The sequence below is a fragment of the Choloepus didactylus genome, chromosome 2 (assembly GCF_015220235.1).
Source record: "Choloepus didactylus isolate mChoDid1 chromosome 2, mChoDid1.pri, whole genome shotgun sequence".
NCBI lineage: Eukaryota > Metazoa > Chordata > Mammalia > Pilosa > Megalonychidae > Choloepus > Choloepus didactylus.
The window spans coordinates 99071081-99334665 of record NC_051308.1 but is presented as its reverse complement, the minus strand read 5'-3'; the positions used below and the strand labels follow the sequence as shown (position 1 = coordinate 99334665).

Genomic DNA, 263585 nt, shown 5'->3' with positions numbered 1-263585 from the left:
AAAGAGCCTGTGGAGTCTTTCACAGTGGAGTCTTCTGCAAATCCTGAGACAAATCTCCCATACCCACAGGCTCACCTTCTTCAGGCCCTCTTGTCTCCTTCTATCATTCCATGTATCACAGCACATTCAAGTCTATCCACAACCAATCTTTTACCTATGAAGGTATTTCAATTTACCTAACCACCCTCATGGTAAGGGGACATAGTGGCCAGAACTGAAGGTGATCCTCTGGCTATGGTCTGCATCTCCTCGTGGTGTAAGTGTTGGCAGGGTGACGGGGTCAGTGTCCTGTGAGGTCTTCTCCTGATGCAGCATAGGACAAGGAGAGCCAGAGAGGCAGGTCATATCAGGGCCCCCGAGGAAAAATCAAGATTCAGATACCAGGAGAACCCAGAATAAAAACTAAGAATAAAGTTACAGAAGCAGGAACAAAGTCAGGATGAAAAGGAAGAGGGGACCAAGAGGAGAGTCAGAGCAAGAGCAGGTCAGGAAAGATCCAGAGCATCTCTGAAGAGCCTAGGGGCACCCAGGGCATCCTTCATCCGTTGCTGGGCTCTCAGAGCACAGGTCAAGAGCCAGGATGGAAATGACCAGTGCAGGACACAAGTGTTCACTTGCTTTAGCTTTTGGGCAGCCTCACATGTTAATTCATGTGGAACTAACTTGACAACACCCCCCCAAGTTGTGTTCTTTTTTTAATACATGTTCCTCATTCCATTTTGGGGCAATTGGTTTGGGGACCTGCATGCAAAATCTTCTTACATTCCCCTAAAATGAAAACTTTTTGGATTTTAGATTCTTTCATCTTTTGGGATCCTGCTCTGTCATCCAGTGTATTTCTTACTTGTCCCCCCCCCCCCCATTTCATGACTTCTGAAAATCTGTTGAACTGCTTTCCATATTTTATCCATCATTGATAAAATATTGAAAAGGGTGTAGCAAGGATGACTTCTTATAGCAAACCACTAAAAAGTCCATTCATTAGTGCCTTTAACACTTACTAGATATATGGCCTAGAGAGGCCATACCTATAAACAAAACACCAGCTCAGGAGCCAACCTTGCTAGGTACAAATCCCAGTTCCATTGCTTACAGCCTTGTGATATTGACAAGTTACTGAATCTCTCTGAGCCTCAGTTACCTCATAGGTATGTTGTGAGGATTAAATGAGTCAACATATGTTAATTACTTAGACTATGGCAGAGACTTAATAAATATTCAATATGTAGGCTATAATTTATGATGATGATGATGGTGATGATGCAACCTTAAGCAAGTCATGTTGCCTTCTATTACCGTTTTCTCATTGCTAAAATGATACAGCAGGGCCAGATGAGTTCGAATAACCCCTTCAACTTTAAAATACAATGTAAAAATAAAAAATAAAAATAAAAAGAATGAAAAATAAAAAAAATTAAAAATACACTGTGAACTAATTCATCATTCATTCCATAATGGTCAACTTTCTGCACAGAGGTATGTGAAGCAAGTGCCTTACTGAAGTACAAACTACATTTTTTCTCTCAGTCAGGTACACCTGTCAGAGAAGGAAGGGAGTTATTCCAACACAACTAGCATTTTGGTGAACTCTTGCTGGCAAGGGTTCTTGCAAGTACTCAAAAGCCATCCTTTAAAAAACCCATTCTAGAACCTTGTCCAAGGTCAATGCACAGGTGATCTGTAAGTTTGTGATAGACTCTATCTTCTTCTCCTTTTGCTAAGTTAGGCACATTGTCTACTTTTCCTCACAGAATAAAGTACAAATTCCTTAACCTGGCATGGAAAGGTCATCATCCCCATCATGTCTCAACCCACTTTCTAAGTTCTGTGTAGAGGAAAGTGCTCTGGGAGGGTCATCGCCAGGGCTGGGTTATGGATAGCTCTGCCACTCTCCGGTCGTGTGACCTTGGGCAAGCTTCTTTAACTTTGGGGGAAGATGCCCATGCTGCCTCCCTCACTAAGGTTTCCTTTTTGTTTGTTTGTGTTTTGTGGATCATTTGTGATGAGAGTTGGCACTCTAAAGCTCTATACAAATACAAGGAATTAATATTTTCTTGTTTTTCTTTCCTCCCTTTCTCTGAATATCTGCTCTGGTCTGGCTATTTTAGTCACCGTGAGAGCATGGTGTGTTCTTTCCAACTCCTGGTTCATCATTCATGCCCGTTTACCTTCTCCCACCTGTCAAAGTTTTACCTTGCATTCAAGTTCGGGCTCATGTCTCACCATGACCACATTTATCCACAGAGTGCTCCTCTAGCATAAGTCTGACAAAACTTATTGCCCAGTGCATTCAGTTGACACTCACCTATGTGGCCTCGTGGCAGAACTATTATTTACCTTTCCTCTTCATAACATGATTGTTAACTTTTCAAAGACAGTGGTCATGTATTACATGTCTTTGTTTTTCCACATAAATGCTAGAACACATAGTAGATGCTCAATAAATTTTTTTGGCATTAAAAAGTATTGATATGCTTATAATACACCAAAAACACCCCAGCCTGCTTTCATTGGGATACCTTCCATATGGTTTAACACCCCATAAGAAACTACAAACTTTACCTAAAGTTCAAGAAAAATGAATATGGTTTTTTTTTTTGTTTTTTTTTTTATCCACATTTTGTCCTTGGCACCACTGTGTCTTCTCTAAGAGCCCTACTGATATAAGTACTTTATTGAAACTGTCTGGTATTTCTAACTAAGCCCTTTTCAGACAATGCCACTGACTTCAGTCATTCCAGTGTCTCCAGCTGTTAATGAATTCCCATTAGGATGTCAAGTGAAAGACCAAATGCTCATTGTCTACAGTGGGAATCAGCTAATTCATTCATAAAATCTGGGCTTACTTCTTGTTAATGCTAATTATCTATTCCTCTTAAAAATGTTCTGCTTTTATTAAAGTCATTAGTGACTTTGAGTAAACGAAAAGGGCATGAGGTTTCACTAGTGTTTTTGACATAGACTCTGCAAATAATATCCCATATTCATGCTGGGAATCAAAGGATATGGCTTTTTTTTTTTTTTTGCTTTTGACCAATAACCTTAGCAAGTAACTATTTTTGCAACAGATACAGAATGTAAAACCAAATTCATTTATTTCCCAATTGCCAATAGAATTTAGATGCAAATGTCCCCCAAACTGCTGCTATGGATTAATATTTTTATATTTTTGTAGGTGCTTTCCCTACATAACAGTATACTAAGTTACAATGTGCTGTCCAAATATTAGAGTTGGGTAGGGCAAGTTTTATTATCTCAGTTTTATTAAGGAGGAATTTGAGACCAAGGCTGTGAAGTCAGAGGAAGAAAGACAGTTACTCCAACAAACTGGGTTTTGGATGTGGTCTCACAACTAGGTAGTGGTAGAAATGGGGATAAAACCCAAGACCCTGACTCTGATTCCCAGCCAATGCGTGTTTCACCAGATCATGATTCTTGTCTCACTAATGATATGTTTATATTATATGTGTGTGTGTATTCCTATATGTTTTCTTCCTCTTTGCTGTCCCTCCTTCATTCATTTATCTATTGAGAGCTTATTATCTGCCAGTTGCTGGAGCTACATTAAGGAACGAGACAGGGTCCCTGACCTCATGGAGCTTGTACAGTCTGATGGAAGAGAGACATTCAACAGAGTCACAGACATAAATATGTCATCATAAACTGTGATAAGTGGTGTGAAGGAAAATAATTGGATCTATGAAAGACTATAGCAGGAGAATCTAATTTACATTGAAAGGTCAGGACAGACCTCTTTGGAGGAAATGACAGTTACACTCAAATCTAAAGGATGAGCAGCTTTAGCCTGGAGAAGAAAGGAGGAGGTGGGGGAGGGTGGACCCAGCAGAGGGGCAGTAGGTCTAATGGTGCCGAGGCAGGAACATGCCCGGTGCATTCAGCAGGCTGGGAGTAGAAATGCCCAGGCCTCCCAGGTTACACGGTATGGCTCTCAAGAATTCTATTGTTCCATTGTGTGCCAATTTGGATACATTATGTCCCCCCAAAAGTCATATTCTTTAATGCAATCTTGTGAGGGCAGACATTAATCTTTGATTGAGTGTTTCCAGGGAGATGTGACTCAATCAACTGTCGGCTAGGTCTTTGATTAAATTATCTCCATGGAGATATGGACCCCACCCATTCAGGGTGGGTCTTAATTAAATCACTGGAGTCCTACAAGAGAGACATTTTGGAGAGCAGCTGAGAGAGACATTTTGGAGAAGACCATTGAAAGCTGGTGCTTGGAGATGCAGACATTTGGAGAAGGACATTTGGAGATGCTAAGCTAAGAGATGCTAGCCCAGAGTTTGCTCCGGAGAAACTAAGGGAGGACCCTCAGATGGTTAGATGCACAGGAGCTGAAGAGGCTAAGAGAGACAAGCCCAGAGACATTTTGGAGAAAGCCATTTTGAAATGCAACCCGGGAACAGCAGACGCCAGCCACATGCCTTTCCAGCTGACAGAGGGGTTCTGACGCCATTGGCTATTCTTCACTGAAGGTATCTTCTTGTTGATGCCTTAACCTTGACACTTTCATGGCTTTAGGACTGTAAATTTGTAACCAAATAAACCCCCTTTATAAAAGCCAATCCATTTCTGGTATTTTGCATAATGGCAGCATTAGCAAACCGGAACACATTGTCTCACCCAGCATTCTGTGTTTGACCTATCATCTCACCTGTGGACTCTGCACTACTGGAAAACCTTTGTTCCTGGTTTGGTCTCCCCTTCACAAGCTGGTCACTCAGATGACTCACCATTTTCCAATGGCGCCCTCCAGTAATCTACCTCCATGCATGTGTTCACTCTGCTCCTCTGCTCACAACAGCCTCCTCTCCTTCTTCTCTCAGTCCAAATACTACCAGTTCCTCAAAGTAATTCTCATGGGGCCTTCTAGGTGGCCTGTGGCTGGACTATTCTCTTCCTCCTCTAGACTCCCATAGTCTGTGGTTGGCACCTCTCTTATGTCATGAAACATGTTCCTCCTGGTATTATTATCATGAATGCATCTGAAAAAAATCTCTTCCTAGACAGCAAACCTTAAATTTCCGGCAACTGAGTCTGATTCATTGTTGTAGCCCCTACAGCCTTTAAAACAGAATCTAGCACATGGTAGGAACCCAGTAAATATGTGCTAAATGAATGGGTAAAAGTTTGTTGATTATGCTGAGAGCTCCTAATGTCAACTATAGGACACTGGGCATGAGAAGGAGAGTGTAACCATTCCTGGGTTCCAATAGTTTTTAACAGCTCAACATTCATTTTCAATAGCTCCTTTTCCTGGAATCATAGGCTCATGTATGGACAATCTTGATTCTGGCTTTGGTACATTGAATCACGCCTCCCACAAGGACATGCTCAAATCCTAACCCCCAGTCCTATATGTATGGACTTATCTGTGAATAGGATCTTCAAAGATCCTATTTAGGAGAGGCCAAATTGAATCAGGGTGGGACTTAACCTGTATGACTGGAGTCCTTATAAGCAGAGGGAAGTCAGACACAGAGATCAGTAAAAGCTAGAGGAGATAGATGTTGCCATGTAATGGAGGCAGATGACTCTACAAGCTAAGGAATGCAGAGGATTGCTAGCAAGCTACCACTAAAATGCTACAGACTCGGGGAGAAAGTATGGCCTGCTGATACCTTGATTTTGGACTTCTAGCCTCTAAAACTGTGAGACAATAAATTCCTGTTGTTTAAGCTAATCAGTGTGCACTATTTGTTAAAGCAGCCCTGGCAAACTAAGACACTGGCATCAGTACATCTGTTTTGGTGACTGAGATCCCCTGAGAACAGAAATGAGGTGCCTAAACAGAAAAAGCACTAATTAGCCTTAAATTAGAATTGTCTCAGCTATCGTTAAAAGCTGATACATTTCCAAAAGGCCTGGTCCAAAGGCACAACTTATATCTACAAGGTGTCATTCGTGACTTAAAAACCAACCATATGTTTGTATCGTAGCTAACTGCTCTGGTCATTGGTTAAATCATCTGAATGACTTAAGTTTGGTTTAAGGCAAGTGGTTCCCAAACTAGTCTGCATATTAGAATCACCCTCTAGGAAGCTTAAAAAATTACTGATGCCTGTATCTACCCCCAGAGATTATTTAATAGGTCTAGGGTTGTGGACTGTGTTTTTGGAAGTGTTAAAGGAACCCCAGGTGATTCTAATGTGCAGACAGGCTTGGGAACCACTGGCTTAAGGGAAGAGAACCTTCTTCCTATAACAAGATGCTAAGAAAGGCCCATCAGCAGAAAATGAGAAGCAGCTTCCCAGGATAATTCCAAGAAACCACTAAAATCCACTTTGCCCACTTGCTAGTACACACAATTGGGGCTTGTACACCCAAGAAGCTCTTGCTTAGCAGGATGTGGTGGCATTTTTCTGTGTAGATTTAGGATATACTGGCTTGAGGTTTGCTCACTCCGTGCCCCCAGTGTGGCCTACTCAACCCTTGCCTCACTCCACTGTCAAAATCTTACTTAGTAAAGACCCCTAGTTAAAGGTTGTTTCCTCTGTCAAGTCTTCCCTTATAAATAGTTAATACTTCCACTGCTCTCTCCAGAACTTCCTTAAATCTCTATTACAGCAATTGTTTAATTTCTCCTTGTATCAATTAGTTGAATTGTAATCTTCTTGAGCACAAGGACAATCGCTTATTAATCTTTGTATTATCAAAGCACCTAAGCATTGATAATGTATCAAAGCATTTTGCTTTGTACACTGTAAGTGCCCGATAACTGCTTGGTGAATAGATGAATCTGTCCTTCACCCATATATTCATCCTAAGCTGGTTACTGAGATTACGACAACAAACAGAGCAAACGTTATTTCTGCCCTCATAGAACTATAAATCATGAGTTTAAGGGTAACTTAGAAATACCCTTCACTCCAAATTAAATAATATTGTCATAAAATTTTCAAGGCGGAAGAAGGAACAGCTCCATTTCTTGGCTCCCAACCAAATGTGTTTTTCACAACATTGAGATGATGATCATAAAAGTCTCCCTGTCATAAGCAATTCCACCACAGCTGCAAAGCACATGGGTACTCTTAGGATACAGAAGCACTGTGATCACATTGAGAGAAGAATGGGGCCAAGACCAGGGGAAAACATCTGGTTCCCTTTAGGGAGGGGACAGAAGTGCAAACATGGGACACTGATCCAGACTGAGTCCAGATCCAAGGAGTCCCATCCAAAGAGATGGGTGTCAGCATTAGAGCTCTTTTGCCCTGAGAGGGAAAAAGAAATGCTGGAGTAGAATCCAGTTCCTAAGACCAAGCCACTGCCACTTGGATTCTATTGAACAGACATTTACTGAGAACCATTATAAGCTGACTACTGGCTACATGCGTACATGTGTAGCTTTGGAGGCTGTGACCCATTTGCACACCAGCAAAGCAGTGTATTTGCAGATCCTGTTCACTCAAGAGGCTCTAATTATACCATCCAGTGACCATAGGAGGCAGATTAGCATTGCTGGCAGCTGAGCAGGGTTGGGCAGAGAGAGACGTCACAGACCTCACCATTAACTCAGCACAACCCAAAGTTCCCCACCACTTGTAGAACTATATTTACATCAAGGCAAGTGTATGTTATATTTGACTTGCTTTCCATTTGTGAGTTCCTGAGGATGAGTTTTGTATGGCAAGTGAAAGCTGCTATATTGTCCCTTCTGAAGATCCACTGAGCAAAGCACGTAGATGTCACAAAGGAGGACTTAGGCAAAACTGACCTTTGTCTGTTGGGCATTTACATCATAAGAAGGTCTTGCAATGACATGAAATGATAGTAATGAAATTTTCCATGTATATAGTACCTGAAAGTCTACAGCATGATTTTGTATCCCAATCCTAAATGGGTATGAAATACTGTTGAAAGCTGTCAATATTAGATAATAGGACAAGAAGGTTTATCTTGCCATAATGTTTTCTTCTGTAACAGGAAAGGCCTTTTGCATTAGCATTCAGCTGAGGCATAGTTCTCCTACTGCTGAATGCCAAACACAAAAGCCAAAGACAAGGAGGTAAAGTTGCAGAAGTAACTGAAGGAGAGTGACATCTGGATAATTGTCCAGTAGCAAAAACAAACAGAAATAGCTATAGATAGAGAAAAGTCTGATTTGGAAGAGGGGGACAGTGCTTAAAGTCAGAATGTTAAGTAATATCAGACAGCATTTGAGAAATCTCTGTATTTAGTGCCTTGTCATAAGCAATTAGCCTTAAAGGAAGGAGTACACCCACTTTGGCCAGTATTGACCATGGGACACTGAAGAGAATTAGCAGCATCCACAGGAGACAGAAGATGACAGGATCTGAGGCATTTCCCCCCTGCAGCAGGTTTCTCAAAGGCTCCAGGTACCATGTCCATCAGGCTCACATGAGAGGCTTGTTAAACATTCATGTTAAACATGAATCAGAATATTTGGGGCTTGGGGTGCCTGAACGTGTGCACCTTTAACAAACTCCAGAGGTGATTCTTATGAGCAGTGAACTTTGAGAATCACAGCCTTAGAGAATGGTATCTGAACAAGGGCAGCCCCTAACAGGCCTAACAGGATTGGAGGCATTACTCTATCAGAGATTATTGGATCTGTAAGGTCGGCATCTGTGCTGTGTCCAGCCTGATTTCCTAAAGTCACAGTTACTAAGTTGTGGAGTCAAGGCCAGGAACCAATTCCTTCAACTCCAAGTTCTGTGCTCTTTACACTCCATTTCACCCTGGAGATGCAATCCTTGAGCTGTCCAAATCCCCCTTCCTTGCAAGCAGGAGGTCCAGGCTCTGGTCAGATGAGGATTCTGGGAAATGGGTTGGGTGTGGGGGTGAGGAGGGAGTAAGGTGGTGCTCTCTAGCAGCTACAGGTCTTGAAAAAATGTGGTGGGGAGAAAGTGGGCCCAAAAGACAAGAAATAGTTTAAGGTGTTTAGTATACAGAGGGCCAGGCAAAGATGCCCAGCTCACAGAAACCAGTCCCAGAGGGCATGCATTTCCAGTTAGAGAGATGGAGCTAGAGGATTTGAGGGGTTGGCAGGGCAGATCTAGAAGCAGTTTCCTAATGCAATGGCATGCAGAGGGAGGCTTTTCTGGCTGCCTGTGACTTCAACCATGGGCAGCTGTTAAGGATGCTTCGCTATTTCTGAAATTACCCAAACATCAGTGGCTCCCATGGTGCAAATTAGACACATCAGCAGGCTTGGGTACAGATATTTAGGGACTGGAGCCTTTTTGACGCCAAATCAAAGCCTATGTGTGAGGCTCATGCTACCCCCTCCCCCTTCTAAGAGGCTGCTTTGTCTGACACGGATGTTTTTGGTCTAGATCCTTTCCAGGCCTCACCCAACCAAGACTGGAAAGGGCTGTGAAATCAAAGAGGGAGACAGCAGAGGTGACAGAAAAGACTTCCCTTTGACACCCTGGCAGATGAAAATAGCTTCCAAGGACTTCAGGTCACCAAAAGCAAATGCAAAAAGGGAGAAAATTCAGTTAGTCCAACAAGTAGTTCTTGCACATCCACTCTTTCCTCAATTATTTGAAGGATATAGATATACCCTCTCCATACTTCGGTGAGGGATCAATCATGCCTGGTAATTAAGAAAAGCAATAGAATGATCAGTGCTAAAAATTAATCACCCTTTTCCGTTGGTGGGTGGATGGAGGGTGCTGTTTAAAAACTACCCTTTATTGGTCAGGTTACCAATTGTGGAAGCCAGACCAGGAAGGTACTGGGAGTTGGGAATAGGGGTGGGGGCAGCAATGGAAGGGGGGAACTACTGCCCCTCCTCCCTCCCTCCAGCCCTCCCTCTCCCATTCATCCAAACACTCCTGACAGATTAATCTTCCTAATGCACAGGTCCCATGTGACTCCTCAGACCCAACACTTTAAGTGGTTCCCCCTTTGCCCAGAGGCATCTACACTGGGTCCCCGCCCACCTCTCTAAGCACTATAGCCCTCTATTTGACTGTGTCCATTCCAGTCTCCAGAAAAGTGCACAGTGTATTCACTCCCCAAATACACCTTGCATGCTGCCTGCTCCCTGCTTCTGCTCAAACTGTTCCCCTGTTCTGGAACATATCGTCCTCACTACCCATCCCCATTATCTGAACCCCAGTGCAACCTTCTCTGGGCATCCTAAACACCACCTCTTCCTGATGCCACATCGAGGAAGACTCTGTGGTTCTCTGTCTCACTCCCCTGCCCCTCTCTCTTTCATTTGTATCTCTCTGCATCTCCTCTCTTTCTCTATCTCTCTGAGTCTCTCTGTTAGTCTCTCCCTGAAACATCCCTGTCCCCAGCATTGTGCACCTCTCTGTTTCTGATCTGCAACTAGCTTAGCTGTATGATCTTTGGGTTTTCTTAATGTGAGGCAAACCCAGAAACTGATATCATTTAACCTGCTGTTACCTCATGCCCTTTGCTCTCACCTTTTTAATTCTTTCTTTCAGCCTCCACCAAGGGCAGGGAGTTTACTTTCCTTTTTCAGGGGATAGGGGGTGAGAGGGGCTCATTATGCTAACTCTTTGAATCAAATTCTTCTCCTTAGGAAGCTTTCCCTGCCCTGTCCCTAATCTTTCCATCCCAATCAATGTCGGAACCTCAGCTTCTACACTCTTATTGTACATCTGTTCTTCCTTTCCAGGATGGATCACTATTACAATTAAATAATTGCTTATATAACTTTAGTTTAATGCCTGCCTGTCTCTACAGATAGAGGGCACCATGAAGGCAAGGTCCATATCTCTTTTATTCATCACTGAATTCCCAGAACCAGGTACATAGCTGGTGTGCAATAAATAGTTGGTAAGTGCAGAATGGCGTTTATTGCACTCTTTGTTGGATTCCAGCTGTAAGAGCACAGTATGTATCTCATCCATTCTTCCCTTCTTGAAGAATGCTGGTGGTTTAGAACTCTGTTTCCCCAAACACTTCCAACAGTGCCTTGTTCATAGTATGCATTCAAAAAAAAAAGTTATTGAATTGAATCTATTCTTCTACTGGGAAAGTAACTCAAAACTCTCTGATCATGGGTCAGTGGCATTACATTTGATTCAAAAGCAGGCACTTTATTCCAATAAATCAAATAATTATTGAGCACCCACTCTGCAAAATTATCTATCTGTCTGTCTGTCTGTCTGCCTGCCTGTCTGTCTGGCTATCTCTCGTATTTGTCCATGATAAGAGATGCGGTTGTAGAGTGTGTGCAGGGTCTGCTTTTGAGCCCTAGCTTTGCCTCGAGTGTCTGTGTGACCTTGAGGAAGTCACAGCCCTCTGAATGTCAATTTCTACAGTTTCCTCAGCACAAAATTCTTAGTTCACAGATATACTGTAAGAATGTAAAGAGGGGATGTATTTGAAAGCCTTTTTTTATGATGGGCTGTGAGTTACACTCATCGTGAGTGCATGATGAAAAGCGAAAGGCAACGAAAGGAAATATGGATGTGGGAGGCTCAGGCACCAAGCGGTGAGGTACAGCCCAGGGGTAGGGCCTGAGGTCCCAGCTCTGGGCCTCGTCTACCCTGAGCCCCTGACAAATTGCTAAGCCTCCCGAAACAGGTTCATCATCTTGTCAAACAGGCTCTGAGAAGCCTGGCTTCCTGGGAGGAGCGGGCTTACTAATAAAGAGATTGACTTAATAATGCAAAGTGCCTGGGTGCTATGGTAACGGGCATTACATGATCTGGAGAAGTGGAGCAGCTTTTGATAAGAATAGGAAGCCCGCAGATGGGAGAAAGGAAGGGAGATGCACGCAGAAGTGGGGGAGGGAAGGGGGAGGAAAATGTAAACGCGGATAGACACGGAGTAAGCTCCAGGGGGGAGGAGAAAACAGTAATGCCGGTTTCTGCCTCTCAGGGGGGCCTTTCCTGGCTGGGCCCGACTAGCTGGAATGTACCTTGAACATCTGTAGATTTCCAGTTGCTACTGCAATTAAGGATCCAGAGTGTGCTAAAGCTGGTGGTCCCAATAGCTTTTTAAAGGCATAAGCAGATGCACAAATCTGGATAAAACCAGGTTGTGGTTTTACAAAAAAATCAGAAGTACAGCTTTTCTTGTATTCACTAACAGGTGAGTGTAGCAATTTCTCTTGTAACTCTATCTGGCACAGCCTCTTGATCAGGGATGGTCTTCACGATTCCCACCAACATGGAGAACCAGAAAGCTTTTATCTTGAAGGTCAGTGCTATTGCTGATTTCCATACCAGCAAACTTCATTACCCTATCAAATGCTACTCATCTGTTTGAGGATGTGCTGCACAGCATAGAAGGCTGCTGATGCGACAGAAAGCACATTAGATGGGGCAATTCATGGACTTCATGAATTGAATTCATGATTCATAAGGGAATTCATGCTTTGTGTGTCCCTCTATGTGCCAGACACTCACAGGCTTCTTTATCCACATTAGTTTCTGTCAAGTCTGTAATACCTTGGGTTCTAAACCAAGCTCTGCCACTAGCTGTGAGACATTTGGATTTTCTTAAAGAGAAGCGTATCTATAGACAGATTTTTTTTTAATGATTCTATTATTAAAAGAGTATCCTCTTCTAAATGTCTCCTATTTGACCTCTGTGTTTTTTGTTGTTGTTGTTGTTTTTGTATTTTTTTTTTTTTTAACCTCCTACTATTTCTTTAGTTACAGTCAAGGCACATCATCCTATCATCATTATGATGAAGAAAGTGTGTTTTCTTCTTGGTTTTGTCTATATATATCTTATATCTTTTGGTTTGGGCTTCTTTGGTAAAACATTAGTTGCCTCAAAGGCAAGTTGAGTGTGCCTATTTTTATGTTTATTAAAAATACGGATGTTTCTACTTTGATCAAGACAAGAGGAGAGGAGTATAAAAAGAAGAGGGCTTAGATTAGGAAACTGAAAGAACCTCCTGGCTCCCAAGCCTTGGAGGCCTCTGGAATGTGGTAGCATGGGTAGCTACAAATATTCTTTTTCCATGGCTTTTTAAGAAAAGACTAGACTCCTCCCTTCCTCCATTAGTTAAGATCAAACATGCCTGCAGGGAAAAGAAAGAACTGCCACTGACTCCTTTAAATATTTTATGTGAATTTAAAGTAGCTTTGGATTTTTTCAAAAAATATTCTTTAGACTGGAAAGAAATACATCAGAATTCTAATGATTAACTCTGGGCAAAGGAATTTTTAGTTGATTTCTATTTTCTTCTGCAAACCTCTTGATATTTTACAAATATTTTTAAAATCTTAAAAAAAATTCTTTAGTCTTCTGAATTGTTTGTTTCTGCCATTGGTTTATCACAAATTACAACCCTTTCCTCCATACATTTTATTTCATAAGGCAAGTAGCTGAGAAACAACAGAAGCAAACAAAAAAATGTGTGATTCTCACTTCCTAGAAAAAAAGCCATAAGGCTGGAAGCAAAAACCAAAGTTTTATGAGCAGCTCTTGGACTCAGCCCTTCTGGGGTCCATTCACCTGAATTACATTAGACTATGTCATCCCATTAAACAATCAATCTTGTCAGCTGCCTGCTCCCATGCTCCCCCCACCACTCTATCCCACCCATGATAATTTAATTACCGTCTGCTTTTCAGGTCCTTTGAAAGTCACTGAAAAGACACACTATCAAGATTCCTCTTCTTCCTCTTCTACCCCGCTGATTCTCCATATGATTTTCTAAAGTACATGTCCTACGGAATCAGACCTGGGTTCAAATCCTGACTCTGCTATTTACAACACATGTGACCTTGGGAAATATACTTACTCTATCTGAGTTTTCGTGCACTCATCTACGAAATGTGGGTGGATAGTGGTGAAAATGAAATGAGAAAACATGTAAAAACACGTAGCATGGAGTTCTACATAGTACCAGCAGATTCACTGGATCCTTTTAATCTTCCCCAAGCAGAACCTTCAGCCGCTTAACCCACAGCCCAAGCTGACAATGACTACTTACACTTACAGCTTGTCAACTGCTACGAATAGTCCTTGGGGATCAATCTCAGCAGCAGCACTGGAGACTAAGCCCTGAGTCAGCTCTACCTGTCCTGGAGCCTTTCTGCTAAGGCTTGTATAACCCAAGAGTCAATAAACATTTATCGATCAACTATTATACGCCAAGACCTGTGCTCTGCCCAGATGTCAGAAAGAGGTATAAGAAATGGTTCCTACCCTTCAGGAGCTCCCAGTCAAATGAGTAATTTCAATATGGGAATCCAGATGAGACTACACCTCCCTTGAGCTGCTGCCTTCTCTTCCCCTTCATAGTCATACTTCTTGAAGGGGTTGTCTTAGCCTCTGTCTGTTTGCTTCCCTTTCACTTGCTACTCAACCCACATAATCTGGCCTCCACATCCACCACTCTAATAGGATCACTCTTTCCAAGGTCATCAAAAATCTCTTTGCTTCACATGTGCAGAATATGCCTTGGTTATTGTTTCACTTGATAGTATGACAGTATTAACACTGCTGAGGGCTCCCTTTCTTCCTTGAATCATGGTCCCTTGGCTTCCCTGGCATAATTCTCTCCAGAGCCACTGTATCCAGTGGCCTACTGAGCATCTACACTTGGATGTCTCACAAAGATCTCACACCTAATATGTCAGAACTAAATTAATGATCTTCCTTCCAAATCTGCTTCTCTTCCAGGCTCCTCAATCCCCCAAACAGTATCTTTATCCACCAAGTGGCTCATGCCAGAAAGCTAAGAGTCATCCATGAAACTTCTTTCTGCCTTGCTCCTGATACCTTATCCATCAACAAATCCTGTTACTTCTTCTCTCCATCTCTAATCTATCCACCTTGGTCCACCATCTTCATTTGCCTGGACTACTGCAAAAGAATCCTAACATCTTTACCTGCTTCCACTCTTATCCTCATCAGTCCACTAGCTACACAATACCAGGAATGATGTTTTAGAACATAAATCCTTTATTGATTTATCATTGCACTGAGAATAAACTCTCTATCAGTAACTTGATCTTTGAGGTACCCATGACCTGGCCCCTCGATACCTCCTTATCTCAACTCATGTACTCCTGCCCTTGATTACTGTGTCACAGTTACACAGGTCTCCTTTCAGTGCCATGTCCTTTCCTTTCAACATGCTGTTCCCTCTATGTGGAAGGCTCCTACACCTACTCTGCCAAGTAACTCTAACCCACATTTCAGGACCAAGCAGAGATGTCACTTCCTCAGAGAAGTTATCCCTGAAATTCCAGTCTACATTAGATCTTCCAGCTATATTCCCTCATAAAGCTACATTATTTTTGCTGATAATTCTATCATAACTTTATATTTATTTTACTTTAAGCTTACATTTATTTATATCATTATACATATGCTATTTGCATCCCTAAGGCCATAAGCAACATGAGGGCAGGGACTGTATCTGTGATCTTAGTTGTCTTCCAGTTAGGAAAACAGGATTATACATCCACAAAGGAAATATGTGCTGGCTTCTGGAATTAATTTATTACTTCATTTGAACAATTCAAGTTCATTGTATGTGAACTTGCAAGGATCACTAGATATTTGAGAAAAATCAGGACCACAAAAAAGAAGAATAAATAAAACATGGACTCCAAAGGAAACAAAAGAGAAGAAAACTTTTTAATAATTCTAATTAGTATGCTCAGAGAGCTTCGAGGTGATATTACATTCATAAAACAAAAACAGTTGCTATAAAAATAGAACATTCAGAGATCAGGAAAGTGTCATTGGAATTTGATGATACAATTGCCAAATAGAAAAGGTCAACAAAGCAATAGGAAGAAAAATTCAAGGAAATTCTCTAGGTCATAGATCAAAAAGACAAAAAGAAAAAATCAGAGAAAAGTTAAGAGACATAGCAAATGAATCTAGGAAGTTGACCATTCATTTAATGAGAACTCCAGAAAATGAGAACTACAGAGAAAATGGGAAAGGTCAAAATTGTAGAATAAAGGAATTCCTAGAGCTTATGAAATAAAATAAATTGTGTCCACACTCAAATACAGCTCAGTTAAAATTTAGAAACACTATGGATAAGAAAAGATCTTTCAAGCTTCCAAGAGAGGAAAAAATAAATTACCTACTGTGGTGGTTTGGAGCTGTATGTATCCCAGAAAATCATATTCTTAAACTTAATCCATTCCTGTGGGTGTGAACCCATTATAAGGAAGACTTTTTGATGAGGTTACCTGAGTTAAGGTATGGCCTACCTCAATCAGGATGGGTCTTAATTCTATTACTAGAGTCCTTTATAAGTGAAATGAAAGTCAGACAGAGAGAAAGAGAGAAAGCCACAGAGGGAGAAGTCAGAAGTTGAACATCAACGGAACCCAGAAGAGAAGGGGAGAGAATGGGAGATGCTGCCATGTGCCTTACCATGTGATAAACTAAGGACCAAAGATCACCAGCAGCCAACCCCAGGACACCATAGTCTTTGGGGAGAAATCATTGCCTCAAGGATGCCTTGATTGGACTTCTGCCTAACCTCAAAACTGTGAGCCATCAAATTCCCATTGTTTAAGCCAGCCCATTGCATGATATTTACCTGGGCAGCCAAGGAAACTAAAACACCTACAAAGCAAAAGGGATCAGATTGGCATAACTAAACCTGTATGCTAGAAGACAAAGCAAAGAGGAAAAGAGGAAAAAATAATCTTAAACCTAGACTTCTAGCCAAACCTGTCAACTGGGGCAGGGTGGGGAGGAAGATTTCAGACATGCAAACACCCAGAAATAAAATTTCTTTTAAATGCACCCTTTCTATAAAGTTCACTTGAAAGTCAAACAAAACATAAATCTGGATTGAGAGGAACATAGCATCTAAGAATGAGCAGAATTAACCACAAGTGAAATGCAATGAAATCTACAGTGACAGCTCTGCAGAGGGCCTAGGAAGTAACCAGCCAAACCAAAAAGGATAGAGCTCATTTAGTAAAACATCTTCAAGAGCAAGTAAATTTCCTTCAACAAGTAAAGCAAAGAAGGGAGCTGGATTATCATATTTATAAGGTGAAAAGATAACAGTGCTGTGAACAAGAAGAAAGAAAGACAGTCAGGAACACCAGGAAAAATAAAATTAATAAAGAGCCATATAAAGGAGTCATGGTCCAAATATACAAAAAATGAAAATACATCATGATTCTGAGCATGGATAGATGGTATGAAAGTAGAATCCACCTGACATCGATCCCTGGAACATTCTCGTTTGAACGGAGGGGTTTTAGCAACATGAAGTGAGTCTTTTCTATGGGTGTGAACACTCTACTTAGTTCTGAAGAGAATAATAATTACATAATAATAATGTAAATGCTCATTGCTTTTAATATTTAAAATAAGCATACAGATAAAAAAAAGAGGACTTAATGGTAGTTACAGAACAGAATATAAATGTTATAAACCAAAGCAATGTAAAAGTAATGGAACAGCTCACAGAAGTTAGAATGGGAAGGGGGATAAATCTTATTTTATAGTGTGGAATCAGGAGACACTGTCGGAAGTTGAGAGATCAAGAAATATTTTCATCATAAATTGAAATATGCTATTTAAAATTACATAGGTAAACGGCACAAAAAAGAAAGCAAAATTAGGGGGAAGGATATAATAAACACTCTCACGTCTTCCTCTTTTATTATGAGAAGCCAAACAACACTGCTTAAAGTGGAAAAACAAAGAAAAAGGCACATAAGCATTTAGGTAGTTCAGGTTTAGAAATAATCACCAGAAGATCTAGAAACAGAAATGTTTGAATGTAGGGACAGGTGAGGGAAGGGGAAGGCACATTTTTACTTTTCATTTCATATTGTTCTATATTGCTTGAATATTTATTACTCTGTGCATCCATTACTTTAATTAAATAGTGAGTGGAGAACACGCAAAACTAAACAAACAGAACTTCTGAGCTAAGAGGGTCAACCACAGAGCTCTCTAGTGGAGGCACATTTGACCAACCTATTAGAGCTCCTCCAGAGTTCTCCCAAAGTGAGACAAAAGAAAAACATTCTGCAAAGCTAAGATCAGTGGCTGGCATTGTAGGAAAATAAGACCTAAGGGTTTTAGTTGGCCATAAGCTCAAGAAGAGCAATCATTTAAAATGGCTCTAAGTTAGAGAGTCTAAATTAATGGTGGACTGGGGGAAGGTCACATGACCTTCAAAATCGTAGACTCCAGAACAAACGGCCTCATCTGATCTAGACTGTCACGACTAGCCGTGTGAAATTAGGCTAGTAAGGAAACATAATTATACCCATTTCACAGGGTTGTTGTGTGTTAAGTTCATTTGTGTTAAGCACTTAGAAGAATGCACAAGCTGGGTGTTAGCTATTATTATTACATAGAGATACAGATCTCAGCTTAAGTGGGAGCCTAATGACAATAATGAATGTTCTTCAGATTCTGTTAAGTGATAAGTCCATACAGCTGTTTCCCTCCCTAACTACTAGGGGATAGCTTGATTTTAGCCTGGGGCAAGAGAATGTCAATTGGGGGAACAACAAACTAGTAATACTAATAATACTAATAAAGGCTAACATTTATTGAGTGTTTACTGTGAGCCAGAACAGTGCAAGGCACTTCATATATACAGCAGCTCATTCAACGTTCACCACCAGCAGATGAAGCAGACTTTGTTAACCCCATTTTTCAGAAGAGGAAACCCAGAGGAAGTATTATGTTGAAACTTGTGAAAAAGCCATTATTCAATCATTTTTTTTTACCTACAAACAACTGGCAATTTGGAATGATTCAACATAAGACGTAAGTAACTCAAGCCAGTTAGTAGCAGAGTCAGGTTTCAAATCTAAGTCTGTCTTGCTGCAAAGCCTGAGTCCCTGATGTTTTTCATATGATGAAAACATTCCCGCAGTGATGACCAAGGAGGGCACCCAAATGATGAACCCAGTCATGCAAGGAAGAGAGATGTTGGAAATACACAGAAAGTGACTTGGACTTTTCCATGTTATATGAAAGAGGTATCGAAATCATTCTAAATTATTCTAAGGTAGAGCTACAGGGGCAAATCCAGGCTTATAGGACCTGGCCACTATCCAATTTGGGGGGCCCTCTAAAAAAGAAGAAAAAGATTTACAAATACAAAATTGAATATTTTCAATGTCTTTTCTTATTCCAACTCATCTCTTCTTATGACTATAGATCCTTAGTCATTCTTATAGGGTGGATTGTGTCCCCTGAATAGGTATGTTGAAGTCCTAATCCCCAGTACCTCAGAATATGACCTTAGTTGGAAACGGGATCATTAAGATGGGATCAGGCAAGTTAAAATGAAGCCATACTGGAGTAGGGTGGGCCCTTAGTCCAATATGACTGGTGTCATGGAAGCACAAAGAGAAAAGATGGCCATCTAACAAGCAAGGCAGATCTTGGGCTATGCCACAAGCCAAAGAATACCAACAGCTGCCAGCCACCACCAGAAGCCACCAGAAAGCCATGGAACAGATCTTCCCTACAGACTTCAGAAGGAAACACGGCCTTTCTGACACCTTGAGTTTCGACTCCGAGCTCCTACAATGATGACACAATAAATTGCTGTTGTTTCAAGCCATCCAGTTTGTGGTGCTTTGTTACAGCAGCACCACACGAAGACAGTCACCACTGGTGCTCTCCTCAGAACCTGTGTTTTTGTAGAAGTCAAGTGGGTGAACAAGGCTGTAGTCAGCATTGCACATGAGTTCTCATCAGCCTGAAATACATGGGAAGGCAGAAGAGTGAAGGGATTTGACCTTCCAGAGACACTCAAGTTATGTGCTGTTTTCATGCATTGCCCTGATGTAGAAACAGGTGCAAAGCCACTGTGCTGGTTTGAAACTGTTATGTAACCCACAAAAGGCCATGTTCTCTTAATCCATTCTTGTGGGTGCAGACCTGTTGGGGTTGGGACCTTCTGATTAGGCTGTTTCCATGGAGATGTGACCCACCCAGTTCAAGGTGGGTCTTGATCCTTTCCTGGAGTCCTTGAAGAGAGCTCACCAAGACAGAGTGAGCTGAGAAAGAAAACACCCCAGGAGAAGCAAGAAGGACCCACAGAAACTGAGAAAGCCAGTTTGAAACTAGGGCCCAGGAGAGAAGGGCCAGCAGACATCGCCATGTGCCCTCCCATGTGACAGAGGAGCCCCAGATGCCAGCAGCCTTTCCTCACAGAAGGTATCTTCCTCTCGATGCCTGAATTTGGACATTTTCATGGCCTTAGAACTGTAAATTTGTAACCTAATAAATCCCCATTGAAAAAGCCAAACCATTTCTGGTATATTGCATTCTGGCAGCTTTAGCAAACCGAAACAGCCACTCCATCCCACTGTCCCTATGCTGCTATAGCCAAGGCAGCTGGCCTCTGTAGAAACTATTGTTTTAATATTCTTTGTGCATCTCCCTTGGAAAGTCAGTGCATACTGCAAGGTCTCTTCATACATCAGTGTGTTCAATCAGTGTTTTTTACTCAAAGCCCCACATTACCTGCCTGGCCTCACACTCCTGACACCCTCCCTCTTTCTTCATCACCACTCAATACATCTCTGCTCCCTGAACACTTCAGCACAGACTCAGCCTTCCTCTTTTTACTTTCAGAAGATTCTGTAGGTGGAAAGAGATTTAATAGGTAATAATAATGCTTTCTATTTTTAGAGCTTCTGCCTTCTGAGAAACCTGAAGAAAACCACAGCTATAACAGAATCAGTTAAAAGGTTGAAAGGGTCTTCCAAAGGTCTTCTAGGAAAGTGCCTACAGTGAGGCAAAATTTCCCTGAAACCTGCCTTGGGCAGGTGGTGACCCCTCCCAATCTGACTCTGGAGTGAAATTCAGCTCCATGCCTGGAATCTCAACCTCCAGAACCTCTCTCCACTCCTAGCCAGGCTCCTTCTTTCCATTCCTCTCTCCCTGGAATGATTGCAACAGACTCCTAAGGTTCTTCTAACCTTTAGCCTCTTGTCCAACCAACCTCTACATCATGAGTACAGTGGTCTTTCTAAAATGCAGCTCTGTTCTTACTTGAGATGCAAGGATAGATGTGCAAAGTGTTAGGGGAACACAAGTCAGGATGGCAGTAAAGGGAAAGTGTCACAAATTGGGACTCTTGGAAGTCACCAAAAAGAGTGGAGAAAAGAGATATATCAGGCAAAAGGTATAGCAGGTGCAAAAGTTTGGAGGTTTAAAAGCACATGAATATTTGAGGAACAGTGAGTAATGCAGAGTGGCACAAGTAGGGAGAGAAGAGAAGCATTACCCAAGGAGAGGAGGGAAAGGTAGATGGGGGCCAAATTGAGAGCCAGTACTTTTTCCTTATGGCAGTGGGGTGGTTGAGTGTGGGAGCCAGAGTTGAGTTGAAAGGCCCTGATTCTGAGTAGGAGAGGAGACATGTATCAAAGAGGAGTGTGCTAAAGGCAAATGCAACTGATGTGGCCATCTCACCGATCACTGGGGCTCCATAATCCTTAAAATGCTCACATATGCACAGGTACATATGCATGGCCACACATACCTCCCCTTCTTTAATATAAGCAAACCTCAATACCAATTTAGCTTCCTTTTCTTAACCATGGGTTAGTGAAGCGGGTCCTCGATTTAGAATCAAAAGGCCTGGTTACGATCTACAACTTAAGTGTTTTGACCTACTTCTGTGCCTCAGCTTTTTTAGTTCTAAAATGCAATCCCAATACCTCCTTCCTGCAGGGGTTGAGTATTTCATAGGAGATAACGTATGCGAACCACCTAGGGCAGTTCCTGGCAGAGGCCATGCTCAATATATATAATTCTAACATGAAGTTTGTTGTTTTCTTTGGGAACTTGCCTATCTTCCTCAGGGCATCCATGAGTTCCACATCCCCAAACTTTTAGGGAGAAGATGTCTTTGATAAGCAAAGATGTTTGTAGACTCTAGCTAACGGTCACTTTTGGTACTATTCTAGTAGGGCTTTCCTTGGATTTTCTAGCCTGGTGTTGGGATGGACTGACACAGAGGGTCAGGCCAATGGGGTCGGGACGGCAGGTATCCAGGTGGGTGTGTCTGTGTGTGTATGTACTGCTGACAATGAAGGAGTGAAAAGGCAAATGAATACACAATCCAGCTGTGAAAGGAGAGGGTTAAAGTAGATGAGAGAGTGGGGGACTGAGGGGAGGGGACAGGGTCCAGCTTGCTCAGCCCTCCACAGACTGCCTGGGTGGGCACAAAGGGAGAGCACAGGTGACGGAATGTCCACTCCCCTCTCTGAGGACCCTCCCACCCAGGCTGCTCAGGCTGGCACCCCAGTGCAGTACCTCCAAGCTAGAGAAAATCCTCCAGGCTAGGGGCTGGGATGAGGGTGGAGAGCAGGCAGGGGGATGGGCAATGCCACCAGATTTCACGGACCCACCAACAGTTTCCAGTGCTCCTTCCAAGGACAGGCTCTCTGACCACATGCTTTTCCGTGACATCACTGTTGGTGACCTTTGGGGGCCAGAAGGGTGGAGTCTGAAGGGAAGGGTACAGGCCACGATTCTTTGGTCATCACAAAGGTTGGGATTGTGAGCTGCGGAGAGCTGGTGAGAGGGCTCAATGCACACAATGTCTCTTGCTGGACTGGGAACAGCTTCCCTGTCCTAGGATATCGCAGGACTATAGTGGACTGTTGTTTTTGCCCCTTTGCTACATTAAAAAGCACATTGTTGAGCACAGAGGCTGTATGTGTGTGTATGTGTGTGTGTATACAGAAGTGTAAAGAGTCTCGGAAAATTGCATTTTGCTTTCAGAACAAGTGATGATGTGGAGCGGAAACTTCACAACCCAAACAGTGGAGAGAAGAGCATTTTTGATTTCCAGAAGCCCCAGAATGAAGGAGAGGAGGAGGGAAGCGCGAGGGACAGGAGGAGGGGAAGACTTCTGTGATGTTTCAAGGAGAACACCAAATAGCGCTGGAAGAGATCAATATGCCCAATGACTCCAAAGCTGATTACAGCTGAGCAAATGCAACCAACTGCCCTGAGTTTACTTGAAGTAATAGCCTTGAACACTTGAAGGAAATAACTCAATTACCTTATTGATTCAGGATTTCTGCCACCTCTCCCCAACACATACACACCACCACAGGCCCATATATATTATCTGTTTTTTTGCTTTGTTTCTCTAAAGAGAAAAACAAATGTAACTGGCATGACTTGCTCCAACAGCTTGAAAAATAACATTATATCTGGTTTTTATATGCACATTACTCACTGAAGCCCCCAACTGCCCAAATTGAAGGGTGGCCAATATCATCTGTCTTGGGACCCCTCCCCAAAACTAAAGAACCCCAGGTGCTTGCACAGCCCAAATTGGTGAGGGTAGGAAATAATTGAGAAATTGGATCAGCTCACCAGCACCTCCCCTCTTCCCCCCTATTTCCTGCTGTTGTCACTTCTACTGTTTGCCACTTCTAGTGGTCTCACTCAGCTTGATGTCTTGCCATTGCTGTAGGGGTACTTGGATGGTTCACCCTTACTTCAGGCAGCAGGGTTTCTCGAGGGAGGACAATTACGCAGCTTAAATATTTGCCCTCTGGCCATCCCATTTACATTTGCATGCTTACCCAATGTCCCCAAGCCATGTCCTCCAAAACCAGGAGGGACTTCCAGTGATGGCCAGAACAGCTCTTCCCAAAGATTTCCCTCTTGGAGGCCCCTGCTGCTTTCTCCTGCTAACAGACTTCAAGGCCATCAAAAAACCATCATAAGCAACTTACACCATTGATTGTCTAAAATTCAACAGGGGCCAGAAAATACCTCAGAGATCATCCAGTCCAATGCCTTTGTTTTACCGATGAGGAAATGAGACCTAGCAAAATTAACTGATTCATCCAGGGTCACGCTGCTAGCCTGGCGAATTCTACTTTTGTGGGGGTGGAGATGAGGTGGGGTGTGGAGGCTGCTTAATGCCCAGGCCCCATGTGCCCCAACAGAAAGAACTGCCCCCATTCCACCTCCTGCCATCAGGTTCCAGTTCCCGGCACTCTCCTCATTCACAGGCAACTTGGCATGTGGCTCACTGCCTCATTCCCCTCCCTAAAAGAGAGCATCATCTTAGATGATTTCAACCTCCACTGGCCCACCTTCTTAGTTCCTAGACCTCCTCATCTCCACTCCTCCTCAGTCTCTCTTCCTAGACCACACTCTGGCCTTTTTGATCACCCAGAACTGTCACCTTGGAAACCTCTCTAATGACAATCTCCTCTCCTCCGAGCTCTCTCAGTTGGCTGCTCCCACCACACTTGTCCCTTGACTACAGAGGAGACTCCTGGTCCCTGGGTCCTCTGTATTTTCTCTCTGTAACAGTCCCGTCCTGTCTCCACCTCCCTCCCATTCAGCTTAGGCTTCAAGGTCACTCAACTTCCAACCTCCATTATACTTCCATTGCATCTGCTAGTCAAACCCCAAGCATGGATGCACCCAAACTTCACCCCTACATCCAGGTGGCTGAGTGCTGCTGGAGGAAAATCATATACCCTTCAGCCCTGTGCTCCCTAGATGGTCTCCATCCTCAGTGCACCCTTGGAGCAGGCCTCCGTCCTGGGGAGCCTGCTCTCCTATTCATCACGGCTATCATTTCTAACACTCCCCAGACCACTGACCACACCACCTCCTCCCTCATTCTCAGCAAATGAACTCAACTCCTATCTTACAAAGAAAACAGAAGTTATCTGACAGGAACTCCTTGAGTTTCACACTGCCAAAAGAACAAGCTTACCTTCATCTGTACCCAGGCTATCCTCCTTTCCTTTGGTTACAACTTAAGGTAGGAAGTTGATTCCCTAAGTGATGGAGATGCTGAGAAGTCAACTGGGAAAGATGAAGCCTCTCAGAGACTAACATCAGCAGGAAGCAACTGTCAACACTAGGCTGGAGACACAAAGGGAAGAAGTGTCATTATCAGAGCCCAGGGGCAGGGGTCTCCCAGCAGAAGGCAGAACAAGGGGCCCATCTAATGGGAACTGGAGCCACAGAGAAGCTGTGGCTGCTGGGGAGACACATCCTTGGGCAGAGCAGGAGGGAGGGAATACCCCCACTTCTCCCTTCCCCCTCCAACAGCTCCAATTTCCCAAGAATATTTCCCATCAGCTGAACCCAGCAGAACACTGGCTGACACGGGAGATAGGGACATGTAGCCTTCAGGAGACTCAGTCCTCCTGTGACACGGAGCAGAGCAGGGACAGAGTGAGGGACAGATCAGAGGGAAAACAGGCCCAGGACCCCATAAATGGAAGATGTTTCCACTCGCCTTAGGTTTCACCTTCTACTCATTTTCTGGATCCCATACACCTCCCTTTACAGAGACTATGCAAGAGTAACCCACTTGGCCCACTGGAAGTCCCACATCAAGAGAAACCTCTCAGCCACAAGCAAACCAGGCAAATTAGACTCTAATCATTCTCCTTTTTTGATCCTGTATTTTCAAACTCTTCCTCTCAACTGGCTCCTTCTCACCAACATGGAAATATGTGCAATCCTTTCCCAGATTAAAAAAATTTTAATACCTTGACCCAGTATCTCTCTCCACCTCCTCTACTTCCTCTTTTCCCTTTCCCTCTACCTTTCCTTTTCCCTCTGTTCCCTCCCATTTCTCCTCCTAAAAAAAATGGACACTCCTCCCACCCCCAACACATACATGCATGTTCACCTTCTTTGTGCAATGCACTGGGTGAGAAAGGTCAACAGCTTTAATAGCTTCCTCAGTAGCCATGAGGCAGGTACTGGACCGTGACCAAGTCGGGCTCCAGGTGTGGAAAAGCCGGCACTAACTAAGCCCTGGGAAGGCAAGGGATGGACAGCAAGAAGGAGAGCAAGGCCAGCCTGTCGTTGCAAAGTATGCCCATGGCTGTCAGGTGGGAGGAGCCCAGACTCGTGCCCATGGCCTGGGGGATTCCAGGTGCCCAGCTGTGGAGGCAGAGGCCACCCTAAAACCAAGTTCTTCAGGTATGAAGGGGCATTTGTTCTACTGCCTCAGATTAAAAACTCACTAGGACCTGCCTCTCTCTCTCCATCCTGCTGCCGCTGATCTTCCTCTTTCCGTATTTTGTAAGGGCCCCTTCTTGACACAGGTACAGGCATACCTTGGAGATATTGCGGGTTTGGTTCCAGACCACTGCATTAAAACAAAAGTTCCAATAAAGCAAGTCACAAGAACTTTTTGGTTTCCCAGTGCATATAAAAGTTATGTTTACACTATAGTGTAGTCCATTAAGTGTGCAATAGCATTATGTCTGAAAAACAATGTAAATACCTTAATACCTTAATTAAAATGTGACACAGAGACACAAAGCAAGCACATGTTGTTGGGGAAATGGCACCAGTAGACTTGCTCGACGCCAGGTTGCCACAAACCTTCAATTCATAAAAAGCACAGTATCTGCGGAGCGTGACAAAGCGATATTTGTATGCTCCAACTTTCACAGCATCTCAGGAGCTTTCTTATTGGTTTTACAAGAAACTTTGTCTTCCTAAGACTGAGATTCAGTCTATTTACTGAGGAAAGGGGAGGAAAGGGAATTAAAATTTATGAAACATGGACTATGTGCCTAGCCTTGTTCTAGGAGTGAGGTCTCCCAAATGACATATTCCTTGCCCTCACGGAGCTTACATTCCAGGAGGGAAACAGACAAAACATGCACACAAATAAAATAATTACAGATCATAAGAAGTACTAGGAAGCAAATTAACAGAGTGTTATGGAATGTGACAACAGAGCACTTCTTTGGGAAGGCCTCTCTGAGAAGGGGGCCTCTAAGCTGAGATCTGAGCAGTGGGGGTTGAGGACACATCAGGATGGAATTTAAAGCCATAATCAACCCTATAATACCTTGTTAACATCATCCACAATTTACATGTGAAGAAACTGAGGCTCGGGCCAATGAGTTAACTTGCCCCAGTTGCAGAGCAGTGGTTCAAACAGATGTGACTGAGACAAAAGTCATGATTTCCTCATTATCTTCCTGAGCTGGAGATACTTGTATCTTCATTCTGAATAATAAAAGTGCCTGGGAGTCACTTAACAAATAAATATTGAGCTCCCTTAGAGGAGAAAAAGACTTTAATTCTCCATGCTTCACAGTTTGGGGGCAGAAACAGGTTTTTTAAAAATATAATATGACAAGAGTTGCATTAGAATAAATGCAAATCCTTTGTAGCTAAGGTCAGTTTGAGAGTTGGACTGCCCATTCCATCTAAACCCACCACTTTTAGTAAGTTGCATGCCCTTGGCCAAGTTATTTAATCCTTCTGGGCCTCAGTTTCTTCATCTATAAAACAAGATTGATATTAATGTTCTTTACCTTATAGGCTTGCGGGGAATAATAAGTTATTTAAAACATGTTAAAAAAAATCTGGAGGCTTTAGAATCTGAGTACTATATGAAGATTTGAGCTGACTCTTCTTGGAAATTGTGCCATGTTTTAATCCAATCTTGTGGAATACTTGAATAGGTTGTTTCCATGGAGATGTGACTCACCCAAGTGTAGGTGATACTTTTGATTAGATTATTTCCATGGAAGTGTGGCCCCACTGATTCAGGGTGGGTCTTGATTAGTTTACTGGAGTCCTTTAAATAAAAACAGCCAACAAAAGGCCCAGATGCTTGCTGATGCTTAGAGGTGGTTGGAGACGTTTGGAGAGGCTAGCCCAGAGACATTTTAAAGAAAGCCATTTTGAACCCAGAACCCCAGACAGACGGATCAGCAGGCGCCAGCCACGTCCTTCCCAGCTAAAAGAGATGTTCCAAATGCCATCGGCCTTTCTTCAGTGAAGGTGTCCTCTTATTGATGCCTTTGTCTTGATACTTTTATGGCCTTCAAACAGTAACTTTGTAATCAAATAAACCCCTTTATAAAAGCTAATCTGTTCCTGGTATTTTGCATAATGGTAGCACTAGCAAACCAGGACAGAAATCAAGATCTAGTTCCATCCTGATAAAGTATAAGTATAGAGCACCTACCATGCTCTCTTTTCTCATGGTGTTTGGAAGACAAGCCAGGGCAAAATGAAGTGCCCCAAGATGGTGCATGAAAGGGGTGCTGAAAGGAAAGATCACTGAGGTCAGAGACTTTGGACAAGCAGCTCTCCTCTGAGCTGGCCCTGCAAGGACAGAGAGGTTTGGCCAGGAAGAGAGGAGGGGGAAGGAGATTTAAGCTAGGGCACCATGTGGGTTCAGACAGGAAGCTGCCTCTTCCAGAAGAGAGCTGGGAGCTGCAATGGACTGACTGGAAAAGCTGCCAGACCTTTCCATAACCTGCCACAACCATGAGAAAGTGGAGGAATGCGTCCAATTCCTCACATAAGTTCATCGGTCTACATGTTCTCAGTGTTTTGCTTATGGATAGCAAGTACTACATGAGGTATTCTAATGAAATCCAAAGAGCAGAGAATGAAGATCTTAACCCTCCAGGATCTGAAAACCTTGACGTGTCTGGGCTCATGAGACAACTGAAGAGCACTTGTAAGAATAGCGGGGCAGCACGTGGAAACCACAGGGCAAGGCCAGCTGAGGCTGTGAGTGCAGAGAAAGCAAAGTGCAGCTATGAAGACTGGAGGGAGCTTGATGGGGGTGGGGGCTTCTCGGAGGAGGTGGGCTGCGTGTGCATCAGGGTTTGAAGAGGGGAGATCCAGATTGGCAGGGAGATGGTGGAGAGCTCATTTCAAGTAAAGGAAGTACTGTTTACAGGAGCACAGAGAAAGGCCTGGATGGAGCCAAGACAGCAAGAGCATAATGTGCAGGGAGGACCCAGAAGATGCTGGGAAGGGGAGGCCAGAATCTCCACTGGGTCAAGGGAGAGTGAATCACAGAAGGTTCCTAAGCAAGGGCTGGCAGGATGAAAGCAACACTTTGGAAATGATAATTGTAATTCTCTGCTTGCCTTAATAGTCTGCAATTTTCAGATAACTCCACATATATTATCTCAGTGGATTCTCCCAAACACCCAGTGAGAAAAAAAATTATCATTCTCTTTTGTAGCTCAGGAAACAGATGGGAGAAGTTAAATGACTCACCTAAGATCATTGTGGAAGAGGGAGCAAGCTCAAGATCATGGAGAGGGCACGGGTACAGGAACCAGACAGATCTGAGTTCCAATGCCAATTCTGCCAGTTACTAGTAAGCTGTGTGGCCTTGGACAGATTACTTAACCTCTCTGAGCCTCAGTTTTCTCATTTTTAAAATAGAAATAATAATACCTCAGAGAGATGCAGGTTTGTTGTGAGGCTTAGAGTAATGATAGCTCTTGGCACAGCAAAGATGTCCTACAAATATTCGTTTCCTTCCCCTTTTCCTACTGCTTACCATCCAGGTCCTGAGCAAACCACGTTATTGACCCAATGTTCACCAAACCCCCATTGGGCCAATGAAGCTATGGAGGCAAATGACGTCACCCCCATGATCAAAAAGCACTCACCGAGCTATCAGCAAGACTGTGGCCCTATCCAGGCCTTGCGAGGGGTGGTGCCAGCTGGAGGGCACTTAGTCAATTAGTGCATGCCTGCCTGAGAACAAGCTGCTGTGGGAGAGAAAGGCTGGGCTACAGTGAGATGGGTTATTTGCAAAGCTGCACAGTACACTTCCACTTGACAGAGCAGGCCCAGATTTTTTTTTTTTTTCCTGACAAACAAAACAGGATTTAAAACAACAGCCCACACAAATGACTTCTAAGAAATCTCACCCTCGTCTCATCATTGGAATAAAAGCATTATCTTACCCTGGCAAAGCTCTTTATTTTTTTCAGAACATTTTCATATACATTATTTCACTTGATCCTCAGAGTGCTGAAAGTGAGACAGGGCAGGCTTTACTGTTCCCTTCAAACAGATGAAAAATCCATGGCTTAGAGTATGTGTGGGGAGAGGAGACCCAGAGCTCCCAACTCCCTGCCCATGGCGCTTTCCCTCTCCCTTCAGAGTCCAGAATCAATTGGCAATCTTGGCTCTAACACTTGAAATCCTGCCCCATGCGACTCAGCTACTGAATCATCAGGGTTGTCTACCTAAGGCAAGGGCAACTGGGAGGGCTGGGCAGGGGGCGGGGTGGGGACAGAGGTTTTGAAAACAGACAAGGACTGTCCTGGGCGCATCCTGTAGGTGTGCTGAGCGCCTCACTCAGTACCAACAGGGTCTGTAAGCCACCATCCTTCCTAGGAGCCCTTCCCTGCTGTTTAAACAGCTACCTCCAACCCTTTCCCAAATCAGTAAAGTGAAAGACTCATTTGCGGTTAGCTCACCTGAGTCTGGTGCTGAGCAGAGGCCCTAACTTCAGCTGGAGAAGTGAGGTACGTCATTTCACTCCTAGAACCTGACTTTGCTATCCCATAGGAATCTGGCGCTGCTAACCCAGGCCACTGGTTAACTCCTACGTACACACAGTAGACCTGGTCCATCCACCAGCATAGGTGGGCTAAGGACAAAAGAGCCAACAAGTATCTACCAGCAACCACTAAGTGTTCTAGGCACTTAGGATACATAGGTGGGCAAAACAAAGCCCCCTGCCTTCACACGGCTTATATTCTAGTAAGGGGAGACAAAACAAAACAAAACAAAACAAAACAAATGAACGTAATAAGTAAATTAAGAGGCATGTTAGGCGATAAGTGCTACATGAGGAAAAAAAAAACGTGTTACTGGGTAATGGGGATGGACTGTGTTGGGGGGTTGGCAGGTTACTATTTTAAATAGGATTGCTGCAAGCTTTGTTAAGAAGTTGACATTTGAACAAAGATTTGAAGTAATGAGGGCATTAGCGTACAGATATCTGAAGGAAAGGCTTTCCAGGCAGAGGGTACACCCAGAGCAAGGGCCCTAAGGAACAGCAAGAAGGCCAGTGTGGCTGGAGCAGAGGGCACAAGGGGGGAGTGACAGGAGATAAGGGAGGGTCGTCGGAGAGGGAAAAGGAGCCAGCCAGGGCCTGAGGTCTTGAAGGTCATCATAAGGACCTTAACTTTTACTCTGAGTAAAATCAGGACCATTGCAGGATTTTAAGCAGAGGAGTGAAATGATTGAACTTCGTTTTAGCAGGATTTTGATTTGAGCAACTGGAAAAGTAGAGTTCAGTGTTGGACATGTTAAGTTTAAGATGTCCATCAGATGACCAAGTGGAGAGGAAAGGTAGGAAGCTGGCTCCCTGAAAACAGGCCACAGAGGCAACACTCATTTCCATTTCCCTGTCCCCAGAGTGCATGGCCCATGCGGGAGGCTTACCAACCAGCCTCGTTGTAACCACTGGGCACCCGGCTGTCCAGGCCTTGCCAGTCTGTGAGTCCCCAGGGACCCTTTTGCCATCTCTAAGGTGGCTCTGAAGGCTCCCAGGCTCATGGCACAAAAAGCAGCCTCAGGGAAGCATGTTCAGACCCAAGGCTAATAGTATCTTGGGAGTCTCCAGGGGGGATCAAGTTCCTATCTACTCCTGGTCTCCACTCCCCTGCCAAAGGAAACCCGGTCCAGGCCTTATGGCAATAAATACTTCAGACTCAGCACCTTGTGTGTCAGGCATGCTGAGGAGCACTGTCACTTACATTTTCATTTGATTCTCATCACAACTACAGAGACTATTATCCCCTCTTTGAAGATGAGGCAATTGTGTTTCAGTCAGAAAGGTTAAAACTTACCCAAGGTCACAGAACCAGTAGTGAACCAGTCTTTTGACTCCAAATCTACTTCATCAGCCCTGCAATATTTTGTCATTACTAATGCTTCAAGGCCCAGTTCAAATCATACCTCTTCTGTGGAATCTCTGTCAATCCCCTAGGTCACGTCTTCCAGGTCATGGCATTTTGGTTACCCTTCTCCCATATAACCTGGGACTACACTGAAATTGTTGTAATCTGTGTGTTTGTTGGTCCTTCCCACTGGATGACAACTTTCTTGAAACAGAAGCTATAACTTTTCATTCTCATTCCAATATCCTCTAATAATCCCTCTGCCCCATAAAGAAATGAGCTCCATATGTTTATAAAATGTATAAAACTTTACACTTTTTACGCTTACATAGAACATTGCATTTGTGTGTCACCCAGCTTGGTATGTATACGCCACTCACTTTCCAGTTCACCTCATCTTTTTGGTTGAGAATAAAATGGAGACAGTGGAGGACTTGTCCAGAGCCAACTGGACCCCAAGATCATGACACCCAATTCAGTGTCCATTGCAGGATCAGAGTGGTTAGGACTAGCCTAGAGCTCCCTAAAGCCTCTTGGGCATATCCTGAATTTAGGGCAGGGCCCTAGAAGTGTGCCATCTCCTCCTTTTCCTCTTTCTCTGACTTCTCTTCCTTTATCTCCTCATCACTACGTTCCTCCTCATTATCTCTGGCTTTCACCAGGTTGCCCTTTCCACCACCCAGAGCTTCTAGCCTGGAGCAAGAGCAGGGAAGGTCGGACCCAGAGAGCAGCTCTGGGGAGACAGACGTCTGTAACACGCCTGGGATGCAGGGTTAGAGACGTGAGGCATCTTCACCAAGTTATCTTTATTTTCTTACATTTTTATTTTTAAGAATAATTTTAGATTTACAGATACATTGCAAAGATAGAACAGAGAGTTCTTGTTTACCCTTCATTCAGCTTTCCCTAATATTAACATCGTACACAACCATGGCACATTTATCAAAACTAAGAAATTAACATTGGCTAAATATGTTACCTAACTACTGATGTGATTTAGATTTCATGTTTTCCCACTAATGTCCTTTTTCTATTCCAGGATCCAATCCAGGGCATACATGCCATTTAGCTATCGTGTCTCCTTAGTCTTCTCTGGTCTCTCACAGTTTTTTAGTTTTCCCCTGTCTCTCATGACATTGACAATTCTGAGGAGCCCTAGTCAGATATTTTGTAGAATGTCTCCCAGTGTGGGTCTGAATGATGGTTTTTCATGCTTAGACAGGAGTTATGGTTTTTTGGAAAGAATACCACAGGGTGTGGTGCCTTTCTTACTATATTGGGGGTGGGGAATAGATGATATCCACATGACATCACTGGTGACGTCAACCTCCATCACTTGGTTAAGGTAGTGTCTGCCAGATTTCTCTACCCAGTTATTATTTGTCACTTTCCATACTCTAGAATCACTAAGTCCAGCCTGCAAACTCAGGGGGAGGGAAATTAAGCTTCACATCCTGAAAGAGAGAGATTTTACTTACACTATTTGGAATTACTTGGTAAGGAATACTTGTCCCTTCTCCCCCATTTATTTATTTATTCCATCATTTATTTAGATCAGAATGGAGTAACGGATATTTATGTTATCCTTCGGGTTATAATCCAGTATAATCATTATTCATTTTGTTGCTTAAATTGTTTCAGCTTGGCCATAGAGAGCTCTTTCAGGTTGTCTCTTCTGTCTTTTGACATACTCCCACTATTTTCTTCTTAGCACTTTGCTTTCTAGAACTATAAGATATTCCTGGATTATCTTGTATTTTCCATGCTCACCCTAGAATCTGCCATTTCTCCAAAAAGTCTTAGTTCCTTTTATTGGATAATGGTAATTAGAAACCAAAATCTCACTGCTGGGAGTGCTTGTTGCTTTTGGGGTGTCACTGCATCTAGGCCCTCTCAACAGGCAGTTAGGAAATATATTTATGTATACTAACCCATGTATACATACATATCAATAATAAATTCTGTGCCTGTCTGTCTATATATACATAAACATATATATATATATACACAAGATCACACTGATCTCTCTGACTCTAGTCCAACACTACAGAGTTCATTCTAGCTTCCCCCCTTGTTTATTTGTGACTTCTTACAGACTGCCATTCTTTGTCTTCTTTTTCTGATTAATCTTCCACTAGTGTTCACTTAAACCTGATTTCAACTGTAACAATACTTTGGGGTAAAGCAGTGGTTCTCAAACTTAAGTATGCATCAGAATCACCCAGAGGGACCGTTAAAACACAGATTGCTGGATCTACCCCCAGAATTTTTGATTCTGTAGGTCTGGGCTAGGGCCCAGTAATTTGTATTTCTAACAAGTTCCCAGGTGATGCTACAAGTCTGGGGACCACACATTGAGAACTCCTGGTCTACAGAGGCTCTAGACTCGCTAATGAACGGGCCTTTACTTTTGGAAGCAAAGTAGCTTGAATCTTCACAGGGATTACTGGGAAAAGGAGATCTACTTTGTGTTGATGCATCAACCTGGGGACAGATGAATTGTGGTTTACCCTCTGGAGCCATAGACATGGCCTTCCTATTGCCCTGAAATTATTTGGGGGAAACGGCACAAGTTCTGCAGCAGGAAGACCCAGCATCCAGTCCTCACTGTACTATTTACAAGCTATGGCTTTGGCAAGTCACTTAATATCTCTGAGCCTGCATTTTCTCATCTGTTAAATGGGAAAAATAATAATACCTACCTCATAGGTTTTTCTTTGAGAGTTAAAGAAATGCATACATTTTAAGACCCTTAAAAGGAAGGTCTCTCTTCCCCTTAAAAATATGACTCCAAAAAGTTATTCTAAGGATTTAAAATAGAGAGTGATGAGGATTGTACAACTAAGTGATTGATAGTGTGAGATACAGATGGATTCTCATGGACGTAAGATATGCTATATGAATTTAGGAACCCCCTACTTTATGTCAAGTCCTCAATCTTGAGGCTTGCCCAGGTGAAACTTATGGTTGTAAAGGGGAGGCTAAACCCACCTATAATTATGCCTAGGAGTCACCTCCAGAGAACCTCTTTTGTTACTCAAATGTGGACTTTCTCTCTCTAAGCCCAACTCTGCAAACAAATTCACCACCCTCCCCAAAACGTGGGACAGGACCCTCCAAGTGAGTGAGTCTCCTGGTGATGTGGGACACAAATTCGGGAAATGAGAATTCAAATAGAGTCAAGAAACTGTCCTGGAGGTTACTCCTATGCAAGCTTCAGCTGGATATGCCAAATGGCCACAGTATGAGAAGCGCCAGTCAACAGAAGTCCCCAAAACCCTAAAGAATACCCGGGTCCCTATCTGAGACTCTATAAAAGTTTCACTCACTAAGTTTATTCTTCAGAAACTTAAATCCTCCAGAGAGCTCCTACGTCAGCTAAGTCCCAAAACCCAGAGGCAAGAGCCTCTTCAAGAACATCAACCAGATATGTCCCCTTTTCCCATAATGTTGACACCATTTTTCAACATGAACAAATTAGGGTGTCATTGCCTAGACATCCCTGAATATCAGGAACGTTATTAAACTAGAGGAAGGGGTAGCAATAGACAAGATAGAATTTAACAAAGGATTATGAATACTGAATCTTTATATAATTTTCTTTTTCTTAGTTGCTAGGGTATTAGAATAGCTAAAAGGAAAGAAATGAAATGGTGGAACTGTAATCCATAACATTTTTTGAAATGTGCTCTATAGCTACTTGTTAAATTGTAATTTGAAAGTTACCTAATTTGGTATACATGTTATATTTCCCAATTAGGAAATAACTGAAACTATGGTACTGTAACCCATAACATTCTTTGAAATTTGCTCTCTAACTACTCATTGAATTGCACTTGGAAAGTTATGACTTCTATGTATATATGTTATATCCCACAATAAAAAAAAGATAAAAAAAGTTATTCTAAGGAAAAACAAACTATCCTTTAATTTGGGCAGCCTATTCAGCTGCAGATTTTTGAAAGGTCATCTTTAGCTACTAAGAAAAGCACTATTGTTAGGCCACTGTGTAGAAATTTTCCAGAATATCCAACAAATTCACTAGCACATATTACACTTGTGGGGAGGAAAAATAATTTTCTATTTTTTTAAGTAAAGTTCAACATTAATTTCTCTACTAGATTGTCACTGTTCCCCAAAGATGACATGGATTTTCATTGCCTAGAGATTTTGATCTTCTTATTCCTTTTCTCTAGAAAAGTTCTGTCCTATAGCACATTCTGCAACGATGGAAATGTTCTATACCTGTGCTGCCCATTGTGATAACCACTAGTCACATGTGGCTGCTGAGTGCTTGAAATGTGGCTGGAGCAACTGAGAAGCTAAATATTTTATTTTATTTTAATTAATTTAAATATAAATAGTTACCTGTGGCTAGTGGCTCCTATATTAGATAACATAACTCTAGACTATCATTGCCACCCTCCCCTTCTAGAAAAACTCTACTCATCCTTCAAGCCCTAGTTCCAATGTCTCTAACCCCCTGTCTCCATATTAAGATACATATCCCTCCTCAGTACTCAGTCAAGGATTGTGAGTTGCTTATCTCTGTACTGCTTGTACATGGCACAATGTCTGGCACATAGTAGGTGCTTAACCAATACTTGTTGAATGAATAGACAAATGAATGAGAACAAGTTTCACACTTGTACCGTTCTTTACTTCCCTTTTCTACTGAGTAGAGAGGAGAGTAGGAAAGGTCAAGGATGGGAAACGGAGACCTGTTCTGTCTTCTCCTTCCCCTCTTCTACCTCTGCTGAAGGGACAGAGACACAGAGAGAGGGGTCCTAGTCTATTGCCCCATCTGTTTAAGGAAGCTGGAAGACTTTAACATCAATGAAAATTCCGGGCTTTCAGTACCAGGGCAGGTACCTAAGAGGGTATTTCTAACTTCAAAACCACAAAGGGAAATTTTTTTAAAAACCATATTTAGTTAATAAGGTACTACATTTTACCTAGGCATTTGTCTGTAAAAACTACTTGATACGATCATCTGCTTTACATCTTTGTGTTAAAAGAAGTCATATTTGTGGGTTAAAAAAAAAAAAAAACTACACCTATGGCTAAGTTTGATGGTGCAAATTCCATCATCAAAGAAAGTAACTAACAGCATCTACATTGATAGCACATGACTCCAGGTTCAGGTTACTGGGGGACTTATCAAGTTTCTTTAAAGCTAGCTGCAGTCCTAATCCTCTCAGAAAGAGTCATATTATTTTTAAAGTTTGGCTATTTCCTTCAAAAAGTTTTTGAGGATCCCTGTGTGTAAGGCATTGCACTGAGGGCTGTGGAAGATACAATATGGTCCTGTTCACTAGAAGCTAATACTCTAGACAAAAATTAAAAGGAAAGCAATCGTGCCCTAAGAAAGAAAAGCAGGACTCAGAGAATATAAAAGAGGGCTTTAAAATAACTGTTTGGTAAATACCAATTTTACAATAGGTCAGACATTGCCTGAGAAAGACCTGACGTTGCAGGATACCCACATAAAGTCCTGGGAGTGATGGAAATGGTAAGGAAAAAGAAGAAGAAAAAGAAAAAGAAAGAGAAAAAAGAAAAAGAGATGACTGGGAAGTGAGCAATAAAATCGAGAGAAAAAGAGGAGGGTTTGGAGCCAAGAGCCTCTGGCTATGGTTGTTTCTTGTGTTCCAAACAGCTAACTGGGTGTGTGGAGTTTTGGATGACTCACCCCGTAGGAGGGGTGTTGAGGGAAGAAAGGAGAAAACCGCAGAGGAAAGGAACCCCTCTAATTCCTTTTGGGGTGTGACCCTGGCATTTCGCCTCATGGCCTCACACAGGCTGGCTAACAGCATGGCCTTTGTTGCTCAGAAGCCATTTTACAGTATGGCTGGGAGAGCTCCCAAAATGCCCAGGGGCTCACTCAGGAACCCAGGGACTTCAGCTTCCTTGTTTATAAACCGGAGCAACTGCAGGTGAAGAATCTTTGTAAAGAAAAGAGGTATTCATTTGTCAAAATGGAGGTGTTATGACTCCCAGGGCTGAGCCTGGACCAGCATCGTGGAATTGATGAAATCTTCTTGACCAAAAGGAGGAAGAGAAATTAAACAAAATAAAGTTTCAGTGGCTGAAAGGTTTCAAATAGAGTCAAGAGGTCATTCTGTAAGTTATTCTTATGCGCTATATAGATATTCCTTTTTAGTTTTTAGTGTATTGGAATAGCTAGAAGGAAATACCTGAAATTGTCAAACTGCAACCCAGTGTAACTATATGATTTATGTGGTGTGACTGTGTGATTGTGAAAACCTTGTGGCTCACCCTCCCTTTATCCAGTGTACGGACAGATAAGCAGAAAAATGGGGACAAAAATTAAATGAAAAAATACAGTGGGATGGAATGCTTTTGGGTGTTCTTTCTTACTTTCATTTTTATTCTTATTTTTATTTATTTATTTATTTTGGAGTAAGGAAAATATTCAAAAATTGATTGTGGTGATGAATGCACAACTATATGATGGTACTGTGAGCAGCTGATTGTACACTGTGGATATATCTCAATAAAACTGAAGTTTTAAAAAATGCAGGTGTTAGCTTGAGCCTTCCTCCCAGGACAGGACAAGAGAGGGGAGGAGGGAGCATGTCTAAAGCATGTCTAAAGCATAGAATGTCATATGTTATCAACACAGGCCCAGTGAGTTCCTGGGGAAAGAGCTCTTCTCGTGGTCTGAATGAGGAGTCCTAAGCAGGTTCTCGGCTGCGACACAACCCCTTTATGTCACTGTCTGTTTGGTTCTGAGATCAGTTCCCACCCCAGACTATCACTACAAGCAATTAACATTTATTGATGTTTTTCTCACGTGCTAGGCTTCTTTTCCATATAGTCTCTCATTAAATCCTTAATGCAACTGCAAGTTTCAAAGGAAGCTAATTGGTTTCCCCAAGGCTACCCAGTGAGGACATTCTGCATTCAGGGCAGAAGCCTAGGTCCTCTGATTGCAGGTCCATGGTTCCCTCAGCCACACCCCTGTGGGCCCCATGGGAGCTTTCAAAGGTCAGAGGTGTTAGAGACGCCACGCCACTTTCAAAAGTCAGCTCCATCCTCCCAGAAACAGTCTCCCCTAACCCGGTAACTGGTGCTTCTGTGTAAGTCCTGTGATTTAGAGAGGAAAAATATTTATTGTCATAATTCCACATTTCCTGAACTTTCCAATCCAGAATCCTTCTCTGGCCACCTATACTGGTTAGTAACTAGTTAAGGGGCACATACAACCCTAAAGATATTATTGAGGAATGATTTAAGAAAGTTATTTTTGTCCTCTCAAAAATAGGCTACTTTATTCTCCTCAGAAGCTCAGTTTGCTGAGCACAACTCTGTCTGGAGCTCCTTGTCAATATCTATTTTTATTGGGATATATTTATATTTATAATTAGATGTATTTATAACCTCCTCCTCATGGGCACTTGTTTTCTTTCTGGGATCACAGAGGCATTTTAATAGACTGATTAGGGCAGCAGAGAAGTGACTAGAAACAGGTTGAGCCTTGTTGTCTGTGGAGGCTGAGAATCCTGACTATTCATACTCTGAGTTTCTGCTTCACTTTATGAAGAAAGTCTCTTGGCTACTGTGCTCTGGTTTCAATTCCTACAAAAGATATATATATATATATATACACATATATATGTATATATATATATATATACATATATATGTATATATATTTCACTCTGGGGAGGGACAGGGGTGTCAGGTGATTAAAAGCTTTCATGAATGCCGAGAGAAAACTTCAATGGCAATCCCCATGAGTTTAATTCAGTTTGACAAGTATTTATTGTGTATCTATTATGTGCTAAGCAAAGATTCATTGTTTGAAATATGGTGTCATTAGCAAGATTATTGAACACAATTGTCAGAGCTGGAAAAAATCCTGGTGATCACATCATCTGATTCCCTCACTTTATAGATGTCAGAGCATGAGGCCCAGGCAGGGGAAGTGACTAGTCCACAATCAAAGAATTTGTTCCGGGCAGATCTTCATCTTCCCAGCTCCTAGTTCAGTGGCTCCAATATACCCTACAGCACTCAGATCCTTATTAGAGGATCGTGGTTGGTTCACCACATTGTACAAACCACATGCACATCTGTAGAGAATCCAGAAAAAATAACCAAAATTGACAAAGCAGGGAAAATAGATTTTTTAATTAAGTAGCAAAGATTCCCAGCTGGACCGGAGGAAACACTTTCTGGCTGCCAGGGTAACAAAATATCAAAATGAGCAAACCAAAGTAAAGCACCCCCAGAGGTTCTCAAGAAGACAAGAGATAAGCACCTGTCTTGGATCCTTGGTGGATCACTTGCCCCAAAACGGGGAGCTGGAGCAAGTAATTTCATTCCGCTCCATCAGAATTCAGTTCTGATTCCAAAATCCTTCTATGAGGCTCCAGCCAGATGAACTGTTGTTACCAAGTCCTTCCGCTTTCTTGCTCCTATAACTTGTTTGAAATTTGTGCTTAAAAACACCTTTTTGACCGCTTTTTTTTTTTTCAATTATATAGGCCTTCTTATTAAAAAAAAAAAAGGGGGGGGGCAGAGCAGAATCTGATATATTTGAATCTTGGTTTGTTTTTTGTTTGTTTGTTTGTTTGTTGCCAGAGGTGACACGCAGAGATATTAGAGTCCTGGCAGTAACCGCAGGACCAGGTGAGCAAAAGGTCAAGTGCAGAAGAGGAGCCAGTGACAGACACCATAGTTCTAGACAGGCAAGGTCCTGGAGATCAAAGTGGCATAATCAAACACAGCTGAACTCTGACCTGAGGGCAAAATTTGCTTCCTATTCTTTTTACATAGTCTCCTAAATACAGGTAATCTGAAGTTTAAGATATGAATCAGAGGCAGAATGAGGTCAGGGGCTTGACAACAGTAGGGACAGGTAGCATTATCCTGCAAGCAGCTGCCACCAGGCATCTCTCCTTGCCTGTGACACCACGTTAACACCCCGAAGTCACCCCAGTACATTCAGCAGGAAAGTCTGCAGCACTTAAGAGGCATCCAACCACAGTAACTTGGTGCCCTTGTGTATACAGGAAATGAGATAACAACATAAACCCCAGATACATAAATGTATCTGTCCCTACTCCTTTCCAACATCTTTAAAAATATTTCTTTAGAAGGCAACTCTGCAAAATCCCTAAACAAATGTCAACAAATGCCTCTGGCCCTCACTTAGGCCATCCTCAGTCCCTCTCTTCTGCTCCTTCTGGAGCCCAACTTTGGTCTCCGATCACCCTGAAGATGAGCATGGACAAAATATTACTGAAGCAGCTGCCTCCCATGGTTTTGTTTCCCCTTTGTAAAAACTAGAATTAGACAATTAACCTGCCCCTTGAACCAGTAACCATTACTCTATTCAGAATGAATCTCCATGGTTGTCATATGTAAAAGTGACAGGCCCTCACATTTCAGCTAAAGGTCACTTGCTGAAAGTCAAGACCAAAAGGATGTACATTATTGACAGAGTCAAAGAGGAGAATTCTAACCTTTTAGGCTTCCATATGTTCTTGGACACTTGCCTCCTCCTTGGACAAGTTTAACTTTCTGTGTTCAAAGAGTCTAGAAAAAGTACCGGATGTTTGCAAAGCAAGACCAACCTAACAAGAAAGCCCAGATGCTAAACTCATTTGTTTCAAGCCTTCCCCCAAAGCTGTTGGGGAACTCATGCAAAAACAGGTCCCCTCTGTTCCCAGGAGTCATGAGGTTTAATTCATCTCGCTGGATTCTGCGACTTGTCCTGAAGCCCCTCAGCCTGTTTATGCCCATTAGTTTTGAGCCAGAAGAGAGTAGCTAGTTTAAATTTGATGAATGTGTTGGGTTTCTGTTTATACCTGCACCAGAAAAAGTTAAGAAAAAAGCTGTTGGTTCTCCTCCCTCCCTTCCCATCCCATCCCAGTAGAGAATTCTTTCTATATGAGGAAGGCGAACACAGGCATGCCCATGTGTGTGTATATACAGACACACACACAAGCACACAAACTCCTAAGTCACAGATATTCAGGCTAGAATCTGGCAAGTGGTCAGGTCCTTCTCTGTAAAACAACCGAGGTAGTTTCAAGAGATTCCAAAAGAATCATTCCACAACCTTCCAGGTAAACAATGCCACCATTTAAAAAGCAACATGTGCTCACTTCAATCTCCATGAAACCAAGGCCTCCTTGAGGACAGGAATTCCGTCCTTATTTGGGGATTCCCGGCACCTAGCCCTGGTGATGGTCACCTGATAAATGTATTTTTAAATGAATGAAAATTTCTCCCCTTATAAGGAGTTCAGCCCCAGCTGTAAGAAAGTCCTCTTTCCTCTCCTAAACGTCTTCAGTAGCATCTTTGCCACACGGTGCCCAAGTCACATCCTACATCTAGGAAAATGAAAACAGAAATTTCTAGATACCCTTAGAAAGCTATATGGCTAGTTAGCATCAAAGCCAGGCAATCACTGGTGCTGTTACAGCACACTAAGTTTCTTCTCTTTACCATGGTTTTATAAAAAATCAGAAACATACTTCAAAATGTAAGCTTACAAAGTACCTTTAAGAAGTAGATTTCATTTTAAGACAGACAGTGATCTCATGACCAGCTCACTATTGGTTTTGGTGGCAACCGAGGCACAGTCTCCTTTGCAGCTTCTGCACTGCTGATCTAATCCCTACTGAAATGAAAAAACAATTTCTAACATCCTAGAACTGTGCCTGGCACTTGTAGCCACTCATTAGAGATTTCTTGGTTTAATCGAATGTTTAAAGGAATGAGTAAATAAGTGAGGTTTATTTATGGAATAAATAAATGACATTTTCTATGCTGCTGTGAAGTGTTTCACGTCTGGTCACCCGGCAGGCTGAATCCTAGAAACTGAGACAACGGTTAAGCCACATACTTCACCGGACTGGTTAAACTATTGGATTGCCAGCTTTCCAAGCCAGGATTGGTGCCACCCCATGGCTTCCCACCCCCATTTATCCAGTCCTAAAATGCAGGCTCTGTCACTTGTATCACTCTACCCAGTAACAGTTTCTGTATTACCTAGGACTCCTGGTTACACATGACAGGGACTAAACTAGAATTATCTCATACTCAAAAGGGGAGGGTTAGTATAAGGATCCTGGGGACAATCAAAATATCAAATAATAACAATGCAAGTGGGCTTCAGGAACAATTGGTACCAAAGATGCTAATGCTTTTAGGATTTCTCTCCATCTCTCACCTCAAATCCTCTCTTTGGGTCTGTTTTGTTCTCTCTCTGAATGACATTTCTCCTTCTCTGGTCCACTTAGGAAACATGACTGCTAAATGCTCATGAGCTTTTGGTACAAAAAAGAGAGTACCCTGATTGAATTCTAAGTCTCCCACATCCAAGGAAGGGGCCCATTGGCCACTGTGTACTTTCTGAACCAATCAACTGGGATAAAGGAAGAGAATCACTTTATAAAATGGGCATTGTGGATGGAGAAGAGCAAGGTTGAGACAAATTTTAGGGAAAAGGTAACTGGTTAGATAATCTCATATGGATCCACTATGTTGGGGTCATTTGTGTGTGGCCCACTGTATGAATTCATTTATGCTGAGCAGTGGCATAGGACCACATGTATGTGAGAATTGTACACTATCAGCTGATGCAAATTAAATCTTAGTAACCATTGTTTCATCCTCTGTCAAAACCTGAATTCCTCAGAGTCTTCTCTGGACAGAGGCAGGTACTCCCTCCAGAACTTTGTTTGAGCAGTTCCCCTAGCTGGTTATTTGTCTGCTGCTTCTCCTTTCCATGAGACCAGGATCTCCTTAAGGGTTAGGACAAGGCCTTCTTCACCTGTCATCTCCAAGTGGCTCTCTGCCCAGCACAAAACAGGGTCTCAATAAATGTGGAATGAGGATATGAATAAATTAACCAATGGGCAATCTGGAGATGAGGCAGTCAGTGTGGGTCCAATGGGCCCAGGACCAAGTTTCATGTTCCATCACACCCCAGGATAGGGAGGAAGCATCATTAACTTTCAAAAACACTATATGCTTGTCTAGCATCGTAGACATTTTATTGATCCACTTTCCCAAGATTTTCCTTCTGAACTGGTTATTCTCCTTATGCCCTCCAGACCCACCCTGCACGCTGCTCTGTGCTGAGAGGCTGTCCTCTGTGAGCTGCCTCAGAAGGATCTTTGCCACTGGCTTCTACTCAGGCTGAGACACAGAAGATGCTGTCAGGAGATAGCCAGGTCCACAAGCGATAACAGGGAATACCTCCCCTGACTTCTTTCTTGTGGGCTCCCTGTGGGGCTGACTGAGACTTTCTGAAGTTCACTGCTTCTGTTGGGCAGCCCTCTCAATACAGCTACCCTGTTCCTGTTCCACTACTGCCCCTTAGGCCTGGGAATGCTAATGTTGCCCACTGTTCTTAACCAGCCCCAACATACCACACCATCCCTTGTCAGTTTTCCTAGTTCCTGCCCTCATTGTTATAAATAGTCCCTTTATTAAATCCTACTACGTTATCCAGTTTGAATGTGCCATTTCTTTCCTGTGAGGACCCAGACTGATGTGTCTATCCTGGACTCCTTCTTTCTGACCCAAAGTCAACCCAAAACACCATAATTTCCTTGCATGTAGTAGGTGCTCAATAAATGTTTATTAGATTAAATCATAAAACCATATTGTCAATAATAAAATTAGCCTCCATCTCCTTCAATTACAAGTAAATAGCTAATTTCGCCTGAAGCTAGATTAGAATATGCAAGATTTTAAGAAATAAGAATCTCATTTTAAATTGACAAGTCATCCCTTTCTCACCAGATGCATGGTTCTCAACCTTGGCTGCATAATAAAAAAGCATTATGCCTGGACTTCTTTTATAGTGATCCCTGGGACCATCCCCAAAGATTCAGTTTAATTAGTCTGGAGTTGATCCTCAGCACCAGCAATTTTTTAAAGCACTCCAGGAGATTCTAAAGGGCATCTGGGGTTACAAATCACTTTTCTTGGCAGTACCCACCATCTCTTTCCCGGGAGTGATAAATCTCTGGCTTAGCCATAATGAGGTTGCAAAGGTAAAAAAAAAAAATGCACAGATTCTTGGGAGAAAAGATACTTAGGGAAGTATCTCAAAAATATTTTCCCTCTTAAATATAAATTTGTTGAATAAATAAAATGAAATGAAATAGCTATAGCACTAAGGTCACAGTGAAAAGTTCAGAGCTCAGAGTCCTGTTTTATAGTCAGGTCTGGTGGTTCTCAACCCAGGCTGCACAGGAGACTCAGCTGAGGAGCTTTTGAAAATGTTAATGTGCTGGCCCCACCCCAGATCAATTAAATCAGAATCTCTGGGGTGGAGCCCAGGCATCAGTATTTTTTAAATTCCCCAGGTGTCTAGTGTGCCTAGAGTTGAGGGCCATTAGTCTACATGCAATGAAATCTAGATCATAGATTGTTACATTTTTTAACGCAAGAGGAAATTCAAATTTTTCATGCATAGACCTGAACACCTTGAAATCTTGTCTGTGAAATGTAGTTAAATGGGATTGTTGGTAAGCCCAGCTGTGAAGCCTATTTGCAATGTGGCAAATATGGCAGGTTGGACAAAAAAAAATAAGTTTCCATGGCAGGTTGCTGATGTACAAGGCAGTCATTTAGTTGGTAACCAATGTCTTGTAGGGATAATGCTAGCACATGTATCTAGATGTGCTCTTTGCCCCAAATGACAGCTCTCCTGGACACACAGTCCCCAGATAAAATGAGTTCTGTGAAAAATGTTTCTCTGCTAGAAATGTATCTCCAGCTAGATATTCATGGAGCATGTTTTCCATTAACAAAGCGAATAAAAGAAGTGTGCAAGGTTTCCGGAGGAGAAACAGAATGCTAGGAAGCTAGGCCAGCAATAAGAAGCAGCAAAAGAGCCATGTTTGGCTCAGCTGGTCCCCAAAACAACACACGTTCACACCCACCAGAAGATCACATGCAAAAGCAGGGACTAAATCACGGTTCGCCTGAAAACGAAATCCATTTCTTAAAGGTACTTTGTAAACTTACCCTTCAGAATATGCTTTTTACTTATGGTAAAACTACACTAAAGAGAAGTAACTTAATGTGACATAATAGCACTAAATAAGAATCTGGTTTTGACACTAGCTAGAACATAACTTGGGCACGATAGTTCATCTCTCTGGGCCTCAATTTCTTCATATGTAAAATCAGTCTAGTTTGATTTCATTAGTGCATCTCAATCTTGGCTACATGGCAGAATGCCTAGGGAGGTGATAAAAAATACCAATTTCCAAGCATCTCATCTCCCCCAGATATTCTGATTTAATTGGTCTGGATGGCACCCAGGCATTGGTATTTTCTAAAATATCCCCAAGTGATTCCAATGTGAGGCCAAGGTTGAGAACCACTGGGCTGGATGGTTTCAGGGCTCCCTTTCAGCTGTAGCCTTCTCCCGTGCTTCGCAGGCTGCCTTTGGGGAGCTGTCTGAGATCTGAGAGGAGGTAAGTAACCAATGATTGATACATCCCAGAAGTACACTCGAAACTAGTTACTTTGCCTCATTAAAAGGTCACCATTTCTTTAAAGTAAATTAAAAAACAAACAAACAATATATCTATCAGTCAAGCAAAAAATCTAAAACAGCTTTGACAACAAATTTCCAAACATGCTGTGCTTCTGACTTTTTTTTTACTGCTGTGAGATGTTAAATAGCCCTTCCCCCTTCCCATAGTCTACCCTCAGTGCACCTAAAGAATTACCAGGTTGGATAAATGATGTTTCCAATATGTGGCCACAAGTTTTCTTGATTCCACTTCAACCTTTCCTAATGTCTTTTAGGCATTTGGGCTGTGGGCCCATGTACATTTTCAGAGTTGGCCTTAAAAGACTGATTTCTATTTCAGTTTGGACTTGTTGCCAGGTCATCCAGCTCAATTTCCCATGTGGTGGCTAAATCACCAGTGTAAAACAGCAAAATACAACTCCAAAGCTGGCACTTCTCCAGCCATGTTGTGTCAGGAGAACTGAGTCCATTTGGCATCACTAGGTCACTATGTTCTCACAGCCACAGAGCCAGCCTGGAAGCACACGGATGGATGGCTCCAACGTTTCATTTCAACACTAACCAGTCCCTTGTTCCAGCTGTGGACAGCAAACCAAGAGCTGGGGAAAAAAAAGTCAAAGAAGCACTAATTCAAGGCAAGTTCCAAAAAGCAAGTAGTTAAATAAAAGTTCTGAACCAAACCAAACTTCTGGACACACTGAAAAATTGAAAAACTAAAATCAGGGAAAAGGTAGTTAGGTTGAGGAAATGCTCTGAGTCAGGAAAGCTCTGGGTTTGATCTTGAATTATCCATTTAATTGCTTAAATCTGCACTTCCTTTTGGCTACTGACACACAGCTTCTCTATATTAAAATTTATAAACAGTTGCTTTCCCACTCAAATGTTGAAATTATAATGTAAAACCACATCTGGAAAAAAGTTTGAACTTTGGGTCAAGGGATTAGATTGGTTTTAATGGAGTAAATTTTATAGCCTGGAGAATGATTTTCAAGTTGTTCCAGCTTTGTAAAACTGTCATCTCCAACAAGATTTTTTGTGTGGGAAAGAGTTAAGAGGGCCACACAGGTCTTTATATGGGATTCACTAGGAGCTTCTGATTGTCCACATACTCCACATTTTCAAGATAAAAATCATATTTAATAAGAACATTTTTGGATTTTGTCATTATTCATCATTAACTTGGTCTCGATCCTGTATACCAGAAATATATATAAGATAAGATGGAAGCAGAGTGACTGAGGAAAGGTCAGGGACAGATTTAAACATGTCCCACTAAGTGAGTGAGCCAGTGTCTGCACTGCCCAGCTACTATGCCAGCTGTCACCCACTACATACTTACCCTGGTCTCACCCCACCCCATGCCCGGGGAAAATATCCAAAGGAATCCTACTCTATGAAGTAGAGAGCAAGAACCTAGTTACCTCCAGGACAGGCTCACCTGGTAATACAGGATATGGAACACCACAGAAATACTGAGGTGAGAAATGGGTAGTAGATCACATTTGGGATCCACAATCTGTTGACTTTACAAATGGATTAGAATGTTGGATGCCTACAGACACTGTACTATTGGTGCCATAAGGTCATGTAGCCTATGGGTGAAGAACATGGTATTTGATGTGAAACTAACCTTGGTCCAGCTCCCCAAGTCCTTTGCTTACTCACAGGGAGACCTTGGACAAGTTACATAACTTTCTGAGTCTCAGTTTCTACCTCTGTAAATTGGGAAAAATCTACCTACTTCATAGAACTATTGTAGAGATCAAGGCAATGTGAACACAGAAACACAGGGGTTTCTCAAGAAATTATAGTTATTTTTATTATCTTATACAGTCACCTAAAATGCTGTAGAAGCCTGAGTTAGTGAAAAGGCATGGTGGTCTGAGAGGCAGGGTGGTGACCTGGGGTTCCTGGAGCAAAGGTCACCCCAGGGAGTGTCAGAGAAGGGCCTAGAAAGATAGCTGGGGCTGGGTTGTGAAAGACCTTGAAGAGTGAGCCAAGGAGTTTGGAACTGATCCCATGTCCTCAGGAATCAATAGCTTTAAGTGGGAAAATGATGTGAACTAATTTCTTTTTAATAAATATAAGTCTGTGCCAATGGGGGAGGAGAGGCCTCAGGAGTGGAGAAAGGAAAAGCCATTCACTACTTGGTGGGGAGTAACGGCCTCATTTACGTCACTGTGAACTGAGCCTTTCACTTTTCTCTTTGCAATGGCCATGCTCAGAGCAGGCCAGCTGCCACCAGGGTCTGCTCGTGGCCCTCTGCAGTTCCATCTGAAGACGAGAAGGCTTGGGGGTGGGGGTGGGGGGTAAGAAACAGGCCTTCACTTTGCACCTCAGCACAGAGCCCAAGCTGAAGAGAGCTGTGGTGGTTAAGGATAATGCCAGCAATCAGAAGCAGTTCTTTTCACTGGTAGGAAAGAGACTTGACCTGTCCAAGAAATACCCAGAAGGTGGACATTTTGATGGATAAGAACAGAATGTCCCACTCTTACATTCAAGTCTGTCACCTTAGTCCATGCATTTTGTTTTTCACCCCTGAAATGTGCCAGAGTAATTCTGTTTGGAAGATGAGCTTCAAAGATGAGTTCTATTCACAATAAAGAACAGTATGATTAGCTGTCTCACTTTGCCCAAGACTATCCTAGCTTTAGCACTAAGAGCCCCCATGCTGAAAAATCCCCTAGACCTGGACAAACCAGGACAGTTGGTGACCCTGATGAGCTACTACAAAATACTGCAAAAAGTATGTGATCCAGCATTTTATGAAATTTCATAGCAGAAAGATATGATTTTTACTTGGTGAAAATGAGGTGATGTTTTTTTTTCTATGTAATTTTAGGGTACCATGTACAAGAACAGAAATAATGTGCATTTCCTCTAATAAGGTTCAGCATATTGAAATATGAAAGATAGGACACCAGAAACTAACAACAATAATAATAGTAACTATTTTATTGAGTACTTTCTATATGCTAGGCACTGTTCTAAGTGCTTTATAAGAACTAAGTCATTTAATCCTCACAACAGCCCTATTAAAATTATCCTCATTTTGCATATGAAAAAATAGAGGCACAGAAGTCATATACATAGTAAATGGTGGAACTGGGATTTGGACCCAGGCCCTCTGGATCCAAAGTCTATGCATGCAAATACTTCCAATACATAATATATAATAACTCATATTTATGGAGCTCTTATTTTGTGCCAGTTATTGTACTAACTTTGCTTTCCATATACTATCTCATTTAATCTTCACAATAGTTCTGTCTGGAACTAGATAAATCATTCATTCATTCCCTCAACAAATATTTGTTGAACTTACACTTGAGCAAGAATTATAGTATTGAATTTTTACAGGTGAAGGAAAATGAGACCTTGAGCCAAAGTAGTAGCACTGAAAATTGAAATGAGAGGCAGGATTCAAGAAAAACTTCTAAAGTAAAAACACTAGAACATGATGACTGATAGAACATGGGTAATGAGGAAAAAGAAATCAAGGATAACTCTGAGAATTTTTACCTGAGGAACAGAATGCAATGATGATTTCATCAATCAAAATCAAGACTTCAGGAATTTCCAGTGGACAAAAATAGTGGCAAAAAACACTCCAGGCTGCTGTTCCCCCACAGAATCTTTAAACAACCAGCAGGAACTGGAAGAATCATCTTCCTCAAAATTCTGGAAAAAAGTTAAAGGATTGCAGTAATTAGGCCAGTGCTGAATTAAGAAAGTACAGCTTTAAAAACAGTAGATGCCCACGGCGCCTTTTTTGGCCCCTCACCCAACAGCTCCTCAGGGCTGCACGGAGCCAATTTGCACTCCCATTGTGGGTCATTGGCCTTGTTCTAGAGGAAGCAGAGTAACCCATTTGTGCATACTGGGGTGGCTATATGTCTGTCCGATTTATCGGGTGGCAGCAAGAAAGACTGAACCAGGATACTCAACTCAGGCTCGCCCTTCCAGAACTTGCCCTGCAGGCAAATGCCGCTCAACTAAGTCAGTGAAAGAAACAAGTAAAATCACCTGGGCAAAGGATAACCTGCTTTAAGATAGACAGCAGAGCACCCTGGATGGGAAGGGGAGTCTATATCATAGGTAGTAAAGGGACCATTCAAATTGCTGTAAGTGGGGGAATTCCTAAGACCACAGCAAGCAAAAAAAGCCCAGGACAAGAATAAGTGCACCCTGCACTTCACTTTCATCTCAGGCTGATATTCTTGATAAAGAGGGCTAAACTCTGAAGGAGAGCACCAGCAAATGTAGAGTCACTTGCTAAGATTGTGAAAGGTGTTTTTGCATTGGCTTGTCTGTTTAAACTGACTGCTGGCACTCAATGACATCTCTCTCATATCACTACTTAGATATACATTTAAGGAATAGACAGCTCAGAGACTAAATTCCAGAGATGACACATTAAAATATTAAAATGTACAGGTTACAACAAAAGAATACAAGACAAACAAGGAAATAGGAAACGATGGAACATCCAAAGGAACAAGATAAAATTCAGACCATCGAAAAAGAAGACCAGACTTTAGACATACTGAACAAAGAATTTAAAAGATGGTCTCAAGGAGATAAAGGAAGTCACAGAGAAAGTACTGAAGAATATCAGGAAAACAGTGGATGAGCAATATGAGAATCTCAATAAAGAGAATGAAATTTTAAAAAAGAAAACAAACAAAAAATACTGGAGTTGAAAGCCTCAGTGACTGAAGTGAAACAAACATTCCCTAGAGGGAAAGAATCAGTAAACTCAAAGATAAGACAATTGAAATGATTCAGGCTGAGGAGCAGAAAGAAAAAAGAATGGAAAAACATTGAACACAACTTAAGAGACTTCTGAGACACCATCAAGTGCAATATATGCATTATGGAAGTCCCAGAAGAAAAAGAAAGAAAGGAGCAGAAGGAATATTCAAAGAAATAAAAGCAGAAAACATCCCAAATTTAATGAAAGACACGAACATACACATTTAAGAAGTACAACAAACCCCAAACATGACAATCATGAAGAGAACCATGCCAAGACACATAGTAGTCAAACTACTGAATTCCAAGGACAAGAAGAGTGTTCTGAAAGCTGCAAGAGAAAAGTAACATATGTACATGGGAGCCCCAATTAGATTAAGTGCTGATTTCTCATCAGAAACAAGGAGGCAAGAAGCAGTATGACATATATTCAAAGTGCTGAAAGAAAACAATTGTCAGAATTTTATCTCCAGTGAGGCTATCTTTCAAAAGTGAAGGACAGTCAGTCAGACGGGGGACGGAGACGCTTCTGGAAGAACCATCGCGATGGCCGCCCAAGGAGAACCCCAAGTTCAGTTTAAACTTGTATTGGTTGGCGATGGGGGTACTGGAAAAACTACATTTGTGAAACGTCATTTGACTGGTGAATTTGAGAAGAAGTATGTAGCCACCTTGGGCGTGGAGGTCCATCCCCTTGTGTTCCATACCAATAGAGGGCCTATTAAATTCAACGTGTGGGACACGGCTGGTCAGGAGAAATTCGGTGGCCTGAGAGATGGCTATTACATCCAAGCCCAGTGTGCCATTATAATGTTTGATGTAACATCAAGAGTTACTTACAAGAATGTGCCTAACTGGCATAGAGATCTGGTACGAGTGTGTGAAAACATCCCCATCGTGTTGTGTGGCAACAAAGTGGATATTAAGGACAGGAAAGTTAAGGCAAAATCCATCGTCTTCCACCGAAAGAAGAATCTTCAGTACTATGACATTTCTGCCAAAAGTAACTACAACTTTGAAAAGCCCTTCCTCTGGCTCGCTAGAAAACTGATTGGAGACCCTAACCTGGAGTTCGTGGCCATGCCTGCTCTCGCCCCCCCAGAGGTTGTCATGGACCCGGCTTTGGCGGCACAGTATGAACACGACTTAGAGGTTGCTCAGACGACCGCTTTGCCGGATGAGGATGACGACCTGTGAGAACGTGAAGCTGGAGCCCAGCGTCAGAAGTCGAGTTTTATAGGCAACTGTCCTGTGATGTCAGTGGTGCAGCGTGTTTGCCACTTTATTATATAGCTAAGCAGAACATGTGCTTAATCTTTGGGATGCTGAAGGAGATGAATGGGCTTCGGAGTGAATGTGGCAGTTAAAAAAAAAAAAAACCTTCATTTTTTGGACCTGCATATTAGCTGTTTTGGAACACCGTTGTTTCCTTTTTGAGTTTCAAATATAAGACTGCTACAGTCACATCACAATATTCAGTGGTGAAGTCTTGTTTGTTACTGTCATACCCATTCCTTTTCGTTTAGAATCAGAATAAAGCTGTATTTCAAATATCTAAAAAAAAAAAAAAAAAAAAAAAAAAAAAGTGAAGGACAGAGAAATTATTTCCCAATAAACAAAAGCTGAGGCAGTTTGTCACCACTAGACCTGACCTAAAGGCAATGCTAAGGGACGTTCTTCAGACTGAAAGGAAAGGACATTAGAAAGTGGATTAAAGGGTAAATGTAACCTAAGGGTAATTATAAATGTCAGTATATTGTATTGTATTTTTTTGGTATGTAACTCCACTTTTTACTTCTTACAGACTCTAAAATGCAAGTGCATAGAAAGTAATTTTTAAAAATATCGTTTTGGATGTACAATGCATAAAGATATAATACGTAATAAGTACAACAAAAAGGTGAAGAGACAGATGGGTATAGGAATAGTGTTTGTGTATGCTATTGAAGTTAAGTTGGTATCAAGTCAAATATTAGTGTCACAGATTTAGGATGTTAAATTTAAGCCCCATGGTAACCACAAAGAAAATATCCAAAAAAAAAAAAAAAAAGCCAGAGAAGGAATGGAGAAGGAATACAAAATGGTACATTGCAAACATCAAATATATATGAACACAGGCATTAACAGAAGAATCAAGAGACAAAAAGGGTATAAGATATACAAAGGGCAAGCAGCAAATTGGCAGAATAAAGTCCTGCATTATCAGTAGTTACTTTCAATGTAAATGGTTAAACTTTCCAGTCAAAGGCAGAGATTGTCAGAAAGGATTAAAAAAAAAAAAAGCATGACCCACTATATGCCATTTACAAGAGACTCATCTTACATTCAAACACACAAGTAGGTTAAAAGTGAAAGGATGGGAAAAAATATACTGTGCAAATAGTAACCAAAAGAGAGCTGGGGTAGCTACACTAAAATCAGATAAAATAGACTTTAAGTCAAAAACTGTTTCAAGGGACAAAGAAGGTCACTATATACTGATAAAGGGTTCAATTCAATAAAAAGACATAACAATTATAAATATATATGTATCTAACAGCAGAGCCCCAAAATACATGAAACAATATTGACAGATTTGAAGGGAGAAATTGACTGTTCTACATTAAATACTAGGAGACTTTAATACACCTCTTTCAATAATGGATAGAACATCTAGACAGAAGATCAATAAGAAATGGAAGATTTGAATGATACTGTAAACCAACTAGACCTAAGAGACATCTATAGAACACTTCATTCAACAGCAACAGAATACACATTCTTCTCTAGTACACACAGGTCATTAGCCAGGACAGGCCATATTTTAGTAGCAAAAAAAGCCTCAATAAATTTAAAAAGATTTAAATTATACAAAGCATCTTCTCTGACCAAAACGGAATGAACCTAGAAACCAATAACAATGGGAGAAGTGGAAAACTCACATATGTGTGGAAATCAACACACTCTTAAACAACCAATGGGTCAAAGAAGAAACCGTAAGGAAAATTAGGAAGTATCTTGAGGTGTATGAAAATGAAAACACAATATAACAAAACCTGTGGTGTACAGCAAAGACAGTACTGAGAGGGAAATTTATAACTCTAAATGCTTACATTCCAAAAGAAGAAACTTCTCAAATTAGAGACCTAACCTCACAACTGGAGGGTCTAGAAAAAAGAAGAACAAACTAAATCAAAGCAAGCAGAAGGAAGGAAATAACAAAGATTAGAGTGAAGATAAATGAAAGAGAATAAAAATAAAATAAACAAAACTAAAAGTTGGCTATTTGAAAAGATCAATAAGATCAACAAACTTTTAGATGACTAATAAAGAATAAAAGAGAGGATATAAATAACCAAAATCAGAAATGAAAGGGAGACATCACTACTGATCCCACAGAAATAAAAAGGATTATAAAAGGATATTATCAACAACTGTATGCCAACAAATTGGATAACATAGATGAAATGGGCAAATTCCTAGAAATACAAAACTACTTACACTGATTCAAGAAGAGAGAAAAAATCTCAACAGACCAATAACACGTAAGGAGATTGAATCAGTAATCAAAATCTTCCCATAAAAGAAAAGCCCAGGATTAGATGGCTTCACTGGTCAATTTTACCCAACATACCAGAAAAATCCTACTGAAACTCTTCCAAAAAAATTGAAGAGGAGAGAACACTTCCCAAATTTGTTGGTCTCATAGAATGAGACAAAATCACCCTAATACAAAATCCAAACAAGGATACCACAAGAAAAGAAAGTTACAGACCAATGCCCCTATAAATACAGATGCAAAAATCCTCAACGAAAAGCTAGCAAACAATACAACAGCACATTAAAAGAATTATACACTATGATCAAATAAAATTTATCCAGGTATACAAAGGTGGTTCAAATAAGAAAACCAATTAATGTAATACACCACATTAACAAAGCAAAAGGGAAAACCACATGATCATCTCGTTTGACACAGAAAAGGCAGTTGACCTAATCCAGCACCACTTCTTGATAAAAACACTTAGAAAACTCAGAATAGAAGGAAATGTCCTCAAAATGATGAAGGGCATATTTGAAAAACTCACAGCTAAGAATATACACAATGGTGAAAGACTGACAGCTTTCCTTCTAAGATCAGAATAAGATGATGCCCACTATCACCACTGTTATTCAAATTGTACCAGAAATTCTAACTGGAGAAATTAGGCAAAAAAATGAGATAGAAGGCATCCAAACTGGAATGAAAGAAGTAAAAATTTTCCTGTTTGCAGATGTTATGATCCTATATAGAGAAAATTCTTAAAAACTCCACAAAAAATCTAGAGTTAATAAACAAATTTATCAAAGTGGTAGGGTACAAGATCAACAAACAAAAATCAGCACTGTTTCCATACACTAGCAATGAACAATCTGAAGAGGAAATTTTTTTAAATCCCATTTACCATAGCAACCAAAAGGATAAAATATCTAGGAATAAATTTAACCATGGATGTAAAGGACTTATACATGAAAAACTAACAAAGATTACTGAAAGTAATTAGAGGATCTAAGTAAATTGAAGGAAATTCTGTGTTCATAGATTGGAAGACCAAATATTGTTAAGATGTCGGTTCTATCCAAAGCACTTTCAAGATTAAACACAATCCCAATCAACATTCCTACACCTTCTTTGCAGACATGGATAAGCCAATCATCAAACTTATATGGAAAGGTAAGGGGCCCCTAATTAGCCAAATCCATCTGAAGAAGAACAAAGTTGGAGGACATATACTTTGGTGATTTTAAAACTTATTGCAAAGTTATTGTAATCAAAACAGCATGGTACTGGCACAAGGACAAACATATATACCAATGGAATCAAATTCAGAGTTCAGAAATAAACCCTTGCATCTATGGCCAATTGATTTTTGATAGGATACCAACTCCAGTCAATGGGGAAAGAACAGTCTCTTCAACAAATGGTGCTGGGAAAACTGGATATCCACAAACAAAAAAAATGAAGGTGGACCCTACCCATACCATATACAAAAATTAACTCAAATTGGCTCAAAGACCTAAATATAAGAACAAAAATTATAAAACTCTTAGAAGCAAACATAGGGAAGCATCTTCAGGACCTTATGCTATGCAATGGTTTCTTCGAGTTTAAACCAAAAGCATGTGAAACAATTGAAAAAATATTTAAATGGGGTTTCATCAAAGTTAAAAATGTTTGTGCATCAAAGGACTTTATCATGAAAGTAATAAGACAACCTAGATAAAATATTTGGAAACCATATATCCAATAGATGTTTAATATCCAGAATATATAAAGAAATCCTACAACTCAACAACAAAGAGACAAACAACCCAATTGAAAAATGAACAAAAGAGGATGCGGGGTAAGATGGCAACATAGTGAGGTGTGGAATTTAGTTAGTCCTCTGGAACAACCAGCATACAGCCAGGAACAACTAGTTTGGAACAACTGTTGGGAGATATTTGTGACTGGACAAACATCATACTCCAGTCTGGAATGGGTGGAACAGCTGAGATCATAGCATAAGAACTGTAAGTAAAGCTCCCCAGACTGTGGAGCTGGCCCCCTCTCCCACACTGGCACAGCAGGCTGAGTTGGAACACTTCCCTGTGGGAAAAAGAAGCAGTCTCCTAGGAGGAAGGGAAGGTAGCTCAACCAAGCTCCAACTGCAATTTTAATTAACGAATTTGGACTACTGAATATGAGCCATGAGCACAGGTGAATGCGGAGCAAACAGGAAAGGAACCCAGAGGTTCCTCCCGGCAGATCAGAGGTGGGGCTGATGAAAAAAAAATACGTAAATAAAAACAGAGGCTTCTGGAATCAATTGAGCCCAGAATACAGGAAAAGGGTTGTGTCCCAAGAAAAGGGGCACATAGAACTGAGCACCAACTCTGTGTTCATGTTGATTAGGTTGAAGTCTTCTGAATGAGTGTTTCCATGGAGATGTGACTCAATCAATTGTGGGTGAAATGTTTGATTAAATTATTCCCATGGAGATATGGACCCCACCCATTCAGGGTGGGTCTCAATTTAATCACTGGAGTCCTACAAAAGAGCTTACAAACAGAAGGTGCTCAGAAGAGCTGAGAGGGACATTTTGGAGAGAAGCTAAGAGCTGGCACTGACACTGACACTTGGAGATGCTTGAAGATGTTTGGAGATGCTAGCCCAGAGTTTGCTCCGGAGAAGCTAAGAGAGGACCCTGATGCTTAGATGCACAGGAGGTGAAGAAGCTAAGAGAGACCCAGAGACATTTTGGAGAAAGCCATTTTGAAATGCAACCTGGGAGCAAAAGAACAGCAGATGCCAGCCACATGCCTTTCCAACTTACAGAGGTGTTCCGGATGTCATCAGCCATTCTGCAGTGAAGGTATATCTGTTGATGCCTTAGTTTTGACACCTAGAACTGTAAACTTGTAACTTAATAAACCCCTTTATAAAAGCCAATCTATTTTCTGGTATTTTGCATAATGGTAGCATTAGCAAACCGGAACAACTGTGTTTAAAATTTCGACTTCTGTGTGAGACCAAAGGAAGAGATGTTTATTTGGTGGAAAATCCATATTTTCTGTAGCATGCTACATAATATAACTTGTATGGTCAGTTTACCCAAACACAATAATTATATGGAACCTTGAATAGGGGGTGAGATCTGGTTGGTTTGTACAGGTTAGCATGAAACCCAGATACATCCCAGAGTAATTTGGGTAGAAAATAACATTTATTTGCAAAACCCCCTTGAGGGACTGGGGAAAAATTGGAAATCTTAAACTTCCCCCCTGGGGAATTCCTGATATTCTCACAAGCATTGGGGATTATCATTGCAGTAGGCCAGTCGTTTGATCTTGGGGCTTGCCCTTATGAAGCTTGTTACTGCAAAGGAGAGGCCAAGCCTAGTTATAATTGTGCGTAAGAGTCACCCCCAGAGATCCTCTTATATTGTTCAGATGTGGCCTCTCTAAGCCCACTCAGCAGGTAAACTCACTGCCCTCCCCCCTACGTGGGACATGACTCTCAGGGGTATAAATCTCCCTGGCAAAGTGGAACATGACTCCCAAGGATGAACCTGGACCCAGCATGGTAGGATTGAGAAAGCCTTCTTGACCAAAAAGGGGAAGAGAAATGAAACAAAATAAAGTGTCAATGGCTAAGAGATTTCAAATGGTGTCAGGAGGTCATTCTAGAGGTTATTCTTATGTACTATATAGATCTCACTTTTTAGTTTTTAGTATACTAGTATAGCTAAAAGGAAATACCTGAAATTGTTGAACTGCAATCCAATAGCCTTCGTTCTTGAAGATGATCATGTAACTATATAGCTTATATGGGATGACTGTGTGATTGTGAAAACCTTGTGGCCCACACTCCCTTTATCCAGCATTATGGACAGATGAGAAGAAAAAAGGAGAGACAAAAGGTAATTGAATAATGGGGGTAGGGGGAGTATGAGATGTTTGGGGTGTTCTTTTTTTTATTTTTATTTCTTAGAGTAATGAAAATCTTCAAAAAATTATGGTGATGAATGCACAACTATATGATGATACTGTAAACAACTGACTGTACACTTTGGATGATTTTATGGTATGTTAATATATCTCAATAAAATTGCATTAAAAATGGACAAAAGATTTGAATAGACATTTCTCCAAAAAAGATAAACAAATGGTCAAAAAGCACATGAAAAGATGATCAACATCATTGCCATTAGAGAAATGCAAATCAAAACTGTTCAAAAATCTATAACTAGGCACACCTGCTAGAATGGCTACTATTTAAAAAATGGAAAATTACCAGTGTAAGAGAGGATGTCAAGAAATAGAACACCCATTATTTGCTTGGGGAAAGTAAAATGGTGTAGCCCCTGTGGAAAACAGTTTGGCAGTTCCTCAGAAAGTTTAGTATAAAATTATCACATGATCTGGCAATCCCACTTTCAGGTATATACCCAAAAGAATTGAAAGCAGGGACTCTAACAGATATTTGCACACCAATGTTATTCACAATTGCCAAAAAGAAAAAAAAATGGAAGCAATCCAAGTGTCCATCTTCAGATGAATGGATAGACAAAATATAGTATATACATGCAATGGAATATATTCAGCTATAAAAAGGAACAAAGTTCTGATAACATGTGTCAGCATGGATGAACCTTAAAGACATCATATTGAATGAAATAATCCAGACACCAAAGGATAAATATTGTATGATCTCACTAGTATGAAATAATTAGAATAAGCAAATTCATAGAGTCAGAATTACATATTTGAATGTGGTTTAAAGGGGATATTTTAGGTTGTATATATGTTACTGGAATAAAAATTTTTAAAGCCATAGTGTTATACAACACAATCAGTGGACCCAAATGTGAACTATGGACTACAATTAGTAGTACAGTTGTAATAATTATATATTTTATCAATTGTAACAAAAGTACCACACTAATGCAATGTGTTAATGATAGGGAAAATTATGTGTGTGAGGGAGGATACCTGGGAACTCTGTTTTTCTGCATGATTTTTCTGTTAGCCTACAACTTTGCTAATAAAAAAAAAATCAAGACTACAAGTAGATCATCTTTGAGAGGGAAATGAGTTCATATTGGAATGTGTTAAGTTTGAGTTACTAAGAAACATGATTATATAGGGCATATGGCCAGAAAAATCTGGCAACTTATGTCTGGATCTTGGTAGTGATGGTTAGCAGCCATTAGCCTAGATATGATGATTAAGGTCACAGGCTAAGGTTACCCAGAGAAGAGACTATGAAAAATGATAGAGCCCTGGGGAATGTCAACATTTCAGGGTTGCAGAGAGAGGGAGAGCCTGCACAGAGGCTGTGAAGACTTGAGGGGAGGTGGGAAGAGAACCAGCAAACAAGAGGTTGCCTGGAGACCCAGGGAAAAGCAGGTGATAGTCAACAGGGCCAGAGCTGCAGAGAGGACAAACAGGAAGAGGACTAAAAACACATCATTAGGACCAGGGACCAGTTTGGAACTAAGGACCCAGGTCAGAACATGACCAGAAAGCAGCAAGGGTAACTCGATTCCAGGTCACCTTATTCCTGACCTTGACCCCTTTTAGGTTTCCCTGGCCAGGAATAAAATCAACTCCAAAGCCCAGGGCAAAACTAGGTCTGCCCCTGGGGAGTGAGGGCTCCAACCGCTGAGTTTGAAAATTAAGGGAGCAGGGTGGAGGCCCACACAGACAACCCCTGCTGTTTACATGTTCATTTCTAAGCACTCCTTCAGGCCTTAAGACTAGCTCTAAAGAGCCCCAGAAACAAAACAGAAGCAAAAGCAGATGATTAAAAAACAACAACAACAAAACCCTTTCCTTGTGTAGCAAGAGAGAAAGAAAAAATAATTCTGCCCTAATGAAATTCCCTGTGCAGGTTTATGGAGGCCTGACCTCTGACCCCAAGCTGGAGAATGACGGAGCCTTATTAAACATCAGCAAATATGAGCGAAGAGAGGGACAACCTTTCCAACCGTCTCATTTCATTTCCAAACCCAAATAGCTCACGATTGACCTTGAAACTATGGAAGATATTTTTTCCCTTCAAGATGATAGAGAAAAGACAAAGTTGTGACAAGGTTCTGAGGGGGAACCATCACATTCATGTGAAGCAGCTCTGTTTTTAATACACCCTCAGGAGAAAGCACGGAAAGTTATGAGCTGAGCTAAGGGAAGATATGTGAATGCAAATCTGACCCTCTTTCAATTCTCAGCAATTCAGCTCAGGAAGAAAACATGTTCTTTAAAGTCAGATGTTCGACCTTTTTATGTGAGTTGCCCATTATTTATCTCCACACCCTTAAAGCGATACTGCCTAGTTATTTCTTGTGTTCTGAAACCAGGCTCCGTCTCCAAGGCTGTGTGATCATCCAAGCATTACAAGGACTCCTCATAGTCCACACACACTTCATTTTTCACGCAGCAAAAGGATCAAGCAGAGCATTCCAGCGAGGGGAGACCCTGCCCAGGCCTCTCCCACCCCCTCCACCCCAGTCTGCTCTTTCAATCTGATAAGCCCCCATCATATATTAAGCCAGGACTGCAGGCTTCAACCTGTTGTCATCAGTGTGGTTTTCTCTTGGTGAGACACCAGCTCTGTGTCTTGAGATAAATCCGTTATATTCAGAGTCCTGGAGGATTCCAAGGGTGACGGAGTAAGAGAAGCCCCTCCATCCCACGGCAAATCTTCCCGCATTGCTGTTTCCCAGCCTCAAGCTAACATCTCATTCTGGCTGTGCTCATTTCTGGATCTCATCAGCAATTCTACCACAGAGTGATGTGGTATTTTCCAGTCCTCCTTTTCACCATCTCCCACAACCTCTTCACAAGTGTTGTCAAAGCAACAGGCTAATTCACTTGGAAGTTCAACGAGGAGAAATGGTGCGGTGGGAGGGATAGGATAGGAGAAAAATGTACCGAGATAAGAAAAGCAATTGGTTCTCATAGAGCAAATTACTAGAATGTTGGGCTGCATCTCCCTGCCATGTGCTTTCACACTGGGCCTAGGACTGAGCTTTAGAATTCATTCACCTCAGCCTAAAAAGATTCTCAGGCCTGGAACATGAGAAGGAAAGAGATGCGGAAGGATTTGGGGAGGTCTCCTGTTTGCACCTTGTAGCCTGTATCTCCACATTCAGTCCAAAAACTGACTCCAAAGACCCTGACTCGGGCTGGTCTGCTGTGTTCTCTTCTTCCATTTAGTGACCCCACTAAGATTAGGAAAAGAGGCTGCCCTAGATGCTCAGACTGCTAAGGTACAGCTTGGAATCTCTGAGGTCCTGAGCTTAATCCAAGCTCTTTCCAAGGCCAACCATTTTCCTAAGAAATCATTTTTTCTGATCATGTCAGCAACTACTTTTGTGTGATTGAGTGGGCCAGGAGTCCACATAAGCCAGCTTGGCTGTTGGGGCTGCCAAGAGAAAAGCCCCAAATGATCTGGTGTTTTTCATCTTATTGACAAAAGTTTAATTCAGTTAAGTTGCATTTCATCTTGGGAAGGTTTCAAGCATCAGAAGAAGGGGAATCATGGTATGGCCTGTTTCAACTGGAAACCGGGTCCTGCGGCTTTGCTAATCAGTGTGGCTGTAGCAACTTTGGGGGAAATAATCCATTTAAATGTTGCCACAGCGATGTCCAGACTTTGGGGGGGGGGGGAGGGTGGTTATAACATCAGTAGCCATTTGGTTCTGTCCCTAGCCCCAAGTATGACATTTTAGAAAGCCCAATGAAACTAGGATATCTTTTAAAATACTTGATGTTAACATTAAATAATTTTATTTTTAGTTTTTGTGTGAATTTCACAATACCCTTGAGTTCCCTTAGACACATAGGATTTCTCCCAAAAACCCAAGCAAGGAATCAACTCTCTGCCCCATAAGTCAGCTTCTGGACTTGCAGATGCCAAGAAGGAGAACTAAATATCTTTTCTAATTCAGGGCTACTGCTAGGCCAATATATGTGATGTACAGATAGGGCTTCTGAATATATCCTCTGTTGTGACACTATTCCAGCAACTCCAGGAGCACAGAAGCTGCTCCTCAGAGAAGGAACATTAGAGAGGTTCGTGGGGTTCTCATGGCAAGAGGAGGGTTAGAGAGAGAAATCCCTCAATTCTTCCAAGACATCAAGTCTTTCAGTAATAATGGCTAACATACTGAGTCTTTACTATGCACCAGGTACTGTTTTAAGTATATTCATTAATTTAATCCTTTATGAAGAAGCTACTATAATTATCCCCATTTAATAGATAGGGAAACTAAAGCACAGAGAGATTAAGCAACTTGTCAAGAATCACACAGCTAATAAGTGGTAGAGCCAGGATTCTAGCAAAGAAAGTGTGGCTCCAGGGTCCACGCTCTTCACCTCTATCCAGCAGCTTTCAGACTTGAGCGAGCAGAATCATCTGAATAGCTTATTAAATAGATTGCTGGGGGTAAACTCACTGCCCTCCCCCCTACATGGGACATGACTCCCAGGGCTGTGGAACTCTCTGGCAACATGGGACACTGAGGGATTGAGAAAAGCTTCTTGGACCAAAAGGGGGAAGAGAAATGAAACAAAATAAAGTTTTAATGACTAAGATCTCAAATAGAGTCAAGAGGTCATTCTGGAGGTTATTCTTATGCATTGTGTAGATATCCCTTTTTAGTTTTTAGTGTATTAGAATAGCTAGAAGGAAATACCAGAAACTGTTAAACTGCAACCCAGTAGCCTTCATTCTTGAAGATGATTGTATAAGTATATAGCTTACACTGTGTGACTGTGTGATTATGAAAACTTTGTGGCTCCCACTCCCTTTATATATTGTATGGATTGATGAATAAAAAAATGAGGACAAAAAGTAAATGAATTCTAGGGCAGGGGGAGAGGGGTGGGATGTTTTGGGTGTTCTTTCCACTTTAACTTTTATTCTTATTCTTTTTTGTGTATGGTAATGAAAATATTCAAAAATTGGACGTGGTGATGAATACATAACTATATAATGGTATTGTGAACAACTGATTGTACACTGGGGATGACTGTATGGTACGTGAATATATCTCAATAAAACTGAATAAAAAAAAAAAAAAGATTGCTGGAGCCCACCCCCAAAGTTTCTGATTCAGTAGGTCTGGGTGGGGTCTAAAATTTTGCATTTCTAACCCATTCCCAGGTGCTGCTGATGCTGCTGGGCCACGTTCTGAGAACCTTTGCTCTATGCTCTTCTGCCGCTAAAAAAATTCTTGATAGAGCTTTGTCTTCTTCCCACAAACTCCTCAATCCAAAAACAAAGCTCAATAAAAGCTTTAATTATAGTGAGCAATCTGAACAACAAATTACAGCAGCATGAGATCAATCAACCACCAGTCTTCAGGACACCTCAACAATTTCTCAGCCAGCACTGTGCTAAACATGCCGGGCTCCCCGGGTACACAACCACAGCCTCCTCAGTGGGCCACTGATTGGAAATGCAGTTTGTGGGAAATTGTAGGCCAGACCTGTATCCTCTTCTGTTTTCTGTCTATACCCACTCCTTTGTTAACACATTGTCTCCAAGCAAACGAGTGTTACACAAAAGTGAATTGTATATATATGCACACTTCCTTCAAAGATGTTTATAAATATCTTCCCAAGTTAATTTATAAGCTCATTCATACATACATTCATCTTGCAATCTTTTATGTAGAAACATTTTTGCTGAGTCATTTTCCCATAAACAAGACACAGACATTAAGTACTAAGCAGGATTCATTCATTCATTCATTCATTTTCTATCCCATTCCATTAAAGCGTTTAGTCCAATGCAGAAATACGTATGACACAACAGAATACACATATGTAGGTGAGGAAAATCAGAGCAAAGATAAAATAAAAAACAATAAACTCTACAAGATAAAGCTGGGGTAAAGTTAGTACAGAAAAATGCAAACCGAAAGACAAGCTCAGAGAAAGAAACAAAACAAGCTATGAGACTTACAGGTTTTTAGAAGCTCTTCCACATACTGAGACCTAAAAGATACTTCTATGATTAAAAGAAGACACTGCCATGATGTGGTCAACAACGTCTCCACATTAAATGCAAATGTGTTCTATAGAGCACTTATTAGAGCAGCCCTCACCTCAAGCACATTTCAGGCTATAATATACTATGAAATATGGACTCCATGGGAACCCAGAGTAAGTCTGCAACAAATAATTGAAGAATAAAATAACTCTTAGCAGTTCAGCACTTCATTACCTACACTTAAGAATACTACAACTGCACTTCTTTCCAAATAAGATATAATTCTGTTACTTTTGCAACTCTGCCCTTCTTCCCAACTTAAGTTGAATTAAATTTTCTAATGCTTGAAGACTATTATTAGAACATTATGGTGAAAGTCACAGCTCATTTTCTTTTATTAAAAAAAAAGTCTAGGCCTTGCCCTGATCAAGGTGGAGAATGAGAGGCTTCAGGTCTCCATTCCCCCCCAATACCCCACACCCCACACACAGAAGCTTTAAACAACCAGCAAGAACTGGCAGAAACGTCTTTTTCAAAGCTTCAGAAAAAAGTTAAAGGACCACAGTAACAGTATGAGCACCCAATCAAGAAAAGGCTACTTAAAAGCAGTAGGATTTCATGGCACACTGACTGGCCCACCCTCTCCCCACCCCCAACCCTTCACCAGCTCAGTGCAGAGCCAGCCCATGCTCCCAGTGTGGATCCCTGGCCAAGGTACTGGAGGAAACAGAGTAACCCACTGTGCCAGTTTGAATGTATTATGTCCACCAAAATGCCATTATCGTTGATGCAATCTTGTGTGGGCAGACATATTAGTGTTGATTAGATTGTAATTCTTGGATTGAGTGTTTCCATGGAGGTGTGACCCACCCAACTCTAGGTGATAACTCTGATTAGATCATTTCCATGGAGGCGTGGCCCCACCCATTCAGCGTGGGCCTTGATTAGTTCACTGAAGCCCTATAAAAGCTCAGACAGAAGGAGTGAGGGACACTTTGAAGAACACACAGGAGCTGAGAGAGGAGCTGCAGCTTGCAGAGACATTTTGGAGACGGCCTTTGAAAGCAGATTTTTGCTCTGGAGAAGCTAAGAGAGAACAAATGCCCCAAGAGCAACTAAGAGTGACATTTTTGAGGAGCTGCAGCCTAGTGAGGAACATCCTGGGAGAATGCCATTTTGAAACCAGAACTCTGCAGCAGACGCTAGCCACATGTCTTCACAGCTAATAGAGGTTTTCTGGACGCCACTGGCCATCCTTCAGTGAAGGTACCCTCTTACCTTGGACACTTTATGGCCTTAAGACTATAACTTTGTAACCAAATAAACCCCCCTTTATAAAAGCCAATCCATTTCTGGTATTTTGCTTAGCAGCAGTATTAGCAAACCGGAACACCCACGTTCACATACAGGTAGCTTGTATGTCTGGGCCCATCTATCTGGTGGCGGCCTGAGGGACTTATCATCCTACAACTTGCCCTGCATGTAGAAGGCAGTTTACAGAGCTCTCCTTCAGAATACTGTAGGAGAGTCAAGTTGTGCTACCTGGGTCAAGGGATTGCTGGCTATAGGACATGTGCAGTGTCTGGGTGCTGGGGAAGTCACAGAGTCACACTAAGCAGCCATCTCCAAGTCATTGGCTACCAACCCCACCCCTGCCACTTCTTTTTCTATTGTGCACAGATGTTTCAGTCTGTTTCCATTCCACAGCCAGGGGGAGATGTTAGGTCTAAAGAAAAGGCCCAACCATACCTTAAACCCAGAAACCGGGAACAAATAGCCCCGGATACTTATCTGGGCAGGGGATCTCAGTGGCAGGACCCCCTGAGTCATAGAAATACTTCACCCTTGGCAGCACAGACTGGTCTCTCCTCTCCAACACTAAGTAGGGTATGCAGAGCTGCCATCCACTGACCCTGACACAAGTTGTTGGCCTTTCCAGAAGACCAGCCATGATGAGATCTCTTCCGCTGTTCTTTTAGACCCTTTGTGCTATGTAAGTAATAAAGCAGTCATTTGCTGAAAGTTTCTGTTGTGCCTGAGCCTATGATCCCACAACACATAGGCTAGCAACTAGCTCCACATGGGGATCATGGTGAAACTGTTTCATAGGGAAGAAGGGACATTTATATCCACGTAAAAGGGGGAATTCCTAGGCCATATGCACATACCCAAGACAAGATAGAAAGGATCAACTCATTGCATGGGTAAGCCCTGATGGAGTCACTCTGCAAAGACTGGGAAGGTCTTTCCTTCCCTCCTTCCCTCCCTCCCTCCCTTCCTTCCTTCCTTCCCTCTGTCCCTCTGTGTGTCTCTCTCTTTCTTTCTTTTTTTTTTTTTGGTTAATTATGGCATATAAGGAAAGCTCTATCATACTACTAGCTGTATATAAACATAAGGAACAGATGCCTCAGAGTCTAAATTTCAGCAATAACACATTACAATATCAAAATGTCCAGCAAAAGATAACAATTAAAAGATTAATCAACAAAAGATTTAAAAACATACAAAAAACAAACAAACAAACAGGAGGAAATTGCCCAAGCAAGGAAGATTAAAGCATTAGAAACCATTAACAAGGAGGACCAGACCTGGGACTTACCAGAAAAAGACTTTAAAAGGTCCTAAGTGTACTCAAAGAGCTAAAGGAAAGCATGGACAAAGACCTAAAGAAATCAGGAAAATGAAAGATGGAATGAAGAGGATATCAATAGAGAGACGGAAATTCTGAAAAGAAACCAAAGAGTGCTGAGGAACATAGTATCAGAAATTTAAAATTCCCTAGAGGGATTCAACAGCAGATTGGAGCTGGCAGAAGAAAGAACATGAGAACTTGAAGATTAGACTATTGAAATCACTCAGTCTGAGGTACAGAGAAAAGAAAGAATGAAGAAACCTGAACGGAGCCTGAGTTAAACGTATGGGACACCATCAAGCTACCAATGTATGTATTGTGGGGGTCCCAGAAGAAGAATAAAGAGAGAAAGGGGCAGAGGGAGTATTCAAAGAAATAGTGGATGAAAACTTCCTAAATTTAACAAAAGACATAAATATACACATCCCAAGATGCTCAATGAACATCAAAGGGGATAAACCCAAATACACCCACACAGCAGCATACTATAATCAAATCATCAAATGCCAAAGATAAAGAAAGAATTCTGAAAGCCACAAGAGAGAAGCAATGTGACATGCACAAAGGATCCTTAATAAGGCTGATTTCTCATTGGAAACCATGGAGGCAAGAAGGCAGTGGGGTGACACATTAGAGGGCTAAAAGCAAAAAACTGCCAAGGAAGAATTCTGTATCTAGCAAAACTGTCTTTCAAAAATGAGGGAGAGAGAAAGTAAGAAGGACCCACAGAATATGACTCCCGGGGAGGAATGTAGACCCGGCATCGTGGGACGGAGAACATCTTCTTGACCAAAAGGGGGATGTGAAAGGAAATGAAATAAGCTTCAGTGGCAGAGAGATTCCAAAAGGAGCCGAGAGGTCACTCTGGTGGGCACTCTTACGCACACTTTAGACAACCCTTTTTAGGTTCTAAAGAATTGGGGTAGCTGGTGGTGGATACCTGAAACTATCAAACTACAACCCAGAACCCATGAATCTCGAAGACAGTTATATAAAAATGTAGCTTATGAGGGGTGACAATGGGATTGGGAAAGCCATAAGGACCACACTCTACTTTGTCTAGTTTATGGATGGATGAGTAGAAAGATAGGGGAAGGAAACAAACAGACAAAGGTACCCAGTGTTCTTTTTTACTTCAATTGCTCTTTTTCACTCTAATTATTATTCTTGTTATTTTTGTGTGTGTGCTAATGAAGGTGTCAGGGATTGATTTAGGTGATGAATGTACAACTATGTAATGGTACTGTAAACAATCGAAAGTATGATTTGTTTTGTATGACTGCGTGGTATGTGAATATATCTCAATAAAATGAAGATAAAAAAAAAAAAAAAAGAAGGACCCACAGGAGCTGAGAAAGAAAGCCATGGAAACTAGAACTTAGGAGAAGAGGACCAGCAGATATCCTCATGTGCTTTCCCATGTGTCAGAGGGAACCTGGATGCCAGTAGCCTTTCTTCAGAGAGTTCAACAAATATTTATGAGAGTTCTTTCATGCAAATCTTTGATGTGCTACATTTCCCTCTAAGGCAAGTCTGGAAGCATTTTAGCAATATTTTCTGCACGTATTTTTGCGGAGATCCTGAAGAGAGAATCACTTCAGTGATTTCATCCCACTGCATTCTTGCCATAATGGTTTCTGATGATAAATTAAGACTTATTCTTACTTGGATCCATATTTAAAAAACACATTGCTGAGGAGAGAACCTAAGATGCCGGCTAGGTGAGACAGGGCAAAAAAACATCTACGTGAAAAATACTAGATAAAAACCAGAAAGTGACACAGAACACCAGTTTCAGCAATGCACCAGCTGGACAAGGTCTGCTAAAACCACAGGGACCATGCACTTGGTGGAACCGGGAGTCTGCATTCTGAAACAAATGAGCAAGCCAGTTGAAATTCCAGCGGCCACGCTGTGGTGTGGGGAAACCGGAGGTTGGTGTTTGGAGACAGACTAGTTCTTTAAAAAAAACAAAAAAAACCAGGAGCACCTGCAGTTACAATGGTGAGAACTGCACAGTGAAGCACGGCAGGAGCGGGCTGTGCCATTCTCTCTGTGTCTGGCGTGGAGGATAGACTGCTGCTAATTTCCTCAGGGCCAGGGGGCCAGAGGGGAGAGCCAAAAGGAGAAAGAAACCATGCTGCTTGCAGCCAGCTCCCTGGCGGGCTGGAGATACTCCTGCCCGGGGCTGTACTCACAGTCCAGAGCTGCACCAGGAAACCCAGTGTGACGGGGAGCGTATCCCACGGCACCACACACACGCCACAATATCGGCCATGGGCAGTGGCCTTGGGTGCATACACAGCTAGTTGTCTCGGAGCTGGGAAGGCAGATCTGTGCAAAAGGGGGGGGGGTGAGACGCCCCATTCAGCCATCTTTGCATCAGGCTGGGAGCACCCCTGCACGGCCCGGTGGCCCGGGGCTTCCCTTGAGGGACAGTGCACACTTGTGATGTAGCACAGCCTTCCCTCAGCAGAGGTCCTGGAAGATCACAGCTGAGAAAAGGGCCCACTCGGAAAACCCAGGGACGCTACATCAATGCTGGCGACTTGTGGGTCAGTGGCAGAGAAAATCTGGGGCAAAACTGAAATGAAGGCTTAGACAGGCTTAGACTCTTGCAACAGCCTTGAATCTCCAGGAACACCTGGGAGGTTTGAATATTAAAGTGGCCCTGCCTCCCTAACCACCCAGACACACGCCCCACATTCAGGGTGGACAGCACCAACAACACACCCAAACTGAATTCACCAATTGAACCCCACAAGAATCATTTCCCCACACACCACAAAGACAAAGTTGAGGAGAACTGACTCAAAGGGACTAGGTGACTCGCAGACGCCATCTGCTGGTTAGTTAGAGAAAGTGTACACCACCAAGTTGTAGTTCTGAAAAATTAGACTGGTATTTTTTACAACCTGAAAGAACCCTATCAAGCAAAGCAAATGCCAAGAGGCCAAAAACAACAGAAAATCTTAAAGCATATCATAAAACCAGACCATATGGAGTACCCAATCCTAAACACCCAAATCAAAACATCAGAAGACACACAATATTTGGCGCAATTAATCAAAGGACTACAATCAAAGAATGAGAGCATGGCACAGGATATAAAGGACATGAAGAAGAACATGGCACAGGATATAAAGGACATAAAGAAGACGCTAGAATAGCATAAAGAAGAAATTGCAGGAGTAAATAAAAAAATAGAAGATTTTATGGAAATAAAAGAAACTGTTGGCCAAATTAAAAAGACTCTGGATACTCATAATACAAGATTAGAGGAAGTTCAACAATGACTCAGTGTCTTAGAGGACCACAGAACAGAAAATGAAAGAACAAAAGAAAGAATGGGGAAAAAAATCAAAAAATTGAAATGGATCTCAGGGATACGATAGATAAAACAAAACGTCCAAATTTAAGACTCATTGGTGTCCCAGAAGGGGAAGAGAAGAGTAAAGGTCTAGAAAGAGTATTCAAAGAAATTGTTGGGGAAAACTTCCCAAACCTTCTACACAATATAAATACACAAAGCATAAATGCCCAGCGAACTCCAAATAGAATAAATCCAAATAAACCCACTCCAAGACATACTCTGATCAGACTCTCAAATACTGAAGAGAAGGAGCAAGTTCTGAAAGCAGCAAGAGAAAAGCAATTCACCACATACAAAGGAAACAACATACGACTAAGTAGTGACTACTCAGTGGCCACCATGGAGGCGAGAAGGCAGTGGCATGACATATTTAAAATTCTGAGAGAGAAAAATTTTCAACCAAAAATACTTCATCCAGCAAAACTTGCCTTCAAATTTGAGGGAGACCTTAAATTTTTCACAGACAAACAAATGCTGAGAGATTTTGCCAATAAAAGACCTGCCCTACTTCAGATACCAAAGGGAGCCCTACTGACAGAGAAACAAAGAAAGGAGAGAGAGATATAGAGAATTTTAACAGACATATATAGAACCTTACATCCCAAATCACCAGGACACACATTTTTCTCTAGTGATCATGGATCTTTCTCCAGAATTGACCATATGCTGGAACATAAAACAAGCCTCAATAAATTAAAAAAAAAAAAAAAAAAAAACAATTGAATATATTCAAAGCATATTCTCTGACCACAATGGAATACAAATAGAAGTCAATAATTTTTTATTTCTAACTCCACTATTTACTTCCTACATGATGTAAAATACACAAACTCTAATGACAAATCAGTGGTTTTGGACTCAATGTAAAATATGTAATTTTTGACAAGAACTATATAAAGGTGTGGGAATGGAGGAGTATAGTAACATAGTTTATGTGTCCTATTGAAGTTAAGTTGGTATCAAAGAAAAACAAGATTGTTATGGATTTAAGAGGTTAATTTTAAGCCCCACAGTAAACACAAAGAAATTCTCAGAGAATATGATGATAGAGATGAAAAGTAGAGTATGGGTTACGAGAAGTGGGGGAAGGGGCAATGGGGAGTTAAGAAATGAGGGTAGGGTTGCTGTTTGAAGTGAAGGGAAATTTGTAGTAATGGATGCTGGGAATGTGATAGCATTACAACATTCTAAATGTGATTAATCCCACTAATGGAATGCTAGGGAAGGGGTGGAATGGGAAGATTTAGGCTGTGTATATGTTCCCACAATTGGAAAAAAAAAAAAAAAAAAGACAGTCTAAATAGACGACAATTGAATGCCAAGGATGATCCTGGATGGAATCTGAGGATGGAGGAGAGGAGGCTCAAAGGGACACAGTTGAGACATAAGAAAAAAAAAAAAAGGCAATATAGAATGTAAGCTTTGTATCAATGTTGAATTTCTTGAACTTCTTAGCTGCACTTAATGGGATTGCATAAAAGAATGTTCTTGTTCATGGGAATTGTATATGTGAATTATAGTGTTTGTTCAAGGATGTGTGCAGCTTGCTCTCATATATTCAGAACACAGAGCAATAGATGATGGATGATAGACAGGGAGGGAGGGAAGGAAAGAAATAGCGATGTGATAGCATGTTAAAGTTGGTGGATTGGGGTATCAGGAGAGGGAGGTCAGGGTATGCTGGAGTTCTGTGTATGGGGTTTGTATTGTTTTTGCAACTGTTTTTGAATTTATTTCAAAATAAAATTTAAAAAAAATTAGTGTACAAATTGACAGGAAAGACAAATACATAATATACATCAAATTTCATACTTAGTGTGACAAAAAGGTGGTAAAATATTTCATGAATAACTTTCTATTGATCACATGGGGAAATCATACTCTTTTGTATATTATGTTAAATAAAATATATGATTAAAATTCAAAAAAAAAAAAATGAGGGAGAGATTAAGACATTCCCAGGTACACAAAAGTTGATGGAGTTTGTCACCACTAGACCAGCCCTACAGGAGATGCTAAAGAGAGTTCTGCAGGTTGAAAGGAAAGGACAATAGACAATAGATCAAAGCCAAATGAAGAAATAAAGATCTCTGGTGAGGGTAATGACATTGGTAAATATAAATGTCAGAACTATTGTATTTTTTAGTTTGTAACTCCAGCTTTTACTTCCTACAGGATCTAAAAGGCAAATGTGAAAAAAATTTTAATGATAAATCAATGGTTTTGGACTCAAAATTTGTAAACATATAATTTGTGACAAGAACTACATAAAGGTGGAGGGATGGAGGGGCATAGGAAAATAGTTTGTATATACTATTGAAGTTAGGTTGTTAGCAAAGCAAATGGGATTTCGGAGGTTAAATTTAGGAGGAACTTAAATTTAAGTCCCATGGTAATTACAGAGAAAATATCAGAGAATACGCAAGTTCATAGAGACAGAAATTAGAATAATGGTTACCAAAGGTGCAGGGGGTTAGGGGAATGGGGAGTTCATGCATATTGGGTGTAGGGTTTCTGTCTGGAGAGATGGGAATGTTTTGGTAGTGGAAAGTGGTAAAGGTTCCACAATACTGTGAATGTGATTAATTCCACTGAACAGTATGCTTGGAAGTGGCTGAGATGAGAAAGTTTATGTTGTACATATGTTCCCACAATTAAAAAAAAAAAGAAATAAAGAGCAATTGAAGAGACAATGACAATTAAATGCAATACATAATCTTGGATGAGATTTAACAAGTGAGGAGTGAAGGCTCAAAGAAACATTGTGACATATAAAAATATTGGAATATAGACTGTAAAGCTTTATATCAATGTTAAATTTCTTGAACTTGATAACTGCATTCAAGTTGGTTAAATAAGTGAATATCCTTGTTCTTAGGAGGTGTACATGGCAGTAATAAGTGTTCAAGGAGCATTATGTTCAAGGAGCATAATGTATACAATCCATACCCAAGCATTCAAAAAATGGATTGATTAATAGGTGACAGATGGTAAACAGATGGAAGACAGGAAGGAAGGAAGGAAGGAAGGAAGGAGTACAAATGTTCAAATTGGTGGATCTGAGTATCTATTTTAGGGGTGTGAGTAGGAATATGTTGACACTTTCTGTGTGGGGTTTGTATTTATTTGTGTAACTACCCTGGACATTTGAAAGTATTTCAAATTTAAAAGTTAAAAAAATAATAATTTGAAAGGAAAAAAATTTAAGTCTAATTTTTACTGAATCATTCTTAAAAGATTTTTCATTAAGCACTCTCATCAAATAATCCACTAAATAACCTTGGTCTGTGATGTCCTCTAGTCTGATATATTTCAGTGCCATTTATAGCATAATGAAAACCATTAGACTAAGTGTCAGAAGACTGAAATTGTAATTCTGTCACCATAACTTAGTGCCTGTGTGACTTAACTTCTCTCAGCCTCAGTTTTCTTATTTGTTAAATGGAGAAGAAAACTTGCCATATATATCCTCTCATTTATTAAGAAAGGAATAAAAACCTTGAGGAACAAATGCTAACTCTCAGAATTATGAATTAAAATCATAGCAATGATCCTAATTAATGGCTTTTGAATTGTTTTCCCCCAAAGTAGTGATGTTTTGTGTGGAATAATCAGTGTGTGGTCTGCTACCCAGCTCTGACCACTAGGGCTAAAGGAAAGTACAGGGATAGACTCACACAGTGAGGGGAATGGGAGGGTAGTAATGAATAATCAGAGCCCAGGCAAGGTGGTTCAGATCCAGATGGTGAATTAAATGACCACGTCTACACCCATCATTGGAGCATGGTACCTTGTGGATATAAGGAGCCAAGGTACAAAGAAAACAGGGTTGGAGAACAAGGGAGAAGAGAATAAAAGCAGTGAGTTAAAGTGGGGGAAAAGGAGACAATCTGAAAAAAATTCTGGAGTCAGCAAACAAATATCCACAGAATTTAAATACTTCTCATGGTCCATTTGCTAGATGCAGCCAGGTCTGTTTAAACAGACAGGAGCAAACCACACAGATATTCTCACCCAGGTTAACTTATGACTAGTTAACCTACGGCCATGGAATAGGGAAGAACTGATAGGTCTGCCTGGGTTTCAAAATTGAACTTATCAAATCAGTGTCCCTCACTGAGGCCCTCAACTTCAGGGTTTAAACACAAGTGCCTTACAAGGGATTTGTTACTGGTAATGGTTAATACACTAAGATTTGCAAATGCTTTACTTATTTATAGAAATTAGAATTGAATTGATTTTATTTCTCTCTCACTCACTGGTATTACAATGTGTTTCTTGAATTAAAAAGAAAGGAGTGGAGTAACAGCCACCGGGCTTTGCAAATAATCCTAGAAGTGCCCATGGACACTGGGAAACGTTATCAGTCATCTAGCGAAATGGTTGGAAACCACTGCTTGAGCCAAGTGAGCTGAATAGCCTCGTGAAATAATGTAAGAGATTATATGAAATAGCAACTTAAATCAAAATGAAGGCCTTTTATGTATTTCAGATAATCTGAGGAGGATACCAAGACCTCAAGGTTCTGTGTTTATTAAGGCAAAGGGTAGAACCAAGCTAATTATAGATGACCCTCCATCTATATGATCCATCTTGATACTTATCATAAATCTTTCTTCGTAATGGAGCCCAAGTTCAAAATTTGGACTTTACTCATTTGGAATTTTTTTAAAAATAAAAGTAGCTATTCACACATTGATTGTCAGAACAGAGGGTATTTAAGCTAATTCTCTTTTTTTTAAATATGACTCATTTGCAATTTTTCTACTAATGACTTGCAGTAGGCAGCCTCCAAGACGGCTTCCTTTAACACCACCTCCTATTATTCACACCTTTGTATAGTCCTTTCCTATGTTATATCAGGGTTGATCTGTGTGACCAATAAGATATGTCATAAGTGATGATGTGTGACTTCCAATGCTAGGTCATAAAAGACATTGTTATGTCTGCTTTGCTCTCTTGGATCACTTGCTCTGGGAGAAGCCAGCTGCCATGTTGTGAGGACATTCCAGCAGCCCGACAGAGAGCTCCTCTTGGAAAGGAACTGAGACAACACCTTCCAGCTATATGAGTGAGCCATCTTGGAAGCAGATCACACAGCCCCATTCAAGCCTTTAAATGACTGCAGCCTCAGCCAACCTGATTGCAGTCTCATGAGAGTCCCTGAGCCAGAACCACTCACTAATCCATTTCCAGAAACTATGTAAGATAATAAATGTTTATTGTTGTTTTAAACCATTAAGTTGTGGGGCAATTTGTTACATAGCCATAGATAACAAATACATAACCGATGGCTAATTACAAATTAGTTTGATCATTTATTCAACCCGGATATGAAGTGATCATTATTTTCCAAAACCTTTGAAATACTTATTGAATACTTGTGGCTAATTCCCCCACAAGTAGACCAAATGACTTTCAGGTATTACTGTACCTTTATGAGTCTGTTCCTTACTTTGACCAATTGGTAATATTGTTTTTTGGGATTAATGTTTCTTCTCCATTGGTGGCCCACAAGAAACAAGTTATCTACTTATCTATTGTAAGTTTATGTATATTTTATGCTAATATCCAGGCTGTTGTATGGGGCAGGAAATAATTACTTAGTGTCACTGTTTGATTTAAATAGCTATAGACTTGAAGAAAATATTTGCAAAACACATATCTGATTTAAAAAAAAAAAAAAAAAACTTGTTTCCAAAAATATACAAAGAACTCTTAAGAACTCAACAATAAGAAAACAAAAAACCCAATCACAAAATGGGCAAAAGATCTTTACAGACACCTCACCAAAGGAGATCTAGAAAGGCAAGTAAACAAATGAAAAGATGCTCAAAATCATATGGCATTAGGGGATTGCAAATTTAAACAATGAGATAACACTGCACACCTATTAGAATGGCTCAAATCCAAAATGCTTACAATACCAAATGCTGGAAAGAAAGCAAAGCAACAGGAACTCTCATACATTGCTGGTGGGAATACATAATAGTACAGTCACTTTGAAATACAGTTTGGCAGTTTCTTATAAAATTTAACATAGGCTCACCATATGATCCAGCAATCATGCTCCTAGGTGTTTACCCTAACAAGTTGAAATCTGATGTCCACACAAAAGCCTGTACATGAATGCTTAGAGTAGCTTTATTCATAATTGCCAAAATTAGAAGCAACCAAGATGTCCCTCAGTAGATGAATGGATAAACCCTGGTACATCCATACAATGGAATATTATTCAGTGATAAAAATAAATGAGCTTAAATGAAATAGAGAATAGAAAAAAATAGAATAATCAAAACCAAAAGTTGGTTCTTCGAAAAGATCAACGAAATTGACAAACCTAAAGCAGACTGACAAAAAAGAGGAGGACACCAATAACTAACATCAGAAATGAAAGGGGAGACATTACTATTGACAGAATAGAAATAAAATGGATTCTAAGATGATGGTGTGAACAATCGTATGCCAACAAATTAGACAACCTAGATAAACAGACAAATTCCTAAAAGCATACAAATTACCTAAAGTGACTCAAGAAGACACAGAAGATCTCAACAGACCAAAAACAAGAAAAGAGATTGAATCAGTAATCAAAAACCTCCCAAAAAAGAAAAGTCCAGGACCAGGTGGCTTCACTGGTGAATTCTACCAAATATTCAAAGCAGAATGAACACCAATGCTTCTTAAACTCTTCCAAAAAATTGAAGAGGAGAGAATACTTCCTGACTCATTCAATGAGGCCAGCATCACTCTAATACCAAAGACAGATAAATTTATCACAAGAAAAGAAAATTGCAGATCAGGTACAAGACAGGGATGCCCACTTTCACCACTGCTATTCATCATTGTACTGGAAGTTCTAGCCAGAGAAATTAGACAAGAAAAAGAAATAAAACATATCCAAATTGGAAAGGAAGAAGTAAAACTATGTTTGTAGATGACACGATCCTTTACATAGACAATCCCAAAGAATCTACAAGAAAGTTACCAGGGCTAATAAGTGAATTCAGCAAAGTGGCAAGGTACAAGCTCAACACCCAAATATCAGTTGTGTTTCTATATACCAGCAATAAATGACCTGAAAAGCAAATCAAGAAAACAATTCCATTCATTATAGCAACTAAAGAATAAAATATCTGGGAATAAACTTAATCAAGGATATAAAAGACTAACACATGGAAAACTACAGAACTTTGCTAAGGAAAGTTAAAGAAGAACTAAGTAAATGGAAAGATATCCTGTGTTCAGGGATTAGAAGATGTAATATGGTTAAGGTGTCAGTACTACCTAAAGTCATCTACAGATTCAATGCAATCCTGATCAAAATAATCATGGCTTCTTTGCAGAAATGGAAAAGCCAATCATCAAATTAATATGGAAGGGCAAGGGACTCCAAACAGCCAAATCCATCTTGAAAAACAACGATGTTGGAGGACTTACACTTCTCAATTTCAAAATTCATCACAAAGCTATAGTAATCAAAGCAGTATGGTGTCCATATAGACCATGGAATAGAATTGAGAGTTCAGAAATAAACCCACACATCTATGGCCAACTGATTTTTTATAATGGTGTCAAGTCTACTCAATAGGGAAAAAAATAGTCTCATCAACAAGCAGCGCTGGGAAAACTGGATGTCTACATGCAAAAGAATAAAATTAGACCCCTACCTCAAATCATATTCAAAAATTAACTCAAAATGGATCAACAACCTAAATATGAGAATCCAAACTATAAAACTCCTAGAAGAAAACATAGGCCAGTATCTTCAGGATACTTGTATTCTTAGATTTTACAACAAAAGCATGAGCAACAAATGAAAAAAATGGGTGTACTGAACTTAATCAAAATTTAAAACTTTGTACATCAAAGGACACTTTATGCAGCAAGAAAGTGAAAAGACAACTTATGAATGGGAAAAAATATTTGGAAACCATATTTCTGATAAGGCTTTAATATCCAGAATATATAATGAACTCCTATAAGTTTACCACAAAAATACAAACAACCCAATTAAAAAGTGGTTAAGGAACTTGAATAGACATTTCTCCAAAGAAGATAAACAAATGACCAATAAGGCCATGAAAGGATTCTCAACATCACAAGCCATTAGGGAAATGCAAATCAAAACCACAATGAGATACTACTTCACACCAACTAGGATGGCTATTATTTTTTTAAAAAAGGAAAATGACAAGTGTTGGTTTGAAACTGTTATATACCCCAGGAAAGACTATATTCTTTAATGCAATCTTGTGGGGGCAGACTTATTGTGGGTGGGATCTTTTGATTAGGTTGTTTCCATGGAGATGTGACCCACCCAACTGTGGATGAGACCTTTTGATCAGATTATTTCCATGGAGATGTGGCCCCTGCCCATTCAAGGTGGGTCTTGACTAGTTTACTGGAGTCCTTAGGAGAGCTCAGGGGCCAACACAGGCCCAGATACTTGGAGATGCAGAAGAAACATGTTTGGAGATGCTAAGCTGAGACAAAGCCGAGAATTTGCCCCAGAGAAGCTAAGAGAGGACCCCCAGTTTGCCCTGGGAGAATAAGCAAGAATGCACAGGAGCTAAGAGAAAGAGGCTAAGAGAGACAGTAGCCCAGACACATTTTGGAAAAAGCCATTTGAAACCAGAACCAGGGAGCAAAGGACCAGTAGATGCCAGCCCCGTGCCTTTCCAACTTACAGAGGTATTCTGGACGTCATTGGCCTTTCTTCAGTGAAGGTACCCTCTTGTTGGTGCCTTAGTTTGGAAATTGTTATGGCCTTAGAACTGTAAATTTGTAACCTAATAAATCCCCTTTAAAAAAGCCAATCCATTTCTGGTATTTTGCATAATAGCAGATTTAGCAAACTGGAACCATAAGGATGCTGAGAAATGGAACCCTTGTGCATTGCTGGTGGAAAAGAGTTTGGTAGCTCCTCAGAAAGTTAAGTATAGAAGTATGATATGACCCAGCAATTCCATTTCTAGCTATACACTCAAAAGAATTGAAAGAGCTTCAAAAGACATTTGTTTACCAATGTTCATAGCAGCATTATCACAGTAGCCAAAAGGTAGAAGCACTTCAGCCTTTAAAAGGAATGAGGTTCTGATACATGCCCCTACATGGGTGAACCTTGAAAACACCATTACGGGAAATAAGCTAGACACAAAAGGATAAATAATATATAATTATACTTATAAGAAATACCTAGAAGATGCAAATTCATAGAGACAGAAAGTATATTACAGTTTACCTGGGGCCTGGGGCTACAGGGTGTGGAATGGGGGAGTTATTGCTAAATAGCTACAGAGTTTCTATTTGGGGCATTAAAAAAGTTTGGTAACCGATGGTGGTGTTGGTAACACATCATTGCGAATGTAATTAATACCATTGAAATGTATTCTTGAAAGTGGTTAAAACGGGAAATTTTATGTTACGTATATGTTACACAATATTTTGTTTAATGAAATGAAGTATCACATCATGAAGACATGGAAGGGCCTTAAATGCATATTGCTAATTGAAAGAAGCCAGCCTGAAAAGGCTGCATTTTGTATGATTCCAACTAAATGACAATTTCTAAAAGGCAAAACTATAGAGATAGTATAAAGATCAGTGGTTGCCAGGGGTTCAGAGGGAGAGAAGAGATGAAAAGTGGAGCACAGGGAATTTTTAGGTCAGAGAAACTATTCTATGTGATACTGTAATGGTGGATACATGACATTACACATTTGTCAAGATCCATAGAACTGTGCAACACAAAGAGTGAACCCTAATGTAAACTATGGGCTTCAGTTAGTAACAGTATATCCATATTGGTTCATCAATTGTAACGAATGTACCACACTAATGCAAGATGTTAACAACAGGGAGAACTGTGACGGGGAAGGTATGGGGAGGGGGTGTGGAGAGGGTCTATACGGGAACTCTCTGTACTTCCTGCACCACTGTTCTACAAACCTGAAACTGCTCTAAAAAATAGTCTATTTTTTTAAAAGCCACAGAATCTCATCAAAAGAATTTATGTTCCTCCCATGAATTGGTAAAATAAATAATGTATAGTACCAAGAAAGAATGGGCAGCATAGGTGATCTATGAAGAATTTTGCCACCTCTAAAATAGATTTCAGAATTATTCTTGCAGTCTAGCAGAAGTTAGGAGACAGAAAACCTAAAACCCAAACAATTATCTCTCACCACAGGCAAGGTGTGAACCAGAAGCACTGTCAAAAGAACACTGTTCATCTTAGGCCCGTGCCTCATCCTGAGAGACCGCAGGCTCCGTTCCCAGGGCTTCCTGACTTAATTGAAGCTGTGACCTCTGAGAACAACCTCTGTGAGTCAATAGAAAGAAAAAACCATATTCCAAAGACAAATACAAACTCTGTAGAGATTGTTGCCATCCTGAATTATACATTCCCTTTTATTAAGTGCAAATAATTAAGAAATTGCAATATTTGCCAAGTCCTTATCTATGATTTATTTTCCTCAAGAAAGAATTATACCCACCAGTTCCAGATGGGGAAATGAAAGAGCAAACTTTAATGAAGATTGTTGTCTACAGGTGTTTTTTTTTTTTTTTTTTTTTTTTTTTTCCAAGCCATCCAGAGAATATTTCCCAAATATTCCTGAATGGTTATTTCCTAAATATTTCTAGAGTCCCTTATTATCTGATGAGAACTTCTTTATTTTTCATCCTCCACCTCCGGGAAGCTTTCCTGATCCCTAGTCTGTGTTCACCCTCCATTCAATAAAATTTTGGAGGCTTCATTCCTGTTTAACTAGTTTTGAGCCCCCAGTGCCTAGCACAGAGCCTGAAACATAGTAGGAATTCAATAGTTTGTTGACCCAAGTTGTAAATTGGACTTATTTTCATCTCACATTTTGCTTTCTCATAGTGTGTTTAGCTGACAATTCCTATTGACTTATTTCTCCATGCACCGCTGCTCCCTTTATAGCTTTCATTCTGAAGGCCTATATTTGCCTTTGGATCAGCAGCAGGCAGGCAAAACAATAGGGCAAAAATATCCATATTCTTATCCAGCCTGTGAGGATATTACAACCCCCAAAATTACCATGTAACTTTACACCCACTAAGACGGCTTTAACAACAACAAGAACAACAAAATAGAAAATAACAAGTGTTAGCAAGGATGTGGAGGAACTGAAACTCTTGTACATTGCTGGTAGGAAAGTAAAATGGTGAGGTACTGTAGAAAATATTTTGACAGCTCCTCAAAAAGTTAAACATAGAATTAAATGTGACCCAGCAATCCCACACATAGGTATATACCCAAACAAATTGAAAACAGGTATTCAATCAAAAACTTGTACATGAATGTTCATACCAGCATTATAATCAAAAGGTAGAAACCACCCAAATATCCATCAACCAATCAATGGATAAATAAACTGTGGTATAGCCAGATAATAGAGTATTATTTGGTCATAAAAAGGAACGAAGTATTGATACATGCTACAACACTGATGAAGCCTGAAAATGTTCTGCTAAGTGAAAGAAGCCAGCCACAAAAAAATATCTATGATTCCATTTATATGAAATTTCCAGAATAGGCAAATCTATAGATAAAGAAAGTAGATTAATGGTTGCTTAGGGCTAGGGGAATAAGGAGATTGGGGGGTGATAGCTAAAGAGTAGGGGTTTCTCTTTGTGGTGATGAAATGTCCTAAAATTGACTTTGACGTTGGCTACTATGTCGGTTTGGATATATTGTGTCCCCAAGAATAAGTTATGTTCTTTAATGCAATCTTGTGGGGGCAGACTTATTAGTCTTGATTAGGTGGAAATGCTTGATTAAATTATTTCCATGAGATGTGGATCCCACTCTTTCAGGGTGGATCTTAATTAAATCACTGGAGCTAGAGAGCTCACAGACAGAAGGAGCTGAGAGAAGCTGAGAGAGACTTTTGGAGAGATGTTTGCTGATGCTTTGAGATGCTTGGAGACATCTGAAGATGCTAGCCCAGAGTTTGCTCCAGAGAAGCTAAGAGAGGACCCCAAATCTTAGATGCACAGGAGCTGAAGAAGCTAAGAGAGACAAGCTCAGAGACATTTTGGAGAAAGCCATTTTGAAACTCAACCCAGGAGCAAAGGACCAGTGTACACCAGCCACATGCCTTCCCAGCTGACAGAGGCATTCCAGATAGTATCGGCCGCTCTTCAGTGACGGTATCCTCTTGATGATGCCTTAGTTTGGGCACTTTCATGGCCTCAGAACTGTAAATTTGTGACAGTTTTATAAATCCCATTTATAAAAGCCAATCCGTTTCTGGTATTTTGTGTAACAGCAGCATTAGCAAACTGGAACACCTATACATAACTTTAAATAAACTAAAAAACACTGAATTGTATACTTTAAAGGGGTATGGTATGTGAATTACATCTCAATAAAGTTGTTGAAAAAGCAGCTACCACATTGCATGAGGGAATTCACTGAGTGGCTGGAATTGTTCTGTGTCGTGTTTGTGGTGGTGGTTACAAGAATCCATGCATGTGTTAAAATCCATAGAACTTTATACTCCAAAAAAGTGAATTTTACTGTATTCAAATAAAAAAATGACCATGTGTTCAACTGGAATTATAAGCTGGGATCCCTGGTCAACTTCATAGAGACTGATGCAGTTGATTAAAAATGTATGTGCAAAGAGAACACTCAGACCCAAAGAGCCAAGCCTAAAACTAGTTCCTTGGGCTGCCTTCTACAACCAAAATCCAAATAGATACAAAATCACTTCATAGAAATTATCACCCATACAAATCTGTCTCCACTTTGCATTTAAAGCCAAGTTGTTGATTCAGCGGTACAAGGTTTATTCCAGGTCCCAGTAACCTATTTCTCATGAATCAGATATTGAACTGCCTCTGCAGGAGAAATCAGAGGCTATGCTCCTGTCCTCTACTAATGGAAGGTGACTATAGTTCCTCCTCAGGTATCTCACATAATTCTCACGTAACTTACTGGATGATCTTGGATAGTTCACTGTGCATCTCAGAGCCTCAATTTCCTCATCTCTAAAATGGGGATGAAGGAGTGGGAGGAACTAAACCAGATCATGATTAAAATCCCTTCCAGTGATAACCTATCCTGGGTGCTAGGGAAGCTTCAAGTCCTATTAATAAAAATATCTACTGAGTCCTTTCATCCCAGGCTCTAGTTCCATTTTCCGTGGCTCCAAGCAAAACGTGACAAACTCTGTGGTAGAGACCACAGGCATGTATGTACCTGGAACACACAAAGCTAGCCAGCATGTAGAGACATAAAGCTCCCTGAGGGCAGAAACCACCTGTATCAGTTGGGATCAGGTACAGCAACACCTGATAAGTAAGGCTTAAACACACAAAAAAAGTTATTCTACCACAAAAGAGGTCTGTGTAGAGAGAGTCCATTATTGATACAAAGCCAGCAGGGACTAAGTTTCCTTCTAATTTTCTGCCACAGCATCCTCAAGGTATGGCTTCCACACTTAATATCACCGAGTGGTCCAAGATGACTGACAAAGTTCCAGATAGCACATTCAAATTCCAGACAGCAAAAGAGAAATTGGGAAGAAGAGCAAAACGGGCATACTTCCCTGTTGAATCAGCTTTCTTTCAAGAGCTTTTCTGAAGATCCACACAATGATTACATTTGCATCTCAATAACCAGAATATAGTCATGAGGCTACATATAGGAGCAATGGAAACTAGGATATGTAGTTTCTAACTGGGCACATTGCTGCCCTCGATGATATAGGTGTTCTGTTGGCAGAGAAGAAGAGAATGAAGACTGGGTAATCAATCTGCAGTCTCAGCCACAGCACACTTTCTATTTTCTGGAGTACCTTGCACTGTCCCTGGTAGGAGCTCATTAAATGTTGCTGATTTCATCTGATTGTCAACAGGCAGGTGGTCTGATCTAGAATTGGCTTTACTTTCTGCTTGCATAAACAGGCATCCTGTAGTCTAGTCCACAATACAGGGGCTAGGCAAATAGGAAGGGTTTTTCCAGTCCTTGCGAATTATGAACTGGTCAAAGGTATTGATATTTTCTAACAGAAACTGGAGGTATATGTGAAAATGAAAAGAAGTTATTTCAATTTTCGAAACCACCAAGACTTCCTAGTTACATCAGAGATGAAAACCCCATAATTCTCCTACCCACAGATTCACATAAACCAATGGAGAGTAATTTCATCTGAAGACAGCTGGGGTCAAGAGCAGGTACCTGGTGTGCACAAAGTATGCCATGGGCCCATTCTCTCCTTAGGGCAAGTTCTCAAACATTTTCCCTCTCAAATTCATGGACTAGCTCTTCTTGCCCAATCTCTGTTTTTTTACAAGGAAGGAGAAAGAGATGTAAAGTGGGTTGACTTGCCTAATTCTAGAGGCAGAGCTAGGACTAAAATTTGGGTCTCAGCTCCCAAGCCAGGCCACCGCTCTAATCAATAAAATGCAAACCATTATTGAAGAAAAATCTACCACTAAGAACCAAATGTTTGAAATCCTGAAACATTTTGAGTTGTATCTACACTGATTTAGCTATCCAGATACGAGCTTGATTCTTTTGTTTTGTTTTGTTTTTGTTTTTTTGTTTTATAAAATGTTTTTCATTGGAGAAGTTGTAGGTTTACAGAAAAATCATGTAAAAAATACAGCGTTCCCATATATCCCCCTCTAGATTGTTTTTTTTAACTAAATTCAGTTTTATTAATATATGTTCACATGCCATACAATCCTCTATGGTGTACAATCAACTGTTCACAGTACCATCATATAGTTATGCATTTACCACCCCAATCTATTTTTGAACATTTTCCTTACACCAGAAGGAATCAGAATAAGAATAAAAAATAAAAGTAAAAAAGAACACCCAAATCATTCCCCCCTCCGTTTGTCATTTAGTTTTTGTCCCCATTTTTCTACTCATCCACCCATACACTGGATAAAGGGAGTGCAATCCACAAGGTTTCCACAATCACACTGTCACCGCTTGTAATCTACATTGTTATACAATTGTTTTCAAGAGTCAAGGCTACTGGGTTGGAGTTTGATAGTTTCAGGTATTTCCTTCTAGCTATTCCAATACATTAAAACCTGAAAAGCATTATCTATATAGTGCATAAGAATGTCCACCAGAGTGACCTCTCAACTCTACTTGAAATCTCTCAGCCACTGAATGTTTATTTCATTTCATTTCACATCCCCCTTTTGGTCAAGAAGATGTTCTCAAATCCATGACGTTGGGTCCAGATTCATCCCTGGGAGTCATATCCTGTGTTGTCATGGAGATTTACACCCCCGGGAGTCGGGTCCCACGTAGTGGGGAGGGCAGTGAGTTCACCTGCCAAAGTGGCTTAAGAGTTTGATTCTTTATGTCATCTTACACAGGCTATGCCTTGTCTAAATCTCTATGAAGTTACTATAATTCAATTATTATTTATTGAACATTTACTCAGTGATTAGTAATGTGGTATGAGGGCTAGAAAAGGACCATAAGATATGGCCTTATAATGTTGTTGTACTGTTAAGACATATAACCATGAATTTATGAGGCTAATTTTTAAACAGACACTTCAAAGACATCTATATGAGTGTTGCCTCACCTTTAGCCAAACAATGATGTCATGGCTCAAAATATTTTTAGAATTCATATTTGGGAATTACTTTTGATAGATGAAATCCTATTATATTAAATGGACTCAATGGCTATTGGGTCTTTCTGTTTTGTGAGTGGAATTTATTTTGGAAGGAAAGCCAAAGTCATTTAGAGCCAAGTCTGGTTAAGTGAGTGGGTAATTGGTTTGGGTCCCTGGTGACATTCTGCCTTCCTCCAGATCTCTTTTGTCCTGATAGAATAATCTTTATGTGTTTAGGCCTGTGGCTCTCCAATCTTAGCATGTATCAGAGTCACCTGGACAGCTTGTTAAAACACAAATTACTGGGCCCTAGTTTCTGATTCATCAGGTCTGGGGAGGGAATTTGCATTTCTAACAAGCTCCCAGGTGATGCTGATGCTGCTGGTATGGGAACCAAACTATGAGAACCACTTCCTTAAGATAAACTTATTTTTGGTTTTCCATTATATACAGCTGCACTTAATCTTATCTGATACAGATGATTCCTGCCCACAGAGAACTTCCTTTCTGCCTCTCATGCTGGGTCCTGCATGCTTTGTGACCTTGAACAGTCCAGGTATATAACTGGTTCCCACCATAGAGTTTATCACTTTTTATCTAGATCCAAAGAGGAGGGGGCTAAAGTCTGTGACTGAAAGGGCTCACTGGCATTTCGATGATTAGAACTTGAGCCTTGCCCAGCACCCAGGAGAGTCACAGAAATGTTAGAACTGGAGAGAGGTTAACTGTGACCTGTTCTAAATCCCTTCACTACTAAACCCCATCATTTTAGAGATGAGGAAACCAAAGCCTAAAGATGCTGTGCTGGTTTGAATACATTATGTCTCCCAAAAGAGCCATGATCATTTAACCCAAACTTGTTGGGTGGGAACTTTTGATTGAGTGTTTCCATGACAATATGACTCAACCAACTGTGAATGAGAACTTTGATTAGATTATTTCCATGGGTGTGTTGCCCCGCCCATTCAGGGTGGGTCTAAATTAGATCTCTGGAGTCCTATAAGAGAGCTCACAGACAGAAGAAGCTCAGAGCAACTGAGAGGGACATTTTGGAGAGAAGCTAAGAGCTGACATTGACACTTGATGATGCTTGGAAATGTTTGGAGATGCTAGCCCAGAGTTTGCTCTGGAGAAGCTAAGACAGACAAGTCCAGAGACATTTTGGAGAAAGCCATTTTAAAACCAAAACCCAGGAGTAAAGGATCACTAGATGCCAGCTACATACCTCCCCAGCTAACAGAGGTTTTCCAGATGCCATTGGCCATTATTCAGTGAAGGTATCCTCTTGTTGATGCCTTAGTTTGGACACTTTTATGGCATTAGAACTGTAAATTTGTAACTTAATAAATCCCCTTTATAAAAGCCAATCCATTTCTGGTATTTTGCATGATGGCAGCATTAGCAAACCGGGACAGATGCTAAGTGGAATGTCCAAATTATAGGAAAGTTATGTAGGGACCATGAGAAGATATTACAGTCACCTTTCATTAGTCAAGGACAGCAGCATGGCCTCACCTAATCAGGACCAAATCCTAACATGACGTAGGTCTAATATGAAGTATGGATCTCCCAAAGGACAAATAGTGCATATCAGACAGCCTGTTTTAACCCTTCCCATCCTATAGTAACTGGAAGGGAAAATTCTAAAAAAGTCAGTCAGTTTGGGGTCTGTTCTAGTTTGCTAATGCTGCCAGAATGCAAAACACCAGAGACGGATTGGCTTTTATAAAACGGGGTTTATTTGGTTACACAGTTACAGTCTTAAGGCCATAAAGTGTCCAAGGTAACACATCAGCAATCGGGTACCTTCACTGGAGGATGGCCAATGGTGTCTGGAAAACCTCTGTTAGCTGGGAAGGCACGCGGCTGGCGTCTGTTCCAAAGTTCTGGTTTCAAAATGGCTTTCTCCCAGGATGTTCCTCTCTAGGCTTCAGTTCCTCAAAAATGTCACTCTTAGTTGCAGTTGGGATATTTGTCCTCTCTCAGCTTCTCCGGAGCAAGAGTCTGCTTTCAACAGCTGTCTTCAGACTGTCTCTCATCTGCAGCTCCTGTGCTTTCTTCAAAGTGTCCCTCTTGGCTGTAGCTCCTCTTCAAAATGTCACTCACAGCTGCAGCTGCACTGAGCTCCTTCTGTTTGTCAGCCCATTTACATGGCTCCACTGATCAAGGCCCACCCTGAATGGGTGGGGCCACGCCTCCATGGAAATTGTCTCATCAGAGTTATCACCTACAGATGGGTGGGGCACATCTCCATGGAAACACTCAAAGAATTCCAATCTAATCAGCCCTAAAATGTCTGCCCCACAAGATTGCATCAAAGAATATGGCTTTTTCTGGGGGACATAATACATTCAAATCAGCACAGGGTCCATAGAAAAACAAACTCAAAGTGTTTTACCAATGGGCCATTAAGATGGACAGAACCAGAATATTCGTTCATCCATTCAATAGGGTATGCCAGGCTCCGAGTCCTACATCCAGGTCACCCTTATTGCATGGCTATGATCAAAGCTGGCTTCTCCTAAAGGCAAAATACAGCTACAGTGATTCTGAAGAAAAGGGTGTGAGGTTGCATGGGGTGCTCAGAACCATATGACTTTGCCACAGAAATGAACCACCACAGCTAGTCAATCTACCTCAAGGTCACAGCCTGGGTCTGATTTACCTGAGGATGACAGATGCAGCCAGGCTCATTTGAACTGCCCTTTGAGAGAAACTAGAGTAAGAAAAAGTTAAAACCAATGACAGAATTGGTTGATAATCCCTCAGAATGGCAGGTTACCAGCAATCATCAATTGTTAAAACCTGTCTGCAGAACACTATGAAATATGGTAGATAGGGGAGGGAAGTATAAGAACATTGTGGGGAAAAAAAGGGAAAAGGGAAAATAGCTAGCTTTAAAATGCTATAAAAAAAATTAGAAGAAAACAAACGTTACAGGAGCATGAACCATTATTTCTTAATCTTTTTAGACACTAGAGAAGGCCTAATTCTTAACCTGAGCCTATTCAAAGATAGGTTTTGAGAAATACAGAGCAATGTGTTGGAAGCCTCTACATGCGCTGAAGTAGAATATTTTTATTTTTTTAGTATAAAATAAACAACCACCACCACCATCACCCCCAGTTGCAAAGCAAAGGGAGATACACCACTGTTCACCTTCTCTGTGATTAAATATTCTTTATATTTAAGACCTAACAGTCTGCTCCATCCCCCCCCCCATGCTACCCTTGTTTTGGGCAGAAGACAGGGGGACGTTAAGTGAAGGTCAACTAGAATGCACATCCTCCTACACTCTTTCGTGTAAACATTCACTGTGTTTACATGTTATCAGAGAAATATTCAAAGAAACTACAAATAGCTGACTTGGCCAACCCCCAGTATGGTCTAGAGAATCCACGCAATATCAACATTTGGTTTCAAACTCTTTTCAACTAGGTATCAATTGATAGATTGACACTGATATTTTACAAGCTACATGCAAGGAAGGGGCTGTTGTGGAGGGTGAGTCAGAGGGACGACAGGCAGAAAGGCTAGAAAGTTCAGGGAGGACAGAACCTAGGAAAGCCTGTTTTATTGTCTGCACACTCTGGAATTAGCTGGGTTTCTGATGCTGGATTAGGGCTGCAAACCTCACCCATATGGTCGCCAACACCATATCCCATTTGTTCTTCCTCACAGCACTCTTCTGCCACCCATGCCACTAGATCAGGACACCAGCCCCTCCTGAAGGAACTACAAATATCCCCTTTCTTGCCTCCCTCAAGTTTTGACCCCAGAATCCTGCTGGAAACTCACCCTCTGTAGGAAAACACCTCAGACTAATCCTACCTATCTGCTGTCCCTCAGCAAACTTTGATGCAGAATTCCTTACAGCGGATTGAGTTCATTATTGAATGTGAGCATTTTACCTTCATTGGTTTTGAAAAGTTGATTTCTTGGTGGACTTTTGGTCACATTGTCCTCATCACCTTCTCAGTTCTTCCAACTCCTCCGCTTACTCCTTGAGGTGCCAGATGTTTAGGTACCAAGAGAAGGCAGCCCAGCCAGCACGAGTTAACTGCCCCTGAATGTGAGGCTGAGCCCATCTCAGAATGTGCTTTTTCACAGGCTGGGAGAATTTGCAAAGATAGGTCTGAGAAAATTCTGGAGGGGAGCCCCACATGAGCAAATGTGCATGGTTGCGATGGTTACCAGGAGCTTGGTGGTCTAGTCACTTCCTCCCAACAAGGCAACCCTTCTCTCCAAAGCACAAAGACAAAAACACTCAGGTGCACAAACCCAATTCACCCTAAGAGCAGGGAGAGTAGTGATTTAGTCACATCAGCCCACTTATCTCACCAACAGCAAAGTTAGGGGTCACCAGGGCTATAAGGGGAGCACACAAGGAAAGCCACTTTATGAATATTTGTTAAGATTAGAAAGAGATTGAACAGTGAGGTCAGAGACAATGTTCCCTAAGATCTCTGAGTTGTTCTGTTTTGCTTTGTTTCTTTTTTCTCTTGCAGCAGAACTGACATCACATCTGTCCACGTGGTTATGTTCCTGGCAGTCAAGCACTCGAATGCACGCAGTGCTGGGGCAGTGGGAAAAGAACTGGGCGGGGACCCAAGCAGTGAAGTCTTCTCTTTCTACCTGAGCCTCAAACCGTGGTTTTCCAGCCGCCAGATGGTGATCATGAATGTTAAAAAGCAGCCATTATCCCTGTTAATGAGGATAATAAAACTGCACAATTCATGAGCACTGACAACATATGGAGCACCGCACAAAACACAGATTTACTCAGCATTATCAGGAAATGAGGTTTTCCACATCAGGGAATGTTCTGGAAAAGTAGGGCTTACCTCTTTAGCTTCTATATTTTTTCAGAAGATATTAACCACATGGGTGGAAATAGGTGTCAAATATATAATACAGTTTCATACCTGGCTAAACATTCTACCAAATACTGCATCCACCGTTTTTTCTGGATGTCTCATTACAAGCCGTAGCTAATATACATCATACAGTGAAACACTGGGGGCAGAGGGAGTGTGGGAGGACCAGAGGCTAAGCAGGGCTATTTCATATCTATGATCCCTGGATCCTTGGCCCCAGACTTTGTTTATCTTTTATCTTAGTCTAGAAGTTTCTTTTCCTTCTTCTTGGCTTGTTGAAATCCTTTCCAAGCCATAGCTTAAATGTTTACTATGCCAGTAAGCCCCAATCTAAATTCCTCTCTCTGTCTTCTGTGCTCCCATAACATATCTGGATCCTTTTTGGGACAGGTCACCCATTTTGCTTTGATTTAGAGTCAGCTGTTTCCAGGTCTTTCAGCACTCGACGGTAAGCTTCTTACGCTGGAATTGGGGCTTTTTATCCTTGACTTATATCCCCTATAGACTTGCCACTCAAAGGGTGGTCCCCAGAACAGCACATCAGAACTAACAGGTGGCTTATTAGAAATGAACAATTTCTGCTCCCATTCCTGATCTCCTGAATGAATCAGAGTCTACATTTTAACCAGATCCTCCATATGCATGGCAACTCATATGCACATTAAAAGTGGATCATGTTAGAAACACAAGATATATGGGGTCCTTTTCAAACCCCCAGATTCAGAATCTCCAAGGATTGAATCCTGGAAATCTATTTCTATCTCACTCTATAGGTAATTCTTATGTGCACCAAAACTAGTAAAACATGCAGCCCTGTTGTTGCTCAAAGTAGGTGCTCAATAAGTCTTTATTAAATCAAATGGTATTCTTACATTTGCTTTTTATTTCTCCGCTGTCACAACAAACTCACCAGTGTTAGTTCTTTTTTCTAAGCAGATACAATCCCCATTTCTAATTTTCTAGCATAGTGGCTATAGGTCTCTGGCTTTACTAATAAAAAGAAATCAGACACAAAAGGCAAAATGGTGTATGATTCCATTTATGTGAAATGTCCAGAATAGGCAAATCCATAGAGACAGAAAGCAGATTAGTGGCTGCCAGGGGTTGGGGGAAGGAGGTTGAGTAGTGATTGCTAGTGAGTATGGAGTTTCTTTTGGGAGTGATAAAAATGTTCTGGAATTAGATAGTGGTGATGGTTACACAATCTTGTAAATATTCTAAAAACCACTGAATTGTACACTTTGTTAAGGTGGATTTGATGGTATGTGAATTATATCTAAAAGAAAAAAGATCTCTAGCTTTAGAATCAGACCACTTGAGTTCAAATCCTGGCCCTTCCACATCCTGGTTTTGTCACCTTGGACAACTTAACTAACCTTCTAAGACTCAGCTGCAGTAAAGAGGAAGATAATCGTTCCCATGTCATAGATTTGTTGTGAGATTAAAATAAGATAACGTTTGTAAAAGTGCACCAAAAAAAATGTTGGACAATCTGTACATTCACAACTTTTCTTCAACCCACCAGAGAGGTGAGGCTGCGTCTAAGGAGACATGGGCACCTCCAAAGAGAGAACATCATGAGCACTTGATTACCTGGGGCAGAGGCCACTGGACCCAGATAATAATAATTCAGCTAAAAATTTTTTAACCAATTGTTAAAGGCTGAATGTAGACTATCACCTCTTCCATCACTATGAAAACATGCCTGGACTAGCTTAATGGCAGGTGAGAGACCCATGGAGTAGAGCTGAGTAACTCCCACCATGCCAGCCCAGGCCATCCCAGATCGGCTGACAAGCCTAACCACAATCAGTAGAGCCACCTAAATAACCTCCAGACATGTGAACGAGTAATTATTATTGTATGAACTGAGATTCATAGTTGTTTTGTTATGCAGCATTATTGTGGCAACCCATAACTGATAAGAGTCTGTAAGAGTAGGCTCCCACAAACTGTAAAGTACTATACAAAGGTAAGCTATTAAAGCCCAGGAACATGAACAATGTATATATATCTCCAAGGACTCCCTAGTCTGAGACATTAGAGCCTGTGAAAAAATCTCATTAAGTCCTGGCTCAGAGAATCATGGGATCAACGAAAGCTGGAGTTGCGCAGGACCTTGGAGATGGTTTGGCCTATCCTTCTAATTGTGTATGAAACCTCTCCTTTTCTCAGACACATTGATTCCCTTTTGTCTGTACCAACAGACTTATTTCCCTCTGGCACCTCTCTGCTCTAACAGTTATAAAACACTTCCTCCTTAAATCTTGCCCTCTCTCCAACAAATCCCTGCGTAGACATCCCCAGGAGGTTGGGGTGCAGTTCCTTCCTTCTCAATTGGACACTTCTCTGCTTTGGCAACTGTTGTTTGTTCTCTGACCGTGCCATGATTTACAATTTTTCCAGATGTCTGCAACACACAGCCACTTTGACAAGTTAAAAGCTGCTAATACTGTATCATTTATCATATTTTCCTGCATATTACATTAATCTTAAAGACCTAGCTTAATGCACACAAGGACTCTGAATGTAAAAGGGCTAGTCTCACAAAAGCTCATAAAACAAGCATCCTCCTGGGTTTCCAAAGGAATGCAAAGCCACAAGAATAAATTGGAAGAAAAACAAGGCAAGCTGTTTTTTATTTTTCAAAAGAAGGAATTATTTAACCAGATTCAGGGCTCTTTCAGGCATCTCACACATTGTTATCACTTAAGAAATGCTTATTCTTTTGAAAAATGAGACTAAGCCAAGATGTACTTTTTCTTCCCTAAAAGGAATAAGATATATTTCCAGGCCTCATTTCTGGGTCCTGAATGGTGTCTTCACCTTAGAAGCTTAAGGATCTTTTTTTTCCTCTAACCTAGAAGAAGGCAGGAGGCAGAGTACCTGTCTAGAAAAGTGACAAATCAGACATGACATACATACAGGCCCATTACTTCTGTCATATTTCTCCTCTTAACTTTTCTTAGCAATTAAGGTTTCCATGAGCCTCCCACTCCTTTTCAAATCCTGCTCGTGAGGCAGTTGTAATTAAATCCCCTTGATTTCCCAATGCTGCTTCTTTGTAAAATAACTTTATCCCAGAAAAGTTGCCTTTCTAAATTTTCCCAAACACCCTTTCCTGGCTCAAGCTGTGATAGTCGATGAAACCCTTCGTTCCCTCTCTTCTAGGTCTAAATTCAGTTCAAGCACAGCCTCCTCCAGGAAGTCTTCCCGGACTACCCAACCCAACCTTGGTGCCCTTTCACTGGGCTCCCCTCTCCCCCATACATGCCTCTACCTTAGTATTTATTACACTGTTGTGTAGTCATCTGTGTCCTTATTGTCTCCCACCCTAGCCTGTGTGAAGAGGGCAGGGCCATGTCTCAGTTGACTTTGCATCCATGGACCCAGTTTTGCCAGTGGAATACTAGAGGAGGGATGCTGGTCAGTTGATTATTCACCCTCCCAGAAACTGTTTTCTTCCCCCTGGAGAGTTCCCCAAGAAAGTACCAAGCCTAAATAGAGCATTGCTTTTGTTCTTGCCTTGTTAGCATCACAAATAGAATAGATGCCATAATTTACCTGGAGATGGGCTTCCTGGGATCTTCTGAAATCGTCCTATCATCCTCTGATATCTCTGGGTACCTGGTATGTGGCCAGACTTGTACTAAGTGCTATGGTGTGGGTGGGTAATGAGGAAACGTAAAACTAGGTCTTGGACCATAAGGAATCTACGATCAGTTGAGATTTAATAGATGAATAAAACACTAGTTAACTTTACATCACAATGTACTGAGTGCCAAATAAGTCAAACAGACATGAATAGCCAGACAAGGAATTCAGATTGGAGAGAGGAATGTAAAGAGGGGAAAGTTGGAAAGGGGGGTCAAGGCAGTTTACAAAAGAAGCTAGAAAAGGATCTCAGCAGAGGGGAAGGAGAGCTGTCGGCCACTGAGGGAACTGCATAAACAAAGGCACAGAGGCAGGAACTGCACAGCCTATTTAGATTTAGAAAACAATGCGTAACATGCCCGGCTGGATGGAGGCCCTGGGATTAAGAACCAATGCAAACCTAGATTCCAAAGCCAGGCCAAATTATCTTAATTTTCTCCCCCCTTGCCCCCTCAATAAAAAGGACTGTACTAGTACCCACCTACTACTTAAGACTGACCCATCAATCTAGGGTCCTGAGCAGGAAATGTGCATATTAGCAGGGAATGTGTATTTACTGAACTCAGCCACCACCAATACTCTTCAGAAAACCTCATTAATCTCAGTTAACCAAAGCCTGCTTCTATGATCTGGTTTTATCCCTGTCAAACCAAATCTATATAACTTGAGCACCCACAATGTGCTAATCTCTGTGCCCAAACTCGCCTAAAACTATTCAAAAATAGAGGATATAGAAATTCCTAACTTCAAGAAATGTTTTTTCCCTCTTATTTTTCTCCTTCCAGACATCTCTGCTCTTCTACCATTTCTTAAGGGCAGTACTCTTTTAGGAGTTCATCAAACTCTAGACCTTTTACAGCCCTTCCCCTGCTAAACACATTTCAATCACACTAATAGCTGTAAGAAGTGAGGAAAGAAGAAAAGTTGGTAAATAATTTAGCTTTGTGGGTGAAATGGTTAAATTTAGAGAGCCTTCCTTAAAATGTCAGATCTTCAACTATTCCGTTCTCAGTGGTTAAGAGTTGGCTCTCTCTACCAGGAAACTTCTTTTGCCTCTCCCTCTGATGAGAAACAAGACATCTCTCTTCTTGTCTTCAATGAAGAGCTGAAATTGTGGCCACACCAAGATAGCATAGTCCAAATCACCCTTCTGGGCTTGTCCAGCCTCTGAGCAGTCTCCCAAACAACACAGAATGCCTGGAAAATCCTCCCTCTCGCCGTGCCAAGCCACGTGTCTCCTATCATTTAAACAATTCCTGAAATCCCACCCTCTCTGTGAGTATTTTATGACTTCAGAGAATAATAATTAAATGCTTCCCCTCCTCAGATACTGTCTCCTCAGGAAAGGTTTTTGGCTACTTTCCCCAATCACCAATCCCCAACCCCAGCACAAGCTCTGCAGTCTGCTTTACCCCTCAGCTCTAAACTATACATGCCCTTGAACTGCACTTACTATAAATATCTTACATTTTACTCATCTGTGTTGTTGCAAAGTCTTTCTGTCAGTCTAAGCCAGCCTTGGGTTTGTGAGAATCTGGGGAGTAAGCGCTGTTCAGGGTTGCTTTTTTCAGTGGAATTGGACAAAACTGTGTCAAACAAGCATTCATTCACAGAATATTTTCTCACTTAGGCCACTGATGGTAATAACTGTAAGAACCAGCATTTCTATAGCATTGTATAAAGTGCTTTCATACCCATGACCTTATTTTTTCTTCAGCATAACCTGTGAGGTAGGATTTACATTATCCTCTCTTGATAAGGAAATGGAAGTTAAAAGAGTTTAAGTAATTTGCCTTTGGTCAAGGAATAAATGGTACTTGGAAAACAATTTTGGGAATAATTTCATTTAGATCTTTCACCTGACACCACAGAGCAAAATAAATCTCAGATGGATGAAAGAGTTAAACATAAAAGATAAAACTATTGACAAAGGGTAAAATGTCTTTGAATATTTGCCTGATTTCTGCATGGAGATACTCTAAGCTTAAAAGCACCAGAAGAAATCCCAAGAGAAAAAATTTAAAGATCAGTCTACATAAAAATGTAAACTTCTACATGTCACAAACATTTTACAGGCCAAATGAAAAGCAAACAAAAATCTGAGGAAAAATTGCCTCAGAAATAACTGCATTCTCTGTTATAATCTATATATTTCACACAAATATATATTTTAAATGTCCCTAAAAGAAATGAACAAACAACTTATAGAAAAGTAAATACAAGTAGACAATAAAAATATTTCTAAGGTTCAACTTTAGTAGTAGTCAAGATGTGCAAAATAAAACAAGGACACTGTTTTTACCCATCAATTAATTATAGTAGTAATACACAGTGCAAGTGATGCCTTGGCAAAATAAGCACTATCACTACACTGATGAAAGTGAAAACCCATGTAACTTTTCTAGAGCAATTGAGAACCACCTCCCAAGAACCTTAAAAATATCCAGATGCTAATCCAGTAATTCCATTCTGGAAATCATCCCATGGAGATAATCAGAGATGTGTTCTCAAAGATTTATAGACATTAATGTTTAGCAGTATTATTTAAACAGTAAAAATTCATACAATTCAACATATATTCAAATAATGAAATATTAAACATTTTTAAAAATAAAGTATATAAAGAATTTTAGTGAAATAGCAAATGCCATACAGATATATGCACACATATGTATGACACACATTGTACTTATTGTATGATTTCCATTATCTAACTATATGTGTGTCACAGGTTGAATTTTCCAAAAAGCAGACTGAAAAGGTAGTTAGTAGTACAAAAGATTTTTTGGGTAGTGATATCTGTGAAAGGATTATGTGGAAAGCCATCAAGCCACAAGGCAGACCTGAAAAAGTCTCTGCCAGCCCAGCAGGGAGCAGTGAAGCAAAGACTGCCCTTGGAGGAGTCCACAGTGGGGGGAAACAGGCAGGTTCCTGTGCCACCACCTTGCTCAGTCACTGGTAGAAGCTACCATGAGAATGGGGGGGGGGGGCTTGGCTCAAGTGCTAAGGCCAGTCCCAAAGGAGCTAAGGCTGGGGGCTGTCAACCGACCACATTCCTTGAAGCTGGGCAGCAAGTCTTTCTGGAAGGGGGATCTGAGTAGCTCATATCTGTGTCTACATAGAAATAAGACTGGAAATGCACCAAAATGTTAATAGTTATGAAATTATGTATTATTTTTATTTGCTTTATTATACATTTCCATATTTCCCATATTTTTTTTGCAAAAGGAATAATAATCAAAAAGTGTTATACTAAAAAAATATTGGGTTTTTTTTTTAAATGAAGACTATCCAGGAATTTGTTTTACTCAATCTTTCTTACTCTCTTTTGTGAGTGATAGTTCTAACATACAGTTTGCTTAGAGACATTTGTGTTTCAAGAACAAGACAAAGCTTTAAGTTACAGACACACAAACACAGAGTACTGTCTTTGAGGTTTTTTGCTGCCTTTGAGATTTATGAGGACATTTCCCATTTCTCTCTCACTGTTGGACGACATGCAAAGGAAGAGAAAGGGCTGGGAGGGGAGCAGCGAGAAGAGAGGGTTTGCATGCAGGGCTGAGTAAGAGTTTTACAGCAACACATCTACAAGGGTGGTATTACCACCACTCTATAAAAACAAGGCTGAGAAATCAAATACATTGCCTGACATCTTATAAGGACTGGAGACAGGATTCACGCCAGGTCTTTTTGGCCCCGGATCTTTGCTCATTCAACTATGCCTCACTGCCTTCAATCAAGATACATCCATAACCTGCAGCTCAGCAAATCTGGGGGATCATTGGAAATGACTTTTATCATGTGGAGTTCTGCCAAGACTGGGCTGAGAATCAAGAGACTTGTGTTCTAATACTGGCTGAATCCAATGCCAGATGACTTTGGAAAAGTTCATCTACTTGTCCCTAGAAGCAGTGATTGGGAGTCCATTGTTTCAAAAGAACTTTCCCATTATTAACACCCGAGTCCCTCAATATTCATAAATAGTGCTCTCAGCAAGCCAGTTCTGTTAGCTAGGTAGCATCTAAAAAACAGCAGTGACTTCATCAACTCTTCTACTTTGAGAGAAAATAGAGCTCTTTAAACGGTTCCCTAGGATTGCCTCTCACCCAAACCTACTTGACAACCATATTCTCCACTGCACTTTTTGTAATAACACCAATGGATAGAGCACTGGTTAAATAAGTTATGGCATGTCCATACAATGGAATACCATAGAGACATGAAAAGAAACCAGGGAACTTACTCCAGCACATTCTACGCTGGGCTTCCAGGATACCACATTCTTACGTTTGCTTCTCCCTTAGTGGCCATCCTTTCTCAGTGTCCTTTGCTGACCCTTCCTCCTCTTCCCAAACTCTGAATGTTGGAATGATGCAGGAATCAGCCGCTGGCCTCCTTCTCCATCTGCACTTCATTCCTGGTGATCATTCAGACCCAGGGTTTAGAATATCTGGCAACACCCAAATTTATAACTCCAGACATAACCTAAACCATGAACTCCAGACTCTGATATCCCATTGCCTTTTGAATATTGGCACTAGGATGTGTAATAGGCATCCTGAATCTAACACCCCAAACCAGAAAATGTGAATTGCCAACACACTAGACCCTCCTTCCCCTACTGCTCCCCATTTTATTAATTGCAAAACATTTATCCAGTTGCTCAGGCCAAAAACCTTGGAATCATTTTGGTTCCTTTCTCTCACAATCCACATTCCATAGGCTATCCTCCCAAAATATAAATCTACCATTCCTCCCTCAACCAAGCCACTATCACCTGCTTCCTAATTCCAGTAACAGTGACCTGGTCTCCCTCGATTCTACTCTTCATTCTTTTCTCCATCTGCTCCTTTGCGTGTAGGCTTTCAGGTGTTTTGTTCTCCAGTTCCTGAGTGTTTTCTTCTGCCTCTTGAGATCTGCTGTTTCCATTGTGTCTTTCATCTCTTGTGTTGTGCCTTTCATTTCCATAGATTCTACTAGTAGGTTTTTTGAACTTTTGATTTCTGCCATATACATGCCCAGTGTTTCCTTTATAGCCTCTATCTCTTTTGCAATATCTTCTCTAAACTTTTTGAATTGATTTAGCATTACTTGTTTAAATTCCTGTATCTCAGTTGAAGTGTACGTTTGTTCCTTTGACTGGGCCAAAACTTTGTTTTTCTTAGTGTAGGTTGTAATTTTCTGTTGTCTAGGCATGGTTTCCTTGGTTATCCAAATCAGGTTTTCCCAGACCAGAACAGGCTCAGGTCCCAGAGGGAAGAAATATTCAGTATCTGGTTTCCCTGTGGGTGTGTCTTAGAAAATTGCTCCACCCTTTGATGCCTCGGGTCACTGTGCTTTTCTGCCCAGCAGGTGACGCCTGTTAGCCTATAATTCTTGACTGGTGTGAGGAGGTGTGGCTGTGTTCCCCCAGGCTCTGGGGTCTGGTTCGGAGTGGAAAGGGCCCCACCCCTTTCCTCCTGGAGAAGACACCCCCCAGGTGGAGGTCATTAGCATTTCAATGGTCTCACTCTCTGCTTGTGCTATCTCCACCCTTCCCGGAGTCACAGCCCTGGACACTGAAAATGACTGGGGCTTTCTCCACTGAGCCGAAAAAGAAACAGATAGTCCCCTTCAGACCCAGTCCAAGGCAATCCTCCAGCTCTCCTAGGTCAGTTTGTAAGAAAGGAATAAGTTTCGTTTTCACATAGAGACAGCATGGAATAAGGGAAATGGAGGCAAAACCAGTTTAAACAAGCCCCAGACAAAGAGAAGAGAGAATCTGCCTGATGTAAAGAGACATGAGGTAGTATCAGAGGCGGGAACTCACAGCAAAAAAATAAAAATTTGGGGGGGGGCATTGGCTAATCAGTTCAAAATCTCAATAATGAGCTAGTTGGCTCTCTGGGATTGGCTGTACAAATTAAAATCTCAAAAGATGAATTAGTTAGTGTTCTCGGATAGGCTGTAACCTCTGTAGTACCCAGTCAATGGGGAAACAGGGGAGGGACTTGCGAATTAGGAGTAGGAGATTTAAACATCGCCATTCTCTTCCTCTGGCGCGCCAGCCTTCCGCGTGTTTGGCTGGACGCCCCATCTTGCAAGATCGTAAATAAATTCTTTTCTCCTCCAGAACCGAGAGAGCGTTTATTCCCTTACAGGTACCACTTTATTTCCGACAAGTTGTCACCCAAAGCCTCTGTCTGTTTTTTGGGGCTGCGTACCTGTAGTGAGCAGTTCACACTCGCTACTTAAAACCCCAGTTGGAGCTCAGCTGAGCTGTATTCGCTTGCTGGGAGAGAGCTTCTCTCTGGCACCATGTGGCTCTGCAGCTCAGGCTATGGGGGAGGGGGTCTCCCAACCTGGTTCCGCAGGTTTTACTTACAGATTTTATGCTGTGTTCTCTGGCATTCCTCCCAATTCAGGTTGGTGTATGATGAATGGATGGTCTTGTTTGTCCCCCCGCAGTTATTCTGGATTATTTACTAGTTGTTTCTGGTTTTTTGTAGTTGTTCCAGGGGGACTACTTAGCTTCCACTCCTCTCTATGCCGCCATCTTGCCCGAGTCTCTCGATTCTACTCTTGTCCCTTGACACACCAGGCAGCAGCCAGAGGGATCTTTTTAAAACATGTATCAGATATCGTCTCCTTGCCCCAAACCATCCAATCTCTCATACATCACTTGGAATAAAAGCCAAACTCCTCACCACTGCTTTAAGACCTCATGAGATCTGTCCCTCGACTGTCCTACTCTCATCTCCCACCACACCCCTGCTCATTCTGTTCCTCTAGCGTGCCAAGCACATCCCCACCCTGGGGCCTCTGTGCATGCTGTCCCCTCCTCCTGGAAAGCGAGTCCCCCTGCCCTTGGCATGGGCCATTCTCTTTTATGTCATCTCCTCAGGCTGGCTTTCCCTGGCCATCTTATCTAAAAGAGCCCCCATCACTTCCATCCCATACTGTTGTTTTTTGTTTTCACAATACTTATCACTACCTGGCAGTGTATTACATAATTACTGTTTACTTGTTTATTTTCTGGTCTCTACACTAGAATGTTAAAGACAGTCAAGATCTTGTCTTCCTTTTCCACTGCTTTGTGTTCTCAGTGCCTGGAAGAGTCGGGGCCTAGCTTGTAGCAGACACTCAAGTGTTCATCAAAATGATTAATGAATAAACGTATGTTATAGAACAATCTCCAAATATATTGTTACATAAAAAAGCAAAGCACAGATGATGCCTAGGATACTTCTGAAAGGATATACAAGAAATAGTAAAAATTGTTGCCTTCAGAAATAGAGGCCAAGGGGCTAGAAAACAAATGTATTTTTCTGTGATAATTTTTTTTTTATTGTTTCAATAATTTACAATGGGCATCGTTTCAGTTTCCTAGGCTGCTTAAGCAAATACTGTGCAATGGGTTGGCTTAAACAATGGGAATTTATTCACTGTCATGTACCCCAGAAAATCATGTTCTTAAAGCTAATCCATTCCCGTGGGTGTGAACCCGCTGTAAGTAGGATCTTTTGATGAGTAGGACCTTAAGATGTGACCCACCTCTTTCAGGGTGGGTCTTAATCCTCCTACTAGAGTCCTTTATAAACAGGATGAACACAAAGAGAAAGACACAGAAGCTGAGAAAGCCACAGAAACAGAAAGGAAGCCACTGAAGTCAGAAGCTGGAAGCAACAAAACCTGGAAGAGAATGGAGAGAGCAACATATACTGCCATGTGCCTCACCATCTGACAGAGGAGTCCAGGATCACCAGCAGCCTGTCTTCAGGAAAAAGCGTTGCCTGATGATGCCTTGATTTGGTCATTTTTCTCAGCTTTGAAACTGTAAGCTTGTAAACTAATAGATTCCCATTGTCAAGAGCTGGCCCCAGCCGCCTAGCAGACTAAAACACGTGGTTTCTCCCTGAAGACTGTGGCAATCTGGGACTGGCTGCTGGTGATCCTGGGTCCTCTGTCACATGGCAAGGCACAGGGCAGCATCTGCTGGTCTCTCCCTTCTCTTTTGGGTTTTGTTGATTTCAGCTTTTTGCTTCTGTACTTTCTCTCTGTGTGTTTAAATTTCATTTCACTTATAAAGGACTTCAGTAATAGCATTAAGACCCATCCTGATTGATGTGGGCCATACCTTAACTGAAGAAACGTCATCAAAAGATCCTACTTACAATGAGTTCACACCCATAGGAATAGATTAGATTTAAAAACATGTTTTTCTGGGGTACATACAGCTTCAAATCACCATAAGCATGAAATATTCCCCTTCTGTCTGGTCACTTGTGATGTTCCAATTGATGAGCCATATTTTGCCTTACTATTGCCCTACCAGAGTCCTCAAACTTTTCCAGTTCACCTTGATTTCTCCAAATGGAGATCATCACATTCTCCAAATTTTGTTTTCTGTTTTGTTTTGGGGCAGCGGAAGTTCCTCACCACCAAGATCAGAGACCAGAATTTGATTTCTTCGGTTTCCCTCCCAAGGTCATACACTATTCTAAAGGGCTCCAGGGACTGTGGCCTCTCTGTGGAAGGACACTTCTCAAATCCCCTCCCAAGGAAGCTGAGAGCTTTGCCATCCCCAGCTGACAATCTTCCTTGCTCTCCCAGGGACTCCTGGCTGTTCCAGACCTCCAGGCAACCAAATCCTGGGCGCTCCAGTCTCATAATTGCGGGTCATTAGCTTGGATAATGACTTTGTAAAGGACAGCTGGAATGTGCCTTTTGGCAAGAGGTGAAGGGACTGTTACCTGCTTCATTGCTTGTCCCTGGCCTGGCTCCACAGAACCTGAGACCCAAAGACATAACTCTCCTCTTTCACAGATGAGAAAACAGAAGCCTACAGAGAAAGGTGCTTATCCAAGGTTGCACAGTGAGCTTATGAAAGTGCTAGAACTAAAATTCCCAGTTCCCAAATTTGGGAATTCCCAAATCCCCAGTTCCAAGCTCTTTCCAACTAGATCACCATCTAAGTCCATCCCAGTTAGATTCCCCTCAGCTCCCAAGCTTGGTTTTCAAGGGAGTTTAAGTAAAAGGAGGGAGGGGGGAGGAGAATGGGTTCACAGCCAGAGCAGCTTCTGGTGCCTCTGAAGGAGCAATGGCCTCTCATGGATTTTACAAGTGCTTGGGGCCAGCTCATGAGCACACTTAGGACTTTTAGGGACACCCTAGTAACTTCCTCAGACCTCAGGCCTCCTTCACAGACCTCAACACACACATAATTTCCCTCTCCCCCTCCAGAATAATGTGAACTTTAAATTGACTATAGAGACCTCTTACCTTAAAAAAAAAAAAAAAAGATATTATAAAACAGAGTACATCAACTAAAACAACTCTTATCTTTGATAATGCATGATCATATAGATGAACATTTAAGAAAATACCAAGGACAGGGAATTCAAATTTTAGTAGATTTATTCACCAAAGATTTCATACACACCCTCTGCTTTCATAGTTAAAATGGGTGAAAAGCTTTTGCAGTAAAGGGTCTGATCAGGAGAGAATCAAGAGGCAGCTTCAGGTATAGCCTTTGTGAAATGCTCCCAAGGAAGTTCATTGTCAGGACTTTTATATCCAGTGCCACAGTCTCATAGAATCCCGTGCTGTGTGCACAGAGATCTCCTGCCTCGTGTGCTTTGTGTGGTGGTGCTGGAGGTCAGTGTCCATGCAGGTACATCCCAGCCTCATCAGTGTCACACTCAGAATGTTTGGTCCAGGAATGGCATCTGTTGGTCTTGCTATGCTCAGGACTAAAGACACCAGAACAGCTTCTCTCTGAAGGCTGGCCTTTGCTAAGTAGTTCTTTTGGCATTTGTCTTGGACTGGCCCTAAGCTCTGACAGTACTCAAACAGAGGTTAATAGCAAACCATATTCTAACTCACCAGCAAATTAGTAATTATTACTGCGATGACTATTTTGGGGGAGAACATACATTATTGTGTTATTTTAGATTGCTACTATATATTTTATTAATAATTCATAACCATTACAAAATCAAACAAAAATAATAGCTGCTACCTTTGATTGGACATTTACTACATGCAAGGTGCCACATTCATTATGTTGCCTGAATATCTCACTTACTCTTCAAAGCAACCTTAAACATAAAGTATAATTATCTCCATTTTACAGATAATAAGTTTCTGGGAATCCAGCTAAGTCAGGTCCATCTGACTCCAAAGTCCATGTTTTAAGCACCAAGTTACATGATCTCCCATCACTGATGATTTAGAGCATTATAGGATGTCATAGGTACAGTGAAAGAAGTGATTCTTTTGTAGACTCTAACTTTGAGCTTTCTACCAGTTAACCAAAGAGGCAGCAATAAATTCTAAACTGCACTTCATGTTACAGATGTGAGGTATGTGAAAAAATCCTCCTAGAACAGGAAATTGTGAAAGATTTAGCTGCATGACCACAGAAGAGGTCTGGATCAGATAATCTGTTTCTGTTAAAAATCTTTATAACATCTTAAGGCACACTATTAACTGGCAATATAATGCCATTAACTTAATTTCCTGCAACAACAGTTATTCAGGACCTAATATGAGCTAGGCATTAGAAGAATATACATATACATAGGACAAGGCCCCTGGCCCCTCAAGGAGTTCATAGTCTAGTGGGAGAAATTTACAATTATAGTACATTGTGACGAGAATTATCATAAAAGAATGAAGCCCCAAACAGCCTAAGCTGTCTGTCTAGACAGTCTAGGCTGTCTGGAGGATTCCAGGGAGGCTTAGCATTTGAACTGGATGTGAAATTTGAACTGGGGGTTGAAGGATGAGCAGAAACTTGCAAAGCCAATGGAGTGAGAGAAAGAGACTTGCAAAGGAAAAATAATATAGAGAGGCTTGGAGCAGTCTGAGAGTGCCAGCAGGTGCTGACAGCACCCATGTGGCTAGGTGATAAAAAATGAGCTTGTGAAGGAAGGCTGGGTCCAGATCCAAAAGGGCCTAGAATATCACATGTTAAAAAGACGGAATGTCATCTGAGGACAGGACAATAGAGAGCCATTGACAGTTTCTGAGAAGAGGGGTAACACAATCGGAGAGCTTTCCCGATGAAGAAAGATCCACTCTGGAGACTGTGTGGCCAACAGATGAATAGCTATCTGGGTCTAGGTAGATTTGATGGCCCTGAATATTTAATTAAATGAATTTTCTAAATGTAAAAAAGTATGATACATTTTAATGCATCTCTCTCTCTTGCTCTCTCTCTATGGCAACCAATCTTAATTATCTCATAACTCTGAGCTCAAGAAGATATCTCACCTGTTTATCTTCAGAAGGAACAAGTCAAGGGTTTACTCTGAGTATTAAATGTGCATTTTTATGGGTTTGGAGCTTAATTAAATAGCTCTGAAATCCATATCCAGGGTATTGAAGTATTTGTACCTGAAATGAGGGGGGAAAATGTTTAGAAATCCACCATGTTGAAGCATTATTTTTTAAATTCCTGTTAGAAACCAAGTCACTGTACACCCCGGGTTCCATTAAACAAAGGTAAATTCATGTCCCTTGGGTTTGTAGAGCATCTTTCCCCATCTTAAAGAACACTGTGGAGGAAATGTGGTCAGGCCTACCCCCTTTTCCCTTCCCACCAACCTTGCTACCTCCAACCATCTCCTCATTCCCCCACCACATACACACACATGCATCTACCATGCAACACCAGTGTTATAACCCAGTTCTACCATCATGGTTCAGACAATTCCAAAGGTTTAAAGAAAATCATCCCCAAAATACAATAAATTGGGGTAATCACTCAGGACAGCAGGGCAACTGGAAAAGTAAACAGTCAATAGAATCAAACAAAGGAGCAAACCCTGCATAACATACATCAGCATATTCATTCCATTGGTCACTGATTAATTCAATAATTAGAGAACACCTGGCATTTGCCAAGCCCTGACCCAGGCACTGGGAATGCTGAGAGGAATCAGAAATGGTCCCTCTCCTCCATGAGCATCTCCATCTCATCTGACACTTACTGCAATTCTGTAACTGCATAAATTGTTCAGAGGAGGAAACTGAGGCTTAGAGATGCTAATTCACTTCTAAAGCAAGGATTCCATTGAGGGGGGATTTGGAGTGAGGAGACAGGCCAATGTGAAAGGTGAGAACTGAGTCACTGACTCTGAGCATATCTGGGCATGTCTCATAAAAAAACAAAAATGTCCCTGAGTCTAAGGGCCAAATTTACATGTTGGGCCTAAGGTGTGGGGGCAGAAAGCCAAGCAGACTATTATGATCCCCCAAAGACCACCTTAGCACTGGAAACATAAGAAAGGATTGACTCAACAACTATAAATAAAGTTGACTCAACAACTATAAATAAAGATATTTAGGAGGCTGTGTGTTTGGTGGTAAAGTGCACGGCTTCAGGAGACACAAAGCCCTGGGTTCAAATCCCAGTTCTGCCTCTTAACAACTGTGAGTTACTTACTTAACCTTGCCATAAGTTAATAATCCTTGCCTCAGAGGGTTGTTGTAAGAATTAAATAAGGGATAACATGTAAAGTGCTTAACGTGGTAACTGGCACTCAGTGAGAATCAGTAAAAATGAGCAACGACATGTCAAACTCAACAAGACCCCAAATGAAAACATTTTCTGTTCTCTCAAACCTGTTCCTTCTGTGCCTGTATTCTCTATCTGCATAGTTTCCACCCATTGCCCCAAATCAGGAGCCATTCTCAGTTTCATTCCTTGAACCACCACCCTTCTTTTCCCTTCCTCTGCTATCATCATCATCACCACAGCTAAAATTTTTGATGCATTTCTATGTTCCATATGCTAAGCCAAGTACTTTCGTGGATGATCTTTAATTGGGCAGAAAAACTTTATAAGGAAGATACTATCATCACCTCCACTTTGCATTTGAGGAAATCAAGACTTAGGTTAAGAAACTTGCCCAGGGTCATACAGCTATTTAGTAACAGAGTTGAAATGTATTAAAGACTGTGGTTCTAAAGCCCATGTATTTAAATATTACACTATTCTGCATTCCAAATAGTTACTAACTAAACCCCCTGGAGCCTACCTTCATATTTCTCTTGAATCTATCCCGTTGTTACCCTGCAGCCTTGGCCTGTTCTGCTAAAGCCCTGGGAGCGTGGTGGGTTGTAGAAACAGTGGTTTGGGGCAGTCACAGAGAGTTTCAAATGCCAGGTTGATGGGGAATTTGGCCAAGGAGGAATCTGGGAATCTGGGAAGGGGTGTTGCCAAGCTCAGAACAGCCCTGTGGGGAAGCGTAGGCAGGAGGCACTGAGGCCAGGAGAGGCGAGTACCGCAGTCTAGGTGCAAGGCACAGAGGGCATGAAAGGGAGGGGGGTAAGGTGGGAATAAAAAGAAAGGCTGGATGCGACAGACATTACCTCACCAGGAGCAAATACTCCCGAGGCTGGAACTCAGTTTAATAATTCTGTTACCAGGGCAACGGCAAAAGAACCCATCTCAGAGAGAACCCATCGTGGCCTGTCAGCACAAAAGCATGGTGGCTCTAAGCTGGGAAAGCAGGAGCAAAGGCTAGTGGCCAAGCGACACAGCAGGATGTGGGGGCCAGGATTTCACAGTGGCATTTTTCTGACCTTTCTCCCTCTATGGTTCTGGGAATAGAGACATTAAAAGCAGGCTTTCTGGGAAGGAAAATGGTAAAATCCAGGGAGCAGAGGTGATTTAACCCCCCATGAGAGATTAGCGATCCTGTCTGAGATATTTAGACTAAGGACACCCAGAAGGGAGGGGGTGACCTCCCCACACCTGCTCTCAAGAGGACTCCCATGACTGAGAGCAAGCCGGGCAACTGAAGCCAAAGGCATTTATCAGAAAGTGAGCCAGTGGCTCAGCTACCTGCTGTCCTCCAACTTGGTATCACTTAATGGTAACTCTCTGGGCCCTGCTAGGAAGAGTCGGCCCATGGGGTTGGAATTGTGAGCTCTCAATGGGGTGTAATTGGTGCCCCTTGCGAGGGCCCCCAGTAGACTAAGACTTTTTCCTATGAACCCCTCAGTCTCTCCATTTGTCCTTTCAGGAATATCATGATGAGATAGCTGTGTCATTCCATTAATCTCTCTGAAAACCAGACCTTCCAGAAAAGGAACAGCCTTTCAAAGACATTAGGAAAACATTGTGACTTAGAGACCTTCTCTCCAGCCTCACTCAGGATTAATGCTATCCTTTCCAATTTCCAAGTCAAATGCCAAACTGACCCCTCCAACTAGCATCAAGTAGAGAAACCCCTATCATTTATCTGCAGTGCTTGTATTAAAAGCTTTCAACTACTTTCTTCAAAATCAGTCCCCAAGGAATGCCAAAGGAGACAGGACTCATTTCCTTCAGCACTTCTCCTGACCTCCCAAAAACCAAAGTGAGGCCTAGATTCGCCCCAGGGATCATCCAAAGGCTTTCACTACATTAGTGTTTTAGCATCAGCTATTGCTTTGAAGAGTAGACCAGGAGATGGGATAGCCACCCCTGGTTGTGGAATGACTTCACCAGAGTGTTTATACATGCCAGGGGCTTTGATATGTGTCCGGTGGAAACAGCATGTTCCAGATTACTTGGAAGGTATCCCTCCCGATGGGGGTGGCGGAACAGGGAACTGGAGTCACCCCTGGCATTGATGGTCAATTCTCCTTTGCTGACTCTTTTTCTGAGCAAGTTTAGGCAAGTTGCTTATCACTTTAGCTTCCTCACCTGCAAAAGGAAGAAACGTATACTGAAAAATCTCAAAGGCTAATTAAGAATTTAAAACCTGAAAAGTGTCACAAACCTTTTTAAAGACAAGGAGCCCCCAAACAAACAGATCATATAAAAACAGTCGTTTGATCTTGCCTGAAGTCAAGGTACCATTCAGTGCTAGGAGGGGGCAATTTATTCCATGGAGCCTATAAAAATAATAATGAGCATTTGAAGCACTGGCACATGCTTTAGTGGTTTGGCTCAGGAGTTAAGGGCTTGCACTCAGGAGTACAACTTCCTAGACTAAATCCTGCCTCCATCACTCACCAGTTCTGTGACCTTGGGCAAATGGTACCTCTTAGAGCTTCTGGTTCTTTGTTCATAAGATGGGGGTCATGATATCTGATTCACTAGGTTGCTGGGAGAATTACATAGTTGACACAGGGTAAAGAGCAAACAGTGGTTATTTGTGTTAAATTAAATCACACAAGATCTTTATAACAATCCTAGAAAAGCAGTATTTATCATCCCTATTTTACCAAAGAGGAAACAAATGTCCATAGAAGCTAAGGTGTTCACCCAAAGTCACTCAGTGAGGAGTCTCTCATTTCAAAGCTCATACTACACTCCAGTTGTCTCTCTCACACTGAAATGTACAAGGCACCCATAAAAGAGGGTCCATGTCCTCCCAAGTCAGTGGGCTCAGGTGGCTGCCATGATTGGCAAAGTCAGAATTCATGTTTCAGGCATTACTGTACATAAGGCTAGTCATGGGCAATAGTATGTAGATTTGTTATAAGTTGAAAATTTGATCCAATTCCTTTCCCCCGAAATGGTATGCAATTTCAAGGCTTCACCTCAGATTCTCCAGAAAATGAATGCTGCAGAGATGGATAATGTGGATGATGCCTGAAAGCAAAGACATCCCTGGGGAACACAACCAATAGGAGTGATTTCCTCTGGCCTGTACTTTGAAAGGGTCCAATCTCCTGAGCGGGGACTCAGGCAGCCTGAAGGGAAAAGACAAAAATAGTTCACACCAGCTGAACTAAAAAAAGACCTCTGTGTGTGTGTGTGTGTGTGTGTGTGTGTGTGTGTGTGTGTGTGTTCAAGCCCTAGGTCTCTGCCTTCCTGGCATGTTTTTGAATTTTTTTCCTCTTCAAGGCTGACCTTCTTATTCATTTTAACCTGCTTTCCATGAGATTTGCCCCAAACCCCACACCTCTGAGAGATGACTTGGCTGCAGAGGGCCCAGGCAGAGTCAAAAGACAAGTGAATTGGATCCCACAAGCAGCTCCTACAACAAAATCCTTGAAATTTTGAGACTCTTTATATCTACAGTGCACTCCTGGCCTGGGAAGCAGAACAAATACTGACTTGTGTGCCCCTAGGATGCTAACCCCTTGTAAGTCCTGAGTTGATGAGCACATTAACAATTTTAAATAAAAAAAAAAAAGAACATGCACATCTTTCTGCTATTTTTCTCCCAAACAAATAAAAGTACATTGAAATTAAATTTCTCTTAGCACTTGTATCTGTGCATCTGAGTAGAATATTGAATAGCTAACATTTATGGACTGCTTACACAGTGCCAAGTCCTGTGTTAATTGCTTCAATCCCTGTCCCCACTGCTTGGGCCTTAAAGCTTCAAGTATCTCTCCTCACCCTCACAGACTGAGCCTTGATGGAATTTTAAAACTAGGAGGTTCCATAACATCCTGTCTAGTTTTACAGAAAGGAAATCAAGGCCCTGGGAGGTCACAAAGTCACACTGCCTTACAGTGAGTGCTCGAATGTCTCAGTGTCCACTTTGCACCGTGTCACCTGCCCTTTCCTTTTATAATGGCAGGGGCTGTGCCCACCTCTTTTGGATCTGGGAGAGCTGTTTGGAGACATGCTGGCAACTGAGAGAGATCATTAAGCTGGGAAGACAGTACCTCTACCAGACACAGTTACAAATATGACCCTGCTCAACTGAGACTGTACTGATATGAGAGGCTTCTCAGTGTGCTCACTTGATATCCCACCTGTCTTCCTGGAAGTACAGCCACACTGGCCACCGGAGGGTCAGAAGTGGGCTAAAAAAAATTGCTGTGCACAATAAGAGCCACCCAGCTGAAGAGTAAGCAGCTCGAGCAGCTTGCTGAGGAGAGCAATGTCCTTTTTTATGGCTGCCTGAAAGTGGGCCCATATGGGGTGATTAGGAGAGTGGGCAGGCTCTCCTCTTGACCCAAAGTACCTCCCCTACTGGCCAGCTGGATGGTGCCTGAAATCCTATTATGAAGGAATTTGGAAATCCTGAGGAAACTTAGAAATTATCTAGACCACTTCCCTCAATATATAGACAAGAAAAATAAAGCCCAGAGAAGTTAAGCAACTTGACCAAGGGCAAACAGCCTAGTCTAGAACTTCCCAAAGCAGGATCTGTGAAATATTATCTCACAAGGTATTACTTGGGGTGGGGGTGGGGGGTAGCTTCTGAGATCAGGTAATTTGAGAAATGCTGCATTTTCTATTCTCCTTTGTCTAGTTCATTCATTCTCTATTTAACAAATACTTCTGAGTCCTGAAATGAGGGACACAGTTTAGGGATATGATCTAGCCTAGCAAAGCTGAAACCAGTTGGTAGGTATTCAAACTTGAGGACCAAAAAAAAAAAAAAAAAAAAAAAAATAGCTGGCTATTTCAAGCTGATCAAAATCTTCTTTGAGATTAGCCATTCGTGATGCTTTGTTAATATGACACTATTCCAGAGAGGGAGATATAGCAGACTGATGTCAGTAAGTAACCTTTGGTGTGATTTCTTTATCTAAGGCTTTTCTAAGTGAGAACACTTGTGAAATCATATGATCAAAGGGGTAAGCTCCAGGCTGGGCCAACTGTCTTGAGAAAGTTATCTAGATAAGGAGACTGGAAATTAAATTAAATCTGGAGAAGCTGGCTCCTTGAGGAAAGGAAGAGTCAGAAAGAAGAAATAGAGTAAAACAAAAGGTGGGAAGTCAGCAAAATCACTCCAGGAGTCTTGGCAGGTTAGTCAATGATCATCTCTGATCAAAGGAAACAGAAACAAAGCATCCCTACAACGCCTTGCCAACAAATCACACCCTCACCAAAGCTCCCAAAGGAAACGGTCACTTTTGAAATTAATTCTTTTCTATAGACTTTATGTACCAAATTCCTCCCCTGAGTAATCATGTATGAACTAGCAAGGTACTTATTATTTTAATAGGATTTTTTTTTTCATCAGGAAAGGGTGGTTTCCCCATCAATAAAAGTGTGCTTCAATTAGCACAACTATCGTTTCATTTGGAGCATTTCGTTAAGTGTATGAAATTTCTACTTAAATAAGGTCACTTTCAATTTCATAAACACTCCTAAGTCATCATATTAATTCACAGCCAGTCACCCTAGAAGTGCTGAGTAAGTAAACATAATCAAATGTTAGCTAACTAACCACAAATCCACTTGAGTTTATTAATTTCTCTCTTGGAAGAGAAGCAAGAAAAGGGAGAAAACCATCAGAGACATTCACACATCATTTATTCCATAGTATTTATTACATACCAGGTGCCAGGCACTGTGCTAAGATAAATATAAGTTTCATTATTTTATAAATATTCACAGCTAAGTTATATATAAATGAATGAAATTTTTAAAGAATGAAAACCTATTTTCCCAAAAACATAAATTTTAATTCCCGAGATGCTTTATCTTCATTTCTGCCTTAATGTGCCTTCCTCCATTGAGTGGATGATATATCCTAACTCTTTAGCTTCCAAAATCTCCACCCCTCCCCCAAAAGTCTTGCCCCATCATCTGTCAAATAGTTGATGAATATAAACTCACAGTAGAAGCACTAGAGAGTCTTGCTCACTGTTTTAAATACAAGTGGTAAGAAAATTTTTATATTATTGCACTCTGTTTTTTTTATACATTTGGATTTTCATGGGGTTTTGGGGGGAGGTAGCTTATAATTATTTAAAAGGTTTTTAAAAATATAATGCACATGTAGATTTCAGATGTAGAAAAGGGTGTGTATGACCTAGTAATACGATTTTAAGGGAGTACCACCTTATCAGTGGAATTCCCCTTGCCTCATTTCAAAGGAGGCATCCTTTCCCATCTTCTCCAGACAACATCAAACAATGGCACCTGTCCAAATTCAAAATCCAAGGAAAAGATGCACTCGGGGACCTGATCTTCAGCAAGTCACTTTCCTCAACAGTAAAGAAGGGAGTTGTACTGGAGCCTCCCCATGTTCCCTCCATGCCCTGAGAATGGGGGCTCCTATCTAATCTAATCCTCTGCTGTACCACCATGAGGAGCTGGTACAGATAGACCCAGGCACACTCTGGCCATATACACACACAGTGAACCCATACAATCCCCCATCCACATGCTGCAGGCCCAGACTCAAGAAGCCCCAATTCCCCCTCAGGGACAGCCAGCTTACCAAGAAACACAAAACACTCCCACACCACCCAGAAGGAGAGGCGAGGACCCTCTTTCCCTCGCCAGGCAGTCTCCGGAGGCTGCTGACATCACAAAGGTGTCAACTGGCAACCTCATTGTCATGTGGCTCTCCCCTGGCTCCCCTTCACTCACAACGCAGGGAAAGGGTGAGTCCTTTCAAAGCTGCCAAGTGGGCAAGCTTCCAGCAGCAGTCTGGGAGTGAGCAAGCGGCAGAGCCACCAAGCCCGGTGGCGGGGCACTGGGCCTCGCGTTTCAACTTCTGTTCGGTTCTCCTGTAATGGAAAATTGCTTTGCACAAAGCTAGAGTGTTACCGTTCTTTCCAGCTCCCCTCCCCCGCCCTGCCCCTCGCCAGCCTTCTGACCAGAGGGAGAGCGCCCGCAGGAAGGTGGAAGGAGGGGAATCGCGGCGTCTTACTATGTCCCTTGCTTCAGGCCCTGGGCCTGGGTGGTTACTCTTTTCCTTTGGAATGGGGCTGGTATCAGGGTCAAAGTGTCCAAATAACTGTCAGTGTCAAGATGAAGAAGTGATCTGCACAGGCATGCAGTTAACTGCATATCCCTCTGACATACCCCTGAGCACTCGGAGGCTGTACCTCAACAATAACAGAATAACTTACTTGCCAGCCATGAATCTAGGTCTCCTCAGTGACCTTGTTTACTTGGACTGTCAGAACAACCTGATTCGCGAGGTGATGGATTATACCTTCATCGGGGTCTTCAAGCTCATCTACCTTGATCTCAGCTTCAACAACCTAACCTTGATCTCCCCATACAGTTTCTCCGTGCTCAGCAACCTGGTGCAGCTGAACATCTCCAACAATCCTCAGCTGTCGTCTCTTAACAAGTTTACCTTTGCCAACACCAGCTCTCTGAGGTATTTGGACCTCAGAAATACCGGCTTACAGATCTTGGACGATGGTGCCTTCCATCACCTAGTGACACTAAGGACCCTGTATCTGAGTGGAAATCCCTGGAAGTGCAACTGCTCTCTCCTGGACTTCGCCATTTACTTAATAGTGTCCCATCTGGACCACCCAGGTGAGGTCTTGATTGGGTGTGGGGAAGAAGAGGTGATGGAGTAGGAGGAATTAGTTCCAGAAAGGTGAACTCAAAGGATGGCTGGGATGGGAGAAAAAGCTGGGTTAAGTTGATTGAAGGCATTCTTACTTCTATGCAGGGTCCAACCTAAGGTTGGCTGGGGAGGCAATAAGGCTTAGTAGATAGGGTGCTGGTATAGGGGTCCAAAGAGCTGAGTCCTGGTTCCAAATTCACCATTTACTAGTTGGCTACCCTTCTCTGAGCCTCAGTTTCCTGATCTATATAGTGGGGACAATAATATTACCTAACAAAGAATTGCTGTGTATAAATGATAAAGCATTATAACTGCAATGTTACAAAGTAATACAGGTACACTGTATTCCACTGGTAAACTATCTTAATCTGCTTAATGCAGTGACTGAATTTTTCAGGGGTCTAAAAATAACTTTAGTCATTCATGGGCAGTAGAGAATCCAACAGAAATATTGTGTATGGAAGGGAATGTTCAATAGGGATGGAAGGAGTATATGGTTTCCTGCACAATGAAAGGGAAAGGAAATGAGAAGGGAGAAGAAAAGTCTTTTGATGGCTGCTGTGTTTTCAAGATGCTAACCTTATAAGGAAGGAGAGAATGGCATGAGTCAGTGGAGAATGGGTAACATGTCCACTGTGTAGACCAACTAGATGCCAAACTTACAGGCAGATTCTCAAGTCTTACCTGGTACATTTCCAAGCTAGCTGCTGTCACTCTATCCACTGTCCCCACCTCATCTCTACCCTGCCCGATTCCCTCTTTATCCCATCCTCATCCTCCAATTTTCCCACTCCATCAACAGCACCTTCTACCCAGTGAAGTCACAGCTTTAGAGAAATAAGAAATAGCTCCTTACAGAAGTGCTAGGCCACTGATGTAATTCAGCAAAACTGGACTTTGGATAGAAAATCAAACCCTTTCAAAATCCATGCCCTCCCTCCCTTCCCTGGGCATTTGCCTTTGAAAATGTTTTCAAGGACCCAGCTTCACAAATGTCCAACTGAAGCTTCCACCATGAAGTCCTGCCCATGTAGAATATCCTAGAAAGGTATCTGGCCAAAATGACAGACTTTAAGGGGAACAAGGGGGAGAGAGAGTGAAATGGTGACAGCAAACTAAAATGTACCCTCCTGGCCTCCCATGGGTCATGTCTCCTAATATGTCTACTGTTTCACTGCATGTTGTCAAAGGCAAAGAGGAGGAGTCTATCTTGTCAAGCTCATAAGCTCCTCATGAATGCAGAGTCTGTCTTTTGGGGTAGACCAAGCTTTCATCAGTGAGACCCACACACCCATGACTGCTAAACTGCTAATCTCCCTCTGCTGTGAGGTAGCACAGAGGAATCCCCTTCCCCAGGTTACTACATACAGAAACACAATCTCATTGCTCCAGTTCATTATTATTATCTCTTAAAAATGGGAGTGAGCTCAAGACCAGACACAAGAATAATTTGTATTTATAAAGAGTTTTGCAACTAGTTAAGTGTTTTCACACAGAGTATCTCATTTTGTTTGCTTTGAGCATCACACCAACCATTAAATTTTTTGCCCTAGACCTTGGAAAAGGCTAGGATTGGTAATTTTAATCCTATCCTATGGATGGGAAAATATGCTAAGACTTGTCCATAACTACATATCTAGTTATGGCAAGAAAATGATTTGAACCTCCTTATTCCAAATTCAGTTCTTTTTCTATGAGACTATACCATCTCTTAAATCCTCAAATCACATGATAACTATCATCCTATAAGTCAGTTTAGTTACAAATGTAAGTCATGTTACAAGCACAGCATCAAAACTTCAACTTTATTTCCTACCTGGCTACCACTTGGAGCCCACCCAAGATCATTCTCATTGGATAATAAGCCCTAACCAGCATAAATTCATTGTGATATGTCTGCACTTCCCTTGCAAACCCGGGTTTCACACCAGTCTGTCCAAACTCCAAAAAGATTAATCTAACTTCAGTGTTTGCTCTCATTTGGGCCTTATTCAGTTCAGTTATCTCTTCCCATATAAACACACATTCACAAACACACATAAACATAGATGGAAACACACACACGCACACTGAATACATACATTTACAAAGATATACCCATGCCTATAAAGCACATATACATGTACACATACTCACAAACATATTTACGTACACATGTAAATGCACACGAAGACACACACATACACATAAAGTTGAACGCACACAAATACAGTAAAATTCATTAGATGTTTATCTTTCCCTTTAGCCAGACCTCAACATACGAGTAGATATTTATTCCATGTGAGTTTCCTATTGTAATTCATGGTCTCTGTTGTGTGGGAATATCTTGGCTATTGACACATGGTGAATTCTTCAGCTTTACCACATTTGCAATCCAAATGGTGGTCTTTGGCATGCTCTAGAATGGAGTCTACAGATCTCTCCCCATCTGCTCCCACTGCAGGATATAGGAAGAATTTCTATGAAATAGGCCAAGTAACCTAGTTGTTTATAAAGGGGAGTTCAACTGGAAGATAGGTTCATTGCAGACCCAGGGAAACACTGGATCTTAGTATCGGAAAATTTTACCTGTGGTGTGGTATTAAGTTAAGGATTACAGTGGGGTACCAATATATATCTCTTTAAAAGCAAGGCAGTGAAGTAAGGAACTTCCATGCTACCACTCAGCCCATGCATTCATCCATTTAAATATTTATTGAGTGCCTACTATGTGTCAGACAATTGTTCATGGAGGTAACTAACCAAGAAGCCTGGAGCTATGTATGGAAACTCGGGTAACTCTGGGTGGTCTGCACCGTACGTGTCCATTGATCCAGCCAGGCACAGCAGAACTAACCCCACAGGGTGGGGCAGGACAAAAGATGACAGAAGGTGCCTACTGGAGTAGAGCAGATGCTTGGGACAGCCTCAGCTAGAGGTGATGAAGGACAGCCTAGTACCACACAGGCAGTAGCACAGTGTAGAGCTTTGAGATCTGATAAAAGGTACTTGTATTATTCTTCCCAGACTTCTTGTATTTCTGTAGGGTCCTATTCAAGGTTGTGACACTTTTTGAACCAAAAGGGTGAATCTCTAATGGTTAATTTCAGCCCGATGGTAAGCATTGGGTGGGGAAGGTAGTAGATAGAGCTCAGGTTCTGGAGTGAAGTAGACCTGGATAATAATCCTAGCCCTGCCACTTACTATCTGGAGGACACCAGACATGTTACTTAACCTCTCTGAACTTCAATCTCCTCATCTTCAAAACAGGGGTGATAATAGAACCCACCTATCTATGGCTGTTGTAACGATAAAATGAGAAAATGTCTGAACTGCTATTAGCATTTAGCATTAAACGAATGGTAGTTTGGTTGGTAGATGTAAGAAAGATACTACGTATTAAGAGAGGAGAATAGAGACATCATCAGGTGACCTCCCAGACAAGCAGTAGACTTCAGGAAGTCTCAGCATGTGTGGAATTAGAGGACAGTATACCCAGTTTGGAGGCATGACTGAGGAGTAAAGTCAGGGATCTAGAGAGATGTGAGAAGATGGTAACAGGGCCTAGGACTCTGATTCTGGAGAAAATGGGGCAAGAGAAATCCTAGAAGATGTTGGGTATTGAACAAGTTATGTACAAAGGATTTCAAATCCTGAAGAGAATAAAGCCAGAAGCCAAAATCAAAGCTTGATCTCAACCTGGGCCAAGAGACACAGGGCTGGAAGGGCTGGACCAGCAGCCACGAGCTGGTTGTTCTTGAGTCACTTAAATCCAGAACACAAGACTCTAAGGACAAGATAAGCCCCCCTTCCAGAGATAGGTGTGGATGTGGAGACAGCTTTCTAGAGGCCCAGGGAATGGGGGTAAAAAGGTCAGTCCAATCTGGGGGCAGACAGGACCTTGGGAGAAAGTAGTTGCCTATAATGGATGATTTTGTCATTTCTTGAAGAGCACTGTGACCTAACATCTCCCTCATCCACTGCCTACCACAGTGGTAGCCATTAGAGATTCACTCTTTTGGGTCTCAAAAGGTGTTACAATCTTGAATAGGACTCGATAAAAATACTTAAAGTCCTGGGAAGAAAAATACAGGTACCCCTAAGCTTTTATCAGCTCTCACAGCAGAGGAAGGATTGGATTTGTGGTAACCAATTTGCTAAGATTAATTCTGCAACAGTGAGGAACCTTGAAAGAACCGGAGGTCCAGGAAGGAAACAGAGACATCTTAAAAGAGGAGACATGAGGACAATAATATGCCTTCCCCTGTGTCACATTTTAGCTAAGACCCAAAGAGGCTCTGTAGAGGATGCAGAGAGCATCATTCACCTTACTTCATCATAAATCTAAACTGCACAGGGATACCAAAACTTCACAAATTTATAAGCAATTCAGTGCTGTTATCAAAGGTCTTCAAAGAAACCCTTCAATGGTGTACTCACCAGAGGTAATGAAAATTTATCCAGTCCTCAAGGAGTTTACATATTCACTTTGCAAACACAAAAATTACTGCAGCAACAGAGGTGTGCTGTAATGTGCCAGTTGCCAGGGTGCTCTAGTGAGCCCTGATCAACACAAAGTTAAAACAGACTCACAGATTCCATTTCCTTTTTGGCCCAGGCCAGCAAGTAGGAGGACTAACTCCTGGCCAGAATGATAATTTTCCAGTCATTAATGCTATTTGAAGGAGACAGCGGCAATTGAGCCCTTCCCAGGATATTTGTTACTCCCCTAGCAGGACAAGGTTGGATGCCTCTAAAATGTTTTCAAAAACTGACTGACCTCTAAGCTCCTGGACATGAAGAACCTGTTCTCCTATATCCCCTTCCCTTTTACCCTCCCAGCCCCCAAATCTAGCTCAGCACTGTAAAAAAGAACTTTCTACAATAATGTAAATAGTCTATACCTGTGCTGCCCAATACGGTAGCCACTAGCCACATGTGTATACTAAGCATTTGAAATCTGGCTTACTGCCATTGAGGAACTGAATTTTTAATTTTATTTTATTCCAATTAATTTAAGTTTAAATAGCCTCCCAAGGCTGGTGGCTACCATATTGGGCAGTGCAGCCTTTTAACATAGGATGCTTTAGCTGGAACTTTTTTTTAACTTTATCAAAAAATTTAAAAACAAACAATAAAAAACATTTCAAACAAAACCAAAACAAAGGAATAAGAAAAACAAATAACCTAAAATAACTACATTGCTTCCAACATGTTCCTCCCATACCCCAAGAAAATTAACAAACCATAACCAAACAAAGCAGTAAGAAAAACAAATAACCTAAAATAACTACATTGTTTAAGCTGGACTTAAGAATCCAGCCCCTTCAGCCCTCCAAGCCCAGCACAGAGGTCTCCTGACATCCAAATTCATTGTTTTTTTCCCAATCATATTTCCTTACTATTGGGCACATCACAATCCACTCAAATCAGAAACAATTATTGTATGCTCATTATGTACCCAACATTGTATTATAATTCTGGGGTCATTTCATCACAGAAAAAGAAGTTATAATTCCAGTCTATGGACAAGAGAAAAAAAAAAAAAAAAAACAGTTGAAAGCCAGGGAACCCTGTTCTGGTCACAATAATGCTACTTTGTTAGGTTGGGCCAGTCTCTTCCGCTCTCTGGGTCTCTCTCTTCTTATCTACAAAATAAGGGAGCTGGAGTAGATACTCTCTGAGGCCCTTTCTGGCTTGCAGTCTATGAGTCTAAACAGAATCATAGAAGATACACTTACATGATGTAAGAGGAGACAGTGGTCAGTGGACAGGATTCCAGATAAACAAGTACATGAAGGATAAGTGCTGAGGTAGAGACGTTCCTAGTGACGAGGGGTAGGGTCAAATAATTAGGAAGTATAATTAAGAAGCAGGCAGCCTCTAACTCCTGCACTCCCCCACCTCCTGTCTTAAGCATCTGCTATGTGACACTCCCAGACTCTCCACCCAAGCCTGGATTCAGGGGCTTCCGTTGTAGGTGATCCTTAGACCACATTTTGAGGAAACCCTATTGACAATGGTTTGTCTTCTGGACCTTCAGTGGCTGATCTCATTGGTAAAGATATCAGTGGCCAATAATGGTTTGATATCTCTCCCTCAAGAGGAATTTGCAATTTGACAGGGACCACCCCAGGAATCATAAAAAAGGGAACAGAGAGTGACAGACTAATAGCAGTAAGAGTGGAAACAGTTTGAGGACAGAGAGTCCTTCTGTTTCAGCTTGTAAGTTACAGTTCTTAGGCAGTTCTGATGGAGCCCAATGGTGGGGCTCACAAACTAGAAAGGGGTCTCAGCAAGGGTGCAGGGAGGCAGGTGGATAAAGCCACTGAGGGGCACCTGCAGGGAGCAGATGGGTTGGGTCATGTGCCGCTTCAGTTCCAAGTCATTTTGAAGGCATTTCAAGCACAGAACATCTTAGTTTCATTCCAAGGCTATTTCATCCTGTATTCAAAGCTGATATCAGAGGATAATGGCCCCATTTAAACCCACCAAGTACACAGCCATCCACAACTGTGCCAAAACTTAGATTTCTAGAATGAATTCAGGTCCTCACTCTATTCCACTATAAATGCTAACCCATCACCTTCATCAGGAAAATTGCAATAGAGACCAGAGGCCAGGAAAGAGAAATGGCTGGGCAACAGATGGTGCCAAGGCTGTCGAGATGGTGCCATATGGCTCTCCTACTGTGTAACTCACAAACACCCAAGCTTTGCAGCTCCTTCCAGCAGAGAGCTGGAGGGGCAGCCTCGTGAGGGCAGTGACAGAGCTGGTAGGTAATAGTGGGTTAGTGAACCCTAAATCATACAGGAAAATTCAAGAAGGGATGGGGTGGCAAGTATATGCAGTTTAGAAAGGATTCCTGGGTGATTCTGACACACTCCCCAACTCAACCCAGTTGGGATCCCTGGGACCAGCTAACCTAATGTTCCTTGGATCTCAGAAATGCCGGACCTCTATGCATGGCCACTCAAGTCAGCTGACATCACTCAAACTTCTGGCGAAGTAGCCAACCTTGGTTTCCTCATTTGTAGAGGTGAAGAGCTCCCCAAGCTGGAGGTAATCCAGCAGAGAGTGGCTGCAGCTAGAAAGAGAAAATGGGCCCAGCCATGAAGGGACTTCAGTGTTTTTCTGGAAACAGGCAGTGTCTCCTGAGTGCAATGATAAGCCACTGGAGGATTTTAGGGCAGAACATTTTAGAAAGATTACACAGCTGCATATTGGAGAAGGTTCGGGGGCAGGAAAGCCTGGAGGTAGTGCTGAAAGGCTCCTGTAGATACCCAGGTGAGAGAGGATGGCAGCCTACACCAGCAGTGAGGATAAAGAGGTGTGGGAAGGTCAGAAGAAACCATTTAAAGGTAGAATCAACGGAAACTGGAACTGGACTAGGCACTCTCATTGTTCTCTGTACTTGCCTTCATACTTTGGCACAATTCTAAGTAATTAATAAATTTGTACTAATTTAATGTTTGTCTCCCCTAATATGCTGGAAGCTCTATTAGGAGCAAAGAGCCTGTCTGAATCTTGAGACTCACAGAAGTTCTGCTAGAAAATGCTCAATAAATATACATTGAATGAATGAATGCATGCATGAATGAATGAGTGAGATGTAGAAAATAAAGGAAAGGGAAAAATCAAGGATAACTCCAATGGCTTTGGCTTGGACAACTGTGGGACTATCACTGAGATAGATACTCTTGGGGGAATGGCAGTAAGGGAGTTAGAGAAGACGCTAAGTCCCTTTTTGAGTGGAGGTTTCTGTGAGCCCGTAAGCATTAGGATGTTCCTTTTTTCTCCCCCAAACATTCCTTCTTCCCCCACCCCTGGTAACCTCTAATTTGCTTTCTGTATCTGTGAATACAATGTTTTCCCTAGTCATCTTTTATAAGTGATATCATACAATATTTGTCTTTATGTGCCTTGTTTATTTCACTGAACATGTTTTCAAGGTTCTACCATGATGCAGCATGTCTCATAACTTCATTCTTTCTTATGGTAGAATAATATTCCACTATGTGTATGTACCACATTTTGTTTCTCCATTCATTTGTTGATGGACACTTGGATTGTTTCCACCTTTCAGCCATGCAGCTATAAACATTGGTGTACTAGTATCTGAGAACCTGTTTTTACTTTCTTTGGGATAATCTAGAAGTGGAATTGCCAGGTCATATGGTAATTCCATATTTAACTTTCTGAGGAACCATCATATCACTTTCTACAGTGGTTGCACCATTTTACATTCCCAACAACAATGCACTAGAATTCCAATTTTTCTGCATCCTCTCCAATAATTTTTTTTTTAATAATAGCCATCCTCATTGGTGTGAAGTGGTATCTTATTGTGATTTTTACTTGTATTTCCCTAATAATTAATAGTGTTGAACATCCTTTCATATGCTTGTTATTCATTTGCATATCTTTGGGAAAACATTGCCAAACTTTGGAAGTCCTTTGCCCATTTTTTAATTAGGCTGTTTGTCTTTTTGTTGTTGGATTATAAAAGTTCTTTATATAATCTGAATATTAAGCCCTTATTCAATGTATGATTTACAACTATTTTCTCTTATTCTGTAGGTTGTCTTTTCACATTTTGACAGTGTCCTTTTATGCATAAAAGTTTTTAATTTTATGAAATCAAATTTACCTATTATTTCTTTCATTGCTTGTACTTTTGGTGTCATATCATTTGGATGTTTTGACTTGAAATTCAGAGCAAGGACAGGGCATAAAATATATATTTGGGAATCATTGGTTCACTGGTGATCACTGAAACCAAACAAAGCCATTTGGATGTTCTGACTTCAAATTCAGAGTAGAGGACAGGGCATAAAATATATATTTGGGAATCATCAGCTCACTGGTGATCACTGAAACCAAACAAAAGATGAGATCAGCCAGAGAAAGAGTTTAGAAATAAAGAATAATAGGGCCAAGGACTGAAGTTTGGGAGAATGCCAGCATATTGAAGGGTCAAGTAAGGAAGAACAGCTCATGATGTGCACTGGGCAAGAGCAGCCAGAGAGGAGAAAGAAAATTAGAAAAGGTAGATTCATGGAAGCCAAGAGAGGAAAGAGTTCCAAAAAAGTGGGAGCAGGTCAGATAAGGATTGAAAAGTGTCCATGAGATTTCGCTACAAAAAGGGCTCTGATGACATGGGTGATGGCAGTTCTGGTAACATGGTGGGAGTGGATGTCACACAGCAGTGGGTTATGGACTGAAGAGCAACAAAGGGAAAGAGTACAGAAAACAACATACACTACTTTTCAGGACTCTTGGCTGTGGACTGAAGGAGACAGGGTGATAGAGTGTAAAGAGGGAATGTTTATTTAGGAGAAAAGAGACCCAAGCATTGTTTATCTGCTGATGGTAAGGAGTCAAAGCAGAGAGCAAGGGCAAAGATACAGGAGAGAGGGTGAATAAATGATGGGGTGGAGTCCCCATGGAGGCAGGAGCAGATGGTGTCCAGGACGAAATGGACTTGACCTGGGAAGGGCACCTCCTCAGAAGGAAAGGAGGGTAAGCACAGACAGGGATGAGTGTGAGAATGGGGAGACAGGTGGAAACAAGGGGCCCACCCTGAGAGGCTCTGTTTTTCTTTCAGTGAGATAAAAAACAAAGAATGACTTTGTATCTATAAAAGTACATGGTTTCACGTGGTATTTCCTATGTGCTTCCTTAACACCAATCCAGCTGGGCAACTATAAAATATCCCTTTTATTATGAGACACCCATATCCTAGTTGAGCAGGCAAAACTAAGATGAGCTCTGCCTGGGTTTTTCTTATTTTTTTTTAAATAATGAGATACATTCACATACCATACAATCAATTGATTGTACAATCCACAGTGTACAATCAACTGTTCACAGTACCATCGAATGGTTATACATTCTTCACCCCAATTTTTGACCATTTTCCATAGTCCAAAAAGAATAAAAAAATAAATAAAAATAAAACTAAAAAAGAACACTCAAAGCATTCCACCCCACCCCACCCCCATCTCACCCTATTTTTCATTTAGTTTTTGTCCCCATTTTTCTACTCATCTGTCCATATACTGGACAAAGAAAGTGTGAGCCACAAGGTTTTCACAATCACACGGTCACACCATGTAAGCTACATAGTATGCAGTCGTCTTCAAGAATCAAACTGGGTTGCATTTCCACAGTTTCAGGTATTCCCTTCTAGCTATTCCAATTCACTAAAAAGTAAAAAGGGATATCTATAATAGCACATAAGAACGCACTCCAGAGTGACCTCTATACTCCATTTGAAATCTCTCAGCCACTGAAACATTTTGTTTCATTTTGCATCCCCCTTTCGGTCAAGAAGATTTTCTCAATCCCACGATGCCGGGACCAGGCTTTATCCCCGGGAGTCATGACCTGCATCCTACATAGAGGTGAATCTGCCTGGTTTTCAATCCAGCCTCTATCATTATCATCAACTGTAGGACTTCGGGCAAGAGAATCCCCATGGGACTCAGGCTCTTTATCTGTAAAAGGAAGTTAAAATAGTACCTACTTCACTGGGTTGTTGTGAAAAATAAGTGAAACAACTCACATAAAGATTTTAGAACTGGTAAGAGTAAGCACTCAGCTAAAGTTAGCTGTCGCTGCTGCTGCTATTGTTGGAATTCTTAAAGTGAAGAGCCCAGCTGCCTGGTGGTGATTCTGAGTACTGCATGGGGTGCAAAGAATGGGAGGAGCACTGTGGGTTTATAGAAGCAAACAGGTGTTAAGACGTGCTGGGATGCTGTCCTTTGGGGTTCATCATCCAAAGAGAACCCAACTCAGGACCCCCCAGCACTGCTGGGGGAGTGATATTTAAGCTCTAACAATGATAACATTATGTAAAAAGCACCTAGAATGATGTTTGGGGCTTATCAGAAACTCAGTGATTTTTTTTTTAATCAGAACAGTGGTAGATCTGGCTTTCCCCTCAACCCAAATAAAAAGGTAACCAATACATCTGAAACATTCGATCAGTTTAGACTGAATTAGTCATATTAGACAAATCTTTGTAGTCTTCAATATATTTTCTTCTAACTGCCAAGATGCTTTGACCACAACATTTGGCTGAGGGGTGGTATAGGCACTGTTATCCTTGCTAGTGTAAATCTGACATTCCCAGAGGGAAAAGCGGCTCATCCTGGCTCCCAATGCATTTGTTCCACTGATAGTTATTGAGCACCTACCAGGGTCCAGGGCATGTGGGTAGAAATGGACATGCTCCCATGGAGCTTCTAGAGGGGGAGGAAGACACCAAGCAAACACATAACGTAATTTCAAGGAACAATAAGTGCTATAGAGGAAAATAAGGCAGGGGGAGGGAAGAGTGTGCCTGGGATTGAGAGCAGAGGCAGGCACCTCATGTAGGGTGACCCTGGGGAGGGAACTGAATAAAGTGAGGGGGAAAGCCATGGAAATATGAAGATGGAAGGAGGGGGTGGCTTTTCCAGACAAAGGGAAAAGCAAATGTAAAGGCCCTGAGGTACGATGAGTTTGATGTATTAGAAGGTGAGTGTGGCTGAAGAAGAGCAAGGGGAAGAAAGATAACAAATGAGACAGAAAATTAGCCAGAAGTCAGATCACACAGGACCCTATAAGCCATGGAGAAGCTTTTTGATTCTAGGTGTCATGGGAAGTCATGAGAGAGCTTTGAGCAGGCAAGGGGCATGATCTACGATTTACCGGTCTTTCCAGATGCCACATAGAGAAGAGAGTGTGGGACAAAGCAAGGACACAAGTTAGGAGGCTAACACAGTTCAGGAGAGGGGGAGTTATGGCTTGGACCAGTGTAATGGTTCAAGGGATGAGAAGAGGTAAGAAGTGGGATATGTTTTGAAGGTAGAACTAACAGGATGTGCTCATCATTTAAATACGAGACATGAGAGAAGCAAGGAGGACACCCAAGTTTCTGTCAGGGCGACTTGGTGAACAGTGGTGCCCTTTTGCTCTTGAGCATCTCTAAATTGCTTGTTATCCATGAGGACAACTGTCTACTACTTGGATTTTCCTGAGCAGATGGGTCGTTATTAAGCAAGTTCAAACCAAGGCTAAACTGAGAAGCAAGCAGTTTGCCTTCAGTTTTCAAGAACAACTTGGTACCATCCCCATCCCCTTTGTGCAGCTCCCCTCACCCCATCAAAACAAGAAAGGTAGTAGGAGTTTAGCAGAAGTTTACCTGATAAAATGGTTTAACTCATTTTCTTCTTTTTCAGAAGTCCTTACACATTATATCTTATTCTATTGTTGAAATGAAAGGTTTTATCTCCTGCTGACAGAATTCTGGGTATCAAAGAGCACATGAGGAAAAGACACATCTAAATGCCTCTAAATCACAGCCATATACAACCACTCATACAAAAAAGAAATAAACAGTACAATAACCTAAACACCTTTAAAGCACAGGCATAATCAGGTTGAACTTGCTGAACTTCAAGATCTCTTTTATAATGTTCCATGAGTTCTATGAACCACATTTAACCCTTAGAAAAATACAGACTCTTGATCCAAGGGAAAAAATTGTACCAGATAAGAACTGTACTGCCCAAGCCCCAATCATCCAAATCCTTAAAGTTTGAAGAAGCCTAAAATGGTTTACTCCAGGGGTCAGCACACTTGTTTTGGTAAAAGGCCAGATGATCACTATTCTAAGCTGTGCAGCCACATGGTCTTTGTCACAACCACTGAACTCTGCTGTTTGAAGCATGAAAGCAGCCATAGAAAATACAGAAACGAATGGGCATGACTGTGTTCCAATAAAACTTTATTTACAAAAACAGGCAGCAGGCTGGTTTTATTCTGCAGGTTGCAGAACCCTGGCTTATGGCATCATAGGAAGGTATCTAGGTTATGAGGCAAAGCAGCTCTACATGGGCAAAGGTTGAAGCCAGTGCCAAGACGAGAAATGCTCATTGGACTATGCGTGAGGATCTGAGAATGGGCCTTGCTGGCCATTTGGCTTTGGTGTTGTTGGGCTGCTACACTGCCCATTCTAGGTTCTCTTCTAGAGAGTTGTCTCATCTGTACCACCCATAGAACAGGCAAGTGTAACTGTGATCCCTTCAGATTCCAACGAGGAAACCTGTCCTAAATGACAAGGCCAAAGACACCAGAGTTGAAGAAGTGCTGTATGAGATCAGACCAATAATCCACACATTCTCTCATGAATGCACTGACAGAAATTTATTGAGCATTTATTGTGTGCCAGGCACAAGAGATATGAAGATGAACATAAAGGGTCTCTGCTCTGAAACAGTCTTCAAAGAGCAATTGGGTTAAAAAAAAAACACTAATTTTTGATGACACACCTAGTAGAATTTTCTTGCCTCTCATTCATCCCTGTCTGTGCTTACCCTCATTTCTTTTTTACAGTCTCAGAGGGGGTGCCATTCCTGGTTTAAGGCTTGCCCCTCCATTTGGTCCTAGAAACTATCTGCTCCTACCTCCTCAGCAACACCATACCCCTAAGCTCAGAGAATCCTCCCCAAACTCTTAGAACTAGGCAGGGATGGTATTTGCCTTGTATAGAGTAATCCAAGGAGGCAAGAGGTTGGCTGACCCACCTATCATCTTCTACCTTCCCAGGCTCCCTTTCCTCTAGACAAGAATTATGTCAATGAGAGTGACTACAAAGGGTTTTGATAATAAATAACATTTAATTCATTCAACAAATACACACTGAGCTCTAATACATGTTAGGCAACATTCTAGGTGTTGGGGATACTACAGGGAACAAAACACAAAAATCCATGTCCTTGCAGAGTTTACAATCTAGCAAGCAGAGGCAGACAAATGAATAGGTGGTAAATTCATTTCCTTGACAAACACATAATTTAGCTGGAGAAAATAAGAAAGAAGACAAAGCACTGCACATCTAATGATATTTAGGCAAGCTAGGCAAGACTAAGGGGAAATGGGATAATGGGACTTCCACTGGGATGGAAATGGAGGTTTTATGACAAAGTGATTAAGCCAGTAGAAACCAGGAAGTGGTGGGGGGTGAGTTGCTCACTCTCAGAGGTGTAGTTGCATTTTAATAGGAAGGGAGTCTTCTGATTCCACCCTCTGACTTTACATCTCCCACCACCTGAAGGCTCACCCCCTCCATTTGGCCAAGACAGTTTATGAGCAAGTTCTGCCTCAGGGGACTCAGAGCAGCCTACACAAGGTTTGGCTGCTCCGGGGCACCATCCTCTAGGAACCTGCAATAGACCCCTGAGAAGAACTGTGGTCCATTCTGCAGGCCAAAAAAGAAACAGTTCCTCTTATAACTGTTGGATTCAAGCCTGTTTTCTAAATGGGAGGCTTCCTGAGCTCCTGCACTAATGGATGTGGGTCTGAGCCACAGATTCTCTTGCTCCTTCATGCATCTGGTTCAGGCAGACAGGTTTTCTGCCTGTGAGCAACGTACTGTGTAGGAAATAAACAAGAAGGTGGTTATGTTTCTATAGAACTATTTGTAGGAAGAAGTTAAACATTAATGACACTTGTAATTGTATCTAAGTGCTTTAACTAAGGTAAATGCCCTGGGCCCACTGGAGTGAGGCTGGGGGAAGGGACAACATGGGGCCTAGTCTCCTATATATAACATGAATGGAGCCCCCTGGAATTATGCAGTGCACAGCATGGAAAACAGTACCTGGAAGCCCTGTATGAGAGGCAGTAAGATGAAGAAAGCCAGAGAAGAAAGAATATATAAACAGGGCTGGGTCCTGGAGGTCTGTAGGATGGATAATCATCATGTCATCACCATGATCAAGAGTGGCACCAGCACTTACTATATACCAGCATGTATACTCTGCACCTGGCACTGTGCTGAGAGTCTTCTCCCCATTTAATTCAAACCCCCATCCACCCCCAAAAAACATAAGATTACATTTTACAGATGTCAAAACAGATTTAGAGAAGTTATTAAGTTTGCACCAGAGCACGTAATAAATAATGGAGGCAGGTTTTTTTAAATTAAATTCAGTTTTATTGAGATATATTCACATACCATACAATCATTCATGGTGTATAATCAACTGTTCACAGTATCATCACATAGTTATGCATTCATCACCCCAATCTATTTTTGAATATTTTCCTTATACCAGAAAGACTCAGAATAAGAATAAAAAATAAAAGTAAAAAAGAACAACCAAATCACCTCCCCCCCATCCCACCCTATTTTTTAGTTTTGTCCCCATTTTTCTACTCCTCCATCCATACACTGGATAAAGGGAGTGTGATCCATAAGGCTTTCACAATCACACTGTCACCCCTTGTAAGCTACATTGTTATACAATTGTCTTCAAGAGTCAAGGCTACTGGGTTGGAGTTTGATTATCTCAGGTATTTACTTCTAGCTATTCCAATACATTAAAACCTAAAAAGGGTTATCTATATAGTGCATAAGAATGTCCACCAGAGTGACCTCTCAACTCCATTTGAAATCTCTCAGCCACTGAAACTTTATTTTGTTTCATTTCACATCCCCCTTTTGGTCAAAAAGATGTTCTCAATCCCACAATGCCCGGTCCAGATTCATCCCCGGGAGTCATATCCTGCACTGCCAGGGAGATTTACACCCCTGGGAGTCAGGTCCCACATAGCGGGGAAGGCAGTGAGTTCACCTGCCGAGTTGGCTTAGCAAGAGACAGAGGGCCACATCTGAGCAACAAAGAGGTACTCAGGGGAGACTCTTAGCACCATTATAAGCAGGCTTAACCTCTCCTTTGCAGTAACGAACTTTATAAGGGCAAGCCCCAAGATAGAGGGCTTGGCATACCACGCTGTCAGTCCTCAATGTTTGTGAGAACATCAGCAACAATCCAGATGATGAAGTCCAAGACTTTCACATTTTCCCCCAGCTCCTCAGGGGAGCCCTGCATATATATTTTTATTCTCTGCCCAAATTACTTTGGGATGTGTCGCTATTTCATTCTGATCTATACAAAACTACTATATCTCACTTCCTATTCAAAGTTCCATGTAATTGTGGTGTTTGAACAAACTGTAGAAGTTATACTGTTCAGAAAATATAGATCCTACACCAAATAAACATCTCTTCCCTTGGTCTCACATGGAAGTTGAAGTTTTAAAACAGTCAGTTTCAACCTTTACCGTTTGGCCCGAATAGCCCTAGTCTTAACTAGATCTGTTTCATTCATATCTCTAATTGAAGTCTGGGCTCTTTTTCAGCTTTTTTTTTTTTTTTTTTTAACAGTTGCTCTATGTGCTAATACTGACATTCATATCTGCTGAGCTCTAGCTCTGAGTTTCAGGTGTCACACAGATATCCGATGTTCCAGAGACCAATCAGGTTAAACACAAAGGGATCAGCATCTCAGAGTTTGGAGACAGCCATTACAATTCAGGAATAGATGTGACTGCTGTAAGAGCTTACAATCTAGGGACCATTACAATAATCGTTTCCCTGTTAGGCTGTGTTCTAAGATTCAATTCTGAGTTTACACATTGTAGTTAGTCCATATTGGTGAGGCATTATAGTGTTTGCCTTTGTTTCTGGGGTACTTCACTCAAAATCCTGTCTACAGGATCCATTCACCTCGTGGTGTGTCTCACATCTTCACTCCTCGAAGTTACTCAATATTCCATTGTATGCATACACCACAGTTTACCATTCTGTTCCTCAGTCAGTGTACCCTTAGGCCACCTCCACCCATTGCAAATCATGAATACTGCCTCTACAAACACCACTGTGCAAATGTCCATTCATGTCTCTTCTCTCAGATCTTCCAAGTACATACCCCATAATGAGGCTGCAGGACCTTATGGCCCCTACATACTTAAGGGAACCACCACACTGATGGAGGCAGGTTTTGAACATAGCAGTCCAACCACAAAGCCCACAGAAAAGAGTTGTTCAAAACTATTACTTCCATAGAAAAGAAGAAAAGGACGAATAGCCTTTCCAACAATTTTCACCCAGTTCACAGACCAAGTCTAGTTTCTTGGCTTAAAATAATTGCAGTAGCCCCATTTTGATTTAGTTCACTCTTCTCCCTTGCTTTTTTTTTTTTTTTTCCACTCATGACCACCCTTCCTCTTTAAAGAAAGTGCAAAGCAACTATGTGGTGGTACTGTGAATGGCTGAATGTGCACTTTGTATGACAGCACGGTATGTGAATATATCTCAATAAAATTGAATTAAAAAAATAAATTAAAAAAAAAAAAAAAAAGAACGTGCCAGGCTTGTTACTTTAGGAAAACAATGAAAACAAAAAACTGAATTCTCTGAAATTTCTCTGAGAAGCTTCAAGTTTTAATTAAGAAAGTACCCCTGCCTTTAGCGCTTTTCTTCCCCGCGTTCACTGATTCACGAAATAGTCACAGAGCACTGAAGGAGGGCAAGGCCCTGGGCATGGCTCTTTTGGAGAAACACGTGTGTGAATAGACTCTGGAGCCAGAGAAACTTGCTGAGGTCCTGTCCCAGCTCTGCCTCTAATCAGCTAGTTCGACTTATTTAGCCTTACTAATACATCTGTTTATTTCTTCTGTTGCCTGGCCATAATTAAAACTACCTTGTTGGGTGGTCAAGAGTAGAGGTTAATTTAGGCACTCCATGATCAGTAGATGTGTATGTAATCTCTAAAGTCATCATAATTGAACAGGAAAAGAATGTATTACTAACAAGCTAAAGAAGAACAAATGAAATAATTTAAAAGAAGGCAAGAAAGGAGAGGAAGAGAGGCATAAAACAAGTGGGTCAAGGGACAAATAGAAAAAATAAAACACTAGATAAAAATCCAAATATACCAGTAATTACATTAAATGTTAATGGAGTAATTAAAATACAAAGTTTGTTGGTTTGAATGAAAAACAAAATCTACATGCTGCTTATAAAATATAACTTAAATATAGGACCACAGAAATGTTGAAACTAAAAGGATGAGAAAAGACACACCATGCAAACACTAATTAAAGGATATTTGACATTGCCATATTAATGTCAAATAAGCAGACTTGAAGGCTAGAAGCATTACTAGAGATAATGAGAGATATTGCTCATTATTAAAAGGGTAAATCTACCAGGAAGATGTAACAGTTATAACTTTGTATACTTCTAATAATATAACTTCAAAATATGTAAAGCAAAATTTGACAGAATTCTATGGAGAAGTAGACAAATACACAATCATAACTGGTTACTTTAACATACTTCTCCTAGTAACTAAAGAACACTAAGAGACTAATAGTAACTAATAGACAATAGGTTTTTATAGATAAAAAATTAGTAAGGACACAGAAGATCTCTACAACACAACAACCTAACTGACTTACGTAGAACTCTACTCAAAAAAGGTAGAATATGTTTTCTTTTAATGCACATGGAAAATTTACTAAAATTGAACATATGCTCAGCCATAAGGAAAATTCTCAATAAATTTCAAATGATTGCTATCATAGAGTATGTCTGAACACACTAGAGTTAAACTCAAATTCAAAAAAAAATATTACTAGAAAACACCCACATATTTAAAAATTAAGCAATTCATTTGATAAATAGTAGCTCTGATTAACAACAAGAACAGTAACGATCAGACATGGATTATGCTTTCAAGAGTTAAAAGTCTGTCCAGTAGGGGAGAAAAGGTACATATGCAAACAACCACCATGCAAGGCAGAATGTGATAGTTGCATTAAGAATGATACAAGGAAATGTTATACAGGAGTTCAGAAGTGGGAACAATCACATGTCCTCTGACCTATGAGAACAGGATGGTTGGAGAAGGTCTCCTGGGAGGAGATGCATCTAGGCTAGACCTTGAAGGATGGAAAGGATTTAATCATGCAAAAATTGGGAGAAGATGCATTCGATGCAGAAAGAACAGTGAAACAAAGCTACATGTGAGGGCAAGGGCAAGGTGTAATCAAGGACTAATACACCATTCAATTTCACTGGAGTGAAGGGTGGGTTACCGGGAGCACTGAGAAGTAAGGTGGAAAAGGTAGAAGGCAGCAGATGGTAAGGGGTTCTGAATGCCAGGCCAGATGGTCTGGATTTTATTCTGAGGACAATGGGGTGTCGGAGAGGGTTTTGAGTCAGAGAGTGCCTGGCAAAAGCTGAGCTTGGGGAAAAGAAATCTGGCAGGAGTGTGTGGAATGGACCAGAGCTGGGAAATGGTGGAGATGAGGACCAGCTAGGAAGCCTTGAGAGCCAGCACCATGACAGTGACAGGGAATGGTGAAGGGAGAGAAAGCAGCAGTAGAAAACCCCAGGCCTCCCTCCCAACAGAGCCACCCACTTCCCTCACTTAACAGTAGCCTAACAGTGTATTAAAACCACTGCCTAACTGCCCCTTTCAAGGCTAATGCTCCAAAATGGGAAAATGTGTGTTTAATGTTTAGTCTCACCTCTACCATCCAAGCCCTAATTGGAAAGTAAAAAACTATTTTCAAACAGAATAAGAGCACATACCCACACACATGCGCGCACACACACACACACACACACACACGCACACACACCAAACCCTCAGGAATCCAGGTTTTTCCTCTCAAATATATCCATCTTTGTACATTCCTGTGTCTCTGGCATTTTGGGCAGGTGACCCCAGCCCTCTCTTGACAGAATTACTTTAGAGCTCCCAGAAGCTGTTTCCTCCACCCCTCTCCAACCTCCCGCCCCACCCTCACCAGCCCTACTCTTGGGCCTCCTGAGCAAAGCCCCAGAGCTCCTTGACCAGGTGGGCTGGAAAGAAGTCCAGAGGCATAATTGTATTCTTGCTCCTTCACAGCATCTGAAATGAAGGTCATGGGTCCCAACCCCTTTCCCTCTACTCAAGACCTCTTGGGCAGGACAGGGCAACCCTGAGAGCCACTGTCACATGTTCAGTTTAGAACAGGGTTTCTTCCTCTGCCTTCCTCTGTAATCACTGCAAACAGTGGATGTGACACAATCCCTGTGGGGGCTTTCCCTCCTGTGTCTACACCCTCCTCCAGGCGCATGTTCTCAACAGCATCACATGCATTAGGCCATTTCTCAAAAGTAACAAAATGACTGCACTTTAGGTGCACTGATGCAGAAGCAAACTGCAGGTAATAGCACCCAGCTTGGAAATGACTTAGAGATCACTCAGGTCTGGACAACTCTTTCTAGCCACTCAAACTCAACTGCCTCCTTCCCAGAGAACTCACTTCTGTACTCCCTTATCTAAATCTCTTGCCTCTAGCTCTAGTCCAAACCTGATTTCCCTAACTTCCTTGATCCCCAAGGATACTGCCAGCGTCACATAATCTGGCAATTCCTGCCGTAAAGTTTAGGGGAAGTTTCTCTCCACACTGGTTTCTGTTTGTGTCTCCCACTTCTACAAAGCAAGCTCAGACAGCTCAGTCCTAGTTTCCTCTGTGCTCTGTCTCCTGCCTAGATATTGCAGGTTATCTAAAACCTTCTAGTTACGAAACTTCTCTGAGTTTCAGTTTCCTTATCTGTAAAAGAAAGCTAATAATATGTGCATCAAGGTAGTCATGAAAATTAAGGAGATAACATTTGTAAATAACCATGAAGTAAGAGTTCAGTAAATTCTAGCTGCTCTTACAATTTTGATCATGATTATCACAAGCCCTGATCTCAACCTTAAGTTTAAGGTCATTTACCTGCTGCCTGCTGGATATATTCACTTGGACACCCCACACTGGTACATTAGCATCAGCATGGTGTACGAATATATAGAACTAGAAAAATGCAGGGCTGAGGATAAAGCTCTGAGCATTTTGTGCTACCACTGTGCATTAGTCATCATAACCTGCTTCCTGCCTGTGGCAATTAATCCTCTGGACTACCCTGAGAAGAGGTATCATTATTTGTACTTGTAAGATGACAAAATGGAAGTCAGAGGGAGGTATCTGTAGGTATCCTACAGAAGTTTACAAAATTAGTAAGTGACAAGAGTTCACATTTGAACCCGTCTGTCTGGCTCCAGAGAATACTTTTCTTTCTGTTGCATCCCAAAGTCCGTGGTACTAGGTGTAGGGAGGTGCACAGAGAAGTAGCCAGGGTCCTGAGTTAGCTGCTAAAAAAGGACTGAAGACCACGTGATTAGTGAGTGACTACCAACATAACCACTGAGAAGCGGAACAGCTTCCCCTACTGGTTGTCTCTTTCTCTTGAACTCCCCCAATGATTTCCCCTATATGGAGTAGTGGGGAAGAGGGGGAGGAGAGAACATAAATCGGCATTTCCAGGGAATTCTGCCCCTCCCAAGAGTTAAGCCAAGTGAGTTGTGATGCTCTTGGGTGCACTAGTGGTCCCTGGGTGGGCTCAGGCACAGAGGAAGGGAAAGAGATAAAGGGGAGGGGAAAGGTGAGGGTGAAGAAATGGGAGGGGAGAGACGGACGATGAACATAGGTGGAGGACTGTGGAGTGTCAACACTTCATGGCAATCTTGCTCACGTTTCCAACCTCCCAGCCCCTACTGTGGTTTCTCCCTCCTTGAGGATCTTAAGAAGGAAAGCCCACTTTCATGAGATGACTTGAATGCAGGTAAGCCTCTGGGCAAGAAGCGGTCTAGACACAGTACTTCTCAAATTTTAATGTGCCAACAAATCACCTGGGGATCTTGTTGAGAAACAGTTTCTGATACAGGAGGTCTGGAGTGATGTCTGATATTCTGCATTTCTAGCAAAGTCTTGGTGAGGCCAATGCTGCTGGCCCACAGACCACACTCCGAGTAGTGAGGGTCTAGACAGCCTCTTTAGGACCCCTTTGTCCTTAGGAACCTGGGAGTTCCATTGCAGCAACAGCTGTTTCAGCACTATGCCTGCTGTGTTTTTCCTCATAGATGATCAAAATGCCACGTGCACCGAGCCCACAGAGCTGGCGGGGTGGCCCATCTCACGGGTGGGGAATCCACTCCGGTACATGTGCATTACACACCTGGACCGCCAAGACTACATCTTCTTGCTGCTCATCGGCTTCTGCATCTTCGCTGCAGGCACCGTGGCTGCCTGGCTCACGGGTGTGTGTGCCGTGCTCTACCAGAACACTCGCCGCAAGACAGCTGAAGATGAGGCCGAGGAGGAGGCTGAGAAAAGTCTGGATGTCAGCAGGCGGATTTTTCATGGCCAGAGTGAATCAGTGCAGGACGGTTTCCCTCAGCTGATTTAGTTGCTACAGACCACTATCTGACATGCCTTCCTCCCATCTCTGCTTTTTCTCTTGCCCTCCCCTTCCCATTCCCACAGTGCTGTCTTAGAGATTGAAGCCTATTAGTAAAATAAATAAAACTCCATGGTGGCCATTTTACAGGCTGGTCCCTTCTCTCTTCAACAGCCCAAGGAGGTTTCCTTGAGCTGAGCAGGATGGGGTAGAAACTCTGGTGGATGCAGCTATATGTCGAGGATATCCACCCCAACAGCAGGCTAACTCATGTTTAGCAAACACCTACTATGCCCCTAAACTAAGTGCTAGAGACAGGGATACAGGAAATAAAAGATTAAAGATCTTTTCTCAAAGATTTTGGGGGGAAGTCAAGATTAATGTGAATCAAATATGAATCATACAGAAAATTACAAGACACAATGACAAGCACTGACATCAGTCGAATGGATCCATGGGCTATCTTCACATACCATCTTGTAGTTATTACCACATTCCTGTAAAATTGACATTATTTTACAGTGAAGAATTGCATGCCAGATGCTTACATAACTGGCCAAGGTCACTCAACTGGTAAGTAGCACAGCCTCCCAAAGTCCACATTCTTTCATTTATATGAAGCTCCCTTCCTAGGAAATATTTAGCAACATAACCAACGTTCATTACGTAAGTTTTGGACAAAACAAAGGAACACAGAGGTACACAGAGGCTGGACACGACTTACTGAGTTCTCACAAGTAGCCAGCATTGCACCCAGTTCTTACACATTTCTCACTGGGGTAACCCTCACAACAACCAGGTCAGGTGGTCATTATTACCCTCATTTTCCTGAAATTCGGAGAGGCTAAGTTGCAAGTTCAAGATCACATAACTGATAAGAAGCAGAGCATTGCTGAACCGGGTTGCCTGGTCCCAAAACCTATGCTCTGTACACTGTGAACTGCTGTCTTTCATGAAGTGCTCAACAGAATAGCCAAGTTCACCCAGTACATTCTAGCTCTCAGGGCTGGTCACAGATAGGGAAAGAGAGCAAAAGAGAGACTCAAAGACCCATTCCACATTTTCCCTTTCTCTCTCTCCAGAACAATTTTTGTCCATCATTGAAGACTCAGGTCAAAGCCCCCACCCATGAAGGTAGCTGTCCCTAAACCCTGAAGCAGACCAATTTTACCTCTGCACTTGCACTATGGATTGCACATACCTCTAATCAGCACTCCCCACCCCTATACACACACACTTTTTTTGGTGCAATGGTTAAGAGCTAGGCTACTAAGTCAGGGACTGGGTTCCAAAAATCCCTGATCCTGCCCTTACCACTGTGTGAATTTGGGCTTCCTACCTGTACTCACCTTGAGGGCAGAGAGAGCCTCTTTTCTCTATTGACACAGCACTTAGGGTTAGGCCTGCCACAAAGTAGGGGCTCAGCAGATGTTAATTATTGCATTCTATTTAAATCCCAACCCACCAATCAGGCCTATTCTGTCACCCTGAATGTGACCGGTAACCATGAGCAAGTTATTTACTTCTCTGTGCCTCACTTTCTTCATCTGTAAATGGCAATAATTACAGTGCTTACTTATAAGGATATTGTGAGAGTAAAATGAGTATCAATTACAGCATATTTTGTAATATATTTTGATACACTTTTTAATTTTGGAATAATTGTAGATTTATGGAAAACTTGCAAAGATAGCACAGAGGGTTCCTGTATACCCCTCACCCAGCTCCCCCCTAATATTATCTCACATTACTGTGGTACATTTGTTTAAACTAAGAAACTGACATTAGAATACCATATTAATTGAATTCCAGGTTTTATTTGGCTTTCATTAGTTTTTCCCTTATGTCCTGGATCTAATCTAGGATACTACATTGCATTTGTTATATTTTTAAAAACAATAATATCGCAGTATTGTGAACATAATTAACAGCACTGAATTATATATTTGAATGTAGTTAAAAGGAGGACATTTTAAGTTGTATACATGTTGCTAGAATAAAAAAATTATTTAAAGTCCATGTAACTGCACAATACAAAAATTAACCCTAAGTTAAATCATGGACTATAGTTAATAGTACAGTTACAAAGATGTGCTGTCATTAATAGTAACAAATTTACCATACCAAGGCAAGATGTCAATAACAGGGTGGTATAGGGGAACCCTGTATTTGATGCATGCTAAAAACAAAAAAAAAATCATTAACATTTACATTGGGCATTTATATACATCAACTAATTTAATCATCACAATAACCCTATGAGATGGGCATTATTATTATTCCCATTAGATAATTAAATTGAGACTTAGAGAGTTTGAGTAACTTGCTCAACATTACACAGCTAATTAAGGCCAGAAGTCAAACTAGCTCTGTCTGACTACAGACTGTTTCCTCCAAACCATTATCTATAACACCTCCCAGGAATTAAAACTACCAAGAAAGTCCTGGCAAAAGAAACACAAATTTGCAGCTTTTCAAAACAGCTTCTGCCCTAAGATTGTGCCTGGATCTTCCCACAGTAATTCACTCATTCCACAAAAACTTACTGAGCACATACTTAATTGGCCCTGAGAAGACTACAGCGAATGAGGCACTGACCCCATGATCAGTGAACTCACAATCTAGTTTGGTGGAAACACAAGTAAGCAGGCGATTTCAGAACAGGGTGGTACGTAAAAGGTAGGCACAGGGTACTCAGGTAATACAAGGAAGGGGCACCTCACCCAGTGGGAAGGAGGGAGTCTTAAAAGGCTTTCCAGAGAAAGAGACATGTAAGCTGAGGTGTGAAGGGTGAGTTGAGATTAGCCAGGCCAAGCGGCAAAGCGGGGATGGTGACAAGAAGACAGTCTAAACAACAAGAACTGCATGTACAAAGGCCTGGGGTGGGAAAGAGCCGGGCATGTTCAGGGAACGAAAGCATTTCAACCAAGCTAGAATACAGAGTCTAATGGAAGGAAAGGAAGAGATAAGGAAGACCACACCCTGAAGAGTCTTACATATACCATGCTAGTCAGGGTAATGGTAAGCTATGCTGCAGTAAGAGATAAACTCCAAGATTCATTGGCTAAGCGCAACAAAGACTTATTTCTCATGTAAAATCCAATGTGGGGGAGGGCGGGGCAAGATGGCGGCATAGAGAGGAGTGGAAGCTAAGTAGTCCCCCTGGAACAACTACAAAAAACCAGAAACAACTAGTAAATAATCCGGAATAACTGCAGGGGGACAAACAAGACCATCCACTCATCATACACCAACCTGAATTGGGAGGAATGCCCGAGAACACAGCATAAAATCTGTAAGTAAAACCTGCGGATCCAAGTCGTGAGACCCCCTCCCCCATAGCCCGAGCTGCGGAGCCTCGTGGTGCCAGAGAGAAGCTCTCGCCCAGCAAGCGAATATAGCTCAGCTGAGCTCCAACTGGGGTTTTAAGTAGTGAGTGTGAACTGCTCACTACAGGTACGCAGCCCCAAAAAACAGACAGAGGCTTTGGGTGACGACTGACCTGGGAGAGCCGGAGGGTCGCCTTGGACTGGGTCTGAAGGGGACTATCTGTTTCTTTTTCGGCTCAGTGGAGAAAGCCCCAGTCATTTTCAGTTTCCAGGGCTGTGACTTGGGGAAGGGTGGAGACAGCACAAGCAGAGAGCGAGACCATTGAAATGCTAATGACCTCCACCTGGGGGGTCTGTCTTCTCTAGGAGGAAAGGGGTGGGGCCCTTTCCATTCAGAACCAGACCCCAGAGCCTGGGGGAACAGGGCCATACCTCCTCACACCAGTCAAGAATTATAGGCTAACAGGCATCACCTGCTGGGCAGAAACGCACAGTGACCCGAGGCATCAAAGGGTGGAGCAATTTTCTAAGACACACCCACAAGGAAACCAGATACTGAATATTTCTTCCCTCTGGGACCTGAGCCTGTTCTGGTCTGGGAAAACCTGATTTGGATAACCAAGGAAACCATGCCTAGACAACAGAAAATTACAACCTACACTAAGAAAAACAAAGTTTTGGCCCAGTCAAAGGAACAAACGTACACTTCAACTGAGATACAGGAATTTAAACTAATGCTAAATCAAATAAAAAAGTTTAGAGAAGGTATTGCAAAAGAGATAGAGGCTGTAAAGGAAACACTGGGCATGTATACGGCAGAAATCAAAAGTTCAAAAAACCTACTAGTAGAATCTATGGAAATGAAGGGCACAACACAGGAGATGAAAGACACAATGGAAACATACAACAGCAGATCTCAAGAGGCAGAAGAAAACACTCAGGAACCGGAGAACAAAACACCTGAAAGCCTACACGCAAAGGAGCAGATGGAGAAAAGAATGAAAAAATATGAGCAACGTCTCCGGGAACTCAAGGATGAAACAAAGTACAATAATGTACATATCATTGGTGTCCCAGAAGGAGAAGAGAAGGGAAAGGGGGCAGAAGCAATAATAGAGGAAATAATTAATGAAAATTTCCCATCTCTTATGAAAGACATAAAATTACAGATCCAAGAAGCGCAGCGTACTCCAAACAGAAGAGGTATGAATAGGCCTACGCCAAGTCACTTGATAATCAGATTATCAAATGTCAAAGACAAACAGAGAATCCTGAAAGCAGCAAGAGAAAAGCAATCCATTACATACAAAGGAAGCTTAATAAGACTATGTGCAGATCTCTCAGCAGAAACCATGGAGGCAAGGAAGTGGTGTGATATATTTAAGATACTGAAAGAGAAAAACCGCCAACCAAGAATCCTATATCCAGCAAAGCTGTCCTTCAAATATGAGGGAGAGCTCAAAATATTTTCTGACAAACAGACAATGAGAGATTTTGTGAACAAGACACCTGCCCTACAGGAAATACTAAAGGGAGCACTACAGGGTGATAGAAGACAGGAGTGTGTGGTTTGGAACACAATTTTGGGAGATGGTAGCACAACAATGTAAGTACACTGAACAAAGATAACTATGAATATGGATGAGAGAGGAAGGTGGGGAGCATGTGAGACACCAGAAGAAAGGAGGAAAGATAAAGACTGGGACTGTGTAACTTGGTGAAATCTAGAGTTTTCAACAATTGTGATAAAATGTACAAATATGTTGTTTTACGAGGGAGAACAAGCAAATGTCAACCTTGCAAGGTGTTAAAAATGGGGAGGCATTGGGGGAGGGATGCAATCAGCATAAACTAGAGACTGTAACTAATAGAATCATTGTATCATGCTTCCTTTAATGTAACAAAGGTGATATACCAAGGTGAATGCAGATAAGAGGGGGGGATAGGGGAGGCATGTTAGACACTTGACATTGGTGGTATTGTCTGATTCTTTATTCTACTTTGATTTAAGGTTATTTTTCCTTTTGCTGCTTCCTAGCTGTCATTTTTTTTCCTCTTTCTTTTGCCTCTCTACCTTTCTTTGACTCTCCCTCCTGCCTTGTGGAAGAAATGTAGATGCCCCTTATATAGATAGTGGTGAAGGTGGTGAACACATAAATGTATGACCATGCAGAGAACCATCGATTATTTACTTGGGATGGAATGTATGGTGAGTGAACAAAACCATATTAAAAAAAAAAAAAAATGGGTTGATTACAAAACCTCGAGGGCAATATACTGAGTGAAATAAGCCAGACACATAAGGACAATTAAGGCAGGGGCTCACTGATAGGAATTAATTATAATACGTAAACTCATAGACATGAAATATAAGGTACCAAGATACAGGACGAGGTTTAAGGATGGGGAGTGGTTGCTTAGTATGAGCAGAATGTTCAATTAGGATGAACTTAAATGTTTGGAAATGAACAGGGGTGTTGGTAGCAAGATGTGAGAATAACTAACAGTGACAAATGGTGTGTGAATGAGGTGGAAAGGGGAAGCTCAGAGTCATATATGTTACCAGAAGGAAAGTTGGAGGTCAAAAGATGGGAATGCATAAAACTGAATCCTATGGTGGGCAATGTCCATGATCAACTGTACAAATACTAGAAATCGCTTCCATGAACCAGAACAAATGTATGACAATACAATTAGAAGTTAATAATAGAGGGGCATATAGGGAAGAACTATATACCTACTACAAACTATATACTACAGTTAGTAGTATTTCAACATTTTTTCATAAACAGTAACAAATGTACTATATCAATACTAGGAGTCAACAATTGAGGGGGGTTGGTTAGGAATAGGGGAGGATTAGAGTTTCCTTTTCTATTTTTCTTTTTTCATCTTTCACTTTATTTCTTGTCTGGAGTAATGAAAAGTTTCTAAAAATTGAACAAAAATTAAGTGTGATGGATGCACAGCTGTATGAGGGTACCCAGGGGCAAGTGATTGTACACTTTGGATCTTTGGATAATTGTATGGTATCTGAACAATCTCAATAAAAATGAAAAAAAAAAAAAATCCAATGTGGGCAGGGCAGCCCTGCTATCCTATAACTACAGTATCTAGAACATGGGCCTCAGAGGTCACTGCAAGAAAAGAGAGGAAGAGAAAAGAGAGATATAATAGGCACACAGCTCTTATCTATCCAGGACTGGAAATGACATATGTCACTTCCACTCACATTTCACACGGCCCCAAGTTTTACTGCAAGAAAATGGAGCCTGTGGGCCCAGGAAAAGAAAATGCCAAACAAAGCATTGTCTCTACCCCACTGTGGTAAGGAATTGGAACTTTATCCTTTAAGCCCCAAGGAATACTCAAGAGTTTTAAGCCTGATGATTTCATGGTCTAATGTGTGTTTTAGAAAGCTCACTCCAGCTGCAAGGTGAAGCAGAGACCAGAGGGAGGCATGAGAGAAAAGAAGGAAACTAATGTTATTGCAGTATTCTGCAATGAGGGTGGCAAAGAAAGGGCAGTGGCAGTGCAAACAGAGAGAAGGGGGATGAATTTAGGAGTTAGGTCAGAAGAAGAGTTGCCATAATTCCATTTAGTGACTAGATATAGAGGGTGAGGGAAGAATGAGGAGAGGGAAGATTAGGAGAAAGATAAAGAATTAATAAGGGTACCCAAATTTCTGACTTGGGCAGTTAGATGAATGGTGGCATCAGTCACTGAGGCAGGGAGAATCACCATGGCATTCTGCATGCCAAACCCAGCTGAGCAATATAAACATGGGGTTGGGAAGGAACATGTGTGAAAGGCACAGGGTTAAATCTTTTCCCCTGCAGAGGAAAGTCAATAGATAGTATCTAAAACTAATAAATAAAAAAGGAGAAATAAAAGCATGTTTTTAAGAGAATTGGCTATAAGAGTCTCAAGCGTTTGCCTCTGGAGAGGTAAAAAAAGCCACTGGGGAAAAGAATGGAGGACTGCTTTTTTAATAACAAATTTTGTAGACCTACAAAGTTTTAAATTGTTTGCATGTATATTTGATAAAAACAAAAGCTTTAAAAAATGAAAAGTCTGGTCTAGGATATGCTACCTTCCTCCAAGAAGTATCTTTGACCACCTTATCCAGAAGGGTGTCCATCGTGTTTTTAAAGGGCAACTTGCTAATGAGCAGGATATTCATACTAACTGCCATATTTCTTCATTTGCATTATTCTCCTAAGCTTGATTCCCAGAAAAATCAGAAAAGGTTTTACCAGGGAGATTATGTTTGGCTAGATCTTGAAGCATAGAATTTCACATGAAGAGGAACTTTTCAGAGGGATGTTAAGGGTGAAAGTGCAGAGGTATGAGAAGAGAGATGCATTTAGGGAATAGTCGAACTTTTGTTTGGCAACTTGAAAGACAAATGGAAATGACTAAAGGATGGAGACCAAACTCCTAGGGATCTCCTATTCCTTCTTAATCAAAAGCACAGGAGTTGGAGAGCAAGGCAGGATGGGAGGCAGTAATCTGCATTTTAATAAGTTCTCTATATGAAACTTATGCACACTACAATTTGAGAATCACTGGTCAAGTAAGATGAGATAAAATCCTGTAAGGTAGTGATGGTGCAGAAGGGGACAAAGAAGTGGTTATTAAACCCAGAACCTAACAGACTGCAAGAGCTTCTTGGTCCAGGGCTGGCCTAGGTCAACAGGTCAGATCAAGCAACCCTGCTCCCTGCAAAAAAATACAGATGGTGGGGGCCAGCAATGCCCAATAGTTCCTGCCCACCACAATTTACTGTCATTCCTGTTTCAGTTAAAAGGACTTCCATCTTCTTACCAGCTCAATCTAGAACAGACCCATCCTCCCAGTGTGGGTCTCTGACCCTGGTTCCAGAGAGAGCAGAGTAACCTTCATGCACATACTGGGAGCATTATATGTCTGTGCCAGTCTTTCTGGTGGCAGCCTGAAAGACTGAACCAGGACACTCGTCATAAGCTCGCCACCCCAGAACAAACAACACAATTTAAAAATAGGCAAAAGATGTAGAAAGCAGCCCACAGAGCTCTCCTACAGAATGCTGTAGGAGAATAGTCAAATCACACTTGCTTGAAGCAAAGTTTTGCTGGCTGGATGCAAAGGCAGTCACGGAGCTCTCCTACAGAGTGCTCCTACAAGGCAACCCACAGAGATCATGAGAAAGCTGTTGGAATGTTGATTGGGATTGCGTTAAATCTGTAAATCACTTTGGGTAGAATTTACATCTTAACAATCTTTAGTCTTCCAATCCATGAAAAAAGAATGTCCTCCCATTTATTTCGGGTTTCTTTGATTTCTTTCAGCAAAGTTTTGTAGTTTTCCATAAGTCCTTTATATCTTTGGTTAAATTTACTTTTTTTTTTTTTTTAATCTTCATTTTATTGAGATATATTCACATACAACGCAGTCATACAAAACAAATCGTACATTTGATTGTTCACAGTACCATTACATAGTTGTACATTCATCACCTAAATCAATCCCTGACACCTTCATTAGCACACACACAAAAATAACAAGAATAATAATTAAAGTGAAAAAGAGCAATTGAAGTAAAAAAGAACACTGGGTACCTTTGTCTTTTGTTTGTTTGTTTCCTTCCCCTATTTTTCTACTCATCCATCCATAAACTAGACAAAGTGGAGTGTGGTCCTTATGGCTTTCCCAATCCCATTGTCACCCCTCATGAGCTACATTTTTATACAATTGTCTTCGAGATTCATGGGTTCTGGATTGTAGTTTGATAGTTTCAGGTATCCACCACCAGCTACTCCAATTCTTTAGAACCTAAAAAGGGTTGTCTAAAGTGTGCGTAAGAGTGCCCACCCGAGTGACCTCTCGGCTCCTTTTGGAATCTTTCTGCTACTGAAGCTTATTTCATTTCCTTTCACATCCCCCTTTTGGTCAAGAAGATGTTCTCCATCCCACGATGCCAGGTCTACATTCCTCCCCGGGAGTCATATTCCACGTTGCCAGGGAGATTCACTCCCCTGGGTGTCTGATCCCAGGTAGGGGGGAGGGCAGTGATTTCACCTTTCAACTTGGCTTAGCTAGAGAGAGAGGGCCACATCTGAGCAACAAAGAGGCATTCAGGAGGAGGCTCTTAGGCACAATTATAGGGAGGCCTAGCCTCTTCTTTGCAGCAACCGTCTTCCCAAGGGTAAAACCTACGGTAGAGGGCTCAACCCATCAAACCACCAGTTCCCTATGTCTGCGGTCATGTTAGCAACCATCGAGGTAGGGTAGGCCAACACCCCTGCACTCTCCACAGGCTCCTCAAGGGGGCACTACATATTTTTTTCCTTGTTTTTTTTTTTTTTTTTTCTATTTTTTAAACCTTTTTTCCTTTTTAAATCATCTGTATGGAAAAAAAAATTAAAAAAAAAAAAAAACAAAAAAGAAAAACATACAATAAAAGAACATTTCAAAGAGACCATAACAAGGGAGTAAGAAAAAGACAACTAACCTAAGATAACTGCTTTACTTCCAACCTGTTCCTACTCTACCCCAAGAAAGTTACATAATACAGCAACATTTCTGTGAACTTGCTCCTACTATATCCATCAGAAATTAACAGACCATAGTCATTCCTGGGCATCCCCAGAATGTTAAATAGCATATCTGTTCTTCTTGGATTACTGTTCCCCCTTCCTTAATTGCTCTCTATTGCTAGTTCCCCTACATTTTACATTATAAACCATTCGTTTTACATTTTTCAAAGTTCACATTAGTGGTAGCATATAATATTTCTCTTTCTGTGCCTGGCTTATTTCGCTCAGCATTATGTCTTCAAGGTTCATCCATGTTGTCATATGTTTCACGAGATCATTCCTTCTTACTGCCGTGTAGTATTCCATCGTGTGTATATACCACATGTTATTTATCCACTCATCTGTTCAAGGACATTTGGGTTGTTTCCATCTCTTGGCAATTGTGAATAATGCTGCTATGAACATTGGCGTGCAGATATCTGTTCGTGTCACTGCTTTCCGATCTTCCGGGTATATACCGAGAAGTGCAATCGCTGGATCGAATGGTAACTCTATTTCTAGTTTTCTAAAGAACTGCCAGACTGACTTCCAGAGTGGCTGAACCATTATACAGTCCCACCAACAATGAATAAGAGTTCCAATTTCTCCACATCCTCTCCAGCATTTGTAGTTTCCTGTTTGTTTAATGGCAGCCACTCTAATAGGTGTTAGATGGTATCTCGTTGTGGTCTTAATTTGCATCTCTCTAATAGCTAGTGAAGCTGAACATTTTTTCATGTGTTTCTTGGCCATTTGTATTTCCTCTTCAGAGAACTGTCTTTTCATATCTTTTGCCCATTTTATAATTGGGCTGTCTGTACTATTGTCATTGAGTTGTAGGATTTCTTTATATATGCAAGATATCAGTCTTTTGTCAGATACATGGTTTCCAAAAATTTTTTCCCATTGAGTTGGTTGCCTCTTTACCTTTTTGAGAAATTCCTTTGAGGTGCAGAAACTTCTAAGCTTGAGGAGTTCCCATTTATCTATTTTTTTTTGTTGTTGCTTGTGCTTTGGGTGTAAAGTTTAGGAAGTGGCCGCCTAATACAAGGTCTTGAAGATGTTTTCCTACATTATCTTCTAGGAGTTTTATGGTACTTTCTTTTATATTGAGATCTTTCGTCCATTTTGAGTTAATTTTTGTGTAGGGGGTGAGGTAGGGGTCCTCTTTCATTCTTTTGGATATGGATATCCAACTCTCCCAGCCCCATTTGTTGAATAGACCATTATGGCTCAGTTCAGTGACTTTGGGGGCCTTATCAAAGATCAGTTGGCCATAGATCTGAGGGTCTATCTCTGAATTCTCAATTCGATTCCATTGATCTATATGTCTATCTTTGTGCCAGTACCATGCTGTTTTGACAACTGTCGCTTTATAATAAGCTTCAAAGTCAGGGAGTGTAAGTCCTCCCACTTCGTTTTTCTTTTTTAGAGTGTCTTTAGCAATTCGAGGCATCTTCCCTTTCCAAATAAATATGATAACTAGCTTTTCCAAGTCTGCAAAGTAGGATGTTGGAATTTTGATTGGGATTGCATTGAATCTGTAGATGAGTTTGGGTAGAATTGACATCTTAATGACATTTAGTCTTCCTATCCATGAACATGGAATATTTTTCCATCTTTTAAGGTCCCCTTCTATTTCTTTTAGTAGAGTTATGTAGTTTTCTTTGTATAGGTCTTTTACATCTTTGGTTAAGTTTATTCCTAGGTACTTGATTTTTTTGGTTGCTATTGAAAATGGTATCTTTTTCTTGAGTGTCTCTTCAGTTTGTTCATTTCTAGCATATAGAAACATTACTGACTTATGTGCATTACTCTTGTATCCCGCTACTTCGCTAAATTTATTAGCTCTAGTAGCTGTATCGTCGATTTGTCAGGGTTTTCCAGATATAAGATCATATCATCTGCAAACAATGACAGTTTTACTTCTTCTTTTCCAATTTGTATGCCTTTTATTTCTTTGTCTTGACAGATTGCCCTGGCTAGCACTTCCAGCACGATGTTGAATAACAGTGGTGACAGCGGGCATCCTTGTCTTGTTCCTGATCTTAGAAGGAAGGCTTTCAGTCTCTCACCATTGAGTACTATGCTCTTCATCATATTGAGGAAGTTTCCTTCAATTCCTACCTTTTGAACTGTTTTAATCAAAAACGGATGTTGGATTTTGTCAAATGCTTTTTCAGCATCTATTGAGATGATCATTTGATTTTTCCCTTTTGAGTTTTTAATGTGTTGTAATACATTGATTGATTTTCTTATGTTGAACCATCCTTGCATGCCTGGAATGAACCCCACTTAGTCATGGTGTATGATTTTTTTAATGTGTCTTTGGATTCGATTTGCAAGTATTTTGTTGAGGATTTTTGCATCTATATTCATTAGGGAGATTGGCCGGTAGTTTTACTTTTTCGTAGCATCTTTGCCTGGTTTTGGTATTAGATTGATGTTAGCTTCATAAAATGAGTTAGGTAGTGTTCCATTTTCTTCAATGTTTTCAAAGAGTTTGAGTAAGATTGGTGTCAGTTCTTTCTGGAAAGTTTGGTAGATTTCCCCTGTGAAGCCATCTGGCCCTGGGCATTTATTTGTGGGAAGATTTTTGATGACTGACTGGATCTCTTTGCTTGTGATGGGTTGGTTGAGGTCTTCTATTTCTTCTCCAGTCAGTCTAGGTTGTTCATATGTTTCCAGGAAATTGTCCATTTCTTCTACATTGTCCAGTTTGTTGCCATACAGTTGTTCATAATATCCTCTTATAATTTTTTTAATTTCTTCAGGATCTGCAGTTATGTCACCTTTTTCATTCATTATTTTTTTTATATGGGTCTTCTCTCTTTTTGATTTTGTCAGTCTAGCTAGGGGCTTGTCAATCTTGTTGATCTTCTCAAAGAACCAACTTTTGGTGATATTTATCCTCTCTATTGTTTTTTTGTTCTCTGTGTCATTTATTTCTGCTTTAATCCTTGTTATTTCTTTTCTTCTACTTGGTTTAGGATTGGTTTGCTGTTCATTTTCTAGCTTCTTCAGTTGATCCATTAGTTCTTTGATTTTGGCTCTTTCTTCCTTTTTAATATATGCGTTTAGTGCTATAAATTTCCCCCTCAGCACTGCTTTTGCTGCATCCCATAGGTTTTGGTATGTTGTGTTCTCATTTTCATTCATTTCTATATATTTAGCAATTTCTCTTGTTATTCCTTCTTTAACCCACTGATTGTTTAGGAGTGTGTTGTTTAACCTCCAGGTATTTGTGAATTTTCTAAGTCTCTGATGGTTATTGACTTCTAATTGTATTCCATTGTGGTCAGAGAATGTGCTTTGAATAATTTCAATCTTTTTAAATTTACTGAGGCTTGTTTTATGTCCCAGCATATGATCTATTCTGGAGAAAGTTCCGTGGGCACTAGAAAAGTATGTGTATCCTGGTGATTTGGGATGTAATGTTCTGTATATGTCTGTTAAATCTAATTCATTTATCAGATTGTTTAGGTTTTCAATTTCCTTATTGGTCCTCTGTCTGGTTGATCTATCTATAGGAGAGTGATGTGTTGAAGTCTCCCACAATTATTGTGGAAACATCAATTGCTTCCTTTAGTTTTGCCAGTGTTTCTCTCATGTATTTTGTGGCACCTTGATTGGGTGCATAGACATTTATGATTGTTATTTCTTCTTGTTGAATTGCCCCTTTTATTAGTATGTACTGGCCTTCTTTGTCTCTCAAAACATCCCTGCATTTAAAGTCTATTTTATCTGAGATTAATATTGCTACACCTGCTTTCTTTTGGCTGTAGCTTGCATGAAATATTTTTTTCCATCCTTTCACTTTCAGTTTCTTTGTGTCCGTGTGTCTAAGATGAGTCTCTTGTATGCAACATATTGATGGTTCATTTTTTTTGATCCAGTCTGTGAATCTATATGTTTTAATTGGGGAGTTTAATCCATTTACATTCAATGTTATAACCGTGAAGGCATTTCTTGAATCAGCCATCTTATCCTTTGGTTTATGTTTGTCATATATATTTTTCCCCTCTATTAATATCCTTTATTGTACCCATACCAAATCTCTTTAGTACTGAACCTTTCTCCAAGTCTCTCTGTCCTTTCTTTGTTTCTCTGTCTGTAGGGCTCCCTTTAGTATCTCCAGTAGGGCAGGTCTCTTGTTAGCAAATTCTCTCAGCATTTGTTTGTCTGTGAAAAATTTAAGCTCTCCCTCAAATTTGAAGAAGAGCTTTGCTGGATAAAGTATTCTTGGTTGGAAATTTTTCTCACTCAGAATTTTAAATATATCGTGCCACTGCCTTCTTGCCTCCATGGTGGCTGCTGAGTAGTCACTACTGTCTTATGCTATTTCCTTTGTATGTGGTGAATTGCTTTTCTCTTGCTGCTTTCAGAAGTTGCTCCTTCTCTTCCGTGTTTGACAGTGTGATCAGAATATGTCTCGGAGTGGGTTTATTTGGATTTATTCTATTTGGAGTTCGCTGAGCATTTATGATTTGTGTATTTATGTTGTTTAGAAGATCTTGGAAGTTTTCCCCAACAATTTCTTTGAATACTCTTCCTAGACCTTTACCCTTTTCTTCCCCTCTGGAACACCAATGAGTCTTATATTAGGACGTTTTATATTATCTATAATATCCCTGAGGTCCATTTCAATTTTTTCAATTTTTTTCCCCATTCTTTCTTTTATGCTTTCATTTTCCATTCTGTCATCTTCCAGGTCACTGATTCGTTGTTCAACTTCCTCTAGTCTTGTACTATGAGTGTCCAGAATCTTTTTAATTTGGTCAACAGTTTCTTTAATTTCCATAAGATCATCTATTTTTTTATTTAGTCTTGCAATGTCTTCTTTATGCTCTTCTAGGGTCTTCTTGATCTCCTTTGTATTCCGTACTATGGTCTCATTGTTCATCTTTAGTTCTTTGAGTAGCTGCTCTAGGTGCTGTGTTTCTTCTGATCTTTGGATTTGGGTGCTTGGGCTTGGGTTATCCATATCGTCTGGTTTTTTCATATGCTTTATAATTTTCTGTTGTTTTTGGCGTCTTGGCATTTGCTGAACTTGATAGGGTTCTTTTAGGATTTGTAGACCAATTGAAGTCCTTATCTCTAATTTATCAGATCTACAGCTTCGTGGAGTACACTTTCTCTAACTAACCAGCAGGTGGCATCCACGAGCCACCTGTTCTCCACAAGCCAGTTCTCCCCTGCTTTGCCTTTGTGGTGAGTGGAGAAGTGAGTCTAGTGGGGTCCAATTGGTGTACCAAGCTTGCGTGTGTAGTTGGTGTTGCCCGCCCTGTATATGGGGCGTGTTTCTGGGCATTCAGGGAGGGGGGGGTGGCTCTAACAATCAAATCTCCCTGGTGATCCTGGAGTTTTAAAGCTGCTGCAATAGTCTAATCCTTCAGTTCAGTCCTGCGTCAGCTTGTCTCTGCCACTGACCCACAAGTCCTTGGTATTGGCATATGGCTCCTGAGACTTGCAAGTGGGTCCCTCTTCCAGGCCGTGCACCCCCTGGTCCTCTGTTGAGGGATGACTGTTGCTATGTCACAGGTGAGTGCCGTCCCCCCAGGGCGGTTCTGGGCTGCTGGGCTGTGTAGGGAGGCTCCCAGTCTGCTGAAATGATGGCTGAATGGGGCTTTGTTAACTCACACTGCTCCACCTTCCCAACTCTGGGACAATCAGCTGAGGTTGCAGGGAGGCTAATGTCCACGCCCAGTTTTGTGGAGTGTGCCTGTTATTTGAAGCACTTCCATCACACTGGGTTGCCTGGGGCAGCTCTGGGCTATGGGGCTGGTGATGGGCGGTAGTGTTTCCTGTCCACCAGGATGATGGCTGTGAGCGGACACCCCCCTTTTCTTGGGAAGTTGTGGTGTTTAGTGAATTTTCTCAGCCACTGGATTATTGCCTTTTGTCTCAGAACTCTCTTAGTTCTGCTCTGGTCTTGACCTGCCCAAATTGCAAGTCTTTGAAGCTTTCTGTATTGGGCTTCTTAGAGTAATTGTTTTAGAAAAAGAAAAAAGGATTAAAAAAAAAAAAAAAAAGGGCCCTCCTCACAGACCTAATGGGTTATTGAAATGCTAAGACACAAAGCAATTAGGGCCATTAAGGTAAGTTCCACAAGGCAGAGAGATCAGCTTTTCTTCGGGATTTGCATATGAGCCTGAGGGCCTGAGCTCTGCCCTTCCCCTTTCTATGTTCACCAGAACTCCAAAAATCCTCCGCTTTTATTTTGGCGTTTTTCGTGCTGTTTTTTTCTATGTCTGTCTCCTCTCTGCTGGGCTGGCTGCTCTCAGATTCTCTGGTGTCTGGTCTCAGTCTATCTATGGTTGGAGTCTGGATCAGTAGAATGAGTTTCCGATAAGGGCTGCCACTGCAGTTCTCCCTTCTCCTTCCCGGAGCTGACAGCCCCTCCTCCCACGGGACTGAGCCTGGCAGGGAGGGGCGCGGGTCCCCTGGCCGCAAAAACTTACAGATTTCGCTGATCTCAGCAGTTCGACGTTTTCATGAGTGTTGTATGAAGTATGCCCAAAGTCAGATTGCTCTGTGGTGTCCAGTCCACACAGTTCCTGGCTTTCTACCTACTTTCCTGGAGGATTAACTAAAACATACAGCTCACTAGTCAGCCATCTTGCCCCGCCTCTCAAATTTACTCTTAAATATTTGATTCTTGTAGCTGCTATTGTAAATGGAATTTTTTTCTTGATTCCCACTTCCGATCGTTCATTATTAACTTATAGAAATATGAATGGTTTTTGCATATTGAGCTTGTACCTTGCCATTTTCCTGAATTCATTTCTTAGCTCTAGTAGATTCCTTGTGGATTTTTTAATATTTTTCTTTATACATAATCATGCCATCTGCAAATGGGGAAAGTTTTACTTCTTTCTTTCCAATAGGGATGTGTTTTACTTCTTTTTCTTGCCTAATTTCTGTCTAGGAATTCCAGTACTATGTTGAATAACAGTGGTGGTGGCAGTGGCATCTTTGTCTTGCTCCTAATCTTAAAGGGAAAGCTTTCAGTCTTTCACTATTGAGTATGATGATAGCTGTGGGTTTTTAATATATCCCTTTTTTCAAATTTAGGAAGTTTCCTCCAATCCTAGTTTTCTAAATGTTTTTATCAAGAAGGGGTACTAGATTTTGTCAAATGCCTTTTCTGCATCAATTGAGTTAATCTTGTAATTTTTTCCCTTTTTCCATTTATGTTGTATATCATATCAATTGATTTTCTATGTTGAACAATCCTTGCATATCTGGGATAAATCCCACTCGATTATGGTGCATAATTCTTTTAGTGTGCTGTTGTATTCAGTGTGCTAGCATTTTGTTGAAGATTTTTGCATCTATTTTCATAAGAGAAATTGGTCTGCAATTTTCTTTTCTTGTAGTATCTTTATCTGGCTTTGGTATTAGGTGAAGTTTGTCTCATAGAATGAGATGTGAAGTATTCTCTCCTCTTCAATTTTCTGGAAGCATTTGAGCAGTACTGGTGTAATTTCTTTGTGATACATTTGATAAAATCTACCAGTGAAGCCATGTGGTCCAGGGTTTTTCTTTCACTGGAGGATGTTGGTTATTAATTCAATCTCTGTACTTGTTATTGGTCTGTTGAGATCTTCTGTTTCTTCTTGAGTCAGTGTAGGTAGCTTGCTGTCTTCCTGAATCAGTGTATATAGTTTTACATTTCTAGGAATTTGTCCATCTCATCTAGGTTATCTAATTTATTGGTGTATGGTTGGTAATAGTATCCTCTTATAATCCTTTTTATTTCTGTGGGGTCAGTAGTAATATCTCCTCTCTCTTCCTGATTTTAGTTATTTGCGTCCTCTCTCTTTTTTTTCTTTGTCAGTCTAGCTTACATTTTGTTGATTTTCTTGATCCTCTCAAAGAACCAACTTTTGGTTTCATTGATTCTCTCTGGTGTTTTTTAATCTCTATTTTATTTATCTCTGACCTTACCTTTGTTATTTCCTTCCTTCTGCTTGCTTTGGGTTTAGTTTGCTCTTTTTTGTTCTAGATCCTCCAGTTAGGTCTCTGATTTGAGATCTTTTTTGTTTTTTTAGTGTAAGCATTAGAGCTATAAATTTATCTCTTAGCACTGCCTTTGCTGTATCCCATGTGTTTCGGTATACTGTGTTTTCATTTCATTTACCTCAAGATATATCCTAATTTTGCTTGTGATTTCTTCTTTGACCCACAGGTTGTTTAAGAGTGTGTTGTTTAATTTCCACATATTTGTGGATTTTCCAGTTCTCTCTCAGTTATTGATATCTAGTTTGTTCCATTTTGGTCAGAAAAGATACAGTTTATGATTTCAATATTTTTTAATTAATTGAGTCCTGTTTTGTAGCATAACATATGGTCTATCCTGGAGAATGACCCATGTGCGCAAAATAAAAATGTGTCTTCTGCTGCTGTTGGGTGATGTATTCTACATATATCTCTCAGATCCAGTTGGCTTATAGTATTATTCTTCTATTCCTTACTAATCTTCTCTCTAGATGTCCTATCCATTATTGAAAGTACTATATTGAAGTCGCCGCCTATTAATGTAGAACCATCTTTTTCTCTCTTCAAATCTGTCAATATTTGCTTCCTATATTTAGGGGCTCTTCCTATTAGGTGCAAGTTTATTTATAATTGCTATGTCTTCTTGTTGAATTGACCCCTTCATCAGTATTTAATGACCTTCTTTGTCCCTCATAACAGTTTTTGACTTAAAGTCTATTTTATCTGATATTAGCATATCTATGCCAGATCTCTTTTGGTTACTATTTGTATGGCATATTTTCTCCATTCTTTCACTTTTAACCTACTTCTGTCTTTAAATTTAAGGTGTTTCTTTTGTAAACTGCATATAATTAGGTCATGATTTTTTTCCTTCTGCCAGTCTTGGCCTTGTTTCTGGAGAATTTAATCTATTTACATTTAAAGTAACCACTGATAATGCAGGGTTTCTTCTGCCATTTTGCTATTGGGCTTTGTAAGTCTTATACCTTTTTTTGTCCCTCAATTCTTCTGCTAATGCCTACTTTCATATTTATTTAATTTTTTGTAGTGTACCCTTATTAATCCCTCCTCCTTTCCTTCTGTATATATTTTTCAGATATCTTCTTTGTGGTCTACCATGGGACTTAAATTTATAATCCTAAATCTATAACAATCACATCTGATTTGACACCAATTTAACTTCTACAGCATACACATACCACCGTTCCTACCGCTCCATCCCTGACCTTTTTTTTGTACTTGTTACAAGTTATATCTTTATACATTGTATGTCCAAAACTATAGACTTATCATTACTTTTATGTTTTTGAATTTTAGAATCTGTAAGAAGTAAAAAAGTAAAGCTATATACCAAAAAGTACAATACAACAGTACTGGCATTTATAACTGCCCATATGGTTACCCTGACAAGAGGTCTTTTTTCTTTACACTGCTTCCATTCACTTGTAGAGTGTCCTTTCCTTTTAATCTGAAGAACACTCTATCATTCTTTTTAGGGCAGGTCTAGTGGTAATGAACTCCTTCAGCTTTTGTTTATCTGGGAATGTCTTCGTCTCCCTCATTTTTGAAAGACAGTTTTGCCAGACCAATTCTTGGTTGGCAATTGCTTTCTTAAAGCACTTTAAATATTTCATCTGACTGCCTTCTTGCCTTCATGGTTTCTGATGATAAATCGGCACTTAATCTTATTGGGACTCCTTTGTTCTTAACACACTGCTTTTTTCTTGCAGCTTTCAGAACTCTCTCCTTGTTTTTGGCATTCAACAATTTAACTCCTATGTGTTTTCTTCAAGTTTATCTTGTTTGGGATTCATTAAGCTTTTTGAATGCGCCTATTCATGTCTTTTTGTTAAATTTGGGAAGTTCTCTGCCATTATTTCTTTGATTATTCCTTCTGCCCCTTTCTCTCTTTCTTCCCCTTCCAGGACTCCCATAATATGTATACTGGTATTCTAGATGATGTACCACAGGTCTCTTAGGGTCTGTTCATTTATTTTTCTTCATTTTTTCGTTATGCTCCTCAGCCTGAGTAATTTCAATTGTCTTAAGTGTTCACTGATTCTCTCCTCTGCCAGCTGCAATCTGCTGTTGAAATACTCTAGGGAACTTTTCGTTTCAGTTACTGTAGTCTTCGAATTTCAGTATTTATGTTTGATTCCTTTTTAAAATTCTCTTTATTGAATATCTCATATAGTTTATTCATTGTTTTCCTGATACCCTTTAGTTCTTTCTCTGTCTTTTCCTTTATCTCCTTGAGCATATTAAGGATCATTTTTTCAATGTCTTTTTCCAGTATGTCCAAAGTCTGATCTTCTTCATTCATGGCTTCTGGATTTTTTCTTGTTCTTTTGGATGGGCCATCATTTCCTGTTTCTTTGTTTATCTTGTACTCTTGTTGCACACTGTACATTTAATATTTTAAAGTGTTAACTCTGGGATTTATTCCCCAAGCTGTCTGTTCCTTAAGTTTGTATCCAAAGATATCCTTGAGTGACAGAAGATAGCATAAATCAACCAACCAATACCAAAAACATCATTCATAGTCTTTGCAAATTGACTTTTCACTGGTTAGTGCTCTCCTTCAGAGTTTATCCCTCCTATCAAGAACTTCAGCCCAAAGTGAATGTGAAGTGCCAGGTCCTCTCTCTTTGCTAAGCTTACATCTTGTGCTGAGTTTCTGCTTGCTCATGGCCTTTCACAGGAATATGGATCTTCCTTCTACTCCCCATGAAATAATACCACCCTCTGCCCCAGGATGCTGTACAGTGTATCTTAAAGCATGAAATCCTTTATTTCAGGCTACTTTGACTTAATTGTTTACACTGCTTTAGCTATCCACAAACTGCTTTTGCCTGCACGGCAAGTTCTGGGAGGGCAAATCAAAGAGAAGTTTCCTAGTTCAGCCTTCAGGCTGCCACTGAATAGATTGGCACCAAAATATTAGCACCACGGTATGCACAAAGGGGTGATTTTGCTCTCTACAGAACAAAGCTGGGACCCACAATGGGAGTGCAGCCTAGCTCCACACCATGCTGTGCCAGGGAGTATGGTGGGGGAGGAGCTAGCAAGGATGGCATGAGCTTCTCTTACTACTTTTAAAGCTGTATTTTCTTGATTTCACTCTTTACCAGTTACTGCAACCCTTAAACTGTTTTCCAGAGTTCTGAGGAAGATGGCTTTGCCAGTTTTTGCTAATTAGTCAGAGACTCTGTGGAGAAACAGCATCCTGAAGTGTCATATGGTACCACCTTGGTTCACATGTCCTGTGGCTTTCTCTTTTATAAGACCTTCAGTAATATCTTCAAAAGGTCCTATTTACAATGGGTTCACAAACACAGGAATGGGATTAAGATTAAGAACATGTTTTTTTGTTTTTTCTGGGGTACATAATTCAACTGACCACAGACTGTACATTTTATATCAATTTCTTGAACATGTTAACTGTATTTAAGTTGGTTACATAAGTGAATATCCTTATTCTTATGAAATATACATGGAATTAAGTATTCAAGGAACTTGATGTATACAATCTACTTTCAAAAGTTTAGAAAACAGATAGATAAAAGGATAGATAAAGACATAGAACAATACAGCAAATGTGGTAAAATGTTAAAGGTTGATAGATCTGTGTACCTGGGTGGGGAGTATGCTGGAGTTTTCTGTATGGGGTTGATATTATTTTTGCAACTGTCCTGTAAGTTTGAAATTATTTCAAAATTTTTTTTTAATTTTTAAAGCCAAAGTCCTTACAATGCCCTACAAGGTCCTACATGATCCGCCTCCACCGTCAACTGCCACCCCCTTTACCTTGCTGCCATCATCTCCACTGTCTGCATAACTCACTCTGTCTCAGACTTACTGGCCTCCCTGAAGGTGTTAAAACATGCCAACCACTGATTCTGAAAGAGAGCTTTTGCACTAGCTATGTCTTCTGCCTAGAACTGCAACCTCCAAAATCCCCCCAAACATAAACATACACTCAATCCTCCTTACCTTGCTGCATTTTTAACCCAGACAATCATCAAATGTAATAAGTAAATTGTATAGTAGTCTAAAAGGTGATAAGTTCAGTCTCCCCACCCCAATTTCACTGCTAGAATGCAAGCTCCCTGAGGGCAGGAATTTTTGTCTGCTCTGCACTTAACAAATTTTTGTTGAATGAATACATGATTAAAACACAATACCACTTACACATTTTTAAATACACTTTTAAGCACATTAAATGAATGTCTACGGGGGGAATGGTAGATGGGAATGGGAGTAAGAAGATTAAATAAAATGAGAAGATGGTGGTAGGGAACAATGATGATATTGTATCATTAACTGAGGAGTATAATTAATTCAAACTTCTGTTCCTGAGGTTAAAAAGGGAGGTGACAGGGAAGCCATGACTGGTCACCCTCCCTGAGTCCATCTGTTGGAGTTTGTTTTTCTGCTAAATCTGTGCCTGAATAAAGAGACAAAGACCCTTTGCTCCATCTACAACAGGTGTCTCTGAGACTTCAAGACCATGACAGAAGCTGAGGATGCCTCATGGGCAACCCTCAGTGAACACGACCCTACCTAGTCCATCACATTTCCTCAAACACAGGGCCTGTCCAAGGAAGAAAGGACTAGGCTCCACTCAGAAGAGTTCCAGATATTTTAAGACTGATTTTCAGCTCACAAAGCCTCTTCCCACAACCTTGAAAATATTACTGCCCCCATTATACGGACAAGAAAACTAAGGCTTAAAAAGGTTAGCAGTTTGCGTTATTTTACCTGGCTAACGCCTGGCAGAGCTCAGATGTTCAGAAACCCAGGACTACCTGACTCCACATTTCATGTTTGCTTTATTCTCTCTCTCTCTCTCTTTTCCAGAGAGGAACAATTCTATAATTCTATGTTAGGGAAATTAACAAAATAAGTCTGTTCAAATCTGATTTCACCTGCTCTGGCTTAAGTTCTTTCCTGTGTGTAACTAACTGTTTTTCATCTCTAGGATTCAAATTCAAACACTGTGGGTTTGACTTAGGCTGTTTAAAAGCTAACATTAGAAAATAACACCAAACAAACCATCTATTCTATTAAGACTTTAAAAGGATTATCCGTTCTTTGCAAGAAGCCAGATGGTGGAGATCTTACACAAGCAATCAGCCCAGGCAAAAACAGTTGTGATACTGCTGAGGGTTAAGGGAGAGACTATCTGAAATGTGGGAAACTCTGAAAGCAGTGCTAAGAATTGACAAGGGTCAGATGAGGGAAGGGGTGTCTTGAGCAGGCCAATTATTTAGGCCAAGAGATTTAACATTTAAAAACAATAAAATCGGGTATGTGATTTGGGACACACTGAATACTACTCACTGCACTCATTTAAGTGACTCTGGGTACATTCCCAATCAACAAAATGGATTAGAACTTGCCTGTTCCTTTGTATCTGTGTATTTTTGCAAGAAAGGGCGATCTGACTTTCCTCAGAAGTTGTCTGTGGCTTAGTCTACTTTACCTCTACCAAACTTGGTACAGTGCCAAACACACAGCAGGAGCTCCATGATTTGCAGTCTTGTTGAAATCCACACTGCAACAATCACGGTGAAAACTAAAGCAAGTTTATGCTGAAGCACTGAAACCTTGCTGCTCTACTACTAGGAAGCTTCTCACAGATTTACCAGATTCCAGTGAAAATTTACTTATGTTACAAAGATATATTTGGTATGTCCGTAAAAGTATTTTTAGCAGAAACCTAAACTGCAATATAGTGTAGATTAGTAGATGAAATACTGAAAACTTAGGGGCAAATATACAAATGATTATCAATGAACAAAATCAACATTTAAAAAATTTTAGTTATGTTGATCTAGTCTTAATTTCCCCCCACCCCTAACATATGACAAGTAAAAAGTTCACTAACATAATGATCATTATTATCAACCTGGTAGATATTTCCTCATGAAATACTGCAATACTGTCTTTGCAGTCCGTAGTGGAAGGGAGGGGAAATATCTAGGCTGTAATCCTAGCTATGAGCCTTGAACATATGAGAACCTCTGTAATTCTCATCTTTCCCTCAACTTAAAATAAGAATTAAATTCACCTTTGCTTCCTAAAATGTAAAGATTTTTATGTAAAGAACCTAATGTAATCCCCAGCAAAAGGTAGGTCCTAAAAAAAAAAAAAGGTGATACTGGGGAGATAATGAGCCCGTTATGACCTCAGATATGCTCTTTCTTTCAGATGGGACTCAGAAGACTCATGTTTTTGTCTTTGCTGGAAATCCAACAGCTGCGTGACCTTAATGACAAGTCATTTTATCTCTCTAGGCTTCAATTTCTTCATTAGTAAAAATAAAGGCTGTGGATAAGAGCTCTGATATCTCTGCCACCTCCAACATTTTAAACTCATAGTTATTGGAGTTACTCGAAAATAGCTAGTTCTACAAGCGGTTTCTTTAAGCCCCTCCCACAGAGCTTTTAGTACAGTTTTATTTAAAAGCAAAAGATGATACATTGTTCGGTGAAAGAGACAGACCTTGCAGCCCAGGTGAGGAGTCACATGATGCAATACAAGATGCATTCTATGCACATAAAGATACACATAAATTCCTTTGAAGAAGAGAAAAATGACTCTCTCAGCCTGGAGAGAGTATGAAAGGCTTCGTCAAGGAAAAACATCTGAGCTGGGATTTCAAGAATGGAGGTCAGGGTAAGAACATTCCAAACAGAGGGAAGCATGTGCAAAGTCTGCAAAGCTGGTAGGAAAAGATAACAACAAAAACTCAAATATTCCATGTATACAATGATTAATCCTTGATTTCTGAGCATTGCCTCTATTATAATTCTTACTTGTTAAAGTAGATTGTATTATTTGCTCACAAAGCCCTTACCATGCTTCCCTATAGGTAGAGTATACTTCCCCAGCCAATTGACTTTGTGCTTGGCCACACAACAATGGAATGTGAACAGATGTGATATATACCATGTCCAAGCAGAAACTTTAAATGTGCTTGCATGAACTGGTTCCAGCTCTCTTGAGTTCATGAAAACAGCATGCTCTTTCAGCCTGGGTCTTTGAACAGAGCCCAACCCAGCAAAGTCCAGCAAAGTTACAGTCAATCCTGCCATCATTTGACTGAGCAAGAAACACATGTATGTGATTGTAAACCAACAAGAATTGGGGGCTGTTTTGTTAGCAAAAGCAGACTAACATACTAGTCCACAGTGAGATTTTTTTAAAACTAAACCTAGTTTTTAAATAACAGTGGAAAGGAGGAAACCTGCTATTCATCTAGAACATATTATACACCACCTGGCACTAAGAAGTGAATTATAGACATTGTCTCATTTTAATCCTCATGACAAATACTTTCCTCATTTTACATGAGCAACCTGAGGCTCAGGTAAGGTACATAAATTTCCCAGGATCACAAAATGGAACCAAATTTCATCTAATTCCAAAGTCTGTGTACTCTCCAATTGTCATATTAAAGGATTTGCTAGGAAGCAAGGCAGACACTGGTGAACCATCAGTTCAGGTTCAGCTCTAGACTGTAATCATCCACAGGGCAGTTGTGCCACCGTTTATCTGGCCCAGAGTACCCAGCAGGAGGACATTTGCAGCTCTGGATCTGAAATCTCCCATTGCCACAATCTCCACCTTTCTCTCACTAACCCTATCGCAGCTGAGGAAATGGAAGTTGTAAGCTGAAATTTGGTGCTTAGGTCAGGCCACACTAAAAATTGGAAACAAAGGCTGTATTTTATCTCTATAGCCATGTAACCCAGATGACTTTTTGTAACGGCTCACTGCAACCACCCCTTATGAGTTCAGCTTTCTTTTCCCATCTAAACTTTGGTGTTCTGCCTTCCTGAATCTTGTGGCAAAATTAAACCTTTAGTACCATACTAATGCAAAGTGTCAATAGGGAAAACTCTGAGTGCGAGGGGATTGGTATATGGGAATTCTGTACTTTCTTCTCGATGTTTCTGTAAACCTACAACTTCTCTAATAAAAAAAAATTTTTTTTAGTTAAATTTTTAACATGTTAAGCAAGAAAGACTCATCACTTATCAATGTCCATTTGACTGTTGAGGAGTTAGGTGCTCTGCCCAGAATTTATTGTTGCCTTACAGATCCCCTATGAGGCCTGGTGGGAGCAGTGGAAAAGCATGAGCCTTGGAGCTAAACAAATCTGGCTTCAAATCCTGCTCTGCTGCTTCTTAGCTCCCTGACCTTGGGAATGTGACTTTAGCTCTCTGAACATCAGTTTCCGTGGTGTAAAACATAGGTGGTAACAGTTAGCTCTCTGGTGGTTTTGAGATCAAATGAAATTTGAAAATTGGAAAAAAGGTTGTACTTTATCTCTAGAGCCAGGTATATGTGTAGCCACTGTGCATGTGTAGCCTCTATGTTGAGCTGCAAAGAGTCTCAGTGGCCAGAACAGGGGTCCAAAGAGAAGCATCTCCCATTAGCGCCTCCTCTCAGCTTTAATGGCACACACTATGCTGTATAATCATCACCACCACAGTAGCAAGTAACACATAGAGAGCACTTAGCAAATGTCAACATTTTTCTAGGTGCTTTTCACATGTTAACCTCTAATCCTTGCAACCTTGAAACATGGTAAATTCTATTGTACTAATTTTAGAAATCAGCAAACTGAGAGATTAAGTGGCTTGCCACAGATCATAGTTGGTCCTCCTGACTCCACGGGAGTCAATGCCTGTTGCCCTCACCACAGTCTTCTGGTCTGGGTTGCTAAGATGGGTCTCTCTCTCCATCACTTTCAAAGAGACCTCTTGGAAAAAAACAAATCTCCCTTGCAGGACCATACAAATTCTCAGAAAAGGATTACTTGTAAGATTTGTACACCCAAAACTATAAAATATTGCTGAGAGAAATCAAAGAAGACCTAAATAAATGTAGAGTCATTTGATATTCATATACTGAAATGCTCAATATTGTTGAGGTAGCAACTGTCCACCAAAATTATGTCTAAATTCAACTACACAAAAAACCCCAGCAGACTTTTTGCAGAAATTGACAAGCTGATGCTAATATTTACATGGAAATACAAAGGATGTAGAAGAGCCAAAACAATTCGGAAAAAGAAGAACAAAGTTGGAGTTTTACACTTCCTAATTGCAAAACTTACCACAAAGCCACAGTAATCAGCACAGTGGCACAGTAACCAGAAGGACAGACATACAGAACAAAGCAGAAAAATGAAAGTCCAGAAATAACCCCTTATATTTATGGTTAATTGACTTTCAACAAAGGCTCCAATGCAATTCCGAGGGGAAAGGATAGTTTTTTCAAAATATAGTACAGGGACAATTGGATATACACATATAGAAAGATAGATTTAGATCCATACTCACCCCATACACAAAAATTAACTCAAAATTAATCATAAACATAAATGTATGAGCTGAAACTATTAAAGTTTTAGAAAAAAACCTAGGAGAAAATCTTCATGATCTTGGGTAAGCCAAAATTTCTTAGGTATGTGACCAAAAGCACAAGTCATAAAAGAAAAAGCTTGATAAAGTAGACTTCATCAAAATTTAAAACTTTTGAGCTTTAAAAGACACCATTCAGAAAGTGAAAAGAAAAACCACATGGGAGAAAATATTTGCAAATTATATCTGATAAGGGACATCTATCCAGAATATATACAGAACTCTTACAACTCAATAACAAGACAAACCAATTTAAAAATGGGCAAAAGATTTGAAGAGACATTCCATCAAAAAAGATGGATAAATGGCTAATAAGCACATGAAAAGATGCTTAACATCATTAATCATTAAGGAAATGCAATTAATACTACAATGAGATACCACTTCACACCCACTAGAATAAAACATACACAATAACAAGTGTTGGAGAGGATGAGGAGAAACTGGAACCCTCATGCATTGATGGTGGGAATGTAAAATATGGCAGTTTGTTAAAAAGTTAAAGATAAATTTACCATGCAGTTCAACAAGTCCACTCCTAGGTATCTAACCAGGAGAAACGAAAACATACATCCACAAAAAGTTGAACATAAATGTTCACAACAGCTTTATTCAAAATAGCCCCAAAGTGGAAACAATGGAAATATCCATCAACTGATGAATAGATAAATAAAATGTGGCATAGCCACACAATGGAATACCGTCCAGCAATATAAAGGCATGAAACACTGATACTTGCTACAACATGGTTAAATCTTAAAAATATTATGCCAAATGAAAGAAGCCAGACACAAGACTACATATTGTATGATTCCAGTTTTATGAAATGTCCAGAAAAGGCAAAATTATAGAGACAAAAAGCAGATTAGTGGTTGGAGTGGGACGGACTGCAAATAGACGTGAGGGACCTTTTTGGGGTGATAGAAATGTTCTAAAACTGGATTTAGTAAAACTGCAAATTTACTAAAAATCATTGCATTGCACAGTTAAAACAGATAAATTTTATGTCATGTAACTTATACCTCAATAAATCTGTTTTTTTTTAAATATCTTAATTGATTCCTCTGCAAAATATCACAGATACGGTGAAAGAGGTAACCTGGGTGAGCATATTCTCCAGCCTTGCTCCTTTGCATTCTCTGGGAAGGCTACCTGAGCCCCTCTCTTTCAGTGCTAAGAGCTGTCTCACTGAGCAGCCTGAAGAAGTATGCAGGACTCCTCTGCCTTAGTAGTTCTTGGCCGCCCCGATTCAGGCCTCTGGCAGCAAAGCTCACCTTGCAGAAATACTGTAAGAGTTATAAATACTTTAGGTCCTTAGGAACCCTGTCAGTTCTCCACTTATGGCACCAGTGACCTTGGCCAAGGAAAATTCTATTCCTAGGCATACTGAGTATCAGTGAGCAGCCTGGCTTGACCAAGTCTGCAAGGCGGTATCGGATAGTAAACTGTCTCTTTCATGGCATAGTTTGGGTCCTTACAATGTCCAGCCTCTTTTAAAAGCCAGTTCCTGTAAGCTAATAGCAGCCAACACCCCCAGAAAAACAGGTTGAATGCAGGCTATTCAAACTACAGCCCACTTACCAGCTGGAGGGGTTTCTGAATGCTGGGGAACCTGGTTTTAGAACAGCAGAACATTCTCAACCTCTGCTGCATAATAAAACCACCTGGTAAGTTTTTTTAAAATACTATAGTAGGGCACCTTCCACAAAGATTCTCATTTAAATGGCCTAAAGCCTCAGCTGGGCATCAGTAGTTTTTAAAGCTCCCCTGGCAATTCTACTCTGCATCCAGGATTGAGAATCACCAGTTTTAGAAGGAGATGGGTGTCAAAGGAGGTCTTCCACCTATGACACACTCGCTGCCTTAAAATTCACTACTCCCTGAACAAGCACCTTCTCCCCACCTGGTAAAAACAGCAACAGGATGAAGTCAGCTTCATGTTGGACAACAGGATGTTGTCATTGGCCATGTAGATGTTGCCAACTTATCTCGGTACTTCTACCCAGGAGAAACAGCATCATCCCAGGCTGCAGCTAACAAAGGACATCCTCTGTAGAAAGATCCTCTGTAGAAAGATCTCAGTTTGGCATGGATGGTGTGATCTGCCAACCAATTCTCTCTCTTTGTACAAGTCTAATAATCCTTTGTGCACTGACTCTCCAAATCAGTTTACACTGAGCATTAGAGCACTGAACTATACCAACTTTATCATGGCATCTAAAAGAAAAGCTAATTCTAAAGTAACTAGTAGTGGAGAGGCTAAAAGAAAAAGATAGTCTTTATTATCAGTATTCAAGGACATTTCTCTACATCAGGGACCAAGAATAAAACCAATTAGTACCTAGTACAATAATAACACTATATTAAACATTAAAGCAATAATCAAGCATTAATTTCAGACATCAGTGATAATGGGACTTTAAGACAGAGTTCCCTACTGACTTGAATGGACAGAAAAAGCTTCGTGGAGGAGACAGAGCTCTAGCTGGGCCTTGCAGGACTCACACAATTTGCATAGGAGAAGTGGAAGAATAATAAAAACAATTATCCCAATAATGATAATTTCAATAGCAGTTGTTTACCGAGCATTTACCATAAACCAGACACTCTCTCATTCCAAGCATCATTTTATTTAAACCTTACAACCATTGTGGTAGATTGAGTCATGTCTCTCAAAAAGATATGTTCAATTTCAAATAGAGTTGAGAGGTCATTCTGGAGGTTACTCTTACACAAGCTCTAGCCAGATATTGCAAACTACCACAGTATGCTAAGCCCCAATGAACAGTATTCCTAAAAAAGTGCACTGGGCTCTATCTAAGTCTCTATAAAGGTTTTGCTTAGTAAGATTATTTTTGCAGGAAGTTAAGGCCGCCAGATTGATCTTGTGCCAGATAAGCCCTGAAACCCAAAGGTACCAGACTCTCCAAGAACATTAACCACTTTCATTCCTTTCTACCCCATAAGGTCAACACCCCTTTCCAGCATGAAGAAGTTAAAACGGTCATTGCCCAGATATCCCTGGAGATTGAGAGAAAGATCAAATGAGAAGGAAAAGTTGTAACTGAGAAATTTGGATTTAACAAATGACTGCCAATACTGACTCATTATATATATATTTCTTTTTAGTGTCTAGTGCTTTAGAATAGCCAGAAGGAAATACCTGAAGTTGTTGAACTGTAATCCAGTAGCCTTGATCTTTGATAACAATTGTATAACTACATAGCCAAAAAAAAAATTTTTTTTAAAGTCAGTTTCCCGTGTTTGCATGTATCTATTTCTGGATGCTTTGTTCTATTCCACTGATCTATAACTATCTCTGACAATACTACATCGTCTTAGTCTTAATTAACCTACCTCTATTGTAAGTCTTAAAATTGGGTAGAGCACAATATTAGTGATCAATAAGAGGGAGGGGTATGGGGTATGGGATATTTGGGGTCTTCTTTTATCTTTTTATTTCTTTTTCTGGAGTAAAGCAAATGTTCTAAAAATGATCATGGTGATGAATACATAAATATGTGATAATACTGTGAACCACTGATTGTATACTTTGGATGGGCTGTATGGTGTGTGAATATATCTCAATAAAATTACGTTTAAAAACAGACATGTTCAAGTCCCAAACCCCAATTCCCATGGGTGTGGACTCATTTATGAACAGGATCTTTGAAGATCCTATTTAGATAAGGCCAGATTGAATAAGTGTGGGCCTTAATCCTGTATGAGTGGAAATTTGGACACCGAAGTACAAGTCACAGGAGACAAAAGGAGACAGTTGGTCATGACAGAGGCAGAGACTGATTGCCAGCAAGCCACCCCAGAATCTTACAGACTTCAGAGAAGGCATGGACTACAAAGTACTGTTATTTAAGCCAACCAGTTTGTGGTATTTTGTTATAGCAGCCCTGGAAAACGAAGACAACCACCTTAGGGTCCTCATTTACAGATGAGGAAATTGGATTGAGAGAAGTTAAATAATTTGCCAAAGCTCACAGTCAGCAAATGTCAGAGCTGGGATTTGAACCCATGCAACCTGACTCCAGAATCTGGGTAACCAGGCAAAGGCAGAGAAACAGAAAGGAATCCCCATTAGCATGACATTGTGCAAGAAATCCAGCATGCTGAGAAGGTGGAGCTCTTGTCACCAGGGCCCAGAACAGAAAACTGGTTAACTGGGACAAGGTTGGATCATTCACAAAACTTTGACATGCCATAACCAGAAAGAGGGATACCACAGATACTAAACCAACTGCAAAAAAGAGGGCCAAATCAAAAGCAAACTAAAAAAGGATTCCTGCTTTTAGAAACACAAGATGAGAAAAGCGTCTTAATAGGTAAGCATGACTAGGGAAGCACAGGTCTGGAGATTCCCAGTGGGTGAGATTTCAGAAGAGTGAGAAATGCTGAGAGCTGGCAATGGAAAGGAAACGCTAAACATAAGTCCTACGTTCTACCCATCAAGGACCTTCCAGGATGGTATGAAGGGCAGAAAAGCTAGAGAGGCAGAGACTTGTGGACAAAGTTCACAGAGAGTTCACAGAAACAACACAAGTTCAGGCTTAGGGGAAGAAAAGTTAAGGCAGATAGCTGAGTATTACCAGCCTTGGCTGAATTACATTTTCAAAATGCCTAGTTGAAAAGTACTCCAAAAGTATTAGGTACCCAATGTATGCTTTATTACTGGAAATATGGCCATGAGTCCTGCCTGCAAAAAATGAACAATCTTGTTGAAGAGATAAGACATACACAGAAGAAAGAGATAATAAATGGTACTTGTGAGAAGTTTCCTCAAATCATTGGAACCCAACCGACACAGGCCTCAATTATTGGGGCTTTTCCCAACACTATAATCTGAGAATAAGCAAACCAACAAGAAAGAAAAAGAGAGGAGAGAGGGAGGGGGAAGAGATCTGGAAAGAGGGAGGGAGGGAGAAAGGGAAGGAAGGGAAAAAAAGAGGGGAGGGAAGGAGGAAGAGAGGAAAGAAGAAAGGGAAGGAGGGAGGAAGGAAGAGACCAAATTCATATAAGAAATTATTCAGTTCGGGTGGTGTTAATCAAAAGGTTAACCACATACCACCTGCATGGGAATCACCCAAGGTCCTAACTAACAAGAAAGACTCTCAGGAGTGGGCCTGGTGAAGGCCCACTTTATGCATTCTGAAGTCTGAAAACTGCTGGTCTCACACTGCCTACAGTCAATCCACAGGCTCAGCCCCCTTCACCTGCTGCTCACCTATGGCTACCCAACTGTATGAGACAACCTGGTGTTCAGAATGGTGATCCTGAGGTGAGGCAAAGTCTTGAGCCACCAGATAAAGATGAAATTATATTTCTAGTAAAGCGTGGGCTTTCTAATGAGGCAAGCCCTGATTCAAATCCCAATGCAGCTTCTTCCTAGCGATGAGACTTGAGGCTAATTACTAGAACCCTCTGAACCTCAGGTCTCTCATCTGTAAAATCCTCACAGGATTGTTGGGAGACATTATCAGGCAGAAACCACATCCTTCTCTCAGCTGCCTTCATTTTCTGGCTTTTAGGACCAGAAATCTTAGAGGAATTTTTCAAATGCTAACCATGGTCAGACATCAGAAAGAAACAGATTGCCTCTTCTGACCTCAACGAATGGGGAGAAATTGCCCTTATGCTGTTCATCTGTTGGATCTTGCTCATTGTCGTTCTTCAAAACATTCTGATGACATCCATGGCCTCTGGGCCTTTCTAAACACATTTCTATCTAAACACATTTCTATCTGAAATAAACCTTCATACACACACACACACACACACACACACACACACACACACACCACCTAATTCTTGTAAATTCATACTCATCCATCAATATCCTACTCAAGAATCACCACTACTGAAAAACCTTCCTTGGCAGCACACTGCTTCCCCACCTCATCCTGTACCCTACTGCCAAAAACTGCTCACAGAACCTGAGCAAAATCCTCAAGTCTGATCTCACAGCATTATGATCACAGATCTTCTGGTGTCCCTCCCCACCAGATGGTGGTTTCACCCAGGAGAAACACTTATTAAACTTTGTAATTCTGGCACTTAATATAATTCCTAGTGTATAGCAAGTACTCCATAAATTTGTTGAGTTAATATAGACCATATGTAAAGTGTGAAATTATTAAACTGACTTTAATAATTTAAGCGTTATAATTTACTCATAACTGGTTCAGTGCTGCTTTCAAAAACCAATTTAAGTCAAAGGAAAAAAAGCACATTAGTTTTATTTCATTGAAATCAGAATTATTCATTTTAATTCACCAGATTTGGCTCTGAATTAGAGTGTCCATCTTCATAAAAGGAAGATTTGCCACCACTGAGGGTAATAAGAAGACTTCTCTGGCTTGAAGGCAATTCAAGTCATTGCAACAAACACCGATCAAGCATAAAGCACTATACTAGATGCTGTAATTAAAAAAAATTTTTTTTTCAGAAGCACAACAGTGTCTCTCCTTCCAAGATGCCAACCTCCTGGTTTACCGATGGGCTCCTCCCTGGACCATCTCTTGATGTCTGTCTTTTGATCATAGTTCTGAAACAAGGAGCAAGGGCCACATTTCTATACCTCAGCTGCCCCAATCCCAAACTGACCCATTTATGATTCACTGTCCATGCCCTCTCCCTGCCATATCCCATGCCTAAGTTTACTTTTTCATTCAAATCATGAATGGTCAATTCTCAAAGTTCTACTCCAATGATAGTTAAAAATTCTTGAATGGCATTTTCTATGTGCCAAGGATTGATTAAAGGTTTCACATGCTCAATATCATTTTTTCTTAATTTTTTAAACTGTTTTATTCACACACCATACAATCCATCCTAAATGAACAATCAATGGCTCCTGGTATAATCACATTCACCACCACAATCTAAATGAGAGCATTCCCATTTCTTTTGAAAAGAAAGAAAAAAAAAACGTACCCCTCCCGCCACACACACACACACTTATATCCCCCTCTTATTGACATTTGTCTTTGGTATAGTGCCTTTGTTACAATTATTGAAAGAATTTTACATTACTCTTCCAGTTTACTAATGCGACCGTTATGCAAAATACCAGAAACAGATTGGATTTTATAAAGGGGGTTTATTTGATTACAAAGTTACAGTCTTAAGGACATAAAAATGTCCAAGCTAAGGTGTCAACAACAGGGTATCTTCACCGAAGAATGGCCAGTGGCATCAGGAACACCTCTGCTGTCTGGGAAGGCATGTAGCTGACGTCTTCTTCCTCTGCTCCCAGGTTGTGTTTCAAAATGTCTTTCTCTCAAGACATTTCTCTCTAGGTGTCTAGGGGTATTCTCTTAGTTCTCCCAGGCAAACTCTGGAGTAGCAAAAGTCTACTTTCAACAGCCATCTTCAAAACGTCTCTCTTGGCTGCAGCCTAAGTCAGAGGTCCCCAACTCCAAGCATGTCTAAGCATCAGCATCAGCTTTCAACAGTGGTCTTCAAAATGTCTCTCTAAGCTGCAGCAGCGAGGTTCTTCTGTCTGAGCTCTTATATAGGACTCCAGTGATTAAATCAAGATCCACGCTGGTGCGTGGGGCCACACCTCCATGGAAATAATCTAATCAAAGATATTACCCACAATTGGGTGGGTCATATCTCCATGGAAACCACCCAATCAAAGGATTCCCCAACCTAATCAACACTAATACGTCTTCCCCCACAAGATTGCATTAAAGATCATAGCAATTTGGGGGACATAATACATCCAAACTGGCACAGTTACTGTTAACTATAGACCTTAGTTTGCATTAACCATATTTTTTCCCATATACCAGCCCATTATTAACACTGTAATAGTGAAATACATTTGTTCTAGTTCATGTAAAAACTTTCTTATATTTGTACAATTAACCATTATCACCATCCACTCTAGGTTTCACTAAGTTATACAGTCACAGTTTGTATTCTCTAACTTTCCTGCTGGTGTCATACGCGACCCTAATCTTCCTCTTTCAGCCATACTCACACTCAGCTTTGTTAATTACATTTACAATATTGTGTTACCATCACACAGTATTGCCCTATCCATTTCCGAATATTTACAATCTTATTAAACATTCTGTACTCCTTAAGCATCAATTGCCCAATCTCTGCCCACTTTCTATTCCCTGATAACTTATGCTCTCAAAATTAACTCTCAGAGTTTGTTCATTATAGTTAGTTCATATTAGTGAGTCCATACAATATTTGTCCTTTCGGTTCTGGCTTATTTTGCTCGTGATGTCTGCAAGGTTCATTCACGTTATTGCAGCATCACAACCTCATTCCTTCCTGCAGCCGCACAATATTGCATTGTATGTATACACCACAGTTTGCCCTCCCACTCATCATTCAATGGACCCTTGACATGCCCAATATAATTTTAAATCACAAACAGTGAGATGCTACAGGTACTCTAAGGACCCTCATTTTATACAAGTTACTTTAATAAGTGATGGAGCCAGATGTGACTTCAAAGCCCATGCTCTTAGACACTACGGTACTGGGCCTATCATGAGGGCCATAAATATTCACAAATACTCTGTAGCAATGGGTATTATCCCCATTTTGCAGTTAGGGAAAGCAAAGCGCTGAGAGGACATAAGACTTCTCAGACTAACTCCAAATTATTTAAGCCACTTCAGTTTGTATATCTCTGCAGGTCTAAACTGGCAGCCATTTTGCCATCATGGATAAAATTGGAACCAACCAGAGCTGAGAGATGGAGAAAGATGGGCACTCAAAACACAATCAAGGCTTTACTAAAGCCACGTATATCCATGGTCTTTTTAGTTACATGAACCATGCAACTGCAATTTTACTTTAGTTTGAGTTGACTTTTTAAAGATATCTTACAAATAAAAAAAGGCAGATTAAAAAAAAAAAGTGAGACCATAAAGTATGTGACTAAAGAAAAACAAAACTCACAAACCAAAATTCATTTTTCCAAATGAGGGCAGTTTCCTTCATAGTAATCATCTTAGGGGAAATGAAACTGCAAGTAAGTAGGCAACCAGGGGGGGCTATGAAGAGATACCCTCAAATTACAGTATTAATCAAGCACTGACCAGTATTTTGGAATGAACAATATACATCATTTTGCAGGTTAGTTACTTTATGTTGTGGAAAGAAGATCAAAGGAATGGAGTTCTTTATAAGAGAATGAAATTCAAATACAGAGAGAGAAAGCCATGGAACCAAGAAGCTGAAAGCAAACTCAAAGAGAAGGGAGAGAAGAGCAGACACTGCCATGTCTTGACATGTTACTGAGGAGTCCAGGATTGCCGCCAGCAGGTCTTTGGGGAAAGAGCATTGTCTAATGATGCCTCAGATTTGGACATTTTCACAGCCTCAGAACTGTAAGCCTGTAAGCTAATAAATCCCCATTATAAAAGCCTACCCATTTCTGGTATATTGCATTTGACAACCTTGCAAACTAAAACACTACCCTTGAGCTTGAAGCTTGCAGATTAGATGCCAGTTCTGAGAAAAATCAGACCTGAAAGTCACCAGACTTTCAGACATGTCATAGGCTTTAATCTACCTTTAGCCCCAGATTTTCCTATTCCCAGTCCTAGGTCAGCTGAGACTCAGTGGCTTCTCCCCTGGGACAAGGTCAGCAGTTCAGCTCCAGCAGTACATTTCCCTAGCCAGCTCATGACCCATGGTTGGCACTGCTGCTCAGATTATTACACCCAGACTGTTACACCAGCGGACTCAAGTCACAAGACCATGTTACCACAAGCTATGAGATGGGAGAAAATTGCAAAAATTCTCCCTATGGAGTCACACTATTTCCTTGCCTGTGAATGAAAGGATATTCATGGTCATTGTGCAATTATAGAAGGATCAGATTAGCACCAAGGAGTATTTAAGGAGAAAAGAAGGACTTAAAAAAAAAAGTGAAGACCCTAGAATGCAAATCTGAGGATCTTTGGCTCAGGCCTGTTAGTAGCCTCCATTAACAGAGCTCAGGAAATAGAGAGATTTCCCTTTGCCCATTTCCCAGAGTCATCTTTGGCACTGCTGAGCTTAGACTCAACCCATTATTGCCCTCTCTTGCTTATCTAACTGTACATGAAAGAGTGAAAACCTGGATTAACATCTTAGCTTTTCAGCTCATATAACCAGCTGCAGAGAGTGCTGACTCCAAGTAAAGAACAAGCTGGCCCTCAAAGATATCTGAAAAGCGGTTGAAATCTTTGCTGCAATTTCTCAAAAAGGGTACCAAGCAAGCATTCTATTTATAATAAAAATATAATTTCTCAGGACCGTCTATCTCTTTCTTACTCTGTCATAGAGCACAGAAGACACTGTTGCCAATTTCATGTCCCATATTCCCCAAAACACCCAAAAACTCTCTCTCAAATCTCAGCCTGCTTTGCTATCATCCCTCTTCCTATGTCCTTTTCTGAAATAGTCTTCTCTTCCAGTACTTCTCCTTACCAGCATAGCTCAATCATTCTCTTCTCCTTTCTCATTATCTGATCTCACAGAACAAAAGCAGTTGACCATCCAAGAAGGCTACTTCCTCTTAGAAGTCAGAGAAAAAGGAAAGATTCTGAATGTGCATGTTATTTTTTTTTTTTATTTGTCACATTTGCTTACCAAAATATAGACTTGCTAAATATAGGTAAAGAGTCTGAGATCTGAAGTCAGAATACCCGGATTGTCTCAATTATTTCTCAATTATTTCTGTGTAACTTTGGGGCAATTAACCTAAACTCTGGCCTCAGTTCTTTTATCTACAAAATGAGGTAAAAACAAAGCCTTCCTCATAAGGATATGGCAATGATTAAATGATCAAACATGTTTTGTCATAAGAGTAACAAGTAAACTATAACTTGTTTAGATCTTAACAAGTATAAAGTGCCTTATGAAAATGATTCATAATCATGCCGGCTTAATTCTTTACATTGGTTTGGATTTTATTTATACATCATTCTCAATCACTACAGAAGTCTTAACTAGAAACTTGAAGGTTGATTACCTTTTTTGTGTGATGGGTTACCTGATTCTATTCCAGAAAGTGGAATCCAGAATCTTTAGAACATCAATTTTAAATCTGAATTCTTAATTCTCAGCCCCAGGCCCCATATAAAATTTCCAAGCCTCCGTTAACAATAGTACAAACGGTACTTCTGACACGAGCCTTCTTTTTAAGAGACTCCTATCAGATTTGCTCTTCTAGAAATCAAGATCCTCCCCCGCAAATTCCTAATGAACAGCCAGTAAAGGCATCAGACACAGGTTAAAAGAGGACAGGGAGGGAAAAGGATGTGGAGCACAAGACCAAAGGAACAAAGAAGAATTAAGGAAAAATCATTGAAGTACTTATACTAAAATACCAAATCTATTCCTTCTAAAATACAAAATGAAAAACTTGTGAGCACATAGGGATGCACTGATTTCCAGTTAAAATGAATCAAAAGTATTCCCTTTAGATTCCTTGTGTGAAGGTATAAGTATGAATGTCAGAGATTGGGTGAAAAGCAGGCATAAAGAGAAAGAAGATGAAAGTACAAAAGTGATGTGCAAATTAACAGACAATTGGCACATATAGCTAGGATCTTCTTTATCTTTGAGTTTCACATTTTGGATATGGGTACTTCTGGGCCAGGTGGAGGAAAAAACAAGTGGCTTCCGCATCACCTGTTAAAGAAAGACAGCAGGTGATGGATTTTTCCTATCCTCCCTCTTACAGGATTCGAAGTACCTTGCCTTTTTTTTTTTTTAAATTAAATTCAGTTTTATTGAAATATATTCACATACCATGCAATCATCCATGGTGTACAATCAACTGTTCACAGCACCATCATACAGTTATGCATTCATCACCACAATCTATTTCCGAACATTTTCCTTACATCAGAAAGAATCAGAATAAGAATAAAAAATAAAAGTAAAAAAGAACACCCAAATCATACCCCCCTCCATCCCACCCTACCTTTCATCTAGTTTCTGTCCCCATTTTTCTACTCGTCCATCCATACACTAAATATAGGGAGTGTGATCCACAAGATTCTCACAATCACACTGTCACCCCTTGTAATCTACATTGTTATACAGTCGTCTTCAGGAGTCCAGACTGCTGGGTTGGAGTTTGACACCTTCAGGTATTCACTTCTAGCTACTTCAACACATTAAAACCCAAGAGGTGTTATCCATATAGTGCATAAGAATGTCCACCAGAGTGACCTCTCGACTCCATTTGAAATCTCTCAGCCACTGAAACTATTTTGTTTCATTTTGCATTTCCCTTTTGGTCAAGATATTCTCAATCCCACAATGCCAGGTCCAGATTCATGCCCGGGAGTCACATTCCATGTTGCCAGGGAGATTTACACCCCTGGGAGTCAGGTCCCACGTAGTGGGGAGAGCAGTGAGTTCACCTGCCAAGGTGGCTTAGTTAGAGAGAGAGAGAGAGGGACACATCTGAGCAACAAAGAGGTACTCAGGGGGAGACTCTTAGGCACAATTATATGCAGCCTCTCCTCTGCAGTAATGAGCTTCAAAAGGGCAAGTCCCATGATAGAGGGCTCAACACATCAAACCACCAGTCCTAATGTTTGTGACAACATCAGCATCAGTCCAGGTGAGGAAGTCCAATACTTTCATGCTTTCCCCCAGCTCCTCAGGGGGGCCCTGTAAATATATTTTATTCTCTGCCCAAATTACTTTGGGATGTGTCACTGTTTCACTCTAATCTATACTAACCTACCATATCTCACTTCCTATTCAAAGTTCCATGCAATTGTGGTGTCTGAACAAACCAACTGTAGAGTTATACTGTTTAGAAAATATAGATCCTGTGCCAAATAGGTAGCTCTTCCCTTGGTCTCACATGGAAGTTGAAGTTTCAAAACACAGTCAGTTTTTACCTTTACCCTTTGGCCTGGGTAGCCCTAGTCTTAACCAGATCTGCTCATTCACATCACTAATTGAAGTCTGGGCTCTTTTTCAGATTATTTTTTTTTTTAACAGTTGCTGTATGAGTTAATACTGACATTCATATCTGCCAAGCTCTAGCTCTGAGTTTCAGGTGTCACAGAGATACTCATTGTTCCAGAGACCAATCAGGTTATACATTAAGGGATCAGCATCTCAGAGTTTGGAGATAGCCATTACAATTCAGGAATAGATTTGACTGCTGTAAGAGCTTACAATCTAGCGACCATTAGAATAATCACTCCCCTCTTAGACTGTGTTCTAAGATTCAATTCTGAGTTTACACATTGTAGTTAGTCCATATTGGTGAGGCATTACAGCGTCCACCCTTATTTCTGGCGTACTTCACTCAAAATGCTGTGCACAGGATCCACTAACCTCATTGCGTGTTGCACAGCTTCACTCCTTCTCATAGTTGCTCAATGTTCTATTGTACGTGCACACCACAGTTCACCATTTTGTTCTTCAGTCTATGTACCCTTAGGCCACCTCCACCTACTGCAAATCATGAACATTGCCTCCATGAATACCAGTGTGCAAATGTCCATTCATGTCTCTGCTCTCAGATCTTCCAATTACATACCCCATAACGAGGTTGCAGGACCCCATGGCCCCCACATACTTAGCTTTTTGTGTAACCACCGCACTGACCCCCAGAAAAGCTACACCATTCTGCCTGCTCATCAACAGTAGATAGAATACCTTGCCTTTTAATGAAGATGTGGTATTTACTTTGGTCCATGATTGCCTATTGGCTAGCTCATCACTGGAAAGGGGAATAAAAATGCATAAAAAAGGATGAGGAGAGGCAGCTGGGAAGGCATAAAAGAGGACTATTGAATTGCTTTCTTCCCCATATCCCATACCAGCCAGGTAATCAGCTACAAAACTAATTTGCCTTGGTCATCTCTAATGAAGATATGCTAGGACACTCAAGCTCAAATAGGTAGCTGGTCTGGAGATAGCACAAATCCTGGATAACCTCTTCTTTATGCGAGAGTTTTCTTAGATTAGCCACACCACCATCATCAACAGCAAAAAGTAACAAAATCTGGATTTCATTCCAAAGGAGCAATTTAGCTATGCCCAAACTAATAAAAAACTAAGAGCTCCAACTACACATGTATTCAAATTATAAGGTTTAAACTTGAAATTGAAATCCAAATAAATGTAACACCATAAGGCATTTTCCATTGATTCCTCCCTTGAGTTCCTCTGAATTATGCTTAACAAGCAGCTCATCCACAAGCAGTTGGAGAGGAAAATACCCTCAAATGCCAAGAGAAGGCCAAAGAAGACCTGGGCAGGAACAGAAGACTCAATCATGGAAATTCTGCATGGCAGTTTGAATTTCACAAGCTGGACAGACAGGCACCACCAAACTGGGTCCAGCACTCTGGCTATGGCTTCTTATTCCCTAATCAGTTTCTATCTATGGGTCAATGGAAAACCTGGAAATGTTATACAGTCACCAAACATAAAGTTATTTCTAAGGGAACCAGAGTGCCATTCCCAAGAGAAGCAATTTTCCCTTTAACCTGGATATCTACCCACCATTGAAGGCACACTATTCACTTCTAAATATTGCTCTGCAGAGGGTGACCACATTAAATATCTCAAGACTAAAAACTGTATATTGAGATGCTCCAGAGAACTGTGGATTTTTCCCCAATTAGCACATGCCTGAAGAATCAAATGTCTACCTAAGCCCTCCCATTGCAGACATTGACACTATTCAAAATTCACTTTTCTCAAACATTAGCTATGAGTTTGCATCATCTAGCTGAGTAGTCAGGGCACCAGGGAGGCTCAGTCTAAAGAGATGATAGGAAGGAAATATCCAGAGATTGCACAAAGCCTGACAGTATGTCAGTTTTCCATCCATTCATTCAATACATAAACATTCAATAAAACATCTATATATAAACACCCATGTGACAAACTGAGAAACATAAAAATAGTTAAGAAATAGACCTTGCCTTCAAGAAACTAAGTCAAGACACGTATACAAAAAGCCATCATATAAGGTAGAAAGCATTAATTGCATTAAGACAAGTACAGATAAAGTGCCACATTTGTGTGAGACTGAAATTACTTCTGGTGGAAAGGGGTCAAGAAAAGCTTCCCAGAGGAAATAACATTTGAGATGACCTTTGAAGGATGGGTAGAATTTGGACGTGAAAGATGAAAGGAAAGTGCATCCATGTGGAAGGATTGGCCTAAGCAATGGCTCTGAGGAAACAAACACAGGGAACAAGATATTTTCAATCTGGCTGGAGAATAGCCTGCAAGGGGCATAATGCAAAAACAAAAAAATTTTTTTGGAAAAGAGCTAAAGCAATTTCATAGATGACCTTCATTAAGAATTTGGAATTCATATTGTAAAAAATGAAGAGCCACTGACTGTTTCTGAGCTGGGGAGTGGCATGGTGAAATATCAGAAAGACTCAATAAGGTAGATTAGAGGGGTATGTGACCAAAGGTAAAAAGACAAATCAGGATAGAAATACAATGGTGTAGGTAAAAAGCAAAGAATTGGGGTACCAGACAGGGTATGCAGAGGAAGGGGTAGATGAAAGAAATGTTGTCGAGTTAGGGTCAACAGAATTTGGTCATTGGTGGGACAAGCACATCAAAGATAATCCTGAGGTACAGATTCTGGACATCTGAGAAGACAGTAACATTATTAACAGAAGAGGAACTTAAAAGGTGAAGATGACTGTGGAACACCCAAATGCTTATGTTTGGCCATCAACTGGAAACATATGGCTGGTGCCAGGAAGACACAAAGGTCCAAATCCTAAGGTACTTTTCAGTTCTTGTCTTACTTTACTTCTCTGTGATATTTGCCATTGTTGACCATTCTCATCAAAGTTCTCTTCTTCAGTTTCTGGTCTCCATGGGCTATTTCTGCTACTTGTCCCACAGATGGTTTTATTTTCCAGGATTTCAGCTTCAGTCCTTTTCTCCCCTCATTCTACATCCTGTCCCTAAAAGTCACATCCATACTTTTGCTTCAACTACCACCTTCGTGCAGATAGCCCCTGTAGAACTTAGTGGTGTAGAAGGCAGGCTCTGGAATCAGCCTGGATTCAAATCCTCACTCCACTCCTTGCTGGCCAAGTGACTTTGGGCAAGTCATGTACATTGATCTTCCTCATCTATAAAATGCGGTTATAGAGTTGAGAGGAGGATTTTACATGAGTATTAACACAGAATCTGGCACATAGTAAATCCTCAGCAAATGGGTTATTTACTAATTATTTACTTAGTAAATGGTTAGTAATAACCAAAATCTTTAACCAGATTCATATATTCAGTTGTTGCCTGCACAGGTTCCCTTGAAGTTCCAAACTGAACTCATTTTCTTTCTCACCTCCTACAACCCTGGCCTTCCTCTGTATTCCCAACATTCATTTGGTCATCTGAAATAAAAGCCAAGGAATCGTACCATATTCCTCCCACTTCTTACCCCCAAATCTGTCACCAAATCCTGTAAGATAAAATTTCAAACTACTAGACCTGGCATAAAAGACCCATCATTACCTTGCTTCTGCTTCCCTTTCAAACTCATTTCCCAATACCCCCACCCCCACCCCATGTCCCAATCTATGTACCTATTCTGCTCCAGCTTCACACCAAAGTACTCACCATTCCTCACAAGCATCAAACAATCTAATATAAATGTCTTTGCATGTGACTTTCCTCTGCTTGGAATGTTCTTTTTCCAACTTCCCACCCCATCTGAATAATTCCTATTTGCCTTCAATATTCAGGTTGAGTCACCTCCCCATGGAGCTTGTCCTCGCTGTAGGTGGTGTGCTAGGTGCCTTTCTCTCTGCTTCTGTAACTCAGTGTATAACCCTATTGTAGCACTTATCATTTGGAGTTATTGATTTGCCTGTCTCTCTCCTCCAATAAATTGTAAGAAGCTTAAGAGCAAGGACTGAGTCTTATTCATTGCTCAACATCCTCACCCCACCCCACACATCTAGCACAATACTTGGCATATTCCAGTTACTTAAAATTTTTAATGTGTAAATGAATGACTGAATAATCAAACCAAGATAATCTTATACATCACCTGCTCTTTTTTTGCAGCATAATTAATCATAGAATTCACGTAGCATGACTTACAATTCATAAGTTTTTCTAGTTTCATCCATGCATCAGCACCAATAAACAATGGTTATTTTATTTTTCAGATAAATATCTTTTAATCTTTTAAAGCTAATAGGTGGTTTTTATTTTCTCCTTGGTGCTTTTCTGCATACTCCAAATGTTCTGTGATTAATCTTTTGACCATACCAAATCAGTCCTGTTGAAAATCAGGAAATTTAAAGGAAAGCCTGAAAGAACTTTAAGTCTGCAAATATGATTAATTTTTCTTTAATTTAATTATTTGAGTAATATGGTGCCTCAAGATTATCATTCAGAATCTCAACTGTCATTGTATTGGGTGTTGGGGGCAGAGGGAGGGGGCAGGTGCACAGTAAATTCCAGGTAACAAAATATAAAAACTCTGGAACATCTTTTTTAAGCACATCCTTCTACTTCAAACACAAACATGACAGGCCCTACTAAGAGGGGGTGAGAGTAAGAAGGCCACTTTCCAATTTCAGTTAACCTAGAAGAGGATCAGTCTTTGGTATCTGACAGCAGCCTCTGTTAATAGAGGCTGTTTCTCTTTCCATCCAGCCTCTTAGGGTCAACCTCTCTGTCCTCCCATTCCTCATGTTGTGATCTTTGGGGACCTCCTGCTGGAAGACTTTCTATCCTGCCACCACCCTCCAAGGCCCCCACCGAAGACCCACCCCCATGGGGCACCTCTTAATAGGCACCTTGAGCCTGTTCTGAGCCAGAACAGTATCCCTAACTGTCCCAATGTACAGCAGCTCTATGTCCTGGGTTTTCTTTAGCACTATGGGGGCTGACATTGCAATCTAGTGCCCTAAACTCTTTTGATGAAAAGTTCTCTCCCAGATAAAGGATATGAATCTAGATAATTACAAAACACACAAACAAAAAGGCAGCCCCAGAAGCACCAGTGCTCAGAGATCAGTGACTTAGACAATGCTGCCACCCATAGTTCAAAAATAAAAGCGCTGCTGATCTTTTACCAAGTTTGGAGTGATTTAATGGAACATTTCACGTAGATTTGAAATGGGCAGTAGCTAAATTGTTATCATTATTACTGGTGCTTCAACAACAATTTTTTAATGTTAATAACACAATTGCAATTATAGTGGGCCTATAAGCAGAGGCTTTAGCAGAAACTTAAGTTCCGGGAACACAGAGTAAGAAATCAATTCAGACCCTAAAAAAGTGGAGTGGAGATGGAGCAAAGTGCCTTGAAGAAAAAAAAGATGGGGGGAAAAAGGAAGAAAATGGCACTAGCATACACCACACACTGACTGAAAAAAAAGATGGGGGAAAAAGGAAGAAAATGGCACTAGCATACACCACACACTGACTGAAAAAAAGAATACAAAATATCTCATTTAGGATTTTTATACTGATTACATAATGAAGTGATACTATTTTGGATATATTTTATTAAATAAAATATATTATTTAAAATTAACCTGTTTCTTTTTACCTTTTTAATGGGGCTACTAGAAAATTTTAAGTTAAACACATGGAAGGCACGTTTCTACTGGACAGTGCTTGGTACATTCACAGGAGGAATCTAAACTAATCCCCAGTAAAACTCTGCAAGACTATTCGTTTTGTCCCCATTATCAGAGTGGATAAGGTCCAAAGAGTACAGACCTGCCTAAGCTCACAACTCAACACAGCAGGTTTGGCGTTTGAACTCAGGTCTACCATCCTGTCCCCAAAGTCTTTTCTCATTCTACCAGACCAAAGCCACCTGTTCTTCTCAGTTCTGCTTAGGACAGACATTGACTTTATAAAGGTAGTTTTGATCACAGTTGCCTGAAGGGGTGTTAAATAAAGGACATCAGTGCTTTAAGTTTAAAGTTTAAATGGTGAACATAAGCATGTGTACTCTGGGAAACCTGGCCATGGATCCTCTGATTTCAACAGGGGCTCTTCTCTTTTTCTCTTTTTCTCTACTGCCCCATTTCCCTCTCAGCTCTAAAAATCCCTCAACTACAGATACAGTAAAAGTTTAAAGCTATATTGTCCATTGCAGTAGCCATTAGCTCCATGTGTCTACTGAGCATTTAAAATACGGCTAATCCGAATTGTGATATACTGTAAGTGTGAGGTGCTCACCAGCTTTCTGATGTCATACAAAAAAGAAAAAAAGAATACAAAATATCTCATTTAGGATTTTTATACTGATTACATAATGAAGTGATACTATTTTGGATATATTTTATTAAATAAAATATATTATTTAAAATTAACCTGTTTCTTTTTACGTTTTTAATGGGGCTACTAGAAAATTTTAAGTTAAACACATGGAAGGCACGTTTCTACTGGACAGTGCTGGTTTAAAGACAGGCAAACATGCTTTTATAAAGGAACTCTATACATTAGTACAAATCACAGGCATGAAACTGAAATCTATTTCACCCTCAGATGACAGCAGAAAATTACCAACTGAGGTTCAATTAAGACAGCTATAATTATTAACTGGGAGTTTCACGTTGTGAAGAAACTAATGAAGCCTGATTTTTTTTGGTTGTGTTTCTTATGGGTGAGACTGGCTTGTTCACTAATTATCCCCAAAGTTTTCATCCTGCATATTACATTAATAATAGTTTAATTTATATACTAGAAGTATGTGCTATATCTAGCTCAACAAAGAATTTCACATTTTTTACATTAAAGAGGCTGTTACAGGTAGTGGTATTGTTGACTGACCTTATTGCTGCATTTTATTTTTACTTTTACTTGTATCCTTTTTTTATTCTTTTGTTTCAATTCTTTTCTTTTCTGAGTAATGAACATGTGTAAGTGCTAATTGTGGTGACAAATGCACAACCATATGATGGTACTGTAAACAACTGATTGTACACTGTGGATGACTGTATGGTATTTGAACATATCCCTATAAAATTGCAGGGAAAAAAATAAACAGAGGGACACAAGTGCTGGAGAGAACTTGGAGAGAGAGATGTATGTATGCACTGTTGGTGGGGAAGTAGAATGGTGTAACCTATCTGGAGGACAGTACGGTGGTCCCATAAGAAGCTAGGTATGTGGGGGTTTCAAGGTCCTGCAACCTCAGTATGGGGTATACACTCGGAAAATCAGAGAGCAGGGACACGAATGGACATTTTTGCACCAGTATATATATGGCAGCAGTATTCACTATTTGCAATAGACAGAGGTGACTGATGAACAGAATGGGGAACTGTAGTGTATGCATATAATAGAATATTGAGCGGCTACAAGAAGAAATGAAGCTGTGAGACACACCAACTAGGTGAATGGGTTTTGAGTACAACATTTTGAGTGATGCACACCAGAAACGAGAGGACAAACATTATAATGCCCCACTAATATGGACTAAGTATAATGTGTAAACTCAGAGAACTGAATCTTACAGCACAATTTATCAGGGAAATGCTTATTGGAATGGTCCCTAGACTGTAAGCTCTTAACAGCAGTCACATCTAATCCTGAGGTGCAGTGGTTATCTCTAAATCCTGAGATGCTGAGCTCCTTGTGTATAACCTGGTCAGTCTCTGGAACTTCAGGTATCTGTGTGACACGAGTCTCAGTGCTAGACCTTGGCAGCTATGAATGTCAGTATTACCCCATAAGGCAACTGTTGAAAGAGCTGAAAAAGAATTCAGGCTTTAATTAAAGATATGAACAAAGAGGATCTGGTTAGGACTAAGGCAAATCAGGCCAAAGGGTAAAGGACCATACTGACTGGGTTTTAAAACTACAACTTAAGTGTGAGACCAAGGGGGGAGATTTTTATCTGGTGCAGGATCTATATTCTCTGTAGCCCACTACATAATTTAAGTTGTACGATCAGTTTGTTTGAACACCATAGGTGCATGGAGCTTTGAATGAGAAGTGGGATTTGGTGAGTTTGCACAAGCTGGGGTGAAATCCCACCACATCCCAGAATGATATGGGCAGAGAGTAAAAGCATATTTGCAACCCCCCTCCCCCCCCGGAACTGGGGAGAAATGCGGAAGTGTTGGACTTCCCCACCTGGGCTATTACTGATTTTCCCACAAACACTGAGGACTGCCAATTTAGTCGGTGGAGCCCTCGATCTGGGGGCCTTTCCCTCTGGACTAGCTGCTGCAAGGGAAAGACTAAGCCCACTTATAATTGTGCCTAAGAGTCCCCCCACCCCTCCCAGAGAGCCTTTGTTGCTCAGATGTGGCCTCCAGTCTCACTAAGCCCACAGGGCAGGTGAACTCATTGCCCTCCCCACTACGTGGGACATGACTCCCAGGGGTGTGAATCCCCCTGGCAACATAGGAAATGACTCCTGGAGATGAGCCTGGACCCAGCATTGTGGGATGGAGGATCTTCTTGATCAAAAGGGGAAAGAGAGATGAAACAAAATAAGGTTCCAGTGGCTGAGAAATTTCAAATGGAGTCCAGAGGTCACTCTGGAGGGTATTCTTATGCATTATATAGGTATCATCTTTTAGTCTTTAGTGTGTTAGAATGGCTAGAGGGAAATTACTGAAGCTGTCAAACTTCAACCCAGTGACCTTGATTCTTGAAGATGATTGTGTAACTGTGGATTACGTAGTGCGACTGCATGATTGTGAAAACTTGTGGCTCACACTCCCTTTATCCAACGAATTAGATGAATGGAAAAATGGGGACAAAAATTAGATGAAGAATAGGGTGGGATGGAGGGGATGGCAAGAGTTAGGGGTTCTTTTTTGCTTTTATTTTTATTTTGGAATAAGGTAAAAAGGGGAATAATTTTTTTTTTTTTTTTTTTTTTTTTTTTTACAAAATAGGCTATTGCTGCTCCACCAAGAACTGTTTTTCCAAGAAAGGCTGTGGAGTCTTCTTGCTCTCATTATTTCAATGGCTATAAACTGGATGGAAATGCCATTTTGAGCTAAAGACTGGTCATAACCCCTAAGACAAAAGCAATTCAGCCTCAAAAGGTCATTTCCAGGCTTAACAGGATTTCTTGGCAAGTTATTCTTATCTCAACAAAAACAACCCTGAAAAGGTGGTCTTAGAGAACAGACCAATAGACCCCTACAGAAAAGATGTATTCCAAGTTCCTGTACCAGGGATTAACAGAGACATTTGATTAATAACTCCCAAGATTGATAAACTGGCCCAAGTCCTATGAAGTTACTCATAAAGGAACTTCCTCAGGGACTTCAGAACAATGGTGGCTTCAGACCACAACACATCAGCGAGGGTGAGTACCAGGAGGAATGCCCCCTGCCTATCCCAAAATTTTGAAGAACTTCCTTTTGCCCCTTGGAGTCAGGCTCCATGCCCAACATTATGTTGAATTTCCAGAAGGGAGCAGGGTGAATTAATTGATTTCTGAAGTTCACCTTCAGAAATCCCCAATTCTCTGCAGAAGGGAACACACACAGGAAATTAAATTGATATAAAAATAACCTCAGTCTGAGATCTCTGAGGAACCCATTTGAACAGTACACAATGCAAGCTCTACAGATATCTTCTACCAGCTCTTTTCAATTTTCTGTGCTCTGTGTGATATTTTCCATAGATGAGACCAGAGATGTTTGGTTGTAAATGACAGTCAGATGTTCAAACAATTTTGTTGCTGAAACATGATAATTTCCAGACATCCCGTTTCTGTACACAGTATCTTGGTAAGACCCACCGCAAAGAAAATGAGTTGTACAAGAATGGCAGAAGATCTGGAAATTAACCAGGAAACTGGACCATACCATACCTCAAACAAAACAGAATGTCATTAATAGGAAAGAGGCCAGTTTTTTGAGGGTCATGGAAAGAATACACACTGGATTCTCAGAAACTGGCTGTGGTTCAAAGTCAGTAACCTCCAACTTGTCAGGGAGGATTATGGTTAATGCTGCGAAAAACATGTGCTGAAAGATTTCTAGTTGCCCTTAAATTCCCGAATTTATAGCAGATATCATACCACATGTGTGCAAAACAGAGAAGTATGATAAATATTAAGTGGGTCCTGCTGTAAGAAAACCCAATATATAAAACTTAACTTATAAAATCAATACATTAAGAGGTGATGTATTAGTTAGGGTTCTCTAGGGAAACAGAATCAATGAGAGGTGTCTCTATCAGATTTGTAAAAGTGACTCACGCAACTGTGGGTATGCATGAGTCCAAATTCGGTAGAGCAGTCAGCAAACTGTCAACTCCAAGGAAGATGTCCGATGAACTCCTCAGGAAACGAACCGGCAACTTCAAAGAACTCCTCAGGAAATGAACTGGGATCTTCGACGAAAGTGTTCGATGAACTCCTCAGGGAACAAACCAGCAACTTCGACGAACTCCTCAGGAAACGCTTCACTGGGCAGCCAAAGAAGTGAAGGTCCTCTATCTGTCTTGCTTATAAGTCTTCAACTGATTAATTGGATTAAATCCAGCCAAATGCATTCTCTCATTGTGGAAGACACGCCCTTTGGTGAGTCATCAGTCACAGCTGCAGTCAGTTGACTGATGATTTAATAAACCAGCCTGTTGGTTTATTAACCAGCCACAAACATCCTCACAGCAATTGTTAGGCCAGTGTTTGCTTGACCAGACAACTGGGTATTATCACCTGGCCAAGTTGACACATGAACCTAACCATCACAGGTTATCATTTACATCAAAAAAGGATTAATTTCAAGATATTTTAAGCAAAATATTTCTTATTAACATATTAGGTTCAATCATATGAAATTGACGATATTCAACTCTTTCTGACAAAAAAACAAAAACAACAATTTCATTTGATTTGATCTTTACATTTCATGAACAATACAGGTACTAGAGAAACTTAAAGAGAGCATTAGGAATCCTATTCCAGTTTGCTAATGCTGCCGTTATGCAAAATTCCAGAAATGGATTGGCTTTTATGAAGAGGATTTATTTGGTTACAGAGTTACAGTCCTACAGCCATAAAAGTGTCCAAACTGAGTCACCAACAAGAGGGTATCTTCACTGGAGAAAGGTCCATGGGATCCAGAAAACCTCTGTTAGCTGGGAAGGCACGTGGCTGGCATCTGTTGATACCAAGTTGTGTTCCAGCCCCTCTCTCAGCTCCTGTGTGTTCTTGGTTCTTTCTCTCAGGATATGTCTAAGTGCCTGGGGGGTCCTGTCTTAGCATATCCTGGGGCAAACTCTGGGCTAGCAAAAGTCTGCTTTCAACAGTGTTCTCCAAAATGTGTCTCAGCTGCTCCTCAAAATGTCACCCTCAGCTGCTCTGAGTTCCTTCTGTCTGTGAACTGTTTTACAGGACTCCAGAGATTTAATTAAGACCCACACTAAATGGGTAGGGTAACACCTCCATGGAAACAATCCAATCAAAGGTCTCACCCACAGCTGATTGGGTCACGTCTTCATGGAAACACCCAATCAGTAGGTTCTGACCAAATCAATACTAATACATCTGCCCACACAAGACTGCATCAAAGAACATGGCATTTTGGGGGACATAATACATCCAAACTGGCACAAATCCCTACTAATTTCAAGATGAAAGAAATAAAGATTAAAAACAAAAAAAAAAAAACAAAAAAACTTCCCAAATCACATTTCAAAGTCAATAGGAAAACACTTTGTTCGATGTTTTCAATTTTGATTTACATAATTTTTAGTAACATATCTATAGTCTGTTTTAATCTGAATACCACAGGAAATAGTTTGTGATGACTAAGAATTTTGGTTATAAATTTGGCAATGCCTGAAATAACAGTAATACCCTCAACATTTATATATTTTTACCTTTCAAAGCAGCTTTAAGTGAAATAATCTATTAAGCCACACCCCAAATCCTTTGTAAAAATGAGGAAAAGACAGAAGGTGAGGAAAGAGGGACTAATTTTAATTATCAGAATTTACACATCCAAATTAGGATTGGTTTTTAAAGGAATCTCCATTGGAAGCTACCGATATACCTAATAGATAAGTATATGTATATAATACGTGTAATATACCTAATTTCCAGGTAAACATTGCCCAGAATGTTTGTGGAATTCCTCTTTTGAAAATGCCTTCAAAGCTACCTAAGAAAACCAGTACATTCCTTAATAGTCTTTTTCTTCTTCTTTTTAAATTCCAAACTGGTATTGACCAGCTTAATGCTTTGCTTATCTCCCAACCTTAATACCAAATTCTTTTTGGTTATTTGCTAAAATAAATACATTCATACATACACACACAAATATACATACATACTACATACACACATACATACATACATACAAGTAAAATTAAAGACTCCTCTTGGGAGAACCTAAGATGGCGGCTAGGTGAGACAGGGCAAAAAAACACCTACATGAAAATACTAGATAAAAGCCAGAAAGTGACCCCAAACACCAGTTCCAGTGATGCACCAGCTGGACAAGGTATGCTAAACCCACAGGGACCATGTACTTGGTGAAACCAGGAGTCTGCGTTCGGAAACAAGTGAGTGAGCCAGCTAAATGTCCGGTGGCCGCGCTGTGGTGTGGGGAAACCATGGGTTGGCGTTTGGAGGTGGACTAGTTCTTTTTTTAAAAAAAACCAAAAGCGGTTGCAGATACAGCAGCAAGAACCACACAGTGAAGCACGGCAGGAACGGGCTGTGTGAACACCTCAATATCTGGCATGGTAGATAGCCTTTTGTACACCTGCTGCTAACTGTTTTGGAGCAAGGAAGATAGAGGTGAGTCAAAAGGGGAAAAAAACCACGTCCCTTGCAGACATCTTCACAGCAGGCTGGGAACGCTCCTGCCCAGTGCAGGCACCACAGCCCAGAGACACACCAAGGGACCCAGTGTGACAAAAAATGTTCCCAGCAACACGAGCACATGCCACAATATCGGACGTGGACAATAGCCTTTAGCACACCCACAGCTAGTTGTCCCAGAGCTGGGAAGGCGGAGCTGTGCGAAAAGGGGGAAATTAACATGCCCCATTCAGCCATCCTTACAGCAGGCTGGGAACACCCCTGCATGGCCTGGCGGCCCAGAACTTCCCTTGAGGGATGTTGCGAACTTGTGACATAGCACAGCCGTCCCTCAGCAGAGGCCCTGAGAAGGGCACGGCTGGGAAGAGGCACCCACTCGGAAATCCCAGGGACCATACGCCAAAACCAAGGACTTATGGGTCAGCGGCAGAGAGGATCTGTGGCGAGACCGAACTAAAGGTTAGACTCTTGGAACAGCCTTAAATTTCCAGAACACCCAGGAGATTTGATTATTAAAGCTGCCCTGCCTCCATAACCGTTCAGACACATGCCCCACGTTCAGGGCAGACAGCACCAACAGCACACCCAAACTGGGTGCACCAATTGAACCCCACAAGAATCAGACCCCCACACACCACAAAGACAAAGTTGGGGAGAACTGACTTGAGGGGTATAGGTGACTCACAGATGCCATCTGCTGGTTAGTTAGAGAAAGTGTATGCCACCAAGCTGTAGATCTGACAAATTAGAGACTGGTGCTTCAATAATCCTTCTTATCCTAAAAGAACCCTATCAAGTAAAGCAAATGCCAAGAGGCCAAAAGCAACAGAAAATTTTAAAGCATATGATAAAACCAGATGATATGGATAACCCAAACCCACATACCCAAATCAAAAGATCAGAGGAGACACAGTACTTGGAGCAATTAATCAAAGAACTAAAGATAAACAATGAGAGCATGGCACAGGATATAAAGGACATGAAGAAAAACATGGCACAGGATATAAAGGACATGAAGAAGACTCTAGAAGAGCATAAAGAAGAAATTGCAAGAGTAAAAAAAAAAAAAATAGATGATCTTATGGAAATAAAAGAAACTGTTGACCAAATTAAAAAGAGGCTGGATACTCATAGTACAAGACTAGAGGAAGCTGAACAATGACTCAGCAACCTCGAGAAACACAGAATGGAAAATGAAACAACAAAAGAAAGAATGGAGGAAAAAAATCAAAAAAATTGAAATGGATCTCAGAGATATGACAGATAAAATAAAACATCCAAATTTAAGACTCATTGGTGTCCCAGAAGGGGAAGAGAAGGGTAAAGGTCTAGAAAGAGTATTCAAAGAAATTGTTGGGGAAAACTTCCCCAACCTTCTAAGTGATATAAATACACAAAGCATATATGCCCAGCGAACTCCAAATAGAATAAATCCAAATAAACCTACTCCAAGACATATTCTAATCAGACTGTCAAATACTGAAGAGAAGGGGCAAGTTCTGAAAGCAGCAAGAGAAAAGCAATTCACCACATACAAAGGAAACAACATAAGACTAAGTAGTGACTACTCAGTGGCTACCATGGAGGTGAGAAGGCAATGGCATGACATATTCAAAATTCTGAGAGAGAAAAATTTCCAACCAAGAATACTTTATCCAGCAAAACTCTCCTTCCAATTTGAAGGAGAGCTTAAATTTTTCACAGACAAACAAATGTTGAGAGATTTTGCTAATAAAAGACCTGCCCTACTTCAGATACTAAAGGAAGCCCTACTGACAGAGAACAAAGGAGAGAGATATATAGAGAAATTTAACAGACATATATGAAACATTACATCCCAGATCACCAGGATACACATTCTTCTCTAGTGACCACGGAACTTTCTCCAGAATAGACCATATGCTGGGACATAAAACAAGCCTCAATAAATTAAAAAAAAAAAAATTTTGAATTTATTCAAAGCATGTTCTCTGACCACAATGGAATACAAATAGACGTCAACCACCATCAGAGACTTAGAAAATTCACAAACACCTGGAGGTTAAAAATGAGGGGAAGATGAAAATATTCCCAGATAATCAAAAGCTGAGGGACTTCATCACCAGTAGATCAGTCCTATAAGAAATGCTAAAGGGAATTGTGTAGGCTGAAAGGAAGGGACACTAAACAACTGACTGAAACCACAAGGAGAAATAAGGATTTCCAGTAAAGATCACATGGTAAATATAAATACCAATACTACTGCATTTTTTATTTGTAACTCCACTATTTACTTCCTACAGGATCTAAAAGACATAAAGTGTAATGATAAATCAGTGGTTTTGGACTCAATGTAATATATGTAATTTTTGACAAGAACTACATAAAGGTGGGGGAATGGAGTATAGGAACATAGGTTATGAGTCCTATTGAAGTTAAGCTGGTATCAAAGAAAATGAGATTATTATAGATTTAAGAAGTTAAATTTGAGCCCCATGGTAAACACAAAGATAGTATCAGAGAATATGATCATAGAGATGAAAAGCAGAGTATGGGTTACGAGAAGTGGGGGAAGGGGCATTGGGGAGTTAATAAGAAATGAGTGTAGGGTTTCTGTTTGGGGTGAGGGGAAGTTTCTAGTAATAGATACTGGGAAGGTGATGGTATTGCAACATTGTGAATGTGATTAATCCCACTGGTGGAATGCTAAGGGGGGGTTGGAATGGGAAGATTTATGCTGTATATATGTTTCCACAATTGAAAAAAAAAAAAAAAAAAGACAGTCTAAATAGATAATGACAATTAAATGCCAAAGATCCTGGATGGGATCTGAGGATGGAGGATAGGAGGCTCAATGGGACACAGTTGGGACATAAGAAAAAAATGAAATATAGAATGTAAGCTTTGTATCAATGTTGAATTTCTTGAACTTCTTAGCTGCGCTTAACGTGATTGCATAAATGAATGTTCTTATTCATGGGAAACGTATATGTGAATTATATTGTTTGTTCAAGGATGTGTGCAGCTTGCTCTCATGTGTTCAGAAGACAGAGCAAAAGATGATGCATGATATATAGAGAGGGAGGGAGGGACAGAAAGAAAAATGGTAGAGTGACAGGATGTTAAACTTGGTGGATCAGGGTATTGGGGGAGGGGGGTCGGGGTATGCTGGAGTTCTGTGTATGGGGTTTGTATTGTTTTTGCAACTGTTCCTGTAAGTTTGAATTTATTTCAAAATAAAATTCAACAAAACAAAACAAAACAAAACTCCTCTTGCGAAAGTGAAAGTTGTCTACAAGGAGAATATCCAAGAATGCCTGGCACATTCTCTCACTTTCCCTTCTTATCCACTTATTCCCTAGTCTCCTCCATCAGCATCCTCCACACTCTGAGAAGAAAAACCAGTTCTTTGTTATCTTTAAACCAAGGGGATCGTGAATGGGATGGTGGAGAATGTCCCTAACCATGGCTAACCCCAATCCCACTGAGAAACCTCAGTATATCTGTGCTAGTTTGGATGTATTATGTCCCACCAAAAGCCATATTCTTTGATACAATCTTGTGGGGGCAGATGTATTAGTGTTGATTAGATCAGAATTCTTTGACTGAGTGTTTCCATGGAGATGTGACTCAATCAATTATGAGTGAAACGTCTGATTGAATAATTTCCAAGGAGGTGTTACCCCGCCCATTCAGGGTGGGTGTTAACTGGATCACTGGAGTTATATAAAAGAGTTTACAGACAGAAGGAACTCAGAGCAGTTAAGAGTGACATTTTGAAGAGCTACTGAGAGTGATATTTTGGAGAGCAGCCGCAGCTAAGAGAGGACAAAATGCCCCAAGAGCAACATTTCGGAGAACGTCATTTTGAAACGCCACCTGGGAGCAAGCGGACACCAGCCACGTACCTTCCAAGCTAACAGAGGTTTTCCGGATGCCAATGGCCATTCTCCAGTGAAGGTACCCAACTGTTGATGCCTTAACTTGGACACTTTATGGCTGCAGACTGTAACTTTGTAACCAAATAAACCCCATTTATAAAAGCCAATCCATTTCTGGTATTTTGCGTAACAGTAGCATTAGCAAACATAACAATATCTTTTTATTCTTTTTGCATCTGTTATGTTTCTGAAAACAGAAAGGTAACACTTGCAGCTTATCTAGTTTTCAGAATGTGGCAGAGATTCATGCATATAAATAACATTCAGAGAAAGAGTCTTTCTCATAGATAAGGCCAAGGGCAAGAAAGTGAGAAAAAAAGGTTAACTGCCAAAGTTTCCAGAGTTTACCTATTTTATACTTTTAATTTCTTTTCCAAGCTTGTTTCCAGTTATGAGAGAGGACGATGTAATTCTAAGCTTCCTATATATGGAGCTATTTCTCTAGGAACATTATTAATGAAAGGAAAAGTCTTCCTTTGCCATTGTGGAGATCTAGCAATACTACTTACATTGTGTTTTGAAGTCTTCTGACTCTGTCTTATGAAGCCAGTTTTACTATAATTAATTTTCACTTCCTTGAGCAGCTCTGCCCAGCCAGTTCTCCATTTGTCCCACAGGAGTTTCTGTTGTCTCATTTTTGAATCTGGGATCTGTCTTCATTAGGAGTCTAGCATTTTGCTCATCACAGAGCTCTGGAATTGTATAGCAGAGTGAAGCATGCAAGAAACAGCAGGCTGGCTCTCTTTAATTTATTAGCAACCTAAGTGACAGTTGTTCAGTGTCTACTGTTTCCTAACTCTTCCTTTTCCCTTTTCATATAGCTGATCCACCTGACCAATGTTTTAAGTTACTCTCCACTAGCGGTTAGATAAATTACAATGCAGGCTTTCCAGAAAGATTGTTAGTGTCTGGACCTCAGATCTAATGGCTTTAAGATCTCAGTCTCACTCCCCTCACATGGACATACTGGTGTGCATTTCCTTCTATTTCACCTTGTATCCATCTAAATGCTCTCACTAAACCTTACAGGATTAGGAAGGAAACAATCAAATTGAAATCACTTTCCCCAACCTCTGCTCTTTGATCATTTTCTACAATGGCACAGTATCCTTAGCATTCCTGTTTATTCATGAATCAGTCTGAGTGTTTCTGGAAAAGGGAGTGGGAGAACAAAGATGAGTGAAAGAAACTGGAGTGAGAGGTTTCTCTCAAAAGCACCTGGATAACTACTCCATAGAGCAGACTACTCTAGAAACAGTAGGATACACAAAGTAAAAACAAGTTCAGATCTGATCTCAAGGCAGATCTGAACTCAAAGTTCTAAAGAGACTTGAGTATTAGAGATAAAGTACATTCGAGTGATTAAGAACAAAGCATCTGGGCTCAGAACCCAGCTCTGCCACTTACTATCTGGGCCACCCATGACAAGTTATTCAACCTGTGTTTCCTTACCTGGAAAAAAAAAAAAAAGTAGATAATAATGTGACCTACTACATAGGGCTGTTGTGAGGATTGAATGAGTTAATGATACAATGTACTTAGAATCATCCTTTGGGTAAGGAGAGAAGGGCATATTTTCTCACACTTGTTTTCTTTCTTTTTCTTTATTTTTTTGCCACAGACTATACTTCGTGTCCAAGATATTAATTAAACAAAAGAGCTTTTGCTTAAAATTCAGTAAAAGGTATCAGAATCCGTTTTTTTTAATCTTCATTTTATTGAGATATATTCAGATACCACACAGTCATACAAAAGAAATCATACACTCGATTGTTCACAGTACCATTACATAGTTGCACATTCATCACCCAAATCAATCCCTGACACCTTCATTAGCACACACACAAAAATAACAAGAATAATAATTAAAGTGAAAAAGAGCAATTGAAGTAAAAAAGAACACTGGGTACCTTTGTCTGTTTGTTTCCTTCCCCTATTTTTCTACTCATCCATCCATAAACTAAACAAAGTGGAGTGTGGTCCTTATGGCTTTCCCAATCCCATTGTCACCCCTCATAAGCTACATTTTTATACAACTGTCTTCAAGATTCATGGGTTCTAGGTTGTAGTTTGATAGTTTCAGGTATCCACCACCACCTACCCCAATTCTTTAGAACCTAAAAAGGGTTGTCTAAAGTGTGCGTAAGAGTGCCCACCAGAGTGACCTCTCGGCTCCTTTTGGAATCTCTCTGCCACTGAAGCTTATTTCATTTCCTTTCACATCCCCCTTTTGGTCAAGAAGATGTTCTCCGTCCCACGATGCCAGGTCTACATTCCTCCTTGGGAGTCATATTCCACGTTGCCAGGGAGATTCACTCCCCTGGGTGTCTGATCCCACGTAGCGGGGGAGGGCAGTGATTTCACCTGCCAAGTTGGCTTAGCTAGAGAGAGAGGGCCACATCTGAGCAACGAAGAGGCACAGAATCCGTTTTGATTTCTATTATAGTATAAAGAGGAATGTGAATATGCATCCATTGATAATGGAATTTACCAACAATAGTTCTTCTGTGACTGTATTAGCAGCAGCAGCAGCAGGAGAAAAAGAAATACCTGAGAGCCCCCTGCACTCACCCTTTCTCTCCCCCTTAGTCTCAGTATTACCCCATCGAATCCTTCAGTGTTTCCAAGGAGGGGCCAAGGGAATCAGTGCTCTGAGAGCCACTGGGATTAAGCCTTGCTTGTGAGCACAACTCAAATGATGTTGACTTTCAAAGGGTTAAGGGGAAACAGGAAATAAAAAGGGAGAAGTGGAGCATTTGGTGGGAAGTTACAAGGTGGCCACAAGGTGGCAAAGGATAATACCAGAGTGTTCCCTTTCTCCCAAGTGACTGTTTTGCCTAAAGGCTGTTCTTGCTGCCCTTACCCTCTTATATCTTAATGCCCTCAAAAGCACTCTTACAAATGTATCTTTTTTATTTCATATTCCACAATCCAAAATTCCTTCTCCCATATTCCACATTCCACAATCTGTTTTCCTTTCTCTTTCTCTAGCCCCTTTTCTTTCAAAAGTTCTCAATTCTAATTGTGCAACCATGGATTCCCTTCTCTCCCAGGTGACCCTGATTGCTGGTCCTGCACTCAGCAACACCCCTTCTGAAGAGTTGGCAGTTTTTCTCTAAGTCATACATTCAGTGGATTCTGGGTAAGGAATGAGGCGAGGTTCCACTGGCTTTAGCTGGGGTCCAACAGGGCTGAGTAATGAAAGGTTGTTGATTTACCTCATAGTAACTTCAAAAAATTCCTGAACATTGTCAGTCTCAATTATTTTAGATGACACCATCCTCTTCAGAGGAAACAGATTAGGAAAGCTGGGAGACCACAGCCTCACTGGATTTTTTTTAAAAATTCAGTTTTATTGAGATATATTCACATACCATACAATCATCCATGGTATACAATCAACTGTTCACAGCACCTTCAAATAGGTGTGCATTCATCACCCCAATCTATTTTTGAACATTTTCCTTATACCAGAAAGAATCAGAATAAGAATAAAAAATAAAAGTAAAAAAGAACACCCAAACCATCCCACCCTCTTTTTCATTTAGTTTTTGTCCCCATTTTTCTAGTCATCCATCCATATACTGGATAAAGGGAGTGCAATCCCCAAGGCTTTCACAATCACACTGTCACCCCTTGCAGCCTATATTGTTATACAATCATCTTCAAGAGTCAAGGCTACTGGGTTGGAGTTTGGTAGTTTCAGGTATTTACTTCTAGCCATTCCAATACATTAAAACCTAAAAAGCATTATCTATATAGTGCTTAAGAATGGCCACCGGAGTGACCTCTCGACTCCATTTGAAATCTCTCAACCACTGAAGCTTTTTTTCATTTCGCATCCCCCTTTTGGTCAAGATGTGCTCAATCCCATGATACCGGGTCCAGATTCATCCCCAGGAGTCATATCCTGTGTTGCCAGGGAGATTTACACCCCTGGGAGTCAGGTCCCACATAGGGGGGAGGGCAGTGAGATCACCTGCCAAGGTGGCTTAGCTAGAGAGAGAGGGCCACATCTGAGCAACAAAGTAGCACTCAGGGGGAGACTCTTAGGCACAATTATAAGCAGGTTTAGCCTCTCCTTTGCAGTAACAAGCTTCATAGGGGCCAGCCCCAAGACAGAGGGCTCAGCACATCAAGCCATCAGTCCCCAATGTTTGTGAGAACATCAGCAACAATCCAGGTGAGGAAGTCCAACACCTCCGCATCCTCCTCCAGCTCCTCGGGGTGTGGAGGGGCAATATATATTTTTATTCTCTGCCCAAATTACTTTGGGATGTGTTGCTATTTCACTCTAACCTATACAGACCTACCATATCTCACTTCCTATTCAAAGTTCCATGTAATTGTGGTGTTTGAACAAACTGACTGTAAAAGTTATATTGTTTAGAAAATATAGATCCTACACCAAATAAACATCTATTCCCTCAGCCTCCCATGGAAGTTGAAGTTTTAAAACACAGTCAGTTTCAACCTTTACCCTTTGGCCTGATTTGCCCTAGTCTTAACTAGATCTGGTTCATTCATATCTCTAATTGAAGTCCGGGCTCTTTTTCAGCTTTTTTCTTTTTTTTTAACAGTTGCTGTATGCGTTAATACTGACATTCATATCTGCCGAGCTCTAGCTCTGAGTTTCAGGTGTCACACAGATACCCAATGTTCCAGAGACCAATCAGGTTATCCACAAAGGGATCAACATCTCAGAGTTTGGAGACAGGCATTGCAATTCAGAAATAGATTTGACTGCTGTAAGAGCTTACAATCTAGGGACCATTACAATAATCATTTCCCTGTTAGGCTGTGCTCTAAGATTCAATTCTGAGTTTACACATTGTAGTTAGTCCATACTGGTGAGGTATTACAGTGTTTGCCTTGGTTTCTGGTGTACTTCACTCAACATGCTGTCTACAGGATCCATTCACCTCGTTGCGTGTCTCACAACTTCACTCCTTCTTGTAGTTGCTCAATATTTCATTGTATGCCTACACCATAGTTCACCATTCTTTTCCTCAGCCAGTGTACCCTTAGGCCACCTCCACCCACTGCAAATCATGACTACTGCTTCCATAAACACCAATGTGCAAATGTCCATTCATGTCTCTGCTCTCAGGTCTTCCAAGTACATACCCCATAATAAGGTTGCAGGACCTTATGGCCCCCACATACTTAGCTTCTTGTGGAACCACCACAATGACCTTCAGAAAGGACACTGCCTCACTGGATTTTGATTAGAATTATTACCCAAACAAAATTGACCGGGGTATCAAGAGACCTGGGTTCTATCCCCAGCTCTGGCACCTTTTTTTTAAATTCAGTTTTATTGAGATATATTCACATATCATAAATCATCCATGGTGTATGATCACCTGTTCACAGTACCATCATATAGTTGTGCATTCATCACCACAATCAATTTTTGAACATTTACAATAAAAAAAAATAATAAGAATAAAAAATAAAAGTAAAAAAAGAACACCCAAATTATTCCATCCCCCCATCCCACCCTTTTTAGTTTTTGTCCCCATTTTTCTATTCATGCATCCATACACTGGATAAAGAGAGTGTGAGCCACAAGGTTTTCACAATCACACAGTCACACCATGTAAGCTACATAGTTACACAATTCGTCTTCAAGAATCAAGGCTACTGGGTTTCAGGTATTTCCTTCTAGCTATTCCAATACACTAAAACCTAAAGGGGGATATCTATATAGTGCATAAGAATGTTCACCAGACTGACCTCTCGGCTCCATATGAAATCTCTCAGCAACTGAACTTTGTTTCATTTCGCTTCCCCCTTTTGGTCAAGAAGATTTTCTCATCCCACGATGCCTGGCACTTATCTTGTCTCTTTATGCCGGTAACTTAATTTTTCTGAATGGCATTTCCTTATCTATAGAATGGAGATAATATTAATCTTGAAGGATTTATAACATATGTTAAACATTTAACACAATAAATGTTGTTGTCCCTTCTCCCCTAATGTGTAAAATGAAGGGGACTGGACTAGACCTTTAAACCACTTCCAATGCTGATATCCCATGTTCTATATTTTATTATCATGATGACTCCCATAAATAGAAGGAAGCCTAGCAGCAAGTGAATAATAAAACATCTCCTGACTTGAGAGGAATGGTAGCCATCATAAACTAAAATAGGTCTGCTTTATACTTCTCTGATCATTCTCTACCTTTCCTTCTTCTCCAAACCCTATGAAGTCTTTGAAGAACAAAGTTTCCTGTCCCTCAACCAAAGGCTACATATAATAGGAAGTGGTCCCAGCCTCAAACATGACTAGAGACCTCCCAACGAACTGAGACCATTATGTCATGTCAAAGAGTTGTGTCAAAGAGATTCAGGAGGAATCCCTGGCAAAGATGGAATATAATCAGAGCATCAATAAGCATAATTATTGCAATCAATTAAAACATATCAAATGTGCTTAAATTCATGGATTCAAAATGATACTTTTTTTTACAAAACCTAATAGATCATCTTTGGAGAACGATAAGGAAGCAACTTATTGTTTTGAGACATTTGCTCTGCCTTTCCCAAATGAACTGAATGGGTAACCAGATAGTAGATGAGGGGAAGTTTTTCTTAATAGACATAATCAAAGTTATTAAATGAAGAAAGAATGGTTGAGTTAGAATATCATCATTTTGCATCCCCTAAGAGTTAGGGGGATGCAAAGAGTTAATACATCTAGGCATTGAGCATCAATGGCTGCTAACATCACACATACTTACACACGCACACAAAAATAGACATTATGTGCTACCTAACAGAACATGATATCATCTTTCCAAAAAAAATTTAAACCTGAATCTGTTCAAAACTCTAAAACTAATTACCAATTTACCAGTTTACAGGAAACACAGATGACAGAGGCGCATGCTCAAGTATACCGTGCGGATGTAATTAGCAGACTCCATACTGTGAAAATCTCTATAGAGCAAGCAATCTGGTTTATGCAATAAATAAAATGCAAGGTAGAGGGAAGAAGATGGAAAGGGGTTTGTAGATTAAAAGAGACTTAAAAGATATATATTTGTTAAAATGAGAAAACTTAACTATAGTGAGGGGATGCACACTTAGGTGATAAAACTACAACCAAAAGCCAGGAAGTGATTACCATAAAAGTCAAGATGAAAAACTGTTTTTTCTAATGCTTTCTTAACGACTAAGATTAGAAGAGTCTGGGTTTTTATTTTGTAATATTTCTAAGAAGGGGTTCCTGAAGCAAAAAATGGAAGAACTCTTCACAGAAGAGAAATAATACACACTTGACAACAAGATCAAATTTAAGTATTTGGGGCAGGGCCTAATGATGTGTTCTTCAACCCCACCATAAGATACCTTTATACCATGAATTGGTATACATGCACTTGTTTCAGCTCAGAATTTTCCAAAGTATGGGTCATGACCCACTTGTGGGTCATAAAATCAATGTATTGGTTCATGACTAGCATTAAAATATATGAAGAAGGAAACACTAGAATAGAAAATTGAGTCCATCATATGTGATGAAAGGAAGTATTCTTTTGTGAAATTTATTTCAGAATTATGTGTATGTGTGAATTTGTATGCCTGAGTAGACTGGGTTGCAATGTAAAACTTATTTCTTACTGTGAGAAGTGGACAAAAAAGATTGAAAACCAGAGCCTGCGCTGTTTGTATGGATTGGGCCTCATTAGTCTGATGATAATCACGTACACGATTTGCTAAATTGGGACAGGAAGCAGGAGACAGGCTGGATTGCCTTCACAATGGTGTGGACCTGTGGTGCTGCCAAATACTTACCTTGAAAATCATCCAGTCATACACTTCCCAACTTGCCTACACTGTTATGTAAATTTTGGTTATGAAACCTTCTTTGGCAGTTGCCACTGGGTAAGAAGACTTCCAAGTTTTAATGTTTGCTCTCAGTGATAGTCCCGTGGACCTGCAATGTCTCTGTGAAAATAACATGAGTGCCTTTTACCTGGTTCAGTTTGTACCCAGGATGGGTTGATGCCTGCAGATACTGGCTTCCCTTGATAATCCTGCAGGGCACCTGGACTCTCATGCTTTTGAATTCTGCTTCTGCCCTTCTGCAACACTACCTCTCCTGCTGAGGCCCTCAAACTGACATCTAAAAGAATGTTTTTGTTAATCCTTGGCTCTATTTTTCAAGTAAGTTTACATTTCTAAAGAGGAAATAGTGTAAAACTCAAAAAGTACCAAAGTGGAAAGCCTCCCCTTCCACTCCTTTCCTCCAGCCTCCCAGTTTCCTCCCCAGAGGCAACAAATATTACCATTTGTTGTTGTTTTTTTATTTTTTTTGCCGAAGGCACAAACTAAGTGCCAATCACCTCCACATTTTAAAGTTGGGACTGTGAAGGAGGTTTCTGAAAACTGGTTTTGCAACCCTTGAGCTTTCACCACCTGAGGGACTGAAAAGGTTTGGAGAGGATATGGGAGATTCATAGATTAGGAGAGCGCTGCTGGGGCACTTAGAATCCCATACCCTGCACTCTAAACCCATTAAAGATTATTAGAGCATTTAATACTTGTGTTGACATAATTTATTTACATGTCTCTTTCCCTCCCCAACGGAAAGTCCCTTAAAGGTAGTGTTACCCTGCCCCCGGCCTTATGACTATGCCACCTGCTCCTGATCCTTACTTTCTTTCCTCTGGGAAACGAATCACATGGCCTTTATAACAGACATGCTGGCCTCTAGAAGGGAGGGTGTGCCTGGAGGCTCCCCTTGTGAAGCCACTCTGCACCCCTCCTGCTTTCAACTTAGGATGTCACACCACATTCACCCTTCTGAGGAACAGTAGCTTCGTATGATCAGTAAGTTTTTTTGACCATTAGGCTACTTCCTCACAACAATCCACTTCCCTCCCTTTCATAGGTGTGTCTAAGAGATTAATGGGATCACTTGAGGGTCTGATCCCTGTCACATTTCACACATCTCAGGCCTGCTGAGATGTGATCCCAATGTAGGCATGTCAAAATGGATCTTAAGGTCAAGTAGAGAGCCTTGGGGACAGAGGTTAGAAAAACAATTATAGCCCAAAGATTGGACAAATGGCTGCTGTGGCAGGAAGCTCACTGGTGAAGCAAGGGTACCAGCAATGATGAAGAAAGAAAAGGAGGAGCCAGACCAGGCCCTAGAGTCATGGTGCACTCAGCACAGTCTGAAGGAGGCATAAGGACCTGCAAGCCAACTGTGGCTGAATTTCCAGGAATGCCCAAGCACTAGCAAGGGTAAGCCCTGGGAGGAATGTCATGGAAAGCCAGGATTCCTAAGAATGGCGTGTCGGCAACGGACCCAAGGAGTCCCAGGAAAGGAAGAGAGAGGGGGAAGCATAGCTACTTGTTGAGAACCGCATGCTCAGTGGAGAGAAATCTCCCTGCTCTTGGAGGGAACTGTCTTTGCCATCTTGAGTCAGTTAAATAGGGAAAGAGGGAGGGAAAAGTGACGCCAAGACCCATAATAAGAAGTTCCTTTTGGCGTGTGCATATCTAGCCCTCAACTCAGGTCGGCACCAGTAAAGAACCAATGAAAAGTGCAGCTCATCAATCCCTTATTAGCATAACCAGAGGGGGAAGGGCCCATCCAAGTCTTATAATCCAAGAATCCCAACCTCAAAGGACTTCTCCTCCTTGTGAAGAATGCCCATACTCACTCCCTTTGAGTGTATACTTTCACTACACATTCAATTATTTGGCTGTACACACTGACTAGTCCTTGAATTCTTTCCTGCAACTGAGTAAAGAACCCTCATGGCGCCAGCCCCTGGTTGAGGTCTCAATCTCTCTGAGAACTCCCGGGGCTCTCCCTCATCAATCTGATACCCTGAGGCTTCAACATTGGTTCCCAGTAAGATTAAGACACCAGAAGAAGGCTCAATAAGGGTCTGTTAATATCCTGGGTTTCCCAAGCATGATCCGAACAGATCTTAAGATTTGACTTCTATCAGAAATAATAGATTACCTGTAGACATGTTTTCAGTTTCAGCATCATCCTAACACCTCTGGGTGGAGAGTTTCACTGAGGGATGTAATCTGAGTCCAAGTGAGGGACCACGACAGCAACATGGGAGAATAGATTCAGTCACCTTGACCTACAGTGCTGGCCAGTCTGGTGCACTCACCAACAACATGCAGGGACTTGGCCCATGGTGGACTGTGTCTCCCAACAAAGATATAACATTTTACGTAAAGAGCCAAACACAGTGTCTGTTCCAGGGCCTTAGTAAAATCGTAACCTATGTGGTACCACCCTATGTACCATGATGGATCTCCAGGGCTTTACTAGAGTAAGCAAGAATAATTGGCATTTACAATTATGCTTCTGAGTTATTAAGTTAGGGGAGACTAAGTTGCAGTAACACATAGTCAATTTATAATAACTCAATCCAATACAAGTTTATTTCAAGTTCACAAAACAGTCCTGAGTGGATGGTCATCTGAGTGGCTTTCGCAATCATTCAAGTCCTAAGTTCCATCCATTTTGTAGTTCCCAATCCTCAAGTCTCATTCTTGATTGAATTTAACCAATGGGAGAAAAAAGAGCAGGGAGAATGGCATGTCAGCAGTATTTAGGGGCCAGGCCTGAAAACGGCATTTAACACTTGGAGAGAACTTGGTTAACATTACCACAGTTAACTGCCAGTTAGAAACTACTAACTTCTACCTACTTAGAAATGTAGTTCATCTGTTTGCCCAAAGAAGGGAAGAAAACATTTTGTCATACAGTTAGTGGTCTCTGTTATGGTCTGCCTCTCTGGCCACAAAATTTCCACACATACCCTTCTTATCACATAAAAATACACTAACCCCTCATTAAATGAGCCACCCCAAGTCTTACCAGTTAATGCATCCATCTCAAAGGACGGATAGCTGGACGATGTGCAGATCCCTTCAACGAGTCCAGATGTGACTCCTTGGGTCTGACCATGCGTGATCTAAAAGACAAATGATCAGTGCTCCACACACACCCAGTAAACAACTGTGGTTCAGGGTAGATAACCCCAGTGAGAAGCCCCAGCAGGCACCAGTCCATGAAGGACTCCTGCAGCACGGGGAAGCCTCTGCTCTGGCAGTGCAGCAAACTCCTGACTTAGACCCTGGTTCTGCATTCTGGGAGATTCCCCTGTCCACTGTTCTCTGTGACCTCCTGAGTTTCCCTCTGGGAGTTTCTTCTTTGTCCATCATCCTCCATGGCCACATCAGAAATGGGCCCTGGGGAGTATAATGTACCCTCTTAAGGAGATGCACAGTTTCTCAGCCTAAAAGGTTGAGAGCCCAGGGGTTTGTTTTACGGCTCAGCAGACAAACAAAGTTTATTATTTCTTTGACAAAAGAAAAAGCCAAGTTTATTATTTCTTTGACAAAACAACTGCCTCAAAGATTCTAATCTATTTCCAGTTGAGTTCCACGTGCCAATCACACCTGTATTTGCATTTTCTAGAACTGCTTCATTTCTTTCCTTCTGTGGCCCTGTGCCTGGCTCTAATACTTTCAGTCTCTCTGTGTCTCTGTTTCTCTCTTTCCCTTCATGTGTTAAATTGTCTAGTGACCATCTAAAACAATAAACTTAAAGGAAGAAGGTAATAGCCTTAATCTGACCTTTGCACAGGGCTGAATCCCTTTGTTTAAAGGATAAATCTTTACCAGCCTTTGTTACTGAAAGCCTTTTTTGGTAGTTTGAGATTCAGAAGCAGTTAGCTTTTTCATCTCTGGAAAAGCCTAGGCAATGGGCCAGTAACTGCCAGGCTGCCTCCTCTTCCCTTTTCCAAGCAGTAACTTTCACTATCCCTGATCAACTTTGTAACTTTGTAGGTGGGGAATGGAACATAAACTGTCTTTTAGTTTATAGGTTATATATTCCATTTCATTGATGTTTTCAAACCAGTTAGTTCTTGTCTGGGATTTTCTCATTGTAATACCTTGTATAAGAAGTTTGAAGATCCCCCCTCCCCCCCCCACCCACCCCCCCCACACACACACACTCTAGCTATTTTCATTTACATTCCTTAAAACTAGAGAGTCACTTGGCATTTGGTCTGCCTTTGAAGTTAATTAAATTCCAGTGGTGAGAACTTGGTCACATGGACACACTGAACTACAAGGAAGGGTGGGAAATGTAGTCTAGCAGAGTGCCAAAAGGGAGGAATGGATTTTTGGTGTACAACTAACCACCTCTTTCACTCTAAGAAAGTTTATATTACGTTCACTACGTCACTATTTAAGAAGATAGGGGTAACTCTATTTGAACTAAACGATTAGCAGCATTCTTCATTTAGTAGCATAGGAATCATAACATTAGACACAAAATAAAAGAAAGAAATTACAACATAATACTTGGTTACGCAATGAACAATATTTACACAATCATCCTAATGTTAACACTGGTTATCTTCTTTTCAACCTTTAGCCTCAAACTAAAGAAGCAAGCACCAGAAAAGTCAAATATATAAAGAGTTCAAGAGAAGTTGCTTATAACAGTGAGGTACCACCACAAACCTAGCAGAATGGCTAAAATTAAAAAAAAAAAAAATGACAATATCATACGCCAGTGAGAATGTAAAGCAACAGGAATGCTCATTTATTGCTGTGGGGATACAAAATGGTACAAAGGTTCTGGAAGACAGTTTGGTAGTTTCTTAGAAAGATAAACATAATCTTACTGCACAATTCAGCAACTGCACTAACAGGAATTTACCGAATTGAGTTGAAAACTCAAGTCTACATAAAAACCTGCACAAGAATATTTAGAAGCAACTTTATTCATAATCACCAAAAACTGGAAGCAATCAAGAGGGATGCCAACAGATAAACGGATAAACAAATACATACAATGGAATAATATTCAGTAAGAAAAAGAAATGAGTTACCAAGCCTCAAAAAGACATGGAGGAAACTTAAATGCATATTGCAAACTGAAAGAAACTGAAAAGGCTATATACTGTATGATTCCAAATGTATGACAATTTGGAAAAGGCAAAACTATAGACAGTAAAAAGATCAGCAGTTCCCAAGGGTTAGTCGGGAGGGGGGATGGATGAATAGGTGAAACACGGGATTTTTAAGGCAGTGAAACTATTACATACATACTATCATGCCCTTATGCATTTGTCAAAACCTACAGAACTGTACAACACTGAGTGAACCTTAATGTAAACTTGGACTTTAGTTAAAAATGTATCACTATTGGTTCATTAATGGTAACAAAAAAAATCACACTAATGCAAGATATTAATAATAGGGAAAACTTAGGAGTATAAATATGGAACTCTCTGTAGTATCTGCTCAATTTTTCTGTAAATCTAAAACTATAGTACTAAAAAAATAGTCTATTACTTATTTAAAAAAAAAAAAAAAAAAAAAAAAGTAATTGCTCCAGGATAGCAGGATTAGGAGAGACTGGGAACTGTTGCTTTTCTGTACTACCTTTATTTAACAATTGTGCCTGAACTACATTAATTAAAATTTTAGGAAATAAGGGAGAAAAGCACATAAGCTATTTTCAGAAAGGTATTTAAAGCCCCTCATCTTTCCAAAATTTGGAGCCATTTCTTGAGGGTGTAAGATCGTCAAAGTTTTACTATACCAGTTCCCCTTCCTATCTGAAACTAGATAACTGTCCACTGCCATCCTATAGCCCCTGAAAACTAGATGCCTTTGACTGCATTGCACTTTACTTAAATAAAGAACAACTAATCAGTCACTAGTACCTAGTTATTTTTAATGTTATTATTTTTATATGAAATCAGGCTTCTCTGATATATGTTGTTATCTAACTTACCATGTTTTGTCCGTACAGAACATTTCTTCCAACCGAGAATCCATAAAAACTTTGCAACTTTGTACTCCTGGTACCCTTTGCCCATTATCCTCTGTACCAGATGTCCACAAGTTAATCCTTCTCCTACAATGGAACTTGGCTCAGATGTGTTCCTAATGTCTGTGATCTTTGTGCCTATGTATAGCTTTGACTTTTTAGTTAAGGAATGGGATAATGATTTGTTGTTTAAAAGGCAGGCAGTGAACAAAAATTTTAAACTGTTTTTGTACTGGAGAAATAAATAGGCATCAGTGAAACATAATGGAGAATCCAAAAATACATGCAAATACATATGGCATTTTATGATAGTTCATGACAAAGGTGACATTTTAAACAAGGAGGAAAAACCTGGGTCAGTTGACAACTCTTGGGGGAGGAAAGTTAGAGTCCTACCTCATTCCTTCAATGAGACTTTATTTTGGTGTGTTGAAGATTTAAACATAAATTATCAAATATTTAACATGTATCAAGGAGTTAACATAAAATAAGCCATAAAATTTCAGAAAGAAAATAGGAGTGAAGGTGGTAAAGGCCTCTTTAAGAAGGATATAGAACCTAGAGGACATAAAGTAAAAATCTGGTAAATTTGAATACACAAATTTTTTCTTTATGGAATAAATGCAGTCTAAACAAAGTCCAAAGACCAGTGTCAAATACGGAAAAGAAACTTGTGACATATATGGTAGCAAAGGACTAATTTCCTTAATTTATAAAAAGCTTATATAAGTTGATAGGAAAAAAGACAACCCAAATATGAAAATGGGCAAAAAAAAAAAACAAAAACTGGCAGTTTTCAATACAGCTTACTGAATACAAATAGAGTCTGACACTAATAATTACATAAGAGCCAGTAAAAAACAAAAATGAGATAACTATGAGATTGGCAAACATTTTAAAGTTAGTTGATAGCCAGTGTTGTTAAAGATGTGAGGAAAGAGGTGCTCATGTAGTGCTGTGGGAATATAAACTGATAGAATCTTGGGGAAAAATGTGGCAGAAGCTATTGATATTTATAGTCCCTCTGACTCAGCATTCCCATTAACAAGGAGATATATCATGGACCTATTTACAAAAGCTTGACAAGATAATTGAAAAGATTGGGTTCACTACAGTTTTTGTAATAGCAAAAAAAACTTTAAAAGGAGAGAGGGAGACAACTAAATTGACTGTCAGCAGGAAGCTTGTAAAAAATAATCTAATAGTCTGACAATACCAAGTACAGCCAGCCAAGGCTGCAGAGAATAGGAAGTCTCTTTTGCTGTCTGTGAGAAGGCTGATGCACACTGAGACTTAGAAACAGTCTGGCACTACCTATGACCTAGAAATTCCAGTCCTGGGAATGTACCTTTAAAAAGTGGTGGTGCACACATGGGCACCAAAATATTAATAATTACGTTCATCAAAGCATTTTTTCACAATAGGCCCAAATTGAAAACAAGCCAAATGACCACCACATTAGAACTGATTTTTTAAATGTAATATAGCTGTACAATGAAAAACTATAGAGTAATGAAAACAAACTCAGCTATGTGCCATGATATTGATGAATCTCACAAATGCAACAGTGAGTAAAAGAAGCAAGACTCAAAGAACTTCATAAAATACCATTCTATTCTAATAAAGTTCAAAAACAGGAAAAATAAACTAATTTGAAAATGCATCCATTGATGGTAAAAATTTTTATTTTAAATTCAAGGGAATTTGTGGGCAGCCAATTCAGTACCCGGCAGTCGGCCTAGTGGCACGGTCCCTGGGCCTTCAGTACATGTCGTGGTGACCATTCCGCAAGGCAGAGCGTCGAGTGGCACCTATGACTCCTGCCTAAAAGGAATTTGTTTCTTGCTGCTGTTTCTTATACTCATACTGCTTCTTTTTCTCATTTGGTGTCTTTTGGGCTCTGTGGTGGTGGAATGCTCCCACACCTAGCTACATTAATGAGCCAGCAGCTTACCCTGCATTAGCGTCAGCGTAGTGAAAATACCTGCTCCTTTCTTAGAAGACAATTGGTCACCCTTTCTGCTCAAAATCCCCCTTTCCAAGCTTTGAAAGAGTTAGCTAGAAGAGATAAGTAGGTTTGAAAGAGTTAGTTAGAAGAAACAAAAAGGTAATGATTAACAGACTCTAAAACATGAACACAAAAAAATAGTTATAGATTGCTTGGTACTCAATAATAGGAACTGCTATGCCTGTGCCTGAACACTGTGTCTTGCTACGCTTCAAGGAATCTGTCCCTGCTAGCCCATTGATCACTGTGTAAGAATAAATAATGTCTGAAATTGAGCCAAACTATTCTAGTATTGCATGCCTAAATGCTAGTGTGTATGTTACAGAAAATTATAAAAATAAAGCTCTGATGCTCTGCTTGGTCGGAGATTTCATCTTCGTACCCAGACACAACAAAGTGTCTGTCTTGTTTCTTCGCCGACTCCAGCTCCCCTATCAGGACCCTGACCGTTGCTGAGGGTTAGACCAGCCCTCGGCAGGAATTATTATAATAAAAGTCAGAACAGAGTGATGTCTAGTTGATAGGGATAAGGTTGTAACTGAGTAAGAGCCCACTGGAGGCCTTTAGGGTGGTAGCAATGTTCTATTTCTTGACCTGGGTGGTATTTAAATGGTGTATGTGTGTATATGTATGTGTGCATGTGTATATGTAAGCACTTTATATATGTTACATAGCCCAATAAAATAAGGACAAAAGAAATACTAAATATATTATGAGGAACTCCTTTTAAGATTACAATGCCACCATTAAAGAAGAGAATGAGGTAGCTCTTTAAGTGTTCATGTAGAAGGTCTCCAAGATGCATTAAGTGCAAGAATCCAAGTGCCAAAATGTGTATAAAAGCTCTTTTGTGTAAATTAAAATGATGCATAAATAGATGATAGAGATATGGACACACAAATATACACATACATACACAGATGGACAGTAGATACATTTAGATAGATACAAAAATAGATAATAGTTACACAGATGATGACATATAAATAGGTGATAGGTAGATGAAGATAGATTAGATAGATATGATTCACAAATACGTAGATGATAGATACAAAGACAGTTCAATAAATACATCAATATATAGATATCTAGATAGATACCAATATAGATAGATGCATAGAGAGATAGACCAAGATATAGATAGATGTTAAATAGACAGACAGAAAAGTAAGTAGATAGATGAGTATACAGATACATAGAATACACAGGGAGACAGATAAATACACAGAAATATAAGATAGATAATATATAGATAATATATAGATACATAGATTTATAGATACATAGATGCACAGACAGGTAAATGGACAGATACACAGATGGTAGATAGGATGCATGTGTGTATAGATTTTGTTTGTTTTTGAAGGGAATTACAAGTGGTTGCCTCCATACAACAGTGTAAATAACATCCATTAAATATGATGTGACATTACTTGCAAGTATATGCCATTTGATATACAATTTAGTATGATGCCAACTGATACGCTACTTAGTATGACGCCAACAATTTAGTATGACGCCATTTGAGACACTATTGAGTATGAATATAGTTTATTCTGTATGCATTACTTCTTTCAAACACAACTTTAAACCTGAATGCTTAAGCAGGGAAGTTAAGCAAAGGTCATCAAAGCTCTGAAATGTTTGGCCCGGTCCTACTGTTCCTCCTTCTGGGTGTCTTTTGCTCTGGGACTAGGGAACTTGATAGGAGAGTGTCGGAGGATGTGTCGGGTCAAAGCTGAGAAAGGCAGATCTTTGCTGCAGAGACAATGCTGAGAAACATCTCAGCATCTGAGGAGGCAGGAGTGAACTAAGACTCCACTCCCTCTCATACCTGAAGCAGATTCAAACAACTCAGCAAACCACAACAGGCTTGCTCAGACACTCATTCATTCATTTATTAAACAAATATTTATTGGACAAGTACCAAATGCTGCAGCTGCTCTAGGCCCTAGGAATATAAGGAAGAAATATCTTCCTACAGGGATATTATATTATAATGGAAGAGAAAAATAGTAAGTGAATACACTGTAACAAAATATTAGGTATTAAGTGCTATGAAGAGAACTAAAGCAAGCAAAGGAGATAAGGAGCAAGCTGGGGCAGACTGGCCCTTTCCACACATGAAGATCTCTCTTGGCCCAAGGAGATCTTTTCATTTCAGACCTCTACTTCCATGATTATGTCCTGGAATTCATTCTTCCTTCAATTTGTCCCTTCTCTGTCCCTTTCGGTCCAATCTGGCATTCTGTTCATCAAATTTCACAAAAACCTTGTTGGCTTTGATTGCAGTTCGAGGAGGTCCAAACAATCCAAATGATCTGACTAAAGGACTTTTCACAGGAGCTTCCCAGAAGCTCAGGGAGGGCCCTGATAGAGCTGCTTCAGGCCTAATCCCTGGGTACTCTATCTGGATAGGCTGAGAATTCTCCAAATTATCAACTGCTGGTTCCTTTGTGGTTAAGAGTTTAGTTCTCAGTATATCCCTTTCCTTTTGCATTTTACTATAAGCTGCAAGCAGAAATCAGGCAGTGCCTTTCCACATTTAGCTTGGAAACCGACTCAAGTTCATTACTTACAAGTCCCACTGTCAATTCAACACTAGGACATAATTCAGCCAAGTTATCTGCTACTTTATAACACAGATAGCCTTTCCTCCAGTTTCCAATAACACATTCATCATTTCCCTCTAAGGCCTCATTGGAACTACCTTTAACATCCATATTTCTATCGACAGTCTCTCAAAGCAATCTAGCCTTTTACTACCAAGCACCTCACAATTCTCCCAGCATCTACCCAGTACCCCATTTCAAAGCCATTTCCACATTTTTACTTATTTGCAATAGTAGCACCCCACTGTCTTAATTTTGCTAGGTTGCTACCATAAATAACACAAACTGGCTTTGGATTAAACAACAAGAATTTATTGACTCATGGTTTCATAGGCTAGAGGCCTTACTTCCTCCCAGGACTGGTAATGTTCTGGCTAACCAGCAATCCTTGGAATCCTTGACTTTCCTATCACATGGAGATGACCTCTCTTTTGTCTTCCATGTTCCATTCACTTTCAGCTTCCAGCTCCTCCTCATTGCTCTCCCTCTCTCTGTCTGAATTTCTTCTGCTTATAAAGGACTCCAGTAATTTGGATTAAGACTCAACCTCAGAGCATTCTGGGAAGATGGCGGCATAGAAAGAGGTGGAAGACCTAGTCTCCCCCAGAACAATTCATAAATGAACAAAAAACCAGTAAATAACCTGGAATGGTAGCGTGGAGACAAATGTGACTGTACACTCAACATCCACCGACATGAATTGGGAGGAATCCCTGAGATCACAGCATAAAATCTGTAAGTAAAATTGCGGACCTGCGCTGAGAGCCGAGAACCTAGAGCCGGGAGCCCCTCCCTCACGGAAGCCGCGCCGTGCACTTTCTCAGCCCAGCCCCAAGTGAGGTTTTACTGATAACAGCTCAATACAGACAGCAAATTCTCAACAAGCAGACAGAGGCTTTTGGTGATGGCTGACCTTGGGAGAATCGGGGGAAATATTCTGTCTTTCACCCTCTCTCTGTGGAGAAAACCTCGGCTGCTCTCAGCCCACAAGGAGTTGCAGTGGAGACGGCCTCACACAATCTGCATTCTGAGGCTGGCTGAGAGCCCCGCGGCACAGCCAAGCGGCCCAGGGCTTCCCTAGAGGGACGGCCCACACTGATGATGTAGCACGGCATTTTCTCTCAGCTGAGGGAGGATCGCGGCTGGGAGGGGGGATCTCTCAGAGAACCCAGAGGCGCTACTCCAAGTCTGGTGGTTTATGGGACACCGAGAGAGAGCTGCCCCTCCTCCCTGACCACCTGTGCGCGCGCCCCACATTCAGGGCGGGCGACTCCAGCGGCGCGCCCAGGCTGAGCTCTCAAACTGAACATACAAGAATCATTTTCCCACACTACTGACTGGAGGGATATAGGTGGCTCACAGACACCATCTGCTGGTTACCTAGAGAAAGTGCATGTCACCAAGCTGTGTCTCTGAAAAATTAGATCGATATCCTTTAAGAACCCTATCAAGCAAAACAAATGCCAAGAGGCCAAAAACAACAGAAAATGTTAATGCATATGATAAAACCAGATGATATGGAGAATCCAGCTCCAAACACACAAATCAAGATTTCGGAAGAAACGTTATTCCTCGCAAACTTAATTAAAGAGGTACAATCAAAGAACGAAAACATGGCAAAGGATTTAAAGGCCATCAAGAGCACCATGGCCCAGCATATAAGCGCCATAAAAAAGACCCTAGAAGAGCATAAAGAAGACATTGCAAGAGTAAATAAAAAAATAGAAGATCTTATGGAAATAAAAGAAACTGTTGGCCAAATCAAAAAGACTCTAGATACTCACAATTCAAGACTAGAGGAGGAGGCGGGGCAAGATGGCAGACTGGTGAGCTGTATATTTTAGTTACTCCTCCAGGAAAGTAGGTAGAAAGCCAGGAACTGCGTGGACTGGACACCACAGAGCAATCTGACTTTGGGCATACTTCATACAACACTCATGAAAATGTCGAACTGCTGAGATCAGCGAAATCTGTAAGTTTTTGCGGCCAGGGGACCCGCGCCCCTCCCTGCCAGGCTCAGTCCCGTGGGAGGAGGGGCTGTCAGCTCCGGGAAGGAGAAAGGAGAACTGCAGTGGCAGCCCTTATCGGAAACTCATTCTGCTGATCCAAACTCCAACCATAGATAGACGGAGACCAGACACCAGAGAATCTGAGAGCAGCCAGCCCAGCAGAGAGGAGACAGGCATAGAAAACAAACAACACGAAAAACTCCAAAATAAAAGCAGAGGATTTTTGGAGTTCTGGTGAACACAGAAAGGGGAAGGGCGGAGCTCAGGCCTTGAGGCGCATATGGAAATCCCGAAGAAAAGCTGATCTCTCTGCCCTGTGGACCTTTCCTTAATGGCCCTGGTTGCTTTGTCTATTAGCATTTCAATAACCCATTAGATCTCTGAGGAGGGCCCTTTTTTTTTTTTTTTAAATCCTTTTTTCTTTTTCTAAAACAATTACTCTAAGAAGCCCAATACAGAAAGCTTCAAAGACTTGCAATTTGGGCACGTCAAGTCAAGAGCAGAACTAAGAGAGCTCTGAGACAAAAGGCAATAATCCAGTGGCTGAGAAAATTCACTAAACACCACAACTTCCCAAGAAAAGGGGGGTGTCCACTCACAGCCACCATCCTGGTGGACAGGAAACACTCCTGCCCATCGCCAGCCCCATAGCCCAGAGCTGCCCCAGACAACCCAGTGTGACGGAAGTGCTTCAAATAACAGGCACACACCACAAAACTGGGCGTGGACATTAGCCTTCCCTGCAACCTCAGCTGATTGTCCCAGAGTTGGGAAGGTAGAGCAGTGTGAATTAACAAAGCCCCATTCAGCCATCATTTCAGCAGACTGGGAGCCTCCCTACACAGCCCAGCAGCCCAGAACTGCCCTGGGGGGACGGCACTCACCTGTGACATAGCAGTCATCCCTCAACAGAGGACCCGGGGTGCACAGCCTGGAAGAGGGGCCCACTTGCACGTCTCAGGAGCCATATGCCAATACCAAGGACTTGTGGGTCAGTGGCAGAGACAAACTGTGGCAGGACTGAACTGAAGGATTAGACTATTGCAGCAGCTTTAAAATTCTAGGATCACCAGGGAGATTTGATTGTTAGGGCCACCCCCCCTCCCCGACTGCCCAGAAACACGCCCCACATACAGGGCAGGCAACACCAACTACACACGCAAGCTTGGTACACCAATTGGGCCCCACAAGACTCACTCCCCCACTCACCAAAAAGGCTAAGCAGGGGAGAACTGGCTTGTGGAGGACAGGTGGCTCGTGGACGCCACCTGCTGGTTAGTTAGAGAAAGTGTACTCCACGAAGCTGTAGATCTGATAAATTAGAGATAAGGACTTCAATAGGTCTACAAATCCTAAAAGAACCCTATCAAGTTCAGCAAATGCCACGAGGCCAAAAACAACAGAAAATTATAAAGCATATGAAAAAACCAGACGATATGGATAACCCAAGCCCAAGCACCCAAATCAAAAGAACAGAAGAGACACAGCACCTAGAGCAGCTACTCAAAGAACTAAAGATGAACAATGAGACCATAGTACGGGATATAAAGGAAATCAAGAAGACTCTAGAAGAGCATAAAGAAGAAATTGCAAGAGTAAATAAAAAAATGGATGATCTTATGGAAATTAAAGAAACTGTTGACCAAATTAAAAAGATTCTGGACACTCATAGTACAAGACTAGAGGAAGTTGAACAACGAATCAGTGACCTGGAAGATGACACAATGGAAAATGAAAGCATAAAAGAAAGAATGGGGAAAAAAACTGAAAAAATCGAAATGGACCTCAGGGATATGATAGATAATATGAAACGTCCAAATATAAGACTCATTGGTGTCCCAGAAGGGGAAGAAAAGGGTAAAGGTCTAGGAAGAGTATTCAAAGAAATTGTTGGGGAAAACTTCCCAAATCTTCAAAACAACATAAATACACAAATCATAAATGCTCAGTGAACTCCAAATAGAATAAATCCAAATAAACCCACTCCGAGACATATACTGATCACACTGTCAAACACAGAAGAGAAGGAGCAAGTTCTGAAAGCAGCAAGAGAAAAGCAATTCACCACATACAAAGGAAACAGCATAAGACTAAGTAGTGACTACTCAGCTGCCACCATGGAGGCGAGAAGGCAGTGGCACGATATATTTAAAATTCTGAGTGAGAAAAATTTCCAGCCAAGAATACTTTATCCAGCAAAGCTCTCCTTCAAATTTGAGGGAGAGCTTAAATTTTTCACAGACAAACAAATGCTGAGAGAATTTGCTAACACGAGACCTGCCCTACTGGAGATACTAAAGAGAGCCCTACAGACAGAGAAACAAAGAAAGGACAGAGAGACTTGGAGAAAGGTTCAGTACTAAAGAGATTCGGTATGGGTACAATAAAGGATATTAATAGAGAGAGGGAAAAATATGGCAAACATAAACCAAAGGATAAGATGGCTGATTCAAGAAATGCCTTCACGGTTATAACGTTGAATGTAAATGGATTAAACTCCCCAATTAAAAGATATAGATTCGCAGAATGGATCAAAAAAAATGAACCATCAATATGTTGCATACAAGAGACTCATCTTAGACACAGGGACACAAAGAAACTGAAAGTGAAAGGATGGAAAAAAATATTTCATGCAAGCTACAGCCAAAAGAAAGCAGGTGTAGCAATATTAATCTCAGATAAAATAGACTTCAAATGCAGGGATGTTTTGAGAGACAAAGAAGGCCACTACATACTAATAAAAGGGGCAATTCAGCAAGAAGAAATCACAATCGTAAATGTCTATGCACCCAATCAAGGTGCCACAAAATACATGAGAGAAACACTGGCAAAACTAAAGGAAGCAATTGATGTTTCCACAATAATTGTGGGAGACTTCAACACATCACTCTCTCCTATAGATAGATCAACCAGACAGAAGACCAATAAGGAAATTGAAAACCTAAACAATCTGATAAATGAATTAGATTTAACAGACATATACAGGACATTACATCCCAAATCACCAGGATACACATACTTTTCTAGTGCTCACGGAACTTTCTCCAGAATAGATCATATGCTGGGACATAAAACAAGCCTCAATAAATTTAAAAAGATTGAAATTATTCAGAGCACATTCTCTGACCACAATGGAATACAATTAGAAGTCAATAACCATCAGAGACTTAGAAAATTCACAAATACCTGGAGGTTAAACAACACACTCCTAAACAATCAGTGGGTTAAAGAAGAAATAGCAAGAGAAATTGCTAAATATATAGAGACGAATGAAAATGAGAACACAACATACCAAAACCTATGGGATGCAGCAAAAGCAGTGCTAAGGGGGAAATTTATAGCACTAAACGCATATATTAAAAAGGAAGAAAGAGCCAAAATCAAAGAACTAATGGATCAACTGAAGAAGCTAGAAAATGAACAGCAAACCAATCCTAAACCAAGTAGAAGAAAAGAAATAACAAGGATTAAAGCAGAAATAAATGACATAGAGAACAAAAAAACAATAGAGAGGATAAATATTACCAAAAGTTGGTTCTTTGAGAAGATCAACAAGATTGACAAGCCCCTAGCTAGACTGACAAAATCAAAAAGAGAGAAGACCCATATTAACAAAATAATGAATGAAAAAGGTGACATAACTGCAGATCCTGAAGAAATTAAAAAAATTATGAGAGTCACAGCCCTGGAAACTGAAAATGACTGGGGCTTTCTCCACTGAGCCAAAAAAGAAACAGATAGTCCCCTTCAGACCCAGTCCAAGGCACCCCTCCGGCTCTCCCAGCTCCTCTCCCTGGTCAACTGATTTTTGATAAGTTGCCCTGGTCCACTCAACTGGAATAGAGCAGTCTCTTCAATAAATGGTGCTGGGAGAACTGAATATCCATACCCAAAAGAATGAAGGAGAACCCCTTTCTCACACAGTCTTCAAAAATTAACTGAAAATGGATAAAAGACCTAAATATAAGAGCCAGTACTGTAAAACTCCTAGTAGAAAATGTTGGAAAACATCTGCAATATCTATTGATAGGTGGTAGTTTCTGAGACCTTACACCTAAAACACATGCAATGAAAGAAAAAGTAGATATATGGGACATCCTCAAAATTGAATACTCTGTGCTTCAAAGAACTTTGTCAAAAGGGTGAAAAGGCAGCTGACCCAATGGGAGAAAATATTTGGAAACCACATATCTGATAAGGGTTTGATATCCAGAATATATAAAGAAATCCTACTACTAAAAAATAAAGACAAATAACCCAATTAAAAATGGACAAAACACAAGAATAGAATAGACATTTTTCCAAACAAGAAATACAAATGGCTAAAAAGTACATGAAAAGATATTCATCTTCACCAGCTATTAGGGAAATGCAAATCAAAATCACAGTGAGATATCATTTCACACCATCAAGGATGGCTACTATTTAAAGAAACAGAAAACTACAAGATTTGGAGAGGATGTGGAGAAATAGGAACACTTATTCACTGCTGGTGGAAATCTAAAATGGTACAGCCACTGTGGAAGACAGTTCTGCAGTTCCTCAGAAAGCTACGCATAGAGCTGCCTTCAGATCTGGCAATCCCACTACTCAATATATACCCAGAAGAACTGAAAGAAGGGACACGAACAGACATTTGCACACTGATGTTCATAGTGGCCTTATTCATAATTGCCAAAATATGGAAACAATCCAAGTGTCCATCAACTGATGACTGGATAAACAAAATACAGTATATACATATGATGGAATATTATTCAGCAGTAAGAAGGAATGAAGTCCTGAGGCATGCAAGAGCATGGAGGAACCTCATTTATATTATGTTGAGTGAAATAAGTCAGACATTGAAGGACAAATATTGTATGACCTCACAAATATAACTAATTACAGTATGTAAACTCATAGACACAAAATCTAGAATACAGATTACCAGGAAATAGAATGAGGTTAGACCATGGGGAGTGTTTCTTCATATTTGCAGAATTTTTAACTCAGTTGAATTTAAATGTTTGGGGATGTATGGAGGTGATGGTAGCATATTGTTGTGAGGATAAGTAACAGTGGTGAATTTTCTGTGAATGTGGTTGAAAGAGACAGTTTAGAGTCATATATGTCACTGGAAGGACAGCTAAAGGTGAAAACATGGGACCATATAACACTGTGTCTTGTGGTGGACAATTACTGTGATTAACAGTACAAATATTTAAAAAGTTCTTTCATGAACTAGAACAAAATGTATGACACTATTACAAAGAGTTAATAATAGAGTCGCATATGGGAAAAATGCTCATATTGCAAACTATGGGCTAAAGTGAATAGTAATATCTTAATATTCTTTCATCAACAGAAAAAATGTACAACACTAAAGCTAGGGGTCAATAATAGGGGGGTAAATGGGGTATGAGATGTTTTGGAGTTTCTTTTTTTGGAGTAACAAAAATGATCTAAAATTGATTGTGGTAAATAATGCACAACTATGTGATGACACTGTGAGCCACTGATTATACATTTTGATGGACTGTATAGTGTTTGCATATATGTGAATAAAATTGAACCATTTAATCAGGATAATTTCTTGTGGTTCAACTTAATGCAAGACGTGGTCCAGAAAGAAAGAAACATTATCAAAAAAATTACAAGGCCTAGTGAAAATGTAACAGCAGAAACAGATTAATATCTGTAGGAATGAAGGGTTAAGATCAGGAGGGAGCAGAATACAAGTCTGGAAGAGAATTCATTGTCAGGGGGAAATTCATCTGTGTATTGGAAGATTTTTTAAGCTTTTAATATGATTTCAAACATAAGAAAATTACAAAAATATATAAAAAATCTCCCCAAATGTGAAAAAAAAATTATAAGAGGATATTATGAACAACTGTATGGCAACAAACTGGATAATGTAGAAGAAATGGACAATTTCCTGGAAACATATGAACAACCTAGACTGACCGGAGAAGAAATAGAAGACCTCAACCAACCCATCACAAGCAAAGAGATCCAATCAGTCATCAAAAATCTTCCCACAAATAAATGCCCAGGGCCAGATGGCTTCACAGGGGAATTCTACCAAACTTTCCAGAAAGAACTGACACCAATCTTACTCAAACTCTTTCAAAACATTGAAGAAAATGGAACACTACCTAACTCATTTTATGAAGCTAACATCAATCTAATACCAAAACCAGGCAAAGATGCTACAAAAAAGGAAAACTACCGGCCAATCTCCCTAATGAATATAGATGCAAAAATCCTCAACAAAATACTTGCAAATCGAATCCAAAGACACATTAAAAAAATCATACACCATGACCAAGTGGGGTTCATTCCAGGCATGCAAGGATGGTTCAACATAAGAAAAACAATCAATGTATTACAACACATTAAAAACTCGAAAGGGAAAAATCAATTGATCACCTCAATAGATGCTGAAAAAGCATTTGACAAAATCCAACATCCCTTTTTGATAAAAACACTTCAAAAGGTAGGAATTGAAGGAAAATTCCTCAACATGATAAAGAGCATATATGAAAAACCCACAGCCAGCATAGTACTCAATGGTGAGAGACTGAAAGCCTTCCCTCTAAGATCAGGAACAAGACAAGGATGCCCGCTGTCACCACTGTTATTCAACATTGTGCTGGAAGTGCTAGCCAGGGCAATCCGGCAAGACAAAGAAATAAAAGGCATCCAAATTGGAAAAGAAGAAGTAAAACTGTCCTTGTTTGCGGATGGTATGATCTTATATCTAGAAAACCCTGAGAAATCAACGATACACCTACTAGAGCTAATAAACAAATTTAGCAAAGTAGTGGGATACAAGATTAATGCACATAAGTCAGTAATGTTTCTATATGCTAGAAATGAACAAACTGAAGAGACACTCAAGAAAAAGATACCGTTTTCAATAGCAACTAAAAAAATCAAGTAGCTAGGAATAAACTTAACCAAAGATGTAAAAGACCTATACAAAGAAAACTACATAACTCTACTAAAAGAAATAGAAGGGGACCTGAAAAGATGGAAAAATATTCCATGTTCATGGATAGGAAGGATAAATGTCATTAAGATGTCAATTCTACCCAAACTCATCTACAGATTCAATGCAATCCCAATCAAAATTCCAACAACCTACTTTGCAGACTTGGAAAAGCTAGTTATCAAATTTATTTGGAAAGGGAAGATGCCTCGAATTGCTAAAGACACTCTAAAAAAGAAAAACGAAGTGGGAGGACTTACACTCCCTGACTTTGAAGCTTATTATAAAGCCACAGTTGCCAAAACAGCATGGTACTGGCACAAAGATAGACATATAGATCAATGGAATCGAATTGAGAATTCAGAGATAGACCCTCAGATCTATGGCCAACTGATCTTTGATAAGGCCCCCAAAGTCACTGAACTGAGCCATAATGGTCTTTTCAACAAATGGGGCTGGGAGAGTTGGATATCCATATCCAAAAGAATGAAAGAGGACCCCTACCTCACCCCCTACACAAAAATTAACTCAAAATGGACCAAAGATCTCAATATAAAAGAAAGTACCATAAAACTCCTAGAAGATAATGTAGGAAAACATCTTCAAGACCTTGTATTAGGTGGCCACTTCCTAGACTTTACACCCAAAGCACAAGCAACAAAAGAGAAAATAGATAAACGGGAACTCCTCAAGCTTAGAAGTTTCTGCACCTCAAAGGAATTTCTCAAAAAGGTAAAGAGGCAGCCAACTCAATGGGAAAAAATTTTTGGAAACCATGCATCTGACAAAAAGACTGATATCTTGCATATACAAAGAAATCCTACAACTCAATGACAATAGTACAGACAGCCCAATTATAAAATGGGCAAAAGATATGAAAAGACAGTTCTCTGAAGAGGAAATACAAATGGCCAAGAAACACATGAAAAAATGTTCAGCTTCACTAGCTATTAGAGAGATGCAAATTAAAACCACAATGTGATACCATCTAACACCGGTTAGAATGGCTGCCATTAAACAAACAGGAAACTACAAATGCTGGAGGGGATGTGGAGAAATTGGAACTCTTATTCATTGTTGGTAGGACTGTATAATGGTTCAGCCACTCTGGAAGTCAGTCTGGCAGTTCCTTAGAAAACTAGATATAGAGCTACCATTCGATCCAGCGATTGCACTTCTCGGTATATACCCGGAAGATAGGAAAGCAGTGACACGAACAGATATCTGCACGCCAATGTTCATAGCAGCATTATTCACAATTGCCAAGAGATGGAAACAACCCAAATGTCCTTCAACAGATGAGTGGATAAATAAAATGTGGTATATACACACGATGGAATACTACACGGCAGTAAGAAGGAACGATCTCGTGAAACATATGACAACATGGATGAACCTTGAAGACATAATGCTGAGTGAAATAAGCCAGGCACAAAAAGAGAAATATTATATGCTACCACTAATGTCAACTTTGAAAAATGTAAAACAAATGGTTTATAATGTAGAATGTAGGGGAACTAGCAGTAGAGAGCAATTAAGGAAGGGGGAAAAATAATCCAAGAAGAACAGATAAGCTATTTAACGTTCTGGGGATGCCCAGGAATGACTATGGTCTGTTAATTTCTGATGGATATAGTAGGAACAAGTTCACAGAAATGTTGCTATATTATGTAACTTTCTTGGGGTAAAGTAGGAACATGTTGGAAGTTAAGCAGTTATCTTAGGTTAGTTGTCTTTTTCTTACTCCCTTGTTATGGTCTCTTTGAAATGTTCTTTTATTGTATGTTTGTTTTCTTTTTAACTTTTTTTTTTCATACAGTTGATTTAAAAAAGAAGGGAAAGTTTTAAAAAAAAAAGAAAAAAAGAAAGAAAAACAAGGAAAAAAAAAAAAGATGTAGTGCCCCCTTGAGGAGCCTGTGGAGAATGCAGGGGTATTCGCCTACCCCACCTCCATGGTTGCTAACATGACCACAGACATAGGGGACTGGTGGTTTGATGGGTTGAGCCCTCTACCATAAGTTTTACCCTTGGGAAGACGGTTGCTGCAAAGGAGAGGCTAGGCCTCCCTATATTTGTGCCTAAGAGTCTCCCCCTGAATGCCTCTTTGTTGCTCAGATGTGGCCCTGTCTCTCTGGCTAAGCCAACTTGAAAGGTGAAATCACTGCCCTCCCCCCTACGTGGGATCAGACACCCAGGGGAGTGAATCTCCCTGGCAACGTAGAATATGACTCCCGGGGAGGAATGTAGACCCGGCATCGTGGGACGGAGAACATCTTCTTGACCAAAAGGGGGATGTGAAAGGAAATGAAATAAGCTTCAGTGGCAGAGAGATTCCAAAACGAGCCGAGAGGTCACTCTGGTGGGCAGTCTTACGCACACTTTAGACAACCCTTTTTAGGTTCTAAAGAATTGGGGTAGCTGGTGGTAGATATCTGAAACTATCAAACTACAACCCAGAACCCATGAATCTCGAAGACAGTTGTATAAAAATGTAGCTTATGAGGGGTGACAATGGGATTGGGAAAGCCATAAGGACCACACTCCACTTTGTCTAGTTTATGGATGGATGAGTAGAAAAATAGGGGAAGGAAACAAACAGACAAAGGTACCCAGTGTTCTTTTTTACTTCAATTGCTCTTTTTCACTCTATTACTCTTGTTATTTGTGTGTATGTGCTAATGAAGGTGTCAGGGATTGATTTAGGTGATGAATGTACAACTATGTAATGGTACTGTAAACAATCGAAAGTACGATTTGTTTTGTATGACTGCGTGGTATGTGAATATATCTCAATAAAATGATGATTAAAAAAAAAAAAAAAGACTAGAGGAAGCTGAACAACATCTCAGTGTCCTAGAAATCCACAGAACAGAAAATGAAAGAACAAAAAAAAGAATGGAGAAAAAAACTGAAAAAATCGCAATGGATCTCAGAGGTACAACAGATAAAATAAAACGTCCAAATTTAAGACTCATTGGTGTCCCAGAAGGGGAAGAGAAGGGTAAAGGTCTAGAAAGAGTATTCAAAGAAATTGTTGGGGACAACTTCCCCAACCTTCTACACAATATAAACACACAAAACATAAATGCCCAGCGAACTCCAAATAGAATAAGTCCAAATAAACCCACCCCAAGACATATTCTGATCAGACTCTCAAATACTGAAGAGAAGGAGCAAGTTCTGAAAGCAGCAAGAGAAAAGCAATTCACCACATACAAAGGAAACAATACAAGACAGTAGCAACTACTCAGTGGCCACTATGGAGGCAAGAAGGCAGTGGCATGACATATTTAAAATTCTGAGAGAGAAAAATTTCCACCCAAAAATACTTTATCCAGCAAAACTCTCCTTCAAATTTGAGGGAGAGCTTAAATTTTTCACAGACAAACAAATGCTGAGAGACTTTGCCAATAAAAGACCTGCCCTACTTCAGATTCTAGAGGGAGCCCTACCAACAGAGAGACAAAGAAAGGAGAAAGAGATACAGAGAATTTTAACAGACATATATAGTACCTTACATCCCAAATCACCAGGACACTCATTTTTCTCTAGTGATCACAGATCTTTCTCCAGAAGGGACCATAAGCTGAGACATAAAAACAAGCCTCAAGAAATTTGAAAAAAAAAAAAAAAAAAAATTGAATATACTCAAAGAACATTCTCCAAACACAATGGAATACAAATAAAAGTCAATAATTTTTTAACTATAACTCCACTATTTACTTCCTACATGATAAAAAATACACAAACTCTAAGGACAAATCAATGGTTTTGGAACTCAATGTAAAATATGTAATTTTAGACAACTATATAAAGGTGGGAGAATGAAGGAGTACAGGAATAGTTTATGTGCCCTATTGAAGTGAAGGTGGTATCAAAGAAAAACAAGATTGATAGGGATTTAAGGGGTTAATTTTAAGCCCCGCAGTAAATACAAAGAAATTATCAGAGAACATAACCATAGAGATGAAAAGTAGAGTCTGGATTAAGAGAAATGGGGGAAGGGGCATTGGGAAGTTAAGAAAGGAGTGTAGGGTTGCTGTTTGAGGTGAAGGGAAATTTCTAGTAATGGATGGTGGGAAAGAGCATAACATCATTCTAAATGTGATTAATCCCACTAATGGAAGGCTAGGAAAGGGGTGGAATGGGAAGATTTAGGCTGTATATATGTTTCCACAATTGAAAAAAGAAAAAAAAAAAAAAAGACAGTCTAACTAGACGACAATTGAATGCTAAGGATGAACTTGAATAGGACTGGAGGGTGGAAGACAGGTGACTTGAAGGGACACAGTTTAGACACAAGGAAAAGGAAATATAGAATGTAAGCATTGTATCATTGTTAAATCTCATATACTTCTTAGCTGGGCTTAATGGAGTTACATAAAAGAATGTTCTTGTTCTTGGGGAGTACATACGTGAATTATAGTGGATGTTCAAGGATGCGTGCAGCTAACTCTCATATATTCAGAAGACAGAGAAATATATGATGAATGACAGATAGGGAGGGAAAGAAATAATGATGTGACAGCATGTTAAAGTTGGTGGATTAAGCTATTGGGGGAGAGGGGTCAAGGTATGATGGAATTCTGTGTATGGGGCTAGTATTGTTTTTGCAACTATTCATGTAACTTTGAATTTATTTCAAAATAAAATAAAATTTAAAAAAATAAAAAAAAAAGATTCAACCTCATTCAGTTGGGCCACACCTTAACTGAAGTAACATCTTCAAGAGATCCTAATTACAAAGGGTTCACACCCATAGGAATGCAGATCAAGATCAAGAACATGTCTAAATTGGGGTACATAATTCAGTCCACCATAGTGATAAATGCTAAAGAGGAAGAGGAAGAGAAAACAGTAAGGGATATATGAGGATTCTACGTGGGCAGGTATGTACCAGTTTTAAAATGTGTGGTCAACTGACTCCCAGGGGTCAGGATATGACTCCCGGGGATGAATCTGGACCTGGCATCATGAGATTGAGAACATCTTGACCAAAAGGGGGATGTGAAATGAAACAAAATAAAGTTTCAGTGGCTGAGAGATTTCAAATGGAGTCGAGAGGTCACTCTGGTGGATATTCTTATGCACTATAAAGATAACAACTCTTAGGTTTTAATATATTGGAATAGCTAGAAGTACATACCTGAAACTACCAAACTCCAACCCAGTAGCCTTGACTCTTGGAGACGATTGTATAACAAGGTAGCTTACAAGAGATGACAGTGTGATTGTGAAAACCTTGTGGATCCCACTCCCTTTATCCAGTGTATGGATGGATGAGTAGAAAAGCAGGGACAAAAACGAAATGAAAAATAGGGTGGGATGGGGGGGTGATTTGGGTGTTCTTTTTTACTTTTGTTTTTTATTTTTATTCTGATTCTTTCTGATGTAAGGAAAATGTTCAAAAATAGATTGGAGTGATGAATGCATGACTATGATGGTACTGTGAACAGTTGATTGTACACCATGGATGATTGTATGGTATGTGAATATATTTCAATAAAACTGAATTTAATTTTAAAAATGTGTGGTCAAAAGGAAGAGATGTTTATTTGGTGCAAAATTTGTATTTTCTGTAGCACTCTATCCAATTTAACGTGCATGGTCAGTTTATTTGAACACCATAATTACATGGAACCTTGAATAGGGAGTGAGATCTGGTTGGTTTGCACAGATTAGTGTGATGTCCTGATATATCCCAAAGTAATCTGAGCAGAGAATAAAAATGTATTTGCAAAGCCGCCTTGAGGGACTAGGGGAAAATATGGAAATACTCAACTTCCCCTCCTGGGGAGTTACTGATATTCTCATAAGCATTGGGGGCTACAATTTAATAGGCCAAGCCCTTGATCTTGGGGCTTGCCCTTATGAAATCTATTCCTGCAAAGGAGAAGTTAATCTACTTATGATTATGCCTAAGAGTTACCCCTACAGAACCTCTTTTGTTGCTCAGATATGGCCTGTCTCTCTCTAAGCCAACTCTGCAATTAAACTCACTGCCCTCCCCCCTATGTGGGATATGACTCCCAGGGGTGTAAATCTCCCTGGCAACGTGGGACATGACTCCTGGGGATGAGCCTGGCCCTGGCATCACGGGATTAAGAAAGCCTTCTTGGACCAAAAGGGGGAAGAGAAATGAAACAAAATTAAGTTTCAGTGGCTGAGAGATTTCAAATAGAGTCAAGAGGTCATTCTGGAGGTTATTCTAATGCATTATATAGATATCCCTTTTTAGTTTTTAGTGAACAGAATAGCTGGAAGGAAATACCTGAAACTGTTGAACTGCAACCCAGTAGCCTTGAGTCTTGAAGCTTTATATATATAGCTTTTACAGTGTGACTGTGTCATTGTGAAAACCTTGCAACTGACATTCCCTTTATCCAGTGAATGGGCAGATGAGTAATAGAATAAAGACAAAAAAAAATAAATAACAGGAGGAATAAGGGGTATGGGCTGTTTTAGGTGTTCTTTTTTTTTTATCTTATTTTTTTGGAGTAATGAAAATGCTCAAAAATCGATTGTGGTGATGAATACACAAGTATATGATGAGACAGTGAACTACTATTGTACACTTTCGATGATTATCTGGCATATGAATGTATCTCAAGAAAACTGCATGTTAAAAAATGTGTGCTCAGGGAAGGAGGAGTCAATGAGAAGGTGACTTTTGAACAAACTCCTGAAGGAGTTGAGGGAGGGAGACTTTCCGACTTTCACACAGGGCTCCACGGTCAGAAGGGCCTCATGCTTGGTTTGAGGCTCTGCTATCACCATCTTGAAATTCCTAGTAATTTTTAAAGAGGCTTCACATTTTTATTTTATTTTGCACTGGGCCCAACAAATTATGGAGCTAGCTGGCCCTGCTTTCAGAGAATTAGAGGATGAACTTCAAGCATAGAGAACAGTATGGAGCATTCCTGCGGTTTTTAAGGAGGCCAAGATGACCGGAAACAGAATTGGGGCAGTAAGAGGGGTAATGTGCTACATTATATAAGGTCTTCCTAAGGACTAGGCTTTTCCTCTGGGTGAAATGGAAAGCTGGGCTTTGTGCAGCAGTGACCCCACATGTTTTAAATGGATCACTCTGGATATTTTTTTAGGAATAGACTGTAGTTGGGCCAGAATAGAATCAAATAATACTGTTAAGAAGGCTATTGCAATAATCCAAGTGAGGAATCATAGTAGCTTGGACCCTGGTGTTGTTAGGGTGAAGGTAGTGAGAAGGGGTCAGATGCTGGATGTATTTTGGACGTATAATGATAGACTTGCCAGGAAGAATCAAGGATGCCTCCAAAGTTGGCCTGAGCAACAATATTTTTTTAACTTTTTATTCTGAAATAATTTCAAACTCAAAGGAAATTTATAAGAATACTATGGAGAACTCCCATATACCCCCTATGTATATACATTTGTATGTATTTATATATTATTTATCTATCTGTTATCAGTATGGACTCAGATTCCTTTTTTATTTAATCAATTATAATTCATTTATGTCTTTATTTATATTAATACCACATTTTTCTTGGCACATTCTTGCTTTTTAGCACAAGATTTTCCAGGGCTGTCCTGGGAATCAGCCATTTTTCCAAGGAGCCCTGGTTTCTTATAGTGGGGAATGGTATTTAGAAATCAAGATCAGGGTGCTAGGTATGTGCTTGCTACTGGGGGGTCATTATCCTTTCAGCAGACAGAGCTGAAATTCATATGGATACCTCCAATTCCAATCCAATCCTACTGGGCTGGCTCTCCCCACTCATGGCAAGATGGAAAGGGAAGCCTTTCACATTTATTTATATGACTTGATGAATGTATGACCCTCATGGGCAGCTTTTTTCCCAGGAAGTAGAAGGGTGAAGTTGAGTCTAGCATACTCAGTTCATTCTTCCCAGATTCATCAATCAGGTAAGTCATTCACCACCCTGAGAACAGCATTATTAAGGGAGAAGAAAAAAAACAGGAGGTATAGCAGTTGAGCTCCCATGACCTCGAAGAAAACCTAAGGAGCAGGGATTAAGTATACTTCCTTAATGCTAATAGCATTCACACCCTCCCGTTTTTTTGTCTCCCCTCCTATTACTGTGGGAGAAGTATTTCTCTTCTCAATAACTAGTCCTTCCACTTCTCTACTCCCATCTTCTCTTGCCTTCCCAAGGATCTTGCTCCTTCAGTTATACCACTTCTGACGTCATCAAAATCTCTCTTTACTCCATTATTTAGGCCACCCACTGCCTTCCTGTTGCTGCCTTATTCTTCTTCTCTTCAGAAGCAAACTCTCAAAGAATTATCTACATACTCATCTCTACTTCCTCCCTCCAATTCATTCTTCAATCTACCTTCAATCTGGCCTTCTTCCCAATTGCTCCTCTGAAACTGCTGTTAATGTCACTTTTCTTTCAAATCTCACTTGATCTTTCAGCAACATTTAGCAATGGACTACTCCTTCCTCCATCTGATATTTGTAATATTGCCCTCTCTCTCATCCTTTCTCTTATTTTATGTTAGATCCCTCTTGGTTTATTTTGCTAGCTCTTCTTCTTTTACCAACTTCTAAATGTTGGGGAGCCCAAAAGTAGAGATCTCTATCCTGAGCCGCATTCTGTTCTCTACATTTTCAAATATGTGATTTAAAATAACACCCAAATATTCATAATTTCAAAATGTGTGTCTCAAGTTCAGATCTAGCCTGACAGCCAGGCTCATATTTCACCAGCAAATCTCTATCTCCTCCTGGAAGTCAAAGAGGCATCAAAACATAAGATGCAACAGCAGAGACTAATTTTTTTCACCCGATCCTTTTCATCTTGAGCACGCAGCTAGTATTTCCTAGCATCCCTTCTGGGTAGGTATGGCCATGGGACTCAGTTCTGGATAGCTAAAGGAGGACAGAAATGATGTAAGCTATTTCTTGGCTGGGCTATAAAAAACTCCCCTACACAATCTTCCATATCATCATTTCCTCAATTATTGGTCGGATTCAGAGGAGCCAGCAGTGGACTGAAGCCCTAGAGCAGGGCAGAGTCACAAAGTAGAAAGAGCTTGGATTCATGAATCAATATATAAAATATCATCCACTGAACTCGTTATTTTGAAGTTATTTGTTCAACAGCAGTTGACCTATCATAGATATCCAAAACTGAACTTGACTTTCCTACCCAAATCCCTTTATCCCACCAATCATTTCTATCTTGGTAATTATCATTTTTCTCCATTCTATTATTCAAGACAGAAACCTTGTTTCCTTTTCTTTTCCTTACTCCACACATTCAGCCCATAAACAAGGCCTGTTAGTTCCATCTCTGCATTATTCCAGTTTTACCAAAATAACAAACAGCCCCAAACTCTCAGTGAGTTACAGCAAATATTTATGCCTCACACATAAGTCTGCAGGCTGGCTATAACTGTGCTAGGCTCAGCTGACCTTGGCTGTGTTAGGATAAGCTGACTCCAGGCTGCAGATCAGTTTTGGGTCTCCAATCCATTCATCTCATTCTGGGACTCAGAGTGAAAAAGCAATGGCTTCCTGGAACATGCTCTTTTCAAGGTGGGTGGCAGAAGCACAAAAGAGGTGACAAAAATTTGCCATGCCTCTTAAAGCCTCAGGTTGAAATCACAATCACATGCTATGATTTCTTGTTCTTACTGACATGTTCCTCTTTTAAAATCTAAGCTCCATTAGTGCCTGCCATCTAGTAGGCATTTAATAAATACTATTAAATTAATGTTAAATGAGAGGGTTCTGGAAAAGTAGCTTGAGGTTAGACTGTTAAGGTCTTGAAATGCCATGTTAGAAAGTTTGGACTTCATCCTAATGGCACTGGTCAGCCATAGGAAAAAAAAAAGCTGCTTTAAAAGATGACTGTGATGACAGGTGGATGATGAATTTTGAAATGGAAACTATAAAAAAGTTACTATAATTGTCCAGATCAGAAAAAACCTACAGCCTGAACTAGTAGGATAGAGGGACTAGAAAGGAGACTACAGGTGCCATCAATAATTGATAACAGTAAGGGCCAACAGTAGGCCCAGACTCTGTGATGTCTTCACATCAGCCAAGCAGAATGGGTATTAGTATACTAATTTTGAAGATAAACAGGCAAAGTAAGAGAAGTTACATAATTTCTCTTAGGGCCAGGCAGCTAAGTAAAAGGTTGTGCTGTAATTCCATTCCAGGACTATCTGATTAAAAGTCCAAGAAGTGAAGGAAGAGGATTGATGCCAAGTTTCTAGTTAAGGTGATTAGTCAGATGATGTTCTTTGCTGAAATACATGAAGGTTTGATGGGAAAGGGAATGAATGCAGTTTTGGACATCTTGTGATTGAGAAGTCTATATAATATAGCAGGTGTTCTGCATGAAACTGAAATCAACCCTGGCTAACTTGCTGAACAGAATTCTTGAATGCTATCAAGAGCTCACAGAGTCAGCAGTAGTACAGGAACAAGCTTTGTAAAAAGGCCAGGAACCCAGGGATCTCAGAGGGCCAGGCAACAGGAACTAGTAATTCATTCATTCAATGGACAGTCTGTTCTATGCCAGGCACTTCAGAGTACTGAAGATACATCAGTGAACAGATAGATGATCTCCTCACCGTCGTGTAATTTACATTTGAGTGGGAGAGCCAGACAATAGATTAACTAATTAAAAATGTCAGGTGATACAAAATAAAGCAAGTAAAAGTTCTTGTTTTCTTGAGGTTAGACTGTTAAGATCTTGAAATGCCATGTTAGAGAGTTTGAACTTCATCTTAATGGCACTGGTCAGCCACATGGTCAGTCATAGAAAAAAAAAAAAGCTGCTTTAAAGGATGACTGTGACAGCAGGTGGATAAGGAGCATCTTGAGAAGGAGCCTGCAATTTTTAATGGAGTAGCCAGAAAAGTCTCTCAGCAAGATCTGGTCTGCCCACAAATGTCACCATTCATTCCCTCAAGGGTCAGAGACCTGGGAGGGAGCATCTAATTGGCAAATATGAAGGCATGTGCCTACTCCCTTAGCTCCTCTGAACTGGGAAGAGGGCAAATTGGCCCTTTAACTTGTATATGGGAGTAGGTACTACCTTCTAAGAACATACAAATATTTAGGGATTCCCCACACCCCCCAAATGAAAGGAGTTTGGATTCTAGACAGCCAAACACTCACAGAAGTGGATGCAATCAGCAAGAGAAAGTCATATGTGAAACTCAGAGAAGAGAAAAATGAGAAGAAAATAGTGCCTTCGAGAAAACCTTGAACACATTTAAGAGGCAGGTAGTAGAAGAATTGGTAAAAGAGCAAAAAGAAAAGAATCAGGAGAGAGCAGTGTTTGAGAACACAAAGATAGAGTTTACAAGGCAAATGGTTTGCTTGGAGAGAACAGTTTGAGAAGAGAGTTGGAAGTAGAAGCCAAATTGTAAATGGAAAAGGAATTAACAGAGAGGGAAGTAAGGACAGAGAAACCTCTGCGTCAAAGTGTCCCACACCATAATTAATATTTTTGTAAAAAGACTTGCAAAATATATTATTCTATGACAAGAGCAATTCAGAACTTTTGTGTAACACTCTGTCTTTACTTCATTTGAACTTCACAATAACCTTGTGAGAAAGGTCTTATTTCTATTTGGTTATGAAGGAAAATGATATGCAATATCCAATGTTGGAGAGAATTATAAATCTTTTTCTAGAATGCATCTTCTTAGTAGATATCAAAGGATTTAAAAACATATGTTCTATGACCCAGAAACTCCTCTTTCAAGGAATTTAGCCAAAAGAAATAATCATGAGCATGCATACAGATTTATCTACATGGTTGTACACAGTTTGCAATAATAAATAATTGAAAACAAGCTAACTCCAACAAGAGAGGATCGGGATGTCCATACTATGAAATTGGGTACAATTATTATAAATGTTGCAGAAAGAACTGTTCAAGAAATGACAAGGAAAATGTTTTACAATTTATGATGTGTGCAGAGACTACCAAACAGCTAACAAATTCAGTATGATTCCATTTTGGGTAAATTTTTTTTCCTTCTGTCTTCTCTGTATTTTCCAACATTTCTACAATTAAAAAAACATATATATTGCTTTTGTAATGTGAGTTTTTAAAAGAAGGTCCTGAGTGATTAAGTACTTGTTTGTGGTCACACATGGATAACTGGGAGAGGAAAGGATGGAATTCTGTCCTGATGCTTCAGTACCCTTTACACTTCAGGATGCCTTTTCGTATACAGAACAAACAAAACCGCCTTCAATAATGCAGACACACTTTCCTACTTGCTGCCCTTCAGTGTTCAATCAAGACGACAACTCCATGCCCAACATGCCAGAAACCCTAAAAAAAAAAAAAAAAAAAAAAGGCCTTCATATATTAAGGAGGGAAGGAGAAAACAATTTTACGCAAGTGAGGATGGCTGGAGATTGCTGAAACAATAATAATAAAGGCATTATGAGCCCCCAAATTACTACAGATGTGTGACTATGTCAACCCAATAAAAAGTAACAGACACCCCACCTGAAGCCTTCTAAGATCTAGAGTCCAGCCTTCCAACACCCAGATCCGGAATCATTCGGTTTTCAAGCACTCTCTCATAGAAGGGGTTGTTCCCTACAGAAGAGACGCTAGGGGAGGATGTGGGGTGTCGGTAGGAAAGCGGTGGGGGGCGCACTTAGAACACGTAAAAATCGACAAGTTCTGTGCCTTCCGCGGTTGGCTCCCTCCTCTGAGTACACAGCACTAATATTCCTTCGAGACCCAGCAACAGCCTGCAGGCCTCACCCAAGAGCTCACACCTTCCAACCCGACCCTGTGGCGAGCTACGAAGGGAAAACTGGATAATGTGTTCAGTATCAAAGTTCTGTGAGTCTTCGAGCCAGCGTCGCCCTGTGGCCGCCAGACTACGCGAGCCCGCGAGCAAGAGGACGTGTGGGCGAGGAAGGGTGCGGCCCACCACGCTGGCAGGGCTCGTTTCAGGATCTCAGCAAAACTGACTAACAACAATATTATTAATTAGGTAAACTTACTGGCCCAAACATCCCTAAAAATCCTTTAGCTTAGTGACTGCAGTAAACTGAGACACTGAGTGCCTCCCGCACCCAGACACGTGCTGTGGGAGCTCACCATGTCCAACCGCGCCACGGCTGGGCTCCAAGGACTTCCTACCTCCGCGCACGCGCCACACGGGCCCGTGCCTCGCCTTTTCCGCTGAGCGCTTAGAACCAAGCTACGGTGGCTCTGCTGGAGATAAATTATTAATGCGCTCTGCAACCACTGCTTTGCAAACTCATTTCAAGAAGTATTAACTAATTGGGAGATGTTGGAAAGGTGACCACAAAGGCACTGGGAAAGGGCGTGGACAAATACATCTGAGAATAGGAGGAGGCAATTTGTGCACGAGCACGAGGAGGAAAGAAATTCGTCCTCCGCCTTTTCAACCAGTATTCCAGGGCTCGCAAACCTAGGAGGCGAGCCCCGCTCTGGGAGCTCCGCCTTGGGGGCGTGGCGGAGCTAGGCTCCGCCCTGCCCCGCCCTGCCTGAAGCTCAGGGCCCCGCACCCTCACTGCGCTGGGCTGTTGCGGTCTGCACCACTAGAGTGAAGGTGATCCAGGTGAGTGCCGGCACCAGCGGGCAGCAAGCTGCGGCGACCCTCGGGGGCGCGTTAACTCACCCCTCCTGCTCTGGGCGTCACCCATAGCCCAGTTGCCTCTTGCTGAGTAGAGACTCGCTCTTTCTCCCCCTTTTTAGCGGTGGTTTTGCTTTTTGCCTTTCCCTCTCTTTTGCTTTCCACTTGCTCTGCATGCTCCCCCCAACCCAACAGAGTGGGTTTGGAGCGTCTAAGCCGAGTCCGGCCTCGCTGCCAATAGCTCGAGGAGATTCTCAAGGTCAACCCTTCCTCAGTTCCTTTCTTTTCTCTCCTCCTTTACCCGGCCTGTGCAGTCAGGATGCTCCTTACTCCTGCCTGTCGGAGCCCACCAGACCTTGCCAACTGCAAATCCGGTGCAGAGGGTAGAAGGGCTGGGCATTGTAGGGGCATAGGCTGCGCAGGCCTAATCGGTAACATTGGTTTTTAAAGTGGCCTGGGAGCGCTGCGCTTGTTGCGATCGTCGATGTGTTGCTAGGAACCTTCGGGGACAGCCTCAGAGGGAATTGTGTTTGCTTTCCTCCTATGGGTCATTTCCTACCGCCTCCTTAGAGCGTGGGACGCCGCAGGGGAATGGAGAATCTTTACTAAGGCCCTGCCTTGGTTTTTAGAAAAGAATTTCCCACCTTATCTGGTGTCGCTGGGAGGCCGAGGGCTACAGCTGCAGGGCGGTGGTAGAGAGTGGAGGCTTGTTGTTGAGTCATTCCCTGAAGTGGCTTCTGCGAATAATTTCCCTGGGAATCACAAGTTTACTAGCTACATTGTAGTTTACAGTGTAGCAGAAGAGGAAAGGGAAGAGCAGAGGTGGGAGGGTGCATAGGAAAGGAGCGACAGGGGCTGGGGCTTTTATCTCTTAGTTGGGGGAAGGAAGAGTCCTGGAAGGGAAGGACACTTAGTGCTCTGCAAATGTATGGGACCTAGGTGTGGTCTTGTGGAATTGCTGCAGATTTTGGATTCCGCTGGTGGGGGGGTGCTGGAGCAAAGGCTTCTCATTGGAAATCTGTAGATCACTTGGAGCCTGCAATTTGGAGGAAGCACCAAGGTTATTGGTCAGAGTTACAGGCTGTTTTATTTCAGTGAATTTAGTAATGAGAGCATATTATCTGAGACACTGAATCAAGAATGTTTATTCTTACAGGAGTTAAATTTAAAACTGAGAAGTCCAAACAAATACTTTCACTCCTGGGAAGACAGTCTGTTAGGTTTTTTCCTCCTGACACAATGTTACAGAAATAGAAAACTTTGTCAAGCAATGTTTTTTTTTTGAACAAATGTTACTATATATAAAATAGTAGCCATAATACGGTCAGCCAAAGAGATGGCTTTTCAGGGGCTTCTTTCATTTAAGAAACAAAACCGAGGAAGGGGAGTCTTGCTTCTTATTTAGACTTCCTCCTGCTGGCCTCGAGTTCTAAGGAGGCACCATTCTGAAAGGAAACCTCCTAACCTGGAGATTTACACAGAGAAGGAACATACATGAAAGAAGGTTTTTACCTATTACCTAAAGAAATGCTGAAGCCCCTGGAGCCCACTGGAATGAGGTGGATGATATATTAGTCTGTCAGTTAACTTAGGGGAGGGGAGAACGGTTCGAGACTGCCTAATGACTACAAGGTTTCTTTTTCTGGTGCTGAAAGTGTTCTTAACTAGATAGTGGTGATGGTTGCACAACATTGTGAATGTACCAAATGTCCCTGAATTGTATACTTTTAAAAAGGAATTTAGGGTCTACTTTAAATATTTTAACTTACTTAAACATATTTGCTTTACATATTTAAATTGTTTGTATTTAAATATACTGTTCCCTATATTTGTATTTAAATATTCTGAAATCTACATGAGAAAACCATTGCAGGCCACAATTGATCATGAACCATTTAGCTGACTTTGGCAATTTTTGTTTAAAAGAATATATTGCTACTGTTTTGCAACTGACTCATTAATGCTACTTTTGAGTATACCATTCTCTTGAACAGGGAGAATTCAGCAGTTACCCATCAAGTAGAGTATTGCTAAGTAAAATTAAATTCCTAGCTGAATTTCCCTCACTACCTTGTACAGAGTTTACAGTAGCTTTAGGGATTTCAGCATTTGAAATCATCGGTATCTCTTTTCCCCTGTGAGTTCTTTCTAGAGTTGACCTGATTATTAATGGGAACTTGGGTTCTAAGATTTTGCTTAGTTAACTCTTTTCTTCTTAAAAGTGGTGTTTTATTTCTCCAGCTTAAGAAATGCAGATAGCTGTGTCACAGCTCCATTCCAAGTATAGTCAGGCATTGAAGAGGCAGCCCCCTATTTCAGGCAGGAGCCAGCAGCCTGGGTGGTTTCTTCCTTTGGGGTGGCTGGTACCCTAGCAGGGATGCAGCATCTGCTAAGAATTAACTGCAGTGTGCCTGCGTATCCTGTGATGGAAAACCCAAGTGGTGTCAAAGTGACTCATTCAAAAAAATTTTTTTTTCTCTCTCTCTCTTCTGAGAGTCATGGCTTAGTTTTCCTGCAGCCCTGTGTAATACCGGCAAGGCACATCAGAATAGAAATTGTGGTGTAACCTACAATGGAGTGTCAGTTTCTGTATTGCTTTGTTCCTTGCAAAGCTGTATGCTCTGAAAGATTGAGGAAGTTATTTCCTTCCTGTAATCTCTGCTCTTTCATCATCATGCAGTGCTGAAACTCATAAAAAGAAAATGTTCCTTTTGGATCTTTACCAAGTTTGTTTTTTTTTTTTTTAATTTTTATTCCAATTAGAAACATGTCAGGCTTTAATCGGTCTCAGACCTGGAGTTAATTATTAGCTTTCTATTCTTGTTAACGTATTTTATGCTCAGGAGAGGTTCTGGGGGTGGGGGTAGGGAATGGCAATGCTTCAAAAGAGGTGGGATGTGGTCAGACTTGCTCACCAAACTCAATGAAATGTTGAGAGAATAGACTCTAGGGATCCTGACTGCCTGGGTGTGTGTGAATCTAGGCTTTGCTGTGTGATAGCTGTGTGACCTTGGGCAAGTTACTTAACCTCTCTGATGCTCAGTTTCCTCATCTGTAAAATGGAGATGCTGTAAGAATTTAAATGATTTAATAATGGTAAAATGCTTTAAACAGTATTTGACATGTAGTAAATGATATACTTGTCAGTAATAATAAGTATTAATAAAAATAATTATTATCTCCTACCGCTCTGCTTCTAGTCTATATCACTACCCTTCACACACACCAGTCTCCTTTCTCTTCCTTATGCAAGTCAAGCCCTTTTGTTTCCCCAGACCTTTGCACTTGTTTTATCTGCCTGTGTTCTTTCTCTCATATCAGTGTTTATGTCATCAGAGCACTTACCCTGATCTGTTATTTTCCTGTTTTAGGGTATTTTGTTGTTCCTCTCAACTTCACTGTATATTCTAGGGTTTAGGACATTCCTTCTCAGTCTTGATCACCATTGTAGCCCAGCACCTAGCGTGTCACACAACTTGTAGGTGAAGAATTATCCCAAGTAAATACTGAAAGAGGTGATAGGAATGGATTCAGGCAAATTCATTTAAGTAAAATGGTTTGTTCTGTATTGAGTTTATCAAATGGAATTAATTTAATTGTTGTGAGATTTTAAGTCTTTTTTTTTTTTTTCTGTATCCCATTGCTGCTCCCCAATTCTCCTCTCTGCCCTTTGAGGCTGCAGCCTTCAAGACCTTGGGAAATAATCTGCAGGCTGTCCCTTAGGACCATGTCTCCTGGGAGGCTCAGCTGCAGACTGTCCACCCTGGCTCTCTCAGCCCCGCTTCTAGGTTAGTTGTCAGCATGCCAAGGACCTCTCACCCATGGAACCTTGTGCAATGGGAATCTGCTTGGGAAAGTTTCTCATTGCCATCACTCTGGCAAGGGAGCCTAGGATTTGCTCTGTCTTGTTACAAGTCTAGTATTCTTAGATTCCTGAAGCGCAGAATTGCCAGTTTTTCCAGGTAAGATTCAGTTCCATTCTGGCATGGGTGTCAGACCCCAGAGAAAAAGATAGCAGGTAATTTGTTTATTTTGGCCTTAACAGATTTTACATCAGTTTAAGCTTGTCCCACGTAACTAAGGACCTTGGACTTGAGCAACATGCTTGATTCTTCCCTCCCCCCAGTCCCAGCCAGTGCAGCAATGTGTTGAACAATTGTTTTCATTACTGACCATTCAGCGAAGTGTTGGAATCAGAATGACATCATGTGGCTGTTTAACTGTAAAGCTGAATGAATATATTTGGATTATAGTACATTTCTCTTAAGGAGACAGATCCTGACATATCGTTAGTTGCCATTTTCCAAATATTCAGTGATTAGGAGTTGAGGAGTGTGAGGTACTGGGATTAAGGTGCAACTGAAAAAGACCCACTTTATGATCTGCCTTCAGCTGTTCACCTCACTTGAGTTGATAATCAAGCTCTGGATAAATAATACTTTCCCTAGTCAACTAACTTTTCATTTTTAGCCTTTGGGGAAATAGCTACTGAGTATGGTCTGGGTTTTTATTCCTTCTCTTAAATTTTCATGTATTCTTTTTTAAATCTAGCTGTCATTTGAAATGTTGACAATTAAACAAATTTAATCCGTCTGTTTAATGTAGAAGTAACCAGAACTTTGTGTAGGTTGGACACAAAGAAATCTGTGACTCTATTTTTTCTCTCCCATCATGGAAACAAGGAATTGCTTTTGTGTTGCTTTCCTCCATGCGCTGACGTTTCTCCATTGAGCTTTATGTGGGCTTAGGAAGCTCAGCTGCCCTGTCTGAAGATAATGTTGAGTTCTGCCCTTTGTGGAAACATTTGAAGGCAGAAGTGAGGTTGAACAGCTTCCCAGGGGCACTTTAAGCAGGCAAAGTAGATTCCCAGAGCCACCTCAGAGGTTTCTGAACCCCCATCTGGTGTTTGGGACTCAAGGAATATCATCTGGTCTGATCAGACCAGCCCTTTATATTACCTTCCTTGTTTGTTAGTCTCTTATTAAAATCTTGATTTTTGCCATGTAAGATAAGGAGCCCTATATAACAAAGATTGGATTAAGAGCATAGCAACCAGTTAACTAGAGATTTTAATGAAACATTGGCTGATGGCTCACAGTGAGTGCTTTATCATTGTCCCATTTCTGGATGCAGGAAAAAAGACAACAGCAGAGAAATCACAGTACAATTTGAGGACAGCAATATCACAAATGAAATGGGGGTTACCATTGTCCAACCTGGCTTTTGTTCACTTTGGGGAGGGGGGAGCAAAGAGAGAGCAGAAAGGCAGATTCCTCTCTCCTTTAAAAATTGATTAATTTTCATTTAGTAAAAGATAAGATGTAGCACCAAGGCTCAGAAGTGATCAGTTATTTCAGGCAAGTGCCCAAATCCATAAAGCTCACTTGTGCTCAGTTTGTGCATTGCTGGTTGTGCCCTAGGGAATTTCTTTTGGGCAGCCAAGAGTGAGTGGGTACATAGTGTGAAGAACTTTACACTAGGAGTGTCCAGCTGAATGTAGTTAAGGAAGTTTTCTGGCTCATCCTTGTTGTAACTGAAGGAACTCCTGCCCCAGTGAGATAAGGCAAGTGAGGGCAGAGGCAGGAATCGGAGGAAGGGTTGAGTGAAGCTTTGGCACTCAAGTAGCTATGTTCTCAAGAGAATCTGTCTGTGAAATTCTTAATAATTTCAAATGTTATTATTCAACTCATTGCCAACCCAGGCACTAGCATGGAACATGTCTTCTGGAGGTTAGTCCAGAATGGCCTCATTTTAAACCCAAGTTTGATCACTCCTAAAGTGAGACTTTAAAATGGTCTGATAGCCTTCTTAAAATCTACCAGGTGTCTACTGTCTGCACAGCACTGGCTGCACTCAAGAGTTGTCCCAGGTGCTGTTCCATCCACCCAAATCGTCCCACAGACCTCAGGTGACCTCAGGGGCACTGGTATTCTCCTGGGCTCCTGTAGAAAGACAGTACAGACTGGCCTTTTCTGCTGCCCCTAGGCCCTAAACCTCCATCTGCTTCAGGTTACTCTTCCTAGTTATCTTCCCCCAACCTGATATGTCCTCAAAGGAATCATTGTTTGGGTAGTCATAAATTCTTTGATAAATAGAAAAGCTACAAATGGATGTGCTTTTTTTTTTTTTAAATAGTATAGAAATAAATTAAGTTTCTAAAGTATTTTCAAAAAGGGCATTTATGAAAAGCCTACGGGTAACATCATACTTAGCTGTAAATGAGTGAAAGCTTTCCCCCTAAGATCGGGAACAAGGCAAGGATGTCCACTCCCATCACTTCTAGTCATCATTGTCCTGGGCAAGAAAAAGAAATAAAAGGCATCCGCACTGGAAAGGAAGAAGTAAAGCAGTCTTTATTTGCAGATGACATGAGCCTGTATGTGAAGTATTCTGAAGGTCCTGGATCTAGCTGTACCCTCACCTGGGCTCTCTTGTGCCCTGACTCTGTCCCTCTCCCTTTGCTCCTCAAGTGGAGGCCCATGATGCAGCTTCTCTACTGCCCCTAAATGGGATCTTTGCGGAGGAGTTTCTCCTCATCGCTCCCCATGCTGGAGGAAGGAGGTAATCTAATCCTGGGTAAGCAGCAAACCCACAGCATGGACCCTCATGCCAGTCTGTCTGTTTTCAGAACGTAGCTCTGCACCTACTGCTGTGTGACCTTAGGCAAGTTACTTTGATCCCCTTTGCCTCAGTTTTCTCATCCGTAAAATGGGGATGATAATAGTAATCATCACATAGGATTTTTGTGAAGATGAGAATTAATTTATGTCAACTCTCTTACAGTACCTGGCATATAAGAAGCACTCTATATGTGGTAGGTGTTCAAAACATAGTAGTGATATTATTTCCCATTTTGCTATTTCTGCCAGATGGGGAAAAAATTCCATGAGGAGTTAGTTAGAGGTTCCATTAGATCCTTGAATGGACCTTTCATTTGAAGTCATATTGCTGGCTATTCAGAATTTGAGGTACCCCTGATCCATGATATTGGAAGTGCTCCTCTCCAGAGTTCAGCCCATGACCTCTGATCATCACTTTTGAAAGATGAAGAGCCTTAAACTCTAACTTGTTTGACCAGTGGAGTCTGGTGAGTGGCTGTGACCGTGAAAGGAGGTCTGGGAATCCAGTGGCTGTCAGAGGTTAGATTCACAAGATAAAGTCTCAGAAGATATCTAGCTCTCTTACCTACCTATATTTAAGCTCTCTGTTAAAGCTGAAAGAAGAAACCAGTCTTCTGGTGGTCGCATCACTAGTGTGTAATTGTGAAGGACTTAGCTACAGCTTGCTCTGCAAAGCCACCCCTGGGTCTCATCAGCCCCATAAGTTCTCAGGATGCTGTAGCAGAAGGGGCTTCTCAGCAGCCTCTGAGGATATCAGCAGAATGTGGATGGCGAAGACAAGACTATGTTTATGATTTTTTAATTGAATGAAATCACCTTCTTACTTTTTTTTTTTTTTTTTTTTGCCTAGAACAGTGGTTCTTAAAGTGTGGTCCCTGACAAGCATCACCTATGGACTTATTAGAAATGCAAATTCTTGCCCCCACCTAAGACCTACTGAACTTCTGGGGGTGGGGTGTGTTTTAACAAGCTCTCCAAGTGGTTTTGATCCCGCTGAAGTTTGAGAATAACTGACCCAGCACATAATCAGCAGCATTCTATTGAGTTTCTGTCTTCATGCAAGTTACTATTAAAAATGTTCTCTGCCCTCAAAGAGCGTATGGCCATTTGAAGATGTATACTGTTTTTCATTGGTCAAGTGCATTCTTTGTTCAAGTGCATGATATAATAGCTAACTGAATGAAACAAGTATGCAAAAATTCAAAGGCAGAGACTGGCCCTCAAGGGTCAAGAGTAAAGGCTTCTTGAAGGAGGAGGTAGGGCTTGCACTTGGCTGTGATGGCAGGGTGGAATTTACTTAAGGAGAGAAGGAGAACAATGTGAGTAAATTTAGTAGGCGGTACTGCACCAGAGGTATCGCCCCACAGCCCCACGTTTCTTAACCCCAATATATAGGCTTCCACCTTCTACCTTTCCCCTAAAACCCAGCCATCAAAGAGTTCCATCTCACCAAAGCCAAGAGCATTTTCTTAGTCTGTTTGTGCATTTTGACAGAGGTGACCACTTCTTCTATTTTGGAACTCATTCTTCCCCTGCTTTTAAGGTCTGTGTGTCTGTTTGTACCTTGAAATTTAGGGAGGGAGAAGGAGGAAATGCTAACTGTTGCATGGCTTAGCTTTAAAGCCCCTCTCATAAGCTGTCCTTCTTTCTGACCTCATCTCCTACCCGCCCCACCATTCGCTGTGGTCCAGCCACACTGGCTTGCTTTCTATCCCCGTAATATGCTAGGCTTTTCCTTACCTAGGACCTTGGTACTTGCAATTCTGTTTCTTCCTCATTCAAGTGTCAGCAAATGTTGCCCCTGCAAAGCAGCCTTCTGGGATGATCCTGTTAGAGTAACAGCCCTCACCCATTCTCTCTCTACACCGTTGGCCTGTATTTTCTCCATAATAGTTATCACTCTCTGAAGTTGCTTTTTGTTGGCACATCTGTTCTCAGTATCCTGTCTTCCGAATGTCAGCACCTCTATCTTGTTCACTCAAATGCTGCATCCCTTGCACCTAAAAAGTCCCTGGCATATAGTAAGAGCTTTATGTATCATGATTGAATAAATGATTCAAGTATTCTTAGACTCATTATGCTGTCCATGCTATGAAACTAATGGCATCTAAGTAGACCACTCTTTTGCCAAATTTTTTTAATCCATTTGAAACAGTATCAGAACTAATTTCTATGTAAGAACACATTATTGATTTGTAGAAAAGTCAGTATCTCCTCATTTAGGAAGTGTTACATATGTGGACAGATGTATATACTTGTCAGCATTTACAATGTGTCTTAATATTTGTATCCACATTTATTCAGTGTTCATACCAGGTGCTTATAGAGTTTATCTCATTTAATTCCCCAAACCACCCTGTGAAGTAAGGTAGGGTCCTATATTTTTACATAACTTTTTGTGATAAGTATTTGCTCATTTGGGAAGTTACAGAAAACTATAAAGGAAAATCATCTATAATCCAGCCTTCTGGAAATAACTATGCCTATGATTTTTTGTTTGTTTGTTTGTTTCTTATAAGTCTGTTTATTTGCTCACCCTCAAGGAGCAGGGTCTTAGCTAAGCAATCCCCAGTTGCATAAGGAAAGCTGTGATTATCATCAGAATCTTCAAGGGCTGATAATGAAAGTCAAGCCGTTTAGAATCTCCAGCAGTTTGCTTTACTCTTTCTAGTCCTTAAAGTGTTGCCAGAGCAGATGATTTTCAGTCTTTGTTTTAAACTTTTATGACTGCAATTGCAATGCATAGTACAAAGTAGGTTTTTCTTCACTGGGATCCAGTACACCCTTTTGTCTACATTAACGGGAAGAAAAGTTTAATGAATGAGTATTCCTTTGTGCCAAGTTCTCTGCTGTTTCCTTTACTGCATTTCTTTTCTTTTTTTAAAAAAAAAAATTCAGTTTTATTGAGATATATTCACATACCATACAATCATCTATGGTGTACAATCAACTGTTCACAGTACCATCTTACAGTTGTGCATTCATCACCCCAGTCAATTTTTGAACATGTTCCTTACACCAGAAAGAATCAGAATAAGAATTAAAAATAAAAAAAAAGAACATCCAAATCACCCCCCCCCCACCTATTTTTCATTTAGATTTTGTCCCCATTTTTCTACTCATCCATCCATACACTGGATAAAGGGAGTGCGATCACAGGGTTTTCACAATCACACTGTCACCCCTTGTCAGCTACATTGTTAAACAATCATCTTCAAGAGTCAAGGCAACTGGGTTGGGGTTCGGTAGTTTCAGGTATTTACTTCTAACTATTCCATTATATTAAAACCTAAAAAGTGTTATCTATATAGTGCACAAGAATGTCCACCAGAGTGACCTCTCAACTCCATTTGGAATCTCTCAGCCACTGAAGCTTTATTTTGTTTCATTTTTCATCCCCCTTTTGGTCAAGGAGATGTTCTCAATCCTACCATGCTGGGTCCAGATTCATTCCTGGGAGTCATATCCTGCATTGCCAGGGAGATTTACACCCCTGGGAGTCAAGTCCCACATAGGGGAAAGGGCAGCGAGATCACCTGCCAAGATGGCTTAGTTAGAGAGAGAGAGGGCCACATCTGAGCAACAAAGAGGCACTCGGGGAAACTCTTAGGCACAATTATAAGCAGGTGTAGTGTCTCCTTGCAGCAACAAGCTTCATAGGGGCCAGCCCCAAGGCAGAAGGCTCAACCTATCTAGCCGTCAGTCCCAGTGTTTGTGGGAACATCAGCAACAATCCAGGTGAGGAAGTTCAACACCCCTGCATCCTCCCCCAGCTTTTCCGGAGGGACCCAAATATATATTTTTATTCTCCATCCAAATTACTTTAGGATGTGTTGCTATTTCATTCTAATCTATACAGACCTACTATAGCTCACTTCCTATTCAAAGTTCCATGTAATTGTAGTGTTTGAACAAACTGTAGAAGTTATATTGTTTAGAAAATATAGATCCTACACCAAATAAACATCTCTTCCCTCGGTCTCACATGGAAGTTGAAGTTTGAACACAGTCAGTTTCAACCTTTACCCTTTGGCCCGATTTGTTCAAGTCTTAACCAGATCTGCTTTATTCATATCTCTAACTGAATTCTGGGCTCTATTTCAGCTTTCTTTTTAGTTTTATTTTTTTTATTTAACAGTTGCTGTATGCATTAATACTGATATTCATATCTGCCAAGCTCTAGCTCTGAGTTTTAGGTGTCACAGAGATACCCAATGTTCCAGAGACCAATCAGGTTATACATTAAGGGATCATCATCTCCGAGTTTGGAGATAGCCATTACAATTCAGGAATAGATGTGACTGCTGTAAGAGCTTACAATCTAGGGACCATTACAATAATTGTTTCCCTGTTAGGCTGTGCTCGTAAGATTCAATTCTGAGTTTACACATTGTAGTCAATCCGTATTGGTGAGTATGCCTATGATTTTGATATTTTTTCCTGTAATTTTTTCTATGAATGATAGAACTAAGATTACGCTACATTTACACCTTTTTTTCTACTTTGTTTTCCCACCTAACATGCTGTGTATTAAGCCTTTCTCGACATCTTTTAACTTTTGTGTGCAACATTTTTCATTGTGTAATACCCTGTTTTATCAGTGTTATTGAACTGGGCCTCTATTCTTGGACATTTGTACCATTTCTGTTTTTGCTATTATAAACAGTACTGACGTGAATACCTATGAATCAACCTCACCACAGTTCCGATTATTACCTCAGGATAGATTCCTAGTAGAATTAAGGAGCCAAAAGGTGTAAACTTGTAAAGAATGTTACCTATTGCCAGGCTGTCCTCCAGATGATTGCATTTTACTCTTCCCCCAACAGTGCAAATTTTAGGTACTTTTAAATATCCTTATCATGTGATAAGGATGTCAACTCATCAATTTTAATTTATAGAGCTCATATGTGATTAACCTGGAAAACTGCATGGTATAAATGCTATTGTGTATCCAAGTGAATTGTAAAGGCATCTACATCCATCTTGAAAGGCCAACTCAGAAAGGATTATTGACTGTGTGCGTCTAGCACCATGTAGAAGACAAAAGTATAGGGCAGAGTTCCCACCCACAAGGACCTTGTCTTATGGAGTTGATAAAAGGTTTGCCCCTGTGTCTTGGGAGCAGCCCAATTGAGTTGCTCACACCAGAGAGGCTTTGTGCCATTTATCAGCTTCTCAGGCCTGGCGCCATGAAGCTATCTGCTCCTGTGGGGCTGGCCAACCTAGGGTGTGGCTATAGCTGCCTGAGGTGTGGCAGCTGTGAACTGAACTGCCCTCTGCTTTCCAGTTGCACTCACCTCACACAAAAGGCCAATCTTTAAGGGATGGAAGCAACCATCTCTTTGCCCCAGAACCCTGAGAAAATAAGGATTCAGCAACTGACTGAACTAAAGGATTCAGGTTTTAAATAATGAATGAATTAAGCTGATTCTTTCCTTAAAGGACAAGCCTTTACCATTTTTCAGTACCTGTGGGATTTATGTTTTCTCTGTTTTTCTCTGTATTCTAAACTCTTTTTTCCCAACTAATTCATAACATCCAGTTGCTTCCATCATTTCAAAAGATACTTTTGAGGGAAGTAAAGGAAACTGAAATGTGTAGCCTGTGCTGGGCACTGTGCCAGGTGAGGAACATGATCTGAGTTGGGGGCTTGTTCCTGAAAGACCCCCGGGGCTGCAGTTCACTTCAATTGTTTTCCAAGCATCTACTGAGCACCTGCTTGGGCTTGGTTAGGAGGAGGCCAGACAAATTTTGTAATTTGCTGCCCTTTCTGTTTTAGCACTGATCACACCAGGTGGGGAAGTGCAAGTTGCTGTGGGCTTATGAAGCAGGATTCCTCACCCAGTGGGAGTGGGAGATGCCAGGGAGGGCATCCCACAGGCCATTTTCCAGGTTTCCCTCCTGCACCAGTGCAGTAAGAGCTTGGGAGAGAGTCCTCCCGCTGCCCCAAGCACTCCCACTGTCCCTGTGGCTAATCATGTGGTCCCTTGTAAACCCTCTGCTCTAGCCTCGGACTCTGGGCCCACCTTACTGTAAATTCTCTCCCCTTAAAATTACTTATTTTTCCTGTGTTTCTCCTGGCCCCCATCCAAATTCCCTCAATCAAGATTGCAAAGTGTGGTGAGTATAACTTTCACCTAGGGTGTGAATACTTAGTGGGTTCAACCTCCCAGATTGCCTTTACACTTCAGAAGAGGAGCTCTGTAGTAAATATTAATTTCTAATTGTAGAGTTTTTATGAGAGAAGTTGTGGGTTTACAGAAAAATCATGCATAAAATACAGGATTCCCATATACCACCCTATTATTAATGCCTAGCATTGGTGTGGTACATTTGTTACAACTGATGATAGCACATTTTTATAACTGTACCATAACTATAGTCCATGGTTTAACTAGGGTTCACTGTTTGGGTTATACAGTTCTGTGGATCTTTAAATTTTTTTTTATTCTGGTAACATATATACAGCTATGATTTCCCCCTTTTAACCACATTCAAATATATAATTCAGTGCTGTTAATTGAATTCACAATGTTGTGCTACCATTACCACCATCTTTTACCAAAACTTTTCCATCATCCCATATAGACACTTTGTATATTTTAAGGCTTAACTCCTTATTCCCTACCCCTACCCCACCCCTGGTAACCTTTATTCCAGATTGTGACTCTATGAGTTTGCTAATTCTAATTATTTCATATCAGTGAGATCATACAATATTTGTCCTTTTGTGTCTGGCTTATTTCAGTCAACATGATGTCTTCAAGGTTCATCCATGTTGTCACATGAATCAATCTTCATTCCTTTTTAATGCCTAATAATATTCCATTGTGTGTGTATATGACATTTTGTTTATCTGTTCATCAGCTGAGGGACACTTGAGTTCCTTCCATCGTTTGGCAATTGTGAACAATGTTGCTATGAACATCACTGTGCAAGTATCTGTTTGAGTTCCTGCTTTCTGTTCTTTTGGGTCTATACCTAGCAGTGGGATTCCTGGATCATATGGTTATTCTATACTTAACTTTCTGAGGAAATGCCAAACTGGCTTCCACAGCAGCTGCATCATTTCATTCATAGCTGGTGGCAATGTAAGTGTTCCTATTTCTCCATATTCTCTCCAACACTTGTAATTTTCCATTTTGTAATAGTAGCCATTCTAGTGGGTGTGCCTAGTTGTAGATCAGTTGCTTTCCTGAGGGTTCCTTGCCTACGATGGAGATGTCTACTCAAGAGGTACTTTTCTGTCTTGTCATCTAACTTCCCCTACCCCAATCCCTTACAAGTAAGAAAAACAGAGGTCAACGACCAAGCCCCCAAATTCTAATGTTTTGCCAGTGGTAGCTGGCGTATTGTTAGTCTCTGGTCCTAGCTCTGCCTTCACCAAGCTGTTAACCTAGCCAAGCCACCGTTTCCTTTTCTGTAATATAAAACTAATGGGATTTTTGCAAAATTAAAAGTGAAATGAAAAATGCTGCCCAAATACCAGGGAAACCCTCCACAGCTGGGGAGCCTGGCATCCTGTTCCTGGGTCAGGGTCTGGAAGCAGACACTCTTGACTTGCATACTGAGACCTAAACCAAACATGCTTAATTTTATTGACCTCAGCAGGCAGCTTCTGACAGAGTTAGATGGGCTATTAGGCTGGAATGTGTTGAACTCCAAGGATGTCAGATGGGCTGGAAGATTCAGTCATTTTTGTTTAGTTTCAAAGAGGAGGTAGGTGTGTATAAGCTTCCTCTTCCAACTGATTTTCTAAACTCTGGAAGCTACTAATTTAGAAGAGAGTGAGGGCAGGGAAGCTCGGAGCCAATCAGAGACTCTGTGCCCCCTGTGGTCACACAAGACCAGTCAGGGATAAGCTGACCTGGCGACGGTTCCTGGCTGAGTCATGGAATCAGCCTTTCTCAGTATGTCCCCGACTGCTGCCCTCCTTCCCCTGCCTTCGGAGGGGCAGGTGGATGTGCCTTCGTGGAGCAGCTTATGTTGAAGAATTTAGAAGGGAAAGAATGATGAGCTTCACTGTGAACCCTGCTAAATTTCACAAACATCTGTCTGTGGTGTGGGGAGGAGGAGGCAGATTTTTAGGACTTAGCCCTGGATGTTATTTCTCAGAACTAAGGGAAACGCACTTATAAGTAATTAAGCTGTGTGCCTGCCCCCACATTCCATTTTGAGAAAAATGCTTTGACCCCATAGTCAGTTGAGCTTTAAATTTTCAAGTGGAACTGAAAAGGGATTTTGGAACAAAATGAATCTGAATCTGAATCCCAGATCTGGTACTTTTCCATTTTACGTCTTGGGAACATTAACTTCTGGGTATCTCTTTGGAAACAGGCATATTGCATCTTGTTGAGTTGTTTATGAGATTGCCAGAAACATTCTAGAGCAGGGTAACCCTCCCGTAAGGACAGGAGAGATCAAAGCCAGACAGAATCATCAGGGACAGAAATAAAGAACCAAAGGCAGAACCACCCGCAAGAGTGGCCACCTGCCTTGTACCTGAAGGGCAGTCAGTTAAAATCTGCTGAAAACATTGTAGTTGTTTCTTTTGTGTCCTGCCATGCCCTGGCCCTCTTCCATCTGGTTATCAAAGCTCAAAGAGGCTGGAGGAGCAGCTCTGACTGACCCTGAGATCAGGAGGGCTTCCTCCCGCATGCTAGATTTGTTCTCTTGATCCCCAATGTTTCTTTCCTTCACTCTTCTTTCCTCCTGGGGCAGGACAAGAGTTAAAATAGACCATTCATAGTGGCTAACCTCTGGAAAATAAGCTGAGATTAGCTTTTTCCCCAAACATTTTATTATGAGAATTATCAAACAGAGAGAAAAGTTGAAAGAATTGTACAATGAATATATAGCCACCACCTGGATTCTCCAATTAACATTTTGCCACATTGGTTTATATATTCTTTTTTTTTTTTTTTATGCATTTCAAAAGAATTTTCAGACATCAGAGTACTTACAGGGCTAGTTTTGAAGTGATGGTTTAATCACAACATGGGTTCCCCTGGAGCTGCCCTAACCTGTTTATCTTGGTGGCAAGATGCACTCAAGAACCATATTCAGCAGATGAGTAATAAAATAATGACAAAAATATATATAAGTAATAGGGGGGGTGAGGGATAGGGGATGGTTTGGGTGTTCTTTTTTTTTTATTTCTTTTTTTAAAAATTTTTTAAATTTGTTTATATTTTTATTTTTCTTTATTTTGGAGTAATGAAAATGCTCGAAAATTGATTATAGTGATGAATGCACAACTCTATGATGATACTGTGTGCCGTTGGTTGTATACCTTGGATGGGTGAGTGTGCATATATCTCAATAAAGTTGCATTAAAAAAAAAAGAACCATATTCAGCTTTCAGAGCACTTGAACTGGACCTTCCGCTGCCTGTGTGACATGCGTGCTGCTGGAGCAGCCACACCCCAGGACGAAGGGAGGCCCTCACATTGTCCCCCATGCCAGCAAACCAGCATACAAATAAAATTTGGAATTATTGTGTATCTACTGTTTTTCTCTCCTGCTCCTTTTTTCATTTTTTTAATTAAATATATCCTTTAGCATTTTATCATGTTAAATATTTTCCCCGAAATGTGATTTTAATGGCTAAAACATTCTAAAGCAATGGCCGTGGCAATGATATAGATGAATTTCAGGTATGTAATGTTGATCAAAAGAACCCAGGCACAAAAGACAACATACAATATGATCACGTGCATATTTTACCTGAATCATTTTTTTTTTTTACATAGGGGCTTTATTTTTTTTTTTTAATTGAAGAAGTTGTAGGTTTGCAAAAAAAATCATGCAGAAAATACAGAATTCCTATATGCCTTCTTTACCCTCCCCCCTGATTCATACCTTGCATTAGTACGGGACATTTGTTACAAGTGATGAAAGAATATTATTGTAATTGTGCTAGTAACTATAGTCCATGGTTTTACATCAGGGGTCACTGTGCTGTATAGTCCTATGTGGTTTTTTTTTAACTTTTAAAAATTTTTTCCAGTAACACATATACAACCTAAAACTTTCCCCTTTTAACTACATTTGATGGTAGCACAACACTATGAATGTAATTAACAGCAATGACTTATACTTGAATCATTTTTCATTCTATTGTATAATGTAGTATCTCTACCTCTGAAAAACATCATATTTAAGCATATCTTCTTTTCACCTTTGAGTACACACATGCTGGCAATAATGCATAATGTTCTTTAAGATCTCTTGTTTCTGTGTGAGACCAAACAAAGAAATGTTTGGTCCAAACTTTAAATTTTCTGTAGCACACTATCTGATTTAACCTGTCTGGTCAGTTTATTTAAATAACCTAATTACATGGAGCCTAGAATAGGGATGATATCTTGTTATTCTATGCAGGTTATTGTAATACTCTGATACATTCCAGAGTATTTTGGGCAGAAATTAAAAAAGTATTTGCAAAGTCCCTTGAGGGACTGGAGAAAAAAGATGGGACTATTGAACTTCCCTACCTAGCGAATTCCTGATATCCTCTCAAGCATTATTCTCTCAATTTAATAAGCCAAGCCCTCAATCTTGAGGCTTACCCTTACGAAACTTACTTCTGTAATGGCAAAGCTAAGCCTATGCATAGTTATACCTAAGAGTCACCCCCAGAGAACCTCTTCTGTTGCTTAGATGTGGCCTCTGTCTCTAAGCCAAACTTTGCAAATAAATTCACTGCCCTACTCCTGACATGGAACAAGACTACCAGGGATGAACTTGGCCCTGGCATTGTGGGATCAACAATGCATTCTTGACCAAAAAGGGGACAAGAAATGAAACAAAGTTTCAGTGGCTAAGAGATTTCAAGAGGTCATTCTGGAGGTTACACTTACGCAAGCTTTAGTCAGATATTGCAACTTGCCACAGTATGCCAAGCCCCAACCAACAGTATTCCTGAAAACCCTAAAGAATACCCTGGGCTGTATCTAAGACTTTATAAAAGTTTTACCTATTAAGTTTATTTTTTCGGAAGCTTAAAGTCTCCAGCTTGTTCCTATGCCAGATAAGCCCTGACACCCAGAGGTACCAGTCTCTCCAAGAACATCAACCAGTTTCATTCCTCTACCGCATAATGTCAACACCCCTTTCAGCATGAAGAAGTTAGGATGGTCATGCCCAGAAATCCCTGAAGATTGAGAGAACAACCAAAGTAGAGGGAGGAGTTAGGATTTAACATATGACTACTGACTCATCCTATAGATATTTCTTTTTAGTTTCTAGTGTATTAAAAGAGCCAGAAGGAAATATCTGAAATTGTTGAAAATAGCCTTGATCTTTGATAATGATTGTATAACTATATAGCCTTCACCTTGTGACCATGTGATTGTAAAAACCTGTGACTGACACCCCTTTATCCAGTGTATGACTAGATAAGTAATAAAATAAAGACGTGCATGGAGAAAGAAAAAAAAAGACCTCATGTGTGTGAGCCCTGAATCCCATGTGGTATTGTTTCTTCCACAGAGCCAAGATGGCCGTCCTCTCTAAGGAATACGGTTTCGTGGTTCTAACTGGTGCTGCCAGCTTCATAATGGTAACTCATCTAGCCATGAATGTTTCCAAGGCCCGCAAGAAGTACAAAGTGGAGGTGAGTTGGAGCACAAGCTGTTGCCTTTGTAGGCCAGTCCAGGGGCTGCAGGCTCATCTAAGACCTCGTTTTCAGTCGTGGAGGGGAGGTGAGGAGCTGGTGGTCAGTGGTGACCATTTGAGGACTATACCTATTAGACATTCTGCCCCTTTCTGGCAGAAAAGAGATAAAAAGTATTGGGCCCCTCTGGGGGCTAGTTTCCATTTTACTGTGTCTCTTCTGTGGAAAGGCATGGGGTGCTAGAATTAGAACATTGTGCTTTGGGGCTGGAGCTATTTGCTAGGAAGAATGGCTTTTCTGAATGGAGTTAGGTAGCAGCATGCCACTTAAAAAGTGATTTTGTAAGGTGGTTTTCCTGTTTTCCAAGTGGAGAAGAAATATGTGATGCTCAGGGTAATCTGGGCTTGGGTATTAGACATGGGAGAAGGTTGCTAACTCTTCCTTTGGTTTTAGTTGCTCTGAAAGGGATAATTACTGAAGTTGTCCCTGGTGAGCAATTTTAAATGTCTATTTCTGTTTAGCAACTTACAATTAGACTGCCTAGCTAGAGACTCTTAAAGTTTTCATCTCTAGTTTCCTTTTGTTTTTTAATGGACACTTCCATTAACATTCTTACACATTCAGCTTCTGTTCTGCTATTAAGGGAAATCTTAAAAGGATATGGTATTTGATGACTCTTGGGATGGAGCTATTTCCCTATTGGGTCTCTGTAATACATCTGTAATCCACCATTGATGGCATAATATCAATGAAAAGCCCTGGGTTTGGCACAAGCTGCCTCTTTCCCTTGTGTAACTATGGTAGAGACAATCTTATTACTGGATATTGAATAGGAATAGATTAAATCTGTCTCTGAGTATTGAGACCCTTGTCACTATAAATATCTAAGCAGGAAATGAATGAACTTCTATGAAGGATACACTAGAAGAGGCTTTGGAATAGATTGTCTTTAAGGTTGATTCTAACTCTCCATACTTACTGCATGCTACCCTTGGCCATTTGGACTCACATCATGTACTTTGTTTTTACAGTATCCTACCATGTACAGCACAGACCCAGAAAATGGGCACCTCTTCAACTGCATTCAGCGAGCCCACCAGAACACGTGAGTGCTGGCCCTGCCGGGCACCGAAACATCTGCAGAGTGGGTTTTCTCTCCAACACCTCAGCACTTAGTGTTCTGTATTTGCTGAGTAATAGCGAGGACGACAATCATGGGCACCTCTTTAAAAGTATCGTAAAAATCCTATATATGAAAAGATTAAGCATTAAGCAAAAATAAGAATTGTTAGAAAGGTGTGATTCTGGATAATCCTTTCAAAAATCTCTTTACTGTTGCATTGCCATTCTACAGTATTTTCAGCAAGTCCTCTCTACACTGAAGGTGAATCTCCAGCCCAGGAGTGGAGAGGCTTTGAGCTCTTTAAAGGATCACACTAATTCGCCAAGACCTTCCTCATTTGGAAGGTTAAATTTGAGGTCCCTCTACTCAGTGTGTTCTGAGTTACCTCTAAACCTTTGCAACACAAAAGAGGGTAGACCTTAATCAATGTTTATTTTTCTTGTGGGCTCTTAGATCTCTGTAAGCATACTTGAATGGGGCTTTAAGTTTCTTTCTGTCTGTTCCAGGTTGGAAATATATCCTCCCTTCTTATTTTTTCTAGCTGTTGGAGGTGTTTACCACCCGGTAAGTTCTTCCAGTGCATTTTCATATATTAGACTTTAGTTTGCTGAGCTACTATCGGGGAGGGAAGAAGGAAATGAACATTTACTCAATGTCTTCAGTGTCTTGGCACCATGTATTTAACGGGATTTCATAGTTACTTCTTACAAAGTTCTTTAAAGTAGGTAGAATTTTCCCCACTTTTTAACTGATGTAACTTTCTCAGGGTCAAATAGCTAGAGTAGAAAAATCAGTTTGAACTCAGGGCTCTCTGATTCCAGGAAGTTCATGTCTAGAAGAGTGTTCATTTGCCAAAGTCATTCATTCATACAGCAAACATTCAGTGATCCCTGGGGTTACAACGCTGAACAAAACGGGCAAAGAAGCCTGGGTTCATGAAGCTTACCTTTTAGTTGATGGCCACTGACAAAAAAACCACGTAAGTAAATCATGTAGTTTGCACAGAGGGTGAGAAGTGCCACAGAGGGAAGCTAAGAGGTAAGGGGGTGGGGCGTGCTGGGGTGGGGGACAATGTTGAATAGAATGATCAGGGAGGGCCTTGCTGAGAAGGTAACAATTAGGCAAAACTCCAAAGAGAGGGAAGCAGGGACTGCAGATGTCTCTAGCCATCTTCCAGACAGAAGAGCAAGAACAAAGGCCCTGAAACAGGAGCCTGCCTGGCCCATCTGGTGAGCACTGAGAAGGATGTGTGGCTTCAGTGGAGTGGGGGGAGAAGAAAGAACAGGAGACAAGGGCAGTGCAGTAAGGGGCACAGACCACGGGGCCATGTAGGCCACTGTAGCCCTTCTGGGCTGTAGGTCTGGTACTCACTTGAACCCATCTAAATAAGGCTGGTTGCCATTGGGGTCCTGTGTTGGACAGAATATGTTCCCTTTTCAGGGGCCAGGTTACCCCTTAACTGAGTTCTGACAAGAGTGCTGGCACTTCACACTTCTGGTTCTAAGCCTTTTATAACCTCCTGGCCTGTACCTGAATGGCCTTCAGCTTTTGTTTTAAGCTGCCAGAATGGCACATCTGTAGTTCATGACCTTAAAGTCCTGTATTTTTTTAAGGAAATATCAGCTGCTCTCCTATTTCTTAGATACTTTCTTTCTAGTGCCTCTCAAGGACTGATCTCTAGCCAGTGACTGGTCCCTCAACCAGTCTAAATATGCTGGGTCTTTCTGAATTAGGCATCACATCACCTGATGTCCACCCCAAACCCCATAGCTCTCCCTCTTCCCTAGTTCCCATTCCTAGTGCTCAGTTCTTAAAACTAATCCAGGAGCTACTTGGAGAGCAAGCACCTATCTTTTGTTCCTAGGATGATAGTAATTATGCAACATTATTGTAAAGAACTGCCTGGCTGGAGACTTACAGAGTTCATACATAGTGACTTATGGGACTAGGGTTTTTAGTTTTGATTATTTCATGCTCCTGCTGATATTTAACTTTACCTGAAGTCAACTAAACAAACAAAAATCCTTAAGTATTGACTATCACATTAATACCACAACTACATTGGAAAATCACTTGGGAAATGTTTCATATCCTCACACAACCTCTCCCTTTTTAATTCTCCCTTTACTGCTTTTGAAAAAATGGGTCACTCCAGATGGTACCCAAATGGATGGTGTTTTCATCTTGCATAAGCTGCTGCCCTTTCTTCTCAAGGATACTAGAGACAGAGAGGCTTCTCCTGCAAAGACTACATATTCCTGGGTTCACAACACATTCACTTTCCCCACTTTTTTCTAGTGGAGCCCCACACCTACATGCAGGCTGCAGTACAGCCTGCTTAGAGCCCCATTCTGTTGAGTAACTTCTTTGAAAATAAGGCCACATAGGGAAGCTGGAGTTTGCAGGAAATATGTGTGGGCCTCCTTTGAGCCAGCTGGGCTTTCCTCTAGTCCTAACTTTTGTCAACATGCTCTTCTGCTTACCCGTGGACCCCAGGGTCTGCCTCTCCTCTTGTGCTCTAGCAGTTTGGGCTCTCCAGGACAAGCTGAACAGTTCCCTCCATGCTACCTATATAGAAAACCAGTGCTCATTTCTGAGGTTCATTAGCAGTTAGAAGAATCACAGAGCTTTGTTTTTCCTGACTGGAGTAAATAACTTAATTCTGCCCTAATTTTGGTGGGGAGTATTTTGCCATAACCATGAAACTGTTAACTTTTTGCTAAAACGTTGCTTAATCAACACTAGGTGTTAATAAAGGTTTGCCCATTTCTTTAACGGAAACACTAATGTAGCCCTTTTCTTTTAGCGTATAGCTTCTGGTTTGGGCTTGGCTTGGATTGTTGGACGAGTTCTCTATGCTTATGGCTATTACACGGGAGGTAAGTATACATTGATATCTGCCAGGGAAACAAATTTAAAATCTAATGCTACTATATTTTTCTTAGCAGGGCTTTAAGGAAGGGTGGAAATAAAGTAGCTTGATAATTTGGTGCAAGTTCTAATCTTTTCTTTCTTTTACTAAACTTTGAGCAGTAACAAAACTTATTTTTATTGAATATTTTCTATTTGCGAATTGCTATTCTAAGAACTCTGCATTTTCTATTTAATCTTAACAAAGTTTTATGATATAAATAATCTTATTCCATAATATAGGTAAGGAATCTAAAGCTCAGAAAAATGAAGGCTCAAGATTACAGAGCTACTAAATATAAACCTGGGTTTGACTCCAAAGCCAGGCAGCCTTACTCCACAGCCTGTGCTCCTTAATCCCTACCTATAATAGAGAAGAAGACAACTATTTTGAAGAGAGAAGACTTTTTTGCTGAACTTCTCTGAAGAGGGAAAGACTCCCTTCCAAAGGGTCCTAGCACAAAAGTTGCTCTAATTACTGTCCCGTAATTTTCTAAAATCTGGCAGTTCTCTTTTAGACAAATTACTTCACATGTAGGATGTGACATACTGACAACTTTAGACTAAAAAGTTGATTAACTTCTTAAGGGCAGAAATCTAATGTACAATCCCAGGTGCCTTGATGTGAGGCCTGTGGATGTTGAAAGCGTCTGAATTCTGGAGCATCCCCGGTAACTTCTGCTGGCTCTTCTTTTTCAGAACCCAGCAAGCGGACTCGAGGAGCCCTGGGATCCATTGCACTCATGGGCCTGTTGGGCACCACTGTGTGCTCTGCTTTCCAGCATCTCGGCTGGGTGAAAACTGGCTTAAACAGTGGGGCCAAAGGCTGCCATTGAAGAGTTACCAAGTTTTAAAAACCTCATTCATTTTGGATGACTTAACTTCCCTTTTTTTTTTTAATGTAATAAAACCTATCTGACATCAGCCTCATACCTAAACCTCCTGACTCCCGTCACTTCTTTCTTTTTGAGTATCTATCTAAAATAAGTAGCTGTTCCAATAAGATGAGAGGGGAGCCACAGGGATGGAGAACCTCCCTCCTCACCTGCCAGTGGATGCTTAGTATGTGAAATTGGGAAAAAGTCTGATTGTGGTAATACAGTCACAGTCATGCCACAGAGATGAAAAATCGGGGCTCCAGGAAGATTTTCTTATCACTTGCTACTAATACTTAGGATAACAGTAAGGATTGCTTTTTAAACTCTCTATAGACTAAAGCAATAAGATGAAACATACTAGAAATGAATGTAATGTCCAACATTTGGATACAAAGATCTAATTGCCTAGGTACAGATGGGTAAGGATGTGCTTAGCAACAAATGTGGAAGACTTAGACTTGGAGAACAATGTGAGTTTTGTACTATGAGATAGCTATGTCAAAAATTAATTTGGCCATAAACTGCATTAATGGAAATGGATCTAGACCTACACTGTCCAATGTGATAGCCACTAGCTACATGTGGCTATTTAAATTTAAATTAATAAAATTTAAATAAAATAAAATCAGTTTTTCAGTCACACTAGCCACATTTAAAGTGCTCAATAGCCTATAAGGATTAGAGATAGGATTTGAACCCAGATCTGACTCTAAAGTCCTTATTTTTTCTATCATAGCACTCTGTTGCTCAAGAGAGATGAGGCATTTCAAGACAGAACGCTAATGATCTGCCACTGAAGATGGGCAACTTGGTCAGATGACCCCAAGGCACACATCACTCAGGAAGTTGGACTAGATCAGTGTACATGGCAGTGTTAATCCATGAGAAATCTCACCTGTGTAGAGCAAACAGAAAAACAAGGACTGTTCTTCATAAAGCTTTAACTTTTCCTTTTTACATTAAAATGTCCTTTTATGAGATGATGAAGATGGATGATAGGTTTGTGTTTTGGTCCTGATTTGAAAAAAAATAATTAGGAGTTTGTAATAATCTAGTTATTTTGTCTTGGTTTTTGGTTATGTTTTTGTTCTGTTACAGTATGGGCTCAGATGAAGTCTTATGAGGTACCCCATACACAAAGGGTGCTGTGGTTGAAGTTAGGGGTCCAGAGCTCTGCCTTTGCAATCCCTTTACTCCCCCACTTACATCACCATAGGGAGCCCCAAGACTTGGAAGAATGCAGTTGTAAATTGTTGCTATAGAGAATAACCCTGTTGGGCAAGCTAGAGTTTGTTAATTCCCTTGTCTAGTGGGGAAAAAATTGGCAGAAGTCCTGCTACCATTCATTAACCACAAATTTATTGACAGTATGTATTCCAAAGAGTCAGTTTATTTCCATAGGGATACGCATTTTGAGTGTGGTTATAGATGGGAATTAGAAAAGCCTACCTGCCTATCCCAGCCTAATTTATCCATACTGTACCTCAAGGATCCCCACCTGCAGGTATGTGCCTTTGTACAAGTTTATTAACCCTCAGACCTCAGCTTGCCTGGCTGTAAGGTGGGGGTAATAGTAATACTTACTGTATAAAGTTCTTGAGGATCAAACAAGATGATGCATGCACATTACCTAGCATGGGTGCCCCTGGGGCCAGAGGCTGGACTCAGGCTCCAGCACAAGGTAGGAGACACTGGAGCCACCTGCTGGTGTAACTTCAGAAGCACAGCTTGATCCCAAGTCCACAACCAGGTTTACCCTCACATGTTCTTAGGAACCCGAGCTTGCTCTGCTTCCCTTTCCAAAGATTTTCTCCTATCTCTTACCAAAAACTTAGCAGTCCCTCAGTTCCTTACCTTAAGCATTACTGTCCAATAGAACTTTCTGCCATGATGGAAATGGTCTGTAACTGCCCTTTCCAATTGAGTAACTACAACCCTTATGTTTGAGTACTTGAACTGTTCTCAACTAGGGTGACAAATGAGCTGTATTTTTTGCTTCTTTTTAATTAAATTTAAATAGCCCTGTGTGACTAGTGACTTCTGTATTTGGATAGCACAGCTCTAAAACAGTAGTTCTCAACTGTGGCTGCCCATTAAATTTATCTGGTATCTCAGTATTTTAAAAACTCCCTCTGGGTAGTTCTAATGTGCAGCCAAAGTTGAGAACCATTTGCTCTGAAAGCAGTAGTTGGCAAACTGTTGGGCATATCTGTGTAAAATGCAGTTTTGATTCCTAGATTGGGGTGGAACCTGGGATTCTGCATTTTTCACAAGCTGACCACACTTTGAATAGGAAGACTCTAAGCCAGTCCTTTGAATCTATCCATTTATTCAAACACTGCATACTTACTATGAGCCCAGTGACATGAAAATTCCTTTAGAATTTACATTCTAGTTGGGGAAGACATAATAAGCATGTAAACTATTGCAGACAGTGATAAATGCTTTGAAGTAAAATAGAATAGGGTGTTGGGATATGTGTGTGGCTACTTTTACTTTAAGGAGGTAAATTTTTAGCTTTTGGCTTTGAGGATCCTACAAGGTGAAGATCTGAGGAAAACATGCTTTAAGAGGAAGAGAACATCAAACATAGGGTCCCTGAGGCAAGAACAAGCCTGGCAGACTAAGTGGTAAAAACGGTGAGTGGCACCAGATAAAATCAGAGAACACTGATGGGCATGGTAAGGAGTTAAGATTTTATTCCAACTGCAATTAAAAGCCATAGTAGAGTTTAAAGCAAGAGCCCACTGTAATCTTATTTACATGAAATAAAACCTCTTGCTGCTGATCTGATTTTTTGTTAGTCTGTACATCATTGAGAAAATTTAACTGTTAAGGCTTTGTGCCCTTTATCCCTTGTTGGCTTTCCCCCCTCAGACTCTGAAAAGGAAGACAAAGATAAGTCTTTAGGAATAGGAAAAAACAGAATCATTTTTATTTCAGAGGAAAGCCAAACTCAGACCCAGGCATTTCAGAGGCACTAGAGTGGAAAGGCTGACATTGTAAAAAGCAGGCAAGGATTCAGGGATGCTCCCATTTCTACAGAAGTTGTTTATATAAATATATTTTATTGAGATTGTTCACATACCATACAACTATCCAAAGATCCAAAGTGTACAATCAATTGCCCATGATACCATCATACAGCTGTGCATCCATCACCACAATTTTTTTTTCCATTTTTAGAACATTTTCATTACTCCAGAAAAGAAATAAAGACCAGAAAAAGGAGACTCAAATCCTCCCTTACCCCTAACCACATCCCCCTCTCCATTATGTTTCATAGTTTTGGTATAGTACCTTTGTTACTGTTGATGAAAGAATGTTAAAATACTACTAACTGTAGTATATAGTTTGTAATAGATGTATATTTTTTTCCTATGTGCCTCTCTATTACTAACTTATAGTTATACTGTCATACATTTGTGCTAGTTCATGAGAGAGATTTCTAATATTTGTATAGTTAATCATGGACATTGTCCACCACAAGCTTCACTGTTTTATACATTCCCATCTTTTAATCTCCAACTTTCCTTCTAGTGATACACATGACTCTGAGCTTACCATTTCCACCACCTTCACACACCTTTCAGAACTGTTAGTTATTCTCACAACATGCTACCATCACCCTTGTCCATTTCCCAAACGTTTAAGTTCACCCTAGTTGAACATTCTGCTCATAATAAGCAAACATTCCCCCTTCTTTAGCCTCATGCTGTATCCTGGTAACTTATATTTCATGTCTATGAGTTTACATATTATAATTAGTTCATATCAGTGAGACCCTGCAATATTTGCCTCCATGTTTCTGTCTTATTTCACTCAATATAGTGCCCTCAAGATTTCTTCATCAACCCCTTTCTTTTAAGATGGTTTTGTTCACACACCGTACATTCTGTCTTAAGTAAACAATTGATGGTTCCCTGTAGTCACATATTTATGTATTCAGCACCATCACCACTGTCTATATAAGGACATCTCCATTTCTTCCCCAAAGAGGAGGAAGAGTCAAAGAAGGCAGAGAGACAAAAGAAAAAGAAAAGAGAGAAATAAAACAACAGCAAAAAAAAATGACAGCTAGAAAGCAACAAAAGGAAAGAAAGCATTAACCTTATGGAGTAGTCAGACAACATCAGCAATGCCAGGAGTCCCATATCCTTTCCCTATTCTGCGCCACCGCCCCCTCCTCCCCATGCATTTAGCTTTGGTATATTGCCTTTGTTATATTAAAGGAAGCATGATACAATGTTTCCATTAATTATAGTCTCTAGTTAGCATTGATTGTATTGCCCCCATCCCACCCTATTTTTAACACCTTGCAATGTTGACATTCATTTGTTCTACCTCATGTAAAAACATATTTCTACCTTTTATTACAATCGTTGAGCACCCTAGGTTTCCCTGAGTTAGAGAGTCCCAGTCTTCATCCTTCGTCTTTCGTTCTGGTGTCCCACATGGTCCCAAGCTTCCTCTTTCAACCACGCTCACAGTCATCTTTGTTCAGTATACTTAAATTGCTGTGGTACTATCTCCCAAAATCGTGTTCCAATCCTCTCACTCCTGTCTTTTCCTTTCTGTCTGCAGTGCTTCCTATAGTGTTTCCTGTAGAGCAGGTGTCTTGTTCACAAACTCTGTCATTGTGTGAGAGTATTTTGAGCTCTCCCTCATAGTTGAAGGACAGTTTTGCCAGACATAGGATTCTTGGTTGGTGGTTTTTCTCTTTCAGTATCTTAAATATATCACCCCACTTCCTTTTTGCCTCCATGGTTTCTACTGAGAAATCTGCATATAGTCTTATCAAGCTTCCTTGGTATGTGCTGGATCGCTTTTCTCTTGCTGCTTTCAGGATTCTCTCTTTGACGTTGGATAATCTGATTATTAAGTGTCTTGGCGTAGGCCTATTCAGATGTATTCTTCGGGGTACGCTGCACTTCTTGGATCTGTAATTTTATGTCTTTCATAAGAGATGGGAAATTTTCATTGATTATTTCCTCTATTATTGCTTCTGCCCCTTTTCCCTTCTCTTCTCCATCTGGGACACCAATGACCTGTACATTCCTTATTTTCGTTTTGTCCTTAAGTTCCCAGAAACATTGCTTGTATTTTTCCCTTCTTTTCCCTATCTGTTCTTTTGTGTGTAGGCTTTCAGGTGCCTTGTTCTCCAGTTCCTGAGTGTTTCTTCCTTCTCTTGAGATCTGCTGTTGTATGTTTCCATTGTGTCTTTCATCTTGTGTTGTGCCTTTCATTTCCATAGATTCTGTCAGTTGGTTTTTTCAACTTGGAATTTCTATCTTATGTATGCCCAGTGTTTTCATTATATGGTCCATCTCTTTTGCCATATTCTCCCTAAACTTTTTGAATTGACTTAGTATTAGTTGTTTAACTTCCTGTATCTCAGTTGAAGTGTAAGTTTTTTCCTTTGACTGGGCCATAACTTCGTTTTCCTTAGTGTAGTTTGTAGTTTTCTGTTGTCTAGGCATGGTTTCCTTGGTTACCCAAATCAGGTTTTCCCAGACCA

At 40.7% G+C, this 263585-nt stretch overlaps 3 protein-coding genes and 1 long non-coding RNA gene across 5 annotated transcripts; 3 read left to right on the top strand and 1 right to left on the bottom strand.

Annotated features, from left to right (window-relative positions):
* Window positions 1-46369: 46369 nt before the first annotated feature.
* LOC119526412 lies at window positions 46370-234709 on the bottom strand. 2 transcript variants are annotated; one of them, XR_005215177.1, is made up of 6 exons: window positions 234318-234709; window positions 233563-233628; window positions 204734-204830; window positions 105812-109235; window positions 49660-49818; window positions 46370-46736 (listed from the first exon to the last, which is right to left on the bottom strand). It is a non-coding gene; the product is annotated as an uncharacterized LOC119526412 (long non-coding RNA). The 2 variants fall into 2 exon arrangements; XR_005215178.1 differs by lacking the exons at window positions 46370-46736; window positions 49660-49818 and adding an exon at window positions 103964-104916.
* LOC119526410 (GTP-binding nuclear protein Ran) lies at window positions 51401-52364 on the top strand. Its single transcript, XM_037825459.1, has one exon. It carries the CDS (start codon window positions 51439-51441, stop codon window positions 52087-52089), a length of 651 nt encoding a protein of 216 aa, XP_037681387.1. The 5' UTR covers window positions 51401-51438; the 3' UTR covers window positions 52090-52364.
* Window positions 114110-136867, top strand: LRRC52 (leucine rich repeat containing 52). Its single transcript, XM_037825458.1, has 2 exons — window positions 114110-114731; window positions 136542-136867. Exons 1-2 carry the CDS (start codon window positions 114110-114112, stop codon window positions 136865-136867), a joined length of 948 nt encoding a protein of 315 aa, XP_037681386.1.
* Window positions 234710-234778: 69 nt separating the features above from the next.
* On the top strand, window positions 234779-258111 carry MGST3 (microsomal glutathione S-transferase 3). Its single transcript, XM_037825460.1, has 6 exons — window positions 234779-234901; window positions 253033-253156; window positions 254188-254261; window positions 254786-254843; window positions 257086-257158; window positions 257889-258111. Exons 2-6 carry the CDS (start codon window positions 253040-253042, stop codon window positions 258023-258025), a joined length of 459 nt encoding a protein of 152 aa, XP_037681388.1. The 5' UTR covers window positions 234779-234901; window positions 253033-253039; the 3' UTR covers window positions 258026-258111.
* The last annotated feature ends 5474 nt before the right edge of the window (window positions 258112-263585 follow it).

Coding starts and splice junctions, on each gene's coding strand:
- LRRC52 (XM_037825458.1), top strand. CDS start 114,110: ATGTCCCTTGCTTCAGGCCCTGGGCCTGGGTGGTTACTCTTTTCCTTT. Junction 114,732..136,541: donor GTCCCATCTGGACCACCCAG/GTGAGGTCTTGA, acceptor TTTTCCTCATAG/ATGATCAAAATGCCACGTGC.
- LOC119526410 (XM_037825459.1), top strand. CDS start 51,439: ATGGCCGCCCAAGGAGAACCCCAAGTTCAGTTTAAACTTGTATTGGTT.
- MGST3 (XM_037825460.1), top strand. CDS start 253,040: ATGGCCGTCCTCTCTAAGGAATACGGTTTCGTGGTTCTAACTGGTGCT. Junction 253,157..254,187: donor GCAAGAAGTACAAAGTGGAG/GTGAGTTGGAGC, acceptor TTGTTTTTACAG/TATCCTACCATGTACAGCAC. Junction 254,844..257,085: donor TTGGAGGTGTTTACCACCCG/GTAAGTTCTTCC, acceptor CTTTTCTTTTAG/CGTATAGCTTCTGGTTTGGG.